Source organism: Myodes glareolus, chromosome 27, assembly GCF_982192425.1.
Source record: "Myodes glareolus chromosome 27, mMyoGla1.1, whole genome shotgun sequence".
NCBI classification, from domain to species: domain Eukaryota; kingdom Metazoa; phylum Chordata; class Mammalia; order Rodentia; family Cricetidae; genus Myodes; species Myodes glareolus.
The window spans coordinates 7,202,301-7,484,687 of record NC_142052.1 but is presented as its reverse complement, the minus strand read 5'-3'; the positions used below and the strand labels follow the sequence as shown (position 1 = coordinate 7,484,687).

The 282,387-nt window shown below is 44.4% G+C and overlaps 2 protein-coding genes, 1 long non-coding RNA gene and 1 pseudogene across 10 annotated transcripts; 2 read left to right on the top strand and 2 right to left on the bottom strand.

The window, feature by feature from the left end:
* The first annotated feature begins 79,062 nt into the window (after positions 1-79,062).
* Positions 79,063-116,506, top strand: Crot (carnitine O-octanoyltransferase). 4 transcript variants are annotated; one of them, XM_087902382.1, is made up of 19 exons: positions 79,063-79,189; positions 79,700-79,785; positions 79,974-80,138; positions 81,911-82,046; positions 91,660-91,784; positions 92,928-93,109; positions 93,344-93,468; positions 97,556-97,664; positions 100,413-100,506; positions 101,210-101,335; positions 102,686-102,787; positions 105,089-105,172; positions 105,574-105,681; positions 105,882-106,012; positions 108,702-108,825; positions 109,585-109,663; positions 109,746-109,839; positions 109,938-110,057; positions 115,656-116,506. In XM_087902382.1, exons 4-19 carry the CDS (start codon positions 81,932-81,934, stop codon positions 115,774-115,776), a joined length of 1,839 nt encoding a protein of 612 aa, XP_087758508.1. In that variant the 5' UTR covers positions 79,063-79,189; positions 79,700-79,785; positions 79,974-80,138; positions 81,911-81,931; the 3' UTR covers positions 115,777-116,506. The 4 variants fall into 4 exon arrangements, with proteins under 4 accessions (XP_087758508.1, XP_087758507.1, XP_087758509.1 ...); XM_087902381.1 differs by lacking the exon at positions 79,974-80,138; XM_087902383.1 differs by lacking the exons at positions 79,700-79,785; positions 79,974-80,138 and having other exon boundaries at positions 79,093-79,189.
* A 12,159-nt stretch (positions 116,507-128,665) lies between these two features.
* Abcb4 (ATP binding cassette subfamily B member 4) lies at positions 128,666-181,555 on the bottom strand. 5 transcript variants are annotated; one of them, XM_085684166.2, is made up of 28 exons: positions 181,405-181,555; positions 180,849-180,934; positions 178,449-178,503; positions 175,493-175,643; positions 170,494-170,551; positions 169,468-169,659; positions 167,878-168,049; positions 166,460-166,584; positions 164,015-164,186; positions 161,476-161,589; positions 160,335-160,445; positions 159,990-160,115; positions 157,353-157,556; positions 156,619-156,789; positions 155,521-155,682; positions 152,075-152,251; positions 150,655-150,801; positions 149,097-149,201; positions 147,579-147,656; positions 146,328-146,411; positions 145,116-145,319; positions 141,467-141,567; positions 139,352-139,492; positions 136,811-136,967; positions 136,060-136,257; positions 134,135-134,341; positions 129,435-129,581; positions 128,666-128,923 (listed from the first exon to the last, which is right to left on the bottom strand). In XM_085684166.2, the coding sequence occupies exons 2-28, from the start codon at positions 180,926-180,928 to the stop codon at positions 128,717-128,719; spliced, it is 3,846 nt and encodes a 1,281-aa protein (XP_085540292.1). In that variant the 5' UTR covers positions 180,929-180,934; positions 181,405-181,555; the 3' UTR covers positions 128,666-128,716. The 5 variants fall into 5 exon arrangements, with proteins under 5 accessions (XP_085540292.1, XP_085540294.1, XP_085540291.1 ...); XM_085684168.2 differs by lacking the exon at positions 181,405-181,555 and adding an exon at positions 181,111-181,258 and having other exon boundaries at positions 141,497-141,567; XM_085684165.2 differs by lacking the exon at positions 181,405-181,555 and adding an exon at positions 181,111-181,256.
* Positions 181,556-229,457: 47,902 nt separating this feature from the next.
* On the top strand, positions 229,458-239,748 carry LOC148117587 (uncharacterized). The gene is made up of 2 exons (XR_015736837.1): positions 229,458-230,018; positions 238,415-239,748. It is a non-coding gene; the product is annotated as an uncharacterized LOC148117587 (long non-coding RNA).
* LOC148117588 (putative sperm motility kinase W pseudogene) lies at positions 234,815-236,487 on the bottom strand (annotated as a pseudogene).
* Positions 239,749-282,387: the final 42,639 nt, after the last annotated feature.

The following is a 282,387-nucleotide window of genomic DNA, read 5'->3' as shown; positions in this document are numbered from 1 at the left end:
ATACTACATAATTTGGCGCCCGAGTCTATTAAAAAGTCCCATTGGTCCTACAGATAACGCCACCCACTTATATTCAGCTACAGTCAACAAAACAGTTCTGGAGGCTCTCACCTGTAATCCCTTAGAAGCCAGAGGAACGTTAGTTTTCAGTTCAATCTAGCCTACATAGCAAGAAAAAAAAATAAAATAAAAAAATAAGGACAATATTTCGATAATCTGTTGTGACAGTTATAGGCTTGGACAACAATCACGAAAAAAGTCAATCTTTGAGGCTTTAAAACCAAAATTGAATTACTAGACAATCAAAATCCTTAAAGTCTAAAATTCTGAAAGCTCAAATTTCTGAAAATAAAATTCCGAAAAATTAAAAAAAAGTAAAAAATTAAGTAAAAAAAAATTTTTTAAGTAAAAAAATTTAAAAAGTAAATATATATGTATTGGATCTTTGTGGATTTCACAGCGTGCACCCCAATCCCATTCATCTCCCCATGTGGCATGGAAGAGATGTGGCACACACATCCATGGCACACACATGGAAGCTGTGTGACGCAGTGGGCTAAAGTATACCCTTTAGCCCACACATCTCTAAGTGTTCATCGCAGTGAGTCGTTGGCGGGTTCAAGGCCTCTGGCTACACTGTCACTCCTGGGCCCCACCGGACTCCTCTCGGGTACCCTGTTGTTGCGGTGTCATGGCGATTCTGCAGCTCTGAATCTGCAGGACTGGTCCCTTCACACGCTCCAGCAGTTCACTGATGGCGTGGATGGTGGAGTGAGCCAACTCACAGTCCAGATTCTGGGGCGGGTAGTAGCTAGGGCTGGTCAGTCCGCCAGCTCCCCCCCCCCCCCCCCGCCCCCATCCTCAACACCAGGGCGAGCTCTCCAGCCTTGCCCCAGCTAGCTCACTCAATGCAGCAGCATTATTAAAAGAGAATCCATCTCAAAAACATAAGAGGACATTTCATGAGCAACTTTTTAAGGTAATAGACAAAAACATTCATATGTTGAAATCATATACACTCCATGGGCATGAGGATTTGCTATTAAATGTTCACCTCTGTGCCATGCTGCTGAGATGCTTGGACTGTGGAGGAGGCGTCTAGAATCCACTCATCTGAGGGGCACAGGTTGGGCAGGAAGAGTTCCAGACACTGAATAAAGTAAGCGCCTTCCTGTTCTACTCTGCACAGAATTCCTTTCAATCAGGAACTTACTTCACCGGCCTCGCCAGGCAAATGTTATTTGGTTCACTGAAAGCTGCTGAAGGTGCAGGGGAGAAGTAGCTTATCATGCAGATTTGCTTTTGCTGAGGACCCAGGTTTGCTTCCCAGCATCCACCCGGTAGCTCACAAACATCTCTAACTCCAGTCCCAAGGGATCCATTACCCTCTTCTGACCTCTTCAGGCGCTATGGAACACATACACACAGCCAGGCAATAATTCTTATACACAGAAAACTTTTTAAACAATTAAAGTTCCTAGAATTTCATCCACTGAAAGGCCAATGTAGTAGATAAATGACATATTTCCAAAGATCTTAGTGTGTATGTGCGTATGCTCCTAGCCAAGGAGGCCAGAAGAGGGTGTCAATTCCCCTGGAAATGGAGTTAAGGTGCTGTGAGTCACCCACCATGGGTGCTGGGGACTAAACTCAGGTCCTTCCCAAGAGTTTCAAGCAGTCTTAATGGTTGAGCTATCTCTCCAGCCTCCTAAACAAAATATCTTGAAACTAAATGTTTTGTTGTTATTGAAGCTCGTGGCCAGTTCCCTCCCTAGAATTGAAATTTCTACTCCTGATACAGGAGCCCCTTTCCCTGGGGATTGAGATTTTCAAACTTTTGCCTTCAACATGTCAACATTTGGTGTTCCCCCCTTTGAAATTATTTGGGGGGTTCTAGACTAGGGGTTTTGGTCATCTGGGAGGAGGCCTCTTAGGTTTATGGTCAGCACCAAGCCAACACGTCAGCAAGGGCCTAAGTAGAAAGCAGAGCAAATGGTCACAATCTAGAGCAAAGAGAATACACAAGTACCGCTTTACAACTGACGGCACATGACCTCACACCCGATGCCATCACCAGATTTACAACTGATGGCACGTGACCGCACACGCGATGCCATCACAAGATTTACAACTGATGGCACGTGACCGCACACGCGATGCCATGACAGGCTTTACAATTGACGGCACGTGACCTCACACCTGATGCCATCACAAGATTTACAACTGACGGCACGTGACCTCACACGCGATGCCATGACAGGCTTTACAACTGACGGCACGTGACCTCACACCCGATGCCATCACAAGATTTACAACTGACGGCACGTGACCGCACACCCGACGCCATCACCTACAAGCTGTGTGACCTTGGACAAGTTCCTCAGTCTTGACAGAACTCCTGTGTGAAGGGAGAAGTTGAAAGCCCTGCGTGGCGGTGCACACCTTTAGTCCCAGTCCTAGCTCTCAGAGGCAGAGGCTGGTGGATCTCTTAAGAGTTTCAGGCTAGCCTGCTCTACACAGTGAGTTCCACGTGGCAGCCAGAGCCACACAATGAGACCCTATCCTGAAAAAAGGATAGTGAAGATGACAATAAACTGGAATATACGACTTCAGCTATATTTAAGATATTTGATATGAATACACTAGCAAACAGTAAGTTTAAAAACAGTGGTTGTCACGCATCATGGAAAGGGCTGTAATCTAGTGTCGCTTACATTCCTTCCCTGAGGGGACATAAGCAGTGCCCACTCTTCCCCCTAAGGTCCCAATGATGAATCAAGCTACAATTCCCCCAAAGCTCTGCTAGGGAACCAATGAGTTTATTGGGCTTACGTAACAACGGGCAAAGGGCTACAAATGAGCATAACCGACCTGAAAGGAACCACCCCGGAAGGTCTGTGCTCAGTAGGGACAATGGCTTCCCTGGGGCTGTGACAATGGAGCCTCCTTCCCCTCATTCTTTCCCACCTAAACCCCCTAGCCTTTCTCCCAGCAGCCCCACCTAAGTCCGTGGGAAATTGGTGAAGAATCATATACAACTGTTTGTCTGGGAGAGGTGCCTGGATACTCAGGTGAGGGCAAGACCCTCCCCCATCTGCTTCTTAAGGGAGGGTTAAGAGTCAGCAAGTCCAGCTGTGGTGATCTCTTGGCGGCCAGCCCCTGCAGTTGGTTGCTTTTTGCTCTTTGCTCTTCACCCTTTGAGAAACCTGACACCCAGGTCCCAAATAATCACACAGAGACCTATCATTACTAATAAATGCCTAGCCTTAGCTTGACTTGTTTCTAGTCAGCTTTTCCTCGCTTAAATTATCCTGTCTACCCTTTGCCTCTGGACTTTTATCTTTCTTTATTCTATATCCTTTCTTTCCTTCTTACTCCATGGCCTGCTGTCGGGCTGGGTGGCTGGCTCCACGTGTCCTCCTCTCCTCCTTTTCTCAATCCTCGATTTTCTCTTCCCAGAATTCTCCTTCTCTTTATTCTCTCTCCCAGACAGGCCCATCTATCCTTTCTCTTGCCTAGCTTTGGCCGTTCAGATCTTTAATTAGACCAATCAGGTGTTTTAAGCAGCAAAGTAACACAGCTTCCCAGAGTTAAACAAAAGCAACATAGAAGACCACAACACATCTTTGCATCGTTAAACAAATATTCCACAGCATAGATGAATGTAACACATCTTCAACTCATATTCTGCAACAGACTCTCAGCAGAACTCCTGAAGATTATGTTAATTTGGCTAAGATGGCAGCCCAAGACCTTACCTGGATGTGTGAGGGGTGTCCGCTGGCTCAAGTGACAGGGGAAAACAGACTTGTAAGAGGATAGCTCTAGATAAAGACCCCAAGGGAGAATATGAAGTAAGACGAGGAGAGAAGGAGGCAGGCCATCAAGGCCAGACCCTGCTGCAGGCAAAGACCTTCCTCCCGAAGCTTCTCTGAGTCACCACCTCTCTCAATGCCCAATGCTGCTCCACTCACTCCCATAAGCTCCAGCTTTCTCATGCTGCCTAAATCTGCCACGCTTCTCCATATAGATTTCACCTGTTCAGGTGCTAAATTAGGGGAAAACGGGCCTATAGTGGAGCTCGACGGCTTCTCGCTGTTTGGAAGACTCGGTGCGGTTTTCTCTTCGATTCACAGTGTCTTGGTCGCTGACCTATTACTGTGAAAAGACACCATGACCAAAGCAGTACTTATAAAAGAAAACATTTAACTGGGGCCTCGCGTATGGTTTCAGAGGGTTGGTCCATTGTTATCATGGTGGGTAGTATAGAGGCAGGCAGGGAGGCATGGTGCTGGAGAAGGAGCTGAGAGCTATATCCTGAGCCACAGGCAGGAGGCAGAAGGGGCAACACTGGGCCTGGCCTGGGCTCTTAGAACCCCAAAGCCCACCCCCAATGCTATACCTCCTCCCACAGGATATGCCTATTCCAAAATGGTCATGCCCCCTCATTCTTCAAAACAGTTCATTAACTGAGAACCAAGCATTCAAATGTATGAGCCCATGGAGATTATCCTTATTCAAGGCAACACACATGCGCACGCACACACATATGTGTGTGCACACACACACAATTTTTGTCACTGTTTTTCTAGTTTATGGTGCTGAGGGTCAAACTCAGGGCAAGCAAGTGCTCTGCCACTGAGCTTCACCTCTCTTCTTCTCCTAAGGAATTCTTATTTGCTCAGTACAGATTATGGGCTCATTCTTAGGTGCCTCAGTTTCCCCACCTCTGCCAGACAACGTCAGGGTCCAGGTAAAACATATCTTTTAATATCTACTCCTTCAACACAAGAGAAGCAGAATGTCTGGGGGAAGAGAGCGATCATGGGTGAAGAGAGCGATCATGGGTGTCAACGACAGGATAAGCGGTTTCCTGGCACTCAACGCGGGGTCTCCAAGGACGCAGCGGTGCTGAGATAGCTTGTGAGAACTGAAGAATCTCCTTTAATTTCTTCTTATTTATTCATTGTTTCTTTCGCATCCTGCATCCAGATCCCACTCGTTTCCAGATCCTTCCATGCCTACCATCTGCCCTTGCCACCTCCCCCCAGACAATAAAATTTAAGAGATAAAAAAGAAAAACGGAAAAAAAGGAAAAAATCTCGTCTTGGAAGCTGTAGTGTGGCACAGTGAGTCACACAGTGAACACTTTTGACCATACATCTTGACCAGAAAGAGTTCACTGTGAAGAGTCATTGGTCTGGTTTGAGGTCGCTGTTGCTTGCTTGCTTTCTTTCTTTCTTTCTTTCTTCCTTCCTTTCTTCCTTCCTTTCTTGTTTTTTGGGTTTGTTTTTTGTTGTTGTTGTTGTTGTTGTTGTTTTTCAAGACAGGGTTTCTCTGTAGCTTTGGAGCCTGTCCTGGAACTAGCTCTTGTAGACCACGCTGGCCTTGAACTCACAGAGATCCGCCTGCCTCTGCCTCCCAAGGGCTGGGATTTAAGGTGTGCGCCACCGCCCGGCCTGAGGTTGCTGGTTTCTGCTACACTATCGATGCTGGGCCCTCACTGGGACTCCTCTTGGATATTCCATTATTGTCCTGTGTCATGGAGATCCTGCCGTTTTGGGTCTGCTGGGCTGTCCCCTTCACTTGCTTCTGAAGATCATAGATGGAGTGGATGGCAGGGTGTTAAACCCCTGGTTCTGGGCCTAGGTAGTCACAGGGTTAGTGAGCCTCTTCTTCCCTCCAGGGTGAGCTCACTAGCATTGTCCCAGCTACTTCACCCTATGGAGCAGGGCCACTTCTGCTTTCATGCCCTCAGGGTTGGCTGTCCCACACACTGACCATCAGGGCTGGCTCACCCATGCCCCTGTCTCCAGGCTCAGCCCTACTGTGCTGCCCAAGTAAGGTGCAGGGCCTGTTTTCCCGAGTCCTGCAACTGGTGAGGGGTTGTGTTAGGTTCCCCCCCCTGCTACAAGTGGCAAGGGGGAGGGAGAGGGCATGTCTCCCTCACCCATGCCACCACATGGCATACAAGAGGGGTGTGACCTGCTCTCCTGTCTCACGCCATAGGACCAGCTCACCCATGCTCAAGAACAGGGTGAGCTCTATTGTGCTGCGCAGGTGAAGAAGTCTAGGACCTTCTCCCCTGAGCGCTTCAGTCGGTACAGGGGTAAGACCGGCTCTCCCTAGTGTTGCACCCAGTCGGGGGCAGGACCACCTTTGTAGAGTCCTATCCTCTCTGCCTTTGGTGGTATCAAGAGTCTCAGACGTCAGCACAGCCTGTGGCTGCATCAGGGACATGAACCCAGACACGGGCCCTGGGAGCAGCCCAGGTCCAGACATCTCACCATGGCCCTGGGTGGTAATGAAGCCAACCATCTTAGCCTGCTCCTCACAGCTTTCAACCCTTCAGATAGCTTCTGTTCACAGTACGTGAATCTCTCTCTCTCTCTCTCTCTCTCTCTCTCTCTCTCTCTCACACACACACACACACACACACACACACACACACACACACACACACACCAACCATACATTTGTTCACCATAGTAGAGCCCTTCTGTCCGATGCTACAAAGTGACTGGTGGGCCCGTGTTTTCTCCCCAGAACACCCCCAGCCCGCCAGCCCTCATGCTGGTCTCCTCGTCCTGCTCAAGCCGTCATGGCGCTTGGGCAGGACCAGACTTCCTTATCACAGAGATCACAGTTGTGCCCAAATGCCCAGCGCCTCTGTTTGGTGCAGAGGTGGTGCTGGAGTCCCCTCTCTGACTGGGTTAGAGAGCCCAGGCTGCTTTCTGGCATTTCCTAACACACCAGTGTTTACTGCACCGCTATTCACTGCAGCTGTTTGGAGCCAAAAGAACTGTCATCAGCAGAGGAACAGATAAAGAAAACGCGACATCTACACAAGGAATTGTTTTCAGCCACAGGGAAAACTGAAGTTATGCTATCTCACAGCAAACGACTGCCACTGAAGGTAATTGCCTTAAATCAATTAAGCCATTTAGGAAATACAGTATGCTTTCTCTCAGATGTTGGTCCTAGATTTTATAAAGACGCATAAAATCATGTATTTACAGATGGTGTAAACTTAGAAGGGAAATTATCCAGGGGAATAAAGGCGACTGTGAGGAGAAAAAGGGGAGAAGAAAGAAACGGGGAGTGGGATTGTGCTCAAAGCGTATTGTATGTTTGGATAAAAATGGGCTTTTATAACACCATTTAATACAATAATAAAAGCAAAAAATAGAATTTCAAGTCCCAGAGCTAATGAGTTACATTTGCCTTTCACAGATTCTTCTAAGGATTCAGATACAGAATAAAGCTGGAAAACCCTTCCTTCATCCTTACTAAATTGGTTAAGGCCATAGACTCAACCCCCCACTGTCCCAGGGATGGACACACACACACACACGGCCATAGACTCAACCCCCCACTGTTGCAGGGACACACACACACACACACACACACGGCCATAGACTCAACCCCCACTGTCCAAGGAATGGGGACACACACACACACACACACACACACACACACACACGGCCATAGACTCATCCCCCCACTGTCCCAGGGATGGACACACACACATGGCCATAGACTCAACCCCCCCACTGTCCCAGGGACAAACACAAACACACACGCACACACACACACGGCCATAGACTCAACCCCCCACTGTCCCAGGGACGGACACACACACACACACACACACACACGGCCATAGACTCAACCCCCCACTGTCCCAGGGACAAACACAAACACACACACACACACACACACACACACACACACACACACGGGACACACACATACACACGCTTCTCAATTCTTCATCTTCTTCATTCTGCCTCCACTGTACGTTTTGCCCATGTTGAACCTGGTCCACACCCAGAATCGTAGCAAGTCCGTGCACATCAAAGTGGACCGTTGGGAAGCCTCAAGGGCTCTACCTCACATCAGCCCGTCTCTGGTCCTTCGGCCTCTGCTTTTCCGGATGGGGATGCACCCTTTTCACTTTCTTCTGGTGAGATTCCATGTTCTATCACCACACTTCCTCTACTTACATGTCTTTGATTCCCTTTTCTGTTTGCTTTGCTACAAGTATGCAAAAAGTCTCCCGAAACATTAACCTGTCTCTTCAGCCTTTGTGGCCAGACATCTAATGAAGGTGGAGAATTGTGGATTCTCTGATTGGACAGCCAGGTTCAGCTGTGTGCTTAAAGACTCATGAAAATCCCGTGTTGCCTAGGCAACTTTCTTACATCTGTCATGATGGAAAAAACACAACTCTCACCTCAAACGGATTAAGATATGGTTTATTCTAGAGCCAAATTTGAGTGACCATGGCTTGGGAACACGGATTTAGGCTACCCGAAAATTCCATGGTCCAGTGTGGAAGCAGTTAAATGAAGCTTGATAGTTTTACAGAACAAAGTGAGTTTTTACAGAACAAAATGAAAATACATTGGTGGGTGCATCAGAAAGGCAGGTAAAGAAATACAGAGAAATCTCTCCTATGCGCCTCAGATGGTCTCTGATGGCTTTCCTAGTTTCTGGGTTGGTAGAGCTAATAGTCTGCTATATTAACAGGTTCTAAAAGGTTTTCATCTATTCCTTACCAGATGTGAGTTCTGACACAGAATTGGGTAAGATATGGCTATTCAGAGGGCTACAGCCTGAGATAGGATAATCATCTCGGCTGCAGCATCCCCGCCTCTCCACGTCACTGCAGCTCAGCATCCCCGCCTCTCCACGTCACTGCAGCATCCCTGCCTCTCCACGTCACTGCAGCAGCATCCCTGCCTCTCCACGTCACTGCAGCTCAGCATCCCTGCCTCTCCACGTCACTGCAGCTCAGCATCCCTGCCTCTCCACGTCACTGCAGCATCCCTGCCTCTCCATGTCACTGCAGCATAGCATCCCTGCCTCTCCACGTCACTGCAGTATCCCCACCTCTCCACGTCACTGCAGCAGCATCCCTGCCTCTCCACGTCACTGCAGTGCAGCATCCCAGCCTCTCCACGTCACTGCAGCAGCATCCCCGCCTCTCCACGTCACTGCAGTGCAGCATCCCTGCCTCTCCACGTCACTGCAGCATCCCTGCCTCTCCACGTCACTGCAGCAGCATCCCTGCCTCTCCACGTCACTGCAGCTCAGCATCCCTGCCTCTCCACGTCACTGCAGTATCCCCACCTCTCCACGTCACTGCAGCTCAGCATCCCAGCCTCTCCACGTCACTGCAGCATCCCTGCCTTTCCACGTCACTGCAGCATCCCAGCCTCTCCACGTCACTGCAGCATCCCTGCCTTTCCACGTCACTGCAGCATCCCTGCCTCTCCACGTCACTGCAGCATCCCTGCCTCTCCACGTCACTGCAGCAGCATCCCTGCCTCTCCACGTCACTGCAGCTCAGCATCCCTGCCTCTCCACATCACTGCAGCATCCCTGCCTTTCCACGTCACTGCAGCATCCCTGCCTCTCCACGTCACTGCAGCATCCACATCACTGCAGCGCAGCATCCCAGCCTCTCCACATCACTGCAGCATTCCTGCCTCTCCACATCACTGCAGCGCAGCATCCCTGCCTCTCCACGTCACTGCAGCAGCATCCCTGCCTCTCCACGTCACTGCAGCAGCATCCCTGCCTCTCCACATCACTGCAGCATCCCTGCCTCTCCACGTCACTGCAGCGCAGCATCCCTGCCTCTCCACGTCACTGCAGCATCCCTGCCTCTCCACGTCACTGCAGCATCCCTGCCTCTCCACGTCACTGCAGCTCAGCATCCCTGCCTCTCCACGTCACTGCAGCAGCATCCCAGCCTCTCCACGTCACTGCAGCAGCATCCCTGCCTCTCTACGTCACTGCAGCAGCATCCCTGCCTCTCCACGTCACTGCAGCAGCATCCCTGCCTCTCCACATCACTGCAGCATCCCTGCCTCTCCACATCACTGCAGCTCAGCATCCCCACCTCTCCATGTCACTGCAGTTCAGCATCCCTACCTCTCCACGTCACTGCAGCATCCCCACCTCTCCATGTCACTGCAGTGCTAATCAGTCAACAGCCTTTGCCCAGGAAGCCTCTTCTCAGGAATCTCATTGACACACCATCTATGTTCTCACGCTTCTGGGCCCTTTCCACTCAGCAGGTGACTCAGCCACTTCATGACCAAAACAAGACAGAAGGCAGCATATGGGGATCTCCTCAACCCCCATCAATCTCTTCCATCTCTCCTTCCATCTCATCAGAATAAAGACATGCCTACCTATCTCATATTTTTAGATTCCATAGATATCACTGACTCACCCTGAAAATCGTTTCTAAGAAAACGCATTTAAATGTGTTGTTTCAACCACAAAGAAACAAACAGAAACCTTTCAAAGAGTCCACGTTCCTTTCGCTGTTGTGTGCTCTCTTGGCATCTGCTGTGGAGTTCTTGATTATCTTCCCATTCCTCTGTCCTCCTCCGCTTCCTTGGAAACAACCTACCCAGTATAAGAAAAATCAATAGACTTTAACTTTTCCTTGCAGTAAGGGAGGAGTTGGGTATTTAGGTCAAGGAGTCCCAAAGAAGTCTGTTTAATCCCTTAGGTGGTGTATCGTTCCTGGGTTCATCCTTAGCTTCAGCTGCAAACTGACACCAACCTAGGGTCCCTCAGGAAGAGCGAACAACAACTGAAGAAGTGTGCTCAGTTCAGACTAGCTTTGGTCATGTCCGTGAGGCACTTTCTGAGCTGCTAATTGATGGAGGAGGGTCTAACACACTGAACGAGGTGCATCCCTAGGCAGGTAAGCCTGGGCTCTGTGAGAAAAAAAGAAAGAAAGAAAGAGAGAAAGAGAGAAAGAGAGAGAGAGAGAGAAAGAGAGAAAGAAGAGAGAGAGAGAAAGAGAGAGAGAGAAAGAAGAGAGAAAGGGAGAAAGAAAGAGAGAAAGAAAGAAAGAGAGAGAGAGAGAGAGAGAGAAAGAAGAGAGAAAGAAGAGAGAGAGAGAGAGAGAGAGAGAGAGAGAGAGTGAAAGAGAGAAAGAAGAGAGAGAGAGAGAGAGAGAGAGAGAAAGAGAGAAAGGGAGAAAGAAAGAGAGAAAGAAAGAAAGAAAGAAAGAGAGAGAAAGAAGAGAGAAAGGGAGAAAGAAAGAGAGAAAGAAAGAAAGAGAGAGAGAGAGTGAAAGAGAGAAAGAAGAGAGAAAGAAGAGAGAGAGAGAGAGAGAGAGAGAGAGAGAGAGAGAGAGGCCGTAGCTGAGCAAGCCTGAGAGAGTAAGCCAGTAGGCAGTCTTTCTCCTTGTTCTCTGTTTCAGTTCCTGCTTCTGAGTTTCCGTTTGCTTTCCTGCTGTGACTTCCTCCTCCCCCAGGTTGCTGTTAGTCAAAATGTTTTATCACAGTAAAAGAGAAGCAATCGGGGAAGTGTCCTCTTTGATGAAATAAAAAGTATGTCTGAGGAGAACTGCCTCCAGATGCTTTCATGTGAGGACATGATACACGAACATGATTTCAAAACCCTTTTTTCTCTTTTTTTTCCTCAAGGTTTTTTTTCTTTTTTCCCCGAGATAGGGTTTCTCTATAGCTTTTGGTGCCTGCCCTGGAACTAGCTCTTGTAGACCAGGCTGGCCTCGACCTCATAGAGATTCGCCTGCCTCTGCCTGCCGAGTACTGGGATTAAAGGCATGCACCACCATCGCCCGGCCTCAAGATTTTTTAAATACAATCTTTTCTCATTTCACAAAGCTATCCCCGTTCCCACTCTCTCCTAGCCTCCTGTTTCCTTCATTTTTCCTCCACCCCACCTCCTCATCCGCTCCTCAGAAAGAGTAAGGCTTCCCATGGGGAGTCAACAAAGTCTGACACTTCACTTTGAGGCAAGACCAAGGTCCTTCCCCCTACACCTAGGCTGAGCAAAGTATCCCTCCAGAATGAATGTACTCCTCGATGCCAGTTCAAGCACTAGGGATAAATCCTGGTCCACTGGCAGTGGCCCCACAGACTGTCCAGGTCTCATATCTGACCCCCCCACATTCAGTGGGCATAACTTGGTCCTGTGCAGGTTTGCCCGCTCTCAGTCCAGAGTCAGAGAGCTCTCACCAGCTCTGCTCAGCTGCTGCTGTGGGTTTCACCACCATGGTCTTGAGTCCTTTGCTCATATTATCGCTCCTCCCTCTCTTGGGCTGGTTTTAGGCAGTTCAGCCCAGTGCTTTGCTGTAAATCTCTGCATCAGCTTCCATCAGTTGCTGGTTGAAGGTTCTATGATGACAATTTAGGTAGTCATCAGTCGGATTATGGGGGAAGGCCAATAGAGGCATCGTCTCCTCTGTTGCTTAGAGTCTCAGCTGGGGTCATCCTTGAGGATTCTTGGGAATTTCCCTAGTGCTGTGTTTCTCGATAGCCCTTTAATGGCTCCCTCAATCAAGATATCTCTTTCCTTTCTCTCCCTCAATGTCCCTCCCTCTTCTTGAGTGTACATCCTTTGGGTAGAGGCCCAAGAGTGGTATTACTGGGTCTTGAGGTAGATTGCTTCTCAATTTTCTGAATCTTAAAGCAATGAGGCACTGCCAAGAGTATCCCAGAGAAGTCAGCCAGACTAAAATTGTCACCTGCCTTCCTCTAGCTTTTAATTTTGTGATATGTGTGTGTGCTTGTGTGTGTCTATGTATGGGGACACGTGTTATGTAGAAGGGCCTCTATTGGGTAAGTCATCTTCTGTTGGGTCTGGCAATCACAAGGATATTGAAGTCGAGGCCACCCAAGTTAGATGAGCAGAAGCAACTTTATCCCATTACCATGGAGTACCAGAACTTCTAACTAGTTAGGGCCACAGGTAGCCAGGATCTAACTCTGGGACCCAGAGCAGAGGAAGTAGGTCCTTTTTAAATTTTTTTTTAAATTTTTTTTAAAGCAAAAGCCATGGATGTGTGTGGCTGGGCGGGGGAGGGAGGGTCAGGGATAATAAAAGAAAAAGAATTTTTACAATTTGAGGTTAAGTCCTGGGTAATAGTACATTCTGGGAATTTAAAACTTGTGGAAATATTTTGCAATTAGTAGTACAATTTGTGATGACAAGATGTTTGTATAAGCTTACCAGAAGGTTTGTTTCCACAAGTCTGTTACGGTAACACGGCCCTTGACAAAGCCTCATCTTAAATTTCAATCAGCTGTTCTCCCTGTGTCTGAGAATATAAGGGAAGGACCAAGCCACAGAAGAAGCTGGGTAGGTGGACTAATTTTCAGACTTACTCTGAGCCCTTCACTTTATTTCAGTATTCCTATGAACACAGTCACAAACATTGATAATATTTTTAAAGTCAAAATTTCTGATGAAAAGGTCTGTACAGTAATACAGACTATATCTACTTCCCTGTCTTCCATGCTTACTTCAGGTCACAACAATCAGGTGAATAGTGCATGGTCCCACAAGTATTCTCCCATGAGGATTGCCGTCAAAGTGTCAACCCTGGGAGCATTTTCTTTTTCAAGATAGGGTTTCTGTGTCGCTTTGGAGCCCGTCCTGGAAACTAGCTCTTGTAGACCAGACTGGCCTCAAACTCACAGAGATCCACCCGCCTCTGCCTCCCTCCCGAGTGTTGGGATTAAAGGCGTGCGCCCCCACCACCCAGCTTTCTGAGAGCGTCTTTAAGGTCTTCTCATGTGTAGCCTCTTGGCAGCACTCTGCATTAGCTTTTACGGTAGATCATATTCTTTTCTCTGTACATCCCTCTCACACCGTCCGTCGCTCGGGGCTCCAGACTGCACCTTTTCCCTCTTCCACTACACACTTCGCAAGGCTAATCAAACAGACTCCACACGTACATGACTGGACCCAGGCAGCTTGCTTGTAAAACACATTTTATGAATTAATACCAATAACGACTCATTTCGGGTGAGACTGTTTTCATTGTACAGTAGAGATATCTTGGTAGAAGCAGTGACTCTTGATTTTGAGCGTTGAAATGTGCGGTAAACTATTTAATAGCCTAAGGCTGCACGTCAGAGCTATGAATTCAGAATTGCTAGAAATAACACTCAACCACTGGCCCTTTCAGAAGTTCCTCCCCAAACACTTCTTATTTGTGGCTGAAATAGAGAGCCAGTGGTTAAAGCTGGACTTTTACTGTACATCCCAGTTCCTATTCTGGCAAGGTACTAGACCAGATCATGGTGAACCCTCCCAGTCCTAGGTCATTGTCATGTCCACTTGGCACATTCTGGAGTCTTCTGAGAGGAGGGAGCCTCAGGAGAAATGCATGTCTCCATAACCTCTGGCTGTAAGCAAGCCTGTTTTAAATTAGTGATTGATGGGGGAGAGCCCAGTACACTATGGGTATGGCCATCTCTGGACTGGTAGTCCTTGGTTCTGCAAGAAATCCGGCTGAGCAAACCAGGAAGCAGCTCTTCTGTGGCCTGTGCGTCAGCTCCTGCCTCTCGGGTTTCTGCCCTGACTTCTGTTGTTGATGAATGTGATGGGCCGTGTAGGTTAGTAGACTCTTTCCACACTAAGTTGCTTTTGGTCATGGTTTTTTTTTTTACCACAGCAATGGAAATCCTAGGGCCCTGCCTGTTTGTTAGGCCACTGATAGGAGTCTTCGGTCAGGGCTGACGGTCGGTAAGTTCTCTACTACTTTTCTATAGCTCTGGGAATCTAAGTTTTACTTTTGCGAAGCAATCAAATCATAATTACCCTGTAGAACTTTGTGAAAATTAAAAAGATAAATTACTTTTGTGTAGTTCACACTATAAATTATGCAAATAATGTATGCAGCTAGCAAAATGAACCTATTAACCATTGGGACAAAAATCTCATTGACTGTTATGGGGGGGGGAAGTAAACACAGTGTAAAATGTATTGAGAAAGTTGTGAGGTCTCGGGCAAAAGTCAGCAGGCCTCAGGAATCTGCGAAATCAGTTCCCATCTGCCCAGTGGAGTCATTTCCCTTACCTCTGGCAGAAAGGACAGAAGACACGTGCGGTGCCTCTCGGCATATCAAAGTCTGCTGGTCTCCAACTTCCCTTAGCCTCACGCAAGTGCCTGTTAAACATTTCAAAGTCTGCACTAACATCCTGGTCCTTTACCCCCCCCCCCGGTTCTCACCCTCCTTTTAGTTCTATCCACACCACCTCTCCTGCTATCCCCACTCTTGCCGTCGTCCATATCCATCTCTTGCTCTCCGCTTTGCTCCCTCAATCTGCTCCATTCTCTGTCTCTGCCATCTCTCTCTCTCCTGATTCCCTAGCTCTGGTCATGCCTGCTCTCCTGTCTTTTCTCTCTGTTCTAGACTCTTCCAGATGCCTCTGGATATTTTCTCTCCTTTGTTCACAAGAAAAGCCTCCCCTCTAATCATGGAGTGGTCACGTCGACTGTTCCTTTACTTTATCCCCTCACATACATGTTATGTGTGCATATTCTGACATAACAAAAGCATGTTTAGTCTCTGCCATTAGATTCTAAAGGCTTCTGAGTTTCCAGGGCCGTATAGCATCTTTGGTTCTAAGCAGCTGTCTCCTGGAGGGCACATAGGCAGCGGTCGCGGCAGGATGGGGGCTGGCCACCCAAAAACCAAGCCATGGTTAAAGTATGCAGCCTCCAGGATGAATTCATACATGACCTCACTTGCATGATGGAGCCGCCATAAAAATCCTCAGAGAAGTTCTGCATCAAACCTATCATGTGTCGATCACAGATGCTTGCCCAGCTCCACAGGACAGAAGCATCTGTGTTCAACCCTTCCAAACCTCACACTAAATACCTCTTCTTCAGAAAGCCATTCATCTGTATTTATCGTCCTTCAGTGAACCAGCAGGGGGATTTCCTGAATTCTGTGTGCCATTATAGCAAATCACCAGGTCAGAGGAAGGGACGGTAGCAACCATAATAGGTAGTCAAGTTGGACAGCACCGTGAAGGTCCATGCCTCACTGCGGCGTCTGAAGCCAGAGCGAGCGTGTGAGACTGCGCACTTCGGGCAGGGTTAGCGTGAAGTACTGCCTAAATAAATATCATCTGTTTCTCTGTTTAGTATCAGATACTGAGAGTAGACTTGAGGAAAACTTATTCTTAAGATGTGAACCCAAACAGGGAAAGATGAAACATGCTACATGTGTATGTGCTCAGCCTCTGTCTTAATTCCTGGGGTCTGAGGTTACACACCTGTTTTGTATGATAGTTTGACCATGGTGCAATGGCACCGCTTCACCCTTTCTGTCTCGCTCTTCACGTGTGCTCAGCAGCTGTGCTAACAGCATATGGCCTGCCCGCGGTCAAGGGCAACGGCGTTTAGAAACTGAAACTGGACTGAAGTGGGGCGGGGGGATCTGTTCTAAATTCAGTCCAAGAAGAGGAACAGAGAGAAAGGGAGAAATCAGAAACAAGGCCTGTCAGTGAAGAGGTTTATACTGGGGTTGGGGAGGAACAATTTGACCACATAAGATCCGTCCCTTTTGGTTGCCTTTGCTTTTTCTTTATTATTGTGTTTTTGGTGGTGTTAGAGGCATGTGCTTTGTGTTTTGTTTTTTGTTTCTTGGGTTTTTTGTTTTTGTTTTTTGGGTTTGTTTTGTTTCTTTTCGTTTTTGTTTTTTGGGTTTTTGTTTGTTTGTTTGTTTTGTTTTGTTTTTTTCGAGACAGGTTCTTCTATAGCCCAGGCTGACTTTTCAACTCACTACATAACTGAAGACAACCTTGAGTTTCTGATCCTCCTGCCTCGACCTCCCTAGTGTTAGAATTACAGGCACGCACTTCTACCCCCAGCTTTCTGTGGTGATGCTGGGGATCAAGCCCAGGACCCCGTGCGTGCTGGACAACTGAGCTACAACTCCAGCTGAGCCCACGCCATCTTGGCTGGTGACAGAACCGTGTCCAGGATATAGGCAGGATCACACTCAGGGCAGCTGCGCAGAAGTGAATGCTCCCCCCTGCTCTGCCTCTGGTGTTCAGGGATGCAAGGTGTGCGCACCTGGAAGAATGTCCGAGGTTTGCTGACTTGCGTGTCTCCCAACAAAGCAGCATGGTCTCAAAGCACTTCTGCACTGACTGCAACCTACACAGCCTCCCTCCGTGGACTCCAGGAAGCAGAGGTTAAAGAGAAAAACAGTAGCTAGCAGCTACTTCACAGGATGTAGTCTGGGAGACCAAAGACAGTAAATACAGGCATTGCAACAACCTGTACATATCACACTCTCCACCCAACGGGCAGGCAGGGCCCGTGAGCTCCTGCACAGCCTTGTAAGGAAGGCTTTGGGAAAGGCAGCTCGGTCATTTGTATTTGTTTGCAACGCTGCTAGTCAAGCCGGGGCCTCACACACGCTAGGCAAGTGCTCTACCGCCAGCAGCTCAATAACCGGGAGATTCCAGTCTGGTTTAACCCGGGAGGGGCTGTTTGCGTGGCAGTTCCCTTATCTCTGAGAAGAAAGGTTACAGACAACCTGGCCAGATGCAAAGCGCTAACATGCTATGACAATAGAGGACCTACCTTTTAGGTTCTATCAGTGCAGATTTGCAATATGGCAACCCTTTCTCCAGCATCTCCAAACACGGGTATCTTAGAAACCAGTAGGGCATTTGACAAAGTTAAGGCTTGTGCTAACCTGATGCCTATACTGCAGGCTCGACAGCAGATCCTGTTTCTCTCTGAAACAGACGAATAGTGAGCAATTCTAAATACTTCAGGGCGAGTCTCTTACAACCACTGAGAGTAAGGAAAGTCCCTTCTCTCCCAGGACTGCCGTGCGAGTTAAACAAGATGCAGTAGGTGAACTGTGGTTTTATACTCCGAACTGCTACTCACTAGAACAACCGTAGTGGGTGAAAGGTGACTTTGAGTTGTTTAGAATGACTGTGTTCGTCAGCATTACTCTGACACTGCACATTACAGCCATAAGACCTAACCAATTACAGCGTCAGAACACTGAGGTTTGCACAGTAATGTTAGATTCCTAAAATGTGTTCATGTAAGATGGTCCTCTTGTCAGCCTTATGGGGAAGATGCAACCCTGTACCATGCCAGCAGTGTGTCACCCCCAAGAGATGCCACTTGGGGTAAGCTAGGTCCTGGAGTATGCTACAGAAGATAATTTTAGGCTTAGTCAGAGTGAAGCAAAGTCATTACGTTTATTAATTGCACAGACATTAGATTAAGCATGGGCATTGAGAGAGAGAGAGACATACGAAAGACATTATCCCTCCAAGACATGGGTGAAGACGTCATGCTCAGAGAGGGGAATTTTCAAAAGGTTGAAAACTAAGCAAGCTAAAACTGTGAGCTTTGTAAATGCAATTTCAATTTTAAGATGCTTTTGTGAGGCATGTTGTTTAGACTGAGGGATGAAAGAAGAAAGTTTATACATTAAACTCAAGGCCACAAATAATCTGCATCTAAGTGCTGTGGGACAATGGTCTGTACCCTGTCAATTGCATTTGAATAAAACGCTGATTGGCCAGTAGCAAGGCAGGAAGGGTAGGTGGGGCAACCAGGCAGGAAGTATAGGCGGGGAGAGAATAGGAGAATTCTGGGAAGAAGAAAGTTTCAGTCTGAAGTCATCACCCAGACACAGAGGAAGCCAAACACGGAGCAAGCAAGATGTGACGGCCTTGCCAAAAAAGGTACCAAGCCACGTGGTTAACACAGACAGGAATAATGGGCTAATATAAGATGTAAGAAAGAGTTCATAAGAAGTCTGAGCTCCTAGGTCAATCAGTTTACAATTAATGTAGACCTCTGTGTGATTCTTTGGGACTGAACAACCTTGGGACCAGGTGGGACAGAAATCTCTGTCAACATCTAAGTAAACAGAGTTCATTTGTTGTTTGAATTGTCTTTGGGAAAGAAGGCATTATCTCTGCAGACAATCTTGGCTTTATCAGTTGTCTTTCATCAAGTAGGAAGAGCAAACTGTATCTCAGGCCGAGAGACTTCCCTCCCTTCCTAGGTCCCCTTAGTCTCCTCTTTTTATCCTGCCTTCCTCTCACATGTGGCCAAACAGACTCTTGAGCAAACCATTTAGAGAAGTCCCATCTCTTCTCCCCTCCCTCCTTCTCTCTCTCTCCTCTCCCCCCCGACTGTGCACGTGTGTGTGTGTGTGTGTGTGTGTGTGTGTGTGTGTGTGTGTGTGGTGTTGAGGGGCATTTAAAATCTCTCTCAGAAGCAATCTCTCCATGATAATTGAATGCTTTTATGCAGAAGCAAAGCACAGCACAGCCCAGCGAAGCCCAAACCCGGCAGCCTTGCTGCAGTTACCTTTCCAACCCACATTGCTGTTCTCTAAAGAGACACATTAACAATGAAGCAATCTCATTCTTTGCCCAGAATAATGCCACCTGTTTATTTTTAAGATGACACAGCGTACAAACTTCTTGCTTGAAAACCAATGTTCATAGCAAAATATAAATGAATCTAAAGAAGTAAATGTCACCGCTTACCACACTGTATGTCCAGCTGGGTCACAGGGCCGAGAATAAGTATCTACGGAATGCTCAGCTGTAAGTGGGGCATCTACATCACATCCCACATCCCTTAGGCTCGGGAAAGGGATGGAAGACTAAGGATTGCCACAGTCTTCTATGCGAGACAGGCTGCTGCACCCATGAACTCAGACCACCTGTGGGTGACTGCAGATGGCCTGAGAGGCAATGTTGCATTGACTTTGTAAGTAGAGACACTGAAAAGTAGCATCTGGGAAGTTGGCTCTGTTGGTAAAGTGATGACTACTCAAACGTGAGGACCCGAATTCTGATCCTTAGCAACTACATAAAAAGCGGGTGTGGAGATGCATATTATAATCTCATACAGGAGGCAGGGACAGGAGTTTCCTCGGGCTCGTTGACCAAACCATCCAGTCTAGCTAATGAGGGAACTCCGGGTTCCTGTGACGAAACTTAAGGTAGAAAGCAATAAAGGAAGACACCTGCCAGCAACCTCCGGCCTCCATGCCTGTACATACAGACGCATCCCCGACTCACACACACATATAAATACAGAAAAATCAAACAAAGAAACCCAGGGTCAATATCTCACCATCTTCACTAATGACTTGTTTGTTGATCTCAGCCAGTCTACAATGCTACCCTCCCTGAGACTCTATCATAAGCATTGTTTGCCTTGAGCCCGCTCTCTGTTAATGTGTAGAACCTATCTTTATGGAAGACGTTCCCTGTACTTTACAAGACTTTTGATATGGTCATATCTTAAACTCTATTGCACACACAGGACTGAGTTCATTATCACCAGGAACCTTTTTTTACAAATTGTGATGTACTTTAAAATGTCTAAAATAAACTACCCAGGGTCCCACACTTGCAGTTTGAACCAACACCAGCAACTCAGTTGTGCTGAGTCAGATTTCCTTCTTGCCGCCCGAGGACCAACACTCTGCTGGCCCTGGTGTTTGCAGAGACCCCACAGGTTACGATCATGTACTACCCTTGCAGAGGTCCAGAGTTTAGCTCTCAGCACCCGTACCAGATGGTTCACAACTACCTGTACTGGTGGGAGTCAGGTGACCTTTGACTTCTTCATGGCAAAGGCAAACGCTGTAATGTAACCTGTTTAGTTTTTAAATATAGTCATGTCAAAGGTTTCTAAGGCTGAGGGTCAGTGAGATGAACTCAGTGGGTAGCGGTGCCTGCTACCAGGCCTGGTGACTGAATTCAGTCCCTGGGACCTGGCAGGTGGAAGGAGAGAGCTCATTCTCTGACTTCTAGTGATCGTGGCACATGTGTGTCCACATTCATATTTATACACAAACACACAATAATAATACAAACGCAAGAATCTCAAAGATATTGTCGCTATACCTCAGTATTCGTCACAGTTTGTCATTTCAGGCATTTTAAATTAGCATACGAAGCACTGAGTTCTATTGCGGCGTTTTCTCTGAAGCATGTGTACGAGCGCTGTGTGCACACGCACGGAGGTCATAAGATAACTTTACCAGTTGAGCCATCTCATTGGCCCCCGTTATGACATTTTCTAACAAAATTTGGTTTTGTTGCTTCTCCTTCCTCACATTTCTTCCCATTTTCCTGATTGCCCTTATGCCACCACCCATACACAGTTGTGTATGAGCGGCATGTTTTCATCTACAATTGACACCTGATCTGGTTCCGTTTTCTTCCTATAATGCAACAACCATGAATACAAGTCTTTTGAGCATATGTCCAAGAGATCTATCTGGGTCATATGGTAATCCTGATTTTAGACACTTTTAAACACTGTATCCTGACTTTCATGGATGTTCTAGGTTACACTCCTGTTAGCCATGAATAAGAACTCCTCTCTCCCCACATACTCACCAGAATTTGTTGTCTCTTTCTTAATGATACCATTTTGACTAGAGTGAGACAGTCTCAATGTAGTTTTAGTTTTCGTTTTTCTGGTGGCTAAGGGTGTTGAACACCTTTAAGGTACTTAATTAACTATTGTGTTTCTTCTTTTGAGGCCTGTCTGTTCACCATTATGGTTTTTAATAAATGCATTTGTATATGTATTTGGGTAAATCCACTAGGGTTGGTACAACCCAGTGGTTCTCTTGTTTGTCTCTGCTCCGTTGCTCCTCAGCGATATAATTCACGCCTGTGCACACTCTCTTCTCTGTCCTCTGTGACATATTCCTCCCCCTCTGACGCTCACGATCACATCCACACACTTTCCATCCGGGGATTAGAGATGGAGGAGAGTGAATGGCTGAGAACACAGGCTGTGCTGGAGAGCTGGGTGAAAGGCTCACTGCCCCACACTCTGGGTGCGTGACTGGTAGTTCTGCACTTCAGGATTGCAGTAAGAGTAGTGCCTCTTTTGTAGGATTGTCTGCGACGTTTAAATGCATTAATTTATATACGGTATTAGACAACTGCTTGGGATGTGGTAAATGCTCAAAGAAATGTAACCTGTTATTATATGGGTTGTGTCCAGTTGTGACAAAAGGAATAACCCTGTAGCAAACTCTTTGGAGAACCGACATTCTTAAATCCACTTGTAGAAATTGAATCACTTTTCACCCTCCTTATGGCTGTGATAAAAATGCACAGCAACCTGACCAAAGCAACTTCAGGAATGGTTTATTCTGACTCATGGTTCAGAGGCAAGTCCCTCCTGGTAGGGGGAGCAGGTGATAGGAGTTCCAGGTCACAATCATCCACACGCAGGAAGCAAAGCACAATGCCCGCTGCTTCTGAGCTTGCTCTCCTCTGTGTTGAATCTAGAACTCCAGCTCACAGAAGACGCCACCCTCATCTACAGTGCCCCCCCCCAACTCTCGGTTAACCTAACCTAGTTCACAGAGCTGCTCACAGGCTTGTCTCTTCAGAGAGTCAGATGCTATCAAGGTGACAGTCATTACTGACCATCAGGGTAGGTTAATAAAGCCCCTTTTTCTGATTTAAAAACTTTGTTCAATTACCTTCTTGGCAGAATCTTCTATCATTAGCGTTTGAGTGACCAATACTTCAAACTTCAGTTACCATGGACTGCCATGATGTAAAACAAAAAGTGGCCACGGTGGGTTGAACAGAATGGACGCTGCATATTTGAATGATTCTTCACTGGGGAGGCACTTCTCCCTGCTTGGCAGGGATTAGGACGTGAGGCCTTGCTGGAGGAAGTGTGTCACGGAGGGTGGGCTTTGGGGTTTCAAATGCTCTGGCCCAGTGCCTTCTCTTCCTGCTGTCTGTGGATCCTAATATAGAACTCTTGGTCCCTTCTCCAGCACCATGTTTGCCTGTGCACCGTAATACTCCCAACGGAAGGATCATGGACTAAGCCTCTGAACCTGTAAGCCAGCCCCAATTAAATACTTCCCTTTTTAAGATTTGCCATGGTCATGGTGTCTCTTCATAGCAATAGAACACTGACTACCAGGCTGCCTATTCAGTCTAGGCATGATGATGCTGTACAATTGGCTTTGCTTTGATTATTAGGGAAGTAGAATAGGCTTTCAAGGGCCTGTTGGCCTCTCGTATTCCACCCTCCTGTAGATCACCTTGAGAGGTAAAATTACTTTCATGCATGACTATTTCCCACTTAGCCTTTGTGGGTCTTTAATCTCCTACTCTGCCAAACATAGGGCCTAAGCAGTGAGTGTCGATGTACGGTTGAATAAGATTCAGAATCACCACATCTAAGCTCCGCAACGACTTCTGTAGCAAAATTATCTGGCAGTCACAAGAGAGAACACATCAGAACAATCTACTCCCTCTGCGTCGAAATGGCCTTGCAGCCTCCTTCCTTTGTGCTTCCGAGAATTCAATAATTGCACAAGAACATTTAACTGCATTTCTCTCTCTTTGTTGTTTCTTGCTGGTGCTTCTAAAATGTTCCTCTTCTCAAAGAAAAGAGAACGCTTTTATATTTGAGGCCCCATAAATCTATAATTCCAAAGGGACTTGCCTTTTCATATTCAGTAAGTATTATCCATAAGGTAGTAATGGTGTGCCCGGCAGGGAGAAGGTGTGTGAGGGGCAGGGAAAATCATATACACGAAGAATAAAAACATCTTCTCTGGATGCCATGGGGTCAACAGTCAGGTAAGAGGACATCGTGAGGGGCGATGCTTCAGGGCAGGACCTGAATCCCGAATCCAGGTAGAAAGGATTATAATGGGATTCCCATCTTCTGCATTTAAGTTGATTCCCTGCAGGGCTACACCTCCCACTGTAAATGTAAACTAGAAATAGCAGCTTCTCCAGAGACAGACAATAAAAATTGATTATTCTAAACCTTGATGTTGACTGAAGAAAAGGAAAAGCAAAAACAACAAGCATTTATTGTTTAATAAATGAATGTTTAACCATTTAAGTCTTTTTTAAACCAATACCAGTGATAAATCTTTTTTATGTTTTTACTTAAACACTTTTACTTAATTTTTTTTTTATTTTTATTGAGCTCTACATTTTTTTCTCTGCTCCCCTTCCTGTCTGTCCCCTCCCCTTTAACCCTCTCCCAAGGTCCCCATGCTCCCAATTTTCTCAGGAGACCTTGTCTTTTTCTACTTCCTGTGTAGATTAGATCTATGTATGTCATTTAAGTCTTAAAACACCTTCACAATAGGACTTTAGCCTCAAAATGATGTTGGTGGGGTTTGTTGGACATATGAGTCTGGTTCCAGGGGTGCACCCTCTGATATCCCTTGGTTCTTGTGTCTCCAGAACAAAGGAACACATGCATAATATAGAAATAGAGACAGTTTATTTATAAAAACAATGATGTTCTCAAAACCAGGAGTGGATTAGAGGGTTAAGACAGGTCCAAGGCTCAGAATCCATGGAGGACTCCCAGCCTCCCGACCCTTCATGATGCATTGATGGAGCACTTGACTCCTCCCACACTTGGGCATCACATTCTCCTTGTGCATGCTCTGCTCCTGACATGTAGCCCTGGAGGACAGAGGTCACCAGTATTTCTGCCAAGAGGCCTTGAAAATGTTTTGTAAATGTTTCTTTTCCCATGCCCTAATTTCCTGCCACAAAGGTGGTCTGAGACACAACAAAGCTCTCAGACCCAGGATTCAAAGTCACTCTGGTTGACAGTACCCTCAGGCCTCTGGCAGATAGGCAGACATACATCCCTCTGGAGGGAATACTTCTTATATTTAGGCCTACATGAAGCTCCAAATATAAAGTTTCAAGAAATTCGAACTCCCTGTTAAAGACCCAAACACTTAATAATTAGCCGTGAATAAGAATTAACAGGAGAGACAGGCAGCATTTCCCTGACCAGGGATGTCCCCAAGCCAGTGCCTGCAGACAGAGACCCTAGCTACCCCGGCACTGGGCGGAGACCTGCACCCTGGTGAGACAGACTGAAATTCTGGATTGTATCACAAGCCAACAATGGTGTGGGTGAAATATCACCCGAGACTGAGACTGTGAGGTCCTTGTGGAGGTCCGTGTGGAACTCAGCTGAGCACCAGCTAGTAGCCAGGGGACTGCTTTCACCAAAACTACCCCAACCTCTGGCAGCACAGTGTGAAAACAGACACCTTCGACGGATAGGAAGGGGCAGTAGGCACAGGACTTTACCTTGGGATTTATTTCCTGACTGCTGGAGCCTAACACGGGGCAGCCCCCACCACTGGGTCTGTCGACGGAGTCTCTAGAAGAGCCATCGCGACAAACAAAGAAGCGAGGTTTCGGTGTGCTCCTTTTCTATTTGAGATAGCAACACCTGCGGCCAATTACAGCAGCACAGGGCACAAACCCATCTCCCCGGAAGGAAGACCAGGCTGAACTGGTCGGCTATAATATCAGAGGGTGACACAACCCTGAGAGCCACCCTTGTGACTCAGAGGCCTGGGCTACTCCCTCTATTATGATACTGCCAAGAGCTAGGCATTCCCCAACAGCGCTTCTAACAGGCCGGTGACTAAGCGTGTGGCATCTGGGCTTACCTAGCCCAAGAAAGAACTTTCTAGTAACTGCTTGTGGGGCTGGGTTACTTTTTTAGGTGTTCTTCCAGCTCAGGATGAGTAATACACTCATTGATTATTTGTGACACATCGGAGCTTTGATCACCCTCTAGTGCTAACAGTGACAGACCTCACACGGCGCTCCCTGATGTGAAAAGGCAAGCAAGTCCCTTTGGAGCCAGGATTTAGGGGAACACGTACAGGTGAAACAGTGAAAGACATGTGAATCATAGCACAGACACTTAAGAACCATGAAATGCAAAGCATATTGTGTTAATGTCAACTCAAATACATATTTTAGAAAATGGAAGATGCTCCAAAAAAGAGAAACGGCTAGAAAGATGGATCCACAGTTAAGAGAACTGGATGATCTTCCAAAGGACCTGGGCTTAATTCCCAGACCCCACATGATGGTTAACACTCATCTGTAACTGTAGTCCCAGGTAATCTGGTGCTCTCTGCTGGCCTCCAAGGGCACTAGGCATGCAAGTAGCACATAGGCATGTGCACGTGTGCGTGCACACACACACACACACACACACACACACACACACACACACACACACATCCTGAAGCTTTGGATCTGCAGGACTGGTCTCTGCAAGAGCTCCAGCAGTTCATAGACAGGGTAGATGTTGGGGTGGGCCAGCTCAAAGCCCTGGACCTGGGTGATAATTGACTTGGTCCCCCTGCCCATTCTCCTTGCCCCCATGCCACTATGGCCATCTCTCCTGCCTGTGGTAGCTGGCAAAGGGCAGGATCAGCTCTCCCATGCTTATGCCATGGGGCTTGCTCTCCCTCACCGACAACACCAGGGCCAGCTCTTGAGCACGGCCCAAGCTAGGGGTGGGGACAGCTCACCCGAGTACCCAAAGCCAGAAAGCAGTCGGGCTGTCTTTCCCATGCCTACCACTGCATGGTCAGCAGGGGGTGGGTCTAGCTTTCCTGCCCTCATACCCGCAGGGCTCCCTCGCCAGCGCCCACACCACAAGGGCCAGCTCTACTGGCTCTTTGGAGTGCTACAACTGGCAAGAGCAGCCAGCTTTCTTGCTCTCAGCTCTCCTACCATCTGTAGGTACTCTCCAACAGGTCGGGACCAGCTCTCCCATGCCGCCCAGGAGAAGGGTGGGGACAGCTTAGCATGGCACTGGGACTTCAACGTGGTTTCAGGAGGCAGCCCAAACCACAGACATCCACTTGGCCTTTGGCGGGGATATGGGCAGTGGACATCAACACAGACCCCAGCTGCAGTAGGACTATGAACTCAGGCATAGCCTTCAGTAACAGCCCAGACTTAGACATCCCCCATGGCCTCGGGTGACAGCTCAGACCATGGACACGGGCATCTGAATAGCCCTCAGTAGCAATAGGGGCCATGGTCACCAACACAGACTCCAGTCACAGTAGGAACACAGACCCAGGCATGGCCTTCAGTGGAGGCAGCATGGGCCCAGACGTTACCGTGGCCTCAGATGGCATCACGGGTCACTCAGATCAGTATGGCCCCCAGCAGCAGCACATGCCCCAGGATATTGGCATGGCTTCCAATAGCAGCACAGGTTCCTCTATCAGCCTGTTCCTCACCGCCATTACGCCAGTGGCATCTCTCTCCACAGCAAGAACTGCTTCACTTCCCTCTCTCCCATCTCTCTATTACATACTCAGTCTTTCTGTGTGTTCAAGGTGTGGTGGCACACACTGTAAATCCCAACACTTGGGAGGCAGAGGCAGGTGGGCCTCTGTGAGTTCAAGGACAACCTGGTTTACAGAGTGAATTCCAGGATAGCCAAAGATACACAGAGAAACCCTGTCTCAAAAAATATCAAAAATTAAAAGTAAAAATAAAAGAAATAGAGGTTAAAATAAAGCCACATAAAGATGGAAAGCACACAGAGAATCTGGATACTGTATGTTATTATGTTTTCTTTGAATTGTTTGAATGCTGAGGAAGGAGCAACAGCTGCTAAAAGATATTTGTTTATGAATGCTGCTGAATTAATCCAAGATAGGTATTTTGAAAATACTTTGACTTCAAAATTGAAGTCAAAAGGTATGTTACAACCCTTTTTGTCTGAGTAATAGCTAAATCTGTCATGCAGCACACTGTGAGGTCTGGCAATATCTTTGTGTATGGTGGTAGGAATTCACTATGCTCTCCTGCCTGGGCACGCCTAGCATACCCCATCCCACCACCTGCCTAGGTGGGGAATGCTGAGCAGCCAACATGGTCTCAGCTACTTTCTCCCGACCTTGAGTGGGCACAAAAACATTCATACCCAAAGTGGGTGAAGGGCATCAGCCCCAAGTGTTTCAGACCACATTGGCACACCAATCTGTTGCCAGAGGCCACTTGTTCATTCCCGGCTGCTCAGACCTGAAATTATCACACCGAAACTATATATTTTGCAATACTGTTTGGCCACCAGCTTAAGCATATGTCTAGCTAGCTCTTATATCCTAAACCAACCCATCTCCGTTAATCTGTGCATCACCACGAGGTTGTGGCCTACCAGAAAAGTTCCAGTGGGCTCTGACGAAGGCATCTGTCTCTTCCAGCTACATGGCTTCTCACTGACTCTGCCTACTCTCGCTATTATATCTTTTTCAGCCTGGCTATCTTCTGTTAAGCCACTGGCCAAGAGTGGCTTCTTTATTAACCAATGGTATTCACAGCATACAGAGGGGAACCACACATCACTGAATGGCCAATAGCTAGGCAGGAGAGAATAGGCGGGACTTCTGGGGGGGAGGGGCTTGGAGGAGGAATCTAGGTGCTTAGTTTTGCCAGTTGAATGTGCGTACTAAGAAGAGTTAACCAAGCCACATGGCAGAATGCACATTAATATGTATATTATATATTATATTATAGATATATATATATGGGTTAGTTAAGTTCTAAGAGCTAGTTGGGAAAATGCTAAGCTAAGGCAAAGATTTCATAATTAACAGTAAGTCTCTGGGTCATTATTTCTGGGCTGGCAGTCCAAAGATAGTCCAGCAAGAAAGCCTGCTACAAACTTGTTACAAACTTGCTACAAACTTGGAGCTAGTCTTTTATTTAGTTGTCAGACTTGTATTCTACAGCAGCTGAATGGCTTCATTTTGGATGCTTCATTTTCCCCATCTATATTAATCTCAGGAAAAAAAAAAACAGAGTAATGCTAATTCCTTCTCCTCAGCTTTTAGTAAACCAAGAGCCTTTGCTGAGCTCTGTTCTTCAGCTCCACAGTGTTAGGGGCTGAGTTGTTTCAGACAATCACGTCCACTTCTGGGAACGGTGTCAGCGTGTGAAAGAGGAACACGGTATTTCTTGTCAAATTAATGAATCAAACCACTCTTCATCTAGCTGACGTTAACACCCACCAAGAGAAATATGCTTCGGTTCACTCTTGGACAGCACACTGATTTAGGATTTTTTTTCCCCCTAATAGAGAGAGAAAGAGAATCTAATTTGCTTAATTTTTTTGTTCTTGTTTCTTGAGACGGAATTTCTTTGTGTAGCCCTGGCTGTCCTGGTACCCACTCTGTAAGCCAGGTTGGCCACAGACTCAGAGATCCACCTGCTTCTGCTTTCTGAATACTGGGATTAAAGGCAGGCACCACCACCTAGCTGTTTAGTTTAATTTTAATGAGCACAATATTTTGATCCCCCCTGTTTTTTATTCCCTCAAATGGGAATGTGTAATGTTTTCATTTTAAATTCCATAAAACAGCTCATGTTTCCTCATCCAAGAGTGAATTTCACTGGCAGTTTGCACACTAGAACCCAGAGTTACTGCAAATGTTCTCCATGACATGTTTAAATATTCAGGCTTTGACTCAAAGACATACAACTTTAATCTGCCCAGAAATTTATCTACAACTTTTGCTGTTTTTGATAAGGGAGAAATCGGTGATTCAATTGATGTATTTTTCAATTCATGTTTTTCCTTGCTTAAACGGAGTATGCATTCCTTTTTACCTTTGACATCAAACAGTATCACAGTTATTTTTTCACTAGTGGATAATGCACTTGGTACGCAGAAGACTGGGTTTTCTAATGAACCTGGAAATATGTTTGTATTCCCATACAATGACTCCCAGAATGTACAAAAAGTTTTTAGTAAAAGCACCAAGTGAATCTTAGAATACAACTTGGCTGCTGAAGCACTTCCAAACTTCAACCTGTGTTTTGATATTGACTTATTAAGAATACTTCTTATATTATGTTAAATGAAGTATATTTTCCTAAGATACAAAATAAGGTTAATTTTCAGTTTAGTTTTCCAGTGAAGAAAGGGAGATTTCGACGACTTGCTGACATTTTATTCATCATGCATGTGCGCGCTACAGAATGCGTGTGGACCGAAGAGGACAGCCTGCGAAAGCCGGCTATGACCAGCCACCATGTGGGAATCCAGGGACAGCACTCCAGGCATCAGACTTGGTAGCAAATGCCTTTTCCCATTGAGCCAAAATTCTAAGCCCTGGAATTTTGATTATTAATTATACATAGTAAAGGATGATAAATAAAGCGCATGGCTCAGATTTTAAATATTTAGTTTATAATATATAATACAAAAATATTAGGCAAAAGAAGGATCAGTTGAATCATCAATGAAGGAAGATAGCGCCAATCTGAAAGGGAAGGAGTTATAGAATCTATCAAATACAATTAGGAAATCAGGATCAAGAGTAGAATAAAACCTTGCTATGATTGGGACTAGAGGATGCTTAGGTAATATGTGATATCTTACTGAACTCTGAGTGAAGTGATGTTTTGTCCACCCCGCCCCGTTCCAATGCCGTCAGCTTATTTGGCCATAGACGACTATAGAACCCTTACCCTGATCTGATCATCACACATTGCTTTCGTGCACTGAAATGTCACAAATACCACATGCAATTACTATGTGTCAATTGAAAAGAACAACCCAGTAAGAAAAGGGTTGAGTGTGCCGGGAAACAGAGCCATTGTGATGCTGGCAGAGAAGGTTGGAGGGGTTTGAAGGAGAGATAAAAAGACTCTATGGACACTTTTCTCCCAGTGACTCTAGGTTCCGTCATCATAGAAAAGCAAGACGGCGGCACACTTCTGTAAATTGCACCCGGGAGACACAGGCAAGAAGGTCACTACACGTCTAATACATAGTGCGACGGAAAAGAAAGCGGGGTGGGGAAGAAAGAAAGGAAAGAAAAGAAAGCATCTAGAGACAAGACTAAGGAAGATTTTGTGGCAGAGCAAAAGTACATAATCAAGCAGGTGAGCTCCACTACAAAGGGTCACTTCGCGAGCTTTCCTTTGCGGACTCTGCACTAAGCCTGGGGCGTATGACGTAAGCTTGCATAGCTCACTCACGACCACAGTTGTTTGATAAGGAACTGTTCCGGTTTGAACTTTGTACTGTGATAAACACCAAGACCAAAAGCAGCTTGGGGAGGGAAGGGTTTATTTGGCTTACAGGTGAGAGTCCATTATCAAGGGAAGCCGGGGCAGGAGCTCAAAGCAGATTCTGGAGGTGGAAGCTACAGCAGAAAGCGTAGAGGAATGATGCTTCCTAGCTGCTTCTCCATGGCCGGCTTTCTTATACAACCGCGACTATCTGTCCACAACAGGCTCGGCCCTCCCACAGCAACCACCAATTAAGAAAACCCTCCCATGCCCACAGGCCAATGTGAAGGACTTGATTCCTCAACTCGGTTCCCTCTTCACAGATGATTCTGTAGTTCGTGTCAATTTAACAATAATTAACCACAAGCATAGAACTCTCCTTCTTCCTCTTCTTCTTCTTCTTCTCCTTCTCCTTCTCCTTCTTCTTCTTCTTCTTCCTCCTCCTCCTCCTCCTCTTCCTCTTCTTCTTCTTCTTCCCTTCCTTCCCCTCCTTCCCCCTCCTCCTCCCCCTCTCCCTCCTCCTTTTCCTTCTCTTTCAGCTTCTTCTTCCCTCCGCCTCCTCCTCCTCTTCCTCCTCCTCCTCCTCCTTCTTTGTCATTTCAGGTTACAGGTTAGAAGGCTAGATGTAACAGTTGCAGTTTAAACCATTTTTCTTGAAACATAAATCCCAGTTGGATGATTATTGGTCCTATTTATAGGCATGTGTACTTTTTATAAATTCCTAATGTTCATATATTTTCTTATTCTTTATTTAAGTTTTTCTCTTTGAACACTTCCTGCTTTTTAGTCAGCCTCTATGTCAATTCAATTCAATAAAATTAAGACATAAGGGAACAGGGGAGGCGTGGTGATGTTTTGTTTGTGATCTAACAAATAAAGTTTTCCTGATGCTCTGAGTGTGGAGCTAGCCATTAGTTAGCCATAGAGGCTAGGCAGTGGTGGCACACACCTTTAGTACCAGCTTTGGGGAGGCAAAGGCAGTTGGCTCTCTGTGAGTTCAAGGCCACCCTGGGCTACACTAGATTGATCCAGTCTCAGAGAGAATCCAAGCCAGGTGGTGGTGGTTCACACCTTTAATCTCAGTACTTGGGAGTCACACACTTTTAATCCTAGTTCTAGGGAGATGGGGACAGGAAGGGTATGGCTGGGTGGAGAGTGGAATATAAGACAGGAGGAGACAGGAGCTCACTGCATTCATTCTGAGGACATGTAGAGACAGGATAACCCATTCAGTCTGAGGATTTTGTGGCAGTAAGAACTAGAGACTGGCTGCTCTGCTTTTCTCAGCTTTCAGCTTTCACCTCTCAAAATCTGACTCTGGGTCTTTATTATTAAGATCAATTAGAATTCGTGCTACCAGTGGGCATTTAATCCACTTATCAGCATCCTTATTAAAGAATGGTCTATGAAAAGACACACACACACACAAACACACACACACACACACACACACACACACACACACACACACACACACACACGGAGCAAGCCATCTAAGACTCTGAACCCGAAGGTGGAATTCTGGATGATATTAATAAAGACCAAGAAACACTGAAGATTTTCAGCAAACCCTGGGAAGTTAGCAGACAGCAAGGGACCGATTCCCCTGTGCAGCCATCTGAAGGAAGCTACCCCAGCGACACCATGATCTAGGACCTCAAGCCTCCAGGACATGCTGTGCTACATTTCCCTTGTTCAAGCTCCTGTTTGTGGGACTTTGTAATGCCAGCCCTAGCACACTGATACTCTTTAGATGTGTATTTTTTTCCTGTAAACTTACAACAGCATTAGTGTATTTGCCTCTATCTTCATCCCATAACCTAGGGCCTCAGCAGAGTTAAGAAGGGTGGCAAGGCCGGCTAACAGATCGCTTGCCTGTCACTCACAATGGTGTCCACCAGGAGCGAGGACTCCAATGGATTTTGGTCCCCAGATATCGCTCTCCTTTGGGGAGGGGCATGTAGTGAGGAGAGGAGAGGAAGAGAGGATCTGAATAACATGTTCCCTAATGAGAGAGAGAGAGAGAGGGAGAGAGAGAGAGAGAGAGAGAGAGAGAGAGAGAGAGAGGGAGGGAGAATATGTGTCTGTCTGTGCACACTGCTTATGGAGCCAAATTTGATCAGAGGAGTTGATTGAGAACCTTACGACTCATCAAGGCAAGGGCTTCCGGATGGATTCACTGATAATTGTACCATCAAAATTATACTATTTCGCCAAGTATGAAATCAGCATTACCCTGATTCCCAGACGACCAGATAAGACACACAGAAAAAAAGAAGCTTACAGTCAATCTCCTTAACGGACATAGATACACAATTCTCAAAAAGTACTTGCGAATGGAAATTAGGAGGAAGTCTCAGTTAGGATGTCTATGCTGTGATAAAGCACCATGGCCAGCATCAACCGGAGATGAAGGGTTTATTCCACCTCTACCTTATAAACCCATCACCGAGGAAAGCTGCAGTAGGAATGAGAACGGAGGACATGGAGGGGTGCTGCTTACTGACTCGTTCCTCACAGCTTGCTTGTTTTCTTATAGCACCTAGGACTTACTGCCACCCCTTAGTGGACTGGGCTTTCCCACATCAAATATGAATCAAGAAGATGTTACCCAGGTTTGTGTAAAGGCCAGTCAGTGGGGGAGTGTTCTCAACCGAGGTTCTCTCCTTCCAAATGACTCCAGCTGGTGTCACGCTGACACAAAGCTAGTCAGCACAGGGTACATCAGAAGATATCATTTAGAAATGCAGAAATGACCTAACATATAAACCCAATAAATGTAGTACATTTTTATTTATTTATTTATTTATTAAAAATTTCCACCTCCTCCCCGCCTCCCTTTTCCCTCCCCTTTCCCACCTCCCCTTCCCTCTCTAGTCCTAAGAGCAGTCAGGGTTCCCTGCCCCGAGGGAAGTGCAAGATCCTCCCCCCTGGATCCGGGTCTATAAAGGTGAGCATCCAAACAAACCAGGCTCCCACAATGTCAGTCCATGCAGTAGAATAAAAATCCAGCGCCATTGTCCTTGGCTTCTCAGTCAGCCTTCATTGTCAGCCACATTCAGAGTGTCCATTTTGATCACATGCTCCATCACTCTCAGTCCAGCTGGCCTTGGTGAGCTCCCATCAGGTCAGTCCCACTGTCTCAGTGGGTGGACCCACCCCTCGTGGTCCTGACTTGATGAATATCTTGCATATCACCATAGAACCTTCATCTGGCGATGGATGAAAATAGAGACAGAGACCCACATTGGAGCACTGGACTTAGCTCCCAAGGTCCAAACGAGGAGCAGAAGGAGGGAGAATATGAGCAAGGAAGTATATTTATAAGTGGACTCGGGGATAGAAATCATATGGCCATCTCAATATATGGAAAAAAGGCTTTCAAAGACTCTAAATGAAAAAAAAGAGACTGTGAGTTTTTCAACAAGAGGGAGGTGAAGACAGGAGGCCAGACATTCAAGGCCACCCTTCCCCGCATAGCGAGTTCATGGCCAGTCTGGGCTACACTGTCTCAAAAATAGTAAAGTCCTGCCGTTCACAGGAAAACAGACACAAATGGAGATGAACACAGGAAGCAAACTAAGTCAGTCTCGGAAAGGCAAACGCTGTTTGTTTGCCCACATGTCGTGTTCGAATTTTCCCACTGATGTGTAAAATCAACATTGTGTTATAAGTAAAACTGTCAGGGGAACAAGGGACTAACACTATGAGGGATGAGGAAAATGAGGAAAGGTGGATATGAGGGGAGGAACACACACACGCATGAGAACATCCTGTGTAACCAAGTGCCATGCCCAGTGAATATACAACAACGCAAGAATTACACACACAGTAGAATTTCATGATTCCAAATAGCTATGTAATTGGCAAATACAAAATGCAATAATTATAACAAACCAGTACAGGAAATAGCATAGAAGATCACTTTGATTTTCACATTATGGATGTTGATAGAATATTAACAGTACACTTTTGATTTGTCACTCTGTTATGAAGAAAATGAAAATTGTGGATTTTTAAAAAAAAAACCACAATATATATAAACCAAACTATATAAAAGGGTTAATGAAAAGGAAAGTGAGGGTCTCCTCTTGGGGAGTATGCAGAGCTGCTAGCATGCAGTACCAATTTATACCAGCAGGTGTCACTTCATCACAGCCAACACTCGACAGCCTGACAGTCTGCTTTTTTTTTTTTTTTTCAGTTGTTTGTTTTGTTTTGTTTTTTGAGACAGGATTTCTTTGTGTAGCCCTGGTTGTCCTGGAACTCACAGATCTGTCTGCTTCTGCCTCCTAAGTGCTGAGGTTAAAGGGGTGTGCCTCCTCTACCAGTTTTTCTTTTTTTAATTTAAAAAGGCGCAGGGTGTGTGGGTGTGTGTGGGTGTGTGTCAAGGGACGATACATGTTTTGCTTTGTTTCTACATAAATCCACTGTTGCAGGGAATTAAGTCTCACAGAATAAACATGTCAAATTTCTTTGAAAATATGAAGTGAACATCTGACATCAAAGGGTGTGCTCCTGAGACCAGAGTCCCACCCTTGCAGGCAGGACTGATGTAAGGAAAACTGACTAAAAGTGACAGGAGCAAACCGTAAGGATTCGCTTGACTGCATCAAATTTTCATTTAGATTATACTCTTCCTTTAGGAAAATACGATACAGTAAATAGCTTTTGTAACTATTTGGAAACCATCCATGTAGAGAAGAGAACACATTCTTCAGCCTACAGCATCCGGGGAGTACTCCAGACAGAGAAAAACAACCCTTTGACCTGTTTATCTGTTTACAGAATAAGTGTCCAAGAACTGAGTTGTGTAAACGGAAGACAAACTGGCCGTCAGAGCCTCTGTTGGACTTTGTGTAGCTAACGGATATTCGCTGAGGTCATCGCCACTACTGTTGGAAAACATGGAAGGTCTAATTTCTAAAGACCTATCGAAACAGCCGCAGGTTCTTCAGAAGCTCCTGGAAGGAAAATGAACAAGAGGAAGCACCCTTGCTCTGCAATGATGTTCTGTGCCCTACAGAAAGGGCTCCCTACTGGTGCGGCCGCATGGGAGATGGTTCTAGACTCTAGCAGCTCTGGGAAGGCTTGAAGGTGTATGGTGGGGTGAGGCAGAGATTCCACAGGAGTTCATAGGAAGAAGAGAATTGTCTTCCTTACATACCAGTAGAGACTCCTGAAAGACCAGATGGCAAGGAATGTCACAGCCCCCTTGGGAGCGACCTGATAAAGCTTCTTTCTTAACTCAGTATCAGAACTTGGGGCAAAACTGTGCATGTCTGAGAGCTTACTGAGTCCCCATGCCCTGGAGAAAGGACAGAGGTGAAGCCAACGCTCTGGCTATGCTTTTCCTGAAGACTAAGGGGCGACCCGTACTGAGAGAGGCTAAGGGACCCCGACTACGGTTCTAAAGGGCAGAAACGCCACGATAGGGAGAGTAAGTGCATCCAGAAGGATTTTAAAAGTTCAAAAAATCCAAACTGTTTTCTAAACTTATAACATGGGAACTGTTGTGATCAGCAAATAACTTAAGATGCTCTCTGATACTAAAATTTATTCCAGTCATCGCAGAGAGTCAATAAAATTGGTCCCACTAGCCATTTTTTATCGCTATCATTGCCTCTAAAATCCAGAGCACCTGGAAGATAAGGGCTCCAGGAGAGTAAGATCAAATATCTGCCCCGTTACTAGAAAGCCTGACCTAGGAACGAGATTGTCCCCGAGAATCAACTCACGGACATGGAAAACAATTACTGGTTACAAGAAGTCATAAAGTGCGGGGAGTTTCTTATACAGCAAAGTCACCAACAGTTTGGGAGACGGTGACAGCGAGGAGTCAGCGCTGATCAGCTTTAAGGGTGGAAGTTCGGAGCAGAGTTTTGGAGGATGCAGTACATGGTCGTTAAGTCACTGCTCTGGACCTCTGAGGCAGCCCAGCATGGCGGGAGCATGCGCAGACAGCTGTTCATGCGATGGCAGCGAAGCAGCGAAGGATCCAGTGTCGGGGTCACAGCCCCAACAGCCCTGTCCACTAGGCTCTGCCGCTTATGGGTTCTACCCCCTGCTGTGGAGACCTGGCCCTTAACCCAGGAGCCTTTGGAAAACACTTTACATCGAAACCGTAGCAGTAAAGACAAAAACCCACAGGAAAACTGGGAGAGGAGAGGTGTCCTCCCCGGGGAAGTGCACGCCAGTCGGTTGTCTGGTGCTAAACCATAAGCCCTGTTAATACATACAAGCAACATTATACAGACTTAACAGGGCATACTGGGAATGCGTGTGTATATACAAATACATATATGCACGCAATGGCAGCTTATGAGAAAAGAGGCTGTGAATTTGAAGCAGACCAAGCACGGAGTATATGTGGAGGTGTGGAGGGAGGAAGTGGAAGGGAGAAATGGAATTAAAATAGAATCTCAAAAATAAACACACAACAAAAAAGCTATTTCCATCCTCCTTGTCACAGGCCTGGCAAACCTGCTGACAACCGTCCCCTTTCTGAATGTGGATGCTTACTTTTGGGGTGGAGGGTACTGGGGATCCCACCTAGGTCCTCACACATGCTCAGCGAGCACCCTACAGACAAACTCTAACCAAGTCTTCTTCCCCTTTTGGAGACATGGTCCCCCAGCCTCGAAGCACCAGAACTTCAGGCTCTGAGTCAATCCCTTCAGCTCTTACTTACCAGCAATCTAGATAATCCCTGCTGTAGCTAGTAGCCTGTGCTTTGGTGTGCAGAGGATCCGTTCTAAGCTCAGTTCTACTGGAACAATCTACCGAAAATTATCCACTTCCCTGTTTCACAGGATCCCGAATTTAAACAATCGTGTATGTTCCTCAACCCCACCCGGTTTCTCATGTATAAGCATTTTTAAATAGTAATTCTATAATTCAAGCAGGGGGCCTTGTTTTGAAAACCAAGTTTGGAATTTAAAAACTGCAAGAAAGTTTTGACTCTTTTCTTGGCTAACCAACTGGATCCCAGAAGGCCGGTCGGCATCTTTTTTTCACCCGTGACACAACCACACACAAACATACCATACACCTCTATTTGCATAAGCCCTGCAGCAGTGCAGGAAAATATGGAAACATTATGTTAGTAAAACAGAAGCATTGGGGGGCTGGAGAGATGGCTCAGAGGTTAAGAGCACTGCCTGTTCTTCCAAAGGTCCTGAGTTCAATTCCCAGCAACCACATGGTGGCTCACAACCATCTCATAATGGGGTCTGGAGCCCTCTTCTGGCCTGCGGGTATACACACAGACAGACTATTGTATACATAATAAATAAATATTAAAAAAAACAAACAGAAGCATTGAAGAAATTTTAGAAAATTATAAAGAAGATCTTGGGGGGCTGGTGAGATGGCTCAGTGGTTAAGAGCACTGACTGCTCCTCCAGAGGACCCGGGTTCAATTCCCAGCACCCACATGGCAGCTTGCAACTGTCTGTAGCTTCAGTTCAAGAGAATCTGACATCATTATACCAATGCTCATGAAATAAAGTTAAATAAAGTTTTTTTTAAAAAAAGAAGATCTTGGAATGAGGAAACAGCAGATGGGTAATAAAGCTACCTATTGTTAGAGTTCTGATAAACACGGTCACCAAGAGCAACTTGGGAAGGAAAGGGTGTCTGCGCAGGAACCTGGAGACAGGAACAGAAGCAGAGGACACAGAGAAGCACTGCTCGCTGGCTCAATCCCCATCACTTGCTCAGCTTGCTTTGTTACACCATCCAGGACCCCCTGCCCAGCGGTGGCAATGCTCATGGCGGGCTGAGACTTCCTGCTTCAATGAGCAGTCAAAAACTGCCCGCTGACCAATTTGCCGGAGGTGGTTTCTCCACTGAGATGCCCAGAAGGGTCAAGTTGACAAAAAAGAGTTGAACAGAACATGAGTTGAGGCTACAGGGTTCAGTTTACAGGAACTGGCTGTGCGATTTCACCAGCCTTCTTTCTCGGGGAAAGGAGGTGTCGCTGCCCCAGACGTGAGTCGCAGTTTAGGTACCATGTGTCCTTCTGTTTAGCCCATGCACTCCAGTCTGGATCTTGGCCTCATCTACCCAAGCTCCTCTAGGAAGGACCCCACCATACCGGCCAGTCCCCTGCCCACAGAAAAGAAACAGCAAGGCCTCCCCAGCGACCACTATCACTTGTCAGTGGAGGCTACAGCACAGAAATCCCCTGGAGACCTGGTCAAACCTGATTTGACTCAGCAGTTCTGAGCCCTTACCCCACCCCAAGGCTTAACAAGCCCTGGGGCATTAATCCCATGATTCCCGCCTCACACACTGTCAATAGAGACCTAGAGACTAGCACGTTCTGAAACAGTTTAAAATCAAAACCAACAAATATTCAGAAATTTAAAAACAAAAGTCATTCATAAACCCTTTACCCTCCCCACCCCGTTAGTGTTAAAACTTTAATCAGTCTTGGGGCAAGTATCAGTAATTTCTTTGAACACTACCCTTTACTTCTGGGACTTCCCTTCCCAAAGCCAACTTGATAAAACGTTTCTAACTTTGAATGGCATTCTTTTGCACTCTTGATACGTTTATAATTTGTTTCCAATTTGTTCCGGAGTTGGGCTGGCTCCTCGGAAGTCGGTGACCTGTCAAAACACAACAGTCCTCTTGTGCGGTCATTGCCGAAAAGCTGCCACTCGGTGTAAAGCAAATTGCATTTACTTTGCTCACTGAGTAGGAATCCAAATAATAAGGCCCTATTCATCCACCCTGGGTGCCACTGGGACAAGCCTATGCAGGAGATGGGTGCTCTAGAAACCAGGGTACAGTTTCAAGTCGCAGCACATGTGATTAATTAGACAACAAAGGAAGAAAGCAGGAGGAAAAGCAGGAGGCTGTTGAGGACGGCTTCTGCTCAAATACGCTCTTTAAGATGTGTGCGGCAAGCGCGGACAGAGGAGTTGGCTCAGAGTCCCCACCTTCCTTGCATCCCCTCTTGTCAGGGAGCCCAGCAGTCAAGGCTATGGAATGCAGAAGCTGGGGCTTGGGAACCAACCAAATGAGACAGGAATACGGGCCAGTCGCCTACACCTCTTCCTATGTTTATGCAACGAAGAAGATAGCCTTTTTCTCATAGGGCTTTTATCGAGAGGATTGTGAGTGATGATGTATGTGAAAGATTCAGTCATGGAGAATGGGATAGCAATTCCCAAAATTCTTTGGTTTTAGCATTCACACTATTGTCCCCTGCTGGGTACATTGCTGTGGCCACCAGCCACATATGGCAGTCGTGAGTACCACCGTGTAGTTATTTCCTCTGAATTAAGACATGTTCTCCTGGAGGAAAGAGGAAAGCATCTAAAAATCCAGAAACAAATCAAGTTTAGGGGTTCCAGAAGTTCAGAGGGTTGTAAGACCCCACCCCAAGGTTACGTGATCAGGGAACAATTGTTATGGGAGTGGGGCCTCTTCAGTAGAGCTACCTGCAAGTCAGGCGGGGAGTTCTACGGGTGCAGCCTTCGTAAGCTGTCATTCATGCTGGGGTGGATCTTTGGGTCACACAGCTGCCTTTAAGTCACCCACACCCACAGATAATCCACCTCTCAACTTATTGGTCTATCCTTCCAGACAAGGGTGAAATTGCTTCTTTGATCTGTTGTCAGTACCCTGCCTAGGCTGAACAGGTGTGTGGTCAAGTATCCCAGGTAAAGCCACATGATGGAATCTCTTGTCCAGAAGCATGGGTGGAGGTGGCCTGGTAGGCCCTGAGAGGTAGAGGGCACCTCAATGACTGCACAGCCACAGGCACAGGTACTGAAGACAGCTGAAACACTGCCTCAGTCAGATTGGCCTGTGGCCAGCCCTGTGACAGATTGTCTCCTCAAGGGATGCTCCATGTGGGAGTGTCTGGCACACTGTGGGTGGCACCACCCCCCACATGCACCCGGACTGTGTAAGAAATGTAGCTGGATATGGGCCTGGGAGCAAGCACTGGTTACTTTCCCCCATGGCTCCTCCTCTGCGTCTTCTTGAGTTCCTGCCCTGGCCTCCCTCAGTGATGGACTGAGACCTGCCAGTGTCAGCCAAGTAAACTCTTTCCTCCCCAAGGTGCGTTGGGCCACGGTTTATCACAAAGCAGAGAGCAAACTAGGGACACCTCTTCTTTTGAGACAGGTTGACATCAAACATCTTCCTGCTAGCAAGCATATATTTTACTGGGCTAGCATAGCTAATTTTTATGAATTCTGTCCCATACTTAACCCATGATGGTGGCTCAGGTAAAACAATTTGCCTGTTTTATCATAAACTGATTGACTTTAAATTACTTAACCTTGTTAGCAATCAACAAAGAGACACCAAGTTATGACCACCCTTGGCATTTAGGCTCAGTACTGTTGCCAGAGAAACAGCATCTCAGGTTGGCTCGTTAGTAGATGTGGCCTTTCAAAGAGACAGTTAGGCGAATGTTGGGCCTTTATGATTGGTCCTAGCTCACTGTGACTGGTGCTCTTTCCAAAAGAAGATGTTAGTACCTACAGACGGATATGCAGAGAAGTGGGCCTTGTGACATGCCATGAAAAAGCCACAGAGTTTGGCTTCAGAAGAAACCAAACTTGCAGGCACATTGTTCTTGGACTTGCAGCCTCCAGACCACTTTGTGACTAAACCAGCTGTCTGTGGTGTTCTGATAAAGACGCTAGGACACTAATATGTGCAGTGGAGTTTGTATCTCAATTACTTGGAAATAATTACAATATTTATAATATCAGATATACATAGTCTTTTCAGTGCTAATGACCTCAATGTCATTTTGCTCTCAGTTTGCTCGCTCTCTCTCTCTCTCTCTCTCTCTCTCTCTCGCTCTCTCTCTCTCTCTCTCTCTCTCTCTCTTTGGCAAAAGGTTAGGAGATCGATCATTATTTCTCTTGTACTTCAAAGGTTCCCCCTGGACTTTGGACATCTGAACCTCAGACATGGCAGGATGAGTTGGAACTAACTAAATCGAAGTAAACTTGGCTTCTGTAAAATAATTTGCTGGAAGTAAACAGAATGAATGACAAATCCCGTGAGGCTGAGATGAAACCTCACGTGGATCAATAGGGCAAGCATTCTTCTGTGGTTTCCAAGGCGAGAGCTAAAAGGATATGAATAGAAAATATTTTCAAATCAGAAGAATAATGATAAAATATTTTAAGAAGGAAGATAAAGAGAAGAGACAAGTGGCAATCTCTATTAGGGCTGCAGCTTCGCACCAGACACACATGCAGTAATGTGTATGAGAGGGTTCGGTGTTGCAGTGAAGACTGAACTGTCAGGTGGGACCAGGCAAGCTCGCCTGTGTGTCGGAGCCAGGTTAAAACTGCTAGGAAAGCCGGGGCCATGTTTCCAGCCTCCCTTGCTCAGGGATGGTTTGGAGGACAGCAGCCCGCTGTGGGATCTTCATCCCTGGTTCTGAGAGGGCAGAGCATTTCTTCCCTACTCTGCCCGGGGGCTGCCTGAATGGCTGAGGCAATGGGCTTTTTTTTTCTCCCTCTGCTTTCCTACGTTGGAACTTACCTAGGCTAGAGAAAGGCTTTGCTCAGTACATCAGAGGGTAGAAAACCTGCAGCTGCCTCGGGCAAGGTTGCACTTGGAAATCACAGTGGACCACTTCGGGATGGGGAGGAAACGTCCAGGAGAGAATTGTATTTGGAAAATGGGGCATCCAGAAAGTAAATTCAGAGGCCGGTGTGGTGGCGGGTATGTCTTAAAACTCAGCACCTTAGGAGTGGAGGCAGGAGACTCGTGGACTCGGAGTTCCAGGACAGCCTTGGCTGCCTGAGACCCTAGCTCCTCCCCTTCCTCCCCTGCCGGCTCCACCAGTAGCATCAACACCAAACAGCTGCACTAGAAAGGCAAATTCAATTAGTTTCTCTGTACTCAGAGGAATCTGAAAGGGCACACACGTGGTCAGGACAAGATCCGTCTTAAGTCCAGAACTCAAGATTTCGCTTCAGCTAATTCCCGAGATTCGCCTCAGCATAATTTTGGCTCAGTGTTGAAGACACATCCCAACACAGAGCCTGTCTGAAAAAACTAGGGCAGGACGTCACTTTCTCCTTCTCTTCCTCCTCCTCCCTCCCTATCTAGGTAAGCGAACAGATTTTTGTTCTTAACTCCACACAAAGAACCACAGATGACTAAGGATTGCTGAGAGCGGGGAAAAACAGTCTTCCGCAGGGAAGAGCTCGCCAGTTGGCTATCTCATACCAATCGATCATCCCTGAGGCATACAGGTGAATAGCATTATACAGACTGAGAAGGCTGTCTTTGAGGGTTTGGGAACACACACACACACACACACACACACACACACTGTGTTGTAACAATATTTAGGAATATATATGTAACAACAATTAATGAAAAAGAGGCAATGAATCTCAAATATCTAGGAAGGGTGTGTGGGAAGGTTTGGAGCGAGAAAAGGGAGAAGTGATGTAATAATTCTGCGATAATCTCCAAAGAGAAAAAAAGATCATTTTTAAAGTTGGCTGAAAACTGGACTGGAACTCAATAGTAGAACACTCTCCTAGTAAGGCCCTGTGTTCAACCGCAGTACCACATAAATAAAGAACACTCCTACACGCAAACCTGAGTGGTTTTAAAAAACTAAGAAAATCCATATTTTTTAAAATTGGAAAATGCATTAGAAAAGGTCCTTTCGAGGCTCTCAACCAATAGAGTATGTATGCATTCAAAAGGGATTGATTGGATTGACTCGCACAGTAGGGACCGGATAGTCCAGCAACGGCAGGCTTTGTCCTGGAGCATCAGAGACTCTGCTGGTTGCTCAGTCCATGAAAGCAGCTGCCTTCAGCGAGTCTCTGCTGTTGAACGTCTGGGAGCTGCCGGAGACGGCTGGTGCTGAGTCCACGTTGGAAGACCACAGAAACTGGAGTTTGACGTCAGCGGAGGCATAGTACGAGAAGCAGCAGACGCACTGAGGAGAAAGAAGCGGAGCTCCCCTTTGGTGTAACAGGACTGCACCGGGAAGGTGCCAGGGTGGGGCTTATCCCCTCCGTAAGAGAAAAAGTCCTCTGGAAGTTCTCCCCCAAACGTGGCCAGGCGTATATCTCCTTGATGAATCTAAATTCCATCAAGCTGACAAAGATGAACCATCACAGAAAATATGGCTCATTCAAATGGATAAGATAGTCACAAACCATCCCTGAGGAGGACAAGTTAGAGCCACTTGGTGGGAACCTTAGAGAAGTGACTGTTAAGTGTGCTCAAGAGCAAATAAAAGAAATAAATAAAAATAAAAACCTAAAAGGGGCCTTCTAGTCAATCGGTAGCACGGGACACGCCATTCTCTCACCTCTATTCGAGAGATCTGCCTAAAGCTGGGGAGAATAAAGAACCAAGGACATTCAATGCATGACCTGAAGATCCCACACAAATGGCTAGACCTAATGAATTCAGCTATAGGATAGCAGGTCAACGTGAAAACATAGAAGTAAATCTTCTTGACTTTGGAAATAAATAATCAGATATGACACCAAAAACATACACAAAAATCAAAGGCAGATTAATGGAACTTCTTCAAGGAAAAAAAAAAAAGAGTATACCCAATGGAGTGGGAAGAAAGGAAGAGGCAGCGGCTAGACCTAGGTGCCAGCGTGGACAAGCTGGGTTCCCAGCAGGGGAGATCAGTAGGGGAGGGGCTTGTGAGAGAGGAGTACCGGGTCACTAGGGGTTCTGCCCACAGGAGGGATTAGCAGTTCTTGTGAAATGACTCGAGGGAACCAGGTTGACTTTTCCCCATGCTCTGTCTTCTTGTCCGACGGTCACACTTCTGCCTAGAGGCTGTCTGTCACTATTTGATGCAGCCAAGAGGGCCCTAGCAAAAGGAGCACGTGGTTGAGAGTGTTAGTCTCAAGGACTGGGACTAAGGTACCTGAGTTAGGGTAATCTGTTATAGGAACAAAAGATGGGTTTATATTATAGCCGGGGTGTGTGTGTTGTGGCATTTTAGAAGACAAATATGATAATGATCTAATATTCATAAAATGAAACAAATATTTCTCTACGGAACCAAAACAATGGTATGTTTATGAGTGATGGGAAGGGAAAGAAAGAAACAAACAAAAAAAGAAAGAAAGAAAGAAAGGAGGACGGAGAACAGCAGAAATATGACTAACTCTTATACTTCTTTCAAAAATTAATTCAGAATGGAAAATAGATGTAAAATGCAAAATTATAACAATTATAGGGATGGGAAGGAGGAAATCTCCAGGGCTACAACTTGAGTATTTTGGGGCTAAATACCAAAATGTGATCCATAAAAAGAACAGCTGACAAATTGAAGCTGATCAAAAAGGTAAGACTCTGTTCGACAACAGACGCCATTAAGATGTGACCAGCCTGGGGATGTAACTCAGTGACACACAGATTGCCTGGCATGCATAAGGCCATGCATTTCATCCCTAGTGGCACAAGAAAGGAATAATAATTTTTTAAATGAATAAACAAGATGAAAAAAAGGCAAATACAAGCGTATCTGAGAAGCAGCTGTGAACAGAACATATAAAGGCTTAGAATTGTAGCACAATGTTGGGGTGCTCCCCTCACCCACAGGAGGGCCTCCGCTCGTCCTCAGGACCAGACACACACAGAGACAGAGGAACACAAAGAAGTCTTAAGACTCAACACTCGAAAAGAGAAACTCTCACGAGAAATGAGCAGGGCGCCCAGAAGACATGGCTATGAGGAAACACAGATGGCAAACGGAAACACAAATGCAGATCATAGTAAAATCACCAAACATCTCTAATATAACAGCCAAAGGTTTGAATTATTAACACCAAAAGGGGTGGACACAAAACAGAACTCATAAAAACACAATTGGAACCCATAATATATAAGTCAAAGGTCTCTAAGGATAAATAAAGCCCAAAGATATGAGACACTAAGTTTCCAAATTTACCATTGAGTTTGCTTTGCGGTGGCCATCTGCTGCTGGCCATGGACCTACTCTGAAGTGTGCCTTTCATACCCAGGGACACTCTATTGTAGAACTCTGATTTTTCCTTTGCAAAGGGATGTCAACTGGAGACAGAGCCTTGGTTGGGGACGGGAGATGGTATCCACTCCCCCCCCCCTTACTGCTTGGGCCCATCTGACATAGACCTGTCAGGCCTTGTGCAAGCTGCCTTAGTGTCTGTGAGTGTGTGTGGTGTGTGCCGTTGTCCTGTAGCATCTGGAGGACACTGTTTCCATGGTGTCCTCCACCCCGCTGGCTCTTACGATCCTCCCTACTCCTCTTCCCTGAGCTCTGAGAGGAGGGGTTTGATGAAGACGACCCATTTGGAACCCAGTGCTCCAAGGTCGAAGAGAGGCTTTCTGATGAGGGGTAAGAACTACACTTGCCTATGGATATAAGGAAACAATTTAGAATGTAGGGAAGAATCAAGTGTTAGTAGTAGATTCTCTTCTAAAATCCACGCCTCAGTAGCTCTGGGTAGTTGGCGATACTTGTAGTACCATCCGTGATTTCCTTCCTGTTGAGTGGCCTTAAGTCTCACGAGACAGCTTTGGTGGCAGCGAATATATGAGTGCCATTTTTGTACCTTTAGGGCTATCTTGCCGTGCTGGCCATTGCTGTCTTTCATGTACATCCTGCTGTATAAAAAACCATTGATTGCTTCCCTCCTTAGGCAACCATGGAGTCTGGTCTGCAGGAAGGAAGGTTGTGGATTAGATTTGAATGGAATCATCTGAGTCCGGGGTCCTAAGCTTACAGCACAGTTTTAAAAGGACATAGTTATGTGAACAGCAAACAGTCCGGTGACCACCGCAGTTGCGTGTGGTGGGCAAAAGAAAAACGGAAGGGAATAGCTGTATCAGAGTGCAGCACAGGGCACTCTTCCTGGTGACAAAAGAGTCCTGCACCTTAGCTGCCCCTGTGGTTCCACGAACAGGTAACATAAAGGGAGCACTCTGCATTACAGCCTCACGTTGCTTCAATGACCGTTGTCTGTTGGTGACAGGCACTGCAGTTAGGCGAAGTCCTTCCTCTGTGACTCTTGCCAATCTGGGCTTCCTAAAGTAACACCTTCAAGCTTACCTCAGCAGTTAAAGTTAAAAACTGCAAAGCCAGCAACAGTCTTAAAGTGACAGAACACAGACTAGAAGCTACAGGCCCAGGGCCCTCATCTGGTGAACTCTAGCAAATATTCAAGGGGGAAAAAATAAGCCTTGTTTTACGCAAACTGGTAGAGAACAGACAAAGAGAAAAGCAGTGTCCATCACATTTGAAAAAGGCTAACGTAACCTGGAGAACAAACTCTTGTAAGGATGGTATTGGAAATTAAGAATTTAGGACAGAGTAATCATGAACATAAAGGAAAAATCCAAAACAACAACAACAACAACAACAAAAATTAGCAAACTAAAAGCAACATTAGGTAATAGAACGCCACTGTGACCCAAGGGCAAGAACTAGAACTTAGTTCATCATCTTCACCCTCTCCTCCTCTCTTCCCTTTAAGACTCTGGTAAACGTGCTGGCTCTCGGTGCCAGTGGTGGCGGGTCCAAACATCAATCCCGTTCACTGTCCTGGGTGTGGAGACCTTAGGGATCAGGAGGGCACTCACTCAGCCAGCCTGTTAGAAGACAGGGGTGAGTGACAGGCAGAGGGCAGGAGACGGATCCTGGTGAAGACAGGTGCAGAGTCAGAGCCCAGCAAACTAGGTCAAAGTGTTGCAACTCTCCTCTTATCTTCACCTTTGTAACAACACTCCCACTGCCCTTCCCGGTGTCTGGCTCAGGCAGGTGATTGACAGAAAAGTGTAGCCTGGCTTGCATAAAGCAGTCCTGAACAAACCATGTTAAATATATGCCAATACAAATAAATAATAAATAATGCCAAGACTGCTGGACAGAAGATGAAGAACTGGGTAGCTCTCAGGGAAGACCAAAGGGCTAGAGACCGAGAACCAGAGGGAGTGAACATGAAGAAAATGACTTCCAAAGTGACCTAAAAGGTCGTGTTTTATTTCAGTATACATTTGGTGCTCATTTCCGTTCTGAGTTTCAAATGGTATGGCCCAGGCATCTGTGTAATTTAGTGTCTACTGTATCTCCTTCCAAAAAGAATTTAAATCAGTAGACAATGCCAGATATATATAAAAAAATAAAATACTAAAATCATTAAGTATATTAACATTATTGGGAAAAGTAAAATCAATAAGAAGATGGAAGTAAACAGGTTCCTTTCAGATGATCAAGGATGAGCGTGACAGAGGCACAGCACAGACAGCCAGGAGAAGTCGGGGCCCTTGCGAGGTATTCATCTCCAGGTACCTTTCTTCAAGAAACGGTTTTCTCAGTTCTGAAGGTCATGGGTCTGAGCCTGAAGGTCACGCGAATGAGCAGAGTCCCCCAGAAGCGTAATACAAAGGAAAGAGGGCCAGTTTTGCTTCAGTTTAAGGAAAACTGTTTCAAGCCGATCAAGTGCCAAGCAAATTTGGGTTCTCTGTTTCCTGACTGGAAGTGCCTGTCACCAGGACTGCTCCCTGAGGAAGCCGCTGCATTCTGTAGACGAGGAGCCTGAGGCCCAGGAAGTGTCAGTGGCTGACACAGGCCATGAAGCCAGCAAGTGGAAGAATCTGGATGTGAACTCGATCTTGTCTGACCCCCGAGGCACATCTTCAAACCACCGAGGCTTGCTTGCTCCCGAAGTTCCCCACCCTTTCCTCTAGCTACTGAGTCTATTTGGAGTACAAAAGGATTATGAACACTGACCCTAATCTTATACTTTGAATTGCTTTGTTAAAAGCATCATTTTCAAAAATCAAAAAAGAATAGAATATATTTTTCCCCCAAACAAAAAGAACGTGATGGGTCTGTGCATACCCTCTTTTCTGCAACAGGGAAGGAAGGGAGGGAAGCCCTGTGAATTCAGTTTTTAAAGCATCCTTGAGAATCATCCTGATTAGACTGCTTTCTAAGACTCTGCAGTGATCATGCCCTGGAGAACGTGGCCACTAGTCAGTCATCCAGACGTGGCTCTGTGTGTCCTCCCACTCTTGACAGACTTAAGCCCGCCAGAAGCTGTGGTTCCTCCTTCTTTTAATTCACTCCAGTTCGACAGCATGAAGCCTGAATGACAATACATTGTATGGAGGATGTCATAGAAATGTTAGCGTTGGCAAAGGAGCATGAACATTACACAAGCGGAGGGCATCACCTGTTGCTGAGTATGTAAGTTCCCAGGAGGTGAAATTAAGTAGGCCACAATGCCCCAGAAGAGTATTTGGAGAGATGCTATATTCCCTTTCTCAATTTGCTCTTGGCCTTGGCTGCAGTTAGGGGTCACTGATTGTGAATGACTGTGTATGGCAGGCTGATTTGATCCCCAAACTAATGGAAGACTCTCTGTAGTGACATAGTCTTTCCTCAAGGGTCTCAGGCCTTAGACCAAGTCCCTGACGATAGGATCTCACTGTCCATTATTCCTGCCTTGTTTATGATATTTGAACATAAACAGAAAGTCTGAGACATCTAGGTTTGATTCCTGATCCATCTCTTACAATCAAAGTGGTCCTGGCCAAGTAATGGATGTATCTGTGTCACATTAATTTCTATTGTTGCTGTAATTAAGTGCTACGAAAATAAGTACTTAAAACGAAACACAAGTTTTCTTTTCTTCATTTCTTTCTTTCTTTGCTTTTTGAGACAGAGTTTCTCTGTGTAGCCTGTAACATGAAGGGAAGGCTTGTTGGGGTTTCTGTCCTGCCTGACCCTCAGCTGTTTAGTCCCAGAGAAAAATCATACAAAGGACTCCATAAGTTATAATGCTGATTGGCCCATTAGGTCAGGCTACTTATTAGCTAACTCTCACATCTTGATTAATCCATTTTTCTGATCTATATTAGCCATGTGGCTCAGTACCTTTTTCAGTAGGGCAGCTCACATCCTGTTGCTTCGGTGATCTGGGCAGGAATGGGAGGAATCAACTTCCTCCTCCCCAGAATTCTCCTGCTCTCCTTGCATCATTTCCATTTCCTGTCTGGTTTTCCCACCTACACCTCCTGCCTGACCAATCAGCGTTTATTTAAAACATGATTGACAGACTACAGACAATTCTCCCGTACCAGTAGCCCTGGCTGTCCTGGAACTCACTCTGTACACCAGGCTGGCCTCAGACTCAGAGATCCTTCTGCCTCTGTCCTCTGAGTGCTGGGATTAAAGGCGTGGGTCACTATCACCCAGCTTGTTTGCTTCATTTTCAGAAATCAGAAACCATCTTAGTCACTGTCCTGCTGCTGTGGAGAGACACCCATTGTGAGTACGCCCGACTCTGCGCCTCCCTCCCGGTATGGATAGCGCTCTCCGTTCCTCCCGCTAGCTGGGTAAGGGCCTGGGGATTAAACACAAGACACACACACAAGAGTCCGGGTCATTCGCCAAGAGACGAATGCCAAGTTTATTTAGCTTTTGCCAGGTTAATATACTCTACCCCAGTAAAGGAGATCCCCTCAGGCGCGGGTAACTTAGCAGTTGTGTGAGAAATTTCTCCCATGCAGGGAGTGGAGAGAGAGTGTGAGAGACAGTTGAGAGGGGGTTTAGGCTCGTGGGACTCTTGGGAGGGGGGCAGGTGGGAATTTACCACTTCAAAGGTTTAACAGAGCCTGCAACTGAAAACACCAGGCTAAGAGCGGGAGCTAGCACTGAATTTAGCAGGAAACTTGGCTGGCTAGCGTAAACAGTCCTTGCAAATATACCTCAAGGAACAAGGGAGACCCAGGATCCTACACCCACGACTGAAGCAACTCTTCCAAGGGAAAGCATTTAACTGGGGGCTTGCTTATCGTTTCAGAGGCTTAATCCATGATCATCTTGGCAGGGAGTATAATGCAGCCAGGCGTGGTACTAGGGAGGCAAAGGTAGGGAGAGCAACACTGAGCCTGATGTGGGCTTCTGAAATCTCAAAGAGCACCCCTAATAATACCCTTCCTCCAAAAATGCCATACTTCCTAAGCCTTCTGTGGAGCCCTGCCTGTACCACACTCCCTGATGACCAAAAATGGATGCTTAAAACAACACACATTTTTAAGAAATTTGTTTCAGTTTAAAAGATCAGAAACAGCAACAACAAGGATGTTAGGAGCCTAAAGTCAATGTCTACTAAGTTTCATTCTTTCTGGAGGCTCAGGCTGGTCCTTGTACAGCCTTTAGAAGTCACCTATGTTCCTTGACTCGGGGCCCGCTCCCTTCTTCAAAGCCAACAGTCACATCACTTAAGTATGTCTGGCTAGATGTTGATCTAAACTTTGACGCTGCGATGGCTATTCTTGGTTGTCAACAGGACACACTTGGTAAGAGGGAAGCTCAGCTGAGAAATTGCCTCCATCAGACTGGCCGTCTACGGGGTATTTTCTTGACCGCTCATTGATGGATGAGAGCCCACTCTGCTGTGGACAGTATCACTCCTGGGCAAGAGATCCTGGTGATAAAGCAGCTAGCTGAGCGGAGCAGACAGCAAGCCCGTGAGCAGTGTTCCTCCGTGGCCTTTGCTTCGGTTCCTGTCTTGAGTTCCTCCCTTGGTTTCCCACCATGAGAGACTGTGATCTGTAATCCAAATAATTCCTCAAGTGGCTCTGAGTCAGTGTTTTATCCACAGCAACAGAGAAGCAGCCTAGGCCAGCCTCAGTTAACCAGAGTATAAGCCAATCCATTAGCTTCATGTTTTGTGAAAATACTGCTAGTGATGCTCACCTTCCTGGACCTAGGGGAAACGGGGAGGACCTTGGACTTCCCATAAGGTAGGGAACCCTGACTGCTCTTTGGCCTGGAGAAGGAGGGAGAGGATGAATGGGGGGAGGGGAGGGGAGGAAAGTGGGAGGAAGGGAGAAGGTGGAAATTTTTAATAAAAAAACCAAAACAAACAAACAAAAAACAACAACAACAAAAAAAGAAAATACTACCAGTATAGATTACTCTTCTGTTCCTCTCCACAAACTACTCAAGAATTAACATTTCCACCGACTAGCTACCATGATCGTCACATGTTTTGTGGTGCCAAGTGCTAGCTGTCAGACGGTGATTGCTACCCAATGCCCTTTGCACTGTTTGTCATACACAGAATGAGTATGGGCAAGTCTGCTTAAAGATACACACGACAAAGTACTGAATTACTGCCCATCTATATTGAACTCTGCAGTTTAAGAACTAGAGCAATACAGAAGTTTATATTTAACAAAAGCACCTCAAATCTTCTAATAAGAGATGTAGCCCATGTTTGAGCATTACCAAGAATTCAAACTGACAAGCTTCAGAGAAACTAGGGACCTTCAAAAATGTTTTAAACTTTGTCTCTCTCTCTCTCTCTCTCTCTCTCTCTCTCTCTCTCTCTCTGTCAGTGTACATCTATTTGTATTTTTCTTAGTGGAAGTTTTAGAACTTCCAACATATTTTAAGGGATTCTGATATAATTTTCAAACGGCAACATAAAATGTTAAATATTTACCATTAACATATATTTGGACTTGCTATATAAAAACCTTTTCTTCCTTATTTGAGAAATAAAGCATAATATTAACATGTGACTGTCTAATACATGCATTCTACTATGTTAAGACCCTGTTGGATACATCTCCCCCCAAACACTTTCAATTTGGTTACAGACAGACAGACTGACAGACAGACAGACAGACAGACACACACACGCACCTCCTAGACTGTATACTTTAAGTCTGGAATGTTAGAGTTTTAAAATAAAATTGACAATACCTGTGTGTGTGTGTGTGTGTGTGTGTGTGTGTATATGTGTGTGTGTGTGTGTGTGTATGCGTATTCTACTGGGCAGAAAGAATGGCTGCAAATCCCACCTGCCAGTTTTATTTTTACACGGAATATTTAAGATCAGTAGATAGGTGTGTCTTGGTTATGGTTCCTTCGCCATCACTTTCTTGGTTGTATAATCCCAAGAAAGTCCTTAAATATTTCTGAGTTCCTGAAGATTGACTGTTTGTAGAGATAATGGCACATGATCTTCTGGAGGCAGGATAAGAAGTTCATGATATCCTGATATAAGTGTGCATGTGTGCATATAATGTGTATTTGTGTGGTCATGCATGTCTGCATATAAATTACTTACATCATGCAGTTGGAGAATGCAGAAGAGTGTAAAAGAAAAATATCCCATGCCTTCACATCCCAGAGATACTAGGTCTTGTCTGCTACTTTTGTTCACATGTAAAAGCCCCAGCAACACTGGCTTTAGCTTGGCATTGTCTTAGAGACAAGTCATGAGTGTCTAATAAAATGACACAAACCTGAGCGCATGCTTGGAAAGCTGAATTAGGAGAACTGCTTTGCCCCAAGAGTTCGGATTCTGCCTGGCAACACAGCATGAGGCTGACTCTTAAAAAAATATAAAGTGATGCATGCCCTATATTGAATTTTCATTTAACAGTGAACATTAATGCAAAAGATAGAATTAACGAGAAGAAAATGTGTAAGTAAAGACAATATAAATACTGCATGTACATTTATATAAGCACAATGGTAAAGATACCTTTTACAGAAGTTATACATTTGGACAATCTGATTATTGTTTAATGGGAACGCTTCACCATAAAATACAAGAAGTATCTTTGGGCTGCCAAATTCTTTGAGTTGTCATATACACGGAAACATGAAACTGAAAAATTCAGAACTGACTCATTGTTTGTAGCCTTTTTATCATTATAACACTTAATAAATGCTTATTTGTACGACCTTTGACCCTGTTGGCAAATCACACTATAGCTTCTATGAGAAAAAAAAAAACAAAGGAAAAAGAAAAGGGGAAGTAAGGAAGGGAAACAGTAAAGGAAAGAAAAGAAAAAAAATAAATGAACCTTGTACACACTAAAGCAGAGTCCAACGTACTTGGAACGCTAACAAACTGATATACGGCATCCAGTGTTAACATGTAGATCAATTTACTTGGTCGCAGCTGATGGCTATTCCAGTTAGCCAACTTCAGTAACACGGGGACTCAGCTGAGATATGTCATAATGATTGCCTAAAGGGAGAGCCATGAGCGAGCAGGTTGTGTAGTTAGCGTGCTTCTGCTAAAGAGAGGTGACGAACCGGAGGAAGTGGGGAGCTCTCAGTGAGGTTTTACTTGCTTACCCGAAAGAGGCTGGAAATCTGGGAGATGGTGGAGTTGCTTTGATTTCTCTGGTGATTGTCAGTCACACTTTTACTGTTTGGTTTCGATGTGAAATATACCTTACAAGTTTATGTGTTGAAGTCTTGGTCCCTGGTATTCAGAGGCAGGCAGGGCCTTTGAGAAGTGACTGGGTCGTGAGTTCATTAATCATTATTGCGTCATAATGAGTTCATGGTTGAGTAAATATGGAAATTTGGGGAGTTATTGCCCCCTTGGAGGTGTGACTCTGGGCATGTGTAGGTAGGCTATAGACTGCGTAGGCCCCTTCCTTCCTCTCTCACCCTGACTATTATGAGGCGAATAGCTTTAGGCCAATAGCTCTGCACCAAACGCAGAGAGAGCCAAGTGACCATCAGCTCCGAAACCACGAAATCCTTCTTTACACATTTTCTCAGGCATCTGTCACAGCCACAGAATACTAACCCAGCTCCCCATAACTCTCCATTTCCCCCATGAGCCCTCGGTCCTGTGGGAAACACGTCACAGGGAACTCTGGCTACAAAAAGCACGTGCTGTTCACGAGGACTTTCTCGGCTCTCCAATATAAAAGACAGGGACAAGTACCCTGGAGATTACCCAGGCAAATGGCTGGATAAGTTAGTGCAAGAGCTCATGTATGCTTGCGGAAGAGCCACGGCTCTAGGCCTCTCTACAAGTACGCCCAACTATGCTACCTTGCCTCATCCCTCATTTATTGTTATTGTTATTATTAGTATCATTATTCTTTAGAATAGTCTTGCTACGGAATCTAGAGACTTGCTAAGGTATCTCTGGAATCTACGCATAGTGATTCAGTCAGGCACATGGTCCATGCTTATAACTACAGCTGAGACAGTTCTGAGAAGAATGTTTACAGATCGAAAGGTGTAGATTTACGAGCCAGATTGACCTCATATAAATGCCTGAGCTATACATCTCCAGGTCTTAGAAAAATAAAAGCAAGCTGAATCCAGCAGCACCAAAGAGTAAGAGCTAATAGAGATCTAGGCAGACATAAACAAAGTGAAAACTAAAAGAACAAGACATAGACTCAACCAAACTCTGAAATAGATGGTTCTCTGAAAATGTATTTAAAGTAAGCAAAAGAAAGAAAAGACCCAAATGAATAAATTTAGAATTAAAAAAGGGACAGGCAACAACACATACCAAGAAGTTGCAGAGGGTCTGGGTAGAAGGAATACATTAAATGCTTGTATTTTGGAAAATCTGAAAGAAATCGAAAAGTTCTAGACACATATTGATAAAGTTTAAAAAATAAAGGAATAGAGAGAGGGAGAGAGAGAGATACAAAAAAAACATCAAGGGTAATTATCAGACCCTATCACTGTATTAACAGTCTCAATCCCTGTAGCAGTGACTACCTCCTGGCTACTTTAGTGAGATCTGAGTCCCTCTTACTGATTTCAGAGTGATCGCTCCCAAGAAAATTTTTTTATCTTTGTGTTAGTGCATGTTTTGAATATCTAGTGTGCTTGGCTTCTGACTGTGAGATCCTCAAGGAGAGACCAGCTGTCTTCCCAGTCATATGGGAGAGTTCAAAGGTCACCTGTGGGACTTCAGTAGGGACACTCGCAACACTTCAATCATGATAACAGAACTTATGCGTGCTCTTGTGTTTTGTGAATCAGAAACTGAAACAATGTTTCAGGCACTGGGAAGTATTTTCTAGCTAGTGAATGTTTTCCTGAGTTTGACACAGGGGCTGGGACTCTGCTCTGGTCGGTCTCTCCACCACTTGTATCTCGCTGGGTGTGTGACAGCTTCCTTTCCCAGCGACAGTTATTCTGGGAGACGGTGCAAATGCTAGGACCGTGCAAACGCTAGAATGTAGGACCGCTTGAAGGAACGAGGTCACTGAAGGTGGGAATTTGGAGATGCATCTCCTCCTACCCGTGTGTGATCTCCTGGCATCCTGCTGCTATGGTTCTCTATATTGACAATCTGCTACTCTGTGTTCAGTAGCAAAACTAGATGACTATGCACTGAAACCATGAACTAAAGTAATTATTTTTTCCTTTATTTCTGATGTGTATTTGTCATAGCAATTGGGAAGAAAATCTAACCCATTGCTTTTTTTTTTTTTTTTCTGAGACAAGGTCCCACTAATTAGCCTAGGCTAACCTTAGATTCAATTCTTCCTCCTCAGCCCCCTGAGTGCTGGGGTTACAGGTACAAGTCACCACACCCCTGCTCATGGCTGAAGTTTCTACAGCACTTTCTGGCTTACAAATCCACAGTGGCTTCCGGTTGCCAAAAGTAACCTTGAAAGACAGTAGAGCACACCGGCCAGGTCTGACAGGCAGGAAATCTGTGATCTAGAGTCTGTCGACACAGCAGAAATTTAAATTCCTTTAAATTTCTCTCGTCTTATTTTTCTTTTTTTAAAAGATCTATTTATTTATTTTTAATTTTTTATTTACTTATTTATTTATTTATAAAATTTCCACTTTCTCCCCTCCTCCCAATACCCTCCCATTCCCCCCACTCCCTCCCTTATTTATTTATTTTTATTATGTATACAACATCCTGCCTCCATGTATGCCCGTGTGCCAGAAGAAGGTGCCAGATCTCATTTCAGATGGTTGAGAGCCACCATGTGGTTGCTGGGAATTGAACTCAGGACCTCTGGAAGAGTAGCCTGTGCTCTTAACCTCTGAGCCATCTCTCCACTAAGCCCCCTTGTCTTATTTTTCAAAATGGGGAAGGTTGTATTTCCAGGTTTACATACTAAAAATTATTTTTTTGAGATTATAATTATATAATTTCCCCCTTTTCTTTCCTCCCGTCAAATCATCTCATGTATTTTACCTTGCTCTCTTTCAAATTTGTGGCCTCTTTTTAAAATTAATTGTTTAACATATACCCCTAAATGCATAAATAAAACTTACTCAGTCTGAATAATGTTACTTGTATATATGTTTTTCAGGGCTGACCTCTTAGTATTGGATAAGCAATTAACTGGTGTGTTCTTCCCTAGGGAAGAGTATTTCTCTCCCTCTCAGCATTCCTTAGCTGTCCATAGGATTTTATGTACATCTGAGGCCTCTTGAGTCTTCCTCCATCCATGCCAACATGCCCATTGATGTCATCCTTGTTGAGGTCATGTTTAGGCAGTCATATCACGGGGACTTAGAGGGTGTAGCTTCTGACATTCCTAGGAGACACAATCTCACGGTAAACTCCCTGGTGCTTCTGTTTCTTACTGTCTTTCCACCCCCTCTTCCACAGTTATCCCAGAGCCGTAGGTGCAGGGGTTGTGTTGCAGATGGATCAGGTGGGACTGGGCTCCACAGTTCTGCATTTTGAAAGATTGTATTTTCTGTGATGGTCACCATCTGTTGCAGAGAGAAGTTTTCTTGATGTACCTGAAATGGAACAGAAGAAAAATAAAATTAAAGGACTATTATATTGCCACTAATCTCATAATCCTTTCGTTCTATTTTGAGCTTTTCTTGAGTTATAAATATTATCTAACTATTTAGAAGATTAAAAAATATATGTATTTTAATGTTTTATCATGATATTAATGGTCATATAGAGTACTAGCTAATTCTAGAAAAAGGCTTCCTCTAGCTTCCTGTACCTGATTCTATCAGATAACTCAGAATTAAGTTTCTGTACTCTGGATGGACATAAATACTGATCCTTTAGCCTGTTTGATATCTGCTGCACATGACATTAAAATGTTTAAGTTCTCTGTAGCGTACCAAAACCATGCCTAACAGTGACATTTGAAGTCTCCAAAAGGAGGTTGGGGCCTCACAATGATGACTTAATCAAAACTATTCCACCACTAAGCGCAAAAACAGTACCTAAAGATCAGCTTTGGACTACAAACTGCTCAGGACAGTTCTGAGATGGCCAGCTGAGAAGATCCAGCCAAACAGACTACTCTAGCCAGGACTTGAGACAAGCCCTGCACTTTCCCATTACGCAGAGACTGGACAACGAATGATACAGCTGCCTCCCCAGGACTTGACAATCAACCCAAATTTTTCTTTTCAGGGTCCCTTAAAGATGCCGAAGCCCAAGACAGTAGGAAGTTAGATTAAGAATACGGCACCCACAATCCCAAGAGGCAAGGTGGGTGGTTTTTGGTCATTCAGTGAGTTATGGATATTTGTCATTGTTTAAGGGGGTGTTTACAAGTTGTTATTGGTAATTGTCTGGAAAAAAGCTAAACAAAGGAAATTAGAGTCAAGGTTCTTCAAGAGGATATAGATATTATAGGATACTTAAAGGGTAGATTATTGAATGTACTCTGAAAAGATATAAGGGGAGGTATAGAAATATGATTAAAAGGTAGATTACTGAATCTACTTTTAAACCAAAAAAGCAACTACTAGTTTTAAATATTTTACATATTGGTTTTGATTTTTTGTATATTGACACAAAGTTGAGATTATTTTTGTTAGAACATACTATATATACATTTCTAATCTTCTTGAAGGTGTGGTACCTATGCAAGCCATTTAACAATGTAATGCAAATTTCCAGCCCTTGAAAGTTATTGTTACCAACTATTTAGGATAATAAGGAAATGCAGGTTATCAATTAATGTAATACCTATTGCAACTGAACTTGTAGCCACATTAGGTATGTTTCCAATGTCAAACAGAGTTATATTTTAGATAGACAGGTTTTCTTGAAACACTTCAGAGATCTACAGAATATGACATATAAGTAAATGTTCTTTTTTTATATATAACGATGAGACATGTCTGCTTCTGACAGCACCAGTCTATTTCAGAGAAGATGTTGGGCATCAAAGAAACGCCACATGGAGTCTATTTTCTGTGTGGCAAAGGTTAGCCACTGGGTAAGAAAATGCCCTTGCCTTGAATGCTGACAGTATGCTGTAAATAAAGGATAAGCAGAACACAAAAGAAAGAACTGCCAAACTTTGCCAAAACAACATAGAACAGTCCTTCAGAATATCCTGCTTCACAGAACAGTCTGTCAGATATGCTAGGGTTGTAGGCTGAAGATAGATGCCCCAATGTTGCAGAGAAACCCTGGTAACTGTCCAGGCAGCTGTTTCTGTATTTCTCACAGTTTTTTTTGCAAGTTGCTTGCTTAAACTTCCTGTTTACTCAAGTAATATTATTTCTTTCTTGGTCTCTGATGGAGTTGAAGACTTTTAGTTTTATTGATAGTTTTCCTTGTTACCAGATAAATTCACCAAAGAAATATAAAGTGTATAAGGTTGAGAGACATAAAAAGATAGTTTTGGAAATGCAAGTTGGAATAGAAAGTGAATTAGGCACAATTTTTCATTTCACCAAGATAGGACAGATATGAAATATTTTCTCTGAATTTGTCAATTGTTAATGGACTAGACATGATTGATGTATTTATTGCCTGTATATATTGTATATAGTCATTATACTTATTGTATGAGGTTTTTCTTATATTAGTTATAACCTTTTTAAGTTTTTAGACAAAAAAAGGAAATGCATTGATATCTTGTTTGTACAAATAAAGTTTGCCTGAAGTTCAGAGGATGGAGCTAGCCACTGGTTAACCATAGAGTTCCGGAGGTCTGTACAGACAGACAGGAAGTGATATGGCTGGGAGGTGAGAGGAAGTGATAAAGTGGGAGGAAACAGAAACTCAGTCCCTTTTGGCTGGGAAGTTGAAGGTAAGGTGGCTGTGGTTTTGTTCCTTTGTCTCTTTGATCTCTCAGCATTTCCCCCAATATCTGACTCTGGGCTTTTATTATTAAGACCTATTAGAACGTGTGCTGTACTTACCCATGGGTAGAAGGACAAATATTTAGAATGTAGTTAGGGATAATGCTGGTTTAGTAAAGTGGAGATTGAAAGTTCTCCATAAATCATGACCTCATTAGCCTGGAATAGTTAGCTAGCTTTCTGGTACCAGGCAAGGTTTCCCTCTTGTTGAGAGGATCTGCAGGGTCTTAAGAACAACTATTGAGCTTTCGGTTATGGTCATAGTATGCTTGTGTGCCACCACTTTACCTTATGGGTTACGATGCCACGCTTCCATTGTTGGGATTCTTATGGAACTACAGAAGACCCTGGATAGCAAAACAATTCTAAGCAAAAAGAACGGTGCTGGGGGAATTACCATTCAATACATCAAGATATATTACAAAGTCATGGTAACAAAGACAACATGGTCCCTGCACAAAAATACATCTGTAGTCCAATGGAACAAAAGAGAACACTCAAACACTGTCCACACAACTTCAGTCCATTTAATATTTGACAAGATGCCAAAGACATATGCTGGAGAAAAGCAAAAACCTTCAACAAACAATGCTGGGAAAACTGGATGTACACATTCAGAAGACTGAAACTAGACCCACAGTTATCACTTTGTATATACCAACTCCAAATGTGAAACCTGCAACGCTGGAGCTGCTAAAAGGTCTGCAGGCAGAGCCACATGTGATACAGCTACAGGAGAGGACGTTCTGAATATGATTTTAGGGCCAAAATCGGTAAGTGGGACTTCATAAAACTAAAAGTCTAAGTTAGGAAACAATTACTTGGCTAAAGAGGAACTTCACTGAATGTCTTATGACAGAGCAGACAGACTCAAAATGAAAGCAGAGAAGTCAAGCTTTATCCTACTTCCAGTCATCTGGCAGGCATCTACAGACCCACGGGAAGGGCTGGTGAGTTTTTCCAGAGGGAGTTTCTAAATCTGCGTCACAAATACAGGCAGGAAAAGAGGATGCTACTGAAATTCTGCTGAATTCCTGGCATCAATAACAGCTTGAACCAAACCCAGTGAGGTCCTCATCAGGAAAGAGAAGCCAAAGCCCACTTTGATCTCAAACCTGAAACAAAGTTCCAATGGGGCCATCACAGTGCTATAATGAGCAACATCCTCAACATTCGTCAGTATCGAGGCAAGAGGCATGTTTGCCCTATTGATCTGTTAGGCTTTCTCTTTTGTGGAGGGAAGGCAAGACAAGGACTCATTTTATCACCTAGGCTGACTTTGTACTTGCTCCATAGCCCAGACTGGCCTTGATCTTGAGATCCTCCTGCCCTAGTCACTCAATGGCTATAATTAAAGGTTTGCACTGATGTTGGGGGCTATTAATTTTCTCCAGGCATAACATGATTATGGTCATCATGGAGTTGAGTTTGAGGTGACCAGCAGAATAACACAGTGATATCTAAGTCTGTGCAACAGAAATGGAGCTATTAATTAACATTCGCTGATAAAGGGGGAAGGGTCACAGGACCCTTACCTGAAATTACAACAACCACTCCCTCTTGCATTCCTGGGACGTGCTAGTGTGTAGAGCAATTGGAAGAAGGTTAACTGAGGGCTGTACTCAACGATGCAGCTTCCTTGAGGTCATGACCTATGCCAAGGTGACACTTTGATAATGTATCTACTCTTGAGTCACCTATACAGCTTAACAATAATCTTACTACGATTATAAAATTGCTGGATTATCATCCTAAAAGCCATTGTAGGTCATAGCCGTAAGTCAAAAGATTACAAAAGAAATTCAAGGAACTGTATTTGTTATGGTTGACCATGCAATGCGACCCACCCTTTCCCCTGTCTCATGTATTTGAATACTAGTTGGTGAGAGTGTTTTAAGGGGTTATGAAATCTTTGGGACTTATGTCCTAGTAGGTGGTTGGCAGAGGTGTATCACTAGCGGCAGACCTCCGAGGTAATAATCATTTCTGGTACTGGCCTGAGCATTACTGGTCAGCCATCGTGATGTGGCCAGCTGTCTCAGACTCCCACCAGTACAGACTGGGGACTCCTACCTCCAACGCTTCCACATGGACGGGAATCTCCTAAAACTCTGAAACAACTCTTTCTTCTCAGAAGCTGCCTTTGTCAGAAATTTTATCAGAGAGATGAGAAACTTCCCCTAGCCCTGCACTGAGAGCTCTGAGATGTGAAAATCCTGCCAACGCTCCTGAGACTCAGTGTTAAAGGCCAAACAATGTTTCAAAGTAGCCAAACAATACTTCCGCAGTACTGTACTTTTTCCCCTAGCTCACTGCACATGCTTCAAAGACCCCATAAAAGCCCACTCTTTCCCCAGCCCTCTGTTGTCTCTGCTCCTAGCCAGAGGCAGCTGCTATTCTGTGTCTTTTCCCAATAACTCACTTGCATGAGGCTTGTTGTATTGTGTAACTCTGTGGTATTCCTTGGCTCCCAACTGCCAACCTGCTCCCAGGCCAGAGAACCCCTTACAGTTAGGATGAAATCCAAAGTTTTCTTGCCCATGTTAGGTATATGCTCTATCGCTGAAGTACACCCTAGCCTTCTCTCTTGGAATACGCAATTTCTTATTCCATAGAATTTCTTAGGATAATTTTTAAATTGTCTTTGTAGCCTTGCACAATCTGTCTCTAGAAGCCCAGACTGCTGAGTGATCACTCACTATCAAGAGTACTCTGAACCTCAGCTGATAGTTTGTCTATACCAGTGGTTCTAAACCTGTGGGTCATGACCCCAGAACACTTATATTACAATTTATAGCGGTAGAAAAATTAGAGTTATGAAGTAGCAAAAATGTTCGTGTACCCTGTAAAGATTTGCCACTTGCATTGGTTTAATAAAACACTGATTGGCCAGTAGCTAGGCAGGAAGTGTAGGCAGAGTGAGCAGACCAGGAGAATTCTGAGAAGAGGAAAGTCTCAGTCTGCAGTCACCAGTCAGATGCAAAGGATGCAAAGCAAGATGAGAATGCCTCACTGATAAAAGGTACCATGCCACGTGGCTAACATAAACAAGAATTATGGGTTAATTTAAGTTGTAAGAGCTAGTTAATAAGCTGGAACTAACAGTCCAATCAGTTTGTAATTACTATAAACCTTTGTGTGTTTAATTGGGACTGAACAACTGCAGGACCAGGCAAGACAGAAACTTCTGTCTACACCACAAAATTAATTTTATGGTTGGGGTCACCACAACATGAGGGACTGTATCAAAGGATTGCAGCATTAGGAGGATGGGGAGCCACTGCTCTATATCTACTGGGAGCTAAGGGGAGTTAATATGGCCCAAAGTAAATAAAATAAAATAAAATAAATCAGAGACAATTTTAAAGCTTTTATAAATTCAGAGAGGAAAAACTCCTGAGCACTTCCTAACAACACTAGATGAGAGAGGACAGTACAAAGGTATAGATCGTGCGATCAAAGAGAAAGCAGGGCAGGAAGTGGCACATGGAAGAAATCACAAGTGACTCCCCCTGTGCTCTGACAGAGATGAGGCTGCAGCTTCCCTCCGAGGAGAATGCTCGCTTAGCCTCTGTGAGGACCTGGGTTCAATCAAACCAACAGAGAAAGAAAGGGAGGAGGAAAGGAGGGAAGGAAAGAAGAAACCGGCTAAAAAGAAAGAACGGAAGCTAAGTTCACAAACACTAAGAGCTTGTTAAAAATCATAACCAGTGGAGCCATACTGCATGCCCAGAGCCAACTCTAGTGCCTTAACTCTGGATTCTGATCTCCAGACAAGCCTTCTTTGTTAAAACACAAACAAAATGTCACTACAGCCCATTATCTGGGCTTCCACTAGAGGCCATGTCAATGCCTGAGGCCAGATGCCAAGAGGATGTCCAGCGACTGCTGGGGGCCATGTTGCCACAGAAGGCCATCCAGATGTCTGTGGTCTATGCCGCACCTGAAGCTGTATTGGTGTCTGAGGGAGACCATGTTGCTATGAATGGCCTATGCTGCCACCTGAGGCCATGCTGGGGTCCATGGTCCATATTGCCACCGAGGGCCATGAGGGTATCTGTGGTCCCTGCTGTGACTAGGGGCCATATTAATGTCCGTGGTCTGTTCTGCCACCGGAGACCATGTCAATGTATCTGTGGTTTGTGTTGCTCCCAAGGCCATGTGGGTGTCGGTGTCTATGCTGCTGATAGGGTTATGATGTTGGTGTATGAAGCCCAAGCTGCAGCAGAGAGGTGGGTTGGTTTTTGTTTGTTTGTTTGGTTGGTTGGTTTTTTTATTAAAATATGAAAGTTTCCATTTTCGCCCCTCCTCCCAACACCCTCCCACTCCCCCCACTCCCTCTCCTCCTCCCTCTCCATCCCTAAGAGCAGTCAGGGTTTCCTGCCCTGTGGGTAGTTCAAGTTCCTCCCTGCTCCCTCCAGGTCCAGGAAGGTGAGCATCCAAACAGACTGGATCCCCAAAAATCCAGTATATGCAGAGGAAACAAGTCCCAGAGTCATTGTCAATGGCTTTTCAGAAAGACTCCGGACCAGCCACATTCAGAGAATCCGGCCACATTCAGAGAATCTGGTTGGATCACGTGCTTGTTCAGTCCCAGTCTAACTGGCCTTGGTGAACTCTCATTAGATCAGTCCCCTTGTATCAGTGGGTGATCGCACCCCTCGCGGTCCTGATTTCCTTTTTCATGTTCTTCCTCCTTCTGCTCTTCCTTTGGACCTTGGGGGGCTCAGTCCAGTGTTCCAACGTGGGTCCCCGTCTCTATCTCCATCCATTGCCAGATGAAGGATCATATTCCTCTTTTCGGGTCTGGGTTACCTCACTCAGTAAAGCGTTTTCTATTTCCATCCATTTGCATGCAAAATTCAAGATGTCATTGTTCTTTACCGCTGAGTAAAACTCTAATGTATATATGTTCCACACCTTCTTTAACCATTCTTCTATTGAGGGGCACCTAGGTTGTTTCCAGGTTCTGGCTATTACAAATAGTGCAGCTATGAATATAGTTGAACAAATACTTTTGTAGTATGATAGGGCATCTTTTGGGTATATTCCCAAGAGTGGAATTGCTGGGTCCTGAGGTAGGTTGACTCCCAGTTTCCTGAGAAACCGCCACACTGATTTCCAAAGTGGCTGCACAAGTTTGCATTCCCACCAACAATGGATGAATGTTCCCCTCATTCCACATCCAGAGAGGTGGGTTGTTGTCTGTGGTCCAAAGCATAGGCCGACTCCAGAGGCCATGTGGATGTCTGTGGTCTGGGCTGTAGCCAGAAACCATGTGGAAGTCTATGATCTGTGGTCCCCTGACTGTAAAGGACAAGTAGCTTTTGCAGTGGTACTGATGACTTCAGATTCACAGCTAGGAATGAGAGACACAGAAGACCTCTGTGATGACCTCTGCCACCCCAAAAGAAAAAAAAAAAACAGCCTTGGCAGGAAGTCACTGGAGAGAATGCTTGAACATTGTGACAGGATGCAGAAGTGCACCTCTCCACACTGATGGCTTCTGGTGGGAGGAACACAACTCAGTTTTCTTTAAGCAGCTGGTCACTGGGAGTGTGGCCATGCTCCAGTAAGTATATGGGCAACACGAATTGAACTTTTAGTGGAGAGGTCACAAGGGTAGGAAGACAGACCTGGGAGGACCGGGAAGTGAGTGTGATTGGTGGGTTTTATGTGAAATTCCCAAATAATCACTAAAAAACTATGTTGAAGAAAATGTAAGTAGTAACCTGACAGGAAATCTTTATAAATGAGGTTTAGGGCTTCATCAGCCTCAATAAAATTATATTTCACTTGTATACAGCGTCTATTTCAAGCCCCTCACATGATAGAGCAATACATCGTAGATGAACTTTACATGGTAGACCAAGGGAAAACAAGAGTGGAGTCCACACGTGTGGAACAGACTCTGAGGTTATGGTGTCAGGACAAACATCACACCATGCCTGTGCACCTCTGCCCTGTAACAAAGACACTGTCAAGAAAAAGAAGCTCTAATAAGCAATACAGCTCTAAGGCTCTGCAGAAATGGTTTTCTATATTTTAGCCAAGGCAGCATTCAAATCATAAATAACATCAAGCATCTGGATACTTGCTAAAGGAAAATTTTAAATATTTGCGTTTTGCATTGCTTAAAAACATTTTTATTGCCGGGTGGTAGTGCACAAAGCATTAATACCAGCACCTAGGAGGCAGAGGCAGGCGGATCTCTGTAAGTTCAAGGTCAGTCTGGTCTACAGAGCCAGTTCCAGGACAGCCAGGACTGTTACAGAGAGAAACCTTGTCTTGAAAAAACAACAAGCAAGATATTTTTATTACACTGTTACTGTTAGATTCTGGTTGGCAACAGTGCCCACGGCCATGTCAGACAAGCAGCAGATGGCAAACGACCTCAGGGGATCAGCCCACCAGAAAACAAAACTCTGGTGAGTAAACCTCGGACCAGCAAGGCCTGAGAGCCTCAGCCACACAGTGGCTCTCGCTACTGCTGCGTCTTTCCGTGTTCACCACTGCCATTTTTCTCTGATATCTGGCACAGTACAAATGGGCACAGGGAGATCTCCACTGCCCTTAATGCAGTCTAATCACATCTTGAAAATATTCTGTTCTACTGGGCATTTTTATGTGTGGATTATTGTGAAGATGATTTCCCCCGAAGATGTACGGTTTAACTAAAGCAACGGTTTTCTACAGTCATAGTGCTAGTTTAAATAGGATTTTGATGATGGAGTGTTTTTAATAAGTATAATAAGGAATTATGATAGAGGGAAAACTAACGTAGGTAAAGGTAGGATAAAGTGTTGCTCCTGGTTCTGATAAAGTGGAGGCTGCAGAGGATAAAAAACAAAATAAGGAAGTGTCACACAGCTAAAACAAACGAGTTTCTTTTTATTCTTTTTTTTTTTTTAGTTTGTTTTTTTTGTTTGTTTTAAGACAGGCTCTGTGCAACAGCCCTGGCTGTCCTGGAACTTGCTTTGTAGACCAGACCGACCTCGAAGTCACAGAGATCCGCCTGCCTCTGTGTCGTTGAGTTCTGGGATTAAAGGCCTGCGCCACCACTGCCCTGCCACATGAGTTTCTACTGAGAAACCATATAGACTATGGCTTAGGTTAATGATTGAGAAAAACAACCGAGTTTCAGTAGTCCAACTAGTTTAAGCTCTTTTGGTCTTAATGTTAGATGTGTTCACAGGGTTTGCAGTGCATCATATCTGAAATAAAGCTTTGAAAATAACAAGGTTAAACTCAGTTGTTTTTGCCAAATAGCATTGAGGTGAAAAACTCAAGAAGATAATCTGAAGTTTTAGAAAGGTTTATGGTTGTCATTAAGGTCAAGGAGCAAAAACCAAAGCAGTGCAATTATTATGAGCTGATGAGCCTTTCTTGCTAGGATGAGCTGGTGACCAAGGGTGATGATTAATTCTACCCATTTCTACCCTCAACCTCCTGATTAAGAAAAATTTGTTGATGGGTGGGCATGTACCCCAAAGATTTAAAGTAGAGATGATGATTCTTCTAAGATTTCTGATGAGATTATCTTTTGAGATAAATAATAAAATGACTGGTTCAGCCTGCCAGCCAAAGAACTGGCTGAGAAAAATACCTTGCTTGATCACACTCTGTTTATCTATAACAGGCTGCTTGGACATGAATATATGTGTATTCTTGGGACAACTTGTTTTCACCTGTAATATGTAAAATGTTTAATCATGTAAGGGACATGGCAAACATGCTGTTTTCTTGTATCCATTCCCTTGAAAAATAGAATGTAGCTACAATGTAATTTTTATATTGCTTGAAAGACTTTTCTGGGTTACGTAAGTGACGTGGTCTGGAGTCTGAAACATGCTGCCTCCCTGATATATCACTTTTCCTACATAAATTTTTGGCTTGCTTGAAAACAGTCTCTTGTGGTGTATTATTCCCGGACTCTTGGACCCTAACATTTGGGGGCTTGTCTGGGATATGGGGAGGGGGGGTTCACTTCCCACAGACAAGCCATTTTGGAGATCCCGACCCCCCTCACCAAGAGAGAAGTGCAATAATTCCTGGCAGGTGTGGGATACTACCGGCTATGGATCTCCAGGTTTGCTGAAATGGCCAAGATGCTCTGTGAGGCTGCCAAAGGCCCAGAGGGTAAACTGCCTTGGACTGAGGTTGAGGCTAAAGCTTTCATAGACATCAAACAGGCCTTGATCTTGGTGCAGGTCCTAGCACTGCCAGACATAACTAAGCCTTTTTATCTCTTTGTGGACGAAAAATCAGGAGGTGCTCACTCAAAAACTTGGGTCATGGCATTGCCTGATAGCATGTTTATCTACAAAATTGGATCCTGTAAAGGCTGGATGGCCAGCCTGCTTGAGAATTACGGCAGCAGTGGCCCTGCCTGTTAAGGACTCAGACAACTTAACTGTGGGACAGAACCTGATCACCATAGTTCCACATGCAGTGAAGAGCCTCTTAAGGAGCTCCCCCACTCCCAGTTCCAGAAAGATGGGTAACAAATGTTCCACTGACCCTGTCTGCTAAACAAACCTTTACCCAACCATTCATACTTAACCTGGCCTCCAGGGTGCCCAGGAGGGAGGGAGAACTCCTTCATAGCTGTATGGACATAATATTAAGCTCCCAGAACATAAGACCTGACCTGATTGATGTCTGATTGGCCTCCTGGATCTGGAAATGTATACCGATGGCAGCAGTTTTATAAAAGGGGGCCAGGGGCTGCGGTGTGCACCCTGAAGGAAACACTATGGGTAGAAGCCCTTCTGCCAGGCACCTCTGCCCCAAAGACTGAATTGTGGCATTTACCACAGCCCTAAGGTTGGGTACAGGAAAAAATATCAATATTTTTACTATATGCTTTTACCACGCTCCAAGTGCATGGAGCTATTTAAAGGGAAGGAGGCCTTACCACTGAAGTGATCAAAAACAAACAAGAGGTTCCTGGTCTCCTGGAAGCCCATTGTGTCCCAAGGCAGGTCTCAGTAATGCACTGCCCTGGACATCAGTGGGGGGAGGCACCAACTGAGTGAGGCTCTCAGAAACCACACAGCAAACCAAGCAGTGAGGGAAGCAGCTCAGGGACCTCTGACACTGGCAATGTTCCTGCTACCAGCACCCAGCCTTGATGTAGGTGGGTCTTCTTTCTATGTGTTGCTTTCATTGGTTAATTAATAAAGAAACTGCTTGGCCTGATAGGTCAGAACATAAGTGGGTGGAGTAGACAGAACAGAATGCTGGGAGAAAGAAGCAGAGTCAGGCAGACACCATGCTTCTCCTGCCCAAGATGGACGTGGGTTAGAATCCTCCCAGTAAGCCACGACTTCATGGTGATATACAGATTATTAGAAATGGGTTAATTAAGATGTGAGAGTTAGCCGAGAAGAGGCTAACGGGCCAGGCAGTGTTTAAAAGAATACAGTTTCCGTGTAATTATTTTGGGGGTGGGGGTGGGTAAGCTAGCCGGGGAGCCGGGATTCTGGCGGGAATGCATCCCGCCACTCCTTTTGCAACACAGCCTCCCAGAGACACCCATTTATTCAACTTGGGATGCTTAGTGGGTCAATTAAACAGGGATGGTGGTACTCTGTGGATGGACATATAGTTCTTCCCTGGGCCCTGGGAAGGACGATAATCAAACAGCTTTATGAGTGCCCCCATCCTGGTAAAACAACATTATTCACTTTGTTGTGTAAAAGTTACCTCATCCCTTTCCTAAATCGTATGCTTCAAGACCTTATTTCCAGTTCCTGCCAGGCCACCAACTGTGGATTATGCTGTCATCAGGAGCCCAGAAAACAGGAGAGAGGGTCAGGTGCCAGGAATCGTTTTGGAAATAGACTTCACTGAGGTGAGGCTCGGGTGCTACTAGTATGGTGGACATCTTCTGGGGTGGGACAGAAAGAAGCCTTTACAACAAAAGGAGAGACAGAGCCCAGAGTGGCAAAGAAGCTGCTAGAGATCATCCCGAAGTTGGGAGTCCCCACTGCACTAGCGCAGACAATGGACGAGTTTTGTATCTCAAGTGATCCAGGGACTATCTAGGCTTGGAGGATTAATGGGAAACTTCATTGTGCATACCATCCCGAGTTCAGGACAGACAGACAGGATGAATCAGACTCTAAGAGAGACCTTGACTAACTTAACCCTTGAGACTGGCGAGTACTGAATGGCCCTCCTCCCTTTGGCCCTCCTTAGAGTTAGGAATACCCCCTATAAGCAAGGACTGATCCCACATGAGAGTATGTGTGGTAGGTCTCCTTCTCTCTGCCTAAGATCAGATCTGAGGTTTTAGCCGAAATTCCTAATCTTTCTTTGCTTATGTCTGTGCAGGCCCTGCAGCATACCCAAAATGGGTTGTTCCCTCTCCTCTAGGACATATATGAACCCCTAAACCTCACAGATACAAACCAGAAGATCTTGTTTGGGTCAAACGTCACCAAAAGGAATCTCTGTGGCCTCGCTGGAAGGGACCCCACACCGTTCTCCTGACCACCCCGTTAGCAGTGAAAGTAGGTGGAATCAAATCCTGGGTGTACCACTCCCACCTAAAAGGCCCGTCCCAGACAGACAACCCAAAGTGGGGGAAGACAAAAGATAGACTCTATTTCCCCATGCCCAGGACCCACTAAAGCGGAGACTCACTTCTCCCTGACTTTCCTATTCTCGCTGATGGACTGATAAAGTACCAACAACCCGCATATTCCAGTTTCGGTATTATGGGTCCTATCAATCACTATGGATGAAACTATGGTAGCCATGGTTACCACATATAGGCCCTCCACATTCCACAAGGATCTCTTGTGTTTTACTAGGTTGGAAGGCTCCTCCTAGTCTCGGGGGCTTACGGGTATATGCATGGTTATCACAATTACAGCTGTGGGCACTGTCCTCTGGAGACTAACGTGGTTAAATATTCATTAAAGTACCAACAACCCACATATTCCAGTTTCGGTATTATGGGTCCTATCAATCACTATGGATGAAACTGTGGTAGCCATGGTTACCACATATGGGGCCCTCCACATTCCACAAGGATCTCTGTGTTTTACTAGGTTGGAAGGCTCCTCCTAGTCTCGGGGGCTTACGGGTATATGCATGGTTATCACAATTACAGCTGTGAGCCCCATACTCTGGAGACCAACCTGGTTAAATATTCATTCCATGCCTGCCCAGAAGGAAAACCAAATTGCTGGAGATCTGAGGATTATTACCGCTCCTCCTGGGGATGTAAGACACATGGGCCATGAGTAAAGGAGAAGATAGAGATAAAGACCTTCTCATTAGGAGGGAGAAACACCAATCTGGCTGACAGGTGGTGGAGTTAAATCTGATACAAATGACTGTGTATAATGGTTTACCCACTGCCTGGGCAGTGGGGAGGACACAGGGACTTCGGACGTGATAAAGGCTACAAATCACCCCACAAAGGGCACCGCTCATGCATGCAAAAACAAGAAAATTTATTTCTCAAAAACTACCAGCATGGTGGGGTCAGTCACATAACTAACTGGCAAGAGAAGCTTGCTGGCTCCTTTTATACACAGGGTAAATCCAGGAACAGTTAGGTCATCTCGGACAAACCTGATTGATTAAGCAAGCAGCAACTAAATTTGTTTGGCTGTGGCACCTTTGGACTTGTCAGGGCAAGTTCAGTCAAACCCGGGCAAGTCTTAAGTGGGGGTGGGGGTTGCAAAATCTGCTGTCTTCTGATTGGCCAGCCTCAGTCTGTAGCCCCTTCCAGTCCAGTCCATGGTGCCTGTCCTCGGAGGGCAGCCATGGTCAAGCTGGTGCAAAGGACGACTTCCCCAACTGTCTTAGAGCCAGGGCCAGGCAAGTCGTGGGGCTTTGGAGCTAGCTAGTGGGGAGTGGAGGCCGAGGTCCCAGCCCTGCCGGAGAATGATGAAGCCACAGCCCTGAAGCAAGACTGGGGAACTGGGGGCCTGCGCCAAAGGCTGCGGTGGTTACGTGTGGTACAGCCGTGTTCGGACAGGCTTCTAGCCATCTCAGATGTACATCCGGGGCTGGAAAGATTGGGGGAGACTTTTCACCATTCAAAAATTTCCTCCACAGGTGAAATGAATCTCAAAACCCATCGACCACCAAAAACACTGATGACAACTTACGCTGGAGAAATTGTGGGGTAAAGGGAACACTCCTGCAGTGCTGGTGGGAATGCAAGCTGGTACAACCCCTTTAGATATCAGTGTGACGATTTCTCAGAAAATTAGGAAACAACCTTCCTCAATATCCAGCAATACCACTTTTGGGTATATACCCAAAGGATGCTCAATCGTGCCACAAGGACATGTGCTCAACTATGTTCATAGCAGCATTGTTTTTCATAGACAGAACCTGCAAACAACCTAAATGCCCCTCGACCGAAGAATGGATAAGAAAAATGTGGTACACTTACACAATGGAGTACTACACAGCAGAAAAAAAAATGACATCTTGAATTTTTCAGGCTAAACAATGGAGCTAGAAAACATTATTTTGGTGTGGTAACCCAGACCCAAAAAGACAATTATCACGTGTACTCACTCACAAGAGGTTTTTAAACATAAAGCAAAGAAAATCATTCCCTTCTCCAGATTAAGTACCCTTGGGGAAGGAGCTTGACCAAGAAGCAGAACTGGGCAGATTGTGGCACAATACAGGGTTTATATAGGGAGTACGCCCTGAGGAGCACACAAACCAAGAGCCTTTGGGCAGTTCCAAGGGAGTATGGAATTTCCTGTACCCTGGGGCTGCAGTTTAAGGGTTCTGTTACAGCGTCTCTGGTACCAGGAGTGCTCCATGTGAAGCAAGTCCCTTGACCCTCTGTGCCACCAAGGGTCGTTTTGAGAGCTGACTATGGCTATCTTGAGTGATAGACTAATTTCTTACATGATGTGTCTCAACCCCATCTTTGCTGTATAACCTATCCCAATAGGGGGAGGTCTGGGGTCAAGACGCAGTCAACAGTCCTCTGCAAGGCTTAGAGAGGAAGACTTTCAAAGGTTGTATGCAGATTCTAGAATGAGAAGGACTCCGGAGCTTTCTTGGTTGGTCTGGCTAGGAACTGGAGTTTGGATCATTTTCCTTCCTCGTTGTGGGGTTGTAGGGCCTAAAACCTAGCCCCCATCTTGAATAGGGTTCAGTATTCAGTTAGGTTTAATTTTTTTAAAATTTTATTTATTTTTATTGAGCTCTACATTTTTCTCTGCTCCCCTCCCTGCCTCTTCCTCCCCCTCAACCCTCCCTGAAGGACCCCATGCTCCCAATTTACTCAGGAGATCTTGTCTTTTTCTACTTCCCATGTAGATTAGGTCTATGTATGTCTCTCTCTTAGGGTCCTCATTGGGCTGTACCCATTCAAGTCCCCTTACTAGTAAAGTCTCAGGATGGCAGGAGCAGCTAGTGTATGGACCAAAGTCCTCACTAAGGGAGAGCTAAATTCCCAGGCTCTGGGGAGTCAGATCGGCCAGGACTGGGCTACCTAGAAAAATCCAAGAGCCATCTAACTTCCTTTCTCAGTTCTTTGGCAGAGGTAGCTCTACAAAACAGGACAGGATTAGACTTTCCCTTCCTGCAACAAGGAGGACTTTGTATAGCCCAGGGAGAACGGTACCGCTTCTACACAGGAGTGAGCTTAGTCAGGAAGAGATTAAGACAAAGGTTACAAACCCAATCAGCTACACAGGGCTGGTTCGAATCCCCTTTTAGCGGCTCATCATGAATTACCACCCTGATAACGGGAATGGTAGGGCCTTCAGCTCTAATTCCATTAATCATGCTCTGTGTCCCTTGCCTGCTGAATCTGCCTCTCCCCTCATTCAAAAGAGGATTCATGAAGTTAAGTTGGACTGTGATAGTGTTTGTACTTTGGTCTGTTGTGGTCTACATATCTGTAGTGAATATGTGTGTCTGTCGCATCTCCTAAGGAAGTCTGTCACACAGCATTTCTTTCCTTCTGTTATCTCAGTCTTGGCATCAAGAACATCTCTTCACCCACTGAGCCATCTAGCCAGCCCTTTACATTGTTTTAAAGTTGCATAACTGGAGGCTGGAGAGACGGCTCAGTGGTTACGTGATCATGCCGAGAACCCTGACTCAGTTTCCAGCACCTATATGATGGTTCGCAGCAATCTGTAACTCCAGTCTCAAAGGATTCCTCTTCTGACCTGTGTGGGCACCAGAAAAACATGGTTCAAATACATACATGCACATACAAAACACTCACACACATAAAATAAAATAAATTATTTAAAAACATTTTATAAAAAGAAAGCTACTTTAGAGGTGACATCTTGTGACTGATGTAAGAATCCTTACTACAAAGTTTTAGAAAAGCACTGGGTAATTAAAAACTGTACAATTTTAGTTACTTTAAAGGCAATTATGAAAAATAATGACTTAGAGAAGGTATAAGTCGTTTAAGGTGCATGAAAGAATAATATTTCTATGACCCGAATGTGTCCCTCAAATTTCACCTGTGGCAAAGGCAAACCTAGTTCTTTTGTTCATGGCATGTCATAGATGAATGAGCTAGGGAAGTCTCCAGGGAGCGGTTTCAAGGGAAGCTCTTTCTGCTATGCTGTTCGGCCTTTTCTTTGGGATGTCTTGCACTGTCTCGAGTCTCTGCAAAGTCCCCAACAGCAGAAAGACTCTCTGCAGAAGACTCCAGAAGTGTAAGGGATAAGTTATTCTTCATAAATTACTCAGCCTGAAGTTCTCAGTTACAGCAACAGAAAATAAGTCAAGACAAATATGATACTTTCTCCTCTGTATAAGGCCTTCTCAGGGTCTCTTTTTGGTTTAGGATTACTTTCTGATAATGTAAGGTTAGAACACAAAGAAGCAATAATGTTTAAGGAACCAAAAGTTTTTTAAATAATTTATTAGCCTTACTATATTTAAGAGAAAATGGACATGCATTTTTAATAGACAAAGTATAGTATCAAACATGCAGCAATATGAGGACTAAAACAATTTATACTACAAAATCTGAGAAGAAGAAATATCTGTGTTAGTGTTCTATTGTTGTGGGGTAGTTCTTGGATACCACAAGCTTGAATATTATATAACATATGGAGTATCAGCTTGAGGTTATTAATAAATATTCGTACAAAGCTTTACATACAAATTGTGTAAATGAAGATGTAGCTGGGTAAGAATGCAAGCAAAGGTGCTTCCGGTTCACGAGCAGATTAATCTAGTGTCCCAGAAGCATGATACACACAAGAAAGCCAATATTTATTACTAAATGAAAAATCAATATTGTATTCTGGAGTCGCTAGCTATACTGTAAAATTGTAAAATGATATGTCTTGGAAAAGTAAGGGATCTTGAAACAGCAAAACAGCTTTGTAGAGAAAAAAAATTGGAGGTCTCAGACAAATTGTGCTGAATAAGGACAGGCATGAAGCTGAAGCAAATACAACCGAGAGTCCACAAATAGACTTTAACATTTATGTCTCAAGTTTAAAGAGAGAGAGAGAGAGAGAGAGAGAGAGAGAGAGAGAGAGAGAGAGATAGTGGTGCACACTTGTAACCTGGGACTGGAAAAGCAAGCGGAGACAGGAAGATCACGGGGACTTGCTAGAGTCGCCTGCATGGAGAGTTCCAGGACAGTAAGAGAGTCTATCTAAATAGAAGAGAAAAGGGTAGATGGCACCCAAAGAACACTCCAAGGTTCTTCTCTGACACTTGCACCTGCACACACATGAACACACCCAAACATAAACACATACACAGAAAATCAAAGAAAGGTAACTTTCGCCTGATGAGTGGGTAGACAAAATATGGTATATTCATTCATACAATATAATATTATTTGACCCGTTAAAATAAAGAAATGCTGTTATAAACTAAAACACAGATGCATCTGAACAATGTAATGCGATTTGACCAGTTCCAAAAGGTCAAATAATGTCTGATTCATACCGAGTGCCGGGATCAGGTAAATCCACAGTGACAGAGAGTACAGACTGGTTACACAGGGCTGGGAAAGTTGTGGGGAGGGCTGGATACCGAGCAACAGCTACTTTCTTTGGGGGAATGACAAAATGCTCTGAAAATCACGTTATGACTGTGTGCGGGCTAGTTTTCCCAGCTTGACACAAACTAGAGTCACCTGGGAGAAAGGATCGTCCCTTGGGGAACTGCCGCCACCAGATTGGCATGTGGACGTGTCTGCGGGCCCTTTTCCTGACTGATGTGATGTGTCTTTCTGGGCAGGTAGTCCTGAGCTAGGAAAGCAAGCTGAGCAAGCCGTGGGAAGCAAGCCAGTAAGCAACAGCGTTCTTCCATGGGTTCTGCTTCAGTTGGGGCCTTGGCATTCACATTCATAAACTGTGATGTGGAAGTGCGAGCCAAATAAGCCCCTTCTCCTCAACTTGGTTTACAATGAGCTAAGGAAACCTCAGGTGAGTTGAGAAACTCTCGACAAGAAAGTGGTCTAACAGCTTCAGCAGGCAAGGATCTGCAAGCACCTGATAAGATAAACAAAACCTCCTTCCGTGTTTGCAACTTGGAGACTGCAGGGGACAGAACAGGAGAGACTTCTGAACAAAGGACAGTTGGCTTCTGTAGAGCTCGGTCTGTTTTATTGCCATGGGTTTATTTACTTCCATGGATCTTGATCTAACAGAATTGGTCAGTGTTTTAATCACAGGAACAGAGGGCAAATTAATACAGACTACGTAGTTGTAAATATAGTCAAATATTTATTTATATGCTTTAAAGGGGTGATTTTTTTGGTTTGTAAATTACACCTCCATTCAGCTGTAAAAATGAAATTCTCTGTTTAGCCATAAGGAACTTGTCTGAGATATGAAAAGGTCATCGTTAGGTCAACATTTCCCCCAGGATTTGGGGAGGCAGACTTTCATATGAATCATTATCATTAATGACAATCAAAACTATCACTGGTGCTAAAGTGAGCCCATATGTGAAACAGTGTGCAAGAGCTCTTGGAACAGAGGGTCTTTTTTTATTTTTGGAGGGCCCAGTGAGACAGCACAGTTAACTTTTAATCATCTATCTGTATCTAGCATACTTTAGTTTGCTATTGGCCGTTTCTCAAAATAACCACGCCTATGCAACCTCCTCTCATTAAAAATAAGAAAATATAAGCGAAGGAACTCTGGACAGGGTGAGCATCATGAGTATGGCTCTGGCAGACCTTGCCCCTCTCCCCGACTCATCCATTAGATCACATTCCTAGCGAGCCCCCGAGATCTAGTCCCTTATTTGGCCACTTCCTCCTCCCAAGGCTGCCTACCAAGGGCCAGCTTTCAAAGTATTGAAGTCCAGCAATCAAAAGCCCCCTTTGGCTCACCTAGTAAGCATGCCTAATTAAAATCAAACACCTCATCATTCCTCTGTACCTTTTAAACCACCGTTTTTCGATATGCCACGTCTGTCTCCTCTCTACCCAGACAGTCCTTTGTCCCTCTAGGGCAAATACCCTTGCCGCGTTTTCCTTGTTCTCTTCCCATCCTGCCTTGTTCCCTATATCCTCCTGTGTTCGTTTCTTACTCTCTGCCCTTAGTCTCTCTGGGGCAAATAAATCTCCTTTTTGCTAAGGACTTGGCACTGGGAGTCCTGAGCTGATACTTCTCATTTCAGTAAGTATTTATTCAAATTGCTCATTTGGGGTAAATGAGAATTTTGAATATTCTTATAATTTTCGAGGCCAGCTGTATCCAGACTTGCCTATAAAGATCTTTTAAATGTGTGGTTTATTGAGAAAGAGCTGCATAGTGCTACAAGTACATGGCTTTTATAGAAACTTTAAGAAGTCATAATTACCACTAGTAATCAGTTTTAGGTCTTCAAACAACTTGTTGCTATAAACCATGCTCCAAATGCTTGGAGCATCTTCCTCACCAGTCAGGATCTGTCCATCGTGTGCGAAGAAATGCAAGCTCTTTCAAGTCTGATCTGAATGTTACATACTCTGAAATTTGACGTTCAAATATTTATTATACATTTGGAAGAACGTGCTTTAAAGACTCTTCTGATTCTAATAAATTATCACTTTTCCTACATACTCCATGTTTCACTCATTATCTTCAGTCCCACAACTGTCTCTCCTCTGAGAAGCAACAGTCTTTGTAGAAATGCGTTGTTTCTAACGAGACCAGGAAGAAGACACACGTGAAGCAGTGCTGGATGTATGTAGCTGAGTGGTAGAGACCCGCATAGAGGCCTGGCTTAATCCCCACGACGAAGCAAGCAAAAAGAGTGAAGGCGAGTGATCCTAAATTCTTTGCCACCATCAAACATTCTAAATTCTTTGCCACCATCAAACATTCAATACTCATAAACTTTTAAAGAGGTGTCGATTTTTTTTAACTAAAAAAAAGTACCATGAAGGTTTCTGAGATGCTCAATCAGTTTAAGAATTCTATCTTGTAAGCAAAATTTAACATTACCCAGAATGTAACACTTACAGCCATGAGGGAAAAAAGTGATTTATCTCACATAGTCACTTTGACAAGTTTATGGACGTGGTTCAACTTGATTATGTAACACCTCCAACAAGCTGTACAGGCATGAATCATATTAGTAATTCTGTAGAAAACTTAAGACTGTTCACAGTAAATCTTTCAACGACATAAAGCCTCAACTCAGTTCAGGACAGTCTTTACTATCAAAAGGAATTTGGAAAGACAGGTCGCGGCTTTTAACGTAGTAATTGAAAAGAATTTTTTTAAATCATGCTGGATAATTAAGTCACGGAGTGTAAAAAAAATTTTTTTTCCTTCCACGAAAATCAAACAGTGGAAGAAACTGTGTACATAAGATTAAAATTGAAACAATTTATTTCAGGAGGTAAATGAAAAATGCATTTACCTGTGAAACTAAATTAACATCATAGTCTTTCTCTAGAATTTGCCTGGATTTAAAAAAATGCTAAATTTTGGGCTGATAAAAACCCCAGACCAGCCCTAAGATTGAAGGGTGAACATCCCTGGAGACTCTAAGAGTTTGCGGCAGAGGGATGGCTGGAAACTGGCCAAATCTCAGTATTAAAGAAGGCGACGAGGCCAAACCGGATCTGTGCGCCTGCTATTCGCTAGCTGGCACACAGGGTAGACAATAAATGCCTTTGCAAAACTCGAGTGCAAATCCTCGCTTGGGTCCTGCAAAGGAGGCTCGCACTCGCTAGGGGGAGGGGCGACTGGGCGAGAGAAGAGGTCGGGTGAAAACCAGGCTGAGCCGTGGGCTTCCCTACCCATCCACGGGATTGTGCCCGTGCGTGGGCGGAGCCGCCGCCATCTCTCTGGACCGCGGCCAACGTGCCGCAGCATCCAGCAGGAAGCTGCTTTAGCAGGGACTGCAGAATGCTAATCGGATTTTCTGCTCGCGTTGCTGGGGCGGGTACCCGCGAGCGCAACCCGAGCCTGGAAAACCGCCGGGGGCGGGGCCGGGGGCGGGGCCGGGCTGGGGGCGGGACAGCGAGCCTCGGCAGCCCACGCCTTCCAGCACGGGGTGGGACCCTCGAGGCTTTCCGTCCAATCGCGTTCCCCGACGTGCGCAGGGCGGGACCCTCGCGGCTTTCCGTCCTAGTGGGGCTTCTGGGCTGAGCAGGGCTGGCAGGCAGACGTCTCGGAGGATCCGGCAAGGGGCGGAGGTGAAGGTGAGCGAGCAGAAGGTTCCCTCCGTTCCCTCCCACGGCGGCGAGCGGTCCAGGGGTAGTGGAGCAGCCCCGAGCCGAGCAGGGTGCAGTCGGGCAGCGCCTCAGAGGCTCCCGTCAGGCGCGGGTGTGGCGTCCGCAGGCGTCTCGCCCTTCAGGTCCCCCATTGCAACAACGCCCAGCTAGCGGGTCGGGGGTGCTTGATCTGTTGGTTGGTTTTGCTTGTTTCTTAATTTTCCCGGACTTGTCCTCATCCCCTGCGCGGAGTTGCCCTTGGATTGGTGGGAGGAGTTTCTAAACTTTCTCGCTGCTTTCTGCTTCTGTTTCAGCCTAAGTGCGGGCACCGGAAGGTGTTCTGTGCCCCTTGGATCCATCTAATTAGCTGCCTGGAACATAGCTAGCTCCACAGCGATTTAAACTAGCAGATGACCATTCTTCTGTTTCTCCAGCTTCTTTCACTTCCTTTCCCCCCACTTTCTGATCTTTACTTCAGCGCATTTTTCCCCCTTACAGTCTCCAGCCTTGTACAAGTCCCCGTGGTTTCAGATCAGAATTGTTCAAGCTTCTGGCAGTCCTGAACACTTCATATTGGTTTACTGGTATGTGACACTATTTGTTTGCTTTCTGGTTCTCGTTCCTACTTTGAGTTCACATTACCTTACTCTCAGGAAATTCACTCTAGTTAAACCCATAGTAATAGTGTTCATAATGTTATTGTAATCCTCTAACTTACTCTATGTGGTCGAAAACTTAGACAGTTCTTAACGAATGTTATTACCTGTTGCAGGGGTTAAGCACCACAGTGGTCCTCGGCTTTGTGGAGTCCATTAAGTGGCAGGGAAGCGTAAAGAGAGCGGCTTGCCATTCCATGTTAGTTTCCTGTTGCTGCCACGACAGATGAACTCAAGCTTAGCAGTTAAAAGAACAGACTTTGAGCTTCTGTGAAGTCTGAGTGAGTTTAGCTGTTTATCCTACACAGCATCCCAAAAGGAGAGATCAAGGTGCCTGAGTTATTTGCTGAGGTTTTAGGGGTCATTCGAGTTGGCAGAATTGAATTCCTGCTCACTTGCAGGCTGAGGATCCCATTCCTTTTAGCACTTTTTGGCCTCTGAGTTCCTTGAGGTCGTGGATGTAGACATAGAAGTGGCAGCATCTCCACCCCACGGACTCAGATGACTTGGTTAAGTCCTGACTATTAAGCTCTCTCTCTCTTTTTTTTTTTTTCCGTAACTGAAACCCAGTTGCAACCGTAGGAGTAATGATCTTCTATCGTAACGACAAGTTCTGGGAACTAAAAAGCGTAGGTAGGAGGTGAGGTCATCATAAACAATTCTGCATACTCTAGTCCATAATACAGTTGTTTCAGGATGAACTGTTTTTATGGCATGCTTTTTGGGGCATTAAAAAAATCTGATGACCGTATGACTATACATTCAAAGGTAAAGAGATTCTATTACTTACTCGCCTACAGTTTGGTGGGTACTGGTGGCACATACCTTTAATCTGAGCACCACGGAGTCAGAGGCAGGCAGATCCATGTCAATTCAGGCAAGCCTGGTCTACACTGCTAGTTTCAGGCCTGCCAGGGGTATATAGTGAGATTCTGTCTCAAAATAAGTACATAAATAAAAAGGGCAAATTTTGAGGTCCTTTGAGATGTATCGTTAGATAATGGCACCTGCAGCCAAGTCAGCTAATCTACGTGTGAGTCCAAAGGACCCACAAGGTAGAGGAGAAGAAACTCCTGCAAGTTTCCTTTAACATGTGTGCTACAACAGCCCACTACCACCAACAACAATGCTCCCAGTTTTTTCCAGTCACTTACCTAGCAGCAAATGGCTAAAAAGTAGCTGAGTCAGTATTTAGGACCAAGAACTACATTTCTGTTAAGTCCAAAGCAGTTTATCAATATTCAGATGGGATGGAAGTGAAACCATTAAAAAGGAAGAGGCTGAACTTTGAGGTCCTAAGGTATTAGCCAAAATAGCCGGCCATACCTTTGTTTCTGATACTGTTAACTTTTATAACACAAGTAGAATATATAGCTTTGCCATTTTAAAATATGACATGAAAGTACAGGAAGTTTTTATACAATATTAATTTCTTGTTTTCTTAGTTACTGTTTTATTATGGAATTTATAAATTATTCTTTCATAAATCTTATTATTTATTTAATACCAATATACCCTAATCTTAAATGGGATTAGTTTTTTTTTTTTTACAAGAATTACCACAAATGTCGAACATATTTAAGACTGGTCTGTGATACTCAAAGCCAGTCTGATTAGGTCCCATGCCATCTGCACAGTTTTAAGTTAGATCCGCTTGTCACATGAATTCTTACAGTCTGTAACATCTCCGACCCACTCTTCCACACCTCTGCATTGTTTTTCAGACCATAATCTTTTCCTACACATCCAATCCTACCCACCCAGTAAGGCTCTGCAGGTTCCCTAATGCCCTGTAATGTTGGCTTGTGGAAGGAGAGATTATAACCTAACAGATCTGCCTGGGTACCAAGGATGACCTCTCACAGTTTTCATATGTGAGCATGTTCTCTGTGGCACACTGCGCTATCTGTTGTTTGGTGAGGATGGCTACTGGTCCCGGTAATGATGCTTTGGTTCCCTAGTGTACTGAATCAAGTTAGTTTTCTTTGTCCAACAAGTTTACAAATACTTACGAAATTGAAGTTGTGGCTGATGCTGTTCTTCTTTTCTTCAGTTTTTCTGCGGTGATTATATCATGGAAAATCAGCTGGCAAAGTCAGTTGAAGAACGGACATTTCAGTACCAGGATTCTCTTCCATCATTGCCTGTTCCTTCACTTGAGGAATCATTGAAAAAATACCTTGAATCAGGTAGGCTTATAAACTTCGGTATAGATTAATAGCGTTAGTGACGTAGAAATGAGGTTGATGAGGGTCTGGCTGCAGATAAAATATGCAGAGCCTTTTAGAAGTTATCTTTCCACGGTGTGGAAAGTCTGATAGTATTAATAGGCCTGTGGTGTAATTGTCAATCCTTCGTCCCCATCTGTGTACACAGGTCCCACTTTGGGCAAAGATCTTGAAATCTTTCTGTTTCTTTTGCTGTCACCGTATTTGAACTAATCTTATGTTTCTTGAACCTTGCAATTCCTTAAAATGGTTGTGTGGTTTGCTGCTAATGCCTGTCCACGCATCTGTACAATCCATCATGCCCACATTTCCCCTCGGATTCTTGTCATCCGTATACAAAGTCACCATTCTAAGTCCCAGCACCTGGTTTTAGTAACTCTTTCTCTTAACTCCCCTGGCTTTTCAGGGTTGAGAGCAGTGGTCCTGAACTTTGTAACGCTGTGACCTTTATTACAGTCTCTCATGTGATGACCCCAACCATAAAATTATTTTCATTGCTACTATATAACTGTAATTTTTCTACTGTTGTGAATCCTGGTGCAAATATCTATGTTTTCCAGTGGTATTAGGTGACCCTCAAAGAGGTTGTAACCCACAGGTTGAGAACCTCTAGTTTAGTTATTCATAAACGAGCCAGTCATTTACTTTGGGTACTTATTTACTTTATTTCTACCTTCTTTTTCATTTCTCAATTTTTTCCTTTGTATTCATAATTTATTTCCAAACACTGGAATGAATGAACATTCTTGTATACAGTTAGACATAAATATTGAGTCAGTTTTATTTCCTTTTAAAAATGTGCATTGTGGAGCTCTCTTTCCCCCTCTTCTTCTCTCCTCCCCCCGTCTCTTTCCCCCTTCTTTCCCCCTTTCCTCCCCTCTCTCCTCCTTTTCCTTCCCCCTCTCCTCTCCCTCCCCCTTCTCCTCCCTCCCCCTTCTCCTCCCCCTTCTCCTTCCCTCCTCTCAATGAGGACAGACTGCCCTGAGCTTGCTCCACAGCTGTCACTCAGAACATTTCAGTTGCCAGCAGCCTGGCAGCTCTCTTCCCTTCTCTCCTGTGTTCTCTCTTTCTTGTCTGCTTTTGCATGTTGCTCACCCTTGTAACTGCTTGCAAAAGAGTTTGAGAGGGCAAAAAAAAAAAAAGAGCTAAATGTTTTTATTTGATTATTTAGCTCTGTGTAGAATTCTGAATTGGGTGTGCTTTAAGAATTCTGAAGGCCTTGTTTGTTCCATATGGGAAATATGATGTTATGATTTTAGGACTCCTTCTGCTAAAGATTATAGTACCTCCCATCCCATCATCTTCCCAAATTTATGTGTCTTTTAAAATTATTATTTTATTTAACTAATCCATTGATTGGGATTGGTGCTGCCTGTATGAGTAGTGTCAGTCATCCAGTGGGGGCACGGGAAGCCACCTAGATGTCAGTCATCCAGTGGGGGCACGGGAAGCCACCTAGATGTCAGTCATCCAGTGGGGGCACGGGAAGCCACCTAGATGTCAATCATTCAGTGGGGGCACGGGAAGCCACCTAGATGTCAGTCATCCAGTGGGGGCACGGGAAGCCACCTAGATGTCAGTCATCCAGTGGGGGCACGGGAAGCTAACTAGATGTCAATCATCCAGTGGGGGCATGGGAAGCCACCTAGATGTCAGTCATCCAGTGGGGGCACGGGAAGCTAACTAGATGTCAGTCATCCAGTGGGGGCACGGGAAGCCACCTAGATGTCAGTCATCCAGTGGGGGCACGGGAAGCCACCTAGATGTCAATCATCCAGTAGGGGCACGGGAAGCCACCTAGATGTCAGTCATCCAGTGGGGGCACGGGAAGCTAACTAGATGTCAGTCATCCAGTGGGGGCATGGGAAGCCACCTAGATGTCAGTCATCCAGTGGGGGCATGGGAAGCCACCTAGATGTCAGTCATCCAGTGGGGGCATGGGAAGCCACCTAGATGCCACACCCCAACAATAAAAATGTAACTTTCTATCCGCAACTGTCAGCTCCTCAGCTGGGGGAAAACCTTGGAAGTCCCTTCCCACTCCCAGCTAGGATGAGCTCTTTTGATCTTGTGGAGTCTTGTGCTGAGTCCAGAGAACAGCACCTCACAGACAGCACTCCTTCCCAGCCTTCTGCTCTCACATCCACTCCAACCCCTCTTGGGACTCCTTGGTGTCCCATCGACTGCCACACACTCGGTCACCTATTCTTGCCCTTTAACAGTCGTGAGTCTCTGCATTAACTATTACCCATTGCAATAAGAAGCTTCTCTGACCAAGGTTGGGAACAGCACAAATCTAGGAATATATATATATGTTTAGAGGACACTTTGACAACATGGTCATTTAGGAAAACATCAATAGGTTCTCTGCCAGGGCTTATGATTTCTCTGTTGATGGGTTTTAATTATATTTGCACGATGAGGCATGGATTTTCTCCTGAAGAAGAGGCCTCAGATCCAGAAAAGAGAGTGGTTGTTGCCCCCATAAGCAGTCTTGCCTCTGTTGCAGCAGTGGTTACAGTGTTGCCTTAAGGTTGGTAGTGTAGCATGCAGAGCCCAGCACTGGATACACTTTGATTTCGTTCATGCCCCATCAGACTCCATAGCACCTTCCAGCAGTTCTTCATGTTGTGCGACTCCCAACCATAAAATGATTTTCGTTGCTACTTCATAACTGTGATTTTGCTGTTGTTATAATGTAAATATCTCAAATGCAGAATATCTGATTTGTGATCCAATGAAAGGGTTGTTTGATCCTGAAGGGGTTGCAGCCCCTGGATTGAGAACGGCTGATCCAGTCACCGTGGGCAACAGACAACAACAGCAATAACCTGTAGTCTGTGTTGTTTTCGGTGCCTCTGAACAGTAACTCATAGGAAGAGAGCTCATTTTGGCTCAAGAGTTCAAGGTACCTGATGTTTTTGAAAACAAAGAAAGTGAAGAGAACAGCATTGTTTGCTGATATAGGGCACCTTTGTCCAACCTGCCCCCCCCCAATGTATTTTTGATTACACAAATTAGTGAGGTTTCATAAATCCTTAGTTTTGGCTAACATATCTCTCTACCCCACCTTTCTCCCACCCCATCCTCATCCCCACTTAAACCTTTAGCTTCTGGTACCCCTTCCTCATTCTTTGATCCCATGTGTACTCTGTCCCCTCATACTGTATTACATAGCATGCAAAAGCCCAGGCTCCTACATGAGCGGTCTTCATTTTGGTTGTACCTCCTAGAGCGGTCTTTATTTTGGTTGTACCTTCTCCTGGCCTTTTAGCCCTGTGCCCCTTACTTCATTTGAGTGACCCAGACAGGTCCCCTTTTTTCTTTCTTTTCTTTTTAAATTCCCTCTTTAGCACTTTATAACCCCAATTTACATTCCATTCTAATTCATCGGATCAATTAGATTCTTTCTTACCTTATAAAGATCATGATTCATTATTGGGCTCTGCAAAACAGTAAAACCCTGCAACAATCCCAACAATTCTTTCTTTTTATTACTTCAAAAAAATACTAATCCAAATTCCCACTCCCTCCCCTCCTCCCATCCCCTCCACACACCCTCTCACACCAACCCCCTCCAATCCTAAGGGAGGGTAAGGCACCCTGCCCTGTGGAAAGTCCAAGACCCTCCCCACTACATCTAGGCTGAGCAAGGTATACATCCAAAGATAATAGAATCCCAAATGCCAGTGCAAGCATTAGAGACAAATCCCAGTGCCACTGCGAGTGGCCCCTCAGTCTGTCCCAGCCGTACAACTGTCAGCTGCATTCAGAGGGACTAGTTTGGTCCTGTGCTTGTTCTTTCCCAGTCCAGCTGGAGTTGGTGAGCTCCACTAGCTCAGGCACACTGTCTCAGTGGGTGACCCCCTCATGGTCTTGACCTCTCTGCTCATATTCTCACTCCTTCCACTCTTCAGCTGGACATTGGGAGCTCAGTCCAGTGCTCCGATGTGGGTCTCTGTCTCTGTTTCCATCTGTTGTTGGATGAAGATTCTATGGTAATATTTAAGATAATCATCAGTCTGACTATAGCCTAAGGCCTGTTCAGAGACCCTCTCCTCTATTGCTTAGGGTCTTAGCTGGGGTCATCCTTGTGAACTCCTAGGCATTTTTCTAGAGCCAGGTTTCTTACTAATCCCATAATGGCTCCTTCAGTCAAGATATATCTTTCCTTGCTCTCATCTCTGTCCTTCCTCCATCACGACTATCTCATTCCAAGTTCTCCTCAACCCTCCCCTTCTCCCCTTCCTTCTACCTCTGCCCCCATGCGCCCAATTTTGTCAGGCAATCTTGTCTGTTTCCAATTTCTGTGTGTGTCTATATATGTTTTTCTTTGGGTTCACCGAATTACTTAGCTTCTCTAGGATCATGAACTATAGGCTCAATGTCCTTTGTTGATAGCTAGTTTCTACTTATGAGTGAGTACATACCATATTCATCTTTTTGGGTCTGGGTTACCTCACTCAGGATAGTGTTTTCTAATTCCTTCCGTTTGCATACAAAATTCAAAATGTCATTTTTTTTTTAACCGCTGAGTAATATTCTAAAGTGTAAATGTGCCACACTTTCTTTATCCATTCTTCAGTTGAGGGACATCTAGGTTGTTTCCAGGTTCTGGCTATTACAAATAATGCTGCTATGAACATAGTTGAACAAATGCTTTTGTAGTATGATTGAGCATCTTTTGGGTATATTCCCAAGAGTGGTATTGCTGGATCCTGAGGTAGGTTGGTTCCCAATTTTCTGAGAAACCACCATACTGATTTCCAAAGTGGTTGTACAAGTTTGCATTCCCACCAGCAATGGAGGAGTGTTCCCCTTACTCTACAACCTCTCCAGCATAAGCTATCATTAGATTTTTGATCTTAGCCATTCTGACAGGTGTAAGATGGTGTCTCAGAGTTGTTTTGATTTGCATTTCCCTGATAGCTAAGGAAGTTGAACATGTCCTTAAGTATCTTTTGGCCATTTGACCCCAAGAACTCTACCAGAGAACTCCTACAGCTGACAAATACTTTCAGTGATGTGGCGGAATACAAGAGCAACTCAAAAAAAAATCAGTAGTCCTCCTGTATACAAATGATAAAGAAGCTGAGAGGGAATTCAGAGAAACATCACCTTTCACAATAGCCACAAATAACATAAAATATCTTGGGGTAACACTAACCAAGGAAGTGAAAGACCTATTTGACAAGATCTTTAAGTCTCTGAAGAAAAGAAATTGAAGATACCAGAAAATGGAAAGATCTCCCATGCTCTTGGATAGAAAGGATCAACATAGTAAAAATGGTAATCCTACCAAAAGCATCTATAGATTAAATACAGTCCCCATCAAAATCCCAATACAATTCTTCACAGACCTTGAAAGAACAATAATCAACTTCATATGGGAAAACAAAAGGCCCAGGTTAGCCAAAACAATCCTATACAATAGAGGAACTTACAAAGGCATTGCCATCTATCCCAGCAATTCTTAACTGCCTTTTTAATATAGTCCTGTGTGTCTCTGAGAATGGGTATCACACATTGCCTCTCTCATGCTCGGTCCCTTTGTTAGCATTCCGACTCATTTTCTCCTTCAACCATTTTTCAGTTTGTCAGTGAGTTCCAAGATTTTGGATGTCAGGTGAGGATACTTAGAACAGCTAGATCTATGCCCCTCCTGCCATTAAAAATATAGTGAGCTGGTAGGTCTCAAACCTGGAACAAAAGGCTGAGGTTCCTATTTAACATATCAAAGTGGATGATGGTTGTCAGGGTCACCCTGCATCCCCCCTCTCTACCTGTTCCAGGGTCATCCTTGCTGGCATTAGCCCACCCCCTACCCTAAACTTCTCTAGCCCTTGGGCTGGGTGCCCTTCTCCCAGCTGCCCTTTGTAATCCAGCCATTTTGCTGTGCTGGTCATTTTTTGGCCCCTTTCTGCTACCCTGTACCTTCCTGGCCTCTTGGTTTGTCTCTCCCCTGTCCCCTCCTGCTCTCCTTACGTGGCCTAGCTCAGTCTGGTCATGTTTTGAGTCTCTGCCTCTGGCTACACTTTCCCTCATAACTGCAATAAACTTTCTTCCCCACCATACGTAGGAGAGTCATATCCTTGCCTGTTTAAATTTCTTCTGTCATTCATGAGCCAGTACCTTCATCTCATTCCCATGTTATCTGGTTTACTTGGCAAATCAGAGGCTACCATGGAGAATGTCATTCTTCCCTTCTGTGCAGTTATTTCCTGGAGACAGGTAGCCTCAGCTGTAGGTATTATCTATCGCTAGAGCAGGGGTAATCAGTCGTTCCCCCCGCAGGGAGACGCTGCCTGTCAGACCTGCTGTGTGGCTCCTTAGCCCACATTTCCTCGCCCATTACAGCCTTGAGCCTCCTTTATCTCTGTTGTGTCTGTCTGAGCATCAAATGTGTTAACTTTTCCAAGGAGACAAAAGCAATTGTTCATTAACCCTAGATAAGGCACCAACAACAGACCAAAAGAATAATTCCACTGGAGTCCAGTTTGACAAACCAAGGAGTTTATTAGGCCTGCTAACAAGATTATGGGTGACTTCAAAACAGTTGAGTCATTGAGAACCCCTACCTCCTCCTGCAAGCCGGAGAGCTGGGCTCGCTGCCTTCAGTAATCCCTCTACTGTCTAGATACTCCAGCGTTTCCTTCTGAGATCACATGGGAGCCCGGTGACCCTATGAAGGAAGGAGGGCCACAGACAAAATGCTGTGAAGGTTTCGTAAATGTAGACTCAGCGCTATGATTAAAATGGTATGGCCATGTTGATGTTATATCCCAGGGATGGGTCTCCACTACACCTGCCAGTCCTTGGGCATTCACATTTGTGATTGAGATTCTGAAAATCTCACTGGGAACGGTTGGACTTGGTGACTAGTGATCTTACTGTTGAGTGTAGGCAGAGACCTAGTAATCTCATTAGCACACCTCTGAGTTCCACCGCTCTTTTTCTGAACTGATAGTTTGGGATGGGGAGAAAGCTGAGCATGTAATTGAAGTTTTTAAAAATTTAAATTAAATTCAAGCTGTTACCTAGAAACAAAAATATGTACATATTAGCTGGGTACTATGTAATTTCAATATATATATATTATTTAATGTAGGTCAAACATCTGTCTCTTCAAATATTATGTTGAAAACATTGAAAATCTTGCTTCTGGAGATACTCAGTATGTAAATGCTGTCTGTAGCAGCGATCTAGAGCTTCTCTTTCTATCTCATTTAGTCCCCTGATCAACTTCACATCCTCCTCGCGCCTCCCTCCTGTTTAGATTCCCGCGTATCAGTGTTGCTACAGGTGTTGGCTTCTGTTGTAGGCTTTGTTCACGGAGTTTCCAGTTGTATCTGTGTTGTAATGTCGGTATTTCATTCTTTTTTTAAATGACGGAATGAATAGCTTTTCCATGTGTACATAGTATAATTTCTTTCTCTATTCATCAGTTGACAGATACTTAAGTATTTCCATTTCCTGAATTTTGTGAATAATACCTCAAAATAAGATCTATAATACCTTGTTTTTAGTATGGGCCAAAATCCAGTTTTTTTTTCTCTTATCTAATTCATGTTTCAACTTGGTTTTCTCTAGCACTGGGCAAATCTTGTGTGGGTGGACGGCTGTCTCTTGGCTTTGGTAGACATCGTGACAGTCTCATTTCACCCTTTTGTAACATGAGGGCCAGCTTGTTGGGGTATCTATCCCGCCTGGCACCCCAACAAGTCGGCAAACCCCAAAGAAAATCAATCATACAGAGATCTCTATAAGTTATAAAGCTGATTGGCCCATTAGGTCAGGCTTCTTGTTAACTCTTATAACATATATTACCCCATTATCCTTATCTATGTTAGCCACATGGGCTCAGTACCTTTTTCAGTGTGACAGCTTACATGTTGCCTCTTTAGTGGTCTGCACAGGAGCAGCGAGAGAGCTTCCTGTGTCCCAGAAAACTCCCAGTCTCTTTGCTCCACCCCTACTTCCTGTCTGGCTTTCCCGCCTATAATGCCTGCCTGGCCAATCAGTGTTTTATTAAAATATGATTAACAAAATACAGACAATTCTCCCACATCACCCTTTACTTTTATTTATTTATTTATTTATTTTTAGGGGACCTTGTGCCTTAAATCTTGAATCTTGGGTTCTGCCACAGAATTGACTTATTTATGAACTTACATTTACCCTTCCTTGTATTTTCTGTAACCTTTTATTCCTCAGACTTTAGATATTTTCTCTGTTTTACAAAGCCAGTCATAGTCTTTCCAGTTGATTTTTGTTTGGTTGGTTTGGTTTTTTGAACGGTGTCCCAGTATATTGCCCAGGCTGGCCTGAACTCCTCCGGCCTCGGCTCCCCAGTGGTTAGGACACTGCAGGTTTGCCGCCTTGTCCAGTTCACTGTGTTTTCTCGGTTTCTGAAATGTCTGCCCACCAACCCCTGGTCTGTAGATTTCATTCCCTTTATTATTACTTAGATTAGATTTTTAAGATGTATTTTATGTATCTGTCTGCACACCAGGAGAGGGCACAGATTCCATTAAATGGTGTGAGCTGCCATATGGGTGATAGAAATTCAACTCAGAACCCCTGGTTGAGCCAGTGAGCTCAACCTGACACTGAGCCTGTACTCCTCCTGAGATCGCTTTGCTGTCATTTTACTAGGTTTCTAGAGGGAGTGGAGATAAATCCAGTTCCACTGGATGAACTGGAAGCAGGTGTGTGTGTGTGTGTGTCTCTGTGTGTGTGTAAATGTATGCTGTCCTTTCTTCTTTTTTATTATTGGGTTTTTGGGGGTGGGGAATGGTGTGCACTTGCTTGCTTCTGCTTCATACTTTGTTTGTTTTTAACATGGGTTTTTGCTAAAAAGGTAAGTACTTTATCAGTTTAGACCTCACCTCAGCCCTATTTTGTTTTTCTTTTGAAATACTTTCTCCTCCTTTTCTAAGTCTACCTTCCTCTGGGAACACTAACTTCTTTGAAATTCACAGATTATTGCCTTCTAGAGTACTCACGTTTTCTCTCTGAGCACAACATTTTTAAATAGGTCTTTACATTGTGCTCGATCGACTTTTAGAGAAGCAAAAAACTTACTAGTTTCTAATATACTTTAATTTCTAAAACAATTGATTTTCTTGGAAATTTGAATTTTTTTTATTTCCCTTTTTCTTTTCTTCCTCCTTTTTTCCCCCTTAGTAGAAAACCATTTTTGGCTCTTAGGCACCCTAAATGTATTTTCCATCGCCTAGTGAAGAGTCATGGTTCTAATTTAAACAGCAATGCAAAAGGCTTTAATTTCTCTTACCTGTGGTTCAGTAGGACTTACCTTCAACTGCATAATAGCTTGGTGGCAGCTTGCCTGCTTAACTGTCATCAAGAGTACTTCCGTGATAATTCCAGACACTGTGACTACATTCTACAATATCTACTGTTTTATTTCTGGTTTTAAAAAATAGCATTCGCACTGCATTTTTCGTGCTGTAGACTAAAACCTTACAGTATGCTACTGAGTGATGTTTAGAGTTGTATAAAAATGAGTGAGGTGATATGGGAACACTTATTATAATTGATCACTTTTTTATAGTAAAGCCGTTTGCGAATGAAGACGAATATAAGAAAACTGAAGAAATAGTTCGAAAGTTTCAAAATGGAGTTGGTGAGAAATTGCATCAGAAATTACTTGAAAGGGCTAAAGGAAAAAGAAACTGGGTATTTATTTTATATACACTTATAATTGGAAATATGATACTTAAAAATTTAAAATGTATATAACTTTCCTGTTTAAATTATTGCATAAAATGCTTGGAGTCATTGTCATTATGGTCACAAAAGAATAATTCATATCATTGGAGAGCATTTATTTCATAAGTGAACTCTTGTCTTACCTGAGAATGTATTAAAATGCAGGTTTTCTGGAATCAGTAATTTTTGACTCAGTCGGTCCAGATGAGACCCAGAAGCCCTTATTTTAGTTCCTCTGTGTGGTGTGTGTTTTGGCCAATGTTGGTCATAGAGTCTAGAGGTATGCATGCTGGGAAAGCTCTTTCCCACCGAGCCGCACCCTCGCCCATCCCTGTGGTTCTGTGCTCACCAGGCTCCTCAGCCGGCAGCTTCCGTCTCTGACTCAGGATGTGGGCTAGAGGGTGACTTTCCTAATTAAAAAGCCTTGCCTTAGCTGGAAACTAACGATGGTAACTTACAATATTAAAAGTGTCTGATATTTTTTATAAGGCATTTATCCTTATTATTGATGAAAAATAATTCCTACTTACAGATTCCTTTGTTCTCAATGTTGAGTCTGGGAGCAATTTTAACTAAAATCGGGGGGTAAAGGAAAAGAAGATGTTGCTCTGCTCATATTTATTTTACTCGGGTCTTTTTCTGGGTTAGTAGCTACGGTTTGTACCATTATTTTAAAAAAGCAAAAACCTCCAGGTAAACTGGTAAGGTCTGGTATCTGTTTACTGGGGTAAGAAATTCGGTTGTGCTGTGAAGGGGACACAGGAAAAGAACTGTCAGAGAAAGTGCAGGTTTGTTGGAAGCGCACCGAAGGGCCTTGCACTTGTAACTGGCATCTCAGTTTCTCCTTGGCAGAGCATTATAAATGGCTGCTCCCGTTAAGCGAGGTTCCAGGGACTGACTCTTATACTCCAGGAGTCGCCTGAGGACCTAGTTGATGGTGTAGTTAAACCAGCTCATGTTTAGTGTACAGCTCCAAAAGTGAGGGGGTAGAAAGGAAGGGAGGGCAGCACAGTGGGATTTCATTATCTCTAGTGACTTAAAGTAAAAGGAACAAATACCGCGTGCTCTCGTTGCTGGCTCGCACTGACACACCCGACTGCTCTTGTTTAGCTGGAAGAGTGGTGGCTCAATGTCGCCTACCTGGATGTGCGCATGCCGTCCCAGCTGAACGTGAACTTTGTGGGTCCTTCTCCTCATTTTGAACACTACTGGCCTGCAAAGGAAGGCACACAGTTAGAAAGAGGAAGTATAATTCTTTGGCATAACTTGAACTACTGGCAGCTGCTAAGAAGGTAAGAGATCATGGGCTGAGCCATGAACATAAGGGCTCTGGACATGGGCTGAGCCGTGAAGGTGAGGGCACTAAGGACCCTGGCACGGGCTGAGCTTAGGTTTGCCCATTGTGGAAAATAGGCACATGCTATCTACGCAGCCCAGTTATTCAGTGGAAGAATGATACAGTTGTGATGCCCTGATAGTGAGTTTTAACAATGACTTTTTTTTTTATCAAAATACTTTTTTAATAGAGAAAAATTGCCTGTACATAAATCTGGAAATGCTCCTCTAGACATGAACCAGTTCCGGATGTTGTTTTCTACCTGCAAGGTTCCGGGAATTGCTAGAGATTCGATTATGAATTATTTTAGGACTGGTAAGTAAACGCAGAGAACATAGGTAATTTTTTTTTAAAAGTCTTGAGATTTGGGGAGTTTTGCTATGATTCCTAACATATTATTTGAAATAATTGGGTTTTCATAAATTTATCAGAAACTTTCTGTGAAACTATCTTCCATTGTTAGCTCAGTAATATTCTTGACGACTTTAGCTTCTAGTTGTATGTTATCCCTCATTTCTTAAACTAGAACCTTAATTTCTATTCCTTAGTAAAACTTTTCTCCTGCAGACATGGCCCAATTCCTGTCAACTCTTAACCTAACCCTAACCCTACCCCACATGATGCAGTTTCCGCTGTCCGTTGGATCACCGTGAGCACCACATGTGTTGGTGCTCCACCTTGGGTGTTTCTGCGTGCACAGTCTGACGTACAGCCCCGTGGCTCTACTGTTCTGCACACTGTGCTCTTCCCTCCCTGTCTTGTGGGCCGTAACATAATGGCCAGTTTATTCTTTCACCTAAAGACAGCACTGTTTCTTACTTTTCTGCCTCATTCTCAACTAGTGAACTGTTTTCTTATTTATAAAAATTACAGAAAATTGCTCTTTAACCTGAGGCTGACCAGCAGCTATGAGAAGAATAATCCTCTAGAGACGCCACATCCCGGTCCTCTGCAAGGAGGTTAGGGTTGTCAGTCAGTTGCCCTGGAGATGAGGTTATGCCGAACTAATCACAAGTCTGAGAATCCTATGGGTTCTTAGAGGAAAAGAGAGATGGCAGCACAGACAGGTTGTGATCTCCCCTTGATGGCTTTGAAGTTGGAGAAGGGGCTCCTGAGCTGAGGAAGGAATAGCATCCGTAGAGCCTTGGGAAGGAGCACAGCGGCACCGCATTATCATAGAGAAGCATGCTTCCGATCCGTCCTGCAAACCCCTAAATCACAAAGGTGTGTTGTGTCACTTGGTAATTGTATATTATAGTGCATTTGTGTACTTCGCGTTCCTTTTTGGAAAGTAGATGAAGAAGAAGCTGTGGTGCAGCCTCGTCAGCAGCACCTGTGAGGCCCTGAGCACAGCCAGAACCCCTGACAAAACCAACTTCTGATCCTCAGGACGCTACTAATTGTGTGAGATCCCCTTCCTCTTGCTTGTTTGTCCATTGTCCTCTCTTTCCCCTCTGCATTTCCAGTTTTCTTGCTTTGGTAGGTTGGTCCAATCTGTGTTATCTCTCATACAAAAAGGAAATTTTTTTTTCCTGCAAGTGCCACATCATATTTAAACCACCATGCCTGCAAAGCAGACTTGTCTAGTACTCTGGAGGCTGAGGCGGGATTAGGAGTTCAAGGCAAGCCTGGGTTGCCAAATGGAATCCTGTCTCAAAAAGAAGAAACCAATGAACCTGAGGCCTCCATTAGGTTGTTCTTTCCTGAACCACTTTCATTACCTAATAACTGATCTGGTTATGTTATCTTTTTATCCACTGATTCGTTCATACAGCCCCTGGGGGACCTGCTTAAAGTGCTGCTCAGATCATAATACTTTTGTACCATGAGCTCTAATAGGTCTTAATAGTAAAAGCCTGGACTCAGATATAGGGGACAATGTTGAGAGACCAGAAACACCTTACCTAATCAACTTCCCAGGGAAAAGAGATCGAGCTCCTGTCTCCTCCCACCTTATCACTTCCTCTGTCTGCCCAGCCATATCACTTCCTATCTGTCTGTACAGTCCTCCAGACCTCTATGGTTAGCTAGTGCCTAGCTCTGCCCTCTGATCTTCAGGCAAGCTTTGCTGGAGCACAAACGTGACATTACTGCCTCCCTGTTTACTATGTAAACCATCTGCTGGCTTCCTTTCCACCATGCTTAACACTGGAAGCCCTGAGAGTCCCAGCTGGTCTCTCTGAAGGTTCCCTGGGCTTTTTGTATTAAACAAACCAGTTCAGTTTTGTCTTAATATCTTTATACTTCCTGATCCTTCTGTATGTACTATGCACAACTTCCATGGTTCATTTTCCCATATCATTCAAATCTCTTTTCACATATCCTTAGAAGTTGTTTTTGAGGGACCACACTCCTGGCACACATTCTTCCAACTATTTATTTATTAAATGGGTGTTTTGAATACGGTGCAAGTTGGGACCTTGGCAGTTGAGGGCTGTGGGCAGAAGACAGATACACCACGAAGGCAGGACTTGAAGGCAGAGTTTATTGAGAGAAGGGTAAAGGGGAGGGGGAGAGAAAGGGAGAAAGAGAGAGGCAAAGACCTGCTTGCCTCTTCAGAGAGCGAGAGTAGGCGGGGCTTGTCTCTTAAAGGGACCTTTGCACCTGCGGACAGTCAGGGTACTGCTTGCCATGTGCAGAGGCAGAGGGATGACCTACTGTGCCAAGTGTGCCTGAATGCTAACAGTCGATATCAGAAACGGATATCCGGTTTATTTTCTTTTTCTTGTCAAGCTATGAATTTTGGCAAGGATTTCAGTAGATGCTGGAAATAAAGGGTATCTGTGGTAACCGTAAAAGGATTGGGCGATGTCTGAAGGGGTCAGAGAAGAAATGACTTGGAAATAACCCTAGGAGCAAAAATATTTATTTCTTTGATACAGAGGAAGTCGGGTATAAGAGGAAGTAAAAGGGTTACCAAAAGATGGTCTCTCCTTATAGTGGATAAATACACATCAAGAAATCATGTAAAAGCAGTGAATCCTGAATCCCAAGCAGTTAACTTTGTTCCAGTGGTACTGTGTGTCTTTACTCCCTTTCACTTTCCTGCCTTAGAGACCAGGACAGACGTAGACGAGGACATACGTCATCTTCCCCTGAAAACGTTTCAGGGGTCCTGCCTGACTAATTCGTCTATACTGGGGAGAGGGTTGAGGATTAAGAAAGAAATAGACAAGAGAGGAGAGTTGGGAGGGCATCCAGTGAATCCGCCCAGATTTATTTCTCATAGCCCGTATACACCCTAATCCAAAAGGAGATACAAAGAACAAATAAGTATAATTACCTCCTTACAACTCAAAACATCAAGTAACCACACCTTAGAGCAAAATACCCTTTTCTAGGCAAAACATCCTGTAGTCACATTGTAGGTCAAAATATCCTGTCATGGAACCTTGAAGGAGCAAGGATAGGTCTGAACTCTCTGACCTTTAGTCAAGGTAGAATGGGTTCACTCCTGTGGGCTCACTGAGAAATCCTTGCTAGATAGTGCTACAGTTAAACTGTCCCCCATTCAAGTGCTGAACACCCCCGGCCCAGGGTTCCACCCTCCTTCACTTTGCAGTTGGGGGAGAGATTTACATGGTTCAGAATGGAATAGCTGTAGTCAGCAATTAAATCATTCTGATGAGAATTAACATTAGAATAATCTCAATGAGAAACTTTTTCTCAGGTGTCCAGGATTCCTCGGGTCCCCCTTCCCCTTCCCATTCCTATCTCTTAAGGAAAACTTAAAAGTTCTTACAGCACAGTGGTGCTTCTCACAGTACAGAACTCAAGAGCTCAGAGCTCAAGGATTTCAAGATTCATGTGGATAAATGTATGTATGTATGTATGTATGTATTTATGTCATAGAATTTGGAGTTCTGTTAACTGGTGATTTCTTCCTTGTGGTTATAGGAAGCATACCTGGTCTCGGGCACAGTAGGCTTTAAGTATAGCCTTGAAGCTTTTCTTAAATTGTGTTTTCTAACAAATAACTATAAACCTAAAAGTTGTATATTGAACATTTTAGTGAACTATCATATAATGTTAACGAGTGTCTACATTGTAAAGTCATTTAAACATGCCTGTCTCCTAAAACATCTCATTTCCTTATGGCAAATCAAAGTCTTTTCTCCTAGCGTTTTGAAATATACTGTTCATGGTTGTGGTCTGCTTACCTTGCTGAGAAGTTGTAGACCAGAATTTACTCTTGTCTGAGCATAGCTTCATGTTCATTAAAGATTCTCCTCATCTTCCCCCCTCCGTGAGGGCTTCATCCAGGTGATATATTTTATATCACACACATGCTTGCGTGTGCGTGGGCGCGCACACACACACACACACACACAAATATTAAAGGAATTATATTCTGTTGGCTGAATGCAGCTTTATTGAGTCTTATGTTTTCTGTGTCTTCCAGAGAGTGAAGGGCATTGTCCATCCCACATTGCTGTGCTGTGTCGCGGCCGAGCTTTTGTCTTTGATGTGATGCACGAAGGGACTTTGATCACCCCACCAGAGCTTCTCAGGTTTTTAAACTACATTTTAAATGAATTCATTTTAAATGAATTTTGCATTTTCTATTTTAATTACTTAATTTTGTTCCTTGATAATTTTATGCACACATAGAATGTATTCTTATTATTTCCCCCTTCCTCTTACTTCTCTCCTTGCCTCCCCGTCAGCTCTCCTTTTCCGTACAGCACTCTTCCGTATCTATGACTTTCTTGTTTTGTTGACGCAGTGAGGTTGACCAGGGCTGTCACAAGTGAAGGCCACATTTCCCTCCTCTGAGACTCTGCAGAAGTCAACTGTCTCTATCTGTTCTGCTGCTGTGAAGAGACACCATGTTTTTAGCAGTAGGATCTTATTTGGTTCTGGTTGGTAGCTGTCTTGGTTAGGGTTTCTATGCTATAATAAAACAACACAAACAAAAGCAATTTTGGGGAAAGGGGTTTATTTCAGCTGGTGTGTCCTGATCATAGCCCTTTATGACGGGTACTCAAGTTCCTGGGGGCAGGAACTGGTGCAGAGGCCATGGAGGAGCCCTGCTTACTGACTGGCTTGCTCTGTATGGCTTCCTCAGCCTGTTCTTACAGGACCCAGGACCACCGACTAGGGAGCGGCGCCCTTACGGTGAGGAAGCACCCACACCTCTCACTGGGACTTTCAGTCAGTGACTTGTTGCTTCTAAAGCCTGCATTGTGTAGTCTGCGGGATGTGTTCCTTCAAGTTCATTTTTATGTTTTTGATTTGGTTATAAGATAGTAGGGTTGTATGGCTTTTTCATACTTGCTTTTAAAAATAGCTTTATTTTTTAAAATTAAGATACAAGTATGTCATTTTCCCTTTTCTCTCTCCACCCCTTCCAATCCCATGTGGACATACTTCTGCTTTGCTCTTTTTCAATTCATGACCTCTGTTTCTTAAATTGTTCACACACACACACACACACACACACACACACACACACACACACACACATTTGTTTTAGTTAGCCAGGCATCTTGCGTCCCCTACCCATCCTATTTAAACCTTTGTGCCTTGTTTTCCTCCTGTCTACATTCAAAAACTGTAGTGCTGGCACAGGCCTGTCATTCCAGAAAGATCAGGGAGTAAGGTGTTGAAGATCATGCTGGCCTTAGCCAGCTCCTGACCCACTGGGAGTATCTGAGGAGACTGTCGCAGACGCTTTATTGGATATCCTTAACCAAAGAGCTCCTGCTCGAGTGTCCAGAATTGCCTTTTTCTAATGACATAAGCTATAAAGGAAGGGTTTCATACCTGCTGCTGTACTGGGAAATCCCTTAGCCGAGACTTGGCAGTCTGGGTTATAACCAGGAGCATTTGGCAAGTCCTGGGGCAGGTTGCACTCAGCTTCAGTAGATGAGGATGGGTGGCCGGCACAGTTCTAATAAGCACCCTAACTGGTAGATGGATGTTGTAGTTCTCTACACAGGAGCTCTTGATTGGATGCATGTGTTCTACACAGATGAGGCTGATTTGGTCTTCTGCTCTATTGAACAATTTTTTGATTGTCCTTAATTTGAATGCAATCAGCTTATTAAATTTTGTCACATGAGCTCTATTTTTGCAGTTTTAATTTTTTTCTCTAAAGTGAGCAGAAAGAGGCAAGACAGGTGCTTTATGAAGAAATCCTCATGCCCTCATAGAATGTCTTTAGTTTCAAGATAAAGCTGAAAGCCAGCGGGTGGTGGTGCAAGTAGGCAGAGGCAGGTGGATCTTTCGTGTTTGAGGGCAGCCTGGTCTACAGAGCGAGCCAGGGCAACACACTGAATCCATGTCTTGAGAAACAAAAAAAAACAAACAAAAAAGAGAGAGAGAGAAAAAGAAGAAAAGAAAGAAAAGAAAGAGAAATTTTTGTTGCAAGGAAAGTATTTCTTTACCAGTGTCGCAAATACAAATAAACAGAAGAAACTGGTCCCACCAAATAAAGGATGCCACGGTGGAGCTTACTGACCATTTACTAAGCTACAATTTTCTTTTGAGTCATCCCTGGATATTCTTAAGTTTAGCTTCGTTGCATAAGCTGTGAGGAAGAGGGTGAAAACTAAAACTGTACAATTTTGGCTAGTGAAGATTTCTTTACGTACAAACCCCACTATTCACCTGCTGTGTGTTTAAAGATGGATGAAACACTTGGTCTTCATCCAGTGGAGGCTTAGACAACGTGAGAGTCTTTTCTTTCCATTTTATTTCTCTCTGAGATGTAGTGCTGCTGTATTGCCCAGGCTAGCTGTGTTGTCCTGCCTTCTGAAGTGCTTGAATTACAGGCCATAGATAACTATAATTATCAGCATTAATACAATGATACTTGCGAAAGCATTTAAAACTGATTACATGGTGCTTCTGTTTCTGAGTAAAACACAAATAATAATTGAATACACAGTAAGGTATCTACTTTTATGTGTGTGTACACAAGATCTATTTTTAATCAGAGATACATAATAACTATAAGATTAGCTACCAAAATACTTTTTTAAGTTTTCCTATAGAGAAGGTATTTATTTATCTGATAAATGAATTACCTAGAAATGCACGTTTCAAAGTTTAAATGATATCATCTAAGCTTATTTTTAAATATAAGTTATTCTCCAATATACTTTTTGTGAAAGTAAACTATATAATCACTTTTTAAACACACACACACACACACACACATACACACACACACACACAGTGTGTAACGACTTCTGTAATTCCTCTGTGTCCTGTCCATGCTCTTTCTGAGATGCCCTTTTTAAATCCTCCCTAAGACAACTGACGTATATCCACAAGAGATGCTGTAGTGAACCTGCTGGGCCCAGCGTCGCAGCACTGACTAGTGAGGAGCGAACTCGGTGGGCAAAGGTAATACTTTATATTATTCTTCTTTCCGTGTGCTAATTTATTTTTTGTTTTTATTCGTTGAGAATTTTAAATAGTGTATTTTTATCAGGCAGCTGCTCTCAGGTCCTCCTCCCCTTTCTGCCCACCAAACTTCACGTTTTCTCTCTCAAAAACAAGAAAAAGCCACTAATAAGTTGGAGTCAGATTTGTGCTTACTAGCTACTTCTAAGCATGAGGCCTGCCTGGAGCGTGGCTGCTTTATTCCAGAGAAGGGACCTGACTTTCTGTCTCCCAGCCCCTGTCATTTGTGAGCAGTGGGCCTTCGTGCCCACTCCGTCACCATGCTGGGCCTGTGTCTGTGAGCCTGGGCAGGTCATGTGACTGCTGTCCTCCTCTCCATGAGGTCCTGTGTGCATCTGCCTTGCTGTGTCTGGAAAATGCTGCTTCCTTCAAACTGTCCTCCACCGCTAGCTCTTTGGGTCCTCCCACCACCACCCCCTTCTGCATAAATCCCTGAGCCTTGAAGAGTGTGACAGCCACATCCCACTGAGGGCGGAGTGCTCCAAAGTCTCTCACCCTCTAAACACTCTGCAGCTGGGAGTCTCTGGGTTAACTACAATCTCGTGCTGTTCTTAATAGACTTTCTCTACTCTAGACAAACTCTTGATATTTTCTAGATGTGTTGTATTTAAATTGAATATCCATTCATCTCCCTGCCCTTTAGGCTAGAGAATATCTGATTGGTCTTGACTCAGAAAACTTGACTTTATTAGAAAAAATTCAAGCCAGTTTACTTGTGTATTCCATGGAGGACACTAGCCCACATGTGACCCCAGAAGATTTTTCTCAGGTAACTTTCTTGTTCTGTTACCTTTCTACACAATTTTCTGGAGGATTCTTATTATCTGTTGAACATGAGATTTTTTTTAAAAAAAAATTGGGATCTTAGAATTTTTCTCAGGTATGAACTACATTGTGTACTAAATCAAATCTCATGCATAGTGAATAGAGCACTGTAAATACTTGATGTTTAAGTCTGTTTAGATGTATTTTGAACCTTGTTTAAAGAAGTGTGGCTATTTGCATGCTTGTCAGTGTTTTCTGCTCTTTTCATCAATCGCATACATAGAACATTGGCATGGAACACTGAGGCCAATTAACGTCTCTTTCCAAAGGTGATGTAACCCACACCAGTGAACATGCACCAATTAGGGTGGGGTCTACATCTGGAGTTATATCACCCTTGCAAGCAATTGATTATATCATTCAGTTTTATTGAACATACTGTTTAAGTGAGTTTATGGATAAATGTGGCTTGTTTATATTTTTTATTTCCCAACCCTGGATAATGCCTTTATCTTCTAGGAAGCATAGTCAACCACACTAGTAAAGCCTTTTGAAAGAATTTGTTATTTCATAATATATTCATCTGTATTAAATTATAGGGGAACTAATCCAGGATTTAAAATCTTGTAGTAAGAAACCAATTTTTATTTCAGACAAGAAGAAATTGCTGAAGTACCATTTAAGGAATAAGTCAGTGTTGTTCAAACCATAGTCTGTACTTGGAAACAGAGATTGTAGCCCACTATAATTAAATACGCATACACACACAGACACACATACACACAAACACAGACACACACCCCTCTGCACACACACATGTAATTGAAGTTTCAAAAAACAATGAGTACTTTTACTACCTGTCATATACTCTATTTCTATTCTGTTTTATTGTTTGTGAGGAATATTATTTACGCTGCTGTAACTGTTTTATGACTTATTAGTGCACCAGAGTCTACAGCTTGAGAAGAAATGGTCTTAGTGCCGTGTGAACTGCTCAGACGTGTTACTCTGCACTTATTAGGCTTCCTGTACCACCTAAGTTTCGAAACACATTTGCTTTCAAGTATATGGATGTTCTGGGAACATTAATGAATATTTGTTTTAGCATTCTATTTTCTGGATAGATTTTCATAACTTGAGGTTTAAAAAGTAGCCAGAGTCAGACCCAGAATTATTATCTGTATCTGTTGAATCTTTTGCTTTGTTTTGAGACAAGGTTTCTTTGAATCTTAACAAAACTGCCATTTTATTAAATTCATTTGACTTAAAAATAAAAAGTGAAATATGTAATCTTAAGTCTACTTGCAAACTTATGCAAAACACTTTTAATTAGAAAAAATAAAATGTGTTTTAGGTCTTGGAAATGCTTCTTGCTGGAGACCCAGGAGTACGCTGGGGTGACAAGTCCTATAATTTGGTTTCCTTCGCTAATGGAGTGTTTGGCTGTTGTTGCGATGTGAGTATACTGTTTTAGGGCGCTGGAACCTTTCTTAAGTTAACTACTAATACTTGTATACAGTTGTTTCTAGGGTGCTGGACCCTTCTTAAGTTACCTTCGAATACTTCTATCATACTTCTTTTAGTTTTACATCATTGTAGTAAAAGGTTTAGGTCTGACTAGTCAGTGAAAGAAGAGGATAGGTCAAATTCTTCCTTCTGCTATAGGCTAACTGTTTGGAGCATGCAAAAAGGATTTTGAATGTAATTTTTTTTTTACAGTGTAATATCTTAAAGCCTGCTGTTGTCAGATAGCTCTCCCCAGGGAAGAACACAGCAGCTGATTGTGCAGTACCAAGTGGTCATCCCTGAAAACATACAAGTACATTCCACAGGCTGAGCAGGTTAGATTTAGAAATATATATATATACACACACATACACACACATACATATACACACCTGTGGACGTATGCACATAACAGCCATCATGAGAAAAGAGACTGTGAATTTCAGAGATAGCTTGAGGGGTCTGTGGAGGGGTTGGAAGGGGGAAATGCTGGGATAGTATAATCTCAAAAGGAAAAGAAGAAGTATTTTCAGAAAACAGTGAAAAATTTGAAAATCTATTTTCTTGCTAAAATTCACACCCTAAGTTAAAAGATACCGTTTGATATTGCATAGATGTTCTATGTTTAAGGAAAAGACTACATGACTGTTTCCCTAAATGGTAGGTTCTTCGGGATACAGTAGAATGTCTAGAATGGCTACCATTTTACCACTCTTAAAAACAAACAAACAAAAACCTTGTAACATGAAGGGGCCTGCTTGTTGGGGGTTTTTCTGTCCCACCTAGCCCCCCAGCTATTTAGTCCCAGAGAAAAATCATACTGAAATCTCTGTAAGTTATAATGCTGATTGGCCCGTTAGGTCAGGCTTCTTACTGGCTAACTCTCACATCTTGATTAACCCATTTTTCTGATTTATTTTAGCCATGTGGCTCAGTATCTTTTTCAGTGGGGCAGCTCACATCCTGCTGCTTCAGTGGTCTGGGCAGGAGAATTCTGGGGAGGAGGTAAAAACGCTGATTGACAGAATACAGACAATTCTCCTGCACCAAAACCCTGCTTCCCTTGTTTTTTCTTTTTCTTTTCCAATGAATGGACTTGGCCAGCTCTGTCTTCCATTCGAGAAATCTGTAAACCAAGGAAACGAAACTAAACAGAGACCCCAAGCAAGCCTCAGGCCTGCAGTGGGCTTTGTTCTGGGGCGTGGAGGTTGAACAGAGGGGTTGTGTGCATGTTAAGCAACGATCTACACTGAGCTACAGTCCTGATCTTGTCAGTGGTTTTATTGATCTTTCACTCAGTTTTATTTGATGAAATATAATCTGGAATTAGTTTAAAAGATGTTGGTATAGTTATATTCTTAAGTGTGAATAATGCAGACGTAGTGTCCAGATATTTCCGTTATAAAGATATTTCCTCAGTTTTGCGGTTGGAGCTGATTTCCGACTGCCCAGTGTGATCATTGTAGTTACAGCGTTAGGGTCACCACAACTCTCTTAGCTGTTTGACTCCTGTGGAAATAGCCAAGTTGTTTCCATGGCTCCAGAAAAGGTCCCGGAATAGTTCTCATTGGTTATTATTGGCTTATGTGGAACACACATCCTTTCGTTACCCTGGCCCCGGCCACTGTCTAGCTTTGGAACCTCATGGGTAGATTCAGTCTCCTTACATTTAACACAGAGGGATATGGTGGTTGCCTAAAAAATAGTTAAGTAGCAGTTATTCCTGAAGTAGGTGGATTGTTGATAAATAGTTTATAAGAGTAAAGCAGCCCATCTCCCCCCATTGCTGAACATCGCAGCACCTAGGCTTCCTCGTAGATCCTACACAGCAGCACTGCTCTCCGCTGCTTACGTAGCTAATAGAGATATCCATGCTCTCCTCAGCTGCCCTAGTCTGGGTCCTCACTCAAATACTGCACTGTGTTTACAATTTCAGAATGTTTTCACGTGCACAGGGTGCGCCTGCTGGACTCCCGGTAACTCTCTGGATTGTGTTTACCGTTAAAACACCAACGTTCACAAAACGCCCAAAGCTTACTATGTGCTTTCAGTTTTGAACCCTTATTTGGTTTTTTCCTTGTCTTGAAAAATAAACAGTTCTTATTGTGTAGGAAAGAATTGTATTATTTCATCATTAGGAAGTCAGGTACTGGAAGTTGGGCGGATCTTATGCATTAAACGTGAAGTAAAAAATACTAACTCAGATTTTAATTGAACACAAACTACTCAAAATCTTGTGTTTTCACTTTAGCATGCTCCCTTTGATGCAATGGTTATGGTGAATATTGCCCATTATGTTGATGAGAGGATCTTGGAGAATGAAGGAAGATGGAAGGTATGTCAGAGCAAGTCCACCTTGCTTTTCTGTTCCTGGCTGCCCAGACCCATATAATCATACAGAAACTATATTAATTGCAACACTGTTTGGCCAATGACTCTAGCATATTCCTAGCTAGCTCTTATGTTATAAATTAACCCACTTTATTATTAATCTGCTTATCAGCATGAGGCTGTGGCCTATGGGTAAGGATCCAGCATCTGTCTCCTTCAGCACTACAGTCTCATTGACCCTGCCTACTCTCTGTATCTCTGTTTAGGTTTTTTGCCTGGTTTTATTCTTCCCTGCTAGAGGCCAAAGCAGCTTTTTATTAACCAGTGGTAATACAATATATTTATAGCCTAGAAATCCCACATCACTCATGTTTTCAAAGATATATGTAACCCCTCTATTTTCAGGGATCAGAAAAAGTCCGGGATATAGCACTTCCAGAGGAGCTGGTTTTCACTGTGGATGAGAGAATACTAAATGACATCTACCAAGCCAAAGCCCAGCACCTCAAAGCGGTAGGTTTTAGTTTTTCTTTTAGATTAGTGATGTTTTCTCTGTTAGCTGCCATATATGAAAATGCGGCTATTAGCCAAGCATGACTTCATAAAACATTTTGAAATTATAACCTTAATACCTTTAATTCTTTATGTCTGGTGATTAATGATTGAACTCTCCCGCCCGGAGATTTCTCACTGCTCCTGTTTCCCTTTGCCAGGCGTCTGATCTGCAGGTCACAGGATACACTTTCACATCTTTTGGCAAAAAGCTCACCAAGAAGGAGGCGCTGCACCCTGACACCTTCATTCAGCTTGCGCTTCAGCTCGCCTATTACAGGCTCTATGGACGGTAAACCTTCTGCTCTCTGTTTTCCTAACTCCACAGGGGATTTTCTCACCTTTTCTTTCTGTGGGATCCCATCAGTTTATTAGCATCTAGCCTGTGACAACTGTGGAGGTTTTCTATTCTTTGTCCCCAGTGTTTGGTACTTTGGAAGGATCCAGTCTCAGGAAGGCTTTACCATGTGAAATTGTGTGCACACTAACGGCTTGCAAACATTAGCTCCATTCTGTAGAGTGTCATTTTCTGTCTTCACAGTAGCCTTTGACCTCCACAGTTACATTTTGATGAGAACCAATATATTTTCTTTTTCTTTTGTCGCTTTTCAATGAAATCAAATCTAAAGCAGTCAAGACTTTCCCATTTCCTCCTACGGTTTCATAACTGCTAGTTCTTACTGTAGGTCTGTGGCCCGTTTACGATCATTTTATCTATCATGCAAGGAAAGAGCTTATGTTTGAATTCTTCATAGAATCAACCAGTTTTGTGTATATCCATGTGGTTTGGGGGGTATTTAAAGGGTGAAGCTTGTTATGGAAATTGGCGTACAGAGGCAGTGACCTACAGTCCCATGATTCACTCTGGTGCTGTGATTCAGTGAGCCCGGATTCTGAGAAGTGGATCAAATGACAAGGTCTATGCCCCAATCAAATGCTGAGCCCCAAGGACCGGAAGCCCCAGTGTCTGAGGGTCCAGTCCTGAGTCCTAAGGGCTGGAAGCTCTGTTGTCTGAGAGTCCAGTCCTGAGCCCCAAGGAATGGAAGCTCTGGTACTGAGGGTCCAGTTCTGAGCCCCATTGACTGGAAGCTCCAGTGTCTGAGGAGAGAAAAAGAGAATACTCCAGCTCATGAGGTGATTTTTTTTCTGTCCTCTGATTTTTTTTTTTTTTCTATTCAGGCTCTCAGTAGATTTGATGCCCACACACATGGTGAGGGCCAACTTTTTCTGATCCATATAGCTCACTGATACAAATGTTAATGTCATCTGGAAACATCCCCACTTTCTGGGTGTGTGTTCTTCCAAGGAAGTTAATATCTGAAATTAGCTCACTGGGTCCAATTTCAAGCCTTCCCCAGTGAATATCAAGTTCCCCCAGCACTGTGGAGGACACTGAATATATGGAAATCTTCTGAATATGAAGTCAGCTGATCTGTAACAAGTGGTGTTTTCTGGTGTGGGCGCCTTCCTTCCTTTCTCATGGGGCTGTGATGCAGATGGAGGTGGAGAAGTAGACGTTCTCTCTTCCTGTGTTACCTGGGTTTTCACAGAAGCCCCTGTGATGTTGAGCCACTGGCCTGTCCCTGGTCTATTGTGTGTTAGTTGTGAATGAGTGAACACTTTTGTCAAATGCTTTCCATACCGACTGGGATGAGTGGAGGAGCCTGGTTTTGTGCTCTTGGCCAGTGCCCTCCTGACTCGTGCCCAGAGCCCTGTCCAGTGTCTGCGCTTGACCAGTGACGTCCTGTTCATTCATGCCAGTCCTTCTGTTCATGAATCTTAAGAAGCAGCATTAATCAACTTGTCTAAAAAACTATTTTTATCTTCTCTCTACATCTTGGCCTTTAAGTCCTGGTTTTCAAATTTACAAATTTACAAAGCCTTGAGCAGCCTTTTTAAAAAATAAAACCCAGGGGCCAACTTCTCCTCACTCTCTTTTTAAAAAGAGATATTAGCTTTGCACCATTACAGTCCCAGTGGCCTCATCATTCAGACTCCCACTCTCACTAACTTGATCCTCATTAACTGTAAATAACTTTGCTTCAGCAAAATAAGAACACTTTGTATCAAAAACTAAGTCATTCATCAGTTGGGGAAACAGCTGTTTTTCTGGGGAACTACTCAATTCTCATCATTCAACAGCCAAGCACTCTGTGTGTATTCTGTGTAATAAATTACCCAAACCATACTGATTTAGAACTCAGGTATTGGTTGCAGCGCAGTTCCCATAGGTGAGTAAGTACAGCACAACATAGCTGGTGTGTGTCTCATGCACTTGTGGGTAGAGTATTTTCAGGACTGTGTGCATTTCATCTGCCAGTTCTCCTGAGGGAGGGTCTGTATCTGAGATCATTCACAATTTACTAGCAAACCTCAGCTACTCCCTAAGTGCAGTCTAGAGAAACGTGTTCAGTTTTAACTGCCTATTCCACTCCATACGCAGATCTCACTATGGTAATTGACTTTTTTCAGAGCAAGGAAGTAAAAAGGAGAATTCTGTTTGTACAGAAGCCCTTGACTTTTGCTATTGTCTCTGCATAACTAAGTCACTAACTCCAGCCCACATTTAGAATGTGCCAAAACATGACTAGCAAGAGGCGTGGGCCACTGGTGGCTTCTTTGAGAATGCCTGTCGCAGACTATGCAGCGTACCTCATGTAACATAAAAGCAGCCGAGCCTTTGAAAACAGCCTGCTAACAAACTGGTTTTGCTCTTTGGTTTTGAAAACAGCCTCTGTTGAAAGTCTCAATTCTGGAATGATTTGTAGGCTTAGTCTGATCTGAAAGTTGCTTAGTGTGTGACTGCATTTGTAATAACATCAGGACGTTTCCCTCTGGTTCTCTAACACTGGTTCTTAGTATGTGACTGTATTTGTAATAACATCAGGACGTTTCCCTCTGGTTCTCTAACACTGGCAGTATGTGACTGCATTTGTAATAACGTCAGGACGTTTCCTCTGGTTCTCTAACCCTGGCTCCAGCCCCGGCTGCTGCTATGAAACAGCCATGACCAGACACTTCTACCACGGCCGGACGGAGACTGTACGCTCGTGCACGGGCGAGGCGGTCAGCTGGTGCCAGTCCATGCAGGACCCCTCCGCCAGTGTGAGTACTGGGAAGAAGACTTCTTTGCTTCTGTCCCCCTAGATCATTAAAACACTTTAAGGCATTTTTCCTAAAGTTTTCAAAGTATTAATTTGCCACTGAAGTGTGCCAGGAACACTAGTCAGCAGATCTGAAAAGAACCCCATTGTGTGATTTTCTAAGCCAGATGTCCTCAATACAGAGTTTTCCAGCACTGTTGGTCTACATTTAGACCAGCATCAGTCAAGGTAGAACTCTCCAAAGACCTTTAGAAGAAGGCTCTTTGTCATGTAGCTGAAGGATTGTTTTTGCTTGAAGTCACTAGGATGAGAACTGATTGCGTGTGTTTTATTTTGAATCATTTTAAGTATGTAGACAACAGTGTGTTTCTTTCCCTGTTAACTTGAAATTTTGCCTGTTTTAATTTGAAGAGACATAATTATGTTATTTTCATAGAAATTACATTTTTAGTCTTAAAATTCCACTTTTTTTTTTTTTTTTTTTTTTTTTTTTTACAAATGTCTCAAAGCAGTTTTCAGCACTGCTCTTTCCAATTTCAGAAAAGAAGAAAATAAAAAGTCAAGGCTCTATGGAGAAAGAGAGGCAGTAGAATTAAGGAAGGATGGAGCATGCATCACAGCTGCATCCCCTTCTCCCTTCGTCCAGATTCTAACATGACGACATCAGTCTTCCTTTGCTGCTGTCTGTTCAGCTTATACCATTTGTTGTTGATGTGATATTGATCTGTATTGACAATTACTGTTCTCGCTCTTGACACAGCTTCTTGAACGGCAGCAAAAGATGCTACAGGCTTTTGCGAAGCATAATAAGATGATGAAGGATTGTTCAAACGGAAAAGGTACTTAGCATGAGTTGTTCTGTTTGAGAATTCTTTTGCTGGAAGCTTTCTGTCTGACTTCACATCTGGGATTTCATCGCAGGGTTTGACCGCCACCTATTAGGTCTCCTGCTCATAGCAAAAGAGGAAGGTCTCCCTATCCCAGAGCTGTTTGAGGACCCACTTTTCTCCAGAAGGTATCTTGGGCAGTGGCTGTTGTGTGCATCATATGGTTCTCCCTGGATGTTAGAAGGAATGCAGCACCCACCTCTAATCTTTCCTTTATGCTACACAGTGGAGGAGGCGGAAATTTCGTTCTCTCAACAAGTCTGGTTGGTTACATGCGAATCCAGGGAGTTGTGGCTCCCATGGTACACAATGGATACGGATTTTTCTACCATATCAGAGACGACAGGTGAGTCCACTCCCCTTTATTCTTCGGGTAGAGTGGGAACTATGATTCATTTACGATTTTAGTATTTGTCTGTACTGTGGTTTCACTCGTGTTGCCTGTCCTTTGCTACAGGACTAGCCACTTTGCCACCTGGGTATTTAATATGTGTGGATGTTTCTCTATTCTGCTTTTGAGATCCTTTTAAATCACTCTCTGGGGGCTTTTATGCAGAATGATATTTCAGAATATTATAGTAACCATATCATCATCTGTGAAACCTGTACATTTTAAAAACATATCTGACCTATGAAAGATATTATTTTGACAAGTCAAAATTTATAAATATATGTGGCTCTTCATATGTGTGGGTCTGCATGTGCAGACTGAAATCAGGCTTGGGCACTTCAGGCGGGATGCAGAAAACTCAGTAATAGTATACAGGACATTAGTATTTCAATTTCTAGTGATTCAGTTTCATACATTCCCTTCAGAGAATTTTATTATCTGCTTTGCTTTTGCATGGTTTGTGCATAGTTACACAAGTGTCACTTGTCACTGTTGGCCTCTGAGACCCTGGATTGCATGTCACCATAGGATTGTTTGTGCTCATCAATGTACAGATTAAAGTGTAAGCAACAAGTTATACATGGATCTTGATATTTTTCATAAAAGAATTTGAGGACCAAAATAATAATTAAGCATGAATAAACATTTTAACATATTTCCTGATAAATAATAGGTTCTGTGTTCTACCCAGTGACGTGAGTTCAGGCCCAGCTAGCTCAGTCGGTAGAGCCCGAGACTCTTAATCTCAGGGTCATGGATTCGAGCCCCACATTGGGTGCCAAATGTAGCATGAATAATAAAAACCCAAAGACAGATATTGGGGTTCAACCCAAAAACCAGAAAAGAAAAGCAGCCAAGCCACTAGAGAAGTCTTACTTCTACCAAGGCTGGGTGACTGCAGACTAAGCGTACTAAGCCTCTCCTCTCATTTTATATTCCCTCTATTGCTGGAATTAAAGATGTGACTCCTTAGTACTGGGATTAAATGTATGAGCCACCAACACCTGGATTTGTTTCAGCATTAATCTTGTGTAACCCAGGGTGGCCTTGAACTCACAGAGATCCATCTGCCTCTGTCAACCAAATCCTGGGACTAAAGGTGTGTGCCACCACTGCCTGATCTTTAGTGGCTTAGTTTTGCCCTTCTTTAGGAATGCCTTATTTATTAAGACATAAATAAAATACTACTATAATGTAGCTCATCTCATTTTTTTTAAGTTTTAAGTAGTTTTTAAGAAAACTACTTTTAATATTCCTGGAGAGAATATCCATTCGCTCATTTAGGAAATATTTAGGAGACTCTAACAGTATGCCCTTTGTTTTGGGTACGAAGGACAAAAGACAAGTAAGATTCTCTTTCTTAAAGACTTCATTTTCTACTTAGTGATTAGTTAATTAATGGTGAATACTGTGAAGGAAGTGACCTGTCAGCACATCAGATTGCTTCACTGGTAGAGAGGAGTGCTTTGTAGAACATGGTCAGGTCCCTCCTTGAAGAGCGATAACAGAACTCAGATGTTAAAGATAAGGAGAATGTGGAGACATCTCCTAAGCCTCCAGCCTTTTTATCTTACACATCCTACCCTATCAACCATTCTGTACACTGAAGCTCTGGTGGACCTTCTAAGAATATGAATCAGGGATAGCAAGATGACTCAGAGGTTAGAGGTTAAAGGTTCATGCTTCTAAGCCTTATGACTCTGCAACCCACATGGTGGAAAAACTCAGGCCGTGTCATTCTTCACAACTTTTCAGGGGCTTCCCATTTCGCTCACAGTAAAATCCAGAGTCCTGCATTGAGACCATGCATGTGGTCCAGCTCTCGGTGTCTGTGGCTGTCCTCTGTGACACACGAACTAGTCCATCCTACTCCAGCCACAATAAGCTTAGTCCTTGAATGTTCCATGAGCTCCATCCTCAAGGCAAGTGCGCTTCTGCCACGTTTCCTTTTCCTTGACATGTAGAGGAATAATCCCTTCTTAATTCACATAAGTGTTTGCTCAAAGACCCCTCCTGAGAGGCCTTCCATCATCATATAAAATGGCACTACTTTCTCTAATGAAAAACTTAGGGATTGTGTCAAAATTTTTTTCATTTTTAAATTTGAAGATTGTATGACTTAAAGTACTTTGACATAGCACTTTTCTTTAAGTGTACTACATGCCCATTGAAAAAAGATATAAAGTATCAAAACAGAAAGTTACCTAACATTCCTATTTCATTGCACATAATCATTAGATAATACTTCCGTTTTGTAAGATGTGTATCATGTTTAATAATTTAAATCACAATTATTTTGCATCATTTTTTATTTTGTTTTTAGTAGTTTCAAACAGTTCCCATTGCCATTTACTCTGCTTTGAGATATTTAAAATTTGAAAAATTTAGCCTTTCTATAAAGGACTTACTCATGTATTAAGGAATAATTTTCAATCTTCCATGAGATAAATTTCCTCAATTTGTTAATACTTTTCTACTTGTTTTCCCACCATTACAAATTAGCATAAGTATTATGTACCCTTTGTCATTTCACCATATGATTTCCAACTATAGGTTTTACAAAAGTAATGTAACTTCACATTTTTACTTATGTAGAGACTTCATCGTTACTGTCATTTATGCTTTGTGAGTTGTCTGAGCACAAAAGGCTGTTTCTATAATTTAGAAATACAATTTTTAAAAAAGTAAATTCTTAAATACAAATAGTTAATCTTAGAAACATTTTTTTATTTCTTTTTAAATATAATTTCTTTATTGATTCTTTGGGAATTTTACTTCATGTACCCCAATTTCACTCATCTCCCAGTCCCTCATATCTGCCCCTCACCCTTACAGTGCTCCCCCAAAAAAGAAATTTAAAAAAGAGAAAATTAAAAACAAACAAAACTTCTTTATTCCTCCATCTTTCCTGCCTTTCCAACATCTCTTCATAGGAGCTGCACATGTCACATGACACACCCTTTTGTCCAGTCAGCTTTATTCACTGGTCTGGTTCAAAGCCTCAGGTTTCTGGACCCCATCCTCAATGGACTGTCACCAACACTCCTGTACAGCTGCCCTGAGTCACAGAGATCCTGCAGTTACTGTTCCACAGGACCAGTTCCTTCATGAGCTCCAGTAGGCTAGAGATGGGGTGGATGTTAGGGCGGGCCAACCCAAGGCCCAGGATGTAGACCTGGGTGGTGGCTGAACTGGTCAGTCCTAGCCACTGGGGCTGCTCACCTCAGGCAAGGGGCGGAGTCAGCTCTGCTATGCCCGAAGCCCGTGCCATCAGGGCCAGTTCTCTCATGCGCGAGGGGTGGGGCCAGCTTTCTTGCTGCAGTGTCCAGCAGGAGCAGGGCCAGTCTTCCCAGGGCTCGCGAAGGGCAGGGTTGGCACTGTGTGGCATCCATACCATCCCATGGGCCTTGGACTTCCACACAGACCCGAGGTGCAGCAGGATCATAGGCCCAGTCATGATTCTTAGTGGCAGCCGGGCCTAGATAGCACCGTTGCCCTATTGGCAGCACAGGCCACTCAGATCAGTGTGACCCCAGTGACGACATGACTCTCAGACGCCAGCATGGCCCCAGGTGGCAGCCCAGATCTCTGGCATCTGCAAGGCCTTCAGTGGTAACAAGCCATGGACAGCATCCCGGACCCTGACTGCAGGAGGGCTGTGCACCCAGACATGGCCTCATCTGCAGCTCTGGCCCAGATGTCACCATGGCAGCACAAGCCACTCAGGTCTGTATGGCCCCAGCTGCATCTTGGCCCTCAGACACCAATGTGGTCTCAGATAACTGACTACAAGGAGCCTTGGATGTCAACTCAGACCCATTGACCCAGACATGGCTGTTGGAAGCAGCTTGGGCCCAGACAACACCATGGCCCCAGGTGGCGACAGGCCACCCAGATGGTTATGGTCCCAGCTGCAGTGTGGTTCTCAGATTCTAACAAGGGCATAGGCTGTCTCCCAGACCCTGGGCTTCTGTGTGGTCTTTGTTGGCAACATGGGCCATGTACCGCAGCTATGGTAGGACCATGTACCGCAGCTATGGTAGGACCATGGACATTTGGCAGCAACCAGGGTTCATATGTTACCATGACCTTAGGTGGCAACCAGGCCAGCCATATCAGCTTATTCTCTCACCATCTTTACCTCTTCATTCTGCTTCTCTTTCTCTTCCATGTCTCCACCACACATTTGCTCATCATAATGGCTCCCACCTTGTGGCAAGGGGCAGACCCAGGCCATGAGACTGGTCTGTGGGTGGTTATCACCAGCCTGACATGAATGGCATGAGGTGGGTTGTAGATGTCTTCCCATCAGCCAGACCTTGAGGACCCAGACCGGCCTGTGGATAGCTGACACCCTCCTGAGCAGAATGGCATTGGGCAGACCCATGGATCTTAGAAACATTTTGGTATTACTAAATATTTGAGAATTTTATTTGCAGTATGACTGGAAAATGACTCATACTACCCTTGAATTATTATACTAAAATAAGGTACAACTTCAGGATTCTCTTATGTGTTTTAGTGTTTGCTAAAAGTACACAAAGCCAGTTTCTGTCTGAGGGTATAATTGAACAGTAACGTAACTTCTTAACATACAAGAGGCCTCAGTCTCTCTAACATTGCCCAAAACTGTTCCATCACTAGAGCAGAGGGGCAGAGCATGCTTTTCATTTTGCTTGAGCTAAAGCCCATGTTGAAGATGTGCTTTGCTATCATTTTCAGTGATGTGAAGGCGGCATGGCTGGCCAGAATCTTCTTTACCCTGCTCTTCTGGCTTTTAGCTTTGTTCACAAACTTCCTAAATGCTTTGCAAGGCTAGTCTACAAAGGGTAGGAGGCACATGCTCTGCTGGGAGTCTTGCAGAAACCAGCTTCTCTCCTGTTTATTCCAACTCCCAAGAGCCCCTTTTTTCTCACTTTCCAAATCCAGAATTGTACCATTGGGGAGATGGTAGAAGACAAGACTTGTCTTAAGAGACCCCTTTTGGCTTTTGTAGAAATATCTTTTCTCTATTTCTTATCTGTCCTTATTTTTATCTCTCCTTTTAAAAATGCTTGTCAAGTGCTATACAGGTCAGATTTTAATACAAAGATTGACATGAGATTACACTATAGCCCATTCTGGTTGCAACTTTTAGCTTCTTTTAAAGTTTTCGTGGGGTTTTGTTTGCTTCTTTGGTTGCTTGGTTGGTGGGTGGGTGGGTAGGTGGATAGTTGGTGGTTTGTAGGGTGGTTGGTTGGTGGCTGATTGGTGAATGGTTGGTTGGTGGTTGGATGGGTGGGTGGGTGGTTGTCGTTGGTTGGCTGGTTGGTGGTTGTTAGTTGTTTAGTTGATTGGTTGGTTGTATTTAAACATAATCTCCTGCTCCAGAGGTTGCTTGTGGTCCATAGCATTGTGTAAGTGTGTGTAACTGTGACCCTGTCTTCAGCTGTACCAGGTTACATATACTAACATCATCACGAATTCCTATTTTATGTGTGAGCAGCCAGATGGAACATCTAACATCACAACTTAGACCCTATGGAATAACCATTCATGTATTGTATTTCACAGATTTGTGGTGGCATGTTCGGCCTGGAGGTCATGTCCGGAGACTGATTCAGAGAAGCTAGTTCAGATGATTTTTCATGCTTTCCATGATATGATACAGCTGATGAATACCTCTCATCTTTAGAAACTCAGAGACAGACACAGATCAACTCGGTACAGAGAGTAGCTGGAATGGGAGGAATGTTGACTTGAAGATTTGTTAACTGTGGTGGTAGTAGGTCGTGCTCTCTAGATTTATTCTACCTTAGAATGTAGAATCATCTTAAAGCTTTCTGTGTTGCAGCAGCAACGCAAAGTCAGACATAGTGAATATAGGACTATGCAATGTTTAACATGAGCCTCAACAATGCAAACCCTACTCTGATTTTAAAATATCTGTGTTGACACATGTATAGATTGCAGTTGTCCCCAGTGAACATAATTGCAGACTACTTTCTAAGCACTTTAATATTTTCTAATTGTCAGAGGTTATATGAAGCACATGGTTAGTTGCTAATGTCCATGAAGTCAGTGCCTTCCATATCCAGCACAGGGATACAAGCCTATTAGGTTTCATAGGGAAACCACTACATTTCAATAGTGATCTAAAATAGCTCCTTTGAATAGACAAAAGTTCCAAATATAATAGAAATATTTACATTAACACAGGAAAAAATCCTAGCAAAACCTATATGATATATTGTAATTCATTTTGTGAATACAGAATGAAGGCACTTCCATTTAAACCCAGTTGTTAGAGCTAGTCACTTCGAAAGGGTTAATTGTTGAATATTCTCAGGACTTTACAGTTGTTTCCCATTGCTGTTCAGGTTTGTGGTTTATAACCCTCCAAGAATAAAGTATCCAGAATCATATAGCTTTTCAGCTTATGTTTGAAAAGAATGATTCTTGTTCTCTTTCTTGACATTTTCTGATATCAGTTAAATATTGTGTAATAAACCATTTAAAAATTTAGTGTCTGGGCTGGAGAGATGGCTCAGAGATTAAGAGCACTGACTCTTCTTCCAGAGGACCTAGATGATATGATATTATACATATGATATTATACATAAGTGTCACTTAAAATTCCATCAGGAAACAGCTACAGTTGATAAACACTTTCAGCAAAATGGATGGATACATGATTAATTCACAAAATTAGTAGCCCTCCTATATACAAATGACAAATGGACTGAGAAATCAGAAAGACAGCACCTTTCATAATAGCCTCAAATACTATAAAATATCTTTGAGTGATTCTAACCAAGAAGATGAAAGATATGTGTGATAAAATTTTCAAGACATTGAAGAAATCAGAAGACAGAATGTTCATGGATCGGTGTGGTGAATATGGTAAAAAATGGATGTCATATTAATTACAATCTCTATTAAAATCCCAACATAAGTTTTACAGATTTTGAAAGGACAAATTTCAGGTTCATGTGGACACACACACACACACACACCCCTCACCATCCAATTTCAAGTTGTACTACAAAGATTTTGTGCCAAACCATGTAATATAAAAACATGGTATTGAATAATGGACATGAATTGAAGATACAAGCATAACTACACACACCTATGGACACCTGATTTTTTTTAAAGAAGCAAGAAAACACTGGAGGGGGGTAAAGTAATGGCAGCCTCTTCAACAAATGGTGCTGGTCAAACTGGATGCAAATAGATTCATAATTATCACCTGCACAAAACTAGACTCAAATGAAGCAAAGATCTCAACATCATAAAACCAGATACACTGAACCTGATAGAAAAGAAAGTGAGGACTAGCCTTGAACACATTGATATAGAAAGGTAATTTCTGAATAGAACACTGTTAGCACAGGTCCTGATATCAACAATCAATAAATGGGACCTCATGAAACTGAAAACAGTCTGTGAAATGATTCCTAATGATACACTGCTATACTCATAGACAAGTGCCTAGCCCGATTATTAGAGAGGTTTTACTCAGCAACAAATGGGAACAGATGCAGACCCACAACAAATCATTAGGTGGAGCCCAGGGACTCCTGCAAAAGATGGGAAGTGTTGCAGAATATTTGTCTACACTGTGTGAAGATGTATCATTGTGGTTGGTTTAATAAAGAGCTGAGTGGCCAATAGCTAGGCAGCGGAGAACAAGCAGGACTTCTGGGAAGAGAAAGGCACTCAGATGAATCTAGGCAAATAAGAGATGGCAGCAAGACACGACTGAGGAGAATGTCAGGCATAGATTATGGAGGAAAGGTAAAGACACTGAGGAGGAAGATTATGGAGGAAAGCCACATGGCAGAATGTAGATTAATGGAAACAGGTAATTTGAGTTGTAAAAGCTAGTTGCAAACAAGCCTAAGCTAAAGGCCAAGTTTCCATAACTAATAACTAATAGTATGTATCTATATAATTTTTTAAGTGCTGGCAGTCCAAAGAAAGTCCAACTAGAAAGTTCAGCTACACTTGGTGCTCCAACACATGGCAAAACCACATGAATGGAGAAGTCATGCCAGCTAGCTCCACTGCATTCGCAGCCTGGGCCCTCTCTGAGAGCATTCACGACAGTTGGCTACTGCACACAGGGATTCTAGAAAGTGGGCACAGCTACTTCCCAGAGCTGGGATGGTTAGGTATCATTGGGATTGCCTTGGGATCCTTAGGCATTGCTATACCTACAGACCCAAGGGGGATGGAACCTGCCACCAGCGACATAAATATTAGAGTCAAAACCTTTCGTTTTTATTTAGACAAAAAGGGGAAATGTTGCAGGATATCTGTTTACACTGTTTGAAGATGTGTCATTGTGACTGATTAATAAAGAGCTAAATGGCCAATAGCAAGGCAGGCGAGAATAGGTGGGACTTCTGGGGAGAGAAAGGAACTCAGGATGTATTGGGGCACACACAGGAGATGCTAGCAAGACACTGAGGAAGTGACATACATTATGGAGAACAGTTAAGCAACCATGTTGGTAGAACGTAGATTAATAGAAATAGGTTGTAAGAGTTAATTGGGAACAAGCCTAAGCTAAAGGCCAAGCTTTCAGAATTAATTATAAGTATCCAGGTTCTTATTTGGGTCACAAAGAAGTCTGACTACGGGAGAGATGGATTGTATAAGTCAGAGGGGTCAAGGACATCCTAAGAAAACCCACAGAATCAACTAATCTGGACTTACAGGCACTCAGACTAAACCAACAACCAAGGAGCCTGCATGGGACTGACCTAGACCCTCTGCATATATGTCACAGCTGCATAGCTTGATCTTCTTGTGGGACTCCTAACAGTGAGAGCAGGGCTGTCTCTGACTCTGTTGCCTGCTTTTGGGACCCATTCCTCCTGCTGGGTTGCCTCCTCCAGTCTTAATAGGAGAGGAGGAGCCTAGTCTCACTGCAACTTGATATACCATGGCTGGTTGTATATCCATAGGAGGCTGGCTGTTCTCTGAAAAGAAATGGAGGTGGTGTGGAGGGGAATAAAGTGGGGAGAGGGACTGGGAAGAGAGGAGAGGAGAGAAGAAGGGAGAAGAGGAGAGAAGAGGAGAGGAGAGAGGGAGAAACTCTGATTAGTCTGATATATAAATTGATATATATATCAATATATATATAAACTCTGATATATTAATTGATATATTTCATAGGATTATAAAGATAAAAATGATTAAAGACTTTTTAAAAATTAAAAAAAAATAACATGGATGAGGAATGAGTTCATGAGCCTCCCCACCCAGCCCCTGACTGAGGAGTTTTGAACAGTTGATGCCTTCTGGGAAATGAAGAATCAGTTTCCTGATGTGTGAGTATGAGGGGTTGATTAGAATCCCACGGATGGCTCATCAGGAGCACCACAACTCAGACTTGATAGGTTATTAAAAAGCAGGGCATGAAGTTGGCAGTGGGTAGGGAGGTGGGGGTTGATCTGTAGAGGAGTGGGAGGTTAATATGATTAAAGTACATTGGCATCCCTGAAGATTAGTAAAAACACATTTAGGAACAGGAACTGGGGAAGTTAAATTACCCTATTGGCAGGTAAAGATTCTACACAGAAGAAAAACAAAGCTTTACCAAAAAACTATTAGAAGTGACAAATGAATTCAGTTAAGTGTCAAGGAACAATGTATCAACATATAAAATCCAATAGCTTTTCTGTATGTGAAGAATGAATAATTTGGAAAAAATTCCCATTGTCAACAGCTTCATAAAAATAAACTTAACCAAGGAAATAAAAAGTGTGCCAATTAAATTATGAAATATTAATACTACCCTCCTTCATGAATTGGAAAAACATAAAAAATGTCTGCACCACTCAAATTAATGTATCTTAATGTTGTTCCCCTCACAATGCCAATGATACTATTCACTTTAAGCCATAGACATCAGCAAGGACTTTTTGAGAAAAGATTCCACAAGCACAGGAAATAATTCCAGGAATGGACAAATAGGGTTACATCAAATTGAAAAACCACGTATAACCAAGGAAATAATTAGCAGTGTGGAAAGACGGCCTACAAAATGACAATTTACATAGCCAATAGGAGACTAACACCTATCATCTACATATAATTCCAAAAGCCAAACACTGTAAATCTCCCCGACCAATCAGTGAGCTAATGATGGTAGAGGAAGAAACGCAGATGACCAATACATGTTTGAATGTCATTCAACACCTTTAGTCATGAGGGAAATATAAATTAAAACTACATTGAAGAGTTAGGCATGGTCGCACATTATTTTAATCCAAGCACTAAAAGGCAGAGCCAAGTGGATCTTTGTGAACTGCAGTCCATCCAGGGCTACAGAGTGAGACCCGGTCTCAAAATAAATAAAAAGGGTCCCCAAACAAACTACTATACTGCAGCTGACTATCATGGTACACACCTATAATCTCAGCATTCTGGGAGATTGAGAGGTCAAGGCCATGTTAGACCAATAGCAAGTTCAAGGCCAGCCTGGACTACATGAGATCCTGTCTACTACTAAACTACATCATCATGCCATCTCCCCCCAGTCAGTGGGGAGTCATCATGAAAGCAAACAATAAACACTGATAAAGATGTAGAGAAAGAAGGACCCTGTATATTACTGGTGGGGAAGTCCACCAAGACAGCCACTATGGAAATCAGCATGGATGGTTCTCAAAAAACTAAAAGAAGAGTTACACTACTATACAGTAATGCCACTTCTAGGCATACGCCCCCCAAATTCTAAGTCTACAAACAGCAAACCACAGAGATACCGTGTCCATATTTATGTTATACTCTTCCCTTGGTTGAGACATGAAAATCTTTGTAGAGGTTCTTCAACAAATGAATTTATAAAGAAATCATGGTGTCTATATACAATGAAATTGTATTCAGCTGTAAATAAGAATAAAAGAGTGACATCTGGGGGGAAATGAATGGAACTGATTATGTGACAGTTGTGTAGCTTGGTCTATTATGGGACTCCTAACAGTGGGAACAGGGGCTGTCTCTGACTCTGTTACCTGTGTTTAGAACCCCTCCCTTCTACTGGGTTGCATCATACAGCCTTAATAGGAGAGGAGATGCCTAGTCTTACTGTAACTTAATATACCATGGCTAGCTGATATACATGGGGGCATGTCTTTTTATGAAGACAAAGGAGGAGTGGATGGAGGGAAATTGGGGGAGGGACTGGGAGGAGAGGAGGGAGTAGGGGAACTGTGATCAGGCTGGAAAAAATAATTATTAATTAGTATTAAAAAATAAAAACGAAGCTGTAAATGAAATATTATTTGCATTCTCTCACCTACTGTTACTAAAATAAATAACATCTCCTCCTCCTAAGATCTACAAACTGAGACATGATTCCATCAAAGTTCACCCAGGAGAATCAATAATTTATTAGACTTCCTTAGAGAGCAAAGGATGAAGCAGGCGCATAGTTGACCTTAAAGCAGCCTCACTGGAAGGTGTGCACCCAGCGGGCATGATGGCTTCCCCACAGCTGTGGTGGTGGAGCCCCCTCCTTTCATCCTCCCCTATCTATATCCCCAGTCCCTCCCCCAAGAAAATGGGAAATAAGGGCAGAGTTGCATACAAGTCTGTTGAAAGGCTAGACACTCAGGTAAATGTCCCATGACCTTTCTCAACCCTTCAGTGCTGGCTAGTTTTTAACATTACCTCAACACAGGTTAGAGTCATAGAAGAGGGCACCTCAATTGAGAAAATGCTCCCATCAGATTGGCCTGTGGACAGGTGTGTAGTACATTTTCTTGATTGATAACTGATGTCGGAGGGCCCAGGTCACTGTGGGCAGTTCCACCACTTAGCAGGTAGTCTTGGTTATAACAGGGAAGCAGACTGGGCAAGCCACAAAGAGCGAGTCAAAAAGCAGCATTCTCCATTGTGTCTGCTTTACTTCCTGCCTCTGGTGATGGGCTGTGATATAGAACCCTTCCCTCCCAAGTTGGTCACGATATTCCCTCACAGCAATAGCTAAGGCACAGTCCATCAGAAGGACAGAGAACTGGTACCAACCCTGCTGGGATAATTGCTTGGAAACAGTCCTGGCATCATCCTGAAGACAATGAAAGTTTGACTCAGATAATAGCCCTGTTCCACATGTGCAGAATTTAGGTAGGTGTGTCTCTGTGTGTAGGTTATGAAACTAGAAAGCAGAGGCTGTGAAAGGAAGAAGTCTAGAGCAAGGCAAAAGGCCACTGAATATATGGGAAATGGAAGAAGGAAAGCCTATGTGGAGAGAAGCAGCCGAGGGTCATGGTAGTTTATCATAGCAATAAAAAGGTCACTAATGCAGCACCAGAGCTATGCCTACAAACATAAAGAAAAAACAAAAAAATACAAACACAGCTGAAAAGACAACTTCCTTGCACTGTTGGTAGGAATACATTTTACGATTAGGATTATGGAGAACAGGGTAGCTATTCCTCCAAAAGCTGAAACTAGAATCATCTTAGGACCCAGGTAATCCACTTCTGAGTGTCAACAGACATGGAATGAGCATGTCTAGTTGGCTAATCTTGGTTGCTGACCAACACACATGGGAGGAGGAACCTCAGTTGAGGAACTGCCTTCATGAATTGGTGACTGGGCATGTCTGTGGGGCGTTTTCTTGATTTATGATTGAAGAGGGAGTGCCCACCCCAGTGTGGGTGGGGCTGCCCGTAGGCAAGTTGGCCTGAGTTGTATAGTAGCACAGACTAGAGAACTGGGTCAGCAACCTACACCAGAGCAGGCCTGAGACTGCGAACTCCACAGGAGCAGGTATAGGAGACAGTCTCTGAGGGAGTGGGCTGGAGCCAGAGACCTCTGTGGGTCCAGGCATGAGACTAGGACCTCCAAGGGAGAAGACCTGAGCCAGGACCTCTACAGGTCAAGGCATAAGTCTGGGACCTTGAAGGGAGTAGGCCAGAACCAAAGACCTCTGACAGTCTGGGCGTGAGACTGGGACCTCTGAGGGAGTAGCTCTGATCCAGGGCCTCTGCAGTTCTGGGTGTGAGTCTGAGACCTACAAGGAACTAGACCTGAGCCAGGACCTCTGCAGGTCCAAGCTTAAGTTTGGGACCTCTGAGAAATTAGGCCTGAGTCAGGACCTCTGTGGATCTAAGCATGAATCTGGAACATCTGAGGGAACAGGCCTTATCCAGGATCTTTGCAGTCTGGGTGTACCTGAGCCTGGGACCTCTGAGGGAGTAGATTGGAGCCAGAGACCATTGCAGGAGCAACCCCAAGCCAGGGACCTCTGCAGGAGTGGATCCAGACCAGGAACATTTACACAAAAAGGACTGAGCCAGCGACCTAGGCTGGAGAAGGCCTGAGACAGTGAACTCTACAGAAGCAGAGCAAACCCAGAGAGCACCGAGTGACCTCCAGGATTGCAGAGTGACCAACGGGATGACTGGAACTGTGGCACTGACTGCACCACGAGGAGCAACCATCTGAGCCTTGGATTCACTGGCACCTGGAAGACTGATCACCAGAGTCACAGACAGCCCCAACCACACCAATCAGAGAAAAAGATGAGTCGACAAGGTAAGAACACATGCAACACCCATAGAGCAACACGACACCAGTAAAAACCAGTGAACCTGCAACAGTAAAACTTGAACAACCAAATATAGATGAAGCAGAAGAAAATGATCTAAAAATAACTTTAGGAGAATGTTTGGGGCCCTTAAAGAGGAAATGAAAATTCCCTCAAAGAAATGGAGTAAAAAACAAACAAAAAAAATTGGAAGACATCAACAAATCCCTTAAAGAAAATCAAGGAAAAGCAATCAAACATATGAAAGAAACTATTCAAGACTTGAAAACTAAAATAGACACAATAAAAAAAAACACAAGCTGAAGGAATTATAGAAACAGAAATCATGACAAAACGGTCAGGAACCACAAATGCAAGCATAAACAGCAGAATATAAGAGATGGGAGAGAGAATCTTAAGTGCTGAAGATACAATAGAGGAAATAGACTCATCAGTCAAAGCATTAAATCTAACAAAAGCTTAACCCAAAATATCCAGGAAATATGGGACACCATGAAAAGACCAAACCTAAGAATAATAGGGATAGGAGAAGGAAAAGAAGTTCAACTCAAAAACATACAGGATATATTTAACAAAATTATGAAAGAAAGTTTTCCCAACTTAAACAAAGATATGCCTATGAAGATATAAGAAGCTTACAGAACACCAAATAGACTGGATCAAAAAAATTTCCCTCTCCACATAATAATCAAAACACCTAACATACAGAATAAAGAAAGAATGCTAAGAGCTGCAAAGGAAAAAGGCCAAGTAACATATAAAGGTAGGCCTATCAGAATTGCACCTGACTTCTCAATGGAGACAATGAAAGCCAGAAGGTCCTGGTCAAGCGTTATGCAGACATTAAGAGACCACAGATGCCAGCCCAGACTACTATACCCAGCAAAACTTTCAATCACTGTAGAACGAATTAACAAGATATTCCATGACAAAACCAGATTTAACCAATACCTAGCCACAAACCCAGCCCTACACAAAGTACTAGAAGGAAAACTCCAACTCAAGGAAGTTGGCTACATTAGCAAAAACACAGATGATGCTGTGATGATCTCACAGCAGCAAATCCCAAAGAAGGGAAAATAAAAACTAAATCAACAGGAGGTAGCAATCACTGGTCATTAATATCCTTTAATCTAAATGGACTCAACTCACCTATAAAAAGACACAGGCTAACAGATTGGATATGAAAAGAGAATCTATCCTTCTGCTGCACACAAGAAACACACCTCAACTTCACAGACAGACATTGCCTCAGAGTAAAGGGTTGGAAAAAATTTTTCCAATCAAATGGACCTAAGAAACAAGCTGGCATAGCTATCCTAATATCTAACAAAATAGACTTCAAACTAAAATCAATCAAAAGAGACAAAGGTCATTTCATATTAGTCACAGGAAAAATCCATCAAGAAGAAATCTCAACACCGAATATCAACCAAATACAAGGGCACCCTCATATGTAAAAGAAACACTTCTGAAGCTTAAATCATACATTAAACCCCACACACAATAGTGGGAGACTTCAACACTCCCCTCTCACAACTGGACAGGTCAGTCAGACAAAAAATGAACAGAGAAATAAGGAAACTAATGGATGTTATGACTCAAAGGACTTAAGAAATATCTATAGAACATTTCATTCAAACAGAAAAGAATATACCTTCTTCTCAGCAGCACCTCATAGAACCTTCTCAAAAATTGACCACATTCTCGGTAACAAAACAAACCTCAACAGATATTAAAAAATTGAAATTACTCCATGTATCTTAATTGAAATTACTCCATGTATCTTATCAGATCACCATGGCTTAAAATTAGAATTCAACAACACTAATTCCAGAAAGCCCACAAACACATGGAAATTAAACAATGTTCACCTGAAGCATCAATGGGTCAAGGAAGAAACAAAGGGATAAATTAAAGACTTCCTAAAATTCAATGAAAATGACCACACAACATACCCAAATTTATGGGACACAATGAAAGTGCTGTTAAGAGGAAAGTTCATAGCACTATATGCCTATATAAAGAGGCTTGAAGAATTCCACACTAGTGTATTAATAGAACATTTGAAACCTTTAGAACAAAAAGAAGCAAACTCACCCAAGAGAACTAGATGGCGGGAAATAATCAAATCGAGAGCTGAAATCAACAAAATAGAAACAAAGAAAACAATCAATGAGACAAAGAGTTGGTTCTTCAAGAAAATCAGCAAAACAGACAAACTTTATCCAAACTATTCAAAAGGCAGAGAGACAATACCCAAATTAACAAAATCAGAAATGAAAAGGGGGACATAACAACACACAGAGGAAATACAGAGAATCATCAGGTCATATTTTGAAAACCTGTACTCCACAAAATTGGACAATTTTCTGGATAAATATCAATTATTAAAACTAAATCAAGACCAGATAAGCAAATTAAATGGACCTATAACTGCTAAAGAAGTAGATACAGTCATCAAAACTCTCCCAAACAAAACAAAACAAAACAAACAAACAAAAAAAAAACCCAAACAAACCCAGTTCTGGACCAGATGGTTTCAGCTCAGAATTCTACAAGATTTTCAAAGAAGAACCAATATCAATATTCCTCAAATTATTCCACAATATAGAAACAGAAAAAATGTTGCCAAACTCTTTTTATGAGACTACAATTATCCTAATACCCAAACCACACAAAGGCATTACTAAGAAACAGAATTACAGACCAATCTCACTCATGAACATTGATGCAAAAATACTAAATAAAATACTGGCAAATCCAATCCAAGAACACATCAGAATCATCATCAACCATGATCAAGTCAGCTTCGTCCCAGGGATGCAGAGATGGTTCAACATATGAAAATCTGACAATGTAATCCACCATATAAACAAACTGAAAAATAAAAACCACATGATCATCTCATTAGATGCCAAAAATGCTTTTGACAAAAAACAACATCCCTTCATGATAAAGGTCTTGGAGAGAGCAGGGATACAAGGAGCATACCTAAACATAATAAAGACAATATACAGCAAGCCAACAGCCAACATCAAACTAAATGGAGAGAAACTCCCAGTGATCCCACTGAAATCAGGAACAAGACAAGGCTGTCCACTCTCTCCATATCTATTCAATATAGTACCCGAGGTTCTAGCTAGAGCAATAAGACAGCAAAGGAGATCAAGGGGACACAAATCAGAAAAGAATAAGTCAATGTCTCACTATTTGCTGATGATATGATAGTTTACATAAGTTACCCAAAAAATTCTAGCAAGGGACTTCTACAACTCATAAACACTTTCAGTAATATAGCAGGATACAGATTAACTCAAAAAAGTCAGTAACCCTCCTTTACACCAAGGATAAATGGGCTGAGAAAGAAATCAAGGAAACATCACCCTTCACAATAGCCACAGATAGCATAAAGTATCACTGAGTAACTCTAGCCAAACAAGTGGAAGACTTGTATGACAAGAACTTTAAATCAGTCAAGAAAGAAATTGAAGAAGACACCAGAAAATGGAAAGATCTCCCATGCTCTTGGGTAGGTAGAATTAACAGAGTAAATTGGCAATCTTTCCAAAAGCAAACATGTAGAAGAATGAAAATAGACCTATATCTATCACCATGCACAAAACTCAAGTCCATATGGATCAAAGACCTCAACATAAAGCCAGTCACACTGAACCTCATAGAAGAGAAAGAGGGAAGTACACTTGAATGCATTGGCACAGGAGATCACTTCCTAAATATAACCCCAGTAGCACAGACACTGAGAGAAACAATTAATAAATGGGACCTCCTGAAACTGAAAAGCTTCTGTAAAGCAAAGGACATGGTCAACAAGACGACAGCCTACAGAATGGGTTGAAGAGAAGGGTAGAGGCAGGGAGGGGAGCAGAGAAAAATATAGAGCTCAATAAAATCAATGAAAACAAGTTATAACTGAGGAACACCGACTAAGTCAGCCATGGGCAGCTGACCAGTTAGCAGCATTCCTCCATGGCCTCTGTTTCACGTCCTGCCTCCAGGCTCAGGCCTTGGCTTTCCTTGACGATGGACTGAAACCTGTAAGCCAAATAAACCCCTTACTCCCACAAGCTGTTTTTGGCTGGCATTTTATAACATCAACAGAAAAGAAAATGAGGCAGCATACAAAATATATCCCCACATGACCATGCTTCATTCAGGAGTATTCATAACAGCTAAGATGTACAGTCAATCTATATTGATTTCAGTCAAACAGAAAAATGCACAAAGAAATGGGCTATATTTAATAGTGTTATATTATTTAGTCACAAGGATGAAAGAACTCTAAGCATGTGTGTCTCGTATGCCCACCCTAAGTTTGATCTCTAGTAGCACAAGAAAAAAACAGCCAGGAAATGAGGTCATAGTTTTCAGCAAAATGGATGAAACGGGTGTGTATTAAGTGAAACAAGCAGGACAGAAAGATGGGGACCACACATCCTCACTCCTGCGACGCCAAACCCGACTCCGGCATGTAGAGTAGTGATCACTACTGATTGGGATGGGTGTGTGAAGGAATGGGAAGCGGTGGTTGGATCTGCTCATGCGTAGTCCAGGTAGAGCAGCACCACACTGAACCTCGTGAGTATGTAGGATGGAAGGTGCTGATAAAAATGAGTGTTCAATATGGCCATAACAACCAACACTTCCTATTCCACAGTAGAAGAATTCAGAGTGTAAATTTAGCTTTCCTTTGCACTCAGAAACCTGCTCCCAAGCCATCTTGTCACACATCTACCTACTTAGAGCCATGGGAACTCGGTCCTAGTTTGGGGGTTCTACTAATCTTTCTCACACACGGGCCTGAGCTCTGCTGGTCTCCCTGGGGGATGCTGATGGCTCGAGGAGAGAGAGCCACACTGCAGTTGATAGACGTCACTTTTGTCAAGGCCAGTGTCCCTTCCAGCTCTCCAGCTTCAGGTGCTTTAAACTCATGCGGAATAAAGTAGATCTTTACTTTGTAGCTTCAACGAAAAACTTCTCTGACACGTCATAAAGTGTAAAATGTTTTGAATTTATTTTAAAAATACACTGTAACAAGAGTTCATAAGTTCTGTGCACCGGCCTGAATATTGACCATTGAGAAATAGATGCCTTTCTGCGCCAGTAGCTGCTGGTGGGTGCCCTGCTCCTTGACCTTGCCATTCTGAATCACCACGATCAAGTCCGCGTTCTGGATGGTGGACAGGCGGTGAGCGATCACGATGCAGGTGCGGCCTTCCCTGGCTTTGTCCAGGGCTTCCTGGACCACCTGTTGAAAGTCAAGAGGAGCTGTGTGCTGAGAACCGCAGCAGCAGGCATGACAATCCTATGACATTTAAAGTTCTTCCACCCTAATAACATTGACTCTCATAATCCCCTTTCTCTTTGAACATGGTTTTATGCAATGGCGGTTTCATACGGCTGCCATTGTAATCTACGTTGTTATGTTCTACTTTGTAATGATAACAGAAACAGGCTCCTATGATACAAGTGGCCCTGGCAAGTGTTTAGACTCTGACTCACTGCCATATCAGCTTATTTAAATTCTTTTCTTAGTCCTTTTGAGTTTTTCATTACAGCTAATGCACCAAGACTGTTATGTCTCCTTTTGAATGCTTGTTTTACGTTTAGGAAATATATGTACCTTATTAGAAAAATTGGAATCATTTATTCTATTACTTTAAAACAATTGCATCTCTATCTGGCGCGTGCTTCCCCTATGTCTGCTTTTCTCAGTCTCCTTTTCACCGGGTCAGTAGGACAGACAGGCAGAGGCAGACCTTTTCACTCTCGGTGTCCAGAGCCGACGTGGCTTCATCCAGCAGCAGGACCCGAGGCTGTCTGATGAGGGCTCGAGCGATAGCGATCCTCTGCTTCTGGCCTCCTGAGAGCTGAGTGCCCTTGTCTCCTACTCTGGTTTCGTATTTCTGCAAGGTAGTCACCAATAAACGCAATGCTTAAGTCAGCTCTTTTTACAAAGGAAAACGGAAAACCAGTAGGCATTTCTATCATAAGGTACTTGTGGTTTTAACGACATGTTTCCAGCTCCAGGGAATGTCTGCCCTCAAAACAGAACTAGAACACAATCTTTAGTTTTCAGTGGCATTCTCTCACAGGAATTTGAGGCATTTTAAATTTTTGCCATGCACACTAGGATCATTTTATATGATTTCAGTGGAATCACAGCTTAGACTTACAAAGGATTTTTTCCTTTTTACAATTTGGAGTAGCTGTATGACCCATGTATAAACTAGTTCATTCTCTTTTAATAGTTTAACAATACTTACTTAAAGGTTTGTTAAGAATTATATTACACAATACAAAAGAGAACGGGGGATCAGATGGAAGGAAGATTTTTAAAAAAGAGGAGCGAAATAGAGGAGAGAAATATTTGCTTAGTGCAGGGGCTGGCTTTAGGAACACTCTCTGGTGGGGAGAGCACAAGGTGACAGGTGCAAACTGGGTTGGCATCTTTGCAAAGCTCAGGGTGATGCACACCAGGCAAATTCATCTCCCGAGGCCCAAAATCAGATCAACAGGTGAGGGTTTAGGTTCTGCCTACTCTCAGTCACCACTGCTTGCCTGAGGTCAGAGTCTAGGCACAGAGGTTGTAAGGAGATCACCCCAGAGAGTTTTCAAGTCGTTTGTGTGATTCACTTGTCATTCCCAGCAGAATGCATTGGAAAATATTAAGTTCTCCTGCAGTTGTCCCTTCAGTTCTGGATTAATTCATAAAACTAACTGCATCGGTAGCCTCACCCTACTGGAAGTTATCTTGCCATACATATATCTGCTGCAAGCAATGTGTAACAGAATGGACCACACGCTGAAGGTGAGAGGTAGAGCAGCTGGGGTCTTTAAAGACAGAAGCATCTTTCAGACAGGGATGTGCAGGGATGTCACAGACTTGACAGCAGAAGGGAGACGTGTGAAAGGAACATAAATCCGACCTCACTATAATTAGAAATTCCGTTCTGTAGAGGAGGAACGCAGTCTCACTACGGCTTGGTATCCCATGAATTGCTGATATTCATGGAATGCCCACCTGTACCTGGAGAGAAACAGTGGAAGAGGAGTGGATGGGGCTGGGGCATGTATGTAGGGGGCGACTTCGATAAATAAACAAAAAGATCCGATCTGTAAGGCATCTGTTTAAAGTAACAGAAAACCAAATCACAGGCTGAGGAAAGCATCTAGAAAGGACATATATAAAATTAATTAGAATAAACGAAAGACTCAAAACTCAACCGTAAAAATAATTAGAAATTTTGAAGAGATGTTTTACGGAAGTGGTTATATAGCTGCAGGTATGTAATAAATGATAAGAAACCTCACTTTTCCTTTGGTAAACACAAAAAAACTACTGGGACATATCTTACATTCTATCAAATGGTTGCAAATAAAAATCTCATGTCTCCTCACCATCTGGAGCACTCAGAAGAGTGGGCATAGTACCATGCCTGGGCAGCACACTAGAGCTGCCCCTGTTGATGGGGACGCAGGGGTAAACCAGGCCTGTGGTTCACTCCTGCTCTTTCCCTTGTACGCCATAGGAAGACAAAGGTAAGGGAATTATGCTCTCCCCGCCCCCCTTGCAACCTGTGACAGGCAGGAGAGTCAATTTGGGGGGCCCGAGAATGGAAGGGTAGCCCTACCCCCATCACTTGGTTCAGCAGTCCAGAGAGCAGGCCCTGCCTCTAACCTGGCCAAAACCGTAGAGCTGGCCTGGTAGTGTGGGTGCAGGTGAGCAAGAGAACCAGCCATGCTCCTTGCTGTCCGCTGCATTGGGCGATGATGCGGGAGAATTGTCTGTATTCTGTCAATCATATTTTAATAAAACGCTGATTGGCCAGGCAGGCAGTATAGGCGGGAAAGCCAGACAGGAAGTAGAGGTGGAGCAAAGAGACTGGGAGTATTCTGGGAAAATAGGAAGCTCCCTCTCCAATTCTGCCCAGACCACCGGAGAGGAAAGATGTAAGCTGCCCAGCTGAGAAAGGTACTGAGCCGTGTGGCTAATGTAGATAAGGATAATGGGGTAACATAAGTTATAAGAACTAATAAGTAGCCTGACCTAATGGGCCAATCAGTTTTTAACCTAATGTAGACTCTGTGTAATTCTCTTTGGGACTTGCTGGCTTGTTGGGGTACTGGGCGGGAACAGATACCCCAACAAGCCGGCCCTCATGTTACAGGGCGAGCTAGCCAGGGCAGTGCCGGAGAGCTCCTCTGCTGGTGACCATGAGGGAAAGCCAGCAGGCTGACCAACCCAGCTCCCCGGGCCCAGAACCAGGACTATGAGGTAGCCCACCCCAACATCCACCTCATCTATGAGCCTTTGGAGCATGTGAAGGGACCGGACCTGCAGATCCGAAGCCACAGGATCTCCATGACACAGGGCAACAACAGGATATCTAAGAGGAGTCCCAATGGGGGCCTAGTATTGAGGGTGTAGCAGAAGACAAAGGCCTCGAACCAGACCAGTGACTCATTGCAATAAATACAAGTAAAGATGTCAAAGGACCAAGGGGTGCACTGTGTGACTCACTCAGCCACACTGCAGTTTCCACACCGAGATTTTATTTTTTTTGTTTATTTGTTTTTGATTTTACTCCTAAGTTTTGTGGGAAGTTTTTTGTTTTTTTTTTTTGTGGGGGAAGGGAGGCTGCAAGGGCCAAGGTTGGAAGTGAGGGAATGGGGAGATGAGAGAGATTGGGGTGCAGACGTGAAATCCACAAAGAATATACACAAAGTTTAAAAAAGTCTCATACCCCCACTAACTGCTGGCAAGTCTTTAGGACCCGCATCCCTCACCCACTGCTGGGAGGGCCAGAATGGCAGTTACAGGGAACTGCTTGGTTGGTGTATTGCTTGGTAAACCAAGCGTGCAATCATGTTATATGTCAACAATTGCACTGCTGGGTGTGTAATCCAGAAACACTAGACCCTAGGTTCACATAAACCATCAAGACGCAGGAATTTACAACCTCACGTTTAGAGAAGCATGGTAAGGTAAGGTTCTTCAGGAGAAAGGTAAACCTGCGGTTCAGCCAGGCATGAAAGGCCACTCAGCAAATCAAAGGTGCTGAGTGAGAGCCTGGCCCCACAAGTTTACACACTGTGTGTATATAAGATCCTGACCGTGGAAAGTGGTGCAAACTGAGAACAGATTAGTATGTACACAACTGTGGGGACAGACGTGGGGGAGTGGACTGTGAACCGAAAGATGGCCGTGGGAGGGATCTTCATGTGCCAGAAAGGCTGTTGTCTCCAGTGTCAGTACAGGAGTGTACACCTGCACTGCAGCTTCACAAAATCTGTACTGCCACTGCGCACGCACACACACACATGTTCACACACACATGCATACACACATGTGCACACATGTGCATGCATGCACACATGCACATGCACACACACATACATACACACATGCACACACACGTACACACACATACACATGCACACGCACGCCCACACATGTGCACGCATGCACACATACGCACGTGCACACACATGCATGCATGCACACATACACACACATACATGCACACACGCGCGCATGTTCACACACGTCCACACATGTGCACACACATGTGCACACACATGCGCATGCACGCGCGCACACACACCCTGAGTAAGCCGGTCTGGATGACACCAGCAGAGCATAATGTCAGCATCCTGGTTACTGTGCTATTAGAGTTCTGAAAGAGGTTATCATTAGAGGAGACTAGATAAGGGATACAGGAATAGAGTAATATTTTGTTTATGTTTTAAGAACTAAAGCTTGCCTCAGATCAGAGGTTAAAGCTAAGCCTCTAGAGGCCAGGCAGTGGTGTGACACACCTTTAATCCCACGATTTGGAAGACGGTGGCAAGGCAAGTGGATCTCTGTGAGTTCAAGGCCACCCTGGGTTACACAAGATCAAGGCAGACACAGATCCAGGTAGTGGTAGCTCACACCTTTAATCCCAGTACTAGGGAGTCACACACCTTTAATCCCAGCACTGAAGGGGAATATAAGATGGGAGGGGACAGAGGCTCAGGGCTCAGTCTGGAGGTGCCCACCTGGGAGAGATTCGGCTTTTCTAGAGGCCTGGTTGTTTTTCTGATCTGCTTAAACCCCAATATCTGCCCCTGGGTTTTTCTTAATCGTGCTACGCAGGTGTCTCTGTATCTCAGGCACGGTGTGTGAATCTAGAAGATTCTCAAAATCAAAAGCTTTAATTTGGGCGTGGGGAAGTAGCACATGAACGATACCAAACCCTAGCTGGCGTGGTCCAGATGTGGTGTAGAGCTTGTTGGTTTCTCACTACATGAGGGTGGTGGAACCCCCGTCACCCAGGTCACTGCTGTCCCCAAAGCGACCATGTTGACACATCAGCCCACTCCTGACAAGACTGCTGGAAGAACTTTGGGGACTGCTTCCGGGATAAACATGAGCGTGCTTTCATTTTAGCTAAGAAGTTCTGAGTTAACTCACCTGGGGCAGCGTCTCGATGAAGGGGTGGATGTTGGCTGCTTTGGCTGCCCTCTCGATCTCATCCTGGGACACCACGCGGCTGTTGTCTCCGTAGGCGATGTTCTCGGCGATGCTGCAGTCAAACAGGATGGGCTCCTGGGACACAATGCCAAGCTGGGCTCGGAGCCACTGGACATTGAGTTTCTTTGCTTCTTGACCATCGAGAAGCTAAAAAACAGAAATCCACAAACTATTAGAGTCTTCAAAGAGAAAAGAAGCAATCCTAAACAAGAGGTGACTAAATTGGGCAGGCTCTTGCACTGTGCACCAGCAGAGGCAAAACGCCAAGCCTCATGTCTGATGTCAGCACCCCGAAGGACATCACGGCTAGCAGAGTGACTCTCACGGCAAACCTCTCTTGCTGTGGTCTAGAAGGTAAAATGAAACACATTTAACCTAGTCCTTTGTCTCTCTGGGCCCTCATTAGGCATCTTTGTGCCAGGTGCCTTTAGGAAGTCTGCGTCAAAACCCGACACTAGCTCTCCTGCCCCTAATGACCTTACTCCTTCAGAATGACTCTCCTTGTGGCCCTAGGAAAAGAAGAGGGGATTAGTAATACAGCCCCAGATTCTGGAAGTTGGTTCCTTTTCTTTTATTCTGTGAAAGCAGCCAGTCTTAAACATCCCTCCTATTTTTGTGTATGTGTGTGCATGTGTGCATGTAAATGATCGTGTGGCTGTGCACACATGCATTTGCCTGCACATGCACGACCTAAAAGTTGATGTTGGGTATCTTCTTCAGCCATTTAACACCTTAGTTTTTGAGCCAGGGTCCCTTACCGAACCCGGCGCTCCTGAATATGGATAGACTAGCTGGCCAGTTAGCTTCGGAGCTCTGCCCCTCTCTGCCTCCTTTGGGGGATTTCAGACAAATACTGCTAGGCCAGGCTTTTTTAATTTATTATTTTATTAAGTTTTTTTTGCATATATTTTGATCATATTCTTTCCCTTCCCCAACTCCTCCTAGCCAGTCCAATTCCCTAACTACCCAACCTTACTTGCACGCAAGTGTGTAATCTCTCTCTAAAAACAAGCAACAGAAAGCAAGGATCAAAACTCCCAGTAAGACAAAACAAAACAAAAAGTGCACACACACACACACACACACACACAACAAAGAACATGAAATTTGTTTTGTGTTGGCCAAGTACTTCTGGGTGTGAGGTAAGTTCTGGAGGTTGAGTATAAGTCCTCATGCTTCAACAGCAAGACTTTACCTAGTGAGCCAACTGTCCACTGCTAACTTCTACATTTGTTGATTGTATCAGTTAGAGACAGATTTTTCACTCAGCGAAGAGAGCAAATGCCATAAATTTATGATAAAAGCCAAATGTGAATGAGCTGGAGTTTAAGGGTCAGTGTCAGAGAGCCTAGAGTTCAAGGTTAGAGGAATGAGGTCAAGCAGAGGGCAGCAGGGCAGGCAAAGCCGGCACAGCCTGTCCTGAGAGTCTGCGTTGACGTTAGGTTTCTTCCACTCTCCCTGAGGGTTGCCAGCCTGCGGCTTCCTTTCTCACGGCACAGGCCAGGAACTCAGCGGGAAGCAAAGCACACAGAGAGCAGAGCGTGGGGAAGTAGTCTTGTTCCTGTTTAGGTTGCTGTGTGTGGAGGATGTGGTCTCCTTCCTGCCTTCAGAAGCCAGCTTAGTTTTGCTTAAGAGACTGGACTGAGACAAATCTCCCGAGGCCAGAAATCCATCCTGTACCAGTTTTAGTGCAACGCTTAAGTCTCTGATATCCTTCCTCAAGTGCCCCGTAGATTTGTTTGATCCAGGTGCCAGCTGAGAGTTTACAGGCCGTGGTCACTACACCAGATAGGATTTTGGACTATCTGTTAGTCTGATCACATGAAATGCAGCCTGCAAAGGATTTGCTAAGAAAGTGTGCTCACCACTGTCCCGGCCCTGGGGTCGTAGAACCGCTCGAGCAGATGGACCACTGTGCTCTTCCCGCAGCCGCTGCTGCCCACCAGGGCCAGCGTCTGGCCCTTCTTCACCTCCAGGCTCAGCCCCTGAAGCACTGGCACATTGGCCCGGGTGGGATAGTTGAATACGACTTCATTAAACGTCACACTTCCTTCAAACTTATCCTAAAATTTTTTACAATATTTTTTTTTATTAAACTGATCTCGCAATCATTGGAAATAAAAGTAGTACTTCAAGGAAACTTGACCACAAACAATACCAGGGAAACATGAAATGCCTGTTGGGTGTAGCGCCGGCACCAGTTCATACCGAGAGCAAGCTCGTTACGATAGAAACTGAAGATGAGTTAGAGCTGGAGTTACTATAAGTCAGGCTACCAAAGCACAGCTTCTGATTCGTGTAAGGAAACACTGAGCCAAGGGCTGCAGAAAGCAGCAGCAGTGTCTAAAGCAAAACTGAAAACTACAGCGTCATGACCGAAATAGATGGGTAGACCTTCCTGCAGAACAGACAATTTGTTGACAAATAATGTCAACATTATTTTGTTTCAGATATCTTCATTTTTCTTTTGTAAAGTTTGTGTTAAAAATTTTAAGGTGCCAAAAAGTTGATTAGCTACTGGCCGCATAAATATCCCAACTATGCAGATGATATCATTGTGATCTAGCAGAAGGAAAGCCTAGGACAAAGCTCTGCCCTCTAGCCAGAGGAACTTACAGGCCACAGCCCTTCTCCGCTGTAGCTGTCAATCAGAGGCTGTCTTTCGAACAGGCTGAATAAGTGTGCAGCAGAGAGCTTGGCTTTCGCGAAGTCTGGAGCAAAGGAGCTGGCGTGTCCTAGGGCCACTGCGCCAAACACAATTGCTGAAAACACCCTGGATGGAAGTGGAGGCATCAGAATTAGCTCCGTGGCATTAAAAGGCCAAAGCCAAACTTTTAGCGAATATTTGCATGTCTGTCCTTCCACTGTCGTTTCCCAAAGCCCACACACATTTCTGTGAGATTCCAGTAGCAACGACAGAGTCTAGAAGGGAGGCAAGACCATTGTCTCGGGCTGTTTTGTCTATTCGCCTTCCGGCAGCAGGGGCTCTGGCTCTGAGCTAGTGTGACCTTCCAGAGGTTTTCACTTCCCTGGAGTGGCTTATGATTGAATCTTATCTGTGATCTCAACTCATCTTAGCTGCCAGGTGTGCCCTCTTTAAGACTGAAGAAGGCTGAAACCCCCGGGACCAAGGGGCTCAAAGAGTGGCAGACTGAACGACGACGAGACTATTGCCTTCCAGTGTGAGGTCTGGAAAATCCTGCACCACGTGTGACAAGAGTCACCAAAGCAAACAATTTTTTAGACATACATTTACAGACTATTTCATCTAACAGATGCAGAGTGTACATTCTAAGGAGTTCACGGAGCTCGCTCTAAAATACACCAGTCTACATTAGAAAGAATTAAGATCTCGTATCTTTTCCGGTCACAAAGGAGCTAAAAGAGATGCCAACAATGAAAGATATTTTAGGGTATTTATAAATGCCTGGAGACAGAACAAAGACTTGTAAATGAACAGTAGGCTACTCACAAAGTCAGAAAGGATAAAACAGGTCCCCCAAACAGACGCAAGTGTAGGCACAGCCTACTACAACTTGTGGGTTGCAGAAAATCAACACTAGGGAAAAACTGTCAGTGAGTGCCAATGGCAAAAGAGGAAAGTTTTCAAACAGGCAACCTAAAAATGCTTCCAGGACTTAGAGAAGCAAGAATAAGGGCCTAGGGCATGGCTCAGTGGGAAAAAAAAAATCATGTTCCACACAAGCCTGGAAAAGGGGACAGACTTCCAAAGACTATCCTCTGACCTCCGCACATGTGCTGAGCCAAGTACACGGTACATCCTCACCTTCTCTCTGTTTCTCCTCTTTCTCTCCTCTCTCCCTCTCCTCTTCCCTCCCCACCTATCTCTCCCTTTCTCTCTCTCTCTCTCTCTCTCTCTCTCTCTCTCTCTCACACACACACACACACACACACATACACACTACACAATAATAGTAAAATAAATAAGAAAGGAAAAACATGCACAAAACAAAGCAAACATTAGAAGATCAGAAAACAAGAAACAGGAAGCAAAATCAGTACAAATGATAAACAGAGTTGGTCCTTCAAGAAAATTAAAAGAAAATATGAAAAACCCTTGAACTAGATTAGCCAGAAAAAAAAATAGATGACCCACATAAGTAAAACAGAGATAAGAAACTACAAATCGATCTCACTTTCGATAGTTACAAAAATAAGCAAATGAATAGCTCTGGAATGGACTTGACCAAGAATGGAACTCATTTTAACGACAATGCCGACTTTGGAAACTGAAAAAAAAAAAAAAACAAGAAAAGGAAAATTCTCTTACTTTGTTTAAGGATTATATCACCCAAAGCAATCTATAGATTTATTGCAGTCAGTCGCCACCAAAATACTAATGACATTATTCACAGAACTATAAAAAGTCTTTAAAATCATGTAGAACTATAAAAATAGAATACAACTGAGCAAAAGGAATAAAGCCAGAGACATCATCACAGCTGATTTTGGTACAAACTGCAGAGACACAGCAACCAAGTCAGCATTGTGTTCACATAAAAACAGACACGTAAGCCAAGAGATACAACAGACATCCTAGAAATAAACATGCGTCTTTATCAAGGGGTCTCTCAACAAAAGCACCCAAACAGACGCTAGACAAAGGGCAACCCCTATAATAAACAATAATGCGGGCAACCCTGGGTGACCACACACAGAAGACAGACACTTGATATCTGCCTCTCGCCTACTCAGGGGAAAGAGCAGTTTGCCGGACTTTATCAGACATCCCCATTGCGTGGTCAAGGCCATGTTTTGGTTATGGAAAAGTAGCAAGCTACTTAACCTAACCCTGTTTTGAGTCTATGAGCTTCAATGACTTTCTAGTTTCATTCATGCAACTTCCTCTGCTACATTCTGTCCCTAAGTGGCTCACATATACAACCTGCCTCATGCTTTGCAATCAACTTCACAAACTTCACGAATCTGAGAGCACTCAGATGACGGAAGTCCGCTTGGTGCAGTGACGAGATCAGATTCCTGTGCCTACCAGGGTGACGGCTATAGGAAGCTAACTCCTTGATCTCATCTCTGGATAGCTGGTGTTGCCCATGCCACACCTGTGCATAAGCCTAGTGGCAGATGCCCTGTTACGGGACCGCTGTCAATCATCTTGCTATTTTCAAGCCTACTCACAGAATGACGTCCTTGAAGCGCATGTGCCCGTTCACAATGAGGTAGGCGCCAAACCGGAAACAGGCAGCATAGGAAAAATACATAAATGCTTGTGAGATGCTGAAGGTGATGCCATAGATGTGTGCCTTTCGCACTGAATTTCTGAAAAGCAAATGCATTTATTCACACTTAATATTCATAACTTTTATCCAGTTTCTCTTACCCTCTGTCTAGCTAAAAGAGCACAGCTTAGCCCGTTCAGTCTGGGCTAAATGCCTGTCTTCTAGGGTATTCAGTTAAGCAGGTAAATCAAAGTATTTCTGACTTACACAATGTCTCTTATCATGAAAAGTGGTTTTGAGAACTAAATGCACTAAACATCATGACTACCTACCACAGTGCCTAGCACATGGTAGGTTTTACATTATAGCTGCTATGATACATTGGTTAATAATTCAGCTATTAAGCCATATTATGTAATAATTATGTCAAAAGTATCACAGATACCAATGTTAGAAATAGCATTGTGATCCATCTGTATATAATTTGTTCACATTCACATTTTTTTTTTTTTTTTGGTTTTTCGAGACAAGGTTTCTCTGTAGCTTTGGAGCCTCTCCTGGAACTAGCTCTTGTAGACCAGGTTGGCCTTGAACTCACAAAGGTCCACCTGCCTCTGCCTCCTGAGTGCTGGGATTAAAGGCGTGTGCCACCATCGCCCAGCCTGTTCATATATTCTTATCATGGGTCCTGTACACACGACAAGCTGTAGTCACATGTCAAACTTATTTCAGTTTCACAAAAGGTGGATAATTGATGTTTGTATAGCTATACATCCAAAACTCTCCAAGCTAGATCGTGCCAGCCCCATACATAATTTATTCTATACTATTTCTAATTAGAATTGTTGCTACACTTTATAAGATTTCTGAATCCAGCTCCAGTAATTTCTTACTCTTAAACCAGGGAGTATTTGATGAAGGAAATTCATTGTACTGTTGATTTGGGTAGTGTTGCTTGTGTACTGTGACCATGGTGTTATGTTTATTTGGGCATTAACTTGAAAACTGTAATTACAGTGTTACACTTAACATTATGGTTACATAATTAAGTTTTGATCAAATTAACAATCTTTCAGCTTTTTATTCTTTGAAGTTAAAACTACACCATAAGATAATGGGGTAATGGTGCACATACACATTAAATATCAAATAGAAAATGGTAGCTGTGTATTCTTTAGCATCATGGAACTACACACAATGGATGAACCGGAACATGTTGAGAATCTCAAGGATTCTCGCTCAGATATGCAAGTGTTCAAAACTACTGATCCCGTAAGGCAGGTATGGTGCTACATGCTTTCTAGCATGTGGTAAGCTGGGCAGAAGGATCACGAGTTTAAGATTAGCCTGGATTGTATAACAAATTGTAGGTTAGCCTGGGCTGCATAGTAAAATCCTGTAAGAAAGAGAGAGAGAGAAAAGGGGAGGAAGGAAGGGAAGATGGGAAGAAAGAAAGGGGGGAGGAAGGTAAGGAAAGGAGGGAGGAAAAGAAGGTAGAAAGGGAGGGAGGGAAGGAAGAAAGGAAAAAAGGGAAAGAAAGAGAAAAGAAAGGTTATGTCTACAGCTGTTCCAGTCTATACATCTTGTTAATTTTGTCAGAGTGAAGGTGGTTTATTTACAAAACCAGACAAGTAGAAAACAGAAGGCAGGGAGTTTTCAAATGAGCCAACTCTAAACCATGTCTTTTTCTTCAGAACAGCCTGGAACTGGTCTGTATTTAGAAGATGAGGGAGACACTGTCCTCTGGAATAAAGCCAATAGAACTCGTACTTCAATCAGCCTGTGCACTCAAGAAAAGAAAGGTTTGAACAACTTCCTCAGAACATGCTCATTCTGAGCCACCCAGCTGGGCTACACCACAATGACAAAGTTTTCTGTAGCCCCCAATACCTCTTGACCCTTAGAGACCTAATCTTTACTGTGTTCACGAGAGCAAAGAAAATTGAGTCCTGGAATTTGATGAGATAATTATCAGAAGAGGTCATTACTGTTGAGAACAGAGATTTCTAACATTTTCAGGGGACAGCAGCCCAGTCTGGGAATGCGGCAGGGATGCAGCAATCACACTTATTACCTGTAAGGTCCATGCAATTTTTCAACATACATTGATTCAAATTTTCTTTCCTGGGTCAAGGATACAACAGTTCGAATGTTTTCTATGGCCTCTGTTGCGATCTGTAACAGAAAGACCTCAATTAGAAATAGTACTTTTATTTCTGACATGAAAAATCTCTGTCAGATGTACTCTGAGGGTCAAGTCAATGACTTCTTAGATTTCTTCAAATAAAAGCAAAAGGCAGAATATATTCTTTAAGATTAGGTTTCTAACAAAATTAGCCTTGGGGTTGTGTACACCAGAGCAGCTAAGCCTCTGGATGCTCGTGGAGGCTTATGACTGAGGGCCAGAATAAAACATGAATGACTTCAATCACAGCCCTTTAGTGACCTCGCTTTCTTCATAGGGTAGAGTCTAGAAGACACAATTAAGCAATGGTTTCTAGGGGCCCATTGAAATAATGGTCGTTTTTACCCTGGACACACCACTTCTGAGACAAGCTGACTACCCAAAAGTGGGAAGGAGACTCCAACTTAAAATAATATGGCCCTGTTCTAAGCTGCTGTTTAAATGAAGGAAACAGGCCTGATCCTGGTTAATCAGACTTGGTTTCCTGGAGGTGGAGCAAGTATCTGTTGCAAGGCCCTGTGGATTCAGAGGGGTAGTTATCACTTAGGGAACAGATCTGAATGCAGATGCTTGAGTAATGAAACAGATGTGCAGGGACACTTACAGAGAACACAGCCTGTGGATCTCAGATGCAGAGACAAAGAGAACACAGCCTGTGGACCTAAGAGACACAGAGACAAAGAGAACACAGCCTGTGGACCTAAGAGACAGAGACACAGAGAGAACACAGTCTGTGGATCTCAGATGCAGAGACAAAGAGAACACAGTCTGTGGACCTAAGAGACAGAGACACAGAGAGAACACAGCCTGTGGACCTCAGACACAGAGACAAAGAGAACACAGCCTGTGGACCTAAGAGACAGAGACACAGAGACAAAGAGAACACAGCCTGTGGACCTAAGAGACAGAGACACAGAGAGAACAGTCTGTGAACCTATTGCCTGCACTTGACATATATCCTTTATGTCAAACCACTTTAACCCAAGCCCACCAGAAAGTTTGCGATTTTATTTTTCAATTTTTGTGGCCACGTTAACCTTTGAGCATTGTCTGTGGTTAGCGATTGAATCTGCATTTCTGTTTTATAGGCACGTTCCCACACCACCCTGCACCGTACCGCACGGCACCAGAAACCCCATTCTAACCCCAGTTCTGTCAGTGAATCAACAGTTAATGGAGAAAACAAAATTGAACCATGACTGAATTGTTGGAGAGTAAAAGAGTTTTAGTGCCTCCCAATGTTCAAACCTATCATTAGACTGCATGGCACCCATTCATCTGATCCCCAGGACGGCAGCTTTAGGAAGGCTATGAAGGAGCCGGAGCGGCACCGTGCATGGAGTACCACTTCACCAATGTAGAAAGGTCACTGGACCCGGGAGCTTTCCCCAGTATCATCAGGTCTGCACAGAAGGCCAGAACAAGAGCTGAAAGTTTATGTCTCAAGCACTGTTCAATTCTACTGCCTTACTTCTGCCAAAATTTTGGCAATTTTCATTGTTATAAAGATATTAACTCTCTGAGTAGAGTCAAGATTACTATGTTGGGTAGATTCAAGGTGTTTTTATTTGTGTAATTTGTCTAAGGAAATTTCATTTTCATTCTGATAGTTTTCTCTTAAGGAATGAAGATGAACTCCAAGATGGGGGGGGGGAGACAAGGCAACTGTTGTTGGCTTGTTTGTTTATTTAGTTGGTTGCTTGATTTGTTTGTTTGTTTGTTTTCAGAAGTCAGCTAAGGCACACAGAGTGAAGAAAATGGTACCCTCCATTACCTAAGGTCAGAACATAAGAGTGTGTTCAGCAACTGGGAACACGCAAGGACGAAGTCCAGGACCCACAACACACATGCTCCCAGGGGACTCTGGTTCCAGGGCAAGATCACGTGCAAACGACAGGAGTTCTGACTGAAGCTGGGGACCAGTAGCCTATGGAGTGTCAGCCATGCCGGTAACAGAAGGAGGGGGTGGATCTCAGGGAGAGAAGCTGTCTAGTGGAAACATGCTCCACTACAGCCCCAGTCTTGGGGGTTTGGGCTGTTGTTTGCCCTGTTTATTTTGCGATGTGTCCCAGCATGGCCTTGAACTAGTGGCGATTCTCTTGCCTCTAACTCTTGAGTGATGAGCGTACAAGCACAGGCCACCACGACTGGCTTTACTCTTGTTACCATTTTACGTCAGCCACTTAGAGGTAGACAGTCACTCGGCTTCAAAGTCTGTCTCCCCGTCAGGTGGAGACACCGACTATCCACCCTCCCCCCCACACACATAGCTGTAATGAAGGTAATCAAAGTGATGCTTGGGAGTGAATGCTGAGGTTGGTGCTGGAAGAACCACCTGATTGTACTAACCATCTGTTTCACCCCCTAAGTTTTCATTACAGAATGATGTTTGCATCCATGAGAACAGATGTGTGCTCGGACGCAAACTGCGCCTTACCATTTGAATGTGTACGCATTACAGATCAAATGTTTATGTGTCGATCCAGACACGTGTAGATGGCTCTAGAGACTGAGGTGGTGAGAGTCCACACCTCTACATTTGCAAAAATGAAGGACCTGGCTCGGCAGGTCAGAGTTCTTGCTCTGAAAGCATAAGGCCTCGGTTCAAATATGCAGCATCCACGGAAGAAGCCTGTCACCCCAGGGTGTGGGAGCAGAGCAGGCCGACCCTGGGGTTCACTGGCCAATTCCTCTAAGCACAGTGCTGTGACCCTCTATCAGGGAATAGGGAGAGAGCAAAAGGACCACACTCAATGTGCTTCTATGGTCTTGCACACTTGGCACTTGTGTGTGCATGCGTGTGCACATCTACACTTGAGAGGTAGCATTATCATCTGCCTCACAGGATGACCGTGATGATATTAAGAATAAGTTCCTATATGTAGTACGTTTGTCACACAAACTACACATTAGAACCACAAAATAAGGAATTACTGCCACCTGGTGGCTGCTAACTTTAACAATAAAAATAACAGTGGTGTAGGCAGCAGGCTCTTTGTGACTCACCCACGTCTATTCTCTGTCTTAATCTCCCCCCCCCCCAAACAGAAGCAACTCTTATTGAAAACACCACGGTAAGAGACTAGTCAGGGCTACAGAGAATAATTAGACTCCCGAGAAAAGCCTACAGGTTTCTTTTGCTAGCCAAAGGTTACACAGGGCAGATCTTGAGATTTAAAGCATCTTGGTGTCACAGTGGCTTGGGAGTGCTGACAGCTGCTGAAGGTGTCAGATTGAAGATAAAGCTAAACTCCTATCTATAAAATAGTGACTTTTGGTCTATCTGTGACTTCAGGATATACAGTCAAGATGAAGTGCATCTGGGCAAATTTGGAAGATCTTTATAACAAATTCTGTCTGGAAGCTGGAAGTTTTGCATAATCCATCCCATCTTTGAGTTCTAGGCATTATCGATGCAGTAAACATTTGGCACAGGTTGGAAATTTTGAGTTGTTTGGAAACAGCAAAGGTGCCGGTTCAAGCAAGGCATGCCCACAAGCAGCACGGGCTAGCTGTAGCTGAGCCCCGCTTAGCTCACCTTTCCAGCGGCTTCCAGTTCTTTCTTATCTCTCTTGGCATTTCCAGCCAACATCTTCATCTCCACAACTCCCGAGACAGCAACGAATGGGACAACCGAGAGCAGCAAGAGTGTCAATTGCCAACCGTAGATAAACGATATGATAATTCCGGTTCCAAGGTTGGCCGTGTTCTGTGCAATTAAAGCCAACCTGGTTCCCGTGGCCTTCAAGAGAAAAAGGGTAAGGCAGCTGGGTGAAGTTCCAAACCATGGTTCCTGCCTTCGGCTTCCTACCAGAACGTGAAGGGTTTCATTCTCTCAGTAAACCCATGCTTGGGCCAACAGGTTTTACTCTCATCCCTTCAGCCCATGAATCACCTGCTGTAGAGATAAACTGTGAGGTCTCTCTCTCTCTCTCTCTCTCTCACACACACACACACACACACACACACACACACACACCTTTTCAAAGGGGAGCCTAAATCTCAGTAATATAACTAAAAACTTGGTTCAGTTGGCAGACAGAAATGTACACTCTTCAAGAACCCATAGTGCAAAGTGTTCGCCTCCTGTGAGACCATTAACCATAAAACACACTGTGTTTGAATTAGTCATTTGTACAATTCAGAAAGCCAGGGCCACTGTCGTGGGCAGTGCTATCATTGTCTCTCTGGTTCACCCTCTCCCTTCTCTTTCACTGTGGGATGAGGGAACTTCACAAGGTAGGGAAGCTGGCCAGAGAACCGTTTCCTTTTGAGACAGAAATTGCCTCAGGCTTGAGCGTGACTTATGAGCTACAACTAGAGTTCTGGCAGGGGCTTTCATTTGAAGGGTGAGGCACTAATGTGTGTCCTTTCCTTAGACGGGAAACCCAGAAGCATCTAGTTCTAATTGCTATTGGTTGCCAACCAAGAGATGAGCCTCATGAAGCCAATACCGAGGAGGCGACTCACCAAACAGGCAGAAGGAACCTGGGTCACTGATGCCAGCAGATCACGCTACCCTGAACTCTAAACTTTTCCCTTGCTGTTCATGTTAGTTTCAACGGGATGCTCTACTATTTCCAACTGAAAGTATCTTTTGAAAAATGTTTTTAGGGCCTTGTACAGTGCGGGCAATCTGTCCACCAGTGAGCTATCCCCCCCGCCCCACCCCCGGCTGGAAGCATCTCGGGAGATGGAGCAAGCAGGTTCGCGTTATCAAGGAAAAGTCAGCAGAGCACAGCCTACGTACTCCTTGGACTTGGGCAGCATCCGTGGCGAGTCTCGTGGACAGGGCTCCAGTGCTGTTTCTGTAATCGTCAAACCAGCTCATGTCCTGTGGAATTAAACACACCTTTAAACCAGCTCGCAGCTAAAACCAACAGAAATAAAACCATCTCTCCGTACTCCAGTGGGGAGAAATAGCCACCCTGAATGCGGCTACTGAAATTCAGGGGAGACCTTCTGCACAGAGTGGCCGTCCAGGGGCCACCTCGAGCATCCCACTGCATATGCACTAGGCCACAGGTCCTGACTGCCCCCCATGATAGGAAGGGGTCTCTAGTCAGAGATAAGGAACAGATTCATCTGCCAGCTCCACCCAAAGCGGGACTCCTGTGGCTGTTCCAGATACTAAGTTGTCACAACTTGTGCTGTGGACACCTCTGCCCTGTAGGGTAACTTCTTTCCAACTGAAAAGATACTTTCAGTTGGAAATAGTAGAACTTATTAATTGTAAACAGGGAAATTAAATGCTATACTTCTGCTTTATTTTGTCCAAACAAGGACTTTAAAAGTGTATCTTATATTTGACACAGTTTATAAATATTTATTGGCAGTATCTTTTACTGTCATATAAAGTTATTTGCCCCAAACAGCAGGAGTTTGAAAAGTTCCCTAAAGAACTCATCACTTCAGACGTGCTCAAAATCCGATGCCTGTTTGCGTCTGGTGTGGAAAGATATTCAACCAATACAAGTCAATTGGCTTCCTCTTTCTTTAAAGGAGAAACATGGGTTTTCATATTTCCCACACACCCTACCCCAGAACGAGAACTTACATAATATGTCACATTTTAATGAATTAACAAGTCAAATCAGTGTGGAAACAGAGCTCAAGGCAAAACAAAGCTCAACTTCTAGCATTTGGGAAAGCCTCGGTAGAAGGCCAACTGTGGCACATGAACAAGGGTGCTACCAACTACTTTCTCCTTTGTACAAAGGCACCTTACAGTCTCCAAAGACTGGCCAGTGTCTGTGCAAAATCCAGGAAACAGATACAGGTACTGGAAATAGAGTATCCGCATGGAGACAGACAGCTGTCTGTCTTGAAAAGCCTGCTCCCATGAAGTTCCTGAGACGTCATTGGCTAGTTCAAGACTAGGTCAACTTGTAGGACCCTAGTCATTCCTGGTATGGAAGTCTCAGAGGGGATATATGACCATTGGCATGCCAACCGAAGCAGACAGAGTCTTAAATCTAAACACTGGGTCCCATGCCCTCACCTGCCGCAGCATCGCTTTGAAGGCCATGGACCGTAGTCTTGCAGTGAGAATCTCGCCAGCTTTCCCAAATGTGAAGCCCTGGGGGAGAGAAAAAGGCTCAGGTTCCTTTTGACTCTCATGATTGTCCTCACATAACTGCATGCATTCGCACTGATTTTACGGTATCTGAATGTCGATGCAAATAGTGAAGGTCAACTTAAAACGCAGGCGCTGTGGAGTCAGTAAAAACCTGTGCGCGTTCCATTTCGGCTTCTCTCTCATTTCAATAACTTTCGAGGGCAGCATCTCAGTAGCCAAGATACCGCACTGACCTAGAACGTTTGTCGTGTTCCTCACACTTCGAACATAGTGAAACCAAGAAACCAAATTCTGCACAGAGACACGCGTTGGCTGCTGTGCTGTAGAAAGAGGAGATTCCCCTCTACTGGCCCAGCCCCACCTGCTCCCAGAATAGCCAACAATTAGGTTTCACTTCCTTTCCAAGCCTCCCTGCCAGACAGTTTCCCTCTCCCTGACAATCGTGTCCAAGCTGGAGAGAAGCCCAGACGTCCAGAGCTGGCCTTACTTCTGGGGCACGTAGCGTGGTTGGGCTCCAGCAAGGCTGTGAGTGCCGGGCAGGCTGTGGCGAATGCTTGTGAGGGCACGGGGCTGAACTCTTGACTAAGCCAGGAGGGTGAGTGGGGTGCAGCTGCCTCTCGGGTTCCTTATGTGGGACAGGCCTGTCCTCACCTGTCTTTGCCAGGGATTGCTGCATGCTGCCCCATTGCTCCTATAACTTCCAGAATTCCACTCCCCTGAAAGCCTGGCACCTCTGAGGCGCTCCTGACAAGACAATGATTTCCAGATAAAAATCTCATCTTGCTGTTACCTCTGACTCCATAATGAAAAGGAAGAATCATGTTTGGCATGACTAGTTACATTCTGCTGGCATCCTAGATTGTCTTTGAGAACCCCGTCATACCCACTGGATTGACTGTGGTTTGGGGAAAGCTTAATTCGGTAGAAAAGAAAAAACAGTACCAATTTCTTGTTCTTGCTTACTTGTCTGAGTCAGGACTTCACTGTATAGTCCAGGCCAACCTCCAACTTGTGATTCTTCTGCCTCAACTTCCCGTGTGCTGGGATTATAGACAGGTGCCACCTGTCTGGTTTTGACTGGCTTCCCTGGCCCGGTCTATAATATATGGATATAAATGTATGTCCTTTCTAATAGTTCGTCAATTAGGAAGGAAAAGAAATTCAAAGTTACTTGATATTGGGAAAAGTATTAACAAAAAAAGAGAGGATTTTATTCTCTTGGTTGTTTTCAGTTTCTGGTTGATGATTCTGGAACTTCTTCTATCATAATGTGTATTTGTCAAGGACACACTTGCTTGCACACTTGGGATTTCCCGGTGAAGGGGTGTGCCCTCTAATGAGCCTTGCCTCCCACTCACTTCAGTGTGAGTATCTGATGTTTGGTTAGGTCGGTATCAGTTTCTCCAGTCCCAGACAGGCAGAGCAATCGTCACTGCTTACCTGAAGGAAGAAGGTAAAGAAAGAAAGGACTCCCAGGCCCAGGAAGATCAGTGAGAACACATTACATTTCTGCTGCTTCACCGCATCGTCCCCGGGGCCGAAGATCTAGAGAGAGCATTAGAACACGCGTGAACGGCCAGGTCCAGCCTGCTCACTCCTACCCTAGACAATGGCTTGAAGGGCCACATCTGTGAAAGGAGTTTTTCAGTATGTGGTGTTTCTAAATTGTGGGAAAGTACAACTGGCATAGGATTGACCATTTTAACCATTATTAAGGGTATAGTTTAGTGGCCTGGCATGCATACATATTGTCATAGAGCTTTCTTCCCCTCCATTGCCAGCATGATTTCATGATCCCAATAAGCAACTCTTTGTTCTCCCTCCTTGTAGGCCCTGGCACTGTCCGTGACTTGGGGGAATTATGGGTCATACGTAGGTTGAGAACAGCAGGGTGCTGGGAGATGCTTCTCCTCTTCCTCTGACCCCTGACCCCAGCCCTCAACCTTTCCCTTTAGGAGCGTACCCTGACCAACCTTCTCCTCTCCCTTGTCCACATGCTCTACTCTTAAAACACTTATTAATACCGGACACGTTCTAAGGCTCCATCTTTGTGTGTGTGATGTGTGTGAGAGACGCTGAAGGAAGGGGGCTGCTGTAGGCAAACCTAGTTCGTTTCATGAACTGTCTTTCTAGCGTCTGGACCTTAAAAAATGTGCCTGCAAGTCATGAGGCTCTTGAGGTGCAAGAAAGCCACAGGTTGTCTAATACTGAAATTTAAAAAGACTCAGAGGGTCCTTTCTAATTTTTTGTTGTTTATGGCCTTGACATAGATGAATGCCCGACATCAAGAGACTAATACGTTTCAGCATGTTGGAGGACAATTTGTTTCTACTCAACAAGTCTCCCCAGTAATCATAGAGGGTGGTTAAGGTGTTTACACAACACAAAGCCAGATAGTTTGGATAGCTTCGTACTCACGTCCCTCGCTGGGTTTAATGATTGGGTTTGAAGCTGCACATCTGGGCAGACACTCTGAAATGCCCCCACACGGTTAGCTCTCCTTCCCTACACACTCGGTGAGACTGCTCATTCCACAGATGAAGAAACAACTGTGCAATGGGAAGCGTAGTTCCTGGGGTCACCCACATGCTCAACACGGGGGCCAGTCTGTGCCTAGAACCTGGGCTTGCAGGAGAGGAGGACATGAACTCACCCCTCCACCCATTCCGACCCCTCCGGGCCTGGGGTCCTGCGAGCCAACTGCCAGCCCTTCTAGATAAACAGATCCGAGCTACCACCTGACCCAGCTTTCACCAAGTGAAGACAGTGGACCAGAGTGACTTCTTCGCTGACGTTGTACTCTGTAAGCCCCTAACGTTGTGACAGATGCTTCAACGGCTGCTCATTCTCTCTTATAGTAAGATTGGCTTTAAAAGGAAATCAAGGGCTTCTGCTTGGGTTAATCCGCAGCGACTTAGCCCCAGACCGGGTGAGGCTGAGCTGAGCAGTGGCTGATGACCTGACTCTGCTCAGGTTGCCATGGATGCTTCACACTTACAGCTATCATCTCTGACAGGATGATGGAGATGGCTGGCTGGAGGGCCCCGTTGATAATGGCACAGACGGTTCCCACCACAAAGTAGGGCCACTCCGTTTTATTCAGTTTCAAGACTTGCAGGAAAGACACCGGTGGCACATTGGCGTCCTAGAACATATAGGTAACAGAACAAACCGGTGATGCCGCCATTCGGTGCCGCAGACACGAGCTAGTGACCACACAGCCATTCGGTGCCCGCAGACATGAGCTGGTGACCACACAACCATTCCGTGCCCGCAGACACAAGCCGGTGACCACACAGCCATTTGGTGTTGTAGACAAAGAGGAGGCATGACCCTCAACTACTATGCAGACCTATTATGCAGACTCAATACAAAAAAAAAAATCCTGTCCTTGACAGTACCTACTGATGATACGGAGCTGAGCATGAACCTTGCACACAGGTGAAATTCCCACGGTGTGGCCACTGTCTCTGGTCTGCAGCTCGTGAGGTAGCAGGATCAAAGTTTCAGCTCGGGGTCTGTGTGACCGTCATGGTTAGATCATCTGAGCTGAGCTGTAGTTTCCCATCAGCGTGTAATGCTATGGCCTTGCCTTTCTAACAGTGTTGCCATCAGATCAAATGAGGCAATAGACAGAATCAGATGGATCCATATCCTCTCAAATGTAGAACAGCATCATTATCAATAATCAAAGGACATGGCTTGGCCTCCTTACTCTGCCCAGGACTGCCAGATTAATCACAACCCCTTTCTCATCACATAGGCTGATCCCAGTGATGTGGGATTCGCCTCTGTATGCGGTGAGTATCATTGGTTAATAAAGGAACTGCTCTGGGCCTATAGCAGAGCTATAGGAAAACAGAGTTAGGTGGGGAAAACTAAGCTGAATGCCGGGGAGAAAGGAGTCTCTGACTCCAGGAAGAAGCCATGGAGTCGCTGCCGGAGACAGATGTGATTTTGCTGGTAGGCCACGACCTTGTGGTGATGCACAGATCAATGGAGATGGGTTAAATTAAGATGTAAGAGTTATCCAAGAAGAAGCAGCTAGAGCTAATGGGCCAAGCAGTGATTTAAATAATACAGTTTCTGTGTGATTATTTCAGGGCTGAGCAGCCGGGAACCGACAAGTGGCCTCCCACTACATCCCAGGACTCACTTGGGACTAGCTCCATTATCTCTGGACTACGAAGGTGAAGATTAAACATCTCAGCACAAAGACTATATTTTATCTTTTTTCCCCTAGGAAATCCATTTCTCGTTCCCATTTAATTCACTGTCAAATATATTTAAAAATTGGATTTCCTTTTCTTTAAAAAAAGCATGCAGCCCACGGTAAGAAACACATATTCTTCAAGGCTAAGGATTTCAACAGCAAGCCCCCGAGACAAAGGCTTTACCCAGAGCGGAAAACAACTTACGAGTTCACTGGCATCGGCATCTAGTCTGTGCTGATGCGCTCTTGAACTTTTAAGACTTTTCTTCGTAGAGTTTCTGAATAAGTGAGATTTCCAGCCGTTGGGGGCCAGGCCGCCTGCAGCCTTTTCTTCACTAAGTTCAACTTCAAATTCTGCTGACAGGCTGTGGCTTCCTGATGTCTGAATGACAGGTAAATCATTAAAACGTGTGTGTGTGTGTGTGTGTGTGTGTGTGTGTGTGTGTCCAGACGAATAGAATCTCCAAGTTTAGAATAACACAGCAACTCTGAGTGTGGCATGTATCAAGGTATCTACAGAGTTGAATTAAAACCGGGTTGAGGTTTGAGAACAAAGAAACAGCACTAAATTGAGCATCCAGTGAGCCCTCAAGGTCACCATGGTTCCATCCTCCGTCCCTGCAAAAGGACCAACAAGGAACTGGGAATGAAGCACAATTAACAAAAACTCGGGGTTAGAAACTGGGGGTCAACCTGAAGATCTGAAAAGCAGAAGAGCCAGCCACTGACTCTAACCTGGACCTCAGCGTGAAATGGCGATTCTTCCTCCTAGAATCTCAGGAGCCTGCATCTGAGAGCGGACTCACCCCATCTTATATTCCTTTCTAGGGCGTGGCTCAAAGGCGTGCACCACTGGGACTAAAGGCAAGCACCACCCGATTTCTATGGCAACTAGGGTGGCTACTGGGATTAAAGATGTGTGTTACCATAACCTGGTCTCTAAGGGTGACCAGCGGGACTGTTTGACTCTCGGATCTTCAGGCAGTCTTTATTTATTAAAATTCATTTGAAATGCCACTACATGGGAGGGCAAAGCAAAACTCAGAAGTCGGCATGGTGAGGGGACCAAGGGAGAAACACACAGGTCCTAAAAACCCCAGAACTGGTAGAAGCAGCAGAGGCGAATCAATGTAAGTCCTATTCACTTAACGTGGGATAACAAGGCCAAATTGGCTAAATTTGGCAGCTCCACTACTGCCAACTAGCTCCGTATTATTTTATTTATTCCTATTGGACCACCGTTCAGTTTGAAAATGATCGTGTTCTCTCGGGAAAGAAGGCCAAGAGAATATGGTACAGACTTTAGAGCAATCTGGTTGTCTCCCAGCCGAAGTCCTTGTAGTAGCGTGAGGTCATTCTTACGGGTTAAACAGACACGGGACAGACAAGGACGGGAAGGAGTTACTTCCCGTGAGGATCCCACATGTCATCCCAATGCCTTGCTCATAATCACGTCAGCATGAAAACTAAACTAGGTTTAAAATACCATGGAATAAAATAGCTGAGGAAAAGCAGCTTAAGGGAGAGAGAAGAGCTCTGATTGGCTGGCAAGTCCAGGCTGCAGCCCATCCCAGTCACAGCTTGAGGGAGCAGCTACAGTGGCCCCAGAGTCAGGAAACAGAGAGCAATCAGGCAACGGCACTTGTGAGTCCGACTGTCTGCTCAGGGGATGGCTCCACCCACCGTCAAGGTGGGTCTTCCCACATCGTTAGTGAACCCAAGATGGCAGGCCTCAGAGGCCCATCTTCCTGTGGGTGTAGATTCTGTCCAAGCGACAAACTTACCCATTATAATTACATATATTTTAAAATAGAAATTGATAAAGAGGCTTTATATAAAACTGAACTATAAATTTTTTTCTGACGTTTCATTCTTTGAGGAATTTGAAATTTTGAAACCATCCTGTGTCTGGGTCTTTAAAACCACAGTAACAGCTCAATAAGACAAAATAGCGAATCCATCCTTTAAAAGTGGTTAGTAGTTTTCCAGGGTACTCAGATGTTCGTGTAATTTGTTTATTTTTTAGGATATATATGTAATATGTGTAACATATTAGCATATGTGTTTTACTTGACATGTACTGCACACATTGAGTGAACTCAGTATGCTGTTTTGTGTGGGAGTGTGTGTGTGCATGTGTGTGTGTGTTTGTGTGTGCGCACGCGTGCCCACAAACGTGTGAGTGAAGGGCAGGTGACAACCTCAGGCTTGGTGCCTTGGATTTGTCCACCTTTCTTCTTTTTCTGAAAGAGGGTCTCTCACTTGTCTGGAACCCGCCAAGTAAGCTGGTCTGGCCACCCAGAAGCCCCCAAAGATCCGCCTGTTGTCCCCAGATACTACATGGTACATGCCATCATGCCTGACTTTATTTTTCTTTCTGGAAACTACCTTAGGTCCCCGTGCTTAGAAGAGAAGCATGCTACTGACTGAGCTGCCATCCCAGCCACCAGTGCGCTTCTCTACAGGTGTTTAAAATCGCCATGACTGGTCAGGGTGATTGACATTTTGGTTACCTTTCAAAGTCTCCTCTCCTTGTGCTAGTGTGCTAGGGAAGTAACTCGGTGGTGGGATGTTTCCCTTGCACAATAAGGTTCTGGTTTCAGTCCACACAGATGCAAAGGAAACGGTCTCTCTCAGCAACTGTGACATCCAGAACTCACTGTGGTCAGTCATACTTGCCCTTCTGGACTCTGGAACATTCCTTCCCTCTGCCTGCCTCTCTGCACCTGTCAATCATCTTCTCCCTGGCGCTCCCTACCACTCCCCAGTCTCTACAAACCAGAATTCTATGTCTTGCCTGTAAGAGCAACAGCCTAGCCCTCACATTTCGGTGCTAAGCATTCGGAAATACAGCAATGACTCACAGTAGGCTTGCTAATCCAAATGTAGGACTGATGCTCAGAGAGCTGGGGCTTGTCGGGAAATTGAGGGAACTGTTAGCATTGCTTTCATCTGTGCCTGTATTGCAATGTTTAAATAAAGAAAAATGTTTTAAAAAACAAAACAAGGTAGGTATTCAACTTTAGAGAAACAAATAGTTTCACATATTTTTATAACTACTGCTGAATAATTGAAATAATATTTCATGGTGTGTACCTGAAATGTCAAGGGGAAAACCTGCAATACACATGTAGGAGGAACTTATTATAATGCCAAAGCAGATACACATAGTTCAAAGTATATGAACTATAGTCACAAGGACGTGTTAGGTTACTTATTCTGCAAGGCTGCTAAAATGAGAAAGAGGCTTTATATAGGAGATAAGGTGATAATGTTTTAGTGGCTAGAGAAAACAATTTTTTAAAACCAACCATTCACTTCCGAAAGCAGCCCTTTCCCCGACCACTGTAGATCTCTCTCTCTGTCCACTGAGAAGGACCTGCTAGGTTGGACACATGCCCCAGACAATCAATAACCACTAATCTATTGGGTACATTACATTAACTGTGAATTTTGCCTTTGCCTGTCTTCCCCTGAGCCTTTCGCTCTCTCCCAGGTTATGAATTAAGGCTTTGAGGCTTGCCTAATTTTAATGCCTCGATCTAGTCATTATTTCCTCGTATGAAATTAGCTGCAATTTGTTTTAGTAACTTAAAGACTACCGTCTTAGCCACCCAGACAGCGAAGGGAAAGCAACCTGGCGGCCGATACCTGCATGTTCACGAGTCTGAAGTAGACCCCTTCCTTCTCCATCAGCTCCCTGTGACTTCCTTGCTCCACGATGACGCCGTCCTCAAGCCCGGCGATGACGTCTGCATTTCGGACCGTAGACAGTCGATGAGCGATCACAATGGTGGTTCGCCCTTCCCTAGCCTAAAGGGGAAACGGACAAATCTGGGGTACACTGGGGTTATGGTGCAAACCCTGTCAATCAACAGGCACAAACAAGCCTTGGGTAGACGCTGGTTGAGGTAGATGAGATGACACCCACATTTTGGTGTACTGAAAGCACAGGCACCTCTCTTCCATAGAAGGCAAAAGTCACATTTGAGTTCCAGACCAGGCAGGGGGCAACCCTTTCAACATGAGGGCCGATTACTCTGAAACACTATGTAGTATTTGATACTCAAGAAGGTTAAAGATTTGACCTGATAGGTGTCTTCATGTTTGTCTGATGGGCCCTACCTCTGAGCTGTATGGTGCCCTGAACACGGGCAGAAACATTTTAGGGAGGTCACTGTGAAGCCATAGCTTTCTCCAGAACCTGATCTGAACATAATTTATATGTTACATACATATACATATATATTCACATATTTATTTATATGTATTTCACTTACATTTCAAAGTATTTGTCTTTTTATTGGTTTTACAAAATTAGTAAATTTACAAGGAAATAGCTTAAAATTTAAAATAAAGAACAGTAAACCACAGAAAGGAACACGATGCTATCACTAAAAATTGTTATTGAAAAATTCTTAGAAATTATAAATTTTTAAAATTAATTTCCCCACATATTTTACCATAAGTGCTTTTGTCAAACAGAACCAAGTGCAAGACAGAAGCAAAACTATACGGTTCCTGCCACAAGCTTTAATCTAGGTTCACTGCACCATGGTGGACAGTAGCCAAGATCATTGACCTCCCTCTGCAGCAGACCAGGAGAATCAATAAACCCCAAGAGATGACCTCATTTTCCCTATGGGTTTGTTTCTCAATCTAGACTCCAAAAGAACTGACAAAGATTTGCAAAGCACGCCAATTTGCTGTCTCTCCCCAATCCCGGGTGTTTGTCCCCCAGGTACTGACCTTATCCAGAGCCGCCTGTACCTCAGCTTCACTTTCTGTGTCCAAGGCTGACGTCGCTTCGTCCAGCAGGAGGATCTTGGGGTTGCGGACCAGGGCACGAGCAATGGCGATTCTCTGTTTCTGTCCCCCGCTCAGCTGCGCCCCTCTCTCACCAACCAGGGTGTCAAATTTCTAAACAGAAAACCCAGAAAAACTCTGGAAACATTCATTCCACCAATTTTACAGTGTTGGGGATCAACCCAGGAGGGTTTGAGCATGCTCGGCAAGGCGTCCACGCCTTCTTTGCCTGAATGTATATCTGTGTGAGGGATCACAGGGAACAGGAGCGACAGACAGTTGGGAGCTACCATGTGGGTGCTGGGACTTGAACCTGGGTCCCCCCAGAGAGCAGCCAGTGCTCTTAACTGCTGAGCTGTCTCTCTGTTCATGTCAGCCTTCTTCAAATATTTGAAATACGAAAGTATAGACTTTGTAGAAATAGAGAAAACAGCTGAAGCTTTGACAGTCATAATGGGTCATGAACTATAACAAATGAACATTGAATTTAAAAGTTACCGCCACATAGCCTATATGCTTTTATATCGTTTGCATACAAAATATAGTCGGTCACCCTTAACTGAATAATTCAAGGGATTCACCCAGCAAGGTTGAGCAACCTTGTAACACAAACTTTAGGCTTTGAAGCAGTAACTCAGCCCCTCATGTTTCAGTTCTGATTTTCAGGGAGTCTTTACCTGTGGTAATTTCATGATGAACTCATAAGCATTGGCTTCTTTCACAGCTTTCTTTATCTCCTCCATGGTTACATTGCCGCGGCCATAGCGAATGTTCTCAGCGATCGTGGTAGCAAACAGTACCGGCTCCTGACTCACCACCCCGATGATTTCCCGCAGGTACCTCACATTGAAGTTCCGGATGTCCTGCCCGTCAATGCTAATCTGGAAGGAAGAAAGATTTCCTATTCGGTATTTTAAACAACCTGATCTCTAAGGCACAATGGCTCTTTGCTGTGAGAACATCTTAGCTAGTATTGAATTCATTCAAGAGTTAGACATAACAATTAAAATAAACAGTAATATGCGAGAATAAAATAAAGCATCCATACTTTCTCCTGATATTTTCATATGTATAGTTTTTTAAAAAAAGATTTTTAGTTATCCTCCATAAGAAATTTTAGATATATAGTTATTTGACACAGTGCTGGAAAAATGACCCCAAGGCCTTTATATACTCATAACTGCACATTCAGTCCAGTTATGTTTTTAGGCATGCCGCTGTTTTAATTACTAATGATAAATTTAAGTTAACATGCCCCCTTACCTAACTAATCCACATATATTTAGATGACATTTTGGTGTTTTGTTATGCTTAACATACCATAATTTACTTTATCATATCTTAACTTTTCAACATTTCATTTTTCAAACCTATTCTAAAAGCAGAGAATTATTAAGTTGAGAAGAAAGATTTTTCTTTCTTAACGTCAATTTACTATTGTTTGCTGGGCATTTATTCCCTGATGAAGAAAAGCTAAATACATAGCTTTATAAGTAACTTCGTAATGGATAGCATTAGCAGAAATAAAACGTCTTCTTCATTATATCTTACTAGGACTGGGATCCATTGCTGACCATTTTTTCATTGTTTGTTCTTTGGCAATTTAATACAAATATATGTAAATAATGCATTCTGCTTACTTTCACCGCAGTCCTCTCTTATCTTCCTCCCGTCCCTGTCCCTGTCCGCTCTCCCTCCTACCTACAGGTCCTTTCCCTGGTTCGTGTCTTTTTGCTGTATTTTTTGACCCACTGAGCTTAACCAAGGCCATCTATGTGACAATGGGTTTGGAACTATCTGCTAGAGCCTGGTGGGCGCATGTGGGCAGGGGTATACAAGTAAGGAAAAGATTGTCCTTCTCCCAGAATCTATAGCCCATAGTTTAAGCTGACCATTCCTCAAAAATACTTTGTAAATTGATATTTATCTTCTCCTTTAAAGCTTAATTGTTTAAGAATTCCATACATTGTTTGACACATTCACCCGCTTTGTCCCAACTTTCCCCAGATCCAGCTCCCTTCCACACCCACAAACTCTTATTTATATATACATATATATAAATTATGATTTACATAGAGAGATAGAAATTATGTGTCTTCATTTACATATACCACACACACATAAATGAAGTCCGACCTGTTTTGTCTAAATACTCTTGGATGTAGTCATGTACTAGAGTATGGTAGACCTACCAGGGTACGTAAAGAAAATACCTCTTTATATTTATTCTCCAGTCATTTGTTTGTTTCTATCCTAAAATCAGCAGGGTTGCTTTTACAGACTCACATTAATTTCTAAAATAGTAAACTGTTATGTGATACAGGAGCGCCCAGCACACTGTGGGCAGCTTCATTCCCTGAGAAGGTGGCCTGGGCTATAGGACGTAAGTGAGCAGGATACAGAGAGAGCCAGCTAGCAAACTCCCTCCCTCCATGACCTCTGCTCCAAGATCCTGCACAAGTTCCTGTCCTGACTCAATGATGGACTGTCGCCAGCAAGGAGAAGCCAAACCAACCCTTTCCTACCCTCAGTCGCTGTTGGCCATGGTCAGTCAGGGCCACAGAACGAGAGCTAAGATCCTGTGTTGGCCATGGTCAGTCAGGGCCACAGAACGAGAGCTAAGATCCTGTGTCAAGTTGACCTTCATAGTTGATGACTAGCATTTGGGAAGCAGTGTCCTTAAGCTGGGACAGCTGAAGAGAGATGTACACTGAGTTGGTCTTGTTAACTTAGGGTTGCCGCCATTCCGATTGTCATTTTCGGTACAAGAGAATAGCCCTCTTAGGAAACATATTCTGAAGTCTATCATATCCTGTAGCTTAGCCCACATACACGGAAAAGGGGAATAAAGTAAATGGGTCAAAAATAAAGATCACTAGGAGATCTAGGTGAAGGGTGTGTGTATTCCAGCCTGTTCTCACCTCTGTTCTGGTAGGAGATTCAGATTTCCCCGTGTTATACTAATGCTAAAGAAAACAATCATTTTTTGCTGAATGTAATCACAGTTTTAAGATATTTGTGGGCACACTTCCCTGACTGTCAGAAAGAACTTTGTGGAATTTGTTTTGTCAACTTAGACCGAGCTGGGAGCAGTCTTTGGTGACAGAAGAGCTGTCTAGTGCCGGTTGTTTCAAGGCTTTCACTGAAAGCATTTGCCCCATGCCCAGAAGTATGTGCCCTGTCCCAGTGTGTTGCGACACTGTGTGCTCTCGCCAAGCTCAGAAGCACACACAGATTTGTCTGCAAGAAACCAATATCTAGGGCCTATTTACGCCTAGCTTCCGGAGCTGGGGAACTTGGCTCTTCCCACTTACCGTACCCTCTGTGGGGTCGTAGAGCCTCTGCAGCAGCTGGACAGTGGTGCTCTTCCCACAGCCACTGTTGCCGACCAGGGCCACCGTCTGTCCGCTCTGCACCTTCAGGTTGAGGCCCTTCAGGATCTGCAGGAGAAAGCAAGGCAGAACACGCTTCACAACACAGCTCCAAAAAGGGAACAATTCAACACTAGTTAGAATTGGGGCGGGGGGGGGGGGGGGAGAAGGTATCAGTTAAGAGTTTAACTCCAACAGGACAAAGTACGTAAACATCCCAGGAAGTAGACTATAGAACGATGATCAGAGATTAACGTAAGCTGGGAATTCCAGTACTATTGACGGTACCTTGATGTTGGCCCGAGATGGGTAGGAAAAGTGAACATCGCTGAAGTCCAAATTTCCTTTGATGCTGTCTGGCTTGTGTCCTCTCTCTGAAAGACTGTCAATTCTAGGATTCTGAATAAAACGAAATCCAATGACTATTTTATCAAAGAACAAGCAATTGCATGTTTAAGGAAAAGGCCTCATCAAATGCTAAAAATAAAACCTGGAGTAGCATCATCTTGTTCATGTGAGCAAACACACGGTGAAGGTGTGGTGTGTGTATGCATGTGGATGGGTGGGCGTGCATGTGCATGGCACCTATGTGTGAGTATGTATACATGTGCATGTGTGTAATGTGTTACATGAAACTTTTTTCCTGAAAAGTTTATAGGGGATATTCATTTTATTTCATGCAACATTTCACTTCCAGTTTTTGGCATATATGCATAGATTTTCTAAATGGCCAAATAGGCATGCTTTTGCAAATAACAAAAACACATTAGGTAAGTCCAAGTATTTCTGCCTTCAGTGAAAGTTATTTCTTCCTCAATAATAAACACACAGAATGAGTCAAGGAGACTGATGGACTGACGAGCACAGTATTGCTTAGGAACTATGTACACTTTCATTTAGAATTCAACATTAGGTCTAATTCCCTGATTCTCGTTACAACTTTAAATTTTACTGTGTAAATGTAATAACATATTTAAGGACATAGAAATCATTAATTTTCAACATACTCAATTCAGTTCTTTTCAATGCAGCTGATTTAAGGTCAAAATAGACAATTCAGTGAGAAAAGGAAGCCGCTGCAAAACTCAGTGTTAATTTGGTCCTTTGAACAAGTTATCTCTACACACACTATTCTATATAGAAATCATAAAACTGTCCATCTGGCTATGGTGTAAGGAGCAGATAAATCAGAAACAAACCTTATTTATCCTGCACTATACTAAAGGACTAATACAGAGACACTCAGGTGAGTTTAGTGATGGTATATTATCGAATAAACTTGTAGAGCCCTCTCAGTGCCTTTGTTTCCACGGAGTGCAGTAGTTTCCCACTCTTACTGTGTCCACGTGATTCACAGTGTGCAGCCTGCAGCCGTGCTCAGTTACCAACACCGCAACGACCCTCAGCTTCCAGCTAACGAAAGACTCACGTTATCGATAATGTCAAAGATCACGTAAGCTGCTCCTCGTGCATTGGCAAAAGCATCAATACAGGGGGCCGCCTGCCCCACACTGAAGGCACCAATGAGGATCGAGAAGAACACCTGGGCGAAAAAGCACGGGGAATGATTAGGGCAGAACGACACCCTCCGAGTTACAGCTTGCTTGAAATACCGTGTACAAAGGAGGGGATTTAAGATTTACTGAACACTTAGCAATCTCTATTTCATATTGTATTTGTACATCTTTATGGGCACATTGTGATAATTTGATACATGTATATAATTAGCGTGATAAGCACTTTCGTCATTTTAATAAAAAAATAAAAACTGCTTCAGGAGAGAACAAAATTCATAAAAATTAATATAGCTTTTTTTCATCATCAAAAATAAGTTTTGCTTAGTCTTCCAAACTATTTGCTGCATGTTTTCTGATTATATAATTACCTGTCATAAAGACTTCTGAAACTCATTTCATTAGCGCCGAAGTTAATGCCACCAAAGTTCTTTCCCACTAGAGTTATTATCTCTGCAGGGAACTGCACAAAACGTTCAATAGGAAGCATTACAGATTTTGACCCCGTGGAATTTTCCCTTAAAAGGCTATTGCAGACTTATATATGGACATGTGAACAAAATTTTATGCAAAATGTTGACTTATTTTTTTTTTTAAATATCTTCTTGTAGACCAAGATGGTCTGAAACCCATTATGTAGCCTAGGCTGACCTGGGCCTCATAAGAACTCCTATTCTCTATCCACAGTGGTGTGTATGGCCATTCCTAGTCAGTTTACCCATTTATCGCACACAAAATTTATAGAACACTGGTTATTCTGTTCTACAGCACACAAAACAATGCATTTTTCTTCTTGCTTTTTCATTGAAAAATAAACTGATATATAAATCCAAGAATACAGTTTCAGGAAACCAGATTAATAGCATACATAATTCAAGAAAAATATAGAAGAAAAACTACTCTTTTCTCTCCAGGCATAGTAAAATTTCTACATATAGCTTATTTTCTCTGAAGCATCAGTCTTGTTCATGTTTATAAAACCCAAACACATTTAATTATCTGTCTCTTATCTCAATATAAATAAGGACCAATGAGAAAAACTTCTCCATCAGAGTAGATGCTAAGACATTAATGCAACAGTCTCAGCCCTTTCTGTGGGGCTTGACAGGTTCCCTTTATCTTGGAAGCCAGTTTCAGCCTTGTGACACGGGTATTCTCCTCATGCTACAAACGTGGGCAAATTCATCACAAGATTAATGGCAAAGTCAAGACACGACCTCTGTTTTTTTTATAAAACATCAGGAGGAAACGAGGAAGTGAGAAAATGTGGTGAACCACCACAGTGCCGCCAGAGAAGAGAGGGCTGGGGCGGCGTCGTTGTTACTAATGCCCTCAGCCTCGCCCCAGGCCTGGTGAAGCCAGCACAGGGTACATTGTGAGATCCAACTTTCTGTATGGACAAAGTTCAGGGACCAAATTATACTTAGGGTTTTCATTTTAAGAAACAAGCAAGAAACAAGTTTTGAAACATTTCTGTTAAAATGATCTTGTACTGACCAACCCCAACATGGGGTGATGATCACGAAATATCAGTGGTTTAGAGAAAAGATTGCCCAAGAAAGACCTGGATATTATGACCTCATTTTGGGGAGAGAAAGCGTAGATATCTGAAAAATACATACCAAAATTCACCATCAAGTCTGCATGAATTCTTAGACTGTAAGTGATTTAAATTTTAAAAGTGTTTGTTTTACTCTTTAGAATAATTAGAATATTATTATAATTTAGAATAATTTAGAATAAAATATTATTCTCATAACCGTGTCATGAGGGCATTTTCACTTTCACATAGACAAGTGAACCAACACATTTTCTTTTATATTTGAAGAAGCTGGTACTCATTGTGTTGTGAATTGAATTCTATATTACACAATGACCTATCTATGATAGATGTATACTATATTCTCAAGTTAAACTCAGCAGGAGGATAGGAGTAATTCCAACACATGCTATTCCATTCATAAGTTTTTTCCCTCTTCACGTCCCTTTGCATGTATGTATTTCCCACATGCTATTACCTTGTCCCCATTTACCACTAGGACTTGTATGTTTCAGAAGGTCAGCTCTACCCACACGACAGCAAAGATAAAACAAACAGTCACACCTTATTCTTCCAAAGGAAGGAAGACGGAAAAAGAATAGACAGGGGCTGGAGAGATGGCTTATGTATGTTAAGTATGTTATGTATGCTAAGAATACATACCGCTCCTGCAGGGACCAGGTTTGGTTCATCGTACCTATAGCACGTGACTCATCACAACCTTCTTTCACTCTGGGTCCAGGGGAATCCTACACCTCTGGGAGGTACTTGGACTCATCACACACACACACACACACACACACACACACACACACACACCTTAAAATAACACTAAAAATAAATCTTTAAACAAGAAAGAGAAGATGGGTGGAAAAGTCAACAGATTCCTCATAAATATCGGAGGCATTACTTACTGTCACTGCGTTTCCAATAGTATACTCTTTTGAGATGACCAGAGTGGACCCATACCAGAAGGCCAGGGCGTAGGATGCGTATATTAACAAGAAGGCGATGCCCATGGATATGTTTGCTGAGATAGCCTTTTTTATTCCAATTTTTTTGGCACTTTCTAAATGTTTCTGATACCTGCCAGAAAATGAAGACGGGAATGTTATGATGAGAAAAACAATTTACAACCTGAACCATAATCACCTCTTTTTCAGTAAGGAGTAATAAAGTCTTGGGAGCCCCGGCATCCTGGGAAGTGACCCATTCAGGATCAGGGCTCACTAGAACAGACCTAGCCTGCTCCTGACCGGCCTGCCTCATCTACCCTGAACTCTCCCATGCCACCTAGTGTCCCCATGGCTGCCCCAGAACTGAAGTCGTACTCCTGGGATAGAAAAAATCTTATTACTATCTTCGTGGCCAGCATCACCAGTCAGGATTAAAGTAGGATTAAAATAAACAACATTACCCCAGATGGCTACCCTAGATTCTTTAATGGTTACATTCTTAACTCAACCTTCTACTTTCCTCTCTATAGAAATGAAAATTTTCCCTAGGTTGCTCTTCTGGGGAAGGGATTTTTATAAATCAAGCTGCCTTCATTGCCAAGTCAGGTGTGAGGTCAGAAAGAACCTCCTACAGGACATATGGTCTTTCTCCATTTTTTTTTTTCGACTTTAGTTTCATTCACTGAGAAAAGGAGGCAAGACCTCTACCAATAATGCCTTCTTAGGAAGATAATCGCGAGGCTGGCGGACAATCACAGGGTGGAGTTAGTATATTAATGGGCGTATAGTTGGTGGTAAACTTGATAATTTTTTTCTGTTGTTCCTACCATACTAGAATATATTTTTCCATATTTTTCATCCTATAATCATCTTACTTTTGAATGATATTTTAGTATTTGAATATTTAAGTTCACATACAGCTATATATGTGTACATATGTATTTACAAATCTTATGAATGATTTTAACAAATTCAAGTATTTTTACATCAGGTTAAATTAATTACACTCTTCCGTGCTAGATTCAATGGCTGTAGAAATTCCAGGGTTGGCTCCCTAATGGATTTACAACGAAACTCTGAGGGAAAACATCATATAAACTGGAGTATTTCTTTTTATTAACACTCCCCAGCAACATCACTGTATTTTTAGTTCAACCAAATGAGGCATGGACATTCATTAGCCATTTTTTTTAATGTATTCTGCCACACAGCAAGGTTTTCCTAAATGCCTCTAAGCACCCAGTTCTCCAGAGTACTTTCCTCCGCTGTGAATGCTGCATTCATCCAGCAGAGCTGTGTTCGAGGAAGCAGCCAGGGCACCACATCCCACACTTTGGGTACTGCTGAGCGGCAGAGCCTCCAGATGCACGCAGCAGCAAGAGGGCCCTGTGCCCCAGGGTGACGCAATGCTCCGGTGAGAGTGGGCGTGCTGTAATTACCTTCACGGGGTAACGGAGCGGCGTGATTACACTGCCATCCTGAGGTCCAACTGAGGGTTAGTGTGGTCTGTGGGGACTATTGTGTACAGGAAGCAGCAGTGAGAGAGAAAAAAGGAAGAGGTTAGAGAACCAGAGCCATGCTGGCTGTGAAGAGGGATGAAGAACAGAAAACCAGAAAATGAAGAGGAAGGGGCTGGAGAACCCGTGTATCTAACACTGGAAACTTGGGGAATTTCCAGACACTGTATTCAAAGAGTTGTGGGTATCAAAATTCTCACATAAAAAATATCTATATGGGGTCATATTTCAACTATATTGGGGTAAATTATTTTAACGAGAATATTAATGATTTATATACACATATATTTTTCTCCAAACTCATCAAGATATTCAAACTAAGTATATACAGCCCTTTATCAATGCTATCTCAATGAAATTGCTTCTATTTGTGTTGTTATGTTTTTTAAGTAATTGCTTGTGTCCTCCAGCACATGGCCATAGAGAAGGGCTTCTTGTATTGAGGCAGAAAGCCAGATGGGGGGTGGGGAGCTATGTCCGGTTCTCCCACAGCCCCACAGAAAATCCTGGGCTGTGACCAGGAGATCCACATCTCAGATTTTCCTCTTCTGTATTCCAGTTCACGGCCACTAAGGGGGTGGAAAAGTAGGAAGTACCTTGGTAACTGTGCTTTATTGATAGACTTTGGAACCCTGCATATTTCCTTTTATGCAGTAAAAAATATTATGCTGGGAAGCAAGCCCCTAGGCATCATGGGGCCTCTACAAGAGTCTGTAGAGCACAGAAGGATGAGAAGCCTCAGTGTGAACCTGACAAGTCGCAGCCAGTGGTGACAGATGCTTCTATCATATGGGGAAGAGAGAGCAGTAAACACATACCACAAAAGAATGAACGAAACCACGGAAAAGTGGATTCTTTGAATCAGCAGACAAAGAGACTTCCTGACCTTTCTAGTTCTTTGTTCTGGCCCCCGAAAGCTATCACGGTCCTGATGGCTCCCAGAGCCTCTTCAGCCACGGCACCAGCTTTTGCATAGGCGGCTAGTTCTTTGTCACTGAATGTTGAGAGGATCTGTTCAGGAGAGACACAGTCACGACCCTGACATGGAGAGCAGGGGTAAAAGACAGGCTTCACAGTGCTGTATCCCCCATTTGCCCATCCAGACCCTATGCTTTATAACACTGAAACCAGGTCTCAAGGTGGGTCTTAGTGTGCCTCTTATAAAGGCTAAATCCGGGCTACCCGAATCATCAGGGAAAGTTTATTTGAGAATCCTGTCAAATTCCACATTTCTCATATGTTATTTTTTTCTGTCAACTCTGAAGTTAGATAAAATAAAACCTTACAACGTGGAAAGATTAATCATGCTTTTCCTTTATAATGTCATAATTTGTGTGTGAGAGACGTGTATATATTTATGTACATAAAAAAGTATTAATAGAAAAAATGCTATATCTTATTTCAAGTTGAGCATCCATGTTTCTTAAAGATAGTCTCTCATTGGCTTGGAGCTCACTACTTAGTCTAGGCTGTCTCAACAGCCCTCCCCAGGGCTGGAACTCACTAGCTAGGCTAGGCCAGCTCAAGAGCCATCCCCAGGGATCTGTCTGTCTCTACTGCCCGGGGAGCAGTGTTGACCTTACAGACTTGTAACACCAAACCAAGAATTTTTTTTTTTTAATTTGGGCTCTGGGGATCTAACTTTAAAAAATGAGGACTTATCCTCATTTTTGTAAGGTAAGATGAAAATGATACTTTCAAACTATTAATGGTGATTCAAGATAGTAGAACTAGATAACAGGATGGTTAAATAAGATAGCAGAGGAGAAAAAAATCAAAATAAAGGAGATACAAGTAATTAAGTGAATCGTCAATCTTAGAGTGTACAAAAATAGCCAGCAAATTCACTTAACTCTAAAATGTTAGCTTAAGTAAATACGATTTTATGTGTATGCATACAAGTTAAAATCGACAGAGTGCTATGTAATTGTCACGGGACCATAATCCCTGCCCTGTTTAAAACGTCTATAATTCGTTCAACCATTTGGAGGACTATGTTTAAATTTGTGTTTTCTTAAATAAAAATATAACCGTACCTGTCATTTCACACATCCCATGAGAATATTTACTCAGAGAGGTAATAGTGAAATGAGGAATAGTGATTAAGGTAAGAACTGTAGTGTTTGGAATCATATTAAACATTAATATCCATATTAAAGCTCTGTGTGAATGACATACGTCTGTACATGGCTTCTGCAGACACTGAGCACACGTCTGAATGGGCAGTAGATACATATACACTCTGAATACACAAAGCAACGCTCTGTGGGCCAGCACACAGAAGAATGTTGGGGTTTCACACACCTTTGCCCACACAGCTGTCGAGAGCCCCAGGATGGGGCTGATGGCCATGATCACCAGTGTGAGCTTCCATCCTCTGAGGAACCCCACTATGAAGCCTGCAAAAAACGTGGCTATTGCTTGAAAGAACATTCCAACCTTGTCACCAATTCCTTCACTGATTTTGGAGATGTCACTAAAAAAGATCACACCTAGGTGGTTACAGTCAGGAGGTCTTCAGTCAGAAGGTGAAGTAGACATTTAATAAACACACAGATAAGAACACCATGCCCATCCTACTGTAAGTCTTGTTTAGAGTCAGCCTCTTGACTCTTTTCCCATGAAAACACTACACAAAGGAAACTCGGGATGAGTTCATGTTTCTAAGAAGTTAAGGCTATGAAGCTGATCCTATGAAATCCATTAATCCTATCACAGAACTATGAACACTGTGGCCAAGAGTCAATTTGTTTAAAAGAAGAAATTAGAAAAGGTATTACAACAGTCAAAGTACATTCTAAGTCAAACATCATTTCTCTAAAATTAAAAAAGTATATTCCTCTCCCTCCTTCCCTCCTTTCCTTCCTTCTTTCTTTCCTTCCTTCTTTCTTTCCTTCTTTCCTTCTTTCCTTCCTTCCTTCCTCCTTTCCTTCCTTCCTTCCTTCCTTCCTTCCTTCCTTCTTTCCTTCTTTCCTTCCTTCCTTCCTTCTTTCCTTCTCTCCTTCCTTCCTTCCTTTCTTTCTTTTCCCTCTTCACCACAGCCAGCATTTGTAACTTTATGAGCACTGTGTTGATGCTAAAGGCATTTCAGATTTTTCCATTTAAGAGTGCTCCACTGGTAAAGTGTATACAGACATGTCAAAATCCAAAAAGTCCACACATCAGGACCAACTCCCGGTTACAAGCATCTCAAATACGAGGTATTCAACCTGTCCCCTTGCTGTGTTCTCACGGTCAGTGTGACTGCAGTGTGACCGTCCAAAGAAAGGAAACCTTACAGTGATGTCATGGCTGCCGTTTCTTTCAGAGTGAAGCGCGAAGGCCCCAAATGCCTTGGTCTTCTCTCCCTTCCTGACCTTACCTGTGCATGTGCCAGAATGCCCAGTGAGGAAAAGTTGATCATTTATTCCCCCGACTGGAGCAAAACACCAAAGAGACAGAGCAGTTTGCTCTGTTTGCTCATGGCCCGAGTCCCCAGGAGGACGCTTAGCATTTACTAGGCCCTGGAGTGTTTGTTAAACAAGTGAAGTGTTGAACACTTAAACTTAAGTAAGTCTTTGTAGTTAAGGCCACCACTTGCTCATCCATTCCACCATCTTTAGGGGCTAGCACCTGCCAGGCCTGTAACAAGCTCCATGAAAGAGAAATGTGCGTACTACACACACACAATCTTCAAAGAGATTCACTAAATAATGGGGGGGGGGGGGGACAAACCCGAACATAAATGGGACATGTGTCATAAGCTATAGAGGCTTCTATATGACTATCAGATATACACTCAATGCATAGCTAACACGTAAAGTCATGATTTAATGTTTCAAATCTTCCTTCCCCTAACAGTTTCCACAGAGTGCGTCATCTCTTCATCAGATGTGACGTTAACAACACACTTACTCTGTCAGGCGCGTATTGAGTTCAGCAGTGCCCTGGATGTCGAACCAGCCCATTTCTTGTCGGAGGATGGCGTGAAAAAAATGCTGTCTGATCTTCCTTATTTGTCGGCCAGCTGCCAAAGTCCAGAACGAAACTTGGATGTAGGCAGCAATAAGGACTCCGCCACCCAGTCCCGAGTAGTAATAGGCGTATCTGGAAAACAACGGGGAAGGCACGTTTGCCTGAAATACCACGCAATGACACGCTGCTGTGATCACCCCCAGCAATGGTGGCAGTGCTCTGCTTTAAATTGGCGACCGCTTGTCCTAACTGTAGCCGGGGCTTGTACACTTATTCTAAAGCTGTCTCTACCCCTTCCACGTGGCGAACAGCGCTAAACGTGTGAAACATATAAACAGTTCTTCGTGGGAGGTTTTCCATAGAGACACCCCAAATCATCCTATTTTGCAGACTTTATTTTTTAAAAATGAATTTTATAAGAAACTTAATAAATTCAAATTGGTTTGGAACAAAGTGTAACTAACTGACTAACAGTTTCTTTAGAAATAATTTCCTTCTCAATGATTTAAAATCTGTCTTTAATCGGGTTTGACAAACTCTTTTCCATTCGCCTTTCAGACGTGCTTTAGCATGCAGAAATCCCGAGTTCACAGGTCAGAGCAATTAATCTGCAGACACTGTGCTCCAGGCCTTTGAGACTGGAAGGGGCACGGATGCCATAAATGGCTCTACTGGAATCAAGGTGACAAAATGGTAATAAAAACAGCAAATAACTGTGTTTTACTAATTTCATTAAAGGATTACCACAATTATGAAAAGCGTATCTATTGCTCGGAATCACATGCAGGTAAAGGGTCATAAGCAAGGAAATTTCCTGAAACTGGGGGCTGGGGCACAAACAATTAACGGAGGTGGAGCTTGGTAAAGAAATCGGGTGTTTTATATATTCTTAAAACACCACAGGAAGAGACCATTTTTAGCGGAATGTTAAAAGGAACGCACAGTGGATACATAAACATGAATTACCTTGTCATTTCTTCTTCCAGAATTCTTCCTGGATTTATCATTGACAATGAAAAATTTACTAGATAAAACCAAAAAAGAACATTTTAAAAAGAGAGATTATTAATAGGAATTACTAGACTAAAAAAAAATCTCTTAAGAATGTAACTTTGTGATGCTACAGCTTAGTTTCTCAAAGAAAAAATTTTTCCACACCCAAGGTACTTTGCAGTTTCCTGAAACACAGGTCTAAGTGTTTAGGCACAGATGGGAACCACTCTCCTGGATCTATCCCTCCCGTGCACTCCTGGGCCTGTGGCCGAGCAGCGTCCTAAGGCGCGTGGAACAGCTGGTCAGAGGTAGAGCCAAGGTGTCACAGCGTACTGAAGGCAGAGGAGGCAAAAGGAACTGGACAGAGGGAAACTTGGAGATTAGGTGGACACCACTATTTTTTTGGCGGGGGGGGGGTGATTCAAAAGACTTGCTCTTGCAATTTTTATTTTTAAACTCTTTTTTTCTTACATACTTCCCAGTGACAGACAGGGGAAATCCCAAATGAGCGGCTCAAAAATAAGCCCCTGGATCCGTGGTAATTAGTCAGTCTTACAATACATCCTGCTTACTAACAGCACTGGATATACTGGATATGTGTGTTTTAGGTAGCTTTAACTGAAAAGAGCTATCTGATTTAATGTGAGCTAATGTGATAAAAACATCAACAAGACATTCTGAATTGTTCTGTTTAAATGACAATTCCTATTCATTACAAGCCAGGTTCTGCTCTGAATACTTTACAAACATTCATTTAACTTTCATAACAACCTTACGAGGTAAGGATATTTCAAAAAGTATCATGTTGTGGAAAAGGAAACGGAAGCAGAGAGAAATAAACGTGTCCAAAGCCACACAGCAAGCAAGTAGCGAATGGATCTGTAGGCCCAGGCAGAGTGCCCTTTGCTCTTGCATGGCGCTGTGCTGGTGGATTTGTGTGGTGATGGCTTATTTCCATTTAAAACATACCCACAAAAAAGGAAAGAAGTAAACCATCTATTTGCAGCATTTACGGAGTAGCGGAATAAATATCCCTGAAGCATTGTTGCCAAAGTACAAGGCAGGCGCTTCCCACTCCTCTGGGTCCCAGGAGAGGAAGTGTTCTTTCTTTATCCTTTTGTCCTGTGCGAATGACCCAGGGGTCATGTTTTCTTGCTGTTGTGTGGCTGTGTGCCCTTCTTATCTTTCTCCAAAGGAAGATAAAAAGTTCAAATTTATTTTAAACCTAAACTGTGTCAGGGTCGATTGCCAGGAGTGCAGTCGGAGTACGGTCCAGGTGACTGCACGTTTTCCTATGCTGCGCTGCGAAGAGCTTCTGAGATACTGCTGAGTCTTTGAGGCATCCCCTCATCTCACTTCTGCACATTTGTGTGTGCCCTTCTCCGTCCTGAGTACTATGCTTGGAGCGAGAGGCAGATAAATACTGAAGCCGCAGTATTTGTAGAAATCACTAGGTGTTTCTCCTCCCTAAACTTAGCGATTAGGTGAAACCTTAAATTTTTATCTGTTCCAATCTCTACATCAAACCTTTAAAATCTTTCCTCGGGGACAATGTAACTCAAGTGGACTCTCCCCTACCCCCTCTAGGAAAGATGAATCTATGAGCATTTCAGTTCCGACCCGCTTCTTCCTAAGAGTCCCGGGCCAAGAAGGATGTAAATAATATACAGTGGCATTACGGAATAAAGGAAGTGTCGGCGTTATCACGTGGGACTCTCAACGTAAACTGACACACTCTTCTCTAGATTGCTAGGGAATTCCTTCATCACATGAATTTCCCAACATTAAAACAAATGGGTGGGGTTTGTTCAGGCAGCTTGGGTGCTATGGACGGTTAATATAAGTCAGAGCTCAAACATAGGTTTCCTTCTCTACCACGAAGCAATGCAAGAGCGTGCAAGCTGTAGCAACTTCTCCACAGAATTTTCTAGACTATTATAACCACACAGAATGGTCCTAAACAATAACAAATTCTCCTCAGATGAGCTGTTTTCTATGACTCCGTTCTTAAGGTTCCGGATGAATAACGCCTGTTCACAGTTGGCGCACAACCGAGTCATTGTGAGGCAGCAACCCTGTCATGAAGTGACTTCACTCTGCTGACAAGGATAGCTCCGTCCACAGTTAGCCGTTCTTGGAGCCTTTTGGAATCTAAACCTTCTTTCCATTCTCACTCAGCTTTCAGTAAGTCTAGTTGCCCAAGAGTCCAACAAAATTCTAAATAGCATACTAAAAAACACGAAACAAATAAACAAGCAAAAGCCCTCTATGTAATGAGCCAAGACTTCAGTACTCAACCCCAGTGATTTTTAGCTCAGTTCTACATCAATGCACACAGCAACGGGCACTCTACGGTTGGAGTGAGCTCATCCATGACTTTATTTGTCTTGAAAGAGAATGAAGTCTATTGCTTCCACAACCTACAGAATGAATCACTAACTGGAAATTCGTCACTTATCGGAAGCCTCACCACAATCCTTCATGACAGGCAATATGACCTGTGACCATGGGACTTCAGAGTCAGGAGTCCTAACCTCAGCCTTTATAATCTGAGGATACCGTGACAGAATTGTTAACCCTCTTCAATCCACCACTCAGTAATCTCTGGCTCATTCAGTTCCCCACAGAGACCTTGAATTTGGACCTGAGCACAAAGTACCTGCCAACTTCAAAGCCACTGAATTGCATAATTAGCTACACGTATAAAAGGAACCTGCTCCAAATAAGCAAGTAGTTGAATTATTGTAGAAAAAACAGAAGCAAGGTTATGATGCTTGGTCTAGGGGTAAATTCATCCATAAATCAGTTGCATTGTTTTAAGCTGGTTATTTAAAATAAAAGTAGTTGTAACAAAAACACATAGAATAAAAATTTACCATTTTGACAATTTTAGGCTTAAAAGTTTGAAATATTCCCATATTTTTGTCCAACCAGTCTTCTGCACTAAGATCCCAGCTCTCCAAATCCCGCTCCCACAGTCCCTGGGGGACTACTTCGTGTTTCTATGAATTTTACTACTCTAGGTAATCCATATAAGTGAATAATGCATACAATATCCACCATTCCTCCGCTAATTTAACTTAGTATAGTATCCTCAAAGTACGCTGATGCTGCGTCGTGTATCAAAATCCCCCTTTAAATGCTGCAACATTCCATCGTATGTATTGGCCCATTAATCTAACTTTTTAGACCCTAAATAGAAGACAATTTTTGGTTGATATGTTCCATTATGGGTACCACCCTGGTATATTCGTCTCTGTGTGTGTGTGTGTAATTAACGCATAACTGATGTAAAGTTAGTATGTAATTGTAACAGATAATGAAATAAAAGGGAACAAATAGAAAATTCCTACCTTTTACATTTTCTTAATTACTTTTAATTTCTTCCTTCCCTTCCCTTCCCTTCCCTCCCCTCCCCTCCCCTCCCTCCCTCCCTCCCTCCCTCCCTCCCTCCCTCCCTCCCTCCCTCTCTCTCTTTCTTTCTTTCTTTCTTTCTTTCTTTCTTTCTTTCTGACAGGGTCTCTCTACTGTCACTGGCTGTCCTAAAACTCATTATGTAGACCAGGCTGGCCTTGAACTCACAGAGATCCACCTGCCTCTGCTTCCTGAGTGCTAGGGTTAAAGGCGTGCACCATCGCATCAAGTTCTATACTGTTTTTACAAAGATATATTTTTATGTTCTATATACAGCAGTGCCCTTGGAGGCCTCTGGCAACTGCCATGTGAGCTTTGGGATTTGAACCTGGGTTCGTAGGAGGGCAGTCAGTGCTTTTCACTGCTGAGCCATCTTCCTGGCCTTTCTTGTCCCTTTCAACTTACCTTAACAATGTTTATGTTAAGGGTTTTGGTCACTGGTTTAGCATCAGAAACCTAAACTGATTTGAAATCGTTTTTTTTTCCTATAGAGAAAGCATAATTATTTATACTGGAGGAAATATACAAGGTTATGATTATAGCTGGGCTGGGATGGTAGGGAGACCTGGGTTGGAATTCTGTCCTACACAAGTAGAATGCGGACACTTCCACTGGCTTTCTGAAAAGCACTAATGTTTATCAGTGTTAATGTAAACGTATCTTCCATATTAATCAAGCAATCACATTTTCTCTAAATAATTGCACTTATGTTTTTTTAATGGCAACTAAATATGTAGTTCTCGATCAGTGGGACTATGAAGATGTATATATAATGACTCCTCAGTTACATTTGCAATGAAGACTGGCTTTCCTTTACTGTTTTTTATTCTATCGTCTATGTACCAATAAACTTCCCTTTGCTTTTCTCCTCCTAGACCTTCATTGTCTCTCAGAAGAGCAAGCCCTTTGGGCTTAGGAGAAACCATGAGACTAGTTCTAGATTAAGCTTAACTAATATACAAACAAGTGTGTCGACCTGCTCCTTACCCTAATGGTGTTGCTGGGACCCCCTTTAAGGTGACATGGGCCCACGTGACGTCATTCCTTTGGATTTATGCTGAGGTCATTGCTATTTAGTAAAGTGCCTCACTCAATTCTAGTTAATCCCATTAGTCCAAACAAACAAACAAACACAGAAAATAGATACTTTTAAAATGAGAATGGGCAAGAGAGAAAAAGACAAAACTCAGGAAAAAAAAAACCCTGTTACTGCATCTAAGAATTGCTGGGATGTGTTTCAAACCTGTCTGACATTACCAGAGGACAGACACTGTGGAGTGATACTACAGGCCCTCTTTATTTAGGGTCAGAGTTTCCTGTACGTCTGTATTATGTTAAAAGTCAGTCAAACATCACAATGTGCTTTTTGAGATTTAAATGAGTGCTTAGGAACTTTTATACAAGTTTCACAACACCCTTTGTGGTATTTAGGGTCACCTAGATGTCTACATCAATAAATAAACAGATGACGCAGATTAAGATCAGTTTCTGCCACCTTTCACCCAGTTAAATAAATACAATTTATTTTTTAAAAAGGGAGGGGTAGAGAAACAATTACCTGGCAAGACCAAGTTCCCGGCGTTATCGACAAACTTATCTGTCATTTCCCCAAAGACTATCATCATGAGGGGAAGCCCTGATCCGTGAGCTATGGCCATGACGGTGCCCAGGAGCATAAACAATTTATCCTGCCAGTCAGAGTATCGGAACTGAAAAAAAAATAGAAACAAAATAAGATTCCATTTAATAATTTATGCTTTGGGAATTTTTATTTTGAGGTTGTTCTACTATCGCAGGTGCAAATGTGCTTATCAAAATCCAGATAATTATCAGATTAGTTTCATGATTTATGTATATGTAAAGAAATCAATCTATTTTTACTTAATTAATGCTTAACTTGTGTGAATTATTACAATATAATCAAGGGAATAAAGAGTTGGATTCATTAAGAAATACTATTTAATCTCTCAGAGGTTGTGTGTTGTGAAATAAGGTGAGCTGAGGATAGACATTAAGTTCACACACATAAACATATCCTTCACAATAGTGTTGGCACAGAATATGATTTCAGCAGAACTGAAAATAGGAACAAACAGACCTTCTCGGTCTGAGGCCAGAACCCTTTAAGACGGTAAAATTGGCCTGTAAAGGTAGTTCAGGAATGAAGAGCTCATTAAAAGGTTATGGGGTGTCTGTCTGTGGGTTTTAGGGGAGTCTTGCTCATGAAGAGTCTTGAAAGATGTCAGAGAATCAACTGGGAAAGAACAGGGACCATGGATTTGCACGTTCGCAAAGAAAGGTGACTTAGAACTACACAGAGCACAGCAGTGTTCCTGCAGGTCACATTACAGGGGAGGAGAGACCATTGGAACTTTGGGATTTGGTGTTACCTTTGGGAAGCAGGGTGGGTACCAATTATCATAGTGAAGTGTGCAACTCCTAACTACTAATTAAATGCCAATCTGGAAGACTGTAACTCTGCCTTTTTAATCTTCTCCAATTTACACCTTTTGCAAAATATTTTTGATTGACTCTTCTCTGAATGTCTTCGTTCTTTCTCGTCTGTCTTCTAGACTACAGCCTTGTTGGAGCATTTCCATTTCAGCTTTCTCTCCACCTCTTGTATTATTCCTCTCTTTCTAAACTTTATACTCTGTTCATTTCCCCCAAATCTCCGTTTTGAGATGAGAAACAGTTATCTGAAAAGTACACAGTGATTCAGGGTGGTGAAGCAGCATCTTTGAGGGAGGAGGCTGAGTCACACTGGTCAATATCCAGTGATGCTGAGTTTGGGAACACACAGTGGAGACTGGGCACGTGTGCAAACAGTTCTCAAAGAGTTTCAGTGTTCATCTGAGGCCAAGGGCAGCAGGGGCGGATTCCACCATCAAACACACAGGGCAAGCAAGAGAACTAACGGAAACGAAGGTGGAGAACCAGAAAAGAGTTTAGAATAAAACACAGGCAGTGACAGACATCTGGAGCAAATGTAAACAGGATCCTGAATACTACGAAAGGACCTGTGTCCTCAAGGTCTGCTGTCAGTGGTCTAAATGAAGGGGTCAAACATGTGCATCTTCCAGCCTCCTTTCTGGGCACATGGTTAGACAGCCTATATTGCTTTTCAGTGCATATTGTATGAAACTGAAGAGGATTTTAATGCCTTTCATGTTTGTTGAATCAAATTTAAATTTCTAAGGTCAAATTTAAAGTTAAGCAGCTTTCCTAAGTAAATCTATATTGGTCTTTTCCAACAAAACAAGGCATTTCTAATTCTACTATACCAGTTTTTTCCTGGTCTTTCCTTCCAAAATGTCTCCTCAGACACAGGATAATGATTAAAGTTAAACTCATTTTAAACTAAAATTAGTAAAGGCAAATTGCTCTACTTTGCATTCTGTATTTTTCTTTTTTTCTAGAGGAAACGTATTCTAAACTGAAAGTAAAATGTTTCACACTGTATTCCCTGTAGCACTACATAAAAGTCTGTTTTCTAGGCTGGTGAGACGGCTCAGTGGGTAAAAGCACTTGTCCGTCTAGACAGACAACATGAATTGGATCCCTGAAACCAACAGGTTTGGAGGAAGAGAACCTGTTCCCAAAAACTGTCCCTTGACTTCTGTGCATGTGCTGCGGCACAGAGAGCTGCCCTCGACACACATCAGACATACACCGTGTTGGGATCTTGGCCCATTGTCCGTTACAAGTCAATATGGAATAAGCACACACATAATGAAAGGTAAGTAAAAGTGTACTCACAATGAAACGTTTAAAACAAAGACACAGAGTGGTGGGGAAAGATTGTGAGCAGAGGGGGGCCCCTGAGTGGCAGGAGGATGCTTTGATGCCTTTTTATCCGTTTGCTTTCTAACTTGGGTTCAACTGGCATGCACTTAATTCTCCCCTCCCCCAACCCGTCAACGACTGTCTGTTTGGAACATATCACATTTACCCAAAGCAGGTAAACACTTTTCTGCCCTGCCTCCCTGAGACACGTTACAAATGAAAACAGATTCAATTTCTTCCAAACACATGTTGCCTTACCTTGTACCCTCAGAAAATACTAGAAATGGCCTGAAGCAGAACCAGAATCTATAATCGTTATAAGTTTAATTTCCTTGTAAGCTAATTGCACTTACAAATTTCTTGCTTTAAATGTTTTTCAACTACTTTTTTTGGGCGGGGAGCTGGGAGGTATAGACAGGGTTTTTTTTATGAAGCAAGATATTTTGTGAACTCAATGAGCTTCCATGGTGTTTCTAAAATGCTTCATTTTGTTCTCTCTCCCTATGTAGCAGTGAACTCACAGCCAGCTTGCCCAGCCTGTCTTCATCTGTCTTGTGATTTGAGGTCGTTGTTTACCATAAGCCCGCCTGATAGCACAGGTGCAGCAGGAGGAGTCCAGTGCTGCACAAGACAAACAGACTTCAAGCACTTGCTCGCTGGCTATTGACTCAAGCTTCTAAATCTGAATGAAAGGCAGGATTCTTCCCATGTAGCATTTCACAACTTACCAGTGTTAACGGTCCGATTAAGTTCACTTTCTTCTTTTTATCCCTGCCTTGGTGGCTGTAAAAATACAATTGCTCAAATTTAAAACTGTTATTAACAACCGGTTGAACATAAGTATTAGTAGCTATGGTTCTGAATCAGAACATTTTTTAAATACAAGAAGACTACCATTGGCTGAAGTATCCGGCTTCACAAATACGGCAGCAAGGCAGCCGTCAAGTAACTGTCCAAGGTACCACAAGGACATGGATAAATAAAAAGAGAGAAGATGAACATTTTAATAATGCTTACCAAACCACTTAAATCATTCTGTTCCTAAGAGAAGTACAAATTGACCTATAGGGAGAGAACTCTTCCGAGTGACGGGAGTAGTTTCAGGAAATACTGTTTTTCTGCATTCAAGATGCATCTAAGATCCAACCGCTTTTCTCCTGTTAGGTTAGCATCCCGTGTAACCTCCCCACTTCACTTCTGTTTATGTTTGGTGCAGGGTATTGGCCACCTGTAGCCAACATAATCATTTAAAACCCAAGCTACTTCTCTCCTAAGGCAAGAACAACGACTGCACTTTTCCTCAGTGAAATGCCAACCTTCCTACTGGTCACCGAGTCCACTGGCTCTGTGAGTCCTGGTGAACGCAGCTCCCGCTCCCTGCCTTACTTAGGTTTCTCAGAGAGGCAACCTCGCTCCTCTGTTGCTTTGGATACAACAATCACAGCCCCAATCGCAGGGTCTTTTTGCTCTAAAGTATTGCTGTCAGGAAGATGCTCCCCAAATACTATGACTCCCTCTGCTCACATCCTTCCACTCTCTTCGCGATAACTGGCTTCAACATAAGACTTACTGCAACCACCCTACTTAAAACTGACAAGTACTTCTGCTGTATTCTCCTGACTTCATTCATTTTTCTTCATACTTGGCACCTTTCCAGAGATGAACGTTTGCCAGTGAATATGTATGAAGGAATGGGCCACAGAGTATGTGTGCACCATGTTTGAAAGAAGCCCATACACAGTTTGCTCTCCATAGCAAAGAAAGTGGGCTTAGCTTCCCTTGAGTGGATAATCCTTGGTATGACTATGTAAGAATCAGTCTCATATTTCATCTTACCGTCATCTTATGATATCAAGCGATCCTTAACGTTCTGTGTTTCAGCTTGAGCTGTTTCCTTCTTTCCACCCCCAGGCTGGGAAGTTTTCCTGAGAACTTCCCTGCTCCGCCGCCAGTGGGACTGCACCCTTTGCAGGAGCTGCCCACTTCTTTTACTAGGCAGTGTGCTCGGCGAGTGTGCTAACACATAAATAGCCTTCCTCACGAAAATGCCAGCTATTAATAGACTCACAGTCATCCCCAGCCTAAATTGTCAGACGAGAAAACCACATTTTTTTTTTCTATTGGAAGTGACACCGCCCATAGGGTTTTGTCACTCTCTATGGACAAACCTAAATTTTCTGTGAATAGATGCCATGATTCTGAGAATGAACACCAGGTCAATGGCACTGTCCAAACATATTAACAGATAGGAGTAATGCCTCAGTGTAAGCATCAGATAGGCACCCTTCAGTTGGCTAATCAGACCCCTTGCAGCTGGAGGACCCAACTCCAGAACCTGATAAATGTGTCCCTCTAGCTAACAACGCCATGGCACGTCACTTAGTTCCGGGGGCCTGGCATGAACTCCGAGACTGTAATAGCCTCATAAACTATTTGAAGCTAAAGGCGAAAATGATTCACGATTCCCACAATGAAAGAGGAAACACGCGCCCACTTGACTGGGCTCTTCTGCCTCACAAAAGACTGTGTGTGTGCTTCACTGTGGGCTGGAGGAGGACCAAACAGAGAGGGAGGAAGAAAGGCCAATCGACAGAGGAAGCTTCGCGGTTTCCCCTCTTGCCCTTGGACAAAAACTAATTTGGAAGCAGAAGTTAGGGAAGAATGAGGTTCATGTCACACACACACACATTCCCGCCACCCCCAGAGAGGAGAAATGGGGAAAACAGTCTACACATGGGAGTAGGGGAAGACCTGAGACAAAGAAGAGAAATAAGAGCAGGGGGGGGGGGTCTTGCTTCACTACCCTAGTTCAAGAAGCAAAGACATCAACAGCAGGTGTCTGGCGCTCAACCAGCAGTAGCCAGATGATGGTTAAAGAGAGTTATCTTCAAATGTTTACCTTATAAAAATACAACGAAAATTATACAACACTAATAGTCATCGAATCACCCGTGCCCCAAGGAGGAGAGCTTTTTTGAAGACAACCCATGCCAAACGGAGACCGGGCAACATTCCTCACGACCACTTAAAATTTCTTCCCAAAGGCACAAGGCATCAACCGATTTTCTCAACTTCTTTCCAGGACTCAGGTCTAAAGGCAAAGCCTGTGGCTTTGTGGCCCTGTATACCTGATGCTGCCTAGTTCAAAGTCGCCCTCCACTGTCCCGGGGCGCCGCGCTGTTCCGTTCCTTGCTGCCTCAAGATCCATCTCAGCCTGGGGAGAAACCACAGCCTCAGGTCCAAGTGCACCCAGCCCAGCCCCAGGGAGAGGGGACCTCGGGCCAAAGGCTCGGAGCGGAGCACACGGATGGGAGCCAAGCCGGTCCCGGGCAGGTCCCACTGCAGCCGCCCTCCCGCCACCCCGGGTCACCCGGCGCGGCCTCCCTTCACCTGGCCTTCGCGCGCGTGTCTGCCGCAGCGGGTGCTGTGCAGACCTGGACTTTGCTCGCCGTGGCTCGTCCCCGCCTCCCACACGCGTCCCGAGCCAGCGACGCCTCCCGCTGCGGCGGGGGCGAGGGCCCGGGCCCGCAGGAGAATTCCCGCAAGCCCGCTGGCTCTGCAGGCCCCAGCGCCACCAACGCGTCGCCCTCGCCGCCAGGGGCGCGCGCGTCTCCGCTGCCGCCCACCCGGGCGAGCTGCCAGCCGCCCACAGCGCAGCCCAAGCGGCAGCCCCGATAAGCCCACCCGATATGCTCGCCTGGCAGGCCGCCGGCCCCCGGGTGACTTTTCTTTTAGAACACTTTAGGGAGGCAGTGTCCTCAGGCTCAGCAACCAGACGCTCAGAGAACCCAGGGAGAGCAGCTAGGCCGTCACTTCTGCAACCTCAGCTTTAGGCCATGGCACCAAACCTAAATAACATTCCGGATGCTGAGGATTATGAAGGTCCGGCCCAGAATCATCATCCGGTTGCCTGCTGAAGAAGAGGAACACCGCTGGTGTCCCCCACCGGGGAGGGGCACTTAGCCACACTGAACTTGAGTGATGAAAAGGATTTTGAATGGTTCCATGATTAGAAGCACATTCTTTTAGCTTTTGTTTTCACACGTGAGGAAATCGGTGCTCAGAGCAGCTAAATGACCCCTAACGCTGTATCTTTAGGACTGGCACCCAGGCCAAGCCTTTTGTCTGCTGTTGCCCTGGCTCTCAGCTCTTATCTCAGACTTCCCTCAATGCTAAGTTGCCTCTATTCCTAGTGCCTATGTGAAGATGGCTTCCCTGTCAGTTCTCCTTACTTTCTCCCCTCTACCCAAAATGAAGGCGCTAAATCAGTTGACAAAACATCGCCACCTTCCATGCTTCAAGCAAGTGAGTTTCACACTCAAGACTTCACAATTTAGCGTGTGGCTTGCAGACAATGCTTCTTTCTCTAGACTTCAGTTTCTTAAGGGTCTGTCTCACTTATTAGGTTATTGTCAAAGTACCTATTTTGTTTCTAAAACGTATCGCCTGTTAAATAAGGGGCTTGCTTTTCTCCTTGTCCGTCCCATAGCTGGCTTGTCCGCTGAGCTTTGGTCTTCCTGTGTGGCTATTAGCACACTAGCGGTCTCACTGATTTCCCAGATTCCAGACAACCTTATAGGAGTGCAGAGTGTAGGAGCTGTCACACAGACCCTGCAGGAATCTCCTCTCTGCCATTTACTGCTGTCTGGGTGGGTTATTTGCCAACTCAGTCTCAAAATCCATTAAAATAGGGGTGTTAGTAAGACTGAAGAAGATGTGTGTAAAATGTCCCTCACATAGGGCCACTTAATAAATGGCAACGGCTATTTTGGTTAAAAGTGTAGAAGAGACAAAGAAAGGTAGGGTAGAGGAGGAGCAGGCCGTCCAGATGCTCACACTTGAGTGTGCTGTGTATCTCTGCCTGCCTCTTCACGTGGAAAATGACTCAAGTAGCATGTGGGGAGTTGATTGGAACTATGATGGGCATGAATCTAGTTACATGTTGGGGCTCAACTCCCAGCCTACCCCAACCACGAGAGGGTCTCCTTGATGGGGTTCTGCCCTTCACAGGCCTAAATATCTTCAAATTTTCGTTTTAAGATATTCTGAGGCTAAAGCAATTAGAATTGTTAAGTTCGGACAAAGGGGAGTTTTGGGTAACTGGGGAACATGACAAAATTCAGTAGGATCTAAGGGGTAATATATGCTTGTCAGTCTCCAATATAAGAAAGCTGGAGTAAAACAGAATGTTTGAAGGAACAAAAGGAGTCTGAATTAAAACATACATGAACAAAAACTGGACATGAGGAGGAATAAGATGCATTGTTCTGTCTGTCTGTCTGTCTGTCTGTCTGTCTGTCTATCTGAGTCAGCCCACAGGTTGTCCTTGTAAGAGCTACTCTGTTCTCTGCATGAAGACAGAAGTTAGCAGGTGGGTCACAAAATATCTACATGGAATGAGAAGCCATACTCCATAGCTAGGCTTACATATTTGCCAAAAATGAAAATCAGAACCATCCAAAATCCCAGTGGCTCAATTATAGAAAAAAATTATAAATTATTTGAGATATACTTTTGATGTGGGATTCCCCTCTGTATGCTATGAAAACCTTTGGTTAATAAAGGTACTGGCTTGGCCTATCACAAGGTAGAATTTCGTTAGGTGGGGAAAGCTAGGCTGAATGCTGGGAGAAAGAAGGCGGGGTCAGAGAGAAGCCATGGAGCCCTACCGGAACTTTGCCCAGTAAGCCACGTGGCGATACACAGATTAATAGAAATGGGTTAGATTAATATGTGAGAGTTAGCCAATAAGAAGCTAGAGCTAACGGACCAAGCAGTGACTTAAATAATATGGTTTCTGTGTGATTATTTCGGGTCTGAACTCCGGGCAGCCAGGAACCAACAAGCGGCCCCCCACTACATACTTATTTAAATTTAAAGGAGAATTTTTTTGAAAACATCTAAAACACTGCAGAATCATAGGATACGTTCCATAATAACCTAGCAATGATAACACTTCTGCATGCTTACATATACTAATGTAACAATTGCGTGGTGCAGTAGTTATGTGAAGATAACCATCATAAAGAAATAGCTCAGTACACTGCTGGTGAGAGTGTGGATGAGGGCAGTCACTTTGGAAATCGGTCTTCCATATGAGGCTGCTACACCACTTCTGAGCGTATGCACAACCATGGCCATTGCTGCTTTATTCACAATAGCTGGGAAATGGGAGCAAGCACAATATCTGATTCAGTTAGGTTTCTATTGCTGTGATAAAGCACCATGACCGAGAGCGACCTGGGGAGGAAGGGGCTCATTGCATCTTATAACTTGTAGAGCATCATCCAAGAAGTTTGAGGAAGGAGCTGATGCAGGCCATGGAGGAGAGCTGCTTACTGGCTTGCTCACGGCTTGTTCGGGCTGAAATTTTTTTTAAAAAATTAATCAATTTATTTGAAAAAAAATCTATCTTTTCTCATTTTACATACCAATCCCAGTTCCCACTCCTTCCCCTCCTCTCCTCCCTCCATTTCTTACACACCCCAGGACCACCTGCTCAGGGGCGATACAACATACAATGGGTTGGGGCCTCCCCATCAATCAGTAATCGAATAAACACCCTACAGACTTGTCTGCAGACGAACATTTTCTCACTTGAGAGTTCCCTTTCCTAGAAGGCTCTAGTTTGGGTCACGCTGACAAAAAACCAACTAGGAAAATGTTCCTCTAGAGATGAACAGATAAGAAAAACACAGTACATATACACAATGGAGTATTACTTAGCTCTAACGAAAAGTGAAATTTTTGGGTAAATGGAGAGAACTAGAAAAACATTGTACTAAGGTAACTTAAAACCTAGAAAGAGAAATATGACACGTTCTTTCTCACACATAGATCCTAGCTTCAGCTTGTTGGTTTTGTGATTTTAACCACGACCTTCAGTGTAAGTGTATAAAGGGGTCTTTGGGGTCATAGTAAGGGAAGTGGAATACTGAGAGCCAAAAGACTTAAGCAAGGAGGTGAAGGGCGTTGGGGAGAAATCAGGGAGTAAAGGTGAGGATTACCTCAAAGGAAGGGAGCATGAGAAACCACACAGAAACCATATAGTGGATGGCTAACCAAAACCGAGGGTCTATGAAGTAGTCTTATAGAAACCCATTAGTTAGTAGTGGATGGCTAACCAAAACCGAGGGTCTATAAAGCAGTCTTATAGACACCCATTAGTTAGTAGTTTCAATCACAGCTGTTAAAAAGTGTTCAAGCAGTATCACCCTGCATGGGTATCATGATAATGTCACTGCCAGAAAATGGGTTATTAGGTGAAAATTACAGAATAAAGCAAAGATACCTCCCTAAGAATGACTAGTCAGGGAGATGGCAGAGGTCTCTAAAACAACACAAACTTTCATCCTTGATTGTCCTTGGTCATCCACTGTAACTATATTGTAAGACCCCCATTACTGAAGATACTACACACTTTGCAGGAAATAGAGAAACCAATCTTCCTGCTGGCAGTTTTCACAGTGTCCAAAGGGGCTATGCAGGCTGCGAGGAGGGAAAAGACACAGCTGACCTTAGCTAGCCCCGAACCCTGCATGCTACCGTACAGACTCCATGGGAAGGATGTGCCCACTGGTGCAATAATGGCACTGCAGTTTTAGGGAACTGCTTTCTGGTTGGATTTGAGACCTGTTCTACAGGAGGGAATTTCATGACTGAGCCCATAATTCTGCTCAAAAACTCTTGGCTGGGGAGATCACAGATTCTAAGGTAGAACCCAATATTACTTTTTCCTAAATGAAAGTCAAGGTGTTAAATTGCCTTCTGAAGATTTATGCTTATACTCATAAACCTTGGCTGCTCACTACCTTGGTCAGAGAAGCTTATTTTGCATCGGTCAATGCACTGATGCGTATTTACTCAAGTGCTGACATATGAAACGGAGTGTTCAATAGGCGATCTATATTAACACTGCACCCACAAGGCTCAAGGCCATCACAGAAGGGGAGGCAGAAAGAATGTTAGAGCCAAAAGATGGGGAGGAGGGCTGTGAAACTCTGTCCTGTGGGCGTGGCGTGGTCGTCACACTCAGAGACTCACAGCTGTGAGTTGCCTCTCAAGATCTAGACAAAACCAAGCCAGCCCAAATTTCCAGTTTAGAAGAAGCAGATGACACCCAGGCCCCACCCCTTTCTGAGCCACTACTGACAGTGGATAGTTGCTGGGGTGGGGGACGACCATATTTTTGAAGCTGTGGTCACTAGTAGGTTTCCCATGTTAGGGGATGGTCTCACATCCATGCACATATGGAAAACTAACTGGACTTAGTGGAATATATTATTAGACCTGGAGTTGGGAGAGTGCTTGGGGGTGTATGGAGGAAGTTGGGGAGGGAATGGGAGCAGATGTGATCATAGTTAATTGTATACATGTACGGGCTTCTCAAAAGTACAATGAAAAAGAAAGCAGTCAAGAAGTGGATAGTATAAACATCCACACTGTGGTTGGCTGATATGTGCACTCAGCTATATCATTGAGGTCATCAGAAATACAGTGGCAAGGGACTGGAGAGATGTCTCGGCATTTCAAAAACTGTTCTTACAGAGGACCTGAGTTTGTTTCCCAGAGCCTATACCTGGAGGCTTTAAAAAGTTCAGAAAATAAACCTTCGAAATACAGTGGCAGACAACATAAGTCTTCTGGTAAGATTAATCACAAATCTCACTGGATCACCACTGCACGTGCAACTTACCCAAGGAGTCAAGGGCCTGAGAGGTTTCCCCTTTTACAAATGCAAGTGTACAAAGAGGAAAACTTTTGAGTGTTTTTATACACCCAGCATGCTTACACATGAAGTATGCGGTGTGATAGTGCATTTTAAATTTGCAAAAGATACCTAAACCAAACTAGGAGTCTCCAAACGTCTGTATAGAATTTCCATTTCAATGTGGAGACTCACTGAAAGAACCATGTGCCAGTAGATAATAAAGAATAAGAATTAACAAAAACTTCAAAAACTAAAAATACCTCCTCAAGAAACCAGACAACAAGAATCATGCTGAGATTTAAATAATAACAACAAATACAGTGGTCAAAATTAAAAGCAAAAAAAAGAACTTTTAAATTTCAGGATTTTAACATTTGGGTCTTAATCTCCCAGGATCCTGATTTGGGGCGTTTAAGATCATAATATTTAGGAAGGTGTCTTTGAGGATTATGGTCCGCACCAGGGTATCCGCATCACAGCTAATCTGAGGGCTCTGTCTGTTGGATAACAGGGACAACTCTATCTCGTACGTTCCTCCAGTTCCTCATGCATCAGTTAGTTTACACCATGATAATAAACTGTATTTCTCCTTTGTACTACACTAGAGGAAGAACTCCCCACCGTGTGCATGTGTGTGTGTGTGTGTGTGCGTGCATGCATGAGTGTGTATGTATGTATGTATGTATGTATGTACGTATGTATGGCACATGTGAGTATGTACACTGTGTGTATGTAGGCACATGTGTGTGCCATGTGAATGCACACATATGCATTTGGAGGCTGAAGATTATCCCTAGGGGCTGAGCCTCAGGAGCCATGGACCCTGTGTTTGAGATGGTCTTTCACTGGGTCCTGAGGCTCACTGATGAGGCTCAACCAACTGCAAGTCCCAGCAACCTGTCTTTCTCCTTTCTCAGAACTAGGGTTGTGAGTGGGCCACAGGGGTACTTCTGCCTGAACTAAAGCCCTGTGCTTGCAAAGAAGCACTTGACTGTCTGAACTCTCTCTCCTGCCCTTTAATTTTCTCTTTATGGCAAGATGTTTAGACACTTGTACACTGATGATGGAGACGTGTGTGTGTCTTTCTTGTAATCTGCTGTTTTTTTTTCTATTTGCTCTCTGGAACTTTTCCTTTCCTGTCTGAATTTCTTATCCCCTTCAGATAAAGGTTTTTATTATTTATTTCATTTCTATCTTTTTATTTAATAGTTTCTGCCTTCATCAGGATTATAACAGGTACCTTTGACTAAACATTGTGCTTTCTTCTTCCAGGATAACGCCTGGATTCTAGAACTCTCAGGCTCACTTACTGCACCCACAACTTTGATACTAAGTTATGCCCTGCACTTTAATTTTATCTATGTATGTGTGGCTCTTGGACTGTCATCACATCACAAATTGATACTTTTGTTTTATGTGTATACTTATCATCTTCTTTCTTCTGATTTTTTCATAACTCAGTGCACTATCCTGGATCCTTTTCTTCGCTCGAATGCGTTCACACTTGACCTACTTCAACTGTCTCGGATAATCTTCTTTCTAGCTAAAGAGCGTTCTTTCATATTTATTTAAAGTTGGTGACGAATTTTGTCGGCTTTTTCCACCTGAAAACTCATTTCACTTTTAATTTTTCCACCTGAAAACTCATTTCACTTTTAATTTGAAAAATTATAGATTATTTGGGAGCTTGGTTCACTGGATATGAAAAGTCATCATGCAACGACAGCAATCAGGACAATGTGTTCTGGAAAGAGACAAAACTAAGGGAAGTCAAAGTGGAGAACTTACTACCGATGAGACTGGTCTCTGGTTCAGGATGCCTCCTTAGACACTCTCTATTCCCAACCTGGAAGTGAAGAAGAAGGTGAGACAAGTATGTAAGACAGCTAACCGTGTTCAGTCTTTAACACTGCCCCCAGCCCAGTGACCTTTGCGCCTTCACTGTTCCGCATGCTCTCCTCCCCCCTCCTTCATAATCGAAGCTGCCAGCAGCTACAGCCTCTTTGCCCTCTCTGCCTTCACAGCCCTGGAGAGCTCCTAGGCCCCCACAACCTCACATCAAACCACTTGGTTATTCTTTGCCAAGCATTAATTTTGTTCTATACTGTATTCTTAATATGCATGCATTTTCCAGTTATTGCCAATTCTGTGACTCGTTTTGAAATTAGTTATGTTTAAGTTTTCTACAGTGAAGACAGCTGTCTCTGTTATTTCTTGCATCTTACGGAAGTCGCTTGCTTCTACTTCCTACTTACTCAGGTTATATCACTTTCCTTCTTGGGTCTTTGATGGGGTTGAAGACTAGGTAGTTATAATTACAGTCCTCTCATATCTTAGCTAGGGCATATTAGGTACAAGACTTAGACTCTTCAGGATAGGACAGGTATTGGAATAATCTCTGCAATTAGCCAGTTACCTATGGTCTGGACATCTAACACGGGTTTCTTGTTTGATGTTGTTCTTGGTGGTTGTAGTTTCATTTTTGCTAATGTTATTACCATTTCTTTCTTCTGCTCAACACTTAATAGTTGTTCTTATTGTATATAGTTTTATGTTAGGGTTATGGGTTTTTGGGGTACATGACTGGTTAAAATGGAGGAGAGAGCCCCCTCTTGCTCTCTTAGGTAGCTGGAGCAAGCAGCAAACAGTGCCTTATGATTGTTCCCACCTCTCTTGGACAGAACAGCCAGACACAGTGGGTGTTCAGACCAGCAGTGGCGCTTCCCTTATGCTGTATCAGTAAGTGTTTATCCGCACTTTATACCTCAGTAAATTCTTAAAATCTATTAACAGACTCTCGTGGGTTCTCGTAACAAGACTCACAATGATTTTTTTTTTCCTGTGTCATTCCTTGATGCACCCCAGCAAACACAAATGTCTCTCTAGTTCATCCACACTATCACTTTCCTAGGAGGTTATTTCCTGACGCCTCTTTCCTCGGACCTGTTGTTCTCATCTGCCTTTGTATCTTACTGAATCATGGCGCTTCTTATTGCACCGATTAAGAACAGGAGCCATCACAAAGACATGGGCCCTTGTGCCACATCGGGGCTCACTCTGATCACGCCCCTGTGTGCAGCCTGCCGTTGTTAGCATCCAGGCGAACCTGGCCCCATCCCTGGAGGACCTGACAGACTTCATCACCCCTGCATCAGGCCTGTGTGCATCGCAGACGGTATCCTGTCCCTTTAAAAGGTGAAAATTCTGCCTAGCTCTCTCTCTCTTCTTCCTCTTCCCCCCTCTCTCTCTGCATCTCTCTGTCTGTTTCTTTCTCTTTCTCTCTCACTTCCCCTACTCCCTTCACCTCAGTAAAAGCCCCACTTAAGTTCTGTCTGCCTGGCATAGTTGTCTCTCAATCCCTGTGGGGACCCGTGGCTCCTTTATACCAAGGTCCATCCAGGGCAGAATCATTACATTGATGTTGTGACTCTGCCAGGCTCTCCCTGGCGACCCTCCCACCGGTGGGCAGAAGACCTGAGGCAAACAGGGACCCTGACCTGAACCAGCAGCCCACTTTCCAACTACCCAGCCACTGGATCACTTTGCACAACACTGCCTACTTCAATTGGTGAGGTTCCCCCCACTTGGGGCAGCCACTGCCTTCAAGGCCACAGCTGGTCCCTTTCGCCCACAGTCACCTCGGGCAGGGCCCCACAGCTGAGGACCTTGTCCCTTGTTTCTCAGCTCACGGCTTTTGTCCCTCAGGCTTCGCAGCCCAGCCCTGCTCTGCTTGACGGAACCTTGAGCAGCCATTTAATTCCATCCTCAGTTCATCGCCGGAAAGCCTGGGATAAAAGGCCATTGGATCTTTCTCTACCTCCCTGGTGGGAACTGCTTCCTACCCCTCAAATATCAGCCCAAACGGCCAATTACTGGCACTCCATATCCCAGCATTTCACGGGACCTTCACAGCCTGTGCCAGGGATCCAGGAGATGGAAAGGGACGCCATTCCCTTTCCCTACACTCTCGCTGTCAATGCTCTCCTCCCCAAGCTCCCTCAGGTCTTCCTCACCATCCTCTTCACCTGTCGCGTGTTCTCTTCTCTTTGCCCGTCTGTGGATATCTGCTTCTTCTTTCCTCTTTCCTGCCCAGCCACAGGCTGGCCTGGGACGAGCTGCAGGTGCCCAGACTGTTTCCTGTCTGATCTGGACATATGAAAGATGTGTGAATGAAGCGGTCACACGCGTGTGATTGTGACCGTTTTAAATGCATGTTTTATATGTCCTCTGTGTGTGTGTGTGTGTGTGTGTGTGTGTGTGTTTTGCTAATTGAGCACAACTGCTCTAAAAAAAACAAATGGTTTGCAGTATCCTATAGCACATGGGCAGGTGCCATCTTGGCTAAGGGCAATTCAGACAGGCCAGATGACCTAGTCGCCATCTTTACTAAGGGTACTCTGCCTCATCTCTCACCTTTTACTTATGTTCTTTCTCACTGTCTTCAGAAGCTCCTGCGCTAAAGCAGATGTCGTAGCTCTTCTACATTCCCATCCCTGTACCCAGCCTCCTAACATACATGTATATTCTTCCTCCAGACAAAGCTCCCTTGGCCCTCTTCCCTGCAAGCTGCCCCCACATCGCCCTCTTCTTTGGAGGCAAACTTCTTGCAAGAACTGTGCCATGACATCTGTTTCCTGTCCTCTTGTTCTTTCTTAGATCCAATCCAAACAGGAATTTGACCCTTTAGCACTAACGAAACTGCTCATGTCAGGGTCACTGATAACCTTTAGATTGCTAAACAGAAAGGCCTTGGTCCTTTTTCACTTGAGAAACTCAGGTATTTGATAACATAATCACATTCTCTTCCTGATTCACTTTTCTGGTGTTCAGGACACGGCCCATTTCTTGTATTGTCCACTGCTTCCTTGTCATTCTTTCTCTCTCTGTTCTGATAGTCTCCTCTTTTTATAATCTTTTATTTTGTTTCATTTTTGAGATGATAATAATTACAAGATTTCTCTTTTCCCTTTCCTCCCTCCAAAGATATACCCTTTCCGTCTCTCCTTCAAAACTATGGCCTCCTCTTTCACTAATTGTTGTTGTATGCATATATATTCCTAAATACAACTTGTTCAGTCCATATAATGCTACCAGTATGTAAGTTTCAGGACTGACTGTTCGGTACTGGAAAGCCAATTGTTGTGCACTTCCTGGGGAAGGACTCATCTCCTCTTCCCAGTCTTCCTTGGCTGCCTGTAGTTCTCTGTGTAATGCTGAAGTCTCCTGGGCTCTTCCCTGTCCAGTTTGGCAGGCTCACTGATGTCACCCTTCTTCAGTTCACATTTGGACACTTGTGTTGGTGAGACTTTATAAGTATCTCTGGTATTAGGAGGAGACACAATTTCCCAGCAAACTCCTGTCTGGTTCTTAGAATCTTTCTGTCTCCTTTTCAGAAATGTTCCCTGAGCCTTAGACACAGGAGCGTTTTGCAGATGTATCCATAGGGAATGGACGCCACAGCTCTGCAATCTGATTGCTTGTGGGTTTCTGCAGTCGTCTCTGCTGGAGCACGGGAAGTGGAACCGTGGGGAAGGCTAGGGGAAGGCTGCTACCGAGGCATGGGTGGCCAGACTTGCCTGGAGCTTTTGCTGTGGGACCTGGGGCAGATCTGCTGGGCTGTGAACAAGCAGCGATTGGAGGGTAGGAAGTCCTTCACCAGGCTATAGAGTAGAGGAGGATGTGGGAAGGCTGGATATGGAGCGAGTGTGTGTGTGTGGGGGTCCTTTTATAAATTTCACTTTCCAAAAAGTGACAGAGGAGCTCCAAAGCTCACTTATTAGTCTTTCCATCTCTCCGTTCTCACGGTCTTTGTCTTCTCAGTCTTGCAGCTTTAAACAGAACTCAAATCCGACAGTTTCTCGTTGTTATTTTTATCTTAGATCTTCTTCCCAAGTCCTGCCTTTTATGTTCACGACATCTTGAATGGTTGTATTAGGTGTTTAGTGGCAAGTCAACTCTAATATGCTCACTGGACTCCTGATCTGTTCTTCAAACTGGCTCCTCCAAGGGGCCTCCTCTCAGTTGGTCATTTGGGTTTTGTAGTTGTCAGCACAATAAAAGTCATCCTTCTATCTCCTTCTGTTCTCTGACACCACAGAATCAGTCCATCTGGAAACTATGCTGATTTACCTTTGAAATATATCCCAAATCTTAGTACTTCTCCATGTGTCCAGTGCTGCCAACACGACACAAGGCACCACTATCTCTTGTCTAAGTTACCACAAGAACGGAAGTGTTCCTCTGCCTTGGTCTCTGCTCTATCTTCTGCTTCTGTCCTCTTTCTAAAGAACAGTCTAGTGCAATAGCAGTTTGAGAGGGGAGTCAGCTTGTGTTGTTTGCCGCTCACAACTCTGCGCAGGCCCAGCTCACTTGTCGTATCCCACAGTGTTTCACAATCTACCTGCTTCTCGGACCTCATTTTCATCTTCCTTCCTTGCCTAACCCTGACACACACACACACACACACACACACACACACACACACACACACACACACTTGGATTTTGGATTTTCCTCAAATAAGAGAGGCAGTAGGTACACCAGTTCTGCCTCAAATTCTCTCTTCCCAAAATTCACACAGTTCAACCTTTCACTTCTTAAAGTCACTTCCCAGTTACAATCTTTGCAGTGAGAGCAGCCCGGTTTCTACTGTGGAAGCTGTATTCCTGTGTTCCACACTCCGCAGTTTCTACCGTGGAAGCTGTATTCCTGTATCCACAGTCCGTAGTTTCTACCGTAGAAGCTGTATTCCTGTGTTCCACACTCCGTAGTTTCTACCGTGGAAGCTCTATTCCTGTATCCCACAGTCGTAGTTTCTACCGCGGAAGCTCTATTCCTGTATCCACAGTCCGTAGTTTCTACCGTGGAAGCTCTATTCCTGTATCCACAGTCCGTAGTTTCTACCGTAGAAGCTGTATTCCTGTGTTCCATACTCCGTAGTTTCTACCGCGGAAGCTCTATTCCTGTATCCACAGTCCGTAGTTTCTTCCGTGGAAGCTCTATTCCTGTATCCACAGTCTGTAGTTTCTACTGTAGAAGCTGTATTCCTGTATTCCACACTCCGTAGTTTCTACCGTGGAAGCTCTATTCCTGTATCCACCGTCCGTAGTTTCTACCGTAGAAGCTCTATTCCTGTATCCCACAGTCTGTAGTTTCTATTATAGAAGCTGTATCCCACAGTCTGAAGATTTTCAGCTCTTCCCTCTCCGCTTGGTTTGATTTTTTTCCACAGCATTGATAGCCTTCACGTGAGCAAAGATAATTTTCTGTTTCATTCCTCTAGCCATCTGCAATCCCACACATTTCTGGCTTCTTGTTAGAGTGTGAATATAAAGAAAAAGCTGTGTCACTTCTGTTCACACTCAGGTGTTTCCATCTGTCTGCCCTGAGACCAGGCGACAGCAGGACACGTCAACATCAGTCGCCAAGATGCAACTACAGCCACTACAAGTCACATGTGACTCTCCCTTACAAAAAGGAAGGCACATCTCCCCCTACTCTTCCTTCCACTCTTGCTCAGAGGCAGTCTCTATATCATTCCTCCAATAAAGTTCTCATGTGGTACCTTGCATGGCGTGACTTTGTGGAGCCCTTCGGCTCCAACCCATCAAGGTAACTTTTACCATTAAATCATGAGAACTCCAGTACAAAATCCATTCAAATTTACATGGTATCTTATAGTACCACTGTAGACAGAAGTTTCTATCCTGCCCAGTCCTTCAGCCATCCAGTCCCAAAGAAACACACAAAGGCTTATACTAATTATAACCTGTTTGGCCTCTTAGCTCATGCTTATTACTAACTAGCTCTTAACAACTTAAATTAGCCCATAATTCTAAACCCACGTTTTGACACATGGCTTGGTACCTTTTCTCAGTAAGGCATTCTCATCTCACTTCCTCTGTATCTGGTTCATGACTGTGCCTCTGCCTTTCATTTTCCCAGAATTCTTTCAGTCTGGTGGACCCGCCTTTAATTCCTGCCTGGCTACTGGCCAATCATCGTTTTATTAAATCCTTACAGCATACAAAAGCATTATCCCACAGCATACCATCACCATGAATATATGATATCATTCGAATCTCAAACTAAAAAACATGTTTAAATAAGGAAAGTGCTAGTGTGTTCAGCTTAGAGCAGGAAAACAGGGACTTCCAAAGAGTAGGTAAATTTTATACAGTTGGTAAATGATGGAATTGGGGCTCCACCTCTGGCCACATGACTCCAACTTATTTTTCTATATCCCTGGAGAAGATTACAACCAGTCAGAAACCATGTTTTTTCCTTCTATTAATGGTCCCTTAGCATAAAGGGGGTTCATGTGTGTGTGATAAATCAAGGCTTTCAACTATACAACAAAATATTTGCATTACAAATAAAATTATATAAGTAAAGATCAATAGAAAACAAGCTACATTTACCAAAATATCTCAATTTTACCAAAATATTGCCAAATATACCAATAACAGCTTTTTCTAAAGAGGGTGTCATGGATTCTATTCTAGACACAGTTAACTTAATGATGAGCTCTGTGGTACTTTCTCCCAGTATTTTGCTTTCATGGTTGCTAAAGATTGGGTCTGGCATGCTCCAAAATGTCTGGAACATGTGTTAAAGGCCTGGTTCCCAGAGGAGCACTTTGGAGAAGTGATAAAATCTCTAAGAGGTGGAGTCTAGTGGAAGATGTCCAGGTCAAGAGGGGGCATCTTAAAGGGCACTCTGGGGACATAGTGTCTTCCTCTTTTTCTTTGCTCTCTGAGGTGTCACATGAGCAGTTTAGCTCTGCCACATATCTGTGCCAGGATGTGCTGCTCCACCACAGATGCACAGTGCTCTGCGAACAACCAAAGGAGTCGTATGGTGACTCTTTTCTCAAAGTGTCCTGCCTTACGAGGCTGCGCCCTCCTAGGTCCTTTGGCTAGAGAGCAGGAGCTTCTGTTTTTGCATGTTGCCATTTCTGGATCATTTCCTCCTTCAGCTGGGACAGAGGACGCAGCAAACCAACAAATCAGGAACTCGCTACCGCATGTTGTTCGCTGGGTCCCAAGACCTTTGGCCAGTCTGACTTATGATCTCCAGTTTTCAGAACTTTCAGAAATGTCAAAAATTTCTTAATTTTTTTTTTAGATGTGTCATTCGTTATTTTCAGTTGTACTTCACAGGACAAATAGGATAATGGGCTTGCTCTATGTCCCTGAAAGTTATTGCTAAATGTTTAAGAGTATGTGTGTAATTGTTTTGCTCATAGTATAGGAGAGTTCAGTCCATGGAGGCTTGACACCATGCACTAGAGTAGAACCTTGTAGTGGTGAGAGAGTGTAGTGCAGAGTAACTTCTTCACCTCATGCTGGATGGGAAGCAGGGGAAAGAAAGGGCCTGGGACCCAGTGTGAGGTGTGGACTAGAGGCCTGCCTTTTCTAAGCAAGCCGCTTCAAAGGTTTCCGTATCGCCTAAGATAGCGCCACCAGTTGGGGTGCAAGTGCTTACACATGAGCCTGTTGGGAACATTTAATTATTTAAACAATAATAATCTGTCCCTACCCCCTAAATGATTCATATATGTCTAATAATAAAAGATGAATTTGCAAGACCCGAGCCAGTGACCTCTGCCAGAGCAGGTCTGAAACAATGACCTCCACCAGAGCAGCCCTGAGACAGTAACCTCCACCAGAGCAGGTGCAAGCCAGCCACCTCTGTGGGAGCAGGCCTGAGCCAGCAACCTCTGTGGGAGCATTCCCAAGACAGTAACTTCCATGAAAGCAGGCCCAAGTAAGCCACCTCCCTGGAAGCAGGCCTGACTGAACTCTGGGATTGAAGAGCAACCTCCTGGAGTGTCGAGTGACCTCCAGGAATGACAAATGACCCTTGGCTTGACTGGAACTGTAACCCCGACTCACAATGAGAAACAACCATCTGAGCCTGGAATTCACTGGCACCTGGAAGATTGATCACCAGACACAGCCCCAACTACACCAATCAGAGGAAAAGATGGGTAGACAAGGTTAGATTACTCTCAACACCACAAAGAGCAACATGACACCAACAAAGCTAGTGTCTCCAAAACAGCAAGACTTGAACACCCCAATACAGATGAAGCAGAAGAAAATGACCTAAAAAATAACTTTAGGAGAATGCTTGAGGCCCTTAAAGAGGAAATGAAAAGTTCTCTCAAAGAAATGGAGGAAAAGACAAACAAACTATTGGGAGAAATCAACAAATCCCTTAAAGAAAAGTACAAAAACACAATCAAGCAGGTAAAGAAATGAATAAAGACTTAAAACTGAAATAGAGACAATAAAGAAAGCACAAACTGAGAGATTTCTAGAAGTGAAAAATATGGAAAAATTATCAGGAACCACAAGTGCAAGCTTAAACAGCAGAATTTAAGAGCTGTAAGAGAGAATCTCAAGTGTTGAAGATATGATAGAGGAAAGAGACTCTTTGGTCAAAGAAAAACATTAAATCTAACAGAAGTGTTACACAAAATATCCAGAAAATGTGGGACACCATGAAAATAGCACACCTAAGAATAATAGGAATAGAAGAAGGCATCCAACTCAAAAGCACAAAAAATATATTCAACAAAATCGTAGAAGGAAACTTTTGCAACTTAAAGGTATGAATATGAAGATAGAAGAAGCTTACAGAATGTCACAAACAATGGACCAAAAAAAAAGTTCCCTTGCTAAAACACTAAACACTAAACATACAGAATAAAAAAATAATATTAAGAGCTGCAAAGGAAAAAGATCATGTAACATATAAAGGAAGATTTATCAGAATTACACTTGAATTTTCAGTGGAAACAATGAAAGCCAAAAGGTCCTGGTCAAGCCTTGCACAGACATTAAGAGACAATGGATGCCACACAGACATTAAGAGACAATGGATGCCATCCCAGACTACAATATCCAGAAAAACTTTCAATCACCAAAATATCTTTGACAAAACAAGATATTTCATGACAGAACCAGATTTAACCAATACTTAGCCACAAACTCAGCCCTATACAAAGTACTAGAAGAAAAACTCTAACCCAAGGAAGTTTACTACATACACAAAATCACATATAATAAATGATCTCACAACAGCAAATCCCAAGGAATGGAAAAACAGACAATAACATCATTAAAAAAGGAAACTAAAACAACAGAAATTAGCAATCACTGCTCATTAATATCCCTTGATATAAATGGACTCAACTCACCTATAAAAAGACACAGGCTAACAGATTGGATACAAAAACAGAATGCATTCTTCTGCTGCATTCAGGAAACACACCTCAACCTCAAAGACACACATCGCCTCAGAGTAAAGAGTTGAGAAAAAAATTTTCCAATAAAATGAACCTAAGAGTTGTAGTAGCTATCCTAATATCTAACAAAATAGAATTCAAACTAAAATCAATTAAAAGAGACAAAGAAGGACATTTCATATTAGTGACAGGAGAAATCCATCAAGAGGAAATCTCAATACTGAATGTCTATGCTCCAAATACAAGGGCACCGTCATATGTAAAAGAAACACTACTAAGGCTTAAATCACACATTAAACCCCACACACTAATAGTGGGAGACTTCAACACCCCACTCTCACCTCTAGTCAGGTCTTCCAGAAAAAAATTTAACAGAGAAATAAGGGAACTAACAGATGTAATGACTCAAATGGACTTAACAAATATTTATAGAACATTCCATCCAAACATAAAGAATATTCCTTCTTCTTAACACTTCATGGAACATTCTCAAAAACTGACCACATACTAGGTAACAAAACAAACCTCAACAGATACAAAAGTATTAGAATAATCCCATGTAACACCATGGCTTAAAATTAGAACTCAACAGCAACACTAATTTCAGAAGACCCACAAACACATGGAAATTAAATATTGCTCACCTGAATCATCAATGGGTCACGGAAGAAATAAAGGAAGAAATTAGCAACTTCCTAAAATTCAATGAAAATGACCACACAACATACCCATATTTATGGAACACAATGAAAGCAGTGTTAAGAGGAAAGTTCATAACACTAAATGCCTACATAAAAAAAGCTGAAAAAAAAACCCACATTAATGAGATATTAGAACACCTGAAAACTCTAGAATGCAAAGAAACAAACTCACCTAGGAGGACTAGAAGGTAGGAAATAATCGAATTGAGAGCTGAAATCAACAAAATAAAAACAAAGAAAATAATACAAAGCATCAATGAGACCAAGAGTTGGTTCTTCGAGAAAATTAATAGAATAGACAAACCTTTATCCAAACTAACCAAAAGACAGAGAAGGAATATCCAAATTAACAAAATCAGAAACTGGTGTGGGAAGTCCTTCTGTATATGTGTTGCTTTTATTGATTAACGAATAAAGCCGTTTTGGCCAGTGGTTTAGCAGACTAGAGCTAGGTGGGAAAACTAAACTGAATGCTGGGAGAAAGAAGGCAGAGTCAATGGGAAGTCATGTAGCCCCCACAGGAGACAGAAACCTCTGTGGGAGCCCACCTAAACTTTATCAGTAGGTCACAACCTTGTGGTGATATACAGATTAATGGAGATGGGTTACTTTAGCATATAAGAGCTAGCTAGAAATATGCTTAAGCTATTGACAAATAGTATTGCAATTAATATAGTTTCTGTGTGATTATTTCAGTTCTGGGAGGCTATGAAATGAATGACCAGCCTCTAACTGGTCATTGGGAGACATAACAACAGATACAAATAAAATCTAGAGAATCATCAGGTCATACTTCAAAAACTTGTACTTCACAAAATTGGAAAACTTAAAGGAAATGAATAACTTTCTGGATAAATATCACTTACCAAAATTAAATCAAGACCAGATAAGAAAATTGAATATACCTATAACTTCTAAAGAAATAGAACAATAATCAAATCCTTCTAATCAAAAAAAAGCTCAGGGCTGGATGGATTCAGCACAGAATTCTATAGCACAGAATGTCCAAGATCAAAAACGCTGATGAGAACTTATGCTGGAGAGGATGTGGGGTAAAGGGAACACTTCTCCATTGCTGGTGGGAGTGCAAACTGGTATAGCAGCTTTGGAAATCAGTATGGCTGTTTCTCAGAAAATTAGGAAACAACTTACCTCAAGACCCAGCAATACCACCCTTAGGCATATACCCAAAGGATGCTCAGTCATACCACAAGGACATGTGTTCAACTATGTTCATAGCATCGTTGTTTGTCATAGCCAGAACCTGGAAACAACATAAATGCCCATCAACTAAAGAATGGATAAGGAAAATGTGGTACATTTACACAACGAAGTACTACACAGCATAAAAAATAAAGACATCTTGAAATTTGTGGGCAAATGGATGGATCTAGAAAACATCATATTGCGTGAGGTAAACCAAACTCAGAAAGACAAATATCATATTTACTCACTCATAAATGACTTTTAGACATAAAACAAAGAAAAACCAGCCTACAATTCACAATCCCACAGAACCTAGATAACAAAGAGGACCCTAAGAGAGACATACATGGATCTAATCTAAATAGGAAACAGAAAAAGACAAGTTCTCCTGAGTAAATTGGGAGCATGGGGACCATGGGAGAGGGTAGAAGGGGAGGTGGACAGAAGAGAGGGGAGTGGAGAAAAATATATAGCTCAATAAAAATAATTTAAAAAAATAAATTAAAAAATAAGAAAAAAGAAATATGAAGCTAACCAAGTTCACAGATAATAAAAAGAGAATTATTTATTTCTGAGGCAATTCTTTTACTTACATTTCTTTCAAGTCAAGAATTCTAGGCAATTTTATCAACTTTTACAAAAGATTGTCTTTATATTGGCCTTGAGTCTGGCAGACCACTACTAAAATGTTCAATTCCATTTTGCTGCTGTTTCTGTCAAGGTGTTTTATAGCTACCATAAGTCATGCAGTGTGAAAAGTTCTTATCCTGCAATTTCCATGCATATATTTCCCGTATTTACATCATCATTTACATCAGGAGATTTGGGAGTCCAGTGAGTCTGTTAATATTTTGCATTCCATTTCAACACTGAAAATGTCGTCAAAAATTTCTGAAATCTCTGTAGCCTCATCTTATCTACAGGTCAGTGATATGTCCCAGGTTGAAAAACTCAACATAGGAGTCACTGCAAATTTATAATAAGCATCTTGAAAATAATCACACACATTGCTCTTTTAGAGTCTTTGCAGGGGTTGATTCATAAATTTTAGGTTATATGTCTCAAAAAAAGGTGATGCATTTGTTATATCTGTAAGAGATCGTATACTCTTAGCAGTTCTAATATTTTTATTCAAAGACTTCTGGGACTCAAAAGAGAGTCTTAGCCATGAATCCATGTAGCATTAAGAGAAAGTTATTTATTTATGGTACAAGGTAGCAAAGAATAAACATTCCCACTCCCCAAACTGAATAATGGAAGAAAAGCAGAAATGGATGGGACCAAAACAAAACAGAAGTCCATAAGGTTGAAGATTCAATTCTTTTACTCCATATCCAACAGCAGTGAGTTTTGAACTCCAACAGGCTGGGGCAGCCCTGTCTCTGAGACCTCTCTCCTGGAATACACTCATTGTCTGTGGCTATATTCTACAAACCATACATGTTCCTGGCATCTCCAGAATCCTGGGGTCACCATTGCAATCTGAGATTTACTATTATAGCTTCACATACAGGGCCCCCAGAGACTGCCTGAAGGGATTGGACCCCATCATGCATTTCCTGGCTGCTTAATCTCTCCTTTGAAATCAAAGAGGAAGGTTCCATGGTCCTATAACTTTCACACTCTTCACCCATACAACCAGAATCATGTGGACATTGTCCTTGAATGTCCAAGCAACTGGGCCTAGGGAAGACTTACCTAACAGAACCTGAATGTGTAGGCTCTTCAGAGCTCTTTTCTCAACACAGTCTTTAAACTGATGAAAATCGTTTCTTCCATGATCACACTGTGGGGAAGGGCTAGCTGATTCGTGAGATGTAATTGGATGCCTGTTTGTTTGTTTCCTGGCCACCCACACCTGAAATAATCACACAGAAACTGTATTAATTACAACATTGTTTGGCCAATAGCTTAGGCTTCTTATTAACTAACTCTTACATCTCAAATTAACCCATTCCTATTATTTTTTATTTTATCACGAGGCTCATGGTTTACTGGCAAGGTTCTGGCGGTCTCCAGTGGGCATCTTTCCCCTTAGGCAGCTACATGGCATCTCTCTGACTCTGCCTTCTTTCCTCCTCTACCTGCTTGGAATTCTAACCTTATTCTATTCTGCCCTGCCATAGGCCAAATCAGCTTTATTCATTAACCAATAAAAGCAACACATATACAGAAGGACTTCCCACACCAACGAGAGGCCTGTAACACTTCCTTATTTCCCCAGTGCAAAATACTGGATTTCTTTAATGGTCACAATTTCTTTAGTAGCCACATTTCATTTATCCTCAGCTCCAAATATACTCATTTTCTGGCCAGACTGCATATTTTTCAAATCATTCTACCCTGATTTTTGTCCCTGATTCTCACAATAAAACTGGCTAAAAGCAGCCAGCAAAACCACACCATATACTAATTGTTATGTTGGCTTAAAATGTTTTCCTCCCAACTAATCGGTCCATGTCTGACTTAGGATTTCTATTGCTGAGAAGAGACACCACAATCAAGGCAACTCTTACAAAGGAAAACATTTCATTGCGGCTGACTTAGTAAAGAGATTTGGTCCATAAAGGCAGACATGGTACTGGAGAAGGAACTGAGAGTTCTACACCTTGGTCCGAAGACAACGGAAAGTGAACTGAGACACTGACTGGCCTGAGCATATATGAGACCTCAAAGCCCACTACATAGTGACACGTTTCCTCCAATAAACTCACACCTATTCCCACAAAGCCACACCTCCTAACAGTGCCGCTCTCTAGACGGACAAATACATTCGAGCTACCACAGCCCATCACCTTTAAATTCATATTTACCCAGACAAAATATAGGCTTACAAAAGTGAATTGACCTGTAATTCAATTGCAAATAGAGTTCCCCTTCGAAACATTGTGATGCCTACCTTCACCATCCACGGCCATTAGCATCCCGGTCTTCTGAGCTCCCGCCAGAATCCCTTGTTAAGCTCTGCTTCCCGCCTCTCAGGCCTCTTAAGCCCATGTCTCTAAACTTCCCAGACTCCTACCACACAAACTACGGAGTTTCTGAGCTACCTGTGGACAGAGTCACAGCAGCAGTTCCACTGCCCTGGCGTAAGTTTCTGTATCCATCCCTGTCTTCATCACCGTCACAAAATACCTAGAACATGGAAGGAGTTTGGACTGTTTACTTGGTTCAGACTTTCAGACAGTCTTATCCACAGTCCTGATTCTATTCATCCTTGGCCCATGGTGGGGCAGAATATTGTGGAGGGGCAGAATATCATGGTGGGGCAGAACACCGTGGTGAGGCAGAACCCCGTGGTGGCAGGATTATGTGGCACAGAGGAACTTCTGACACTGATGGTTTTTATTTTGTTTTTGTTTTTGTTTTTCAAGGCAGGGTTTCTCTGTAGCTTTGGAGCCTGTCCTGGAAACTAGCTCTTGTAGACCAGGCTGGTCTCGAACTCAGAGATCTGCCTGCTTCTGCCTCAAGAGTGTTGGGATTAAAGGTGTGTGCCACCCCTGCCCAGTTAACACCTATTTATTCTCATTGGGTCAAGAGACAAGGAGAGAAAATGCTGAAATCATATTGACAATCTATGTGTTTTTAATCAGTAGAAGCGGGCTGTAAAGTAGCAGATTCAAAGGTTTCTCTAATTTATCCACTCATTTCTTGAAACCACCCTCTTCCATCCTCAGAGAACATCTCTCGTTCTCTGTAGCTGTTACAACATCTTCATATGGCCTCGTGTTTACTCCACAGTAAAATTAAATCAAATATTAGTAATTACAGACCTTCTCATCACAAAGTAAGATGTAGAATAATGCTTAAAATGCAAACAGCTTATGGACCATTTTACATTAATTATTCCTATGTTTGGCTGCTCTTTGAGTGTATTTTCTGAGGGCTCAGCTTGGAAACCTGTTCCACAGAATGTCGATCCTGTGTGATCATGGTATGTTTATGAGGTGTGACCAAGTGCATTTTCGTTAGGTTACTAGGGTTGATGCCCCGGAAAGAATCAAGGTAGTTCTTGAGGGACTTTGATTTATTTCCAAGACAAGGTTCTTATAAAATTGGGATCGGACCCTTCTCTGTTCTCTGACTTCTTATTTCACCATGTGACCTTCCCCTTTCTCAGTGACGCCATTCACCATGAAGTGAAGTAGCCGGGGACACCGCCCCGGGAGCCAGATCAATGACGATTGCAAACGATGAGTTAAATAAATTCCGTTTCTGCATAAAGTGACCCGCCTCAGGCGTCCTACTGTTTCAGTGGACAGCGGACTAAAGCTGTGAGGTGAGTTACCCCGTGTGAGTCCTGCAACTGCACATTCACTGTGTGATTCACGTTTCTCTTCGGTTCTGTCGTCTCTCACTTGACTGTGAGCTTCTCGAATATCACAAGCCCAGAGGTATGCTATTCCTTCATCTCATGCTCATTCTTTTTCTACACTTTTAATTCAGGAGGAGCAAGCCCAGAAAGATGTGCTGGGGGTTTTCATGTACAACTCATCTAGGTTTAGTTTGTAAAAGACCTCTGAGGCTGGAGAGATGTCTCAGGTTTGAAAGTGTTCTTGTAGCGGACCCAAGTTCGGTTCCACACTTGGAAGCTCACAAGGGCTAGTAACTCCAGGTGTAGGAGATCTGATATATCTGCCCTCCACAGGCACCTTCATCTCTCTCTCTCTCTCTCTCTCTCTCTCTCTCTCTCTCTCACACACACACACACACACACACACACACACACACACACACACTTAAAAGTTAAAAGAAAAAAAACCAGAAAAACATCTGAATGAATAACCAGGACCTCAGACTGGAACTTGCAGGGAATACTGCTCACTTTCTACCTCACCCCCACACCTTTTGAGATTCTGATAAATGCAGAATCAATGGATTATCTCTTAGAGCTGTGGCCGATTTTGTCTGTATTTATGGACATTTTTGATGAATTCGAGTGAAAGAAGAGAAGGGCAACATGAAGAACATAGTCATAGAACAAGGTCCTCCAGCTGTGGCCTGAAGAGTGCCAGCCATTGCTTAGTGGCAACAAGTGTTAGCTGACTTGAGAGACACTCTGCCTCCTCTTAGAGGGTTTTGTACTTCCAAGGTTTTGAGAACTTCTGTAATGAGAAAAGTCATTTGACTTTTCTGGGCTAGTATTTCCTTCCCTTTCCAATCAGACTCCACCATACTCATAAACCATAATATTCAAATTCTCTTTAACTTCACACATGAAGGTGCTTCTAAGGAAGATGTGTTAAAATTTCCAAAAGAAAGCAAACAGCCCCCAAGACAGATGGGGGTCAGTAAGGAAGCCCTGGAGGAAAGCAGGTGTGACCTTAGTTTAAGGGTGGGTAGCTGTGGTGGTTTGAATGCGAAATGTCCTTCATAGTTTCATGTATTTGAACAACTGATCCTCAGGTGATGACATTGTCTTTCAGCCTTTGGTGGTGGGGCATTGCTCTGGGGAAGGGTGTTGAGGTTTTCTAACCCAACTGTACTTCCTGCATTCTTGAGCTTTTTCTGTCTCTGTTTCTCTCCTTTCCTCCTCCCCTTCTATTTCCTGTGTGAGGATGAAATGTGAGGAGTTCAGCATTCTGTTCCTGGGCCCGCGGCTGTTTTGTGCCATGCCTTCTCCACCATGGAGGACTGTATCCACTCTCAAACTCTAAGCTAAAATGAATACTTTTTCCCCACTTGCTATTTGTCAGAATATTGTCATCAAAACAAGACAGGGGATAATACAGTGACATGTGGAAGGGATTTGATACTTTAGTAGTGTCTTGGTTACTTTTCTATTGTTGACAAGAGACATCATGACCAAAGCAATCTATACAAGAAAGAGATTATAGAGGATTTACTTACAATTTCAGAGGATGAGCCGGCAGCAGGCAGGTGGGCACAGTGCTGCAGCAGTAGCTGAAGGACCATATGTTGAGACAACAACCAGGAAGCAGAGAAAGAGTCAACTGGAATGGTGTGGATGTTTGAAACCTCAAAACCTGCTCTCAGTGACACACTTCCTCCAACCAGGTGCACCTCCCAATCCTTCCCAAATAGTTCCACCAACTTGGGACCAGTGTTCAAACATATGGATCTATGGAAGTCATTCTCAATCAATCCATCACAAATAGGTTGAAACTAATAGAAAGGCAGACTTTCAGAATTTTTTGAGGTGTTTAGAAGCAATCATTACAAGAATTATGGGTTGCCCTTGTGTGGGTGGTACATGTCTCTATGAGTTTGAGGCCAGCCTGGTCTACAGAGTGAGTTCCAGGACTGGACTTTTCACAGAGAAACCAAAACAAAAAAACCCAACAAAGCAAAAAAAAAATTGTGAATTGTGTGTGCCTGTCTGTGTGTGTGTGTGCATACACACAACACATATGTGGAGGTCAGAGGGCAACCTTGGGGCTTGGCTCTCACCTTCCAAAATGTTTGAGACAGGGTTTATCATTTGTTTTGTCACTGTGCTTGCTAGACTGACTGGCCCTTGGGATTTCAGGTATTCTTCTATTGTACGCTAATCTCCTCATAGGAACACAGGGATTACAGTTGCTCCCATTGGGTGTCCAGCTTTCACATGGCTTCTGGGCATCCAAACTCAGGCCCTCACACTTGCTCTGCACTCTTGCCCACTGAGGCAACTCCCATGCCCCCAAGTTACATATTTTTGTTGTTATTGTTGTTGTTGTTGTAATAGTTGACCTGTTTCAATCAGGGTCTCTGAAAGAAAGAATGTTATATCACGTTCAATCATTCCTGCAGAAGTTTCACTTCAAAATAGATAAAACACAAGCAACAGTAAGAACTTCATATGAATAATGAGCTATCTTAAGGCCACAAAAGGTTCTGAAGAACAATATTGTCTCTCTACATCAGCATGGGGTAGTGGGGGCAGTTGCTAGAAGCTGGTTTTAAGGCAGAACTGCCTTGAGAAGAGCTGTGATGCCCACCTACTTCTTGGTTGCCCGTTCAGCTGAATCCACAGAGGTCACCTCCTAGGGCAGAGATCAGTGTGGAGAGAAGGGTGAAGACTAGACATGGAGGGCAAGCAGAAGGTCTGAGGCACACGTCTCAAGGTAGAGGAATCTGGAAACTGGCAAAACCCTGACCATTTCCTGAAGATTGGTGTCCACTCATGGTTTCTGTGTTGTTTCTGTGCCTAAACATGGGCCAAGTACCAGAGAGGCCCGAGGAAGCAGATAAAGACTCAGCCCTCGGTGTGTAAAAACAGCTACAGAGTACACAGTAAACTAAAACATAGATGAAACCTAAGGAGGTGTAAAAATCCTAGAAAGAGTTCAATGCTGGCCATTTTTAAAAGCAATTTATGACTTTAGTCTTGACCTGAAGTACTGGTATAAAGCATAAATGCAACATTCAAGAACTTAAATGAAATTGAAACTTAAAATGAAATTGAGTTCTTTATATCAATTAATAAGTTTGATTATTATTATCCAATAAATCCCTTATTTAAAAAAAAACTTATCATTCAACCAGCATGCTTGCAACCCTAGATGCTGAGGAAAATGGATTGCAAGTTTGAGGTAAGTCTAGGCAATATAGTGACAATCAGCCCCAAAAATGAAATTTTAAAAGGGATAGGGATGAGTACTTACTTGGCAGGGGAGATCACAGGGTGGTTCTCTCAGGGCGAGGCTTCTCCATTGTACTCTCCATGCACTGGGCCCTGTGATATCCCCAAATGTGGGAAATTCGACTGCATAATGTCTCTTACAAATAAGCTATCCTCTAACCTCTACAGGTGTGCAACGCATACACACACACCACACCACCCACATATACACACATGTACATATACCACCCCCCCCACACATGTACACATACCACACATACCATAATACACACACCATATATCACACAAATATCACAACACACCCTTACACCATACGCACACACACATGCACACATATACTAAACAAATACACCATACTGATGTGGGATTCCCCTCTGTATACTGTGACTATCCCTGGTTAATAAAGAAACTGGCTTGGCCTGCTAGGATAGAACAGAACTAGGAGCGGAAAACTAAACTGAATGCTGGGAGAAAGAGGAGTTTAGAGAAGCCGTGGAACTACCGCCAGGGACAGACAAACTTTGCTGGTAAGCCACTGCCACATGGCAATACACAGACTAATGGAGATGGGTTAAATTATGATGTAAGAGTTGGCCAATAAGAAGCTAGAGCTGATGGGCCAAGCAGTGATTTAATTAATACAGTTTCTGTGTGGTTATCTCAGGAGGCTGGGCAGCCGGGAAATGAACGAGTGGCCTCCTACAACACCATGCACATACACCATACACACTCACTTATGCACACACACACCCCATACATATACCACACATACACTTTACATATGCCACACATACCATACATATACCACACACACACAGACACACACATACACAAACACACACACACCATACATACACCACACATACCATACATATATCACACACACATGCACACACCATACACACATTTACCACACACACACACACACACACTAAATATTTTAAAATTCAAAATTGAAGTTTGTTTTTCTCCATTTGCTTCTCTCCCTAGGCTTTGTCTCTGTTTAGAATCCCGGGCTCCCTGACCTCACACATGCTTGCATATTGTAGCTACAGGGATTTTCAGGCACGCAGGTCGTATCATCCATAGCTTGGTTGAACCTGGTATTTTCTCAAAACAACATGGAAAAATCCATGGGTAAATTCTACCTGAGTCATCTGTTTAAACTATGATGAGCAGGAACAATGGGGTCATTGCCCGTGCTGACCAAGACTTCCCCTCAGTCATGCTTGTTCCTGACAAGTGTGATCCAACCCCCAGAGATGAGGTTGAGAGTGTGAGGGTGTATCTCCTAGGGTCTTTGAGTATGGTGTGTGTGTGTGTGTGTGTGTGTGTGTGTGTGTGTGTGTGTGTGGTATATTTGCATGTTCACTATACACAACACTGGATTCCTAAGGACGTTTTCAAGCTAGTATATTATATAGTCTGACCATGTCTTTCCTCCCCATTTGTTCCCTTTTCCCACTCCTCTCAGTCCATTCCTTCCCCTAATCAGGACGTTTTCCGTAAGACACAGCTGAAGAGTGGGCATGAGCTCTTGTGGAAGGCAAACATTTTCAGAACAAGGAAGCCTCCGCCGTAAACTAGTTGAAATAAAGAAAAATAAAGTAGTCCCAAGACAGATAACTGTCATTCTTTTTCTTCACTTTCTGTTTCTAACTCCTGATTAAAGAGGAGGAGAAATGGTACTCCCTCAAGACGGCTCTGCCCCCTCCTCCCTAAATAAAGTGGTCTGACTCCCGCCAGGAACCCAGGCCTCTGTGTCTGCCCCACATGTGGAAATCAAAATTCTAAAGATAAACACCCTCTCGGGCTGCTCGCAGGTTAAACAGCCACATCAGATTCCTAGAGGTAGTCTTTCCTCTTACTTTTGGAATTGTTACAAGGGTTGAATGTTTATCTCTGTAATATAAATTCAAGGAATAAAATGTTACCTGTACAGACATTTAGAATGTGACTTCACTATTGGATCTGGCCTCATCTGTGGTGGTCACCACACACCCTTCCCCACATCCAACACCCACCTCCATCTGCCTTGAATCACCTATTTCTTCCCTTCTGAGTTGTTTTCCGGGGTTGCTCCTACCAACACCTGTCCACTGTCTACTTTCCAAGTGTGAGTTCTGTTCTCCATGAAGCTTCTTGTATTGTTTTATGACCTGGCCAGGGGTCGTTCTTGTACGTTCCATGAATCTGGGCAAGTCTACAATGATACCTAATGTATAGAACAGTTTTGTTGCCCTCCTACTCAGCCCCCCCTCCTGTTCATACCTGGCAACTGCGCCTTACCCAGGACGTCATACAGGAGAAACCTGCTGTGTGCTCCTTCTCAGGCTGGATTCTCTCTCTTGCTTGCATTTTGGTCTCCTCCTTATGTTTTCATGACTCATTTCTTTAGTGCGCCATGATATCCCATTGAGTGTCTATACATAATTTATTTATCCAGTCTCCTGAAGAGTACCTGGGTTACTCAGAAGCTTTGACATCCTCAGAGAACTCCTAGACGGGATTTCTCTTTTCAGCAACCCATTCTCCACACAGACTTGCACCACGGCAGCAACACATTATGGATTCTTAAGCTGTGAGCTCCTTCTCCTATGCTCCTGTGCTCCTGACGTGCTCCAGAGGGGATCTAAAATAATTGCTAAATTAATCAGTACCGAGTAAACCTTACTTTCATCAAAGAGAACAGTATGCTTGAAGATCCAAAAAACTATGGACTGAAAGGCAGCCGGCATTCATTTTCACTGTGTTCTACACAATGGGTTGTCCTAGGTGCTTTTATTATATTTAGTACCTGAGCAACACAGTGAAGCTGCCAGGAAAGGAAACTTTTTTTTTTTTTTTTTGCCAGTGGGGACACAGGGTCCATGAAAAATAAGTAACTTGTCCAAAGAACCACATGCCACATGCTAATAAACTATGACCCCAAACAGAAACTCGGGCTCTCTGATTGTAGAGCCTAGGTTTTCTCTGCCATTAAGCAGCAATCAATGAGAGGAAATATTTAAATTTGGCTGCTCACAGAGAAAGGGAAGCCTCTCAGGTTTCAGCCCAAAGGTCAGCTATGACCCACACTGGCTCTTTTGAAAGAGCCCAGGTGAAAACATTTCATCATTTCTCTTTGCCCCTGCTCAGAGGTTTCTCTTTGCTCTCTAACTTCTCCAAGGACACAGAGAGGTCTTTCACCTTAGCGTTGCACATTCCAAGTGGGACATAGTAATTTCATTGTGGAAGTGTCCTAAGTCAATCATTTGTCTAATCATTTTCTTCCTCCCAGAACAGCACATCTTTTTGTTTCATTCAACAAACGTTTGTGCTGAGGACTTTCGGTGTGGGGTGTTGGTAGCAGTATCAGCACAAAGCACAGCAGCCGCCTGTGAGGACACTCTAGGTGCACAGCAGCGCCTGCGGGGACACTCTAAGTGCACAGCAGCCGCCTGTGAGGACACTCTAGGTGCACAGCAGCCGTCTGTGAGGACACTCTAGGTGCACAGCAGCTGCCTGTGAGGACACTCTAGGTGCACAGTAGCGCCTGTGGGGACACTCTAGGTGCACAGCAGCGCCTGTGAGGACACTCTAGGTGCACAGCAGCCAGCTGCGAGGACACTCTAGGTGCACAGCAGCCGCCTGTGAGGACACTCTAGGTGCACAGCAGCGCCTGTGAGGACACTCTAGGTGCACAGCAGCTGCCTACAAGGATACTCTAGGTACACAGCAGCGCCTGTGAGGACACTCTAGGTGCACAGCAGCCGCCTGTGAGGACACTCTAGGTGCACAGCAGCCACCTGTGAGGATACTCTAGGTGCACAGCAGCAGCCTGTGAGGACACTCTAGGTGCACAGCAGCCGCCTGTAAGGACACTCTAGGTGCACAGCAGCGCCTGCGGGGACACTCTAGGTGCACAGCAGCCGCCTGTGAGGACACTCTAGGTGCACAGCAGCTGCCTGTGAGGATAATCTAGGTGCACAGCAGCCGCCTATGAGGACACACTAGGTGCACAGCAGCGCCTGCGAGGACCCTCTAGGTGCACAGCAGCCGCCTGTGAGGACACTCTAGGTGCACAGCAGCGCCTGCGAGGACCCTCTAGGTGCACAGCAGCCACCTGTGAGGACACTCTAGGTGCACAGCAGCGCCTGCGAGGACCCTCTAGGTGCACAGCAGCCGCCTGTGAGGACACTCTAGGTGCACAGCAGCCACCTGTGAGGATACTCTAGATGCACAGCAGCAGCCTGTGAGGACACTCTAGGTGCACAGCAGCCGCTTGTGAGGACACTCTAGGTGCACAGCAGCGCCTGCGAGGACCCTCTAGGTGCACAGCAGCCGCCTGTGAGGACACTCTAGGTGCACAGCAGCGCCTGCGGGGACACTCTAGGTGCACAGCAGCCGCCTGTAAGGACACTCTAGGTGCACAGCAGCGCCTGCGGGGACACTCTAGGTGCACAGCAGCCGCTTGTGAGGACACTCTAGGTGCACAGCAGCCGCTTGTGAGGACACTCTAGGTGCACAGCAGCGCCTGCGGGGACACTCTAGGTGCACAGCAGCGCCTGCGGGGACACTCTAGGTGCACAGCAGCGCCTGCGGGGACACTCTAGGTGCACAGCAGCCGCCTGTAAGGACACTCTAGGTGCACAGCAGCGCCTGCGAAGACACTCTAGGTGCACAGCAGCGCCTGCGGGGACACTCTAGGTGCACAGCAGCCGCTTCAGAGAATGTTCTAGGTGCAGGAGTTCTTTGGAGGATCAGGAGAGTTGAGTTTAACTCTCATTATTAAATTAAATGTAGAATTTTACTAGGTCTAGTTATTCATCGAGTTGATAGGCATAGTGTTTATGATCTCTTGTAGTTGTATCCATTGACTCAGTTTTTGTATCATTGGCTCAGTTTTTGTCTCAGAAACCAACTGAGGCTACAGTCTCCCGAGGGCATGGCAGGCCTGTTCATGTGGCTGGCATGTGATGCTGGCTGAGTACCAAGGGCTCTGTAGGATCAAGTCACGTAGCCACCTCACGGGACTCTGGCTTCTCATAGGAAGGGGACTTGATTTAGCGAAAAAAAAAAAAAAGGAACCACTGTCACAGCTTGGGATCTTGTTCTCAATTTAAAAATAACTCCAACTGCCACTTTGTTAGGTGGGGCTTGCACTGTGAAGAAAAGTCCCTGCACATGCACCACGGTGTCTCGTGCTGTGTTCTGCCTTGCTCAGCACACCCCACCCACGGGACTCAGTCTTGATCTTCAAATGTTCCTTCAGGTGCTGTTTCCTCTTGTGTTCTCCCTCCTCTCTCCCTCACCTCTTCTAGTACAACACAGGCTCCTTTTTTGTTCAAGAGTTAAGCCCTTATTATTAAATTCATCAAAACTTTTAGACTTTCCATCTGTTGTCTTACTTTTTTCTTAAGAATTGTAATAAATAAAGACTTGTAGGAAATCACAGATATCTTACATGGGATCCTGTGTACCGGTGGGTCATTTTGTCCCAGTGATAATCTGTGATAATTGTAGGTCAAAATCAAACCCAGAACTTTGGCATCAGTACCAATCTGTGCACCTCCAATTTCTTAAAAATAAGACTACATACACATGTATGTCTGTATAAATATTTTCTTTTATCTTAAAAACTTAAGACACAAGGCTTTTCTTCTCCATTCTGGGGATTGGGTAAGGCTGAGTTGCAGATCTGAGGGTAGCAATAGCTCCTCTCTCTCTCTCTCTCTCTGTGTGTGTGTGTGTGTGTGTGTGTGTGTGTGTGTGTGTGTAGAATTATATGGCTTCAGGCAAGAATCCCGTTGCTATGCCTTGTGCTAACAGACTTGTCAGGCTCGGATGGGCAGCACAGTAGAGCTGGCCCTGGTGTGAGTGTGGTGTGAGAGCAGAAGTGGCCCCAGTCCTTGCTGTTCCCTGCATCAGGTGACCTATCAGGGGTGCTCTGGAGAGCTCACCTGGGTGATGGCAATGAGGGAAGGCTGGCAGGTTTTCCAACCTAGCCACCATCTAGGCCCAGGACCAGGGTTTTAAGTTGGCCCAACCCAACATTCACTTCATCTATTAGCTCCTGGGGCATGTGAAGGGAACAAACCTGTAGGTACCAAGGTCTTTTTCCCTTCTTCCTGGTGATTCGCAGAGCCATGTGACCTCCAGCTCCCTGGAGATTCTGCAATAGCACTGGCTTGAGGGGATAGCTTAGGAAGAACCTGGCTCTCTTTGTTATGGTGATTCCACCTGTATTCAAGGTTCTAGCAGTGGGCTCCACACGCCTGGCCTCCCCCAGCTGATTCTGCCTGAGGCGCCGGGGCCTTTATTCTCCTTCCTGCTTCTGTTGGGAGGAGGCCTTGCCCTTTTTGATCCTGCTTGCCCACTTCTATAAATACCCGACTTGAGTTTAATAAAGTTGCCATTTACTCTTGGTAAATGAGCAAGGTCCTTTTTTTGTGTGTGTCTCTTTAAACCCTCAGGACAGTCCCGAGTTCGGGAAGGCGCGCGCCTGGATCGGGTGTGGGTATCCACAGAAAAGTGCGGGGTCCAACACAAACCTGCAGATCCAAAGCTACAGGATCTCCAGGACACAGGGCAACAACAGGATATCCAAGAGGAGTCTCAGTGACGGCCTAGTATTGAGGATGTAGCAGAAGACAAAGACTTCAAACTAGACCAATGACTTATCGCAATGAACACTTACAAGTAAAGATGTATGAAATAAAGTGTACTGTGTGATTCACTGGGCCTCACTACAAGAGTTTTCATTTGCTTGTTTGTTTTGTTGGTTTGATTTTTGATTTGGGTGGGTTTTTTTAATTTTATTTTTAAATTTTGCTTTGGATGGAAGTAGCAAGGATAGAGGGGGGAAGCAAGGGAACAGGGAGATGAGTAAGATCAGAATACATGATGTGAAGTCCACAAAAAACCAATAAAAAGTTTAAAAAGATTTACTAGATATTAATTTTTGGGAAAACTGACACAAGGGTGATACAAACTGGATCAGAATTTGGTACTTATTTTACCTCTACTGCATGTCAAGGGTGTTCCCAACCTCAGGAGCATAGTACTGTAAAGTGACCCTCTCCTCTAGAGATCTGCAAACTGGGAGCGCCAGGGCTCTGAGCTGAGTAAGCAAAAATGGAGTTTTATAAAAGGACCTGTTATTGAGATCTGAGGACAAATGACTGCTTTGTATACCAGAGCAGGTTGAAGCATGAATTGGCTTAAATTCAGAGGCTGATGCTGTTGAGTCAAATCGTGTGTCATCATTGTGAGAGTATGGCATCACTGGGTAACTTTTGAAATGGAGCAAGAGAAATCAAGAAGCCCAGAACTAGAAAGGAATAAACTCAACAGGTGGCACACATTGGAACCGCCTGTATTTAGTGTGTGTCCTGAGACCTGTATTAGTTAAGGTTCTCTAGAGGAACTGAACTTATAGCAATGGCTCTATATAGAAAGAACCATTCTTATATAAACAAGGGGATTTATTTGAGTGGCTTATAGACTAATCTAACGATGGCTCTTCCCCAAAAGAAAGTCCAAGAATCTAGTAATTGTTCAGTCAATGAGGCTGGATGTCTCAGCTGGTCTTCAGTGTCCTCTGGAACCCCGAAGAGGTAGGCTCTACTGCCAGGGAAGCAAGAACGAAGGGCAAGCAGGCAAAGGACCAAAGCTTCTTCCATCCTTGCCCATCATAGGCTGCCATGAGACGGTGTGACCCACATTTAAGATGGGTCTTCCTACATCAAATGATCCAGTTAACTAAAAATACCCTACAAGTGTGCCCAGTGAATTGAGTTTTTAGTAAATTCCAGATGTAGTTGACAACCAAGATGAGCTATCACAGGGCCACACCTCAAATACCTGTGTCCATGTGAACAAGTTGCTTTCCTGCTGAAGAACTGCCTCAGATCTGTCGGTCACAGCGACTTCTATTGTGCCCAACTATGTACACATACGTATACATACACACATACATACACACATACATACATACATGCATACACACATACATACACACACACATACATACATACACACACATACATACACACATACATACACATACATACACACATACATACACACACACATATATACATACATACACATACATACACACATACATACATACACACATACATACATACACACATACACACACATACATACACACATACACACACATACATACACACATACATACATACACGCATACATACATACATGCATACATATGTATACATAGTTGGGCACAATGGATATATCCATCCATCCATATGTAAGTTTCCCTCTTTTTTCCCTTTTTTAAAATTGATTTTTATTGAGCTCTACATTTTTCTCTGCTCCCCTCCCTGCCTCTCTCCTCCCCCTTCAATCCTCCCCCAAGGTCCCCATGTTCCCAATTTATTCAGGAGATCTTGTCTTTTTCTACTTCCCATGTAGATTAGATCTATGTAAGTCTCTCTTAGTGTCCTCATTGTTGTCTAGGTTCTCTGGGATTGTGGTTTGTAGGCTGGTTTTCTTTGCTTTATGTTTAAAAACCACCAGTGAGTGAGTACATGTGATAATTGTCTTTCTTGTCTGGGTTATCTCAGTCAAAATAATGTTTTAAAGCTCCATCTATTTTCCTGCAAAATTCAAGATGTCGTTGTTTTTTCTGTTGTGTAGTACTCCATTGTGTTTATGTATCACATTTTTCTTATCCATTCTTAAAGGTGTGTGCAATCGCTGCCTGCCCTGTATGGCTGAATAGTGTGATAAGCTTTATTTATTAAAATACAAATAATATGCCACTATAACACCCTCCTCTTAGAAGATCTTGCTATGGAATTTCAATGTGGCCTCCCCTCTGCACAAACAAATGTGTAGGGACTCTCAGATCACTATCCTAACTACAGCCCACATGAGCTACAACGAGCGGGCGTCCTTTGCTCGTGTGACCGTTCTCAGTGCACCTTTCACAGTATTGTCCTTCATAGCCAGGGACGCAGGCATCGCACCAGAAACCACCGTCACCTTCCAAGACACAGGTGGGGCTGAAACTGAAAGAAAAATGGTTTTACAGAAGATTTTAGAGATTAGCTTCAAATCTTTATCTTAAAGTATTTATTTATCATCACGTTCTAAACATTGAGTGATTATACCGGGTGGTTGGACAAGCGTCTAGAGCTCAACTCTGTAGAAGAAAAGGAATCAAAGCCTGTGGACAACGCTATGGGACACATGGAGGTCTCCTGCATCCAGAGTCCTAAGAGGCATTTGATGCAAGGTGGCAGCAGGTGAGTGCTAAGTAGATCCGTCTCACAGAGCATAGCCAGCTACCCAGGAAAACTTTCCAAATCAATCTGGAGAGTGGGGTTGCCATATGTATCAGATAGCGATTGAGCTGACAAGGCATGGGAAACAGGAAGACAATGTTGTGGGTTGGTACAATTCCACGGACTGCATCGATGTGGGGAGGACAAGTCACAGAAAACCTACTTGGTGGAACAGGGAAGCATGACTGGCAGCCGCCAGGCAGACCAGCAGCAGTAAACTGATACAGCCCAGATGGAGCTTTTGATGACTATCTTTAACTGTCCTGGTGCCACCTGGAGGCTGAAGTGGGTAACTGCAAGCTACTGGAACCCGACCCAAACCAAGTGGGAAAACAGGTCTGGTTCCTTTCTGGATGTCCACAGCATGAATTACCAGCCCTGCACTACCTCCAGCATCTCTCTCCTTAAATAATCAGGCAAACTTCAAGGAAATGCAAATACGTGGAAGATGAACCAAGCGAGCTGTGGCTTCTTGTGCATCCAGATATGACTAAGGGATTGGCAGGGGGGTGGTTATCCTTCTTTGATGGAGGAAATAAAGTGCATTATTCCACAGTGTGGAAACACACAGTGAATGGTGAAACAGCCACGGATGCACTTCTGTGGTGCACACAGTCACTGGCCACAGATGTGGAATATACGTATAGAAATTACCTTTTCCAGAATGGTGCCACATTATCTATCCAAAAGCATGGCACCATGTAAGTTACTAACTGACGGATTAATGTCATGTATCTTTTCTCAGTGCTTGTGTGTTTCCCTCTAGGCACCTGTATACACATTCACCCCTGTTCCCTTACATTGTATATGAACTGGATCACATAGCTGAACCCATAGCAGGGAGCTCAAATTCGTCTTGAAAATTCCCCAAAGCCTATTTTTAAAACTGGTTCCATCCCAACCCTCAAGACCAACATGATGCTTTCCTTCTGAAGAGATCCTTCTCAGATACCCCTGAGAAGGTGCGCTTTTCTTTAATGTCCCCACAGGGACAGCATTAACAGAGAGAACTCAGGGACTAAGCAAGTGAGCTTAGGAATTCAGGAAGCTGCTGTGTCAGGCTGCCCAGCATGGACTTACCTGAAAAGGGGGGCGGTGAGGACAGGTATACGGGGTGCAGTCTCCAGGCAACCCAATCACCTTCCCATAGTGGCCGGGAGCGCACATCTCGCAGTGGTCACCGGCCGTGTGGTAGCGGCAGTTCTGAAGGTGAGCATTTCAGTGGAAGAGAGAAGCAATAGGAAATAGTCAGATATGACTCTCACCAGGTAACAGCTTTTTAACAAACTGTGTTTCACATCAGCAAGTATTCTTTAATGCTTAAGGAAGACAGGACATGTTTCTTTATATTTTCTAGAATTCTGGGGGCTTTTACAGATCTGGGGCCTTTATTCACCATAAGATTACATAAACCTAGAAACTGCTAATACATTCTCCTGTAGGAAAACAGACCCAAGACACCAATGCAGACAGGACTGAGATCCTTAGAGCTAAAGTAGATGGAGACCAGTGGTGTGCCCGTGTGTCTTTAGGGCTTCGTGTGGTTGGTACGATAAATGACTCATGCATTTGGGCGCTTGCCCCAGTTGTTGGTGCTGTTTATGGGAAGGTATTGAACACGGAGCCTTGATGGAGGAAGCAAGTCACTGGGGGTGGCCTTTGGGAGTTTAAAGCCCCGCCCCATTTCTAGTTCACTCTCTGCTTCCTGTGTACAGTTGACATGTGATCCCTCAGCTTCCTGCTCTGGCCACCTGGTGCCATGACTTCCATAAGGTGAACATATGAACTTTCCCCCTCTGGAACTGAAAATCAAAATAAACCCCTCCTTCTGTTTCATCGCAGCAGCAGGAAAGCCATTAATCTGGGATCCGACATTCACAGGCAGGGAGCTGCGGTGGGTTCTGAAGCAAACCAAGGGGGGAGGAAACTCGTGGTCACGGAGTGCCACCAGTAGGTTCCTGTAGAAACCAAATGAACATCAGTTCAGATTTTAAGACATTAGTTGAACCAGCGACATTCAAATTAGAAGATCATGTAGATGCATTTCTAAACTCAAAAGTGCAAGCAATTCTCATCACAGGTCTATTTAAAATCTCAGCTGCTCGGTCCCTCACTATTTGCTTGGCCGCAGTGCACAAGGATCCGCGTATGATGCAGCCAAGCAGGAACAACAGCAAAGCAGAGACCCCGCGCAGCCGGTCACCCCTGCTCTACCTCTTCCCTCGGTAGCAAGAAATGAGGGAGTGAGAAAACGCTACCAAATAAATATGCTTAAAAAAACCTTTTTATAGACTCTTTGCCACTAGAAATCATCCAAGCCCTTTCATTTAAAAGTTTTATTACTGCTTCATCTGCTAAAGATAGGTTTGATTAGAATCCACTCGATCTCTCAAACAGGTCTCCCTTCAGAAGGACTATCTGCAATCTCTTCAAAAATAACCTGTAATAAATATTCATTTCACCAACATGGCACAACACAGACAAGGACCGAGTACTAGATGATGACCTAAGACAGAAACAGCTCTAGGCGTTGGCCTAGACGAGCATGAAGCACTTCATTTAGCAGACGATGGATCCTGGCTTCCTGGGGCCTGCCGTCCTACAGAACGAGCCACCCCAGAGAGTAGGGGAGAAACAAGAACCAGCTACTGAGGACTAGAGTGGGGGAGGCATCCATTGCTGAGTAGACACAGAAACAAACCCTGCCAGGTTCGCAGTGACAGGAGGAGGTTTCAGTGTCTTCATGACTGAGATGGTGGCAGCCATGTGACAAGGACCTGCTGGAGGATCTGCCTGGTTCCTGGCTGTCTTTCAGGTAACGCTGATCACTCGGTGTGTTCAGGGCACACTGATCACTCAGTGTAAACTGAGGTCAGTTCCCACACAAGCAAGTATACCAAACACTGCCCAGTTTCGGGGTCACAGACATCACTGTGGTTGTTGCAACTGCAGGGCACACAAGGAGCCAGCAGAGGGCGAGGTCCCCAGCCACCACTTTCTGGGAGCTTCCCTCTGTGGTACCCAGGAACACAGTCCTACAGGGAGGCAAAAGGGGCAAGAAAGGGGACACTGGTTAAAGGCTGGGCAAAGGTAAATACTCTTCAGCGAAGGCAGGTGGCTAAGGAGCTCATGAGAAGTGCACCACCACTATTAGAAATGCAGATGAAATTCACAGTCAGAGCTGAGCATGGTGACTTAGACATACAATCCAGCTGGGGGTAAACTGAGGCAGAAGGACTCCTGTGAATAGTCTAGCCTAGGCTACAGAGTAAGTTTCAAGCTAGCCTAGGCGACAGAGTGAGACACTGTCCCGAAATGCTCCCACCAATAAAACAAGGGTCTTGTTCATCACAAAACCCATGTCTCCAATCAAAACAGCAAGAAGAACAAGCATTGAGGATTAAAGAAAGTGGGGTGCTCGTGCACAGCAGGTACGGAGGAAAGGCAGTGTGCAGAGTCCTCCAAAATTAAAGATGACACCAGCCATGCCTAAGAAGGCTACTTCAAGAACGACCTGAGGAAGAGCCATTCACACTCCCTTCCCCACAGAGCTATTCACAAAAGCAACCCACATCCCCACAGAGGAACGGACAGATGGGCGAAGTGAACGTGTCCAAGTGACGGTGTAGTATTCAGCCTTAAAAGGGAAGAAATGTCAGCATGTGTGAAACACGTGCTAAGCAGAAACGGAAGTCACAAACGCAGATACACTGCAGGATTCCACTTATGTGGGGAACGTGGAGCTGTCAGAGGCAGACAGAACGAAACAGCAGAGGAGGGGCTGGAGTGAGGGGCAGGTGGCGGCTGCACAGACACAGTTTCCATCTGGGAAGAGGAAGGAGACCCTGAAGGACGACTGTCCACAGAACCATGTGAATGCCCTTGACAATGCTGACTTCCACACTTAAAAGTTGGTGGAGACAATAAATACAGAGATTTAAGTAGAAGGTTCGGCTCTCAAAGCCTGCAACCGCCCTTTCATAGGATGGTGCTCACCAACCGACCGCTGCTCTCCCCAGGGCAGGCCTAGCACTGAGGAGTACATTCAGCAGCTACTAGTAACTACAGTATAGGCTTCTTGAATGATTGCTTTAGAAGGGAGAAAAAAAAATAAAGTGAACTAAGGAAACTGTAAAAGATTTACAAATCTAAACATCTGAAGACCCACACCTCTACAGGGGTTTTCTATAAGTGCTGAATGTCTCCACCCCACTCAGAAGAGCCATTAAGTAGCCATGTCCTTTAATGATGGGCAGAAGCAGCACACTCTGATTTTCTCTCTGGGAAGGGAATGGGCAGGTTGGCGTGTGCTCACCTCATCTCCCTCAAACTGTTTTGAAAACCACCAGTAAAACGGCTCCCCATGGACATGCTGGCCGACAGCCTCTGTGTCCAGCAAGATGTCAGGGTCCTGGAAATGCACGCCTTCAACTATGCCCCTGAGGTTGCTCTGGGAAACCACATGCAGGAGGAGCTGATTGGAGACAAGCATTATGGAAAGGAGAAAGATGCGCTTCAGGTTAGTACCCGTGACTCAGTGAGTAACAGTACTGGCGGTGTAAGGATGAGGACCATGATGTACCAGCACTCATTTAAAACACTGGGTGAGGCTGCATGTGTGCCCATAACCCCAGTACTATAGGGTCCAGAGAAAGGATAGCTGCGGTTCACAGGCCGCTAGCCAACTCCAAGTGCAGTGCAAGACCCAGGCTTGAGGGACTGTAGGGGAAAGTAATAGAGCAGGGATATTTAACATCGTCCCGCTGGTTTCTACACACACACACACACACACACACACATGCATGGATACACATATACTCGCACACAGTGCAATACAACACACACACACACGCACGCATACACACATGCATGGATACACATATACTCACACACAGTTCTATACAAAACACACACACACGCACACACACACTTTAAGAGCCCAGATTTGATCTCTGAGATCCCCCAAGTAGTCCACAGATGAAATAGCTTCACTTTAAGGCTAGAGAGTAAAGCGTTTTCCTTCAGATTGTATGTCTGGATCAGGAAGAATTAAAGCACTGTGATTAGGTTCAAGCTATTGCTCCCCTGGAGCAAGTGTCAATGACAGCAGGTACTCCTTGGAGATGCTGCAGCTGTTTCTTCTTTCCAGGAAAAGCTTTCGATGGACCAGCTGAAGGTTGGCATAGAAATCCTTCAGCTGTTTATGCCACTGGATGGCAGAAGTTCTCAGAGCACTCTGACTGTATGACCAAGCAAATCACTATCCTACAATTTCTATTGTCTTTGCTCCCTCACAATGTCCACCTGACTCTCAAAGGTAAAAGAAGGCTAAGACCCTTTTAACTGTGTGTATGGGACTCACCGGAGCCCTCACATACCCCTCCAACTCTGAACAGAGCTGGGACAGACCAAAGCAGGAGCATGGGCTGCAACCAAGGGGGTTGATAGTTTGCAAGGCAAAGGTGCCAGCTCTGCACTCACTGCATTGGAGTCCCAGGACATTCTCCTAATGGTGAAAGAAAAAAAAAAGAAATTAATGTCTGAATAAGAAGAGATGTGATTTTATATATACATAGATACAAACGAACAAAACAACACTGATTTACAAGCATTGTTAAACTCAGTCTTCTGGGGCCACATCCCTAACTGAAGTTTGTGACCATTAGTTCTCTCAGACACCGGAGCTCCCCAGGTATTACTGAGGATCAAAACCGCGGTGCAAGGAGCTGGAAATAACGTATTCCCTAATGTGAGTCTCCAGTGGTCCCCAGCTGACCCTGAGGGCCTCCGGGTAGAGCGTCGGGCTATGTGAAGACAGTCCAGGTCCTTGCCATTCTGACTGGAGCGAGGACGTTTGCTAGCAGACATGGGAAGATTCTTAGAAAGTGTGCCCTAGTGACTCTTTCCCCCACCACTTTGAGCTCCACACCAACCCATCACAATCAGACTGGTACCTCATCCTCCTTGCAGAGACGGCCAGAAAAGGTGGCAATGATGTGGCAGCAAAGCATTTTGGGAAAGCTAACGGACACAGGTGCAAGCTGTGTTCAGAGAAGTTAGGTTGCCAGACATGTGGGAGTGGTAAAAATTCTATTCTAAAAATCTTCCATCATTTCAGGAAAGAACATGGAAGGAGACTCTAATGTCATATATCAAAGTAAAATACGGTTCGAGGAAGTATTTGAAACTAATCACTAGACTCTAAGGTCAGAAGCCCAGGAGTGGGATCGAGGAGGCCAGAGGAAGCAAACAGAGGCTCAGTGGACCACAAGTACCTTGAAGGAGCAGGCACCATTGTCCTCTCTGCAGCTGCAGAGACCCTGTTCCAAGTCACAGGTGTCTGCCAGTGTCCCCCTCAGGTTGCAGTCGCAGGGAACACAGTCTGGAAACCTTCTGTAACCCAAGGAGCACTGATCACAGTTCTGACCACCAAACCCTTCTTTGCAACGGCACTGGTCAGAGAGAACATCACACTAGAGACCCATGGAGCCAGCAATGCTGCAGTTGCAAGCCGGCGGGGGGTGGGGAGGGAGAGAAAGAGAGAGAGAGAGAGAGAGAGAGAGAGAGAGAGAGAGGTGATAATAAAATAAAATTAAAATTAATATAAGGGCAGAACCTATGTCCTCAGAAAGCACACAAACTGAGACACCAGAAAAACATTGTGTGGGGCAGCAATTCAGATTAGCTGACCTCGTACTGTTCCTCCGTGGAACCACTGTCTGTCAGGGACCAATGGGACAAGAGCTGCACAGCAGGGCATGCGTGCACATTGGTGACACGTGACAATGCATCAACACTGTGAACTAGAACTGGATCTAATGATGCTATCAACTCAGCAGAATTATTTTAGAGAGCAAACAATGGCCCCACTACTTTACCCCCCCCAAAAAAACCCAATTCTATCCTAAGAAAATTATTTGCAGAAAACTATAGCTCTCAGATTCAACCTAATCCTCTAATGAAACTATTTAAAACTCCATTGGAAAATAGAACATAGATTAGACTAAAACATATTTAAAAGGCAATATCTCTATCTATCTAATCTATCAGTATCTATATCTATGTACAGATAAATCTATGTACACATATATATATATCGATATCTGTAGGTATCGATATATATCAATAGATATGAATAGATATCGATATCTATATCTATAGGTTTATCTATGGGTAGATATAAATATTGATATAGATAGAGATATTGCCTTTTAAATGTGTTTTAGTTTTATCTATAGATAAATATAGATATTGCCTTTAAAAACTAGATATATAGATATTGTTTATATATTTATTACAGATAAATATAGATGTTACCTTTAAATATGTTTTAGTCTAGTCTATATTCTATCTATGGATATTGCCTCTTATCTAGACCGATATATAGAAATTACCTATATAGACAGTTAGTTCTAGCTATCAATTTCAAAGCTAAATTCTTGACGACACCCTGAAAGATGCTACTCTTCTGCATTATCCCTGAATCCATTATGCATGTGTTTATTTATTTCACGGTGGGGGTCCCCTTAGTCTAGCTTCCCAGGCTATCCTAGAACTAGGCTCAAACAATCCCCCTGCCTCAGCCTCCCAAGTAGCTGGGACTACAGGTGCACCACCAGTGTGTCAAACTGTACTAAATATGAACTATGGAGATATTTAACTGCTTAAATCCAAGTGACTGGATACAAGAAAGCTTGCTCCAAGGAAGGCACTCTTATCCCAGCGTGATGACAGAACCCACCTGGCACCCCTGCTCTGGGTCCAGGTTCCAGTACCCCTCTTCACACTCCTCACACTTCAGACCCTGGGTATGAGGAGGGCAGAGGCACTCTCCAGAATCGGGGTCACAGTTATTCTGAGTATGTGCGCAGTCGCAGGCTAAAACAAAAGAAGCATCACAGAGTTAGATGTTTGATGGGATTCACGGGTGACAGCACAAGGGACCTCTCTTTTACATCAACTATCAGAACCACTGTTAAAGGAGATGCAATCATTCCTGAGACCTCTTCATAGCTCCCGGAGGAGGTGCCCCCCATGTCTGAGAGATCATCACCGTGAAAGAAGTGGGACAAACACGCCTTGATGGCCGGAAGAACAGATGGCTCGAAGACAGTGATTCTCAGCCTGTGGGGGTCGTGACCACTTTGGGTTCAAATGACCCTTTTACAGGGGTCACACATCAGATATTTACATTGCAATTCAATACAGTAACACATCTCCAGTTATGAAGTAGCAATGAAATAATTTTATGGCTGGGGCCACCACAACATGAGGAATTGTGTTAAAGGGTCGCAGCACTAGGAAGGTTGAGAGTCACCGCTCTAATGTCATCAAGTCCCCATCACCTGCCAACTGCTGTGTTAGATGTGACCCTCAGTCCTTGGAAAAAAATCTCTGGATGCTGACTGCAATCAGGGTCTCAAAAACTAAGACTAGGCTCACACAAGCAGGTGGGGACCCAGGACCAAATGCCTATCTAGAAACAGAAAAAGGGTATGGGGCCCTGCTGTAAAGACAAGAGAAAAGCAGAGAAATGTCACGGAAGTTATTCTGACATCAAGGAAGGTCACAGAGAAGGTTTTACAGGGAACACAAGGAACTTGAGAGCTTACGTGTACAGCCACCATTCTGGTACCCATAGAAGCCGTGTGAACACCGGTTGCATGTTTTCCCTCCTACGCCTGGTACACAGGGACACTGGCCATCCTCTGTGCAGCTGTCTGACGTGGAGCCCTCCACATTGCAGTTACAGGGCACACAGCCACGCCCTGTGTCCAGCCCATAATAGCCAGGCTATGTCACAAGAGAAGAAGGATCACGAGTTAGTGGCATATGCACACACTGGAATGGTCTCCAAGTCACACACACAAGATAGTCAACAAAGTCATCATGTTCTCAGCACATACCGGTACCTGAGCACGCTGCATGCGTGTTCTTTAGATGGGAAGGGACAGCACAGACCAGTCAAGTTTGCGCTTGTCCCCCATCAATTCAGGTTCCCGTGGACCTAGGTTAAGTGCCAATCTCTCGACACTGGCAAGCAACTGAACAGCCTGCAGTGATTGGTAGATGTCTTACCAGGCACGGGTCGCACTGCTGGCCTGTCACTTGAGGTTTGCAACCGCACAGCCCAGTCTCCAGATGGCACATGCCAGGATGGGAGCCGTTGTCATGGCGATTACAGGCTAGGACACACAAGACACATAATGCTTTTTTTTTTTTTTTAAAAAAGTATAGATTAGAGTAAAATCCTTTGAATTCCCAAAGTAAAGGCATAAACATTCAATATGCCAGATCACAGTGCTAACATACTTCACAGACAGTGAGAGCCCAGCCAGGCTGGGGAGCAACCATAGCAGAGGGAGCACTGACCCTGCACACTGCAGACTTGATAGTCTGAGCCAGGGCTGGATCAGCTTTTTGGCTAACCCCAACTTGCCTAAGAACCTGGCTTCTTTCTGGCCTTTGTTTTCCTTGGTGTATGTGGAGAATGCCACAGCTTTGCCTGAGATCCTGAGGGACTGCAACCCTGCTGCCCCATTGCCTGCTGCTCTAGAAGGGCCTTACTCTTTCGTCTGTAGCTTGATTCCAATTGCGACTCCTAACTCCTCAGCCCTGCCCCAGGCAGCACACAGACAGATGCACTCTGATGGAGCGCTCCCTCTCTCCTCCCTCCCTCCTTTCCCCCTTTCTCCCCTGCCCTATCCATCTGAAGGCATGACTCTTACCATTCCTCCTCTTTTCCATTCCTCTTTCCCTTAGGATGTCCATCAACCTCAGCTCTTATTTTGTGTCCTCCTGGTCTCTTATTTCCTAATGGGTCACTTTTCAAGTCTCTGGGACACCGCAAGTGTTAAAGTCAGTGAGCAGAGGTGAGTACTCATCTTACGGGATCTTTCTTCAGACTGGAACCCACAGACCTCTCACTCCCTGGACTTTAAACCAAGGTGTCCATGTAGTTCAGATTAATGGGTCAGAGCCATGATTGATTTTATCCCCTCATGTGTGCCTACATTTTTTTTTTCTGTATGGCTGGCACCACCTTTTCTCCAAGCTGTAAGATAAGACCAACACACTTACCTGGAGTTATCAAAATATTTAAGTGGCATTATTTTTCACGAATCCTTTCCTAAGACTGTGCACAAACAAGACTCACACAAGGCCAAGCCAGCAGAAACTGCAGCGGGAACCAGGGAGGGAATCCATGAAGCTGAGCAGTGCTGGGAAGTTGACGGCTACCAGAAAGTCTTCTTCAGAGATGCAACCCCCCTTCTTACTGCCCATGCTTCAGTGGATGGCCCCAACTCTGAGGTCCACATAATAGCAGCAGGTCTAAAAACAAGGTACATAAAGTTGTGAGGGAGAAGTTGTAGGGAGATTAGAGGACTTGGAGGGCTGGATTTGGTCAAAGTACACTGTGTGCACGTTTAAAACTCACACAATAAAGAGTTTTCTGAACAAAGCAACAATACAAATGCCAAGGGCTCCAGTATTAGCCCCACAGCTGGGTCCCCTCAGGCATGAAACTGACTGTCTCAGTAAGTGGCTTTACAGTCTTCCTATGTTCAAGGCTCCAAACAGAACTCAGCAAATCAGGGTGAGGCGGCACAAGAGCTGTCCACCAGGATACTCCACCACCATGCGTGAGAAAACCTCCTCCCTGCTCACAAAGGATATGCATTTTTCCAGACTTCTGACCTTAGAGGTGACAGCGAATTAAGCTGCTATAGAGCACAGAGGGAGGAACTGAGTATCAGATCTACATCTGACCAACTGAAAACCCACCATCAGTACACAAGACACATTAAGGTCTCCTCCAGGCTGAGTTCTTTTGGCAAGTGTTAAGAGACTCATATGGCAATATATAACAACTATGACCACATTGCTCACACACTCACCTCGGCAATTTTTGGCAGCCATAGCATCTCTGTAGAAGCCATCTGCACACCTTTCACAATGGGCACCATCTGTGTTCCACAAGCACTTCAGACATTCCCCCGTGACAGAGTCACAGTGGCCAGCCTCCAAGGGATCAACATTGCCGCTGCAGTTGCATGGTACACAGGTTCCCCCTGGCACTGTTGGGTTTCCATAGTAACCGCCTGCACATCTGTATCCAGGATGGAAAGCAGGATCTAATAAATAAGAGGGTTTGAGGTAATACCTCACTAGCCAGGGCCTCCCCGGGTGGCTAATAAATCAGACTCTGTCCCTTAAGATTTGCAATGGAAAAAGGGTGACTCTGTTCAGACAGTCACAAATCTTCCTTGCCTGTTGTGAGGTGGGGACAGACCCAAAACGAGCATAAACCCAGATGATGTACAACCATGTCCAAAAACAATTCTGACCTGCTTCTGGTCAGTCTGGATGTCACCCCGCTCTTGACAGGATGCACCAGGGGCAGAGACACCAAGGCTTACGTGTGGGAAAACACAGACTGGCTTTTGGTTGTCAGAAATGGCTCCTAAATCAACCCTCCCAATGCCTTCACTATTGTCTGACAACTGAATACGCAGACACATGACGACTGTAACTACTGACCCCCCCCTCTCTCCTAGAGCCTTTGGTGTGCTCACAGATGCACCTCAGGAGGTGAAACACTGCTCTCTCCTGCTTCTCTCCATGATCTTATGAAATATCAGCAGTGCACCAAGATGCCAAGACCACACTTAAAGCTATAGATTTTAAGTGTCCACCACTACACATTATGTACATACATTGAATTATCACATCATATCTACAGGGTCTGGACAACTGCTTTGTATCCACTAACATTAAAGATTTGTAGATATTTAAGAAGAAAATACATACTTTCTGCTGGACTTTTGAAATAGTTGATGTTGCTTTGTGAAACCGGGGGTTGGAGAGCCACAAGGTACCTCTCACACCAGGATTCTGAGTAACCCGGAGCACACTGGTCACAAATCACATTCTCTCCATCAGTAAGGTGGCAGGTGGGGCGGAAACTGTGCAAACACGTGAAATTAATGTGATTTTTCCAGCAGATGCTGCTCCTTTCTAAATATTTAAAATGGTTATTTTTGGATACATTTGTCCTACCAAGTGATCTGCAGGTTCTTGCTCGGTCTTTAGTCCTGAATCAGCCCTGGCACAGCCATTAGCCTCCTTTGTCCATCATCTACTGCTTCCTCCACGTGTGCCCTGCAGCTCACAGTGTACTCACATCGCCCCACCCCTGCCTGTCTGCACCAACACTCACTGCTCCATCCTCATGGCCCAGTTCAACCCTGCTTCCTCCAAGAAGCCTACTTGGATTAGCTTCCTCTCTCTGATGTAGTCTGTTGGCACTGATCTTTCAAGCTCTAAAGATAGTTTCTCTGGACACAGGAACATGCACACACACGCACACACGTGCACACACACACACACAGATAGACAGACACAGATAAAAAGACAAAAGAGAGATAGATTGATAGACAGACACACAGAGAGACAGAGACACATAGAGACAGACAGAAACACAGATACACAGAGAGACAGAAACAGACGGAAACTGAGAGACACACACAGAAACAAGAGAGAAAGAGATAGGACAGACAGACACACACAGAGAGACACAGAGAGACAAGAGAAACACACACACACACACACACACACACACACACACACACACACACACTTCTTGTTGAGGTCCTGAACTGGCCTGAATAATGAAGACTGACGGTATCTCACCCTTTTCACCACAAGTAATAATTAACTGTTCCTACTATCATTTGGGATGGCCCAGCGTGGCCATTCCTCCGTCCATTTGTCCACCCCTCTATTCTTCCTCAGGCCGCGGTGGTGGAGCACGCAGAGGAGCCTGGAGGTGGGCTGGAGGGTGCAGGGCGGGTCCGGGAGGGAGGGAGGCGTCGGAGGCGTCGGAGGCGTCGGAGGCGTCGGAGGCGTCGGAGGCGTCGGAGGCGTCGGAGGCGTCGGAGGCGTCGGAGGCGTCGGAGGCGTCGGAGGCGTCGGAGGCGTCGGAGGCGTCGGAGGCGTCGGAGGCGTCGGAGGCGTCGGAGGCGTCGGAGGCCGAGTGGCCGCTGGATCGCGCCTGGGTCCAGCGCGCCAAACCTGGGGCCAGAGTAGCCATGGCTCTCCTTCTTCCCGGGCTGGGAACTTGTCGCGTGCGTCTCTCCCGCAGCCGCCCGTGCCTCGTCCGGCGGCCGCTCCACCTCCCTTCACCGGCCGCTGCTACTGCGCGGCTCTGCCTTACGAAGGAGGGCGAATGAGGCGGTCGGCGGCGGGGATGGCGGCCGCCCCCGGCACCACCTAAGACGCCCCCGCCCCTGTGCGCCCAGCCTCCGCCCAGGCCCGAGCCCCGCAGGCACTGCGCGTCGCCCGCGGCCCGCGAGGAGGCGGGGGAGCAGGACGAGGCGCCGCTTTCCCGTGGTCTGCGCTGCGCGCTGGACCAGTTTCACGAAGTTGCCCGGGCCCCGCGCCCTCCAGATGTAGAAACTCTTTGAGCTGCAGCCGAGCTAGAAGATCGGCAGGATGAAGAAGTTGAGGAGAACTTTGTCAGAGAGTTTCAGCCGCATCGGTGAGTGTGCTCCTCTGTCCTCCCCTCAGCCCCCCATCCCCGTGCGCTGCCGGCTGTCCCCGGGCTCGCTCTCTCGGCCCCGCGCCCCCACCCGTGCTTCCGAACACCAGCCAAGCAGCTGCCACCTCCGGGCGAGCTGTGGACCAGGGATGGAGGGGGACATCGCTGGGAGAGCCGCCCCCTCTTCCCCAGGATCTGGGATTCATTCGTGGACCGTCCCAAGCCTTTAATTTGGGTTCCTCCTCTCAGCCACTAGTATCTTTTGCACCAGTAGTGGGTCGCAGGTGGACACCCGGTCCTCACCGCCATCGGGGTTCTGCGGCCACCACGTTACTTGTTATTTTTAAAGCGCTTTGCTATTAGGTATTTAACTAGTAATTTAGCTTTGAGAATCACTGAAACGTTGACGTGTGCCTGATCTTGTTTAACGTAGCCAACCTAAAGGAAGTGGGACAGATACCTTGAGACCTTTTGTTCCCTACTTCGGATCCTATAAATGGAGGTTTGGGTGTTCAGTTCTTAGGACCCTGAACCTTCCAGCTGCTGTAGAGAAATGTGAGCTATGAAGTTGTGGGTACTCTATGAATCAGTCTCCTGAACTTGCTGCAGCAGTCCAGTCCAGAGGCTATTGTCTTTTAAAAAGAGCAACCTACTTAACAAAGAACAAACAAACAACAACAAGATCAAGGAATGTTTAGGATGCTTAAAAAGATAGATCCGTGTTCTAGGGAACAGCAAGATGACAGCAGTGTCGTGTGGAATGGCTTTGTTAAATCTTGAGTTTTACTGGCAGGAAGCACGCCTCTTAACCTGGAGGTGTAGCTGCCTCCTAAACTGTCACAGCTTTCTTTGACACAGGTAACTGTGCCAAGCAAGAGATTCCTACAAAGCCTCAGACAAACCTATCAGAGTGTCCAAGCGTACCTTCTGGCCTTTGGTTCGCTGTGATCATGTTCATGAAAGTGTTCATTAATTAATCATAAACAAGCTAATTCCTTAAAACCCTGATGTGCCAGTGAATGTCAGCTGTCTATCCGTGCATGCAAACTGTCTTCAAGTGAAAGAAAACAGTTAGTCAAGCTTATTGTTAATTATTATTAATTATTATCATTATTTTGGTCCAATTTGTTAATGTTATTTCTGAGAACACTAAGTTATGTGCAGAAGCCAGATGAATCCACCCTTTCCATATTGCGTGTTTGAACGCACACAAACTCACTCTTCTGGACTAGGCATTCCAATGTGGAGTCTTCCGTTTAAATGAAGTTCGAAGCCCAGAGGAGCAGAGTGAGGTGTGGAGTCCTGTGCATTATTCACAAGGATCTTTCGGTGCTGGGCCCAAATCACCACCCATGCGGGTTCTGGAGTCCATTAGGGCCTGTTCTAAAGCGCATTAACTAGATATTTACTAAGGCTAATGACTCCGTTGGAGCCCCTCCAGTTTTGTGTTAAATAATCCATCGCTGTTGAGTCTCAGTAAGAAACCAAGGGCATTAGTAGAAAAATTCTGTATGTCGAAATAATTTGAGGGTTTGATGGCCAATCACTAAAATTTGGGGTAACTGCAATATTGGCAAATGGGTATTATAGTTAATTGGGCTTCCTAGATTATTGAGGTTTAGTGATGGGAAAGCTCCTTTTGACTCAAACTCTTCTCACATATGCCTTCTGTGACTATGTGGCGATTACATGCAGGCTTCATGTAATAACAGCTCAGTAAAGGAAACATGTCATGTCATGTATTGAAAGAGGACCCGTGACTCAGAAGAGTAGATCATACTGTGGTATATTGTGAAAGGAATTACTGGCATTTTAAAGTGATTTTAATGTTGGGTGTTTATTGGGAACAGCCCTGTCGAGCGCGTATCGTTCTCCTATGCTTCTCAGAGGCAGTGAACTCATTCTGTTGACCGAACGAGTTTCTGAGGAGCTGAAGGCAATGGAATGGGAGTTTGTGCAGGGAATGTGGTCTGAGTATCAGATGGGGTTCCTGGTGTTGCCAGTCTGAGCTCAGTGACCTTGGAGAGGTCCCTTAACTTTTCTGAGTGTCAGTTTTCAACTTGTTTGTTGGCATTTAGTGAAATAGCGATTCCATGTCTTGTGTGACATGCAGTGTGGACTCAATGTTTGCACGTGTTGTCGGCATCAGACACTAGACCATGCTGGCGTGACGCTATAGAAAGCCAGAAGCAGAGAAACGCTGACAGATTTGTCCTATAGCAGCCGGAAATCAGCATAGGCTTTGGAATTGGACCGAGCTGGGCCTGACCATCCCTTTTCCCGCTCAACTTGGGCAACCAGTAATCCTCTTAAAGGCCTGCATTCTCACCTCCACACATGTGCTTGTTGTGGAGATTGAGCAGGACAGAATAACATGATCTGATACATCTGCTGCATGGTGGAGATCGGTACTGGGAGCTCTGGATAGTTCTGATTTCTCTTTGTCCCTTACTGTCCGCTGGTTCCCCCCCCCCCCCACCCATGGAGAAGTAGAAGAATAAATGGTTTATTCCCATTGGACAGCCCAACAGTACCATGCGTTCCCTTTCATTGGCATGTTCCGAGAGAGCCTCTTACCTATACATACCGACTTTATTTCCTTTTCTTAGCACAGTTCAGGTGTAGCTTTCGTATATGGTGAAATGTCCATTATCATTGTTCAGTCATTAAAAAAATCACTAATCATTTACCTAGAAAATTATGAGAGTTCACAACGCATATGATATGCAGTCAATGGTTATTCTTAACAGTAGTTCCGAATAAAAAAAAGTAATAATGCTTAATTTGATACATCATATATCATGCTAACTTGGTTACCATCTTCCCCAAACATAACTGATCTGAGATTACTATATTATAAAAGGTCAGATCAAACACATTGGGTTTCAAGCCACGGGGCTCTCGGTATGCCATCTGCTAGGCAGTGGCTCCAGTGTAGCTGGAGTCCCATATAAGACGAGTGTGATTGAGTTTTACGGTCAACTGTCCATTTCACAGTGAGTGTTCACAGCTTCCTGCTCAGTGACGTCAGTGCGTTCACTATTTAGGAATCGCTATTCTTGTCTTATACGATTCCCTCCTTAGGACTTTTTGGCTAGCTGAGCAGACATTTATCAAGTGTCTTGAAAGCACTTTCCCTTCCTTGATGTGTCCTGGTCTTCAGCCCCTTAGTGATTGCTCAGGGACAAGAGGAACAGAGAGTGGGCTCCTGGTGAGGATCTCTCCTGCTCTGCAGGGGCTGTTTCTCTCTTGGTCCTCCTAGGACAGGGACTTCTTTCTAGCTGCACTTAAGTGCCTGCTAAACAACTTGCCCTCGGGCTGGAGAGATGGCTCAGAAGTTGAGAGCACTGGCTGCTCTTCCAGAGGTCCTGAGTTCAACTCCCAGTAGTAATATCTAGTGTCCTCTTCTGGCATGCAGGCAGAACACTATACATAATAAATAAATTAAAAAAAAAACCTTGTCCTCATTGCAAAATCTGTCCCTCCCTCCCTCCTAAAGGCCTGCCTGGAAGCTCTATTACACAGGTTGAGGGCCTGGCCATTTAATCCAGGAAGACACCAGTACACATCTCTTTTGAGCTGCAGCAGCAGAGGTGTGAAAGATATGCCTTCCTTCTGCAGCCTTCCTGGGGCGCCTTTACAGGGGGAAGCAGATTGCACATCAGGTGCTGCCCAGGTGACAAGGGCATTGCTTCCGAGAGTTGCTGCATCTTATGCAAAGGGCAGGCACAGCTGAACACGGGGGAGCTGGGCTGTACCAGGGGAGAACTGGGAGAAATTCCTTCTTGGGAAAATAGAAGTAAATGAAAACAATGGGACACTTCTATGCAGCAGAGGTACCCATTGCTCAAAACTCAGAGAGGATCCTGCCAGAATTCCACCCGTCATTCTTATTATATCCTCTTCTTAGACTATGGGAGCAGTGAAGGGTCAGTTCTAGTATCGATATCTACCCTTAGAATTGAGACCATTGTCAGTGGCCTTGAAATTGTAGTCTGTATCCAAGTGAGGGGTTCCAGCGTTGATCTGAGGCAGTATCTGATCGCTGTTATGATCTGTTCAGGTTGGTTCGCACTCTTCTTCCTGCAGCCGTCAGGATCCTCTCTACCATGTTCAGTTACTGAGTGAAAATCGGTGCCCCCGTATTGTGGAGTAGGCAGGTTTGGTTCAGATGCTGTGACCTGTGGAGACCGGGCGTTTCTGATGAAGATGTAGCACAGATCCTTCTCCGTGCTTTCTATTTCTGTGTTCGACAACTTTTCTGGCCACCGGGTTGCCTCTTAGGTGATGGTAACGCAGACTGAAAAAGCCAAATGCAATTTGGCCAGTCATGCATAGCACTTTCAATTGATTTTTCAGGCTGTTCATTCAGGGGATGCAGGCCATGACGCTAGATGGTCAGTGTGCTCCTGTGCAGACAGGTCCTGGTGAAGTCTCACCCCGATATCATGGGGGAGCTGGGGTCAACCTGATGAATCTATCTCCTTCTTTGGACAACAAAAGAGAATGAAACTTACGGAGACACTTCCCGCCCCTGTGACGTTTCTTCAGGCACTCTACACAAGTATGACGCTTCAGTCGTCTTTTCAGTGAGAATCTCGTGTCATTTCTGGCTTTTAGGAAGGACGTTTGTGAGGGGAGGTGCAATAATAGACCTGCCGAGCTTGGATGCCCATGAGCCACAGCAATGACCAGCACGGGACGGTGTCTAGCTCCTCAGGGAACTCCTGAAATGAGCTTTGCTAAGCTGAAACTAGGGCTGCAGCTGCCCCTGACTCTCCAAAGCCGAGTCAGGCTCAGGGGGCGTAGCTATAAGTGGGGCTCCTCTTCTGGGGACCGCACAGAGGTGTGGGGGCCCCTGTGGTCATCTGCCCTGATGGGACATCAGGTGTGTGCTGTTGTGAAGGCCGGGTGTGGAAAAGGCCAGAGGTGCGGTCACTCAGTGGCTCTGTGTGTGAAGTGACGACCTGATGTAGAAAGGAGGTCATACAGGTGCAGGGCCAGGGTCTGCCGGCTCAGCTCTGAAAACTGAAAATGATATGGGAATGTTCAGGGGGGAAGAGTTCATAACCCCCACCCCCCGCACACATACCCCGATGTTCAAAGAGTAGAGAGGAACTAATAGGTCCAACTGGAGGGATCCGAACGGTCCCCATTCACGGACTCAGGGATCCCTTACTGGGCTCCTCCTCCTGCCTCTATCAGTGGAGCCACTCTGGTGTTGAACACAGGCCAGGTTTGTGTATTTGCTGCCCCTGTGAAGCAGCACAGTGTTGACAGGCTAGCCCTGATCGCCCTTCTCAGTCTCCAACAAACCCGGTGTTCTGCACGGAAGATGCCTTCTCTGTGTCAGATTCAGGTGTGGGTGGCAGGGGCATTTCCTCTTCCAACATGCTGCAGCAGACGCACGGGGCAGATGCAGCCTCGGTCAGTGGGGCATGGCTCGAAGTGGGGCTCTACTTCTGGGGACACCATAGAGGCATGGGGCCCCCTCTGGTCATCTTCTGCCCTGATATTGTCAGGACGTCAGGCGTGTCCCCTTTTGATGCCTCTGTGTGGAAAAGACCAAAGGTGGGCTCACTGGCTCTTCTTCTCAGGTGGCAACCACAAGGATATACCAGAGATGGTGGAGGTGAAATCCCAGGGTTCACGGGCTTGACTGAGGTGGTAGAATCAGACACCTCGTGTTCCCTTTCTAATAATAGGTATGTCCCCATTATCTCATTATTTTTTCTCTCATATAATGAGTAAGTGATCTTTCTGATACCCAACCCATAAGACAGGAGTTCTTTTACAATTAGAGGATCTGGGTAGGGCCTACTAGGGATGTTTTCCTGAGGGTTCTTGGCCCAAGGATGTTCCTGAACGTCTTCAATGCTGGGCCTCCTCTCTGGGGCAACACTGAGTATTTGAAAAATAAGATCACGAGGTTTTTAGAAATTAAGCTGGGTTGTAATGGTTTCCTTTGTTTGTATTATTCTCAATGTCTTCCAGGGTCCTTCCTCTGAAGGGGTGGTGCCCCGTGGTGACAACATAGAGCACTATACCCAGACTCCAGATATCTGCCTTCCTCCCGTCATACCCTTTCCTCAGAACCAGTTCTGGAGCATTGTAGATCTCAGTCCCACAGAACCCTTGTAGCACAGTGCCAGCTCCACTCCTGGTAGCGAGGCCAGAGTCTCCCAGCTTCACATTGCCCTCTGCATCGAGCAGGATGCTGTCGGGCTTCATGTCTCGATGGATAGTACCATGCACGGTCACGACAGCCCTTTACGGCTGACACTAGCTGCCCGAACATTTCCTGCGCCTTTTCCTCACGCAGTCTGCCCTCTTCCTATATCTGCTTCCTCAGATTTCCTTCTGGCGCATACTCCATCCCTTTGAAAGTGTAACTTTCTGTCCTTAAAATCTGGGAGAGGCAAATGATGTGTAGGTTCTTAATCATTCTTAGGGCTGCCACTTCAGTCATGACTAGATAAAGATGTCCGTTTGTCATCTTCCACTGTTTCTATTGCCGCTAAACACCGCAATGGGAGGCCAGTGCCACAGTGCCAAGTCCGCCCTGGCCGATGGTGCACACACAACACATTAAATTGCCTGTCTAAGGTCCTTATTCCTGGGGAAAGCGGGCCATGAGGCTTGTTGTTACTGGCCTCCTGTCCAGAAACGGTTGTGCCAAAGCCTGAAACCAACAATTGAATGAAGACACCAATGAGTCTTACGGGTCACCGAAATTAGCTCCCTGGTCTGTTGGAACAGAAATGTAGCCCAGCCTGCAGCCTTTTATATACAGGATACTCGTTCTTCTATCTCAGTGACTATTTTTTGAAGTAAAAACTTGACATGTTCCAATCACAGGAGGCTATAGCCTACGGCGATTGTCTCCATGTTGGGCCACAGGTACCTGTCCCCTACTTATGAAAATGCAATTGGCGTCCCCCAGCTTCTGCTTCATTGGGTCAAAGAGACAGACAGATGCTTATTTGTTTAGAGATTCCAACCAGCACAGTGGCAGTGGCCTTTGTAGCTGCATCCTGAGAACCCCAAACTGTGTCTGGCCTCTTAAGGATGGGGTGCAGTTTGAACAGGTGTCATACAAAGAGACAGAGTCATTAGCAGATTCTGTGAAGGCCATGTTTGCAGTCTTCCATTCTTGGGGCAAGCGGAATAAAGGGCATGGGTATGGGGAGCTCTTGGTCACTCTCTATCCTGAACCTGTTAGTTCTGGTCCAGGGGCTACTCTTGTGGAGGAAGGGGGCACTTTAGGTGTGAATGCTCAGAAAGTAGGATGTGGCCCCCTGGGGTCTCTTGGGCCTGGGGTTGCTTTCTTCTTTAGGAAGCAGTGATGGTTGGAAGAAGAGGGCCCTAGGCGGTTTTTGTGCCTATTCACCTCATGGCGTCCTGGGCAACTCAGCTCCTTATAGATAGGAGATCTGATTTCTCTCTTGTGATCTTGAGTGTTGATTGGCCTTCTGACCAGTGACCAGGGACTATCAGGACAGCTGCTAGAGCACGGTTGCCCCCTCTCATCTGCTTCTCGAGACATCTCGAGTCAATTCAATCTCATAGTTCCTGAGAGTCTCTGTTTTGGGGACAGGATCTTGTCTCTGAACCAGATTTTAATCTCTTGCTGTCTTTGAGACAAACATAAACTAGTTCCTAAGGAGTGATGGGAACTGAGAGACCTAAGTAAAATGTCCACTCTGTCCTGACTCATCCTCCCAATCGTGAGCACACCTCCTCCTCCTGAAGGAAGGGACTAGGGCACTCCATGGCAGTGGGACCAGCATTCATGTGCTTGCTGTCCCCCACCATGACCAACAGCATCTTAGGGAGGAAAGGGTTTATTTAGCTTGTATATCCCAACCAAAGCCCATCACCGAGGAAAGTCAGGGTAAGGACTCAAGCGGGGCAGAGGCAAGAGCCCTGGGGAAAAGTTAGCTTGCTCAGTTTGCTTTCTCATATGAAACAGGACAACTGTCCAGGGCTGCCCCCCCCACCAGCGGACTGGTAGAGCCTCATCAGTGATGAAGTGGTCCACGGAATGACCACAGGACAAAGAGATGGAGCCAATTTCTTTCTGAGTTTCCCCTCCCCTGTGACTCATTTGTGTCAGGTTGGCAGAACCAACCAGTACTCCTGCCCTGTGTGTCAGAGACTGCTTCCTTCCTGTTCTGCATTCTGAGCAGTGGCAGTGACTCTAAGAAGTTGGTGGCTCCAGGGTCAAGATGTATTTATTATTCCCAGTGTGTCAGCAACATTTTCCCTGGCAGGAGCTGACTCAGCTTGACCCTGCAGGTTTTCCAGATCTTCCTTCTGTGCCCTCCCTACCCTCGTTAAGCCCTCCTGTGTCTTGGCCTGAGTGATTTTTCTGAAATTTTTTTCTTCTCTTTAAGCGCACCTTGGATTTCCAGACCTGAACCTGTTATGGAAACCCTTTCCCCGTGGGCCTCGGCACGTGACCAGTCTCCCAGAGTCCCTGCAGCCCTGCCGCTGGGAAGCATCTGCCCGCTGGGTGCAGAGACTCATGAAAGAGGTTCCTCGGGCGGGCAGCTGCAGCTGCTGTTGGTGCAAAGTTGTCGGGTGCTGGGGGCACCGACAAAAAAGATGGAACTCTGAACTGTTGGGGTGTCCTGGGTGGGGGCAGGAAGTGGGGACTGCGCTGGGCGCCATGGGGGTTGCTGAACCCACTCATTCAAAATCTGGCTACTTGGGAAGAAAATGTCTATCTTTTTCCCTTTCTCAGCATCACTATTTGGGGTTTTGTTCTTTTTTATTTTTTTTAAAGACACCATTTTATCCCCCATGTCCAAGCAACTGCATGTTGCCTTGGCTCTGCTGGGATGGAGGAGACTCTGCCTTCCCTGCCTCTATGAGAGGCTGCCACATCCACGGCTGTCACGCAGGTGTAGCAGAAATGCTGACTGGATGGACTGAGGCTGGAGGATTGGGGTTTGTGCTCCATGGAGTTTATGCCCTGGGCTATTCCCTGGCAATCAGCTGTGGTCCTGATGCCACCTGAATTGCCATCTGCACTGACTTGACCCTCGCTGTCACTGGCACCGCTGAAGCTGTTTCTTTCTTGTTCTTTTGTTCTATTCTCGTATTTTGCCAACAGACCATGCTGTTCCAATGAATGAAACTGATGAAAGCCTTTAAAGAAGTAGCTAGTTCTGGGAATTGGGGGTCATCGTTAGAATAATTCTTTAATGATGTGGAGCAGAAGGAGTTAGTCTTACTGGAAGAAACCTTAGAAGCCTTCTGCAGAGAAACAGTTACAGCAGCCCCCACTAGGCATCTGCCCGGGAAGACACGTACAGCTGCAATTAGAAAGCAGATGGTGGTCGCCCCCATGCTGACCCCAAAGTCTGGTAATTACCTTGATCCATTCCCATACACAGAAGGCCTATAAGGCCTTTCCTGTGGGCAGAAGAGGCCTAAACTGATAACAACATCCGAGCCTGGGAATCAGGAAGAGAGTTGAGCTCAATGGTGTGAAACAAGTCTCAGAGAAGTGTGAGATCATGTCTTTGAGCAACAACCACAACTAACGTTTAGAATAGACAATGGACACATAAATTTGCTATTCTTGTTAAATGACAGTGCTGTTCCTTTTCTTTGTTTCTAGTCTATGATCTGATGACGTATGCCTTTGCCAAGTTCCTTGATTGTAAAAGTATAAAAGCCTTACGCTAATTAAAGTAAAGCTACAGCAGCATATTCAACTACATCGAGTGTGTTTGCTTGTCACTTCCTTCGCTGATTCCTGAAATCTTCTGAGCCTTCGTCCTGTTTTCCCTCGGTCTGAGTGTCTCCACGAGAGACGGTCCATGGCAAGAGGCCACCTCTCCTGCACTTTCCTGTGTCCCAGTCTTGTCTGTGAAGTGGGCATGACAGTCATTGCCACCTTCCAACCTACCTCACAGGGAAACTGTGGGGACACCATAATCGGAATGTTGTGACCCTGAGCCGCCGCCTCCCTTCTCTGCCCCCTCCCCACCGTGGCACTTCTCTCCTGTGCGTCCCTTCCATGCCTCTGGCTTCTGCTGCAGACCCCTCCTCCTCCTCTTCCTCTGCTTCTCTTCCACCAAGGAGCAGTCTGACTTCAGCAGAGTCCCCAAGACAGACAGTCACAGCCCCCTGCCTGGCCTGTACGGGCTTGGTTTCGACCTCCTGGCCGGCTGCCTGGAGTTGCAGCCTCTTGCAGCCCGGCCACCCTCCTGCCAGGACCATTCCTGTCTCTCCCTGTCCGCAGGCAATTGAAGCAAATGGATAGGAACTTCATCTGTAAAAATACTTTTTCCTCCATTTTTATTCCATTTAGGGGCTACTTTTATTGGTTTGTATTATTTGATTGGTTTGGTGAGAGAGCAATGGCTGCCCGGGGTACAGGGGTCCCCCTCATGCTGAGGTCTTCCCTCTCTCATTCTCTCATTCTGTGTGTCTCACATTCTTTCTCCTTCCCAAACCGGGATCCTTCATGTTGAGCCAGCCTTAGAAAATAGCGAGAATTTAACCTCTGCCAAAAAAAAGTTTAAAAATTAAATCGCATTTATCCAACACTGTGACCCATTTAGAAGAGGTCTTTTATGTCTGAATCTGTCCTTTTGTGAATCTGTAATTCTTTATGTCCAGGAGCAGTTCTTCAAATGCTAAGAGCTTCTTAAAAACTTAAATTGCACCCTTAGTAGGGATAATACAGTAACACCTGTTTGCCTGCCCAGTCTAAAACTCAAGCTGCACCGTTATGGTAGATACAGTAGTTCCTGATGGTGCTCTGCGCAGTCCCCCGTGGTGGAGCCGACTGTGCCTCTGACACATGCACAGTGCCCCAATTCCAAGCCCACAGCCAGTCCAAGTTACCATTGAGCAAGCCACATGCCGCACAGTGCTCACAACCCCCATCCAAGTGCTTGGTCTCCTGAAAGAGCCAGAGGTCACACTGGAAGCATAGCCCAGAAATCCAGCATTTCAAAACTACCACTTTTTTTCCTGCTGCAGCTGCTGAGTCAGGAACATCTCTCTGGGGTATTCTACCAGCAAACAGCTGTGTTAAGTATATATATATATATATATATATATATATATATATATATATATATATATATGTATGTATATATGTTTAGAATTCCTTTTTTAAGACCTCTCAGATTTTATGTGGATTTAGTTGACCATGTTGGGCGCCAAGTGATGGCAGAGAGGTCAGATGCTTAAAAGAAATCCCACACTAGCTCAGAACTGAGAGATAGATATTTATTTATTTGTGTGTGGGGCACTTATAAATCAGGATGCTCTGCTTGAATGCTAGATGGAGATGGGATCCAAAACAATCCAAACGAGCCAACGGGAGGAACCAGGAGGGAGGAGAGAAGGGCCAGACGCTCTTCAGCAATCGGGTAAATAGTATATAAGTAATACCAATAGGTGGGTATTACTAGCTGTAAACCTTCCTTCAGCAAAGAAGAAAAAAGGAGAAAGAGGACAAGGAGGGGAAAGATGAAGAGGAGGAGGAGGAGAAAATACAGCACTGAAACTATCCCCATGCTGCACATCTATAGAATCAAGAACAGTGTAGCGGTGACACAGGACACTCGTACAAGTCGCTGGAATCAGATGGGTGCCTAAAAATAAATCCACATGCCAAGAGTCACCTGAATCTATACAGCTGATGAAGGAAAACTATACGTAATGGAACAGCTTTCTCAACAAGTGCTGCAGAACAAACTGAAAATCAACATGTAAGAGACTGAACTCCTCATGACCCCATATCAGGATCATTCCAAATGAATCAAAGCCACACAGATGAGGCCTGAAGTGCTACAGGAAATCAGAGCACACTTTACCACATAGTCTAGGAAATAACCTCAGGAATTCACACGTGGGCTTATGTGAAACTGAAAACAAAAGGGAAGTGACCACGGTAAGGGACACCTGCAGAACAGGTAACAAAGTGGTCAGCTCTAGATCTGATTGACACCTCTAACACATGGAAAGCCGTAAATGACACAGCAGACACCACTTCATTCAGTCCATGAACAGGACAGAGAACTGAGGAGATGGTCCTCAGAGGAAGAAAGACAAACTTGAACAAGTGGAAATGCATGGGCCTTTGAAACCTCCAAACCCACCCCTAGCGGCACACCTGCCCCAAGAAGGCCACACCACCTAGTGTTTCCCAAAGAGTTCCATGAACTGGGGATGAAGGAGTGAGCACATGAGACAATGGGGACCATTCTCATTCAAACCATCACATAGATCCTGAGTGTTACCAGAGGAAGGAATAAGTCCTTGTGGGCAAAAGCCATGTCAGCCACCGTGGCACAATGTGAGCGGTATCGGAACTGTTTCTTCACATGGAGCACTTCATGTTTTCAAAGATAAGATTTGTGTGTCTGCTGGGCCACTGGGAGGCCATGGTAGGCTAAATTTACAGCTTCCGGTCCTCGCAACTACAGTAAGCAACACATACGTACTCCTGAGGCTCTCTTTGTGATGCGACTGGCCTAGAAGTGATGACAAAGGTAGGTGGCTCCTTGTGGCTGAGGCTCATGCTCAACTCTATTTGGCTGGAAGCCCAGAGTCAGTCTTCTACCTGAGCAAGGGATGGAAAAGGGAGATGAAACAATTGTGCATAGGGAACAAATGTCCAGAGGGAATCTAATGTGATGATCTGGTGCCTGGCAGACGGACGGTGGTCAAGGCTAAAAGGGTCACCTCGAGGTCTCCCTGCAGTTCAGATGAGCTCAAACATGTTTGCTTATAGCCGAGAGTGGAGCGTCAGGCAGGTTTGGACAGCAGCATCTGAAGATGGGAGTTTGGATGCCTAGGATCTCAGCCTGCATTGCCCACTCTGTGGACACCGGCCAACACAGGAAGGGACATGACTGCAGTGGCACAGGACTCTCCATGGGGAACTGACTTTATTCTCCAGAGCAGAGGGTACTGTGAGAGCCATCCTGAGTACCTGATAAACAGGGAAGACACTCTGCAAGAATGACTTCAAGCCCTCCACCCGAAGACCATAACAATAGTCTTCTCATAGGACACTAATGGGGCCCATTTTTCTCACCCTTCTTCCATGAATTCTACTTCCATTCACCCAGAAGACAATTCCTCCCCATGGTCAACTAACAGTCTTCCAGATCATGGGAAAACCCATTGGAGAGGGAACTGGGGTATGTCTGTACTGATATGTCTGCATGGACATTCAGTTATGGTCAATCTCTGGAAGGTCCCGTGCCATTGCAGAATGGCCTGAGCTGGGGCATTGTCACCATCTAATGCTGAAGTCCTTGTGCCAACACACAGTATTGTTGACAAAGCTGTTCTGCCCTTTGAGATGAAGTGCTGATTCACCTGTCTCCATGTAAAAACACCCCAGTCTACCCTTCCGTATTCTACTTTCGCTATGGTGACACGAAGACAAGGAGGACTTTGACAGGAGGATGAAAGGAAAGACATTGTGAGGCCCAGCTGTAATGGAACTAGATGGTGAAACCACAGATCCCTTCTTCAGACCCGCGTTCTTCACTGGTGTCCTCGTAGTGACAGCTCTGTCACCAAGAAGGCGACATCTTATTCCCTGAACTCTTTGAGCTTTCGTTCTCCGTCTTCTAGACCTGAAGAGCCTGCAGGAGGTCCTCTCCAGATTCTTCAGTGCATGGCCCTATGCCCACTGTCCCTGCATGTCCTGGGGATTTTGTTCCAGGTGTGGGATGTCAGACAGAGCTGGGCTCACAGTTCTAGCCATGCAGCCTGTTCCTCACTCCCTGGGCTCTGCTTACTTCAGACCTCCTGGAGCATCTTGGTAGCAATCCTCCTTCCATGGGCCCAACTCCATTCTTCCCTCCAAGAAGAAAGAGTGAAGACTGTGTGAATCCAGCATCTGGCTGCCTTTGTGCAATGGCGTGAGCTGTTCCTTTGTCAGCTGACATTCAGTAAACATGGCGGTGTGTCAGGCCCTCAGAAGGGGCTGGATGCCAGAATCATTAGTCTGATGGTCAAGCTGCACCAAGGAGCTGGGATGCTGTCATGGTCCAGGAAAATCAGCAAGACCAAGCTGGTGAGGCAAGTGCACGTGAAAACAGTTACATAGAGTAAAGGGACCTGAGAGGGTGCAGGGTAGTACAGGTGCAGGAAGAGACTGTCTTGGGTGAAGGTCACAGCTGGGAATAACCAGGGAGGAAAGACGGAGTGAGATGGAGGGTCTTCAGAACAGCCATGTGACAGGCTGCCAGCATTGACGCCTGCTCCCTATGTCTCTCTGTGATAGTGAAGTGTTTGTGGACTTCGAAAGCAAATTTCTCATCATCTAACTTTGAACTAAATGGTATTCTCAAGTCTCTCTTGGCTCCCAGGCCCTGAGAGTGTTGATAATTCCAACATGGCCATCGGCCTGCATGCCCTCCTCTGCTGCTGCTGGTGAGAAAGGCAGAGGAGGGGGCAGAACTGTGGGGAAGACAGGAGCTAGAATCCAGCCTGAGAGGTGTCAATGGTGGACTCAGCACTAAGGGACCATGTCCCTGCTGTGGGGCCCCACCATTCTTCACGTATACCTGCAGGAGTTTCAGAACCAGGGATTCTTCCAGGTCAAATGTGTCACCTGGCAGTCCTCCTAGAAATGGGTCATCCTCAGCCCCTGATTCTTTCTGTCCCACCCAGACACTCAGTCACCTCGAGAAGACCTGTCACTATCCAGGATTCTTCTTTCTAATCTGAAATTAAGGCACTGAGTAGGGCAGTTGGATGCGCACCCTAATCCTCTCCACCCTGAACGACTGTCATGGTCTTCTTTGTAGATGGCACCATCTGTGAGTCTGAACCTCAGCAAAGCAGGCAGGCACTGTGAGGCTGCCCTGATAGGGACAATCTGGGCCGGAGTCACATCAAAGAATTGTGCACCAAGGTCCCTGGTCATGGCTACTAAAGGCTGAATGAACACAAAGCCAGACTGTGTCTACATGTTGTGTCTGAGGCCAGATGCTTTGGAACTCCCCGAAATCGATCTGTTGTCGCTGCTCCTGCTGCAAAAAGCTAGGTCATGTATTTGAAAACATCAGTTCTCCAGCCTCAGATCAGGAAATTTCTATGTCAGAGAAGACAGTGCCAAGATTTGAGTCGGAAGACCAGGTGAGGAACATGGAAAGGTCCCATGAAGCTTACGTCGTCCACTTCCCCAGGGTCCTTTGTCCCAGCCCGAAACTAGCAGTAGTTCTGCAAAGAATAGACCCCCATGTACTGACTGGGAGTAAGGGATCCCTGAGTCCCTGAGTGGCCTGTCTACTGCAGGGGCCTGGCAGGTCCCTCTGCTTGGGCTTGTTCCTCTTCATTCTCTCAACATTGGGATGTGGCTGGGGGGTTATGAATTTTTTTTTAACATGAACACTCCCACACTCATTGTCAGTTTGCCACTTTATTAAAGTGATTTCCATTGTGTTTAACTTGTGGGTCCCAGGTGCCTTCTCTTGAGGAGATGTTTTGTGCGGGTAAACAGGGAACCAGTGAGCAGCTAGACTTCCTGATGCCAAGAGCCTGCACCAGACAGGACACCTGGATCTGCATCAGCTGTGTCTCTCACCAGCAAAGACCTCGTGATCATCCATTAGCTTGGAGGACACAGCGTTCTCTGCTTCCATGTTCAGTTACCTTGTCTTCTCTGAATGGCCATTGCCTGGTCCTAGGGTGAGCCTTGCTAATCCAGGACCATGGGGACAGCCTATATTCCCGCCCCTTCTGTGCGGTCTCCAGGACCATGGGGACGGCCTATATTCCCGCCCCTTCTGTGCGGTCTCTCTGCTGTCCTCTCCCCCTGAGCACTCTGTCCCCGGTGACTCACTGTGTGGGTAATTCCTCCCTCATCTTCCTTCAAGACCTATCTGTTTATTGTCAGGGCCTCAGGAAGATGTGGGCTGACTTATGTTCAGGGTTCTTGGGAATCACCATCCTTCTCATCCCACGGTTTTCCATCCTCTCTCTTCTCCCTCAGCCTCCTGGTGCACGTGGACCCCCTGGCAGGCCATGGTCTCTGTGTGCAGGGCAGGAGGCCGTCATCGCTAGGTCAGACATCCTCACCTGCATCGTCACCACCACCTCTAGTGTGGAGGTAAATGGGCGCCGGCCTCTCTCTTCTTCCCCCTGCCACTGTGCCCCGTGACACAGGTCAGTCCTTTCAATGCCTAGACCTAGAATCCCTCTGGAGATGGGACTTGGCAAAGGGCCACCTGGGCGGAGGTCCTGTCTTTTCCAATCACTGGTTATTTTTTAAGTGGGAGAAATCTGGGGATCCCTGCTCTTCACCCGTGCTCAGTCAGGGTGCTGCGGACAAGTTCCCTCAGTGGAATGGCGGCGAGAGCAGCGAGAGGACGCTCGCAGGCTTTCCTCTCATAACTGCTTCTCCTTGGAAGGTCACTCCTGGAGGAGGCTCAGGGCCTCTGAAAGCTCCTCCTTGCTGTCACCTGACAGGCGCCATGCACTGACAGACATCCCTCAGCTCCTTGTCAGAACTCCTTAGGCCGTGTATCCTTGGTGCCCAGAGCACCAGTTGGGAGGCAAAGCTTGGTATTGTCAGAAATAAGAAAACCATCAGATCTGTCACCTGTTATCCCTGGGTTGTCAGTGTGGTGATCCAGAACAAAGCTGTTCTTTCTTTGCCATTGTGCGGATTGGGATGTGCACTTCCAGGTTACACTGCGTTATCACGGTGACGTCAAGGGACAAATACAAAGTGGTCACTCATCCATATCCACGGTCAAGAGCAGGGAGAAGCTTGCTTGCTTGTGCTCCACTAGAGTTTCCCCTTCCTATGCAGTCTGGGGGTCTCTCCATATCAATTAAGATAAGCAAATCACTCCTCTTCAGGCATGCTCACAGGTGATCCTCCATGCAGACTGGAGTCCCAGGTCCCTCTCAGCAGCACTATTGCTCCCGTGAACACCCCAGCTCCCAACACTGAGAACTGTCAGTCAGTTCCATGGCCAGAGGCTTCAGCCTCTTGGTTTTACCTGGTTCAAAGTGGACACCCAGCAGCATGTCCTCGCTTCTCCTCTCCTCTCCCTCAGAATAACTGACTTTGTCTGTAGTCAGCAGACATCACGGGGCTCTCCCCACGTTGTCTTTGCCTGATGCTTTCTAGACTTAGATTTTTTTTTTCCCACCAGGCCATACTGCCTTTAGGTCAACTCTTTCTTCTCTTTCTAGCTCTGTCTGGCCCACCTCAAGTTGTGACACACCTCCTTCCAGGAATGGTTAGAGACTTCAGTCCACACCTACCAGTAGCCTGTGCTGGCCTGGGCTTAGCAGTCGGTCGATTTCAGCTCCGTTTTGGTAAGTGTGTTGCCTCCAACCTTAGCCTATTTCAGACAGACGGTTGCTCAGCTCTGAGAGCCCAGGACCCCTTGTCAAACACTTAAAATCATCTACATTGTCTCACATGTTTCTCTCTCTCCCCCGCTTCTCCCTGCCTGTCTCTCTGTGTGTGCAGCACCTATGTGCTATGTTTGGCATGTGAGGCTGCAGGACAACCCTGTAAATTCATTCTCCCCAACTGCTCTGTAGATTGAACTCTGTTGCTTCCTCCTCCGAATGTTTTTGCTGGCGGAGGCCCTGATGGGCATGAAGCAATGCCAGCGCTTGCTGGAGAAGTCAGTGACGGCTCTGAGGAGTGGGGGCCTTGGCCTTGGCCCGCACACTGCTGTCCTTCCTTGGATGCCAGACAGGATGAGACCATCTCTGTCCCTCAGTTTTGCCTTGCTTTTTGTTTTGGGGAATCCTCAACATCTTGGCTTACTTCTCTGACTTTAGATCTTATTGAATCTTAGAGTCCTAGTCCATGGACCCTTTTCTTTATGTACAGTTTAGTTTTCTGTGGCTGTAACTGGAAGTATGTAGCATTTTAGGACATTGCTCCTCGCGTTAGCATACTCAGAGCCCTTGCCCAAGGGTGCTCTTGCTTACTGAGTTTGTGTTGTCCAGTGTCAGTGTTGTGTGTTTCCTCAGAGACTGGAACCTTCAAACCTGAGGGGAAGCTCCTTAAACAGGAAGGTCAACAATTCAAACAGCTTCAGGAAGGAACTCTCTGAAACTGACCAAATTCTCTCTTTCTTTCCTCCCCAAGATTTTACAAGCCAAGCTTCTCAAAGTTACTCTCAGACAAGCCAAGCTACAAAGATGACTGTGAGACCAGACCAGCTGCCGGGCAGAAGCAGAAAACAGCCATGCTGCTTGGAAGAGGCTTAGACCAGCTAGGACTTAAAAGGACACTCTTCTACCTGTGGAGCTCTTGGCAGGCTGTGCAGTGTGCTCCACGTTCCCAGCTCTTGTGAGCTTGTCACCGAACCCAGGGTGGGCTTTGGTGGTGCAGCTGTCTTTGAATCACTGATGCACCTGTACGTCACCTCTCACCCAAATTCCTGGAAACAATGCCCATTAACTCATTGGCTCACCAAGCTGGACGTGGTGGCATCTGTATTTGGTCCCTCGTGGACTTCCTATCTGGGGTGAGGAGCCATGTATGTTGCATCTTCCAGGGAATGGATTAGTCACACAACAGGTGGGAAGGCATGGGAAGATAGAAAGTGGTTATGGGAAGGTGAAGTGGTGGTTATGTCTGGGGCCGTTCAGGCATTCACTAGTCTGACAGTGAGATTTACTAAGAAGAGGCATTTATTTAGATTCTTGGGACAGATCTTATTGACACCAGGACTGACTGCATCTGAGAGGGCTCCGAAAATGCGGCATTTAACCACATTAGCCCCAGTTTTATAATGGAAAAAAACACAAAGGACCGATTTGTGGGGTGGGGTTAATTCACAGCTGTCTGGATGTAGACCAGTCTAACATCTATGTCCTGCAGATGTTCTGGTCAGCCTGTTGAGCTGGAAGCAAGGTCTACTATGAAGCAGAAATAGCAGTTGGCCTTCTCATATGTTACCTTGCAACAACAGTGAAATGGACAAGGTCAGCCGATTTCAAGAGTAGTTTATTGAAGCGTGCTTCTAGGGTACAGCTTGTACAACCTAGGGGCTTGCATCCTAACGGCATCTTTGCCTTTTGTCTCTCAAGCCCAAGGAGTTTAAACTTTAAACATAATGGGAGTATTTGGTGGAGAGGGTGATGAATATGGTCAAAATACATCGTCTGAAATTTTCAGAGAATTAAAATTACCTTTTAAAAGAAGAGAAAGCAGCTCATACTGGCAGGGATGTGGACAACAGGGGCCCTTACACGGTGCTAATGGGACTGTAACCTAGTCTGGCCACTGTGAGAGTCAGTACACACGTTTCTCAAAACACATGGGAAATAGATTTTCCATATGGCTCAGCTATGCTCTGCCGGGATAATCAGGCAGAGGACCCTAAGATACCACAGAGGTACTTCATACCCATGGTCACTGCAGCACTAAGTACAAAAGCCAATTTTTTAGTAAACAAGATAGCCCTGGACAGAGGCTTAGACAAAGAAAAGATGCTGTCCATTAAGATGCGATTAGAAGTATGTTGTTTTCAGGAGAGTGAACCCAACTGTGAAAGATCCCATTACGTGATTAATCCAACTTCTGTCCTGGATCCTATATACATACACCAAAGCTCTACATACATGACACAGTGCTGAAGTAACACTGTGGAGACAGTGGGGACCACAGGGAGGAAAAGGAGTGTAGATAGAGTGTTGTAGTTGGAGGCTGCCAGAGAAAGAACACCACAAACTTCAAATTGAAAAGACTGCAGTGTTGCTACCGCACTCCTCTGCCAGGCTGGGGCTGCTGCACGAGGGAAAGATGCGGGCTGCAGTTTCTAAAGGCACAGCGCACAACTGTCTTAGTTCTGGGGATGGTTTCCTATGTGAGGCATTGTCATGGGTTTTGCTTGTTTGTTTGTTTTTTTCCTAGCAAGCAGCATTTAAGTGAGATCACAGAAGCAGAATGGGCATTTGGTTAGTATTTTGGGATAAAAGTACACATCAAGAGAAAGAGGAACGTTTTGGGATAAAATTATAAAACAAGAGAGGGGAACATTTTGGGAGATGAGCCTGGGGCTCTGAGACCAGTCAGCCCTTTAGATTGCTGTCAAGACTCAGCCGCTGTTGAGAATGACTTTTGGGTGTGGCCCACTCATCCTGTGGTTAATAATCCTTAGGCTAAGCATGGGGCCCTACTAACTCTTAGTGTTTTTCTTGTTTGTTTGTTTTTTACACAGTAACTTAGTTTACAACTCAGTTTACCCTAAGTCCAGTCAAAGAGAGGGAAGAGCAATGATATGACCAAAGGGGTCAAGATCGTGATGGGAACACTCACTGAAATAGCTAAAGGGAGCTCAATGACTCTGGACAATAGCGGGGAAACCAACATAAGACCAAACTAGGCCCTCTGAATGTGGGTGACAGTTGTGTGGCTGGGGCAGACTGTGGGGCCACTAACAATGGTGCCAGGATTTATCCCTATTGCTTGTCCTGGCTTTTTGGAGCTCATTCTCTTTGGAGGGAAGCCTTACCCAGCCTAGATATAGTGGGGAAAGCCTTGTGCAACACTTTGTTGACTCCCCATGGGAAGCCTTACTCTCTCCGAGGAGTGGATAGGGAGTGTGTGGAGGGAGTGGGAGGAGGGGAGGAAGTGGAAACATGGATTAGTATACAAAATCAGAAAAAATAATTTTTCAAAAAAATTAATAAAAAAAGAAAATTCAGTTTAAAATGGAACTAGATTTTAACCATTGTGATATACAAGGAGGAAAACAGTCACCATATATACATACATCCTTTATTAAACTTTGGGAGCTGGAGAGATGACCCTGTGGGGTCATTGCATTGCAGAGGACCTGGTTTGGTTCCCTGTAACCACACAGTGACTAACAGTCTCTAAGTCCAGTGAGGTCACTCATTAAGACTACATTGGAGGACCGGAGAGATGGGTCAGGAGTTAGGACACTGGCTACTCTTCCAGAAGACCTCCTGGTGGTTTACAGCCATCTGTAAATCCAGTTCCAGGGGATCCAGCGCCCTCTTCTGGCGTCCATGGACACTACACCCAAATGGACCACAGAAGTACATACTATATAAAAAAAAATCTTATTTTAAAATCAGTCTCCTAAGTAAGACCCCATGCCAATGAGGGTGATAACTGTTATGTAGGATGGTGAGGCAGGGCCCTGGCTGACAGGCAACTTTGCTCTTGCTCCTGGCACAGTGTCTGGCTTGAACAGAGCAGGTACTGTTGTTTCTCTGGCAAGAGTCAGGTGAGCTTGGGGAAGAGTCTAGGCCAGGCTGTCCTGGGACATGGAGATCACAGTTGTCTCCCGTGGTCCTGGATTCTCAGTCCTAACGTTCAGGAATAAACCCCTTGGCCACAGGAGAAATTCTGTGAGCTGTCATACAAGGATGGCCAGTGCTGTGATGGATGGAAATTCGCACATGCTCAGAACAGGCGGTCGGGACCCAGGCCCGCCTGCCTGCCCTCCTTTCGTCTCACTTCCCTTAGCCCACTCTGCTCTGTACATGAGAGAATTCATTTCCTGGAAACCGACCACTTCCCCATCTTAGCGCCGTTTCCAAGAGCAGCGTCTCTTCCTGGAAGGCTTCCTGCCGTCTTCCCATGTAAAGATCTACTCTGTTCAGTCAGAACCTAAAGAGTTCTGCTCGAGAAGAACTTCTGACACAGCCCTCCCCTCAGTCAACAGCAGTTCAAAAATAGCCACTCCTGAAGTAGAGCGGGGAGGGGTGTGTGTGTGCGTGTGGTGATCTGGAGTCGAACGTAGTGGGTAAGAGCATGGAGTGCTCATGCGGGCTGGATCCTATCAGTCTAGACACTCAGTCAGCTGTAGAAGCAGCTCGGTGGTGTTCCAGCACCCTCTTCTGGCCATGATAGGTAACTGCGTCCACATGGGGGCGCTCAGGTTTGGCCGCACACAAGCACAGGCGCCCTCACACACAGACATGCAGAGGTAAAAGTAACGTTTTTAAAGAGGAAAATGCTAAATGGAGTTTTGCAGGAATAAGCACTTCAGACATTTTAGAGTTTATGCCAATCTGAGTAGCACAGTGAGAACTCAGGCTTCCCGTATCCTTTCCTGGGGATCACTAGGGGCTACCATTTTTATCAGCTGGACGCACTCTTGGGCACGATGCAAGAAAACACACAATGAAAATGCCATCAGTCAGCCCACAAGTTAACACAGCATTAGGGATTAGCCTTAATGAGATCATACACATGTTGGCACATGTACATGCAAGACAGTGCCGTGGTTTAGCTCACTTGCAGAGACCCAGGTTTGATCGCCAGCTCTCACATGGCAGCTCACAACCCCTTGAAAATTCAATTATGGGGGATCCACTACCCTCTTCTAGCCTCCTCAGTAACCAGGCACTGGGGTGGTACACAGACATCCATGCTGGCAAAACACCTTTGTACCCCAAATAAATCCCATGTCTGCCTCACAGGGCAGCTGTAAAGAATACATAGGCTAGTGGGAGGGGACCATAACATAACCACAAGGCCTGTTCTGGAGGACTCTTGCCCTGTGCCAAAAGCAAGAAGGAGCACCCAGTTCCTGAACAGCCTGCTGATGGCACCGGCTTCTTCTCAGCGGCCCATTGGGAACGTCTGTGCACACAAAGGTGGCAGGCTAGGAACCTGGACCGACAGGCAGAAGGTTGGCCTTTCCCTGTCTCTGTAATTCCTTAAACGTAGCGCTGCAGCACACGTTGAATTTTCTGTCTTAGAACTACTCCTACCTATGGTGAAGTCTACAGATGATGAAATTTGTTGGTACCCACCTCACAGTCATTGGGAGTGAAAAGTGGAGAAACGCACAGGACTACATCCTGTCACTTGGACAAGCCCTCTGTGCGGCACCAGGAAGCATTTGACAGCAGAACCGCTTTTGGTGTTAGAATAATGAACACCATTAATGAATGAATGTTCATTAAACAATGAATGGCTTGTTCAGTTTAGGTATTCCTCCCGTTCTAAGTAGAATACTTAATTATACCATAGAAATATTAAAAGGACTCGGATCTAGTAATACTGTTTTTAAACCCAGCGTTCGAGTACCGTGTGCACAGCACTTGATTGGCAGGAGTACTCAGTGTTCCTGCGAGGAAGGACTCCGGACTGTGCTGGATTAACACCTGTGTTTCCCGTCAGTGACACGCCATTCTATAGCAAACGTTTTTATTCTTCTATTTGTCAGGTTAATATGTGTTTGCAAGCTTCATGTGACATAAGAATACAAGAAGCAAAGGAGAAAAGATTCAGAAATTCCTCTCAGCATTCTTCACGAAGGATCCCCAAGCTGGGAGTGTGCAGTGATAGAGTGCCATCATGCATGGGGTTCTGGGTTCTGTGCAAGGCACTGAATACAAATTAAACAGAAGTAAAAGTAATGGCTTCCAAGCAAATATGGGTAAGTTTTATGGATAGTAGGAATTCTGTGTGATTTTAAGTTGTTTCCATAGGTCATTATCTCAAAAGATGACATTACACGAAGTTTAATGTTTTGTTTGGGATCACTTTCGACCCATCATTTGAGGGCCCTTCCGGAGATGGCTGTGTGACTTGTGAGGTCTGCCCTTTATAATTGAGCGGCAAACCCCAGATGCCTGCCGAGAATTTCCTGTGTCTTTATGGCGAGTGAAACGAGTAAGAAACGAGGGTGCTGACCGAGGAAAATGACACAGAAGAACCAGGGCATTTCTTTGTTAATACCGAATGGAAGGAGCCAGGCAGGGAGGAAAGGCTGCTGGTGGGGGCTTCCCTGGACAACAGCAGTGCGGAGAAAAGAAAATATTTACCAATTGTAAAAGCCAGCCTATCGGCAAGAATGAAGTAACCATCCAGGGACAGCGTGAGAATATACAATAACATGCTGGGAACATTGTGTGGTGACTAGCGTCCTTGGGCTGCCCAGGATCTTGAAATTCTCTGCAGCAGGCACCATGTTCCTCTCACTCCTGCCCTACGCTGCCATCTAGTGGACGATGGTCTGCCCGTTCCTTGGCAAATCTGCTTCAGAGGATGTGATGGTTTGCCCTTAGGAGCTGAGTTCTGTCATGACGATCTGTGTTGTGAGAGGGCCACTTGTTGGTTCCCAGCTGCTTAGCCCTGAAAACCACACACACTATATTATTCCAATCACTGCTTGGCCCATTAGCTCTAGCCTCTTATTGGCTAACTCTCACATCCTGATTTAACCCATTTCTAGTAATCTATGTATTGCCACATGGCAGTGGCTTACCAGGAAAGATTCAGTATGTCTGACTCTGGAGGCTCCATGGCGGCTCTCTCCTCCTCTGCCCTTCCTCCTCCTAGCATTCAGTTCTGTCTTCTCCGCCTACCTAAGTTCTTCCCTATCAGGCCAAAGCAGTTTCTTTACTCATTAACCAATGAAAGTAACACACGAACAGAAGGACCTCCTACACCAAATGCAGCCATAGAAACTAACTATGACAGAAGGCGCAATCACCATAGACTTAGACGATCCAAACACTTTGACCTAAAGGAACCAGTTTTTCCTGAGTTGAAGTTTGAAGCCCGTATCTGTGTCTCATCACAACACAGCCATTGCTTTCCTGAAGCAGGACAAGAACTGTTCTGCCTTGATGCGGGAGAATTGTCTGTATTCTGTCAATCATATTTTAATAAAATGCTGATTGGCCAGGCAGGCAGTATAGGCGGGAAAGCCAGACAGGAAGTAGAGGTGGAGCAAAGAGTCTGGGAGTATTCTGGAAAGCAGGAAGCTCCCTCTCCATTCCTGCCCAGATCACGGAAGAAGCAACATGTAAACTGCCCCCGCTGAGAAAGGTACTGAGCCGTGTGGCTAACGTAGATAAGGATAATGGGGTAACATAAGTTATAAGAGCTAATAAGTAGCCTGACCTAATGGGCCAATCAGTTTATAACCTTATGGAGTCCTGTGTGTGATTTTCTTTGGTATATGCCGGTTGTGGGGTACCGGGCAGGACAGAAACCCCAACAAGCCAGTCCCTCATGTTACACTGGCTACATGTTACATGTTAACCAGGCATGTAAAATCTGGTCACCAGGAGCACTCAGGTGGAGAACACTGCTTACCGTGAACAAGCCCCAGGGGAAGGGATCTTCTGCCTGAGTAAATGAGAGGCAAACTAAAACCATGTCCACTGGGAAAGGGCATCAAATTCAGGAAGAAGGAAGAAGCTGCATTATGGGAAATGGAGGCGAACCTCAGCAACAGTGCCCCTTCCTTCCTCCTATTCTCCCTGTCTTCTACCTCCCCACATCTCCTGGAACCCTTCTCCTGTTAGAGGCAGGGTCTCATTACATTGCTCAGGCTGGTCTCAAGTGATTGTCCTGTATTAGCCTACTGAGTAGTCACTAAAGGCATGTGCCACTGCACCCAACTTTCCCCCTTCTTCTAAAAAACCCAAATAACAGTTGTCATCTTGATTCAGCACACACACATACATACACACACACACACACACACACACACACACACGCACCCCTGATGGAACAAAAGTTTCATAGAACATTGTTTAACCATTTTACAGACAACACATTCAGACCTGTTCTATTCTACCTTTTATCACGTCCACACATCTGACAGTCAGGATAGTTGCTAAGCAATGCATCCCTACATGGCTACATCGTCCCGTCAACATCATAGTCCCTCACATGGGAGGACAGCCTTGTCCTCTCTCGGTACATGACTTACTCTTTTACTGAAGCAGAGCAAGTGTACAGGAAAGAACTAACGGTTTTAAGTATGGGATGTGTAAATTTCTACACTGTAAATATGCTCATGTGATCTATAATTTATTATGTTCTAGCTTACCCCATTTTTATTGTAGCAAAATATTTATAGCGTAGAATTTGCCCATTTTGGCAAGCTTTACATATACAGTTCTGTTGCATTAAGAACATTCACTGTTTTGGCCACCAGACTTAATCGTTTTGGTAAACAGAAACTCTTTAGCGACTGAACAGTAGCTCTCCCTCCGCTCCCCACTCCTCTAGTTAGCACCATTTTACTTTTGACCCTAGGACAGACATTTACTCTAAGAATCTTTGATGAAAGGATGACACAGAGCCGCACATTATCTATTTGTTATGGGCCTGGCATCAAACACCGTGTCTCTAAAGTTCTCTGTGTTATATATCAAATTTCCTTCCTTTTAGGGATGTGTGTGTGTGTGTGTGTGTGTGTGTGTGTGTTTCTACATTTTGTTTCTTCATGCATCAATGGACACGTGGCATGTTTCTGCTTCCCATGACTGCTGTGACAAGGCCATTGTGAGCACGCATAAACAACACTACTGTGAGCACGTGTACACAGCAGTGCTGTGAGCACATGGACATGAACACGGCCCTAGGCACATGTACACAAACACCGTTGTGAGCACGTGTACACAAACACCGTTGTGAGCACATGTACACAAACGCCGTTGTGAGCATGTGTACACAAACACCATTGTGAGCACGTGTACACGAACACTGCTGTGAGCAAGTGTACACGAACACCGCCATGGACACGCGTACACGAACACTGCCATGGACACATGTGAATGAACACCACGGTGGGCACATGAACACAGGCATGGGCATGTGTACACAAACACTGCCGTGAACACGTGTGAACGAACACCACGGTGGGCACGTGGGCACGAACACCTTCTGAGGAAAGAGTTTAAGAGTTTTAAAGAACTCTAACTGGAAAAGGTTCGTCTAGACTGGGAAGCTGGATGGCTTACTTACTAAGCACAGGAAATATCCTTTTAGGTGGAGAGCTGTTAACGACAGCATTAAAGGTTGTGTCTGGGAGTGGCAGCAGTCTTGTGGGTGAGCTTAGACATGAACACAGACTGTGTTTATGGTCGGTGCCCTTAGCTTTATTTTGAGGTCAGTTCTTTCCACAGAAGCCCTGGAGAGAGAGATTGTTCCCTGCTGTCTTTGATGTAAATCAGCCTGTGCTGCTCGACCGTCCTGCCACGAAAGAGCAAAAAGACTGACGGCCGCTGTGGTGACTGTTAGTGACTAAGTCCTCGCTTTACCCCAGGTCTCCAGCGTCAACCTTATTTACCTTCTCTTGGGATTATTGTCTTTAAAGAGTCTGATTAAAACCAACTACAATCAAGACATTACACATTGTGCACATGGATTAAAATGCTGTGCTGCTTTGCCTAATTACATATAACTGTTGACTGAGTTTTTTGTCCTACCCAGTTCCCACAGTAGTTAAGTCCCAAAGAAATCACACAGAGGTCTACATTAGTTATAAACTGATTGACCTGGTAACTCAGGCTTCTTCTTAACTCTTATAACTAATATTATATAGACATTATTCTTGTCTATGTTAGCCACGTGGCTCAGTACCTTATTCGGCGAGGCAGTCGCATCTTGCTTCTTCTGTGGTTGGGTCACAACTAAAGACTAGGACTTCCTTCTTCCCAGAATTCTCTTGTTCTCATTGGCGCACCTCTACTTCTTGTCTGGTTGTCCCGCCTATACTTCCTGCCTGGCTACTGACCAATCAGCGTTTATTTAAATATATATTGACAGAATACAAACCATTGTCGCACACCATCAATTTATATATATATATATATATATATATATATATATATATATATATATATATATCAGCTTTGGTGACGTGGCTCAGCAGGTAGAGTGCTTGCTGTCAAGTTCAGTCCTTGGGACCTACATGGTAAAAGGGGAGAACCAACTCACACAAGTTGTCCTGTGACTTCCATATGCATACTGTGGCAGACGTATGTGCACATGTGCACGCGTGTATTCACACACACACACACACACACACACACACACACTCAAGTAAATCTTTAAAAAATGTATAAAGGAATGTATGCAATATGACAGTTACTAGTTAAGTGATTTAAGTTCTGAGACATCACAGGGTAGGTGCATTGTATTTCAGAGCCAGATTTTGAGACCAAGTTTGCAGGCATGGTATTGCTTAGGGATCGATACCTGTGGAAAGGAGGCAAAGGAAACATGTAGAGAGCTGCATGATGCCGCGCCTTAAAGATGGCACTCGCTGGCTTCCACCTTCCACCTTCCCCATGGTGAATGTTCTCGGTCGTGAACAACTCCATATATGGCTAACGCTAAGGATCTGACTTGCTGCCGCGTTTTTGGACCTGTCTGCATTTCCCACGTGGCTTGCTGGGGTTGGCTACCCAGAGGTTATTTAAGCTGGGGGCTGGCTTTCCTCGGGGCAAGAGGTCAGAAGATTGTTCAAAGGTCCTGAATAAACTGCAGTAAGAAGAGTTCGGTGTTGCGTCATCCTTGCTGACGAGGTGGACATGACAGAAACAGACCTGTTAGGGAGACCCACAGTACAGACCAATAATGTTGACCTTGCAGAGGGTTCTGGAATGCAAATGGCCTGTGAGAATGGCCCCTTGATGGTTGGCAAAGGCACTACAGACATTCAGTGGTGTGGTTCACACCAGGAAGACTATGCAAGACTCCCTGAAGCAGGGTTGCTCCCTGAGGAAGACACAAGTGGAAGCTGTCCCCCCATGACTAATGCAGTCCTTCCTCGAGAGAGCTACAGGCAGTGGTCTCCTAGCCCCATTTGCAGGAAGGATCCTTTAAGTTTAGAGACAAAGAGGAAAACTTGTAATGTAGTGGCAGACTTGGTAAGTGACTAATAGCCTACGTATTTAATGAACACAAACCTTAACCCGAGAGTCCCAATATAGGCAGTAAATGCATGAAAGAAAAGTTCCACCTCATTTGAAATTATATAAACGAAAGCAATGAAACAATGACTGCCTATGATCGTAATCTAGGAGAAGAAAAGCTAATAGAATTGAAGAGGTGTGGAGTCTGGGTAAATGAGCAATCTTAGGAAATTACTTGTGGGAGGACAAATCAAGGTAACATTTCGAGAAAGTAATTTTTGCGATGTACTTGAAGATCCTTAAAGTACATGTGGCCTGCTAGCCAGGTGGAGTGGTAATCTACTGCTGTGTTCCAGACTTTCTCCAAACTTGGTTGTTTAGAACAGTGAGTATGCATTGTAACATCGGAGGAATTTGGAAATGGGCAAGACATGAGCTGGATTGCAACCACCAGAAGCCCCAATGCATGCTGGGACATCTGTCGCCAAGATGGTAGACCCTTGTGGCCAGATGCCTCAATACCTCAATGCCCACTGGCAGGAGGCCTTGGCTTGGCTACAGGGGTATATTTGTAGATCACTTGCACATCACTAGGACACTATAGGAGACTTTTCTTAGTGAGTAATCCAGAAGTAAGAGGTGAGCCACGTTGTCTTCTCAGACTACCCTCAGATGACTTTATCTGTGCTGCATTCCATTCCTTAGAAATGGGTCACTAAGTTCAACTCACACGTGAGAGGCCGGGACAAGGTCCCACAGAACACAGGATAATTAACAATATTGTAGACAGTTATAAAACTGCCCCAATTTGCCAATAACCACGAATTATTTTTATTTCTCCCAAATACAAAATATACTCAGCCCCCAGGTCTCCCAGAAGTCGCGTCCCTGTAAGGCATCTGCACGGACTCGAAATGTTGACACTTTACTAATTCCCGGGTGTGAAAGAGACTCTGTGAAAACAGTCGAGTTCGGCTTCACAAACACTGTAGCTGTCAGTCTGAAGGCATGAGAGTGCAGAGCAGAGCCAGCTGCTACATCTACTCGTTTGTCTGTCAAAGTTCAAAAAGGGAGAAACATGGCCCTCACGTGACCATGAAATCAGCACATGTCGACTGTTTATTCCCGAATGGTTCGTCTACTGAAATGGTAAAAAACTGCATCAGAAAGCATTTCGAGGAACTGAGTACCCATGAGAAAATTTAGAAGGATGCCTGAGGGCTGGAGAGATGGCTCAGTGATTTAAGAACATTGCCTGCTCTTCCAGAGGTCCTGAGTTCAATTCCCAGCAACTACATGGTGGCTCACAACCATCTGTAATGAGGCCTGGTGCCCTCTTCTGGCCTGCAGGCATACACGCAGACAGAGTACTGTATCCATAATGAATAAATAAATAAATATTTAAAAAGGACGCCTGAATTAGATGGTGACGACAATGCAAAACTGTATGTCTTTAGAGACAACGGGATCGTAACCTGTGGGATACTCTTTTCCATTAGACAGACATATGTAAGGGGATGTAAGTTCACCACGCCGAGGATAAACTCAAATAGTAAATATCAGGCTGGAGAGATGGGCCAGTGGTTAAGAGTACTGTGCTTGCCTTTGATATTTACTGTTATTTTATTTTTTGCATGTGCTTTACGTATGTGTGGGGGGGGCGGTCTGTATGCTTGTCTGTGAAGCATGTGCCTTCTCCCCAGAAGGCCAGAAGAGGATGTAGGATCCCTTGGAACCAGAGTGAGAAACAACTGTGAACCACCGTGATGGTGTTGGGAACTGAACCTGGGTCCTCTGGAAGAATAGTCTCCTTCTGCCCGAATATGAGCCACCGGCTCTTCCTCGAGCATGTCGGCTCTCCTCAGGATCTTCACGGCGTAGATGTGCCCTGGACCAGCCGCACCTCTCCGAAAAGCTCCTCTCCCGATCACCTTCAGAGACTCAAAGTCATCCAGGCCAAGTCTGGTCCTCTTGGGGCTTAAGGACTCTGCTTCTTTACGAGCATGTTGTGATGGGCGGAACTTTTTCTCCTCGTCTGCCAATCCTTCTTCTTCCATGGCCACTTCTAATTTCTTCTGGTTTCTCTCTCTTCAGGCTTACTTCAAATTTGGCTTAAATTGTAGTAGAGGTCTTATTCTTGTCATTGACTGTTGGGATTAAAAATTTCTGGAGGCCCTGGTGAAATTTGAATTTGTAGCCCCTGTTGAGGTTTTTAGTGTGGGAGGAGTACTGGCCTACAGCTGAAATCCTGAGCTATACCTCGGCAGACTCTGCCTGCTCATCAAAGTGGCGGGGGTGGGGGTAGGGTGGGGGTGGGGGGGTGGCTCCTTCCTTAGTCTCAGTCCTCCCACATTTCTTTTCCTTTCTTACTTATTACTGATTACCTTATAACACACACTAACACACACACATCATTTAATAGTGTACTTAATGTGTGGTCCTGCCCGCTTGAGCGCAGCTTCATGAAACTTTGCTCTCCCTGCTGAGAGAACACAGGCACTTGGAGAAGGACTCACACATAACCAATACTCACTCTCATCTATTAACTTTATTTGACCCCCAATCAGTGTATTTAAACTCACTGTTTGATGGGATAGGCCACTGTGGCAGGGAAGGCATGGAGACTGGAAAACGAGACACTAAGTTATATACCCACCGTCAGGAAGCAAGGAGCAATGAATGCTGGAATGCACTCACTTCTTCCTTTGTTGAACTCTGGGCCCCTAGCTCTGGACTTGGTTCTGCCCACATTCAGGGTCTATTTGAATGAAGCTGCTTTGTTTTCAATGCACCCTTCTAGGAGACGGAGACGGTTCTATGTTTGACTATTGCTTTACCTGCTGAGACCACAAAATAAGTAATATGACTTAAGACTCTCCATACTTGCTGGATGGGGGTGGCATATGCCTTTAACCCCAGTACTCAGGAGGCAGAGGCAGGAGGATCTCTGTGAGTTTGAGGCCAGAATGGTCTACAAAGTGAGTTTCAGGACAGCCAGGGCTACAGAGAAAATGTCTGTCTTGAAACACCAAGCCAAAACAAACAAAAGCTTCCCATATTTCTTTTCACATTTCTGAGAATCAATACTTTTGACATGCTTTGTTGGATCTCGGGCTTCAGGGTTTCCTAAATGTAATCAAAATATCAACTCTGGCTGTGCTGTCACCTCAGGCCTTAGCTGTAGAAGGGTGTGTTTCTATGCTTTGGTTAGGAGCACCCTAGTCATTGTGTGTTATCTCATTAAGAACCCCAGTTCTTCGGTGGCTATTGTCAGGAGGTCACCTTCACTTCCTTGCCATGAGGTCTGTTGTGTTGCAGCTCACTCGGATCAAGGTAGAAATGGGGACCATGGATAAAGAGAGTGTAGCTGCTATAGAGGTGGGTATTAGCGGTTCTTTGTAGTATAACATGAGGTGAAACCTTACCCTTTTGTTATACTTTGCTGGTTAAAAGCAACACAGAGATCAAGAGAAAGGAATTCCAGGTAGGGCTGACAGCCAGAGGGTGGCAGAGACTGGTTTATCACAAAGCAGGTATGCTAATTAGATGTTAATGAGGTGATGATGTTAATGAGGTCTACAAAGCTGAAAAAGAAAGCCCAGGCAAAGCTATGAATAGTGAAAATTGTTCTTTCTTGTGATCATCAGAATTGTACGATGTTAATCATTTCTTGGTTATGATGGTGTGGTGGTTTGAATAAGAATGTCCCCCATAGACTCATATGCTTGAATGCTTAGCCATCACGGCATAGAAGAATTAGGAGGTGTGGCCTTGTTTGAGAAGGATGTCACTGGGGCCGCTTTGAGGAATGAACCCCAAACCCAAGCCAGGCCGTCTTCCGGCTGCCTGCAGATTCAGATGTAAACCTCTCAACTACTTCTGCTGAAGGGCCACCATGCTTCCCACGATGATGACAATGAACCAGAACTCTGAAACTGGGAACCCCCAATTAAACGTTTTATTTGAAAGAGCAACAGTGGTCATGGCGTCATTTTATAGCAGCAGGAGAGTGACTAAGGCCTGCGTCTGTGTCTGTGTACACACATGTTACACATGTGTGTCTGTGGAACACATGATAATAGGGAGTCCTTGTGTGTCTCAGTCACATGCTCTCTCTCACTCTCTCAGGTGTTTCTATGTCGTCTATTGAATAGCCCAACATTCACATCCTACAAAATCATTCACAAGTAACAGGAAATCAGTCCATGAGATCAAAGATCACAGAGCAAGGACTGCTGCTTGTAGCTAGAAGATGCTCTTTTCCTTGCTTGTGAGAAATGAGTCAGGGCACAGACGCCGAGGAACAAATCTTCAGAACCAAAGGAGAAAAGACGCTATGGAACAAGTTAGCAATTATTATGGATAATTTATAAAAGCTTCCATTAATAAGTATCATTTATTTAATTTTCTGGAGCGCTAGGTTGAAAGCTAATGAGAGACATTTATAACCGGAGAGCCTTACATTGCTACTAAACTCAGTTTTACTGTCCAGATGTTTGTGATGGAAATCACAACTAAGCATTTTTTTAAGATTAGCCGAATGACTGCCAAACATGCATATGGATTTACAAAAAAAGAAGGGCACATGAATGTCGTCAGTATCCTACCCATATATCCCATAGATGCCAACAGTGTAGGTTTGAAATTTGGACCATGTCTTCTGTTCCAGACTCTGAATTATAATAATCTTCCTATGATACTAATAGTTAATCATAATGATAATAATAATTTCCAACCTCTACATATGCCTACTCATTAACTTGTTTTCTTCGATAATCTTTTTGACTCAATCTGTACGATAAGGTAGTTAAGAGTTCTTGTTGTATGTCTGTCTGTCTTTAATCCCTAATACCTGTGGTTCAAGATTTAGGAGATGTGTTCTTAACCTTTCAGCATTTTTCTTAGGCTAGCCATTTCTCACTCACAGTACCAGGTAAGAATGGTTTTGTTCGACCCCATCATGACTGCCTCCAAGTTCTTATGCTTTCGTTGTCAATTTGCTGATCTTTCTTTCTCTCTGCTAAGAGAAGAAAGCAAAAGAACAAAAACAAAAACAAAAAACAAACAAAAAAAACTTTGTTAAGATAAAGTATAAGAAGCCATAATTTTGGATTAAGCTCATGCACTGGACTCAATAAGCAGAATAAAAATCAAAACAGAGCTACGAATGTCAAAGTTTCTTTGGTCACAAAATTAAGGCTAAGTGTGGTCTCACCCTTCTGAACTCAGGAAAGATGAGACTTTTCAAAACAGATCAGTTATTATAAGACGAAGTCCCACTGGTTTGAATTTGCATCCTTTAATTCCTATAGAAACAACCTAAATGAAAGTGATAGGACATTAGCCAGTCTGCTATGATTGTGCTGGCCTTCCCTGTCAGCACCCTGTCCCTTTAAGAGACAAGCCCTGCCCACCTCCAATCTCTCCCTCCAGAGGCAAGCTGGTCTCAGCTCTCCTCTCCTCTCTCTCTCCCTCCCGCCCTCCCTCCCTCCCTCTCCCTCTCCCCTTCCCTCTCCCTTTCCCCCTCCCTCTCCCTTTCCCCCTCCCTCTCCCTCTCTCTCCCCCTCTCCTTACCATATTTTCTGAAGAGGTAGGTGTCTCTTTCTCCCTTCCCTCCTTCTCTCTCCTCTTCCCTCTATCTCCCCCCCACACTTTTATGCCCTCCTGACACCCTCTAAATAAACCCTCCATACTCAAGCGCTCTCTGCATGGTGTATTCTGTCATCGCCCCCCCCCCCATCGCCATCATCTTGGGACCTGCCAGGGCCACTCACGCTGGGAATCTTTCACAGTCAGCCTTGGTTGATTTGTGTATTTGTTACTTTTATTTTTTGATTTGCTGTGGACGAAGTGCCTGGTAAGAGACCTTAAGGAAGAAAGGCTCACCAGTTTTCCGTGCTGGTCAATTTTCTCCGTACTGTGACCAGATATCTAACGAACTTAAAGATGGAAGAGCTTATTTTGTTTCAAAGTTTGAGAGCGTTCATCCATCACTGTCGGTACAGCTTGACGGCCGGAGTGTGAGGTGACTGATCACACGGTGTCCTCGGTCAAGGAGAGATGAATGCTAACACACAGCTCCTTCCTCCTCCTCTTTGACTTTCCCTCAAGAAGCCAGCCCACGGAATGGTGCTGCCTGAGTTCTCTGTGCACACAACTTCAGTCAAAGCAAAGCACTCTGGAAAAGCCCCTCAGTCATCCGTAGGCGCATCTCCCAAGTGATTCCAAACAGCACTCCTGACAATGAAAACTCACCACCATAATTTGTTCAGCTTGGGGATTTCTTGGTCCGTTTTGAGATAGAATCTTCTCATACTGCCCATCCTGACCTTGAAGAAAGCAACTTCTTGTCCCAGCCTCCTGAGTGTTAAGTACACACTTGGTAATCCATTGGTTTTTTTGTTTTGTTTTGTTTTGTAATTCTGCCTTTCTCCATTCACCCTGAAGGAGTGGTGGGCTCCAGTAATTAATTGATTCCATTCTGGCCTTTCTCTGACTCTGTATTTCCTCTTTAAATCTTTCCTCTCTGAAATAACTCCCCGGTGAAGTTACCTTGGATTCTAGGAACGGCGGGACTGATGGTTAAACATCTTTATAGCAGGGAATGAAGCCTCGAAGGGCAGATAATTACATAATGAGCTCACGGACCCAAGTGGGAGCTGTTAAGCACTGATGGAAGCAGAGGCTGCCCTGCCAGAAAGGGGAACATTAGAGACCTTCTTTGCTCCCCTCGAGTCTTAGCAGCAACAGAACTTTCTTCAGAATCTGGTTTCACACCAGACCCGTGGTCCTGATCGTGGTCCTGATCGACCAGCCCACCAGCTCCCCTTTAAAGCTACCTGCTCTCGCTGCTGTACAACCCTCCAGCTACTCAGTCCTTCCCGGCTGCCTTTGCTTCTGCCGCACACGTTTCTTAGATTATATCAACTTGACACCCACCTAGCTGTACCCGAGAAGATGGAACCTCACTTAACGAACTGGCTCCGTTAGACTGACCCGTGACCATCCGTGTGGCATATTTTTGATTACCAACCCAAGGCACAGCCACGGGGGGCACTTCCACCCGTGGGCAGGTGGGCCTGGCTTGTAATGAAAATAATAATAAACCGTCTGGGAAAGAGTAGACGCAATCTAGCTAAGTGCAGTTCCTCCGTGGCCTCTCCATTGGGTCTTTTCTTGAGCTCCAATCCTGGCTTCCCTCCATGATGTGAGCCAAACGAACCCTCTTGTCCTCCAATGCAATTTTGTTCAGCATCTTATCGGAACAAAAGGGACAGCCTCAACCCTGCAAACTCTTGGGGTGCTGCCAGGCTCCCTGAGAGCCGTGACAGCCAAAGTCACTGAGCTCCGCGTTGGTCTTCCCAATCAAGCTGCCCTGAGTAAATGTTTCTCGCTACTCACCTTTAAATGCCGCGGGGATGCGTGGTCAAGTTCAGCCCCTGTGATGCTGGAGCTTTAGCCGCAACGTTATGTGAGAGCTTTACCGAGAAAGGTGGTTTGGAAATTATCAGCTTGCTCCTTTTCTGTTTTGTTTTGTTGGCTCGGTTTTGTTTGCGACAAGGTCTCACATCATGACTCAAGCTGGAATTCACTCTATAGTCAAGGCAGACCTCAAATCGACAGCATCATCACCCGTCTGCCTTTCAGCTGCTGGGATTATAGGTGCGAATCCATGCCCGGGGGTCAACCTGCTTCTTACTCTTTGTTTCCGTGTTCTTCATCTTTCCTCTGTCGATAAAACAGACTCCAGCTTCATGCACGAGAAAACTGATCTTGCTTTATGGAATAAAGCCTTACCCCAATTCCAGAGCGTAAAGTGAAAGCAGCTGAGGTCCTTAAATGGAACTTGGTGATAAATAGATTTTTTTTTTGATCCTTGACGAATATAAGCAAAGAGATTGTTGTGCTTTCTTTAAGCGTTTTGATCGAACGTCTCGGCTGTAATGAGGTCCTAGAAAGTAAAGACCGCTCACAGGAAAGGGCACACTGCAAGCAAAAGTTGCCCAGCCAAAGGGCATCATCACGGGCACCAGAGGAAAACCACATCTCCCATTCTCAGGAAATTGGGGCCGCAGCTGACACCAGAGTCTATGTTTCTTATCTTTCGTCTTTCTATGTAGGGTGAAACTGCACCGGGTGGAGTATGGGTGAAAATTTCTCTTTCTCCAGCTATGGCCCAGGCTACAGGTAAATGCTTTTGTCCACTTCTAATTACGCCAGGCTGTTGCTTCATGAAAGTGAGCATTTGGATGAGATGCCAAACAACAGCAAGGGTTTCTGGGAACAGTGGGCCGGACCACAGAGAGAGCTGCTGGTGAGGCCGTATAGAGCTGACAGTCCCAGAGTTTCTGTTCCCAGCTTACCAACACTGGACTTAAAGAGACTGTGGCTCTTGCCGCAGGAACCCTGTGTTCTTCCCGCCCACCCTTCCCTTCCTTTAGCCAGCACCCATGGCTCTTCTCCACTTTGGACAAAATGGAGTCTGTAGACCAGACTTGTCTTGTCTCCCTGCTGAACTCCTGTTGGCAGCGGACAGCAGGCTTTGTTTTTCTTTTGTTTTCCTATTCTTTGTGGCTTTTCGCCCATTTGTGGCTTGTTTTCTGGGGTTGTCTTATGAACAACAACAACAAAAAAAAAACGGGGCTTCTTTCCAACTCTTTGAGAAGGCGATTAAGATGCTTTGTGCTTTGTTTTTGATTTGGGTGACTGTTAGGAGTCAGAGAGAAACAGATGTGCTTGGAGAGCTGCGCTGCGGTCCGCGTGGGAACAAAAGCACTAATTCCGTCCTGAAGGTCCGTACAAGAGTTTTGCTTATGACTTGGTGAGAGACGGCTTCTCTGAGCTACTCAGCATGGCACATGTGACTGCATGTGCATAAAGTGCACATATGACTGTGTACATAAAGTGACAGATATGACTGCGTGTGCATAAGGCGGCACACGTGACTGCATGTGCATAAGGCGGCTCATGTGACTGTGTGTGCATAAGGCAGCTCGTGTGACTGCATGTGTATAAAGTGGAACATATGACTGTGTGTGCATAAAGTGACAGATATGACTACGTGTGCATAAAGTGTCACATGTGACTGCGTGTGCATAAAGTGGAACATATGACTGCGTGTGCATAAGGCGGCACATGTGACTGCATGTGCATAAGGCGGCTCATGTGACTGTGTGCATAAAGTGTCACATGTGACTGTGTGTGCATAAGGCAGCTCGTGTGACTGCATGTACATAAAGTGGAACATATGACTGCGTGTGCATGAAGGGTATTCTGAATCAGTGCAGTTCTCTTCTTGAGGTAACTGGCTAATGCACCCATGAACACGTCATCTCTGCCCTTTCAGTTCATGTTATTTCTGGAGAATTCACATTTTAGTTCTGTGATGCATGTGTAATCGCTAGCATACATATGTGTTCACACACATGCACACACACACGGTTGGTTTGCCATTTTAGTTTGGGTGTTTAGTTTTCGGATTTTGTTTCTGTTGTTTCTGCAGCAGCGTCTCTCTATGTAGCCCTGGCTGTCCTGGAACTGCTGTGTAGACCAGGCTGTCCGCGAACTCACCGAGGTCCACCTGCCTCTGTCTTCTGAGTACTAGGACTAAACGATGCACAACCAAGCCCAGTAGTTTTTTTTTTTTTGCTTAATTAAAACTTTTGTGTATTTATCTAGTTTATCCTTTCTGCTTAGATAGGAAAAAAATATGGCCAATGATTCAAAATTATTCAGAGAATTATTTTATAATTCATCATGGCTGAAGTAGAGATATATAAAAAAATCAGATTGTTAAGAACAGAAAGAAGATAAAAAGTTAAAGAAACTTTGAAAAAAATTTTTACTTTTAAAAATTGGCTGGTCATTTATAAGACTTGTAAATCCTAAAGTTTAGCAATATGATTAGCCACGGCTTGTTTCAATTTGTCTTAAATTTAATTTGGACTTAATCACGTGTCTCTAGACCTGGAAAATTTGTACTATCGTGCTGTTTTTCCTTAGAACTAAAGCTTTCACATCAGTAGACCCCTGACAAGTGAGAACACTTAAACTTGATGAGCTAAAGATGTGTTCAGCTTCGTTAACAGACACCTTGCTTGTGTTAATGTAATTTTCTGGCCTCAAGAGCAGCAATTTGGGGAGTTTCGTTGTCACAGAAATGACTTAGGACTTATCTGGTTCCTTAACAGAGGGTCTCAGAGTGATGAAACAGAATCAGTTTGCAGATGTGTGCGACACGACAGACCCCCAGAACGACTCACAGGCAAGCTGGTGCGGAAAACAGCTCTCCAATGCGAATTCAAGTAACCCAGGCTTATGAAAGCCAGTGCCCGGTGCTACACTTCGGACAACTAAGTGTGTTCCATAAACTGTTGACCACAAAACATCCCTTTGGTTTTTAAGAATTTCCGTAATTCATAAAAGGGCAATTTCTTTCTTATTTCAGTTATGAATCGGTCATTGTCTATTGTACGTCGTAGTCAGCCTTAGAGACTCATTTTTCTGTCTCTCTGGAAAGACCCGCTAATAAAAGTTGTTTTGAGTAGAGTTAATTAGCTGCAATTACAACTTATCAATAAGAAAAACTTAGTCTTAGCCTTAATGGCTGGCAGTTTCTAAGAAGGCTCCCAGGTCTTTCCTTCTCTGCAATGGGCCAGCTAAGCTTTCCCTTGACTGTCTTACCTAGATTCTTAGAAACGTGATATTTCAGATGTTTTTGACATTATATGGTGCAGGAGAATTGTCTGTATTCTGTCAGTCATGGTTTAAATGAACGCTGATTGGCCAGGTAGGAAGTATAGGTGGGTCAACCAGACATGAAGTAGAGGCAGGGTAATGAGAACAGGAGAATTCTAGGAAGGAGGAAACCCATTCCTCCCCAGTCCTGCCTAGAACACCAAAGAAGCAGGATGTGACCTGCCCCGCTGACAAAGGTATTGAGCCATGTGGCTAACATAGATAAGAATAATGGGTTAATATAAGCTACCAGAGCTAATAAGAAGCTTGAGCTAATGGGCCAATCAGGTTATAACTTATGGAGATCTCTGTGTGATTTTCTTTGGGGCTACCAGCTATGGGAACCGGGCAGGACAGAAACCCCAACAAGCTGGCCCTCATGTTACAATTATAGTTGACAAGATTTTGAGCTAAAATTCTTAGGCCATTCACACTCCAGATATGGTATGTTTTTAATGGCTGTGTAATGCTAGTGTATACATTTGAGTGGTTTCCCTACTGGGTCTTAATTATGGTTATGAATATGTAGAAATCAGAGTTAATCCATAAAACCTTGAATAGCCACAAAAGACACTGTGCATTAGCTAGAGGCAAACTGGAGTCTAATGTTCAAATATCAGAATCTTTAAAGTCAAGAAATATAATTTTGTTTTATTTTTTGCTTTGTTTCCTAAGAAAGGAACGGTTAGTAATAGTGAGACAAAGTGCAACTGGGCGTGGTGACACAGATCTGTGATCTGAATTTAGGAGGTAGAGGCAGAGGGCCGGAAATTTAAGATCAGCTTTGGTTACAGGACACCTGTCTTCAGGGAAAAAGAAGGAAGGAGGGAAGGAAAGAAGGAAGGAAGGAAAGAAGGAAAGAAGGAAGACAGGAAGGACAGAAGGAAGGAAGAGAGGAAGGAAGGAAGGAAGGAAGGAAGACAGGAGGGAAGGAAGGAAGGAAAGAGGAAGGAAGGAAAGAAGGAAGGAAGGAAAGAAGGAAAGAAGGAAGACAGGAAGGAAAGAAGGAAGGAAAGAGGAAGGAAGGAAAGAAGGAAGGCAAGAAGGAAAGAAGGAAGACAGGAAGGAAAGAAGGAAGGCAGGAAAGAAAGAAGGAAGACAGGAAGGAAAGAAGGAAGGCAAGAAGGAAAGAAGGAAGGCAGGAAGGAAAGAAGGAAGACAGGAAGGAAAGAAGGAAGGCAGGAAGGAAAGAAGGAAGGCAGGAAGGAAAGAAGGAAGGCAGGAAGGAAAGAAGGAAGACAGAAAGGAAAGAAGGAAGACAGGAAGGAAAGAAAGAAGACGGGAAGGAAGGGAGAAAACATAAAAGAACTGGTAGTCTATGTGTGGTTACTGATTTACAGTTTGCCTGCCCTCCTATACCGGTCTAAACGCTTGTGCTAGGATTGAATATATAAGGAGTTACAGACCTTTACAGGAGATTGACCGAAGATGAGTGTCATGTTATATGTAATTAGATTAACTACAGCCCCAAAGTTTAGTTATAGGGTTTTCTAAGATCAAAGTTTAAATACAGACATAGAACCAGAATCTAGCACTTTATTTTTAGAATAACTAAGATTTTTAAAAGATATTTTATTGAACATATTTTTTTCATACCATATATTCCGATCATGATTTCCCCTCCCTCATTTCCTCCCAGATCCTAGAAATCTTCCCATCATCCAACTTCACACCTTCCTTCTTAGAAAACAAACAGGCAAGCAAACAAACCAGACTAAAACAGAACACACACACACACACACACACACACACACACACACACACACACACGTACCACAAAAACACAAAGTTAGAAATCACAATAAGAAAAAATCCAGTGAAGTGTAGCTAGCTAGATGGATGGATGGATAGGTAGATAGATAAGTAGGTAGGTAGAAAGAAAGAAAGAAAGAAAGAAGGAAGGAAGGAAGGAAAGAAAGAAAGAAAGAAAGAAAGAAAGAAAGAAAGAAAGAAAACTCAAAGAAAGCATTATGAGACAAAAAAATTCAAAAGTGCTGAGTTTCTTTTGTGTTGGCCACCTACTGCTGGGCATAGACCCTGCCCCTCAGTGTGGCATGTAGCTCTGTGAGACTCCACTGTGGAAAACTAACCTATTTCTCTGCAATAAGTTGACGAATGGAGATAGCTGTTGGGTTGGAGATAGGGGCTCGAGACCACTTCCCCTCTCCGAGCTGGGACGCTGTCTGGATTAGAATCTATGTCAGCCCCGTGCATGCTGTCATGGTCTCCATGACTTCATTCGTACATCAGTCCTGGTGTGTCTGGAAGACAGTGTTTCCTTTGTTTCCCCCATCTCCGCTGGTTCTTACACATTTTCCTCTTCTACATCACGTCCTGAGCCCCGAGGAGAGGGACTGGATGGAGACATCTCACTTAGGACTGAGGGCTCCAAGGTCTCTCACTCCTAGCACACTGTCCAGTTGTGGGTCTCTGTATTAGTTCCCCTCTCCTGCAGAAGGGAGAGTCGCTGATGGTGGCTGAACACATCAGTGATCTGTGGATACAGTAGAACAATGTTGTCCTTTTATTGCTACTTTCCTTTAGCAGAACAGTAGTATTTGGTTTTCCTCTAGGTCTGTCTGGTCTCAGGTTCTTGACCACCCAAGCACGATCAGGCATGGTCTCTATCTCACAGAGTGGGCCTTCAATCCGACCAGACAGCGCCTTGTTGCTCCCACAACTTTTATGCCAGGATTGCACAAGCATATTGTGCAGGTGGGTCGTCCTTGCAGGATGGTGGTCACCAGGATTGCACAAGCATATCATGCAAGTGAGTTGTCATTGCAGGCTGGTGGTCACCAGGATTGCACTAGTGTATCATGCAGGTAGGTCGTCCTTGCAGGATGGTGGTCACCAGGATTGCACTAGTATATTGTGCAGGTGGGTCGTCCTTGCAGGATGGTGGTCACCAGGATTGCACAAGCATATCATGCAAGTGAGTTGTCATTGCAGGATGGTGGTCACCAGGATTGCACAAGCATATCATGCAGGTGGGTCGTCCTTGCAGGATGGTGGTCACCAGGATTGCACAAGCATATCATGCAGGTGGGTCGTCCTTGCAGGCTGGTGGTCACCATGCTGCTCTGGTAGCGTGCAGGGTGCCTTATGGTGCCATGACCTCTAGTCAGCGGGGTAAAGAGTTAAGTCAGACACCAGCAGGACCTCTCCATGTTCAATGAGATGTGTAGGTATTGTCTTCAGCAATATGGCCTTACCGTCTAGAACAGCTAATATTGATTAAAATATCCATCTGCTCTTAGTAAAATTTATAAAGTAGCTTGTTTTAAATATCAAGTTTTTTCATATCAAGGTAATATACCATGCCTTCTCCTATTGGGGCATTATGGAATATCGCTTTACACTGTGTGAAGATGTGTCACTGTGATTGGTCTAGAAAAGCAGTGAATGCCCAATAGCCAGGCTGGAAGAGGCTACGTGGGACTTCTGGGCTCAGAGAGGTCTTGAGGAGGAAGAAAGGTAACAGGAGGAGAAGTAAAAGCCACAAACCATGTGGCAGCTTGTAGATGGATAAAAATGGGTTAATTTAAGTTAGAAAAGATAATTAGAAACAAGCCTAAGTTATAGATAGACTTTTCCTAATTAATAATAAATCTCTATGTCATTTTTTTTTTTTTGTGAGCCTATGGCCCAGAGAAAAATATAGCAGCACTGGGGTTTCAGTGGTCAAGGAATGTAACAAAATTAAAGTTTTTTTTTTTTTTAAAAGATGGTTACAGTTTGATATATAACTATGTAAATGATCTACAAATCTTTTGTAATTGTATATTCTATACACATATATATTAATTTTGATAACATTTAGAAGCCTGATAAAACGCTGTCATGGTTGCTGCCTTGCCATGCTGTAAGAAACAGCTGCAGCTGAGGTGCTAAGTTACTAACATCTTTGCATGCATTCTGGCAGTCATTTAAGCTAAGAGAACAATTTATAAAGCCATAAGAGATCATTAGATCTATTCATCTTCATCTCAAAGCAAATTTAAAACCAACATTTTGATGTAAGGTGTATGAAATCGTATCAACTTTAAGGTTTTCTCAATTGCCCTGTTCATGAACACCTGAAAGGTGAGTCGCATCATAAAACACATCCAAAGTGTGCCCATTGATATATGCATGCTCTTAGTTCTTGGTTGGCAAACAAGCAACAGTTCTTACCCCCTGTATCCCATTATTGCAGGCTTGAAGCCTGAGCCTAAAGCATTCTAGAGTTTCTGCCTCTAGACCCAGAACAAACACAAACGCCATTTAATTATTAAATGCTCTTCTTAATATTGTGTGTCGTTAAAATCTCAGAGCAATTGGCTTGTGGGGGAAAATAGCTTGGAACCTTGGTACTTGGTTTTTAAATTTCTTAAATGTGAAATGATATATTATCTTCTCAAATGGTAATCTGATGGGAAACCTGTCTTATTTTTAGCATATATTATTCCTTACTGGTGTGTGAATCTGCACGGAAAGTACAGAAGGCGCAAGGTCAGAGAAGAACTTGTGAGAACTTGCTTCCCCCTCCATCGTTTGGGTCTCAGCACCCAGCTCATGTCGTTAGTCTTGGTGGAGGGCACCTTTATCCACTGAGCCATCCCATCAGCCCCAGAGATCTTTTTTTATTAAATAGATTTTTTTTCTCTCATATAATACATCCTGACCTCCTTCCACTCCTCGCAGTCCCTCCTCTCCCACTTCATTCCTCCCAGTCCCTCCTCTCCCCGCTTCATTTCCTCTTCAGGAACAAGCAGGCCTCCAAGATACTGCAGTCAAACAGGACAAAACAAGATAGAGTCAGGTAAGGCGAAAGCGCTCAGACATACTGAGGCCTGAAAGGCAACCCAACAGGAAGAAGAGACTCTCGGGAGCAGATAAAAGGGTCTGAGACAAACCTGCTCTCCCTGTAAGAGTCCCACCAAACACCAAGCTAACAGCTGTAGCAATTACACAGAGGAGTTGTGCCGATGCCTGCAGGACACGGGCTTCTTGCCTGCTTAGCTGATTCCGTGTACCGTGTGTCCTCCATCCCCTCTGACTCCCATGATCGACCCTCCTCTTCTCACTCAAGGTTCCCGGATCTCCAAAGCGAAGAATCCGATAGAGACGTCCAATTTAGTCTCTCTCTATGCATAAATCTGGCTGTGGGTCTCTGCGTCTGCTTTCATCTGATGCCGGAGGAGGCTTTTTTTCTGATGTCGACTGGACGCAGCTCTAATCTATCAATACAGCAGACTATTGTTAGGAACCATTTCATCGAATTTTTTTCTTGTTTGTCCTGTTTCATTCTTCCCTAGGTTTCTGGGCTATCCAGGCCGTTTCCTAGCCATTCAGGCAGTACAGGGCACGGGCTCCCTCTAGTGGTGTGGACCTCAAATTTAACCAAACATTGGTTGGCCACTCCCCCAAGTTCTGCACCACCATTGCCTGGGCACGTCTTGCAGGCTGAGTTTTCTTTTTAAATTTATTCCTCTCACACATTGCATCCCGAGCACGGCTTTCCCTCCCTCCACTCCTCCAAATTCCTCCCCCCAACCTCCCCTCTCTCCCAGATCCATTCCTCCTCCTTTTCTTCAGAAAAGCGCAGGCATCCCAAGGATATCAATTGAACGTGGTATAACAAAATGCAACAAGACTAGGCACATAGCTCATATCAGGGCTGAACAAGACAGCCCAGTGTTAGCTTTTCTGGCATCAGCTAGTCAGTCCCAGGGTCCTACAGCGATGAATCATTGTCAGTATTGAGACAAATGCTTCGTGAGGTCCGTGCCCCATGTCTGTAATCACTACGCAATCTAGGTGTATGCACTGGGTGGCTGCGTATGTCTCCGCATGCACACTCCAAAGCCTCTTTAAAATAGAGTTCCTCCCTTCCTCATTCTCTCTCCACTACTTCCCTTTCCGAAGCATGCCTCCACAACTCCCCTTTGTCAATCAATATCAATAAACTTCCACATGGGTTTGTTGTACATTGTGGCTTATTCTCACTGCAGCTAACTACAATGCTCAATAAGAGAAAAAGGATCTCAAAGTCAGGCAACAGAGCCAGAGACACTCCACACTCTCTCTGTTAGGAGTCCCAAAAGAACACCAATGTACACAACTGTAACATATATGCAGAGGACCTAGCTCACACCCATATAGGCCCGCTGATTGTCAGTTCAGTCTCTGTGACTCTATGACTCCAGGTTAGTTGATTCTGTGAGTCACTTTCTTACAGTGTGCTTGACCCCCCTGGCTCCTACGATCCTTTCTTTTCTTCTGCAGGAAGAGCTCTGCCTAATGCTTGACTGTGTGTCTCTGTATCTGTTATCATCAGTTACCTCTCTTGATAATGAATATGCTAAGCTCTGATCTACAAGCATATCAGAATATCATAAGGAATCATTTCATTAGGAATCGTCTATTTATCTCTATCTGTCACCTATCTATCCATCCATCCATCATCTATCTACCTATCCATCCATCCATCTATCTATCTATCTATCTATCTATCTATCTATCTATCTATCCATCCATCCATCTATCTCTATCATCTATCTATCTATCCATCCATCCATTCATTCATCTATCTATCTCTAACTATCATCTATCTATCTATCTATCTATCTATCTATCTATCTATCATCTATCTATCTATCTATCTATCTATCTATCTATCTATCTATCTATCTATCTATCTATCTATCCATCCATCCATTCATCTATCTATCTCTAACTATCATCTATCTATCTATCTATCTATCTATCTATCTATCTATCTATCTATCTATCTATCTATCTATCTATCTATCTATCTCTGATTGTGTTAGGCTCTATCCTTGGTCTCAGAACGATCCCGAATTTGGTACCTGACCCTCCAGGCAGTATCTGGCATAGGCTTCCTCTTGTGAGATGGGTCTCTCTTTGAACCAGTCATTGGTTAGCCGCTCCCACAAGTTCCGTGCCACATTTACCCCAGCACATCTTACAGGCAGTGCTAATTATAGGTCGAAGGTTTTGTGGTTGGGTTGGTGTCCCAGTCCTTTCATTGGAAGCCTTACCTGGTTACAGGAGATGGCCAGTTTAGTTTCCAAATCCCGCATTACTGGTAATCTTCTTTAGGGTCACCCTCGTGGATTCCTGCGAGTTTCCACAGTACTAGGTTTCTGCCTCGCCTCTGAAATCCCCTCCCAATTCCAGTAGTTTCCCCCAGTATTTTCTCTCTCCCACAACCTAATCCATTCTCTGTTCCATCCCCATTGCCACCAGTATAAGCAGTAAATCTACTGTAGAGAGATCCCTCTACCTCTCGCTTGGGCACTCCTTGTTACTCAGCTTCTCTGGGTCTGTGAATTTTAGCGTGATTATCCTTTGTGTGGTAAGTGGCATCCTTTATTTACACATTGGAATATTACTCAGTGTGGGAAGACCTTCTGTCTATGTGTAGTTTTTATTGGTTAATGAATAAAGAAACTGTCATGGCCTGTGATAGGGCAGAGCAGAGCTAGGCAGGGAAAACTGAGTTGCCAGTTGGTACCTTACCGGTAGGCCACAAGCCTCAAGGTAAAATATAAAATAATAGAAATGGGTTAACAAAAGATATAAGAGCTAGGGAGCAATATGATAAAGTGATTGGACAAGCAGCGATTTAAATAATATAGTTTCTGAATAATTATTGAGGTCTAAGTGGCCAGGAATGAACAAATGACCTCTGCCTACAAGCTGGTAAAAAATAACATCATAAAATTTGTAGGTAAAGGGATTGAACTAAAAAAAAAAAAAAATCATCCCGAATGAGGTAATCCACACCCAAAAGGGCACGCATAGTATGTACTCACTTAGGAGGCTGAACATTCTTAACGCAATCTTCTGAGAGAGCTAATCTTGTTTTTGCGGACATACTCTTAATCTGGTTACCATGACAGATTGGTAACTCTGAGATGTTTGCTATCAGCTTCTGAAAGCAGTGGATTCCAGGTAAGCTTGGTCTGAGGGAACTCTTTGCAAACCTCTTTCTCTTACTTCAGTTTCATTACGTTACCCTCACCACACGTGTGCTCAAACTGACCATGAGCTATGCATGCTTGCTTGTACCACGAAGGACCAAAACCCAGATAGTTGTTAAGGTTAGGACGTCCCACAAAAGAAAAAATAGCAGCTAGAATGGAAGGGAGCAGAGAACGCTTACCTGCATTGCCAGTTTCCAGTTGCTCCACTAGGTGGCGCGCTTAGCACAGGCCAACCTTGCCTCCCGCTGCCGGTCGCTCAGGAAATTGATTTCAGGCGTAGGCACGTGGCTCTCATTTTTTATATGCTACCCGTGCTCAGGGTAGAATCCATGCGTGAGTCTGCTCAATTATTTAGAGCTCACCAGATGACACAAAGTCCCATGTCCTTTAAGATTAAAGAAGAGAAAGCAGAAGTATACTAGGGAGCTAGGAATCAGAAAACAACAGTTTGATCAATAATCGCCCACCCCCAGGAGACCTGGGTTTCAGACAAGCAGTCGCCTCCAGGTTTCAATCAGCTGTGCACACAGCAAAATATGCATTTTCGTCTTTTCTGTATGTGGCCCATTACTACAGGTGAGGGGGAGACAAGTTGACATTTTCATCTTTTCTGTATGTGGCCCATTGCTACAGGTGAGGGGGAGACAAGTTGACATTTTCATCTTTTCTGTATGTGGCCCATTACTACAGGTAAGGTGGAGACAAGTTGACATTTTCATCTTTTCTGTATGTGGCCCATTGCTACAGGTGAGGGGGAGACAAGTTGACATTTTCATCTTTTCTGTATGTGGCCCATTACTACAGGTAAGGTGGAGACAAGTTGACATTTTCATCTTTTCTGTATGTGGCCCATTGCTACAGGTGAGGGGGAGACAAGTTGACATTTTCTGCCTCCAGTTTTGACCAAAGCATTAAAAAAATATTTTTCTTATGCATTTTGTCATTTTCTCCTAATAATTCTGAGTATTTGGGCCCAGTGCCCAGTATGGCCTGTGCATCTACCAGCGCATGAAAGGCTATTTAATTCCTAGAAATATGTGATTTTTGTTTGACTTCCTATGTTATTGCTGAATTAGATAATTTGCAGTCATGTAAGGAAAACATTATTGGAAAATATAAATGAGTCTTATGCTGATTAGTCTTATTTCCTTGAATGGCATTAACAAGACTAGATCTAAGTTAACAACCGTGTTATAAACCAGTAATCTTTTTCCTTCTGTCTATGTGAGTGCAATCTGGGGCCTAAAAGTCATACTGTTTAAAGAGAAGTTAGTAAGAGAAAAGGGAAGTTTTAATCCAGCATGTATGGAAGGGAATCCTCGCCAAGAAACTATAACGAAGTGGTTCACCTGACTTGGAAGTTTACGTCCTGATTTAGATGAGACAAAGGAGCAGTGAACGTGGCTTTGGGGTCAAGTTGTGAAATTGTAAGAAATGAAGAAATGCACAGAAAACCAGGGCTGTCTTTTCTAGATAGGACTCCCGAGCTGGAGAGAAGATTTAGTGCACCAAGGAAGCTGCTGTCAAGCACCCATAGGATAGAAGGAAGAAAGAGACGCCCATAGGTTACCCTCCGACCTCCACGCGCCCACTGTGGCACGCGTGGGTGCCTGCACACACAAATATAAATATGCGATTTTTCAATTAAAAAAAATTTCTTAGGTGATAAGATCTACGGCTGATGTGAACCAAATTTACTAATAAAAATGCTCCACGAGAAAAAGAGATGCCAGTCTGTTTGGGTTAGGGACAGGGAGAGCAAGGGTTTCATCTGTAATCCACATGCCAAAGATCTAAGGGTCCCAGGAAAAACAAAGCACTGAATGATCCTACAAGACCAGTTGGTGGACTCGAACCTCCGTGGCTGTGAAGAGCTGAAATGCTGAGGGTTCAAAGTCAAGCTACCTCGAGCTATCCGAGGCCCCTAGTAACCATCCATCTCTCTCATCTGTGTTTCGTGAAATACCCTCGTTACTACGCGGTGTATCTCCTCGGAATGTACCCACAGGCCGCTAGCTTTGACACGTTTAGAGTCTGCGAATGCCATCAGGTAACTTCTGCCTACAGCGGAGTTCCGTCTCCTGGATGTTTCCCCTGATGTATTATTGTTAAAGAGCCCCAACTTCTTCCTTTCTCCTTTTCTGTGCGTATATCAAATCCCCCTGAAACTGTCACCACTGGGGACGTGGGATTTGCTCTAATCGGCATCCAGCTCCCTGATCCATGGTCATTCACATCTGTCTCCAGAATAAACTATCACTTACTCTCTTTCAGATGCTGTGCTCTACAGGGACAGATTTTGGCCCCTGAGTGTGGGAACACCGTGGCTGATCCACTCACCATCTCTCAACTGGGTGGGTACCACATACCAGCTGGGCCTCCTTGAAGTCAGCCGCCCATCACTGTCTCCTCAAGAGAATGGTGAGTTCTTTCTCGGACTTTAACTATTCTCAGCATGGTCGTGGGTCCACTGATGTATTCTGAACTGGTTGTTTAAAGTCTATGTGTTTGAGAGCATTTCATTAGCTAGCTCATGGAGCTTGCTTCCAGAACATTCAGCGTGAAAGCATTTGGTTTATCCCTCTTTGTTTTCAGAGTGTTCATTAGTTAGCATCCAACCACTTTTACAGTTTCTGCTTCTGTGCTTCTCTATGACCTCCACTACCTTCTGCAACCTTGTTGCATGTACTCTGTGAATTAAGTAAGCAGCTGGTCACAAACATCCTCAGGGTGTGTCCAACATGGTGGAAGAGTTGGGGAAACTGCCCACCCCGTGATATGCCATAACCTCATAGGACAGCCCAGACAATGTACTCGTTTCTTGGGTGGACTGGGGGAGACTATTTTTTGACTCAGCTGGGGAAAGGAAATAAGAGATGATCACCTATCTCCTAACATCTTGGATGTGCCCATGTTCCTATAAAGAAGCTAATAAGCCTGAGACACAATGGAGCAAGTATCTCAGGATGAAACCTGAGGGAGTTACCACTGTAAGCCACACAGAAGTCTGACCCAAACCACAGGGCCTCAGGCTATCACTGGGAAGCTCATGATATCATAAAAAGGGAAAACAGAGTTCAAAGAAGAAATGTCTGGAGAAAGTTGTCACTGAGCACACAAACTGGTCTTGTGCTGCTGTGTTAATTTACCCTGGAAGCATTTGCACAATTGGATGCACCTAATCGTAATGATAGCAATATGTTTTCCTCAAAGCAGAGCACACTTGGTAGCCCTAAATTAGTTTTTTTCCCTCCTTGATATTGCTTTCTAATGTTTATTAATTTTTTTCTTTGCAAAGTAAGCTAGAAATCCTAATCAAGGGAATTAAAGGTCACGAATGGGCACCCTACTTTTTAATTGGTATCAAAAGAAACATGACAAAATTAGTAGTTAAAAATTCTAATGAGCTTTAGAAACTACATGTAAGTTTTTTTGTTAAAAGATGTTTAAAATGAGTAAGAGGGACTAGAGAAATGGCTCAGTGTGTAAGAGCTTTTCTCCTGCAAGCATAAGGACTTGACTTCAAATCCCAAGCTCCACATGAGAAGCCAGCCATAGCGGTGTGTGCCTATAACCCCAGCATTAGGTGGAACCCGAGAGGTCATGAGCCAGCCTAGCTGATATGATGGCCTCCCCATGCGGTGAAAAGACCCTGTCTCAAGACCATAGACAGAGCAATAGTGGCAGACACTCAATTCCTACTTCGGCTTCTGCATGGGCACACTCACACCCTTGCACACTCACATATACTCAACACAAACACACCACACATTGCACCCACCTACCCAAATCCTCATACATTGAATAATAAAATAATACAGTTTTCGAGGTTGTGTCAGGACTAAAGGTAATTTTCTCAGTGCTGACTCTCCCCCATTTTTTCCTGATCTTGTCTTGTCTTCCTTTCCAAATCCCCAATCAAAGCAGAAGACTGGCGAGATCTCTCTTAGGGCTCGGGGACAAGTGAACTGCTGCCTTGACTCTCAGCAAAAGCTGCTAAAGAAAAAAAGCTGTGGTGTTTCCATATTCATATCAGGGTTGCTGGGGTTTGGAAACAAATCATATCCTCTTCACCAGGAAAGCAGGCTCCTCCTCAAGACTTCCGTTTTGGGGGGCATGTCCCTCTGCTGCTTAGCTCTGAAACTGGGAACGATCATAATGAAGTCTGCACAACGCCCTTCGACTTCTCGTCCTTCTGCCTTCCCTGGGCCTTCCTCACATTTCAGAAAGACAGAAATGTGAGCTTTCCTCTGCGTTTTCACAAAGAAGTGCAGTCAGATGTAAGGCAATTGTATACCTTCCTGATCACTGATTAACTAACTGGCTGTTTTTCTGTATGCATGCCATTTCGAGGGATAAACATCATAAGCCAATACTGAATCTGCTCCTTCAAGTTCTTGAGAATAATAAAGTATGGAAATCCAGGGCCACTTTGTTTTACACTCGAAACAGGCTGCATGCTAAAATTACTATTCTTGGCCTAGCTACATTACGACATGTGTGTATTGGACGTGAACATTTTTTAGGGTAAGTTTGGGGATCCCACTCATACTTTGGTCCCAACTCTGGTTTGCAATTTGAAATAGGGGTTACATCCATGCTTTGACCCCAACTCCTGGCTGCTGTCAGAGGTAAGGAATGCATTGAGACTTTTTATTCCTCTCTTGGGCTCCGTGACAGGCCAGAGAGTTAGTCTAGAACCAGGCCCCACAGCCGGTTTCCACCCAGGTCTTGTTTCCCTGTGCAGCAGTAATTTCTTATGAATACATAGCGCCCAGGGTCAATGGAACAGATGGCCGTGGTTCCTAACTACCAACGTCTCTTTTTCCTCTTGCTTTTCTCCGTAACCTTTCATCTTTCTTTTGCGTCTTCCCAAGGACATAGGCTGCCCTAACACATATCTTACTGAGTGAGGTGACACAGCCTAGCAAGACAAACCTTATCCTTGGCCCGCCATGGAACATTTCAGAGCTGTGTATTTCACTTTGCATGATGACAGACCAGCAAGGTTGGCATAGGCC

Bases quoted from the DNA above. Each gene is read 5' to 3' on its own strand.
- Abcb4 (XM_085684166.2), bottom strand. From the start codon at position 180,928: ATGGATCTTGAGGCAGCAAGGAACGGAACAGCGCGGCGCCCCGGGACA. The intron at 169,660-170,493 runs GTAATTCATGTT...GTTGTTTTCCAG, and splicing joins CTGGAAGAAGAAATGACAAG to ATACGCCTATTACTACTCGG. The intron at 155,683-156,618 runs GTCAGTACCTGG...TTTCCCCTTTAG, and splicing joins TACAGGCGGCTCTGGATAAG to GCTAGGGAAGGGCGAACCAC.
- Crot (XM_087902381.1), top strand. From the start codon at position 81,932: ATGGAAAATCAGCTGGCAAAGTCAGTTGAAGAACGGACATTTCAGTAC. The intron at 105,682-105,881 runs GTAGGTTTTAGT...TCCCTTTGCCAG, and splicing joins AAGCCCAGCACCTCAAAGCG to GCGTCTGATCTGCAGGTCAC. The intron at 108,826-109,584 runs GTGAGTACTGGG...CTCTTGACACAG, and splicing joins TGCAGGACCCCTCCGCCAGT to CTTCTTGAACGGCAGCAAAA.